The 288,358-nt window shown below is 42.4% G+C and overlaps 10 protein-coding genes across 15 annotated transcripts; 3 read left to right on the top strand and 7 right to left on the bottom strand.

Moving 5' to 3' along the window:
- Positions 1-30,434: 30,434 nt before the first annotated feature.
- On the bottom strand, positions 30,435-33,868 carry LOC310868914 (suppressor of cytokine signaling 3-like). The gene is made up of 2 exons (XM_083779400.1): positions 33,608-33,868; positions 30,435-32,705 (listed from the first exon to the last, which is right to left on the bottom strand). The coding sequence occupies exon 2, from the start codon at positions 32,542-32,544 to the stop codon at positions 31,909-31,911; it is 636 nt and encodes a 211-aa protein (XP_083635526.1). The 5' UTR covers positions 32,545-32,705; positions 33,608-33,868; the 3' UTR covers positions 30,435-31,908.
- A 33,517-nt stretch (positions 33,869-67,385) lies between these two features.
- Positions 67,386-132,049, bottom strand: cyth1a (cytohesin 1a). Of its 4 annotated transcripts, none has more exons than XM_083780617.1 (13): positions 131,893-132,049; positions 88,875-88,957; positions 81,510-81,574; positions 79,985-80,051; positions 79,170-79,288; positions 77,760-77,840; positions 77,081-77,193; positions 76,194-76,342; positions 75,407-75,519; positions 70,018-70,096; positions 69,178-69,246; positions 68,397-68,551; positions 67,386-67,600 (listed from the first exon to the last, which is right to left on the bottom strand). In XM_083780617.1, exons 1-13 carry the CDS (start codon positions 131,915-131,917, stop codon positions 67,522-67,524), a joined length of 1,197 nt encoding a protein of 398 aa, XP_083636743.1. In that variant the 5' UTR covers positions 131,918-132,049; the 3' UTR covers positions 67,386-67,521. The 4 variants fall into 4 exon arrangements, with proteins under 4 accessions (XP_083636743.1, XP_083636741.1, XP_083636742.1 ...); XM_083780615.1 differs by lacking the exon at positions 131,893-132,049 and adding an exon at positions 123,527-123,968 and having other exon boundaries at positions 70,018-70,094; positions 75,408-75,519; XM_083780616.1 differs by lacking the exon at positions 131,893-132,049 and adding an exon at positions 108,720-108,966 and having other exon boundaries at positions 70,018-70,094; positions 75,408-75,519.
- Positions 87,836-229,289, top strand: cenpx (centromere protein X). The gene is made up of 6 exons (XM_083780619.1): positions 87,836-87,839; positions 224,865-224,894; positions 226,995-227,046; positions 227,254-227,307; positions 228,235-228,323; positions 229,135-229,289. Exons 4-6 carry the CDS (start codon positions 227,277-227,279, stop codon positions 229,201-229,203), a joined length of 189 nt encoding a protein of 62 aa, XP_083636745.1. The 5' UTR covers positions 87,836-87,839; positions 224,865-224,894; positions 226,995-227,046; positions 227,254-227,276; the 3' UTR covers positions 229,204-229,289.
- usp36 (ubiquitin specific peptidase 36) lies at positions 132,955-158,667 on the bottom strand. Of its 2 annotated transcripts, none has more exons than XM_083779745.1 (20): positions 158,550-158,667; positions 152,498-152,763; positions 152,105-152,326; positions 151,893-152,003; positions 150,863-150,965; positions 150,704-150,771; positions 149,749-149,819; positions 149,564-149,646; positions 149,076-149,187; positions 148,823-148,963; positions 146,020-146,120; positions 144,397-144,535; positions 143,859-144,218; positions 143,528-143,758; positions 142,922-143,043; positions 142,090-142,827; positions 141,805-141,992; positions 137,793-137,981; positions 136,494-136,609; positions 132,955-135,847 (listed from the first exon to the last, which is right to left on the bottom strand). In XM_083779745.1, exons 2-20 carry the CDS (start codon positions 152,748-152,750, stop codon positions 135,716-135,718), a joined length of 3,480 nt encoding a protein of 1,159 aa, XP_083635871.1. In that variant the 5' UTR covers positions 152,751-152,763; positions 158,550-158,667; the 3' UTR covers positions 132,955-135,715. The 2 variants fall into 2 exon arrangements, with proteins under 2 accessions (XP_083635871.1, XP_083635872.1); XM_083779746.1 differs by having other exon boundaries at positions 141,805-141,989.
- Positions 159,917-173,526, bottom strand: timp2b (TIMP metallopeptidase inhibitor 2b). Its single transcript, XM_083779879.1, has 5 exons — positions 173,155-173,526; positions 163,080-163,180; positions 162,879-162,987; positions 162,534-162,658; positions 159,917-161,102 (listed from the first exon to the last, which is right to left on the bottom strand). The coding sequence occupies exons 1-5, from the start codon at positions 173,282-173,284 to the stop codon at positions 160,905-160,907; spliced, it is 663 nt and encodes a 220-aa protein (XP_083636005.1). The 5' UTR covers positions 173,285-173,526; the 3' UTR covers positions 159,917-160,904.
- LOC310869900 (galectin-3-binding protein B-like) lies at positions 179,443-185,565 on the bottom strand. Its single transcript, XM_083780878.1, has 6 exons — positions 185,441-185,565; positions 185,198-185,307; positions 184,403-184,615; positions 182,988-183,119; positions 181,807-182,104; positions 179,443-181,474 (listed from the first exon to the last, which is right to left on the bottom strand). Exons 2-6 carry the CDS (start codon positions 185,283-185,285, stop codon positions 180,373-180,375), a joined length of 1,833 nt encoding a protein of 610 aa, XP_083637004.1. The 5' UTR covers positions 185,286-185,307; positions 185,441-185,565; the 3' UTR covers positions 179,443-180,372.
- cant1a (calcium activated nucleotidase 1a) lies at positions 189,326-199,443 on the bottom strand. 2 transcript variants are annotated; one of them, XM_083779448.1, is made up of 4 exons: positions 199,314-199,443; positions 192,151-192,825; positions 191,612-191,815; positions 189,326-190,317 (listed from the first exon to the last, which is right to left on the bottom strand). In XM_083779448.1, exons 2-4 carry the CDS (start codon positions 192,800-192,802, stop codon positions 189,947-189,949), a joined length of 1,227 nt encoding a protein of 408 aa, XP_083635574.1. In that variant the 5' UTR covers positions 192,803-192,825; positions 199,314-199,443; the 3' UTR covers positions 189,326-189,946. The 2 variants fall into 2 exon arrangements, with proteins under 2 accessions (XP_083635574.1, XP_083635573.1); XM_083779447.1 differs by lacking the exon at positions 199,314-199,443 and adding an exon at positions 194,766-194,912.
- On the bottom strand, positions 201,180-206,455 carry syngr2a (synaptogyrin 2a). The gene is made up of 4 exons (XM_083780922.1): positions 206,262-206,455; positions 204,893-205,130; positions 204,548-204,684; positions 201,180-203,956 (listed from the first exon to the last, which is right to left on the bottom strand). The coding sequence occupies exons 1-4, from the start codon at positions 206,358-206,360 to the stop codon at positions 203,741-203,743; spliced, it is 690 nt and encodes a 229-aa protein (XP_083637048.1). The 5' UTR covers positions 206,361-206,455; the 3' UTR covers positions 201,180-203,740.
- On the top strand, positions 208,538-219,648 carry tmc6a (transmembrane channel-like 6a; the record flags this gene model as incomplete). The annotated part of the gene is made up of 17 exons (XM_083780360.1): positions 208,538-208,559; positions 208,871-209,020; positions 209,397-209,505; positions 209,625-209,709; positions 209,811-210,068; positions 210,268-210,488; positions 210,610-210,754; positions 211,591-211,740; positions 212,379-212,551; positions 213,447-213,537; positions 213,970-214,067; positions 214,900-214,992; positions 215,082-215,157; positions 217,462-217,595; positions 218,281-218,457; positions 219,384-219,462; positions 219,565-219,648. The coding sequence occupies 17 exons, from the start codon at positions 208,538-208,540 to the stop codon at positions 219,646-219,648; spliced, it is 2,145 nt and encodes a 714-aa protein (XP_083636486.1).
- Positions 221,534-223,082, top strand: LOC310869545 (heterogeneous nuclear ribonucleoprotein A1-like 3; the record flags this gene model as incomplete). The annotated part of the gene is made up of 4 exons (XM_083780359.1): positions 221,534-221,539; positions 222,220-222,315; positions 222,720-222,866; positions 222,957-223,082. 4 exons carry the CDS (start codon positions 221,534-221,536, stop codon positions 223,080-223,082), a joined length of 375 nt encoding a protein of 124 aa, XP_083636485.1.
- Positions 229,290-288,358: the final 59,069 nt, after the last annotated feature.

Below are 288,358 nucleotides of genomic sequence, written 5' to 3'. Positions count from 1 at the left end.
TGCATGTGTGTGTGTGTGTGTGTGAGGGTGTGTGTGTGTGTGTGTGTGTATGTGTGTATGTGTGCGTGCGTGCATGTGTGTGTGTGTGTGTGTGTGTGTGTAGTGTGTGTGTGTGTGTGTGTGTGTGTATGTGTGCGTGCGTGCATGTGTGTGTGTGTGTGTGTAGTGTGTGTGTGTAGTGTGTGTGTGTGTGTGTGTGTGTGTGTATGTGTGTATGTGTGCGTGCATGCATGTGTGTGTGTGTGTGTGTGTGTGTGTGTGTTGTGTGCGTGAGCTGATGGGAATGGTGATCCATTCATCTTTACTGTCAGCACGTGTGTGTTGTGTGAGTCAGTGTTCTGCAGGAACTGATAATCAGCTCTGTTCATTCAGAGCCGTGTTATGGAGTGTTATGGAGAAGTGCTCTCTGGAGGCACAATTATAAATCCGGCTGAATGAATAGAGCGATATCTATCTCAACATTAACCCATTATGACTTATATGAGGCCGATTCTGCAGGATGTCTAAACAAACCAGTTTTCTGAAGAAAATAAAAACGTATGTTGTTCAGTGGTGCTCAAACTTTGTCATGCCCAAGGACCGCCAAAGTGATGTACAGTATGTACATCACTTTCCTGATCTTTTATTGAATGTTATACTGTAATACTGCTTTGCTACTGAAAAGAGGTGTCCTTGGCAAATGCCCCCATCTCAAAATATTTCGTTACCGGGACCTCCAGAAGTAAAGATTTGAGTTAAAAATGTTTGCACATGATTCTTAAAAAAAAGCAGATATACAAACTCATAGGTCTGCTATTTCTTTTATATAAATCATGCTATATAGCTAAAAATCTAAAATGACACAGGCGCTTTCCTGGTTTTAATTAAGATACTGTACAAAGCTTTACAGGAGAACGTTTTCTGATCCGAACACAGTGCCGATAGAACACATCCCAAATTGTTTCACGGTTTGCGGCTTCACAATAAGGCCTTGATGATAACGTCCTCCTACGGGAGCCGTTCCACAGTTCATACTCAATTCCCCGACGCTTGACACAACAATAATTACCGGTATGTGGGCAGCTCTGCGTGTGGCAAAGCCAACATTTACAGAAAGGGGAATGAGGAAAAGGAGTCGAGTTGTTGCTTGTTTCCAGGAATAAGGAGCATTGCTTGTTCTGTTGTTCTGGTCTGGTCTGGTATGATGTGTGCTGTTCCATTCCATTCCGTTATGTTGACATGCTGGTATAACGCTGGTGCCATGGTGCCGCCACACAACATCACAGTTACGGTACAATAATATCACGTCATCTTCCAGTTATCTTTACATATCGTATTACCGCCGCAACAATAGTAAGAAGATATTGTTATCTCCCGAATTATCAGTAAAGCTCTACAGAGTCTACAGCATTAATCTACTTCCCGCTCCGTTACTCATGCTCTTTCATACACTCATACAAGTCTTGGTGCTTTTTCTGGTTTCATCCTCTTAGCAGATTTTGTATTGACCTGTACTTTCCTTGAACCATTCTGCAAAATGTTAATACAATTTTAATCAATCAATCAAACAATCTCCTGTCTCTCTCTCTCACCATCTCTCTCACACTATTTCTCTTCCTCCATCTTACACACACACACACACACACACACACACACACACACACACACACACACACACACACACACACACACACACACACACACACACACACACACACACACACACACACACACACACACACACACTTTATCTGTCTCATTGTATCAAGAGAAAGAACCAGAGATGGTGCTAGCTCCTCTCTGTCTGTTCTCCATGTTGACTCCCCCACCACTGTGTCTCCATACTGTATATTAAACATATGAGTCAGCCTGCGTGTGTCCTGTCCTCCACTGACCCTGTGAGCTAATTTTCTCTAAACGGTGACTACTCACCATTACAGGGAAATGGAATCCCACAAGTTAAGCAGCATTCAACACATATTCACCAAGTTCCATCCGTTCTGTGTGTACTTCTTTCATTTATTATTAACTTTGTTACCGAGCAACCCTTTTTGGCCTTCCACATGGGTATTGTACTTTCCAAAACACAGTTATATGTGAGTCATTGTAGTCAAGCTGTGAATGCTGTTGAGTTCCAACAACAGGGGTCACATATTCAGGTGTTGTTTTTAACACTTTTCCTTTGGTTTGCCCATAAATGAATTAAGAACATCTCAAGTTGGGAGTGATCACAGTTAATCTAAATGTATACAGTATCCTGCTATTTTAACCCCATACTGTATACTGTTGCCTTCAGGCAAATGTATGGAGATTTCCATTATTATTGTAGTAACGCTGTGCCTCCATGTCAAATATCATGGTACCTTTTGAATACCAAACTTGTACTTGTAACAGTCTATTTATACTATTACATAAGTAAAACATGTGAGTAGGCTACTTCTTCATCACTGAGCTCTGGCCATTTTCTGCCATAACTTCAGATACTCCTGCCTGCATGCTGACTGTATCAGTCCCTCTGTCAACTCCTCTTCCTTCTGGCAGCAAAGTCACTCTCTATCTTCTACACAGTTCAGTCAGACAACTCAAGGAGGATGTAATATATATATTTATTGAATATAAGATAATCAATATATTTATTATGGTTTGGCGATGTATTGGATCTGCTTTTTAGGTACTCAGGTCAAGCGCATCAGTCCTGACCATAGGGACTCTGAATCCCCCGTACCTAAACAGTAGATCCAAAACGACAGGTGGTAGCTGGGGTGGAGGTGGGTGAGCACTTGTATACAGCAGCACGGGTATACAGTATAGCAGCAGCAGCAGCAGAATTGAGCGCAGGTTGTATGACAGCAGCACGCTGATACAGCAGCAGTAAGCAAGCAAGAAGGCAGAGGAATGCAAACCTCTGGTTCAAGTAGCTGGTATGAGATGGGGTGAGCGTGTGATTGGCTGAGTGAATCATGTGGATGAGAGCCTGATGCTGCGGTGGCCCAATTAACGGCCGGCGCGCTGACTGAGGTTCCCTGACTGAACTTGCTCTGCGCATGTCTACGACAGGCGCAAATGCTCATATGTTTAAAACAGGACAGTGAACACATCATATGATATAGCTTTCTTCAATGACCTCACCTGCAAAAATGTGATAGGCCACGAGGCAAGCACGTTTATTTTAGATTATGGTGATATTTACTGCTGAAACTAAATTAGTTTGTATTTTTACTGATGCCGATACTTAATTACCCAAATTGCATTGCGAGCACTTTTTCCATCACTGTTACCTTCCATAAAGAACTGTCTGAATAGCAGCTGGACGTAATTAGAACGGCACTCAGTTTACATCCACATTTCACTCAAAGGACCACAATGGAAATACTTCCCGCTCCGTTAAGCAAATAAAATATATTATTAATATTATTTTCTACCGAAAATACCTATAATATATATAATTCTCGGTTTTCTATTGATTGATGGCAACCTATGCAAGTTAAACTAGAAGGCGTAAATGCCTTCTAGTCAATCATTGGACTGATCGTTTCCTTCCCAATAAGTATTGAGTCTTTTTGTCCAAGTTGTGTTTACCGGTATGTCTCTGATTCTAGCCATGTTGACTGATTGATTGATTGAAGTATTTATTAACTGTTTGCAGAATTACAGTACATTTCAAGCACAACTCAATACAAAAACTTTCAACTGTGAGTGGACGACCAATAAAGCACTACGCTTGTTTACAAGAGGGTCCACCATGTTCAATTCATCATAACATTTAGAGACATACAAATATACACTTCTATATAGCCAAAAACAGGAAATCATCATCATAAAGGAGGTAAAAAGGGAAAAGAAAACATATACAGTGAGGGGGAAAAGGGGTGGGTGGGTGTGCAGCAGAGAAGTCAGGTAAACATAGAAGGAAGCAGTATTATTATTATTATGAAGTTATCAGGAGGGCTTTATTTTTTATTTTTGCAGCAACCACAAATGTGTGCTTTGAATAAATCAGGTTCTGTTTGGTCTTCCGGGACTTTGCTGAACGCGCCAGTGAAAAAACAAACCCACATTACCACGGCTGTGACACTTGAGGTTGAGGTTTGTTGTGGCATGACGTGGTGGTGCAGCGGGACATTTTGGAGTCGTGTGTGGGCTGCCTGCCTGAGGCGAGGCCTGCTGGTACCGTGTGTGTACACTGTAGCTACAGTATCAAGTTGTTCCCGCTAGTAGCCACGTTGCCATGGAAGTGGCAGCTACAGCAGGGCTGTTTCTAAAGCTCACTTCAGGCCATGTGGTGTACAAGTACATGTACGTACTCAAGTACTGTTGTGACTGAGGTATTTCTTATTGTCTTAAGTATCTACAATTTTCAATACTTCTACTTCTACTACACTACATCTCAGGGGGAAATAATCAACTTTTACTCCACCACTATGGGACATTTATTTATATACCTTATATATATATTTGCCATTTGAAAATAGCCTATCTACAAGTTTGAGCTTAGGCTATTTTCTAAAATATTTTGTATACATTTTAAAGTTGTGAAATGGTTGACAAACAGGAGAAGGGCACACACCAGTGTTGCTGAGATGCTGCTGGCCTTGGAAAATAAATATAGAAGCTGCACGATGTAAAAGATTATTTAAAAAGAGGAAATGAGAATTCCATGCTAGAAGGCTTTCTTACCTTTATTTGTAGTTGTTACGTCCCCACCAAAGAGGTCCAGGTGTTATTTTGTGCAAAAGCGCATTATTGGCAATTTCCGCTACCATAAGCCCTCAATGAATTGAATTGCATTGAATTGAATGGGGCATTGGGGTGTTGTGCTAATTCGCTTATTTCCATCGCTCAAAAATCTATGTGTATATCCTCTCTTCATAATGTTTATAGTATCCCAAGCGGCATACTTTACTACTCACCGGTATTTCGATGGAAATAAGCGAATTAGCACAAAAACCCAACCCTCATTGAGAGGTTATATTAGGGGAAATAGCCAATAATGCTCTTTTGCACAAAATAACACCTGGACCTCTTTGGTGGGGACGTAACAACTACAAATAAAGGTTAGAAAGCCTTCTAGCATGGAATTCTCCTTTAAAACCTCATAAGGTCTTCTTCGGTGATATGTGGTGGAGATAAGTGCTTATCTCCCCCCACATCACCAATTATTATTTTTTCCCTGAAGAAGATCTTACGAGGTCGAAACGTTTCCTCTTTTTAAAATTTGTTTTGCATCGTGGCTATGAGTGTGCAGCCTTTTTCTTGTGAAATGAGACATTCGGCACAATGACTTTTACTCAAGTACATTTTTAATACGGGACTTCTACTTAGTTGTAACAGAGTATATCTACATTGCAGTATCGATACTTTTACTTAAAGGACCACTTCACCACTTTTCAACCTATCTTCATATAATAGGTCCTCACTAATAATCATGATAAAATTGCGCGATTTTTTCCTACTCAGTCTGTTTTTCATAGGAGGGCTGTGGGCAGTTTAGAAATCGTCTTCCAGTGACATCATCATTAGGCAGATTCTTTTTTAAACAAGATTTTTTTACAAAAATGTTAAAATTTTTATTATCGTGAGAACGATGGCTTCCATTTTCGCATTGAAACTTTTCAGGACTAGAAAGCCTGCAGTTTTTAATAGCTTGTATTCCCCATCGATGATGTCACTGGAAGACGGTTTCTGAACTGCCCACAGCCCTCCTATGAGACACAGACCGAGTAGAAAAAAATTGCGACATTTTTTCAAGATTATTAGTGAGGACCTATTCTATGAAGATAGGTTGAAAAGTGGTGAAGTGGTCCTTTAAGTAAAACAATTAAGTACTTTTTCCACCACTGCTTCAGGCCATGTGGCGTGTGCTCTGACGTGGGACTAGCGTTGGGTGTCATCTGGGGAGGTCGCCATGGCAGCAGCTTGATTTCACCACGAAGACTTCCAAGTTTCTATACTGGTGTCTTCCAGTTTGGGTCCTGCCTACTATTTTTTTCCCCCACCTAGTCTTGCTTTGGGATTTCCAGACAGGCCTGGAAACGGAACTATAGCCACAGCACGTTTGGAGGATGTGGGATTACCCCAGTCTCTTTTGATTATGAAAGTGAGATGATTTGTCTTTGAATGTGCTGGTGTGATTTACATGACTGAGAACTTTACTGGGACAATTTTCACCACGTTACTAAAATAGTTACTGGTGGAGATTTGGCGAATTACCCTCATAACATTGAAATTATATATTATATTATATTTCTATTTTTATTTCGTTCTTTCTTTTTTCTTTCTTTTCCCCCTATTTGTTTTACTTACAATTTGCAGTATTATTGTCATTATTATTATTGTTGAAATAGTATATTAATATTTTATATATATATATATATATATATATATATATACTGTACTCAAGTCCTTTGAGTTTGACCATGCACTGCAGGTTCATTCTCCTGTTATTTCAGATGGTGCCACTCCCACATTCCATTCAATTAGCCACTTTCAACCCCTGAGTCATGATTTTGGGGCATGTCAAAAATAGCTCACTTTGGGGGAGAGAGAGGCATGGATGACAGAGAGAGAGAGAGAGAGAGAGAGTGAGCACGTGTGTGTTACTGTATGCACTACTCGGACCCTTTCAGAGAGTGTTTTTCTGAAAGGGAGCGACAAGTTTCAACCAGAAACTGCTCTTTGTTTGTTTGGGAGGTCTTTTACACGGTGTGTGTGTGTGGCGCCCAGGTGACTCACTGACCTAACCCTTTTAACCCCATATGAGCCAGAGTGCAGCCTCAGATCCTTGGGCAGGGCCCTGGCCATTCCATCCAAAGGGCTGACTGGAGACAAAAAACGTGTCCTTTTATGCTGTTTTATTATGTCATTATAAAGTTTTTTTTTAAATGCCATAAAAATGTACTTAAAGGACCAAAAGTAAACATACTCAATATGCAGATTGCAGAATGTCCCATTTCAGAAGTTTTAAAATGTCTAAAAATATTTTGCAAATGTTAAATTTTTCATTAGCTGAAGTTGTTTTGTAAGTAACTAAGTAACTAGCTAACTAAAGTTTATAAATAATTGTAGTGGAGTAAAAATATCTGAGAGTAGAAGCTGGGGGAAAAAAGTACCTCAAAATTGTACTTATTAAAGTACAGTACTTGAGTAAATGTACTAACGACACTGCCAGGCGAGGGCCTGTTAAAAACAATTCCAAGAAAGCAGCCACACCTCTTACAGGGAATATTAATACGGGCAGACACAACCTGGAAGACTAACATTTCCTTGAAAGCTGTTCTGTAGAGCAGTGGTTCTCAAAGTGGGGCCCGGGGACCCCCAGGGGTCCTTGGGGCCGTTCCAGGGGGTCCCCAGCTAAATTAGTTAATATAGCATCGCCACAGCATGGTCATGCACCATGCTGTGAGCTGTATTTATTTATTTTTTATACAGAAAAAATGGCAATCACGAATATGTATGTGGCAGCACATTTTGAGGAATTTAAGCATCCTATTTCTTGGTATTGAGAAGATATCACTTCCCGCTAGAGGAGGTCATCTGGATCTTAATTACTTTTAAGGGAGAACATTATTGGATCCACTGCTGAATAGTGAATATTGACTTGAAGTGGTTTTCGTTATTTAAGATGTTCATTCATTTTCAACTGTAAAGTATATGATTTTAAATGTACATCTTTGTTATTTCATCTGATTGGTTGTGTTTGCTGACACTGTACATGTTGTGATTTTTGTTGACCAACCATGTGGTCCTAACAGTATCCCTAACTAGTGGTGACTGGTGAGTTTCAGTTGAGAACAAGATGACACACCAGGCAGTATCAAAGGCCCTTTGATTGCCATCTCCACCCTAACATTGATAAGATGATCTGATCCGTATCAAGGTGTGTCATTGTAGGTGTGTAATTGTTGAGCGCAACGACTCACATTCGCGAGGCTGTGATCATGTAGATCTGCAGTTCTCAAAATATTTACAGTATCTGTGGAACTGAGTCAAACAAATTTGAGTGCATCAACTCCTACATTTAGGACATTGAAGTTATGGATTGGAGCTTTAAATTAGTGCATTCAATTAGGACAGTGTTTCTCAGCATTTTTTGGGCAGTGTTTTAAAATGTAAGCTTTAGCAGTTACAGTCAATCACGCCTCGGTCAGACAGTCCGTCATGCCTTGTGGCACGCTCCATATATGTCCGTCTCTGACCTCATCAAACCATGGATAGCCATGGAGAATACTGGATCATCACCTAGATCTGCATGGAGCCGGCCAGCAACTCTACATCTGACCTCACGGACAGCATGTTGATCTGACCTCATCTTTCCGACCCGTAGATCTCCATGGAGCAGACCCCTTCAGAGTTCTGATATTCCATATGTTGATCCACCCCCACCCGTCCTTCCTCTTCGATGTCTACCTTTTGACTGATACCTGTCCATTCACACTCTAGACAAAGTCATCAGTGCAGTCGCGCCTGGAAGCCAGCGAAAACTAGTGTTCTCAACAGGACCCGGAAATTAAGGCCCAGCGCTACCTGGGCCTTAACTGGGCCGGCCCGAGGCCCCGCCTGGCCTACCCTATACCCGAACACAACCCTAAAAACAACAAACTAAAATGGTCCATATATGGGCATTCCCAGACCAGTTGTTTCAACGCGACCTCACCCTCACCTCAGGGCATCTTACTGTTTTTTTTTGTATGTTTAATATATATGTTTTTTTATATATATATATTTTTAATAGTATGTTTTTTTAGTATTTTTTGTATGTTGTTGCTTATATAATTTCGAAAACATGTCAAAACTGGACTGTTAAGGTCCCTGCAAACAGAGCGCGTTGTTCGGATTTTTTTTGCTGCGTTTTCCGAAGAACTTTTTCCGAAAAACGCGCCCAGTGTGCAACCACCTTAAGTGTGTGATCATTATGTAATTACTAGCCTACTTCCCAGAAAGAGAGAGAAAGAGAAAAATGCCTGTTATTAAGTAGAATTGTATACGGATGTCAGGCCCTGTCACATCAAGCCCCTCTCACAGCACTGTCATGGCTCTGTCACTGCCGTGTCATTGTGAAATGGGAGCAAATTGATCCAGACCAAAATATTGATTAAATTCAAGTGATGCCAGGCAGGCACAATAAACCCCGGCCCCTTCAAACAGGACGAACACCAGGTGAGCTCTGACATTTATGAGAATTGATCCAGCTCAATGGCTGTGTTGCCAAATGAAACATTACACAGCAGAGTACAGAATGTGACTTTCTATTTGTTGATCATGGTAAACATGTCTCTATATTGATGCAATGAATGTTATAATATTGACTGGAAACATGGACCCCATAAACTTTGGACTACCATCTATCTACCATACTATCTTCAATGTATAGGATTTAGCTCAGAAATAGTCAAATAGTCAATATTGGGGGTCACCTGATAAAGACCTGCGCTGAACAACTAGGCCCTATCTTTTATTATATATTTAATCTATCTCTTTTCCAGCAGAAGGTGCCATCCCTCTGGAAACAGTCCACTATAGTTCCGGTGGCCAAGAGCAATAAGCCCCAAACGCTCAATGACTTCAGACCTGTTGCTCTAACTTCCTTGATCATGAAACAATTTGAAAAAACGAATCAAGTCCGAGCTCGTGGCAAAAACTGAGCGCCTACTGGACCCCCTCCAGTCTGCGTATAGGGCTGGGAGGGGTGTTCAAGATGCTCTTGCGACCTTACTTAACCTCTTGCACAAACACCTTGAAGGTACAGTAGTAAACCCCATGCCAGGCTGCTCTTTATTGATTTTTCCTCAGCATTTAATACCATACAGCCCCATGTCTTGGTTGATAAACTGGTTAACTCCTTTGGTATAGATCCTTGTCTCGTGGGCTGGATTCTTGACTTCTTAACTAACAGATCTCAACGTGTAAGGGTTAACGAGATACTGTCTAGCTTCCTGACATCTTCTACTGGCTCGCCCCAGGGCTGTGTTTTATCTGCCTTTCTTTACATTCTTTATACCAACGATTGTGTTAGCCATTTCCAAAACAGATTCATCATTAAGTACGCTGACGACTCGGTCATCGTCAGCCTGCTTGATAATGATGAGAACTGACTGTCACTGTCAGTGGTAGACGACTTTCTATCCTGGTGTGACTGCCTTCTTGCAGCTTAATGTCTCTAAAACAAAAGAGCTATTCATAGATTTTAGACGTTCCCCAAATATCTAGGCACAATTATTGATGACAAGCTGAAATTTGACCTAAATACTGATGTAATGTATAAAAAAGGTCAACAACACCTACTATCTAAGGAAATTGGCTAAGTTCAACGTCGACAAGACTCTGATGAAACTGTTCTACAGTGCCTACATCGAGTCCTTCATTTCTTTCTCGATTATCTGTTGGTATGGTAATCTCTGCATCAGAGACAAGAACTCCCTAGGGAAAATTGTAAAAGCCTCTAAGATAATTGGCTCACAAATGAACGGCCTAGACCAGATCTTTAAGAAACAGGTGCTTAACAAAGCCCTGTGTATCCGATCTGATGCTGCTCATCCACTACACGGAGAGTACATCCTTCTTCCATCCGGCCTTCGCTTGCGAGCCCCTTGTGCCCCAAAAAACAGGCTCAAACATTCCTTTGTCCCTGTCTTTGCACACTAAATGCTGCTGTGGGTAGATCTAGGAGATAACCTTATGATAAGCACTTTTACGGTACTTACTTTACTTACATACTTTTTACTTACTTACTTTATTTGTCTCGTGCCTAATGCCTATGCACACGCACCTTTTATGACTATCGCCTGCACTTTAATGGTTATGTGCACCTTTGTAACTGTAACCTTTGAACTGTTTGTTTATTTCTACTGTCTCAGTGTTTTAATGTACTGTCTATGCTGCAACCCAATTTGCCCTTCGGGGACACTAAATAAACTTGAACCTTGAAATATAACATTTTGTTGTCAGTTAAACTTTTTTTTTGCTTTGTTTCAGCTAGGTCAGACTGTAGATTGACAGGAAGAGACAAGGACAAGACGACGGTTGGTTTCCTGGTTTTAAGGTTTAATGACGCATGTGACCATTTCCCCACAAAGACAGATAAACCGGACACACACACACACACACACACACACACACACACACACACACACACACACACACACACACACACACACACACACACACACACACACACACACACACACACACACACACACACACACACACACACACACACACACACACACACACACACACACACACACACACACACACACACACACACACACACACACACACACACACACACACACACACACACAAAGGGTAAGGTTATGACCCTGAACTGAGAATGGTGATTTTACAACACTAGAAAATAATTATGCATATACCGTGTATACTGAACTGAGCTCCAAGACTCCCAATGCATTCAGCAAATAAAGTCTGTGCTCAGTGTCCTCTCCTCCTTCTGCAGCAAATAAAGTCTGTGCTCAGTGTCCTCTCCTCCTTCTGCAGCAAATAAAGTCTATTCGTGCAAATGGCAAATAAAGTCTATTCTATTCCATTCTATTGTATTGAGTCACAACTCCTGGGAATGCAGAGGACTCATATATGAGCAGACCCTCTGGGGTTTTACTGCTCTTCTGATAAAGCCTGGCAGCATTCCTCCTTCTCATCCCGGAACGACCCTTGACTTTACAGCAAACCCTCCGTCGGCAGCGTGCCAAGGGCATTTCTGGTCACCTGACCAGAAATGACGACCTCTGTTACAGGAAAGGCTATCGTGACCTGTCCGCCGCAATTGAATGAGCCCTGGTTTCCTGCGTATACTGCACTCTAATCGTAAATCCTGCCCTTGCACGTGCACGTGCTACAAACGCACTCACACACACACACACACACACACACACGCACTCACACACACACACACACACACGCACACGCGCACAAGTGCAAATATGTGCATGATGAGCACACTCACACAGACACACACACATGCACGCGTGCGTGTGCACGAGTGCAAACAATGTGCATGATGAGCACACTCACACCGACACACACACACAGACACAAATGCACACATTCGTGCACTCTGCACACTCTTGTAATGCGCACAAACCCGTGCACGGATCATTGTCATGGTACATTTACTGTAATAAGGGGCACGTTGTATTGAATAACCCAGCTGTCAATCAAATGATGGGAGGGCTTCCAGTAAGGCTCCATAACCATGTTCCTCCCCTGCCTGTGGTGGTGTTGAAATGAAAGAGGGCCGGGTTTTCAGTCACCTTATGCTTATATGCTCCATCGCACGGCGCTGGGAATGGAAAAACAGCCAGCCTGCTGTGCCAACCACCATGATTCGGTGGGGACACTCCACTGACACCAGACTCTTACAATGAACTATTCATACATTCTGCCATAAAGTTCCCCCTCATGAGCCAATTTATATTCTACAAATGTCTTCTAAATCCTAACAGATTTCTGAAAAACGTATGTTGCTATATATCAGTGGTTCTCAAACATATTCATATCAAGGATTCCCGAAATGATATATTTGGCTGTTCCAGGGACCCCCAGAACAAACATTAAAAGGTTCGCTTTAATATATAACATTTATTTTAAGATTTTCACACATTTTCGTGATTTTTCAAAAATAACGACGTGAAAAAAGTGAGCTTGTATATCTGTTATAAATTTGAAAAGCCAAAGTATAAAATAGTTAAAGTGGTTCAAATCTAAAATGACACAGATGCTTTGCTTGCGTTTTAATGGATTAAGATCAGAGATAACTGTTAAGAATCAATGACCGAGTCCCATGCAGAAGGTATAAGCCTAATTAGGCCTGAAACAGGAGGCAGCCTAATTAGGCCTGAAACAGGTACATTTATTGCTACATCTATTGCTACAGTACTTCTAAAACCCCTGCAGCACCAGTTATCTTGGCAACACTAATGTCACCTCCGTTTTATTATTTTTCAGAACAATAAGAGAATACCATAGTGTTTTCAGCCACAAAGACACTGGTTGGTCTGTCATGGAAATTTGGGTGACTATCATCCGTCATTTTTGTGAGACATTGCACCTTTTTAGCCCGTCACAGCATTTGTCATAGTCACAAGCAACTGGTAAAACTAAGTACATATACATTGCATTATACCACTTGTACAGGGTTTAAATAACTCCAGCGCATGTCTAATACAACATTTCACATTCATTTCATTACGCAATACTTAAAGGACAACTTTAGTTTTTTTCAACCAAGGTTTATGTTTTAGGTTGTTATTAGATAAAGTAAAAGATGAGTGTTATTTATTTTCATTTGCTGCTTTCTTTCGTTTTAGGGATTTTAGCTGTTTTTGACAGGGGGGCGGGGGCATTCGAGCATTGGGCTAAATATGTATTGTTTTACACAATTTTATGGTGATTTATTTTTTTATTATTTACTATAGTCCCAATAAACCCCAGGAAATTACATCTGGCCACAGAAGATCACAGGATCTACTGAATGTGAAGGTAGCCTACTGGGGGAAGGCTTATACTGAGTGTATAGGCTCAATATGTCAGTTTGTCACATTCAATAGATCCTGTGATCTTTTGTGGCCAGATGTAATTTCCTGGCGTTTATTAGGACTAGTAAATAATAATAAAAAAAATCACCATAACATTTTGTAAAAAAAATACATATTTAGCCCCATGCTCGAATGCCCCCGCCCCCCTGTCAAAAACTGCTAAAATCCTTAAAACGAAAGAAAGCAGCAAATGAAAAGAAATCAACACTCATCTTTTACTTTCTCTAATAACAACCTAAAACATGAACCTTGGTTGAAAAAAACTAAAGTTGTCCTTTAAGTTACTATCATATCACTACACCTGTGGTCCCTGCAATTCAACACTCAACATTTGCACCTTAATGTGCAAATGCTTTGGAAGCTGCAACAAAGCCGCAGAACCAGTGGCACTGCCGTTGCACAGGCATGTGCACTTTGGCAGCTGTTACTACAGTATGTGTTATTATGATGCACACCAGGGACACAGCTGGGGTGCTATTTTGGGATGTTTGTTGGGTAGTGTTGTAGGAGGTGACATCCAACTTGTGTTTTCTTGATAAACACATGAAATAGTACTCATCAAACCATATATATATACAAGCTCATAGCGCATCACTTCATGCCATGCCCATGATATGAGCTTGTAGATCTGACATTTTAGAAAAATCGTAAAAATTCAAGCTCAAAAAAGTCAATGCTTCTGAGGGTCCCTGGAACAACATATTTTGAGATGGGGGATCAGTGGTCAAATGCATATAATTTTGGGGGTCCTTGACATGAAAATGTTTGAGCACCACTGATATAGCAACATAGGCTTTTTCAGAAAACTGTTAGGATTTAGAAGACATTTGTAGAATCGGAATCAGCATTCAGCCGACCGTGTCAAACATCATCAAGGTGCCTTCTTAGTTGGAAAATTGAATGTTTATTATTAGGTGAGAGACGTTTCTAGGTGACAAAGGACCCATGCACATACAATGTGTATAAACGTCATCAAAGTCATCATGGGTGGGTGCACTTCTTGGTAAATGTAATGTTTATTATTAGGTGACAGACGTTCTTTTTAGGTTACACAATGTGGTGTGCAATGTGGTGCAATAGCAGTTCAACTGAAGAGGCCATTAGGTAATTCCCTGGAACTAGACTTCCAGATTACTTCCAGGGAAGAAGAATGCTTGTCAGGGTTGTTTCCCGCCAGAGTTGCGTTTTTTTTCCCACGAGTTGCGGTTTGCAGTTTTTTGGGCTCGTTTAAAAAATTTGGTGGCTTGTTTTGAATATCAAACAAGCCAACATTTCTTTGATGTATATACTGTACTATAAATACCCATAGGTTTGGGGGAGTGTGAATCACATTGCAGCGACAGAATCGGTCTGGTGTCTCTACTATGTGTGTAATAGTATAATAAATGACCAAAACATTCATAATTATAGACATACATAGAATTGATAATGATAAATGCATCAAATATTTAGTTATTAGTATTATATGGCAATAATATTGGGCTTGTTTTGGCTTGTTTTTCGAGGGAAAATTTGGCTTATTTCTCTCGCCAAGAGTTGGCTTGTTTTGAGCTTGTTTTTGGAGGTGGGTTGGCTTATTTCTCTCACAAGAGTTGGCAACACTGATGCTTGTGTCAATTCAGTAGAAATTGATATAGCTTCAAATGAGGATTCATCTGAAATTCTGGTAAACGCCCAGGGTCCAAATAGATTATCCGTATTAAAGCACCCAAGCTACTATTTGGAAATATACAGTACAGTAAATAAATAATGTCTGTTGGTATTCAGCTGGCCTCCACACAGCAGGAAATTAAAACGTATTGTTGAGGGAAAATATCATATTAGGAAGAATAATAAACTGAATGTTTGCCGTGGATCAGGCCTCTTCATGGACCCACCAGAAGTGTGACCCGGACCCGGCCTCACAGAGCTCAACCTGGACCAGATGTGGACCAGACCCCTCCACGGAGCCCACCTGTCTATTTCTATCTCTCTCTCTCCCCCCCCCACCCCCCCCCGACACGTTCGAGGCAGATGGCCGCCCACCCTAGAGTCGGGTTCTGCCTGACGTTTCTTCCTAAAGGGGAGTTTTTCGTTACCATTGTCGCAATATTGCTTAATGCTCTGGGTGGATCTTTGTTCGTTGTAAAGTGTCTTGAGACAACTTGTTGTGTTTTGACACTATAATAAAATTGAATTGAATTGAATTGAATGTTTACGGGCATTTACAGCTTTATAACCCTTATTTAAGCACACACGCACACACACACACACACACACAGCACAAAATGTACTTTGCATCCGGCCACTCAAAGGAGAGCTGTGCTTTCAGAACCTGTTGCGTTTCCACGGCGACCACAATCAGGAGTGGAATAATGAATGAAGAGCGTTGGCGTAACGCTACTATGCTTATTATAGTTTTGGTTACGTCACTGTGTCATTCAGACGAGTACCTGACACAACAGAGACGCACCCAGTTCCAGGAAAAGCCTGTTTGACATTATGCGGCCCGCACCCACTCACACACACGCACACACACACACACACACGTCACACACACACACACACACACACACACACATGCACAAACACACACACACACACACACACACACACACACACACACTCTCTCTCTCTCTCTCTCTCTCTGGGTTATGCAAAAGTGGTCCGGGTCAGAGACAAATTATGTCACTCAAACATGTCTCACAGTGTTTTGTTCTTGACATCTTCATTAACATCACCATCACAAATTACATCACCTCTTCGAAAGAAATGTGACGAGTATAGGCAACTCCCAACTAGACAAGGCTTTCCCTCTTGACTTAAAATGGCAAAAAGCCAGCATGCTAGGTATAAGCAGCTGTAGCATGAACTGCACCCAGTAATTTTCATAAATGGTATGTGGACAGCAGTAGTGCTGCACAATTAATTGACACCTATGCGATCTCATTTCTAACTTTTGAGCAAGAATCATGCAGCACTATAGTTGGCTGTCCAATTAATTTTAGTTACTCATGTTTTTGCTACAAGAGTCACTAAGAGAGTGTTTAAGTCAAGCACTTTGATGTTGTCCGTTTAAAGCCACAGTAGTTAGCTCCAGGTGCCACATATTGAATGTACAGTAATAATGTTCAGCCAACTACAGACTAAAGACAAATACTTTTGTGGAATATTTTTGAAGAATTTTTGAGAATCGTGATCTCAATTCTGGTGGAGGCAAATCGAGATTCACATTAGAGCAAGAATCGTGCAGAACTAGACACTAGCAGGCTCGGTCTTTCACCGGAGTCTGAAAGCCCATCTTTAACCCATTCCAGAAAACTCTTAGGATTTAGAACAGTGATTTAGAACAGTTGTTTAGAACAGTAGGTTCTCAAAAATAGCAAATATATCTCTGCATTGAGCCCTGTCTTACCCAACAACGTCAGATTCTGCATAACAACCACTAAGTTCAATGGAAGCACCAAAGAGAGAGAGAGAGAGAGAGAGAGAGAGAGAGAGAGAGAGAGAGAGAGAGAGGGAGAGGGAGAGGGAGAGGGAGAGGGAGAGGGAGAGGGAGAGGGAGAGGGAGAGGGAGGGAGAGAGAGAGAGAGAGAGAGAGAGGGGGGGGGGGGAGAGAGAGAGTTTGCTAATGTGCTTGTAATTACAATTTGGCTGCATTCTGCGAAGTTATAGGCCTTAAAAGAGCACTTGAAGGATCATCTTTTCTGAGAATTAAAAAAAAAAGGTTTCTAGTGGTGCTCAAAGTTTACTTCATGCCAAGCACACCAAAGTTATATGTAGGATATTTGCCCGCCGATCCCCCACCCCATCTCAAAATATTTTGTTCTCAGATTTGAGTAAAAAATATTTGCTTTGAAAGTATATATATATATATATATATATATATATATATATATATATATATATATATATATATATATTCAAAGATTTGCATACATAATATTTTTTATCCCACGATTTTGCAACCCATTTTTTTCACCCAGTGTCTAATGTCATTTTATACACATGCTGTGCATGTGTATAAAATGTATTGTCTACCAATGACAATAAAAAAATAAGTTGAAAAATATAGCAGATCTCCAATCTCGTATAGTGCAGCACGAAGTGACCAACTATGACCTTGTATATCTGCTATTTTTGAATAGTCAAAGTATAAAATATGGCTAAAATCTAAAATGACATATGTTTCCCCGCTTGTAATGGGTTCAACAAAAGTTTAACCAAAATCACAACATACCACACTGGCATGCCACACAGGCCATTATATGCATAGACCCACAGGAACCTACAATTTAAGTTTGATGAATGCACAGCATTAGTATATACTTAACATTTTCTCACATGAGAATAATGCCCCGTGTAGTTCTGTGAACCCCAAAACAATACATGAAAGACGTCATAAGAATGTGAGCCAAGGTTGTCCTGAGGACACATGTGATAACCCTGCCAAAATATTAGCAAACGCAGTGGCAACAGAACAAATTCCAGGTACTGTTGTCGAGTTCAGTTCAGCTTGATCTGTTTTTCTCTCTCGTAATCTCCTCCCTCCCTCCTTGGAATTGTTATATGGAGAACAAACAAGAGTTGCACATTTCATCTCACTTTAAGGAGATGTCGATGTTCGAAAGGCACGCTGTGAATGATCCACACACAGACTTACAGTAAGAGGGTCAGATAAGGGGAGCTGAGAAGAGGGAGTGGAGCTCGTACAGTAAATGTGTGGGCCTGCAGAGGCTAACAGGAGGAGCATGCCAGTAGAACAGACTGGGGGGAAGGCGGGACATTGCAGGCCACGATGAGTCACACATGCCTCCCCATTGGTTGGCTCCATTGACATCTGGCATCTGGAGCTCATTGACTATTCTGCTCCATGGCAACCAGCGGTTATGGAATTGTAAACAGAGCGAGCAGAAACTGGAAGGCCAACCAGGAATTAGGGCTTTAGCTTGTCTCCCCGCTATGCGTGTAAGTGCTGGGATGGCCCTTGTGAGCTTATGTAGGTGTGCTGGGACGAGGCCCGAGGGAGAGCGGGGGGGGGGGGGGGGGGGGTGGTCGGTTGAGGCCACAGCGAGGATGTGCTATAGACAAGCCCTTACAGTATGTGGAACCTTACAGTATGTGACTTGCAAAAGAGGTGGTTCTGCTGTGATTTAACACATTAAGACGTGCGGACGATTCTAAAAATGTCTTCTGAATCGTAAGAGTTTTCTGTTACTGTATCAGTGGTTCGTTTTCATGTCAAGGACCCCCAAGATTATATATAAAGTATTTGGCCACGGACTCAAAATATTATAATATAATATAAAGAAGCAAAGATTTGAGTTTAAAATGTTTGCTTTAATATATATTCGAAGAATTGCACACATTTTCAAGATTTTTTTTTTGCAGATCTACAAGCTATAAGCTAAAAAATATCTGCTATTTTTTTAAATATAATGTATAAAGTAATTTTTAAAGTCTAAAATAACGGTTGATGCGATGCTTGCAGTATGTCTGATAACCTTTGGTAACTTTGCGATTGTGATTCATGTTCAATTAAATTCATTGGTTTTCCTAATCACCAGCAGAAGTTGAAGTTCAGCCTTAACCCATTTAGGCCTGGCCTCAAAATGCAAAAAAATATCTTCTAAATCCTCCAGTTTTCTGAAATTAATATTTTCACAAATTTTCAAAAATAGCAGACCTACAAGCTGGTAGCGTGCCACTCGGTTGCGCGCTATGAGCTTGTAGATCTGCTATTTTTCAATAGCTAAATTATAACATAATGTTTAAAACACCAAAATGGGTTAAGAGAGAGCCAGTTTGGAATGATATGTATTGTAAGTCTTGTGACAGACACATGAATGGTTTTTTATCACATGCAATGGATACTGATCGGTGGAGGTGGTTTGCATTTTTTGTTAATGCACCAACATAATGCTTTTGAACCATATCTTATACAGTAGTATTTCAATATTCTGTGTAGTATAAGTGTATATCATAGAACAAATACATAATGTTCACAGACAAAAGGTTGCATGTACTCACTTTTGAGTGAGTACATCCTATATACAGGTTTAATGTTTGTTTTTAGTTCAATGTTTGTTTTAAAAATGCCATTGACAATAAAGGGAAAATTTACGTCATCTAACACAAACATTAAATGCCATTAACAAGAGAATGTAATGTTTGTTTTGACACCGTTTGTTTTACCGTTTGCATCACCAATACATCACCTAATCAACATGAGTTAGACTTTAATATATTAGAGCCCCTCACTTCACACGGGTGTGATTTTTTTTTACTATACCTGAGGTTAATTGTGCGTTCTGCAGTGACATGCCACGATGAACAAAACGTTCAGTTTCTCTTCTCAATGCCGTGACTGTTTAATTGTTACCTGGTCCAGTTATGACTAGACAAACAGAGTGGGGTGAAACACAAATGCGCCCATTTCGCCCATTTCAACATCTGTGCGATGATGAGTAATCGATCTCTATCTCTGCTCTGTCAACTCGCCTAACCCTGGCATGTTTGAATGAAGCCACACTTCCTGAGAATAACACAATATGAAGGTTATATTCACACTGAGCTGCATGTGGAGGCGGGACGGGGCATTACAAAGATCATAGTGCTGTTAAGACACACTTGTAAAACCACTAGTTCTCTGGAACCATTATGAAGCTCCAGAGAAATGATTGCGTAGCACTGCAGGGTTATATGGTTCCACAGAACTAGTGGAGAAGAGCTCTGAATTTGGCACACTAGTGGTTTTACAAGTGTGTTTCAACAGCACTACGGTCTTGGTAATGTTTTCAACCTTTTTCATAACAAGGCCCATTATTTATTCGGAATGAGCCATGGACCACCTTTAATGAGATTTAGCCTCTCAGACCCAAAACTAAAGATTAAAAAAAAAAAAAAAAAAAATTATCCCACGATTTTGTAACCCAGTTTTCTTTTCACCCAGTGCCAATTATCTAATGTAATCCTGGGCGCTACACTTCCTCTGCCAACCTGGGGGGGCAGCGGACTGACCTCATGCCTCCTTCTATGCATGAGGAGTCCAAGCTGCTTCTTTTCACCTGACAGAGGGGAATTTCCCCGGCCGGACGTAGCGTGTGGAAGGGACACGTTATTCCGACCAGTTCCTTTCGAACTAAAGAATATTTTGTCCACTATCCATGCTGTATTGATGTTGGTACCATAACAGGCAAACGATCAAAATAACAAAATAACATTCTCTAATTGTGTAGACGTAAATTAAGTAATGCAGATGTTTAACAATACATATAATGTAAAATGAAACATAAAATGAAACCATTTGGTTATCAGCTCTCCATCATTTAACAGGGGACCACCTGGACTATTGGGCCCAATTCAGAGCTCTTCTCCACTAGTTCTCTGGAACCACGTAACCCTGCGGTGCTACACAATCATGTCTTTGGAGCTTCAGAATCATAATGGTTCCTATATATTGAGATGTTGTTCCTATATATTGAGATGGGGTTCCTATATATTGAGATGGGGTTCCTATATATTGAGATGGGGTTCCTATATATTGAGATGGGGTTCCTATATATTGAGATGGGGTTCCTATATATTGAGATGGGGTTCCTATATATTGAGATGGGGTTCCTATATATTGAGATGGGGTTCCTATATATTGAGATGGGGTTCCTATATATTGAGATGGGGTTCCTATATATTGAGATGGGGTTCCTATATATTGAGATGGGGTTCCTATATTTTGAGATGGGGTTCCTATATATTGAGATGGGGGTCCGCCAAAAGCGCCCACAGCAAAACAATACATATCATTTTGAGGGTCTTTGACATGAAAAGGTTTGAGAACCACTGACATGACAACAATTCTACAAAACTGACATTTGTAGAATTGGTCTCAGGTCTTAATGGGCTTAAAAGTCTTTAATATGTCTGAGTTTTAATTGCTGTGACCTTTGCATCTAATTCTCAAAAGCAGTATTAGTTGCTAGGTAGGCTATATATAGTGTTCACATGTCTCCATCCTATGTTGTAGATGTAGACTAATGCTACAATAATGTTTCAAACCGAACTAGAATAACCACTGTGGTTACGAGTACGACATTCTCTCCAATGTGAGAGCATGCAGGCCTCATTATTTACTATGTGGGTTGTTGTCCGAGTGGTAAGAAGGTCTCTTCAGACTTGTGCACTGCACTCTGGGGAGAGACACCATAAAGTCAGCAGAAGATACTGCATATGAAGAAGAGGTTCACAAACTATGGGCCAGGACCCATTAGCAATGAGCGACAGCAATTCCACATGAATAACAGTGAAAGACAATGCAGTGCGTACACCCTCCAGAGATAAAAGATAGTATCCACCCTGGACGTCTATGTCTCTCAACAGGCCTTCATCACATCATCTGCTGAGCGACTATTTGCTCAGTGTTTCCTTGTACTTTCCCTCTCTCATACCGCCTGCATGTTCCTGATGAATTCCCCTCTGTCACTTTTGACAGTACTGTATTGTACGGCTCACCTGCTTCCTGCTAAAGGTAAGAGTGAAAACTGAAAAACAATTATGTCATGTATATGTATGATAATATCTGCCCATATCAGATCAACACAGCATGTCGTATTTTAGATTGGAAGGCCTCCAACTCGCATCACAAGACAATTATTGTTTGACGTTTGGCCTACAATGACATGGCCAAAATAGATTATTAATTTATTATTTAAAAAATGTATCAATCGTTGTTTTCTTTTCTTTTATAATAGGCTCAATTGATAACTGTTGCACTCCCAACAATGCCCTCACATGGCTATTCTTTGTGGGCCATCCATTTCCCTGCTCTTTCCCCCACTCCAAATCCCCAACCATGCACCCCCTTTTAGCAATACATTACATACAAGGACTATTCATGTATTTCTGGACTGAACGCTGCCGTCACACCAGTGCATTAAAGAGAGAGGAATTCCCGCAACGCGCACGCACGCACGCACGCACTGTACACACACACACACACACACACACACACACACACACAGAGAGAGAGAGAGAGGAGGAAAGAGTACAGTACTGTAGAGGAAGGAAGGTATGAGTAGTGTGTTCATACACAGTGTGGAAATGAAATTATTGGTTTCCGTTCATCCATCATTTCAACAGATTGCAGCCGATGTGCGTGGATGGATTCCTGGCCGGGTGCTCAATAATGCAGTGGTTCTTGAGGGGGTTCCAGTGGGTCGCCATGCAGCAAAGTGATTTATAGTTACAGGAACCAAATGGACACTTGGTGGTTTGTAAGTCTGAGAAAGGTTTGCATGAACCCTGACAGAGTCTTGTAACTCTGACAGTCTCGCGTAGCCAGACAACTATTCCACAATCTCTGCATGCTATATAGAGTCTGGAACTACACCTCTGCATGCTATATAGAGTCTGGAACTACACCTCTGCATGCTATATAGAGTCTGGAACTACACCTCTGAATGCTATATAGAGTCTGGAACTACACCTCTGAATGCTATATAGAGTCTGGAACTACACCTCTGCATGCTATATAGAGTCTGGAACTACACCTCTGCATGCTATATAGAGTCTGGAACTACACCTCTGAATGCTATATAGAGTCTGGAACTACACCTCTGCATGCTATATAGAGTCTGGAACTACACCTCTGCATGCTATATAGAGTCTGGAACTACACCTCTGAATGCTATATAGAGTCTGGAACTACACCTCTGAATGCTATATAGAGTCTGGAACTACACCTCTGCATGCTATATAGAGTCTGGAACTACACCTCTGAATGCTATATAGAGTCTGGAACTACACCTCTGAATGCTATATAGAGTCTGGAACTACACCTCTGAATGCTATATAGAGTCTGGAACTACACCTCTGCATGCTATATAGAGTCTGGAACTACACCTCTGAATGCTATATAGAGTCTGGAACTACACCTCTGAATGCTATATAGAGTCTGGAACTACACCTCTGCATGCTATATAGAGTCTGGAACTACACCTCTGAATGCTATATAGAGTCTGGAACTACACCTCTGAATGCTATATAGAGTCTGGAACTACACCTCTGAATGCTATATAGAGTCTGGAACTACACCTCTGCATGCTATATAGTCTAGAACTACACCTCTGAATGCTATATAGAGTCTGGAACTACACCTCTGGATGCTATATAGAGTCTGGAACTACACCTCTGAATGCTATATAGAGTCTGGAACTACACCTCTGAATGCTATATAGAGTCTGGAACTACACCTCTGAATGCTATATAGAGTCTGGAACTACACCTCTGAATGCTATATAGAGTCTGGAACTACACCTCTGCATGCTATATAGAGTCTGGAACTACACCTCTGAATGCTATATAGAGTCTGGAACTACACCTCTGAATGCTATATAGAGTCTGGAACTACACCTCCCGAAATCCAAGCAAGGAAGCTGGCATTTCCGTTCACGAAAATATATTTTAAAATATCTTTACAATTACATTTTTTATATCCATTTCTGCTAAGCAGCGCTATATATGCTTAGATGATTTCGATTTAGCGCGACTGTAAAGACGAAACGGAAGTGGGGAGGAGGCTTGACTTCCACTTTATCGCTTACTCATGATCAGAGCTTCCGTTCTCCAGACTGTATATGATCAGAGCTTCCGTTCTCCAGACTGTATATGATCAGAGCTTCCGTTCTCCAGACTGTATATGATCAGAGCTTCCGTTCTCCAGACTGTATATGATCAGAGCTTCCGTTCTCCAGACTGTATGTCGGAAGCATTTGATAATTGCGAGAGTCAACAGTCTGGCCACGAAAGACTACTCTGACAGCAAATGCATTTGTACACTGTCAGAGTTAAGGGGGGGGGGGTCTGTGGACTAATGCAAAGACAAACAGGCCGTTCTTGAAATTAAGAGCACACAATGCATACAAAAGGGCAGTAAAGGGACTTTGTACTTTATGTTCTGCTGTTTAGGGGCCGGACTTACAGTAAATCATCTCAGGGTCATGGGAGTGAGTGACCCCGTGTACATCTTTTAAACATCAATACGGTGACGCATGGTAACTTTACACAGATTAGAGTTAGAGTTGTGTTAAAGTAGAGTTGTGTTGGCCATAAAGGCCTTATTTCGGGTGATGATTGCATGACAAACATTTCTATATTAATCCCTGTTATGAGAAACGTCTAAACAAAAGGGCTTGTAGGGTTTCCAGGAGTAAATAAAAACCAACAGCATTCACTCATACACACACACACACACACACACACACACACACACACACACAACGTGCCAGAGTTTACAGACAGACCGTCATGGAAAACAGGATGTTCGTATTGTTCTAAAAACGGAGCAGAATGTTTCACATTGCTGAAAGAAATGATGTGTTATTTGCAGTGCAGTTGCAGTTTACTGGCAGATAAGCATCAGTTCCCTCTGCTTGTGCACAAGAGATCATTGATTTGACCACAGGCCTATATACAGTACGTCTCTTGTCCACTAACACCAGGTTTCTCACTGTTCTCCCAAGAGACAAAATAAGCAGGTGGTGGGAGGACTCCCCAATTAGTGGGGGGTCTGTGTTTCCTCCCCAGAACCTTTTTTTACAGAGTTGGAGTAATTTCCTCACTGTTTTGGTGAATTTTAGAAGTTTGATACTTTTATCAGGCTTGCTTTACAGCATTGGGAAACTATGTGTACAGTTTCAGCCATTAAAACACAAAACATAGGCCTACAGCCTACATTGATTTGATGACTGAAGCAACGTAACACCCATCTTTAATAACCATTCATTATTTAAGTGAACATCTCTGTATGATTGCATGTACTGCCCAGACCCCCCTCTTGGGGGGGGGGGGGGGCTGGGCAGTGCATGCAATCATACAGAGATGTCTTCCCCAGAAACATTTTATTTTTAATATTAATTATATAATTTTGGGAGGAGATGTGGTCGAAATGCAGGAGACTGCTGCAGGATCAAGGAGTGTTGGCAGCCCTGCTTATAAGGAGGAGGTGACTGACTCCAAGGAATCTTGGAGCCTGCAGCACTATAGGCTAGATGGGGCAAGATGTCGAGATCATGACCAGAACATTGTGGTTGACAAAAGGAAAAACAATGATCTTTTAAGTATAATGCAAATAGTAAACTATATTAGTAATACCAGTCGCGTGCACGCAACCACCTAGGTGACAGACAGCAGACTGGTGGGCGAGTGCTGGCGCTTTGGCATGTCAGATCAACATATGGAATGAACTCTGTACTGGCCATATATGGAGCGTGTCGAGTGTACAGGGTTTGATGTGGTCAGATCAACATATGGAATGTCAGAACAGGTCAGCTCCATATATGGAGATCTAAGGGTGGCAGTGGGGGCAGTTTCTTGAGTGTACAGGGCCCGGCCCTAACATTTCTGGGGGGCCTGATGAGAACTCTAGGGCATGCCCATGGGCTTAATATTGATGACATCAGGGCTTAGAGTATATATTTCTAGAGAAGGCACCCAGAGGAAACCCTGAGGCGAAATGGACATAGTGGCCGGATTTGGTAGTGCAGCTCGAGCCAGCGCTGCTCCGTTGACTATCATTGCGCACGTTCATGTGATTGGGGCCATGACACGTGAACGAATGTTTCATACGTGAACGCGCACAAACGGCACAATGATAGTCAACGGCAGCGCGTTCATGTGTTTGTAACCAAACCGTCCCAGAATGCACTCTGTTCCTACCAGGAAGGAGGAGTGAATCCGCCTCATGCGCTTTTGAGCAACTTAATGCAAGTGGATGGGAGGAGAACTCGGGTGTCTTCTCTATAGATATATAACTCTATGCATCAGGGATCTCAATCCCTAATGATGGCGGATGACCAACTGGCCTGTGGTCGCATTTACAACATAGAAGGCAATCCTCTGATCTGAAACACTGCGATTATATTTGACAATTGACAGCATTTGAAAATGCTCAAAATTGGGGGGGGGGGGGGGGGGGGTCTGTGGACTAATGCAAAGACAAACTGGCCGTTCTTGAAATTAAGAGCACACAATGCATACAAAAGGGCAGTAAAGGGACTTTGTACTTTATGTTCTGCTGTTTAGGGGCCGGACTTACAGTAAATCATCTCAGGGTCATGGGAGTGAGTGACCCCGGTGTACATCTTTTAAACATCAATACGGTTGTACAAAAATACAATTGACAGCATTTGAAAATGCTCAAAATTGGTTACAATATAAGAACATACCACTGTAGTGCTTGTAGGAAAACCCCATCCGATTGAAACTACATTTATTCAATTTGGAACCAAATGGACCTTTTACTGTGAATGGCATTCTCCTGAGAATTAACCAAAAATCAAAATAGCTCCTTTATATTGGCAGCAAAATCTCATAATGTTGCAATAACGAACTTTCTTGAGTATTTCAGCCCTATATATGATATATACAGCATCTATTAATGATGTTCTTTGTCAAACCACAGAGTGAGTCACCTTGGCCCAAACATTTCCTCTTCTCACTTCCCAGGAGGGTTGTACAAATTCATTGGTATTTCATTTGAACGCTACAGTTCTCATGTAAGAGATGACTAATCATAATGGACATGAATATTGACTCAACAATGCAATGTCATTCAGTCTCATAGTTGGACTTTGAACATGTGATTAGTGGTTTCCACACTGGTGTGCCATGAGACGAGTCCACGTGAGCCTTGGGAGTTTGTGACAACTATACACATTATTATTGCAATACATACTGTACAAGTATACAAGAAGATATTAATTGTTGTTTAATTCACTATTCGTTTCCCAATACACAGGACAATTCCACACCCTACACTCAATAGCGATATGTTTGAACCGTTCCATCTGAGCATCCCTCTTTTGGGAATGTCATTATAATAGGCTAAAAGGTTTCATTTAGATTTATTTATTATTTATTTAAGAAAATCACCTATAGGGCACAATCATTTATTTTTTAAACCACCGATTTAGATGATCTTATTCAATAAATTCAATGTTTTAACCATTGTGTTTGAATAGCACCACTGCAAACACATGGCAGGTGCAGATATCAGATACCGAGATACGGAAGGCAAGGAGGTACAGTTGCCTTCAGAGTTAGTGTTGATTGTTGAAGTGTCCTTGAGCAAGACTCTGAACCCCTAATTGCTCCCGGTGTGCAGGTTAGTGCCTTGCATGGTGTGTGAATGGGTAATTGTAACGCACATTGCAAAGCCCCTTGGACAAAGGCCACTTTACCATTTTATTTTACTTATTAGACAACTTAGATAATAAGGTTTCTTTCCTGTACGCACCCTGAAGAAGGCAGTTTGTCCGTCCGAAACGTTGGCACTTTTGGCATTGGCAGCTACGAGTGTGTGGCTAGAACTTTTTCCGTATTCTTTCCTGGATGACCACCTACATTACATTTTAAAGTTGTCGCTGACGGGCAGAAATGTTTATTCATTGGTTAAATATTTATAAAATCCATATATAGATTTGACCACTTTCAATATTTTGGACATGGTTGTAATAGGTGAAAAAAAAGGGAATTAATTTCTGAAAATAAACAGTAAAAAGATTAAATATGGAGATACAATATGTTTCTCTCTGACAACGGCGATATGAAACAAGTTGCCGTATTTCAGTGGAAGTTCATCAGAAAGTAAAGCTCTTCATTGTGGTTTACCACAAGGCAGCGGCAGGAGGTGTTGCTATTGACCAAGTGCATTTGCACATACGTACAGTACCAGGGAATTTGTCCTCTGCATTTAACCCACCCTAAGCAGTAGTGCAGAACTGTTGAACAAGCACCGGGGAGCAGTTAAGGACATTTTAGCCCATTAAAACTGAGAAGAGTTTGTTCCTCTAATGAGGATTTTATTGATAAATCATCTGAGATGAAAGCCAAGTTTGTCGAAAGAGGTCATTCACTTGAATGTATTGTCAAAGCGTACACATTAGCTTTAAATAAACCTCGTTCTGAGCTTTTGAAAACAACTCAGAAAAAAGAGAAGAAGTTTTCGGTCACATGTGTAACCACATATTCTCCTTATTCACATAGAATAAAAGCTATTTTTAAACAAAATTGGCATATTTTAACTTCTGACCCTGAATTGGCTACACTATTCAAATACCCACCCCTATTCTCCTTTAAACGGGGTAAGAATCTAAAAGACCAGCTTGTACACTCTGACTTTCAATCTCCCCAGGTCTCACTCAGACAGACCCTGTTAAGTCCACTCCCACAAGGAAACTATCCTTGTGGTCATTGTGCCCAGTGTGGAAATACACATAAGACCTCCTTTTTTAACCATCCTCATACTGGCAAGAAGTTCAAGATCAATAACATTATTACTTGTGTGTCAACCCATGTGGTGTATATGATCAAATGTCCCTGTGGTTTAGCATACATAGGCAAAACGACAGTTAAAACAGAGAATGAGTGAACATAAGAGTTCGATCAGAAGAAACGACCGTGAATACCCTGTTGCAGTGCATTTCAATGACCTTAAACATGACATCTCTACTTTCCGCTTTATTGGTATAGAACAAGTCAAACTTCCAAGAAGAGGTGGTAACCACGATGCCCTTTTAAAACAACGTGAGGCCTACTGGATCCACACTCTACAAACCTTACACCCCAAAGGGCTTAATGATGAATTACTATTGAATGTTATGCTATAGAGAATGTTGATCTGAACTTCTTGTCTTCTTGTTTTTTTCTCATTCTTTTCCACTCTTTCGGACAGAGTAGGATCTTACATTTGACATTTATTTGCTTATTTTACTGTATGTCTTCCTTGTATGTTGTATGGCATGACAATTATGTATAATTATTTTCCCCTGTATTATTGTAAACTGTTATTTTCAATGATATATATGAGGAATGTTCACAGAAACACTGCACCTTCAAGTCACGTGACAAGGTTCTTCACAGCTGTTATCTGTTTGGATAAATTACATGCATTTTGATTGGTTGTTTACACTTCCTGAAATGTATTTAGTGACAATGTCAGCCCATTCTTGAATTAAGCCTGAGGAAGGTCGCAAGACCGAAACGTTGCTCAATTAATAAAATTGCTCTGAACTAGCAAGTGGCAGTGTGCGGATGTCCCTTCTTCCACATTGTAGCCCATTAAAACAGTCATCTTAGATTTTAGCTATAATATACAGTATATAGCAACATACGTTTTTCAAAAACCTCTTAAGAGCACAAACTTTAGGGTTTAGAACAGCGGTTCTCAACAATAGCAGATATACAAGCTTGCGTGGTGCTGTGAACAGAAATCTCTGGTTCTGCCATAGTTGATTTAAGGCTGATTTATCCGTCATACTAAGACATACTCATTTATACTGATTCATGTATTCTCTGCTCTCCGGGTTCACAGTTGAGCAGAGACTACAAGCAAGTCTAATAAGTACACACACTACTGCTTTGTAACTTAAGCTTGTAAGTCAAAGGCATATGGAATGAGAGCATGCATATCATGGCAGTCTCATTAACCAATTTTAATAAGTAATTATAGTCTATATTATATCCGCTTTCATGTACTGACTGAGCAATAACCATAAGGAACAACTTGCCCCTTGACATCATACGTACAGCTGAAAGTCATATCCTGCTTTAACCACTTATAAATCCTATACTTAATTGAGTGGGGTCCCACGAGGCCTGTACTTGGCTCCCTCTTTTTTTTTTTTACCTCTAAACCAAATCTTTTTGCTGAAAATAGCCATTCTACAGAGCTTGTAGATGGATTTTCGCTAAATGTTTGCCTGTTATGACTTGCCCAGAATAGGGATGCTATGGGATTGACGTGGAAACACATGTATGTAACACCAAAAGGGGTTCCCGCTCAAAATGGGGCAATAAGAAATCAAACATCTGTTCCCAAAAAAAGCAGTCACACAACAAAGAACTTTTTTTTCTTACAAAAATAGTGCTCTTTATTATAAATTACTGAAATATTTATATTAATATAAATATGTGCAAAGTCATAATTATCAGTCTGCTTGCTCCATCTACGTCGCAACATCTTCAAGCATCTACAGCCAGACAGTTTGGCTGGGAAAGGTTTCATCTTTATAAAAGACAAGACAAAAACACATTTGCCATTTCATCTTCACTAATGTAAACATCGTCTTGATTTAAGGAAAGAGGATGAAATAAGATGAACTTCACCCCCCCCCCCCCCCCCCGCCCCCCACCCCTTATTCAGAGGAAGATTGTCTTATGTGCATACATTCAACAGCAAGCAATTACGCCTGATGTGCATCGCACACCGAAAAGAGATGATCTACAAAGTCACTGCGATGTGTTGTGAGCTTGTAGATCAGCCATTTGTGGTGCACGACACCGGCGTGCATAAATCAGGCTTCAGTATCCTGCCTGTGTCACACAAATACTACCATATTTATCTGGGAATGTAATGTTTCCTCTCCACTAAAATGTATACAGATGTCTGACTGTTATCAGATATGTCAGGGTCTATGTGTGTGCAATCATACCTGCTCTATTTGACATTCAGTAAAAGGTTGTTAGACCGACAAACTGTCGACTCGCTCTGGCTAATTTTGGCATAAACTCTCTGACGAGCAAAACAAGGTTTCACATCTTGAAAGGCCTCTATTTGGTTTTGATGCTCTTCTTATTACACACTGTAACATTAAGCTCATGAAGTTCAGCCTTGTATATTCTCTTAAAACTAATATATCGCCAGGCCAATGTCCACCCATCATCATGCATCTGGAATTCCTGCTGGGTCTGTGCGTTTTCCAGCGCCTGGTCAGAAGCATCTGTTTGTACCAGAGGGCATGTTGCTCCGACATGTCTAATACTTTCTCAAGACTGAGGTCAGTTTTGTCCACGCCTGGCATATCCGCCGCCAGCAGAAAGCCAGTCCAGTCATAAAAACCAGTCCAGGCTTTTAATGGATGAATAATGTTTCTGAGGCCGATGTGTGTGCCTGTCCGTCCCACAGCACCATGGTTAGCAGCAGCAGGAGGAACTCGTGCGTCATCAGAGTCTAGACGACTGGCTCTGAGACTCACTCCACGTCGTAGGAGGATTGCCATGTTTGCTCTCTTTCATACTAAATGTATAGCAGCAGCACACTTTTCGGCACCAAACCAGTCCTCACAGGCCCACGCCACCACGCTCTTCCTGGAATCAGCCGCTGGAAAGACTGATGCCTGCTTTTTACTCTGAGAACTACTTTTTTTAAATGGCCCCGTAGGATTCATCATCACTGTAGATCCTGCAGTCTGGGGGGTCTCGGAGGACGAGATGTGACCGTTTCTGCGTGCCACACTTCACTGTCAGCCCCGCACACATTGCCAGCGTACATCTTCCACTTCACTAGGAACTTGGATTAGAGTTCCTTTTATGACACGGTTATAAGTCCAGAGCGGTTCCAGAGCTCTTAGATGGGAGCATCATACTGCTGGAGAAACTCTTTCAGCGGGTGTGGGAGTTGCTCTCTTTTACTGGATATGTCCAAGTGTCCGTTCACCGTCTTCCTGCACATGTGCTGCAGCGACGACAAACTGGAGAAAAGTGGCTTAATGAGTTCCAGCGGGACCTTCTCCCCTCCCGAGTAGATGTAATAAGTATTCCCGCTGCGCGTGTACCCCATGGACAAGCCCCCCTTGGTCGCGGGCATGTAGTAGTGGACCAGCTTGAGCACACAGTCAAAGTGGGGAATGGACTGAATGCTCTTGGGGTCTGTCTGCAGGAAGAAGGCGCCCGTGTCGCACTGGATGCGCAGGTTCTTGGTGCCTGACGCCGTCTTGACGCTGAGGGTGAAGAAGTGTCTGTTGTCCGAGCTGTCCCGGATGAGGAAGGTCCCGGTGGGCTCCGCGGCCAGCCTGGCGTTGGCCTCCTTGCCGCTGATGGGGCCCCAGTAGAAGCCGCTCTCCTCCAGCTTGCGGAGCGTGGCGAGGACCATCTGGTACTGCAGCTTGGAGCTGAAGGTCTTGTAGCGGTGAGGCAGCAGCATGTTGGCATCAAAGGGGCTGCTGCTCATTGCGGGTGAGTTAAACTTGCTGTGAGTTACCATGGCGCTGTGCCCGCACTCTGGACCCGTCTGGTGCGAGCGCTGAGCACCACACAGACAAGAGAAGAGAAGAGGAGATGGGGTCAACCAGAGGATCACACAGGGCTCCCGGTGGGGGAGAGAGCAAGTGGAGGTCAGCTGTGTGTTGTCTGGAAGTGAAACACCTGAGAGAGAAGAGAAGAGAGAAGCGGAATTAGGACTCTATACAGTGGGCATGGAACTAAAGACCTGAGACCCATTCTACAAATGCCTATTGAAATCAGTAGTTTTTTCAAAAACAGCAGATGCTTTCATAGGCCTATATCTGCTATTTTTGAAAAGCCAAAGAATACAATCTGAAATGAAGTTGCTTTCCCTAGAAAAGGCTATTTAAAAAGGCAATTCATTATGGTATTTTAAATTACACTGCTGATAGTGATGAATGATAGTCCAGATCTGATGTATTTATAGTGGATATCCTCTGGTAGGATGAATAGAGTAATGCGATACAGTTCGACCCATGATGGAGGCAGCTCTCTCAATGAAAGATTGTGCTGCAGGTTATTCCAAATGTGGTAGTACATCATAGAGCTAAATGAAAGCTCTCTGGTTACATTGGGGAAACGGGCTCACTATGTTCCCTCTCCATTCAAGTAATTGTTCACTGACTGTCGCCTCTTTCTTTCTGTTCTTTGTAGAATGAAATACCGTTATGTAGGCTATACTAATTATAGCCTAATAGTTTACGAAATACAAATGACTAAATTGAATAAAGTTAATTTAACGGAAACTTTTTATTTTTTATTTAATCTGCCCCTCTTTTACTGGAACTGACAGAGGTGTCTGACTGAGTGAGGAGAATCCTCACTCAGTCAGACACCTCTGTCAGTTCCAGTAAAAGAAGACGTCTCCTAATCCGTGACCGGTTGCGCAACACGACCGATAATACACGCGCTAGGCTACTATACTATAGCTCTACCAAACTAAACAAAGAAAAAACAACTGAGCATATAAACTTAGAAAAGTGTAATTCACTTAGAAAAAAAACAAAGAAAGACACAGAAAACATGAGCAGCACGGATCTTACCTTAAACGTCTTGTTTCTTTGGAATCTTGTAAAAACTTGAAATTATATCCAAGTGTTATAAATAGGGGGGTCGCCGGCGAGTTCCAAATATGAAGAATGTATAGTTGTTGAAAACGGTTTTCTGTCGCAACTCCAAAGCAACAATGCAATAAAAAATATATATCCTTGGCGAGAGAGCACTTCAGTTCACAGAGGTTTGGTTGCAGGCTTCTTTCTTAAATATTGTGACTGAGTGAGTCTCTCTCTCAGTGCGGTGTTTTAGTGGTGGTGGTTGCTACAGAGCGGCGCTCATATTTGTGTACTACTACGTACGCTCCTCCCCTCTTCCAGGAAAAAGCTCTCTCTGTTGGCAGATTGACAGTAAGCTTTTTTTTTTTGTGTTAGGATTCCTGGTATGAGAGAAGTCCCCTCCCCCTCCACCTCCTCCGTGCGTGTGTGTGAGTGTGTGTGTGTGTGCTATTCCTTCATAATGAACTTATGTATGGGAGGGAGTTCCACTTCCAAGCAATGCGTTTTTCCGTTATTATAGCAACCATTCATTGCCATTCATTTCAACCATGTTTATGTTTTTTTTTAATGTTTGTTTGCTTAATTGTCAACAAGTTTGTTTCAGTCGTAGAATTCCGATTCTACAAATTCCTTCTGAAGCAGTCGTTTTCTCTCACACTTTCCAGATTGTTCAATGTGAGCTTGTATATCTGTATGTGAGCTTGTATATCTGATATTTTTGGAATACACAAAAATGACACCTGTAGAGTGTAGATCCTTTCCTTCTTTTAATTAGCTAAATTAAATTTAATTTATATTTGTTTAATCATCACGCAGGCAGGCAGTAAAATAACTATAATTATTTATATATAAAGACTGACTGTAGCATCAATTTGCACTACTTAATGTATTAATTTATTATCGTGTTGTTTTCCCCCATCGCATGATGTGAGAGATGTGAGCAATGAATGTTGCTCAGTGCCTCTCAACCTGAGCAGCGTTGTACTATCAGGTCCCCTGTAGAGGGCGACATAAATCTGAAACTATGATCAGAAAGAGCATAGCAGCTAGAGGGAAGAGCAAGGTTACCATTTTGCTGTGAAGGTTTTATTCCATTGTTTGATTATTATGACAGGCTATTTGCTTTTGCAAAAGTTTTGGTCATAAATTATGACTACACCAACTTCCCAGCTCCTGCAATTCCATTCTGTAGATCATGCCATAATATATCTAGTCAAATGAAGAGGGGATGTAAAAATGTACGTCATTCTTTTTTCCAAATGCAAAAATCCTGGCATAATTCAAGATAATTATGCCAGGGATTTTGTCTTTGTACAACGATTATGACTACATGACAAACTTCCCAGTTCCTGGAAATCCATTCTGTTAAAGTGGGTTAAGCCCTGGCCTTAGTATCTCTATTCAAATATGAAGAGGCGGTTGTAAAACTTGAATGCTGTATCCATTTGAATTAAGCTAGAATCATGTCATCATCATCTCTACGGGAGGCTGTCTTATTCATGCATCCAGTCAGCTAGTTCCACGTGTTGATAGGCTCTTGGTCTTAGTTATGATCAGTGGTAAAAGTAAAAGTTGGTCGGTCAAAATCATACACATGTTAAAATAATGGAGTACTTATACTTGCTTTAAAACAAATAATAATAAAGTATTCCAAAGTACATGCATTTAAAAAATATATTTTCAGAATATCTACAAGATCACACAACATTTACCCCAGGTTACGATCATGTTTTATGACCACACAATGAATTTCTCAGTTCCTGGAATTCAATTCCGATAAAGCCCTATAATACTGTATCTCTAGTCACATACTTCCCTTGAACGCTGTATTCATTTGAATTAAACTAGAATATCATATGTCATCACCTTTACGGGAGGTGTGTCTTGTTCATGCATCCAGTCAGACAGTCGGAGCCATGTGTGACTGATATGCTGCTCATAGAGGCCTTCCTGCTGACTAAGCTCTGGTCACCAGCATGGCCTCAGGTGGTTAGAGTAACTCACGGCTCTCTTAAACCAGGCCAGGCTTTTCCCGTCGCTAGAAGTCTCGCTGTCTTTAACACAGCCCTTGAATACACATAGGACTTTTTTTTTTTTAATCCTTTAAGCAGTATACACATCTGTACCAACGTACCTGTTTTGCAAACTGTTTTAATCAATCAAACTGTCTTTAACACTGTCTTTAACCAGTGGTGGGTGTGGGTTAGTAGTCAAATTTGAATACTAAAAGTATATATATGACAATATACAGTATATATGGCAATATGACAATGTAGACATACTCTGTTACACAAGCAACCTGGGAACCCATGTTGGCACCACTGTACCTCATTTTTTGTGAAGAAACAGGAACTGGGTTTGGCCCCTCTCTCTTTTTAATCCACTTCCTACCGGGTTCTTCTGTGTTTATTGCTACAACACTACCGTATACAAGCTTGTAACAGCTTGTAAATAACCAAAGCTATCAAATAATTGTAGCAGACAAGTACAAACGTCTGCATCTTAGCAGAGCAGTAAAGTACTCAAGTAAAGTACCACAAAATTGTACTCAAGTACATGCTATTGGTTTTGATAGCACATCAGTGAGCTGGATGCAATCCTACCTGGAGGGGAGAGAACAGATGGTGGAGGTGAACGGAACACTGTCCCCCCCCCTCCCAGTGAGCTGTGGCGTCCCACAAGGAAGCATACTAGGGCCTTTACTGTTCCTAATATATGTAAACGACATGACATCAGCTTGTGACTGCAACTTGTTCCTGTTCGCAGATGACTCAGCACTGCTGGTCTCGGACAGGAACAAACTGCAGGTTGAAAAGACCCTCAGCTCTGAACTCGGTAGAATCTGCACCTGGCTCGCTGATAACAAACTATCCTTACACCTGGGAAAAACTGAATCCATTCTCTTCGGATCAAATAGTAATCTCAGCAAGGCAGATGGCTTCTTGGTTAGAGTGGGTGAGAACATTATCACACGAAAAGATGAAATTACCTACCTAGGTTCCATCCTGGAGCCCAATCTTTCCCGTGATAAAATGGCCACCAACGTAATAAAAAAAGTCAATCAAAGAACAAGATTCCTTTACAGGATCTCCTCACTGGTCAATAAAAACACCTTGAAGACCTTATAACAGGAGCCCTCGTACAAGGTTTCTTTGACTATGCATCCACCTCTTGGTACCACAGCACCTCAAAGGCCCTTAAAACAAGGCTCCAGACCTCCCAAAACAAACTGGTCAGGCTCCTACTTGGCCTCACCCCCCGAACCCACCTCACCCCTGCCCACTTTGACAGGCTGGGATGGCTTAGGGTCGACAACAGAGTACAGCATCTTGCAATGGGTCTGGTCCACAAGATTCGATACACCACTAAGATACCCATGTACCTGTCTAAATACTTCCTTAATGTAAACGAAGTCCACACCCACAACACCAGAGGGAGTGCAACAAACCATGTACAACCCAGATTCGGCACAAACAAGGGACTAAATTATTTTCGCTCCTATGCCACCAAAATGTGGAACGCCCTACCAACAGTCATTAACACATGTGAATCCCTTGACTCCTTCAAAACCGCTCTCAAAGGGCACCTATGGATGGCTGCAATTCGAAACTGGCCTCTGAAAAATCTGAATCCCCCACCGCCCCCCCCCCCCCCCTTTCCCCTCACTGTATATGTATCTTTTCCCCTTTTGCTTCCTATATGATGAATTCCTGTTCTGTTCTTTAACTACATAGAAGTGTCTATTTGTATGTCTCTAAATGTTTTGATGAATTGAACAATGTGGACCCTGTTGTAAACAAGTGTAATGCTTAATTGTAATGCTTACATGTACTGTAATTCTACAAACTGTTAATAAATATTTCAATCAATACAGCACTTGAGTAAATGTACTCGGTTACTTTCCACCATTGTCTTTAACCTGTCCGTCAGCCACTAGGGTCAGTAAAAGAGAGAACAGCAGCAACATAAGGGAGGCAGGGCTATTATCTGGTTTGGGGTTTGTCTGTCGATGGTGTTGGTTTTACCAATCCCTCACTGGGTTGGAGAGGTTGGGGGGGGGGGGGGGGGGGGGGGGGGGTAATGAGCTCCGGTATAAGCCAGCTGTGTCCACAGAGGTGAGTCAGGTAGTCTATATTGTCTGATTCAGAATAAGACCACCAGGATGGCATGTGTGCGTGTGTGTTTGTGTGTGTGTGTGTGTGTGTGTGTGTGTGTGTGTGTGTGTGTGTGTGTGTGTGTGTGTGTGTGTGTGTGTGTGTGTGTGTGTGTGTTTGTGTGTGTACTGTATGTGGGTGTGTTTGCATTTGAGTTTTGTGTGTACGCGTATTTGTGTGTGTGTGTGTGTGTGTATGTGTTGTTTACATGGATGTGTGTGTGCGCGTGCGTGCATCGGGCCGTGGGATGGGGTGGTGGTGGGTACGTTAGGAACACTCCATGACATTCCCCTGATTTCCAGAAAATCCATTGTGTCATCATTGTGAGCCACAGCGACTTAGCAGTCCTCGTGGGACTGGAATGGAAGTGAATGGAAGGAAAGGAGCGGTGATGAGTTGGCCTAACTGGGAAGAGAGAAACCCCCGTGTCATGTGTGCACACACAATGAATAAGGCCATGGTTTCGTCATTTAAATTTGGTCAGTTCCCTTGTTGAGATGTACGTAACAATATTTATGGTTTCTATGCCTCAAACTCTCCAGTGTGTCCTGGGAAAGACAGGACACATTCAATCTCCATATTTAATATTTAATATATTTTTTCAGTTCAGGTGGATCACCAGATTCACCACCCACCACCATCCACTAGGCAAACCAGGCATACATAAAGAACTGGTGGTGGTGTCTACATGAAAACGAAATTTTAACAAATCCTTATATAACAATAATACTTGATGGTCATGTTTTAGGGTGGGAAAAAAATCATGGCACTCCATCTTTAACAAGAGCTTTGTGAATTGAGACTTACTTGCTTACTTACTTGCATACAGTGAAAAAATAATAACTATATTGGATCCATCTATATAGGAACACAGGCTATTTTTTTTCCAATTTCCTGAACGTAACGGCATATTATTGGACAGTTTCCACGCGACAGCGACAATATGCTTTGTGCGCACGGCCGCACGCCCTCATTCAAAACACACAAGACGACGATGTCCACCTCTAACTAGTAGGCTACTTTCAAAGTGTAAAGCTTAATTCACAGTGTCCAGTCCTTCATCGTGTCAGGACAAGAAGGAGACCAGAAGACAACACTGAAATAGTTTGTCAACAAGCATGTTGACAACAAACCTACCGACCTCGGACTGTGAAAACCTCACATTACACTACATTGTTCTCATGTCCACTGGGCCCCTGGCTTGGCTCAAAGGACTGTGTGTGTGTGTGTGTGTGTGTGTGTGTGTGTGTGTGTGTGTGTGTGTGTGTGTGTGTGTGTGTGTGTGTGTGTGAGGGTGTGTGTGTGTGTGTGTGTGTGTGGGTGAATGCTGTTGGTTTTTATTTACTCCTGGAAACCCTACAAGCCCTTTTGTTTAGACGTTTCTAATAACAGGGATTAATATAGAAATCACCCGAAATAAGGCCTTTATGGCCAACACAACTCTACTTTAACACAACTCTAACTCTAATCTGTGTAAAGTTACCATCCGTCACCGTATTGATGTTTAAAAGATGTACACCGGGGTCACTCACTCCCATGACCCTGAGATGATTTACTGTAAGTCCGGCCCCTAAACAGCAGAACATAAAGTACAGAGTCCCTTTACTGCCCTTTTGTATGCATTGTGTGCTCTTAATTTCAAGAACGGCCAGTTTGTCTTTGCATTAGTCCACAGACCCCCCCCCCCCCCCCGTCCCCCTTAACTCTGACAGTGTACAAAATACAAATGCATTTGCTGTCAGAGTAGTCTTTCGTGGCCAGACTGTTGACTCTCGCAATTCTCAAATGCTTCCGACATACAGTCTGGAGAACGGAAGCTCTGATCATATACAGTCTGGAGAACGGAAGCTCTGATCATATACAGTCTGGAGAACGGAAGCTGTGTGTGTGTCACAATATAACTTAACCACTTAAGCTTGTAGATCTGCTATTTTCACTATTTTTTGTTGATGTGTAAAGCATTAGAGTTTCAAAGTTTCAAGTTTCAATTAGTTAAAAATTTATAAAAGTTTGACATTGTTTGGCATTTTGAGACATTCATTAGATCTTTTGCCTATAATGATGACTTGCCCAAAACAGGGATGCCCGGGTTAATGCATTTAACTCACTCAATTAGTAAATTTTTATTGTATTTCTAAGCGTGAACGTGTACTTCAGGCGATTTACCGAACGTTCCCTGTGGGTCACAGTTGAAACCTGAATGAACTTGTCCTGTGTTGAAGAGCAGAGACGAGGCCTTGCACAGCATTTTGGTGGTCTGAGGCATTCTGTTTAGAGGAAAAGGCAGGGTGTTTAGGTTTTCCGACTCAGAAATGTACTCAGTGTGCTCATGATTCCCGTAAACCCACACAGGGCACAGGGAAAAAAGAGGGAGAGAGATCGAGCGGAATTCTCTATTGAAAAAGCGCAGTGAACAGCAGAAGTTGTTATCCAGCAAAATATTTTTGTGGTCCTTGGTTCAGTAGCATTCGACTGAGACCGTTTACCAATGTTATGATATTATTTGTGGTCTTTGCAATTACAAAGGCGCCCCTTTATTATTTACACAGCTTAATACAAAAAAATCCTTGAATTCACATTGAGGCTCCGAGTGCAGAGTTCAACTTCGTTCGTCTTTTTATTCAACCTCAACCCAGACAAAAACCTTCATACTTTCATATTATATAGTTTCATATCCAGTAGCTGGAGCATTACAATACATGATGGATAAGAGATATGGTGACAGCCAGTCCGACTCCAACAGCACCATCACAGATTAGGTATCGTGGTGTCACTGTCACTATTAAGCTGGTAATGATTTTGAAGAGATAGATGCAGAAGGATTCCAGGAACCAGAGATAACTTATCAGTCCGTTATCTAATTCCTGTTAGGACGCTATATCAACACTGTGCACCCTAACATCACTTCCTGTGTCAAAGCTTTTGGTGATTGGCTGGGGTAAGTGGGGTTTCTCATTTCCTGTTCTGTATAGGATGTCCAAATAATACTGGAGGAACACACTGCGTAAGAGCTAGACTGAACTGGAAACATTGTAATCATACAGTCATACAGACCTTCCCTATGCATGTATCACTTCATTAATAGGCAACTTCCTTGTCAGTTGAGTAAGACCCACTAAGTCAGTGTGATTTCTAATCATACAGTAATAAATTCCTGGTAAAGCTCCACCCCCATACGCCTCTCTCTCTCTCTCTCTCTCTCTCTCTCTCTGTCTGTCTGTCCATTGGTGTCAATGTAGTGCTTTGTACAGCATGTTTCTGAGAAATATGTGAAGTGTCTTGTGTCGCAAACCGCATACATCAACATGACAGCCCTGATGACAGCCATGGATCGACTGCCTGGTCACAAGAGCTTTTACAACAACAAAATGCTACTTTTAAAAACAATAACATAGGACCGCCCTAAACTAACTAACTAGCTAAACTAGATAAAATAATAATAATAATAATCCTAACCCAAATTCTTTGGATAAAAAAATATCTTCAAACCAGATAATAAATGTAATGTCTTCATTTACTATTTCAACACATTAAATTATGTTTTGTACCTTCTTTTTCTTATGCTCAAAATCAAAATCATCATTCAACTGTGATATTAACGCTATTAACAAATGTAGCTGGGGGGCCCCTGGAACCACCTCAAGGGCTGCTGGGGGTCCACGGACCCCACCTTGAGAAGCACAAGCTGCTTTAGAGCCTGTAACACTTCACAGGAGAATGTGAAACGTGCTTCCACTTCTCATTGATGGGGGTACTTTGGGTGTCCGCCTTGGATGATTGGCACTAAATGGACCAGATGGATGGACGCACGCACGAATGCACACACACACACACACACACACACACACACACACACACACACACACACACACACACACACACACACACACACACACACACACACACACACACACACACACACACACACACACACACACACACACACACACACACACACACACACACACACACACACACACACACACACAGAGGGAGGAAAGAGTACAGTGCTGTAGACTAGAGGCAGGTGTGCGTATAAACCCCATGATGCAGGAGCTCCTTTACAGTGTATGCATGCAGATACGTTTGTATTACAAACTACATACAGATATACAAACTCACAGTGAGCTTGTATATCTGCTATTTTTTGTATCGCCAAAGCTAAGATCTAAAATGAAACGAATGCTTTTCCTGTTTTAATGGGCAAAAAAAAAAAAGTGCAATGTTTTAACCATAACCCTGAAGCCGAAAATAGCAGATCTACAATCTCACAACGTGTCGCATTGTGACGCACTGTGAGCTTGTATATTGGCTATGCCACACCGGTGTGCAACTAATAATACATTGGCCATGGCCCATAACTCCAAGCCTAACGTCTAATAACATAATCCTAACGCCCACATGAATCTTTTCCTATAATTGCAAGTCTAACTAACCACAAAAAAAACGATTTCTCTTGTGGGCTACCAGGAAAATTCTCCTCACAATGTCCACTTCTCAAACACGCACGCACGCACGCACGCACGCACACACGCACGCACGCACGTTCCTTCCCGTGTCACATGCACTCTATGTATGGCCTTCAGTGTCCTCATAGTCAAATACATGCAGTACTTCTGGTTATTGTCTGATTACCATCATAACTGTTGCAATATAATTTCCTCAGTGACCTTTTGTTTTTAAACTTTGAAGACGTACGCGCTGGGACGTTACTACCCACACCACTGTACTGTACTGTACGTAGGCCTACTGGGCCAGTGGGATTTAGTGTTTAACACATTCAAACCGGGAAAGCATCCGTTTCATTTTAGAATTTACCTGTACAACATCAAAAGTAGCAGATATACAAGCTCACATCACGTCACTTCGTGCAGCGCTGCGAGCTTGTACATCTGCTATTTTCAAACTTTAAAAAAAAATCTTGACAGAATTCTTCTCTTCTGGGGGTCCCTGCATGGCACAAAACAAATTCAGATCGGGGAAGGGGAGGGGGGGATCCGTGGCCAAGTACATATCATTTTGGGGGTCCCTGGCAGATTAAGGTTTGAGAACTATCGATTTAGAGAAGGCATTTGTAGAAAGGGCCTCAGGTCTTCAGGGGTTAACATCCGTTATTCATGTGTCCATAACACTGGGTCCATCTAAATAACATAGATCTGAAGACAGCTGTGTGAGAGAAAGTTATTCTTATCTTCTGTGGACTTTTGCCAAAAGTCCTCGTTTTGATCTCTTTGTTTTCTTCAAACAAATTCAGACAGTGTTTGTTTTGTGTCCTTGCCAGGGACATACGTAGGTTCCAAACACAGGCACACTGCCAGCAACATTAAAATTCCTCCACACTGTAAATGTATTGTGTGTCCACTGATACAGGCTATCAGTAGCCTGTATCAGTACTCAGTACTCAGTTTTACTTAAGTAAAAGTATCAATACTTGATAGCTCACAATACTTGTGAGCTTGTAGATCGGCTATTTTCAAATGGCCGAAATGTATATAGGGCTGAAGCTGTTAGTATCTAGTAGTAACTAAAGTTTTCAAATAATTGTAGTGGAGTAAAAGTAGCACAACATCTGCCTCTGAAATGTAGTGGAGTAGAAGTAACGTACAAATACCTCAAAATTGTACTTAAGTACAGTAGTTACTTTCCACCATTGCAGGCTATAAAGGCCTATGTATCTACCAATAACTGTAGTTACGCAGTTAAATCCTTAGTGTTCATTTAACTCAGAAGAGTGTACTTTTGTGTAGATTGTTGTTGTTTCATGTAACATTCAACATTCAAGAGGGTTTACTTGACAGTTGTCAATTAATTCATACAAATACCATACAATCAGTGGGATGTTGGTGTGACATTATGCTACACACACTGTGCTAACAATAACAATATACAGTATAACAACAAGCTATACCCAGTATAAAATATAACGCAGTAAAGGTTTAACCTTTAGCACAAGCAGAAATGTACAGTAGAGTCTGAAGTGTGAAGAAAAATGGACGAAGATCTTTTTTATTTAAGCATTTAGCAGATACTACAGAGTGACTTATAAGTGACGACAATACAAGGTAAATAATCACATGCTGGAGTACATAGAATGCGGAGAGAGCAGTGTAAAGTGCTTCCAAGAAACGAGGATATCAGGAAAACCGGCATCTGTCTAAATTATATGCTATCTACCTACATTCTTAAAATGTTTGGTCGAGAAAAACAAACCCTAGAAACAAAACAAGAGTGCAAGTATAGGCTACAATATGTGGAGGGGGGGGGGGGGGTGTTGGGTTTGTCCCAAAAACAAAGAGAAAGTAGTAATTGCCTTGATGTCTTAAGAGGGGTATTGGGACAGATTTCTTTACTTAATAATTAGGTGTCATGTCGGGTGACGTCCTTTTATATTTTGAACTAGTACATTTCACTTTCCTGGAATGGGACAATAAGAGTGGAGAAACCATTGTGATGCATGACATGACACTTACAGGGAGAACATGCAGCTCATTTACCAATAAGGGAACAATGCTGTTTCATTTCAGCCATGTGACAGTGAGCATGCCCTGGAACACTGCTTCTCAAAGTCTGGTCCAAGGACCACCAAGGGTCGTCCAAATGGACACTTACGGGTCTGTACCGGGTCTGTACCGGACTCTGTAACTGTAACCAAACAGACCCTTACGGGCCCGTTTGCTTCCATTTGTACACTGAGTTACAGACCCATATAAGAGTCCTTTTGGACCCCCGGTGGTCCCCAGAACCTGACATTGAGAAAGTTCTCTCTGGGGCTGTTATTGAGTTCAGTTTGATGGGGGAAAAAAAGAAATCACTTGTCAAGTGACCCAGCACTGGAATTTCAAAGCATTTATTTCCAAATCACACACAGATGACACACACACAGGCGATGTGGAAACACTCATTTTGACATTCAGTCGCTCGCTTATGAAAACAGACAATGGAACATTAGTGACGTGCCTGTCACAAGTGTGTGTGTGTGTGTGTGTGTGTGTGTGTGTGTGTGTGTGTGTGTGTGTGTGTGTGTTCCTGTCAGCTTTTTACAGTATGTGCGCAGTCACAGCGTTGAGGAAGCGCTTCGATCAAGACTACATTAGGGTGGTATTTGTGTCATTATTTTCCTGCTTACGCCATGTTGTGTAAGATGTGGTTGCTTAGACACATGGCACCCTAACATTTACTGGACGACTGCAGCAGCAGATCCAAAATAAAGCCACTGTAAACACAGGGCTGTTAAAATGTTTCCATGCTCTGATGGGCTCATGGGTATGAGAGGCATTAAAGGTTTACAGGCTGTGTGCCACTTTATCTGTCGTGTTCCACATTTCAAACCCCGACCCCCCTCCATCCTCACTCCGTGGTTAATTGCAGTGAATCAAACCTAGGGGCTGCTGCAAGGTTGGAAATGACGATAGCATAAAAATCATTGTTACTAAAGTTCAGTCCAATTATTTCAAACAAAACGGCTATGCTGCTGCAAGCTCCAAGGTTGCGAATTCTGCATAACATAATGCTGCCTGACTTTCTTCTGAACATCAATTTTAAGTAACTCATATACTTTTTAACACATATAGTTAGTGTGGTTGCCTATAGGCAAGCAGACAACTGTTATTGCACTCCATCGCGTTTAAAAACATTTAAAGCGTGCAATAACTCTCTATTCTTCCCTGTGATTGGCCAGCGATTGGGAACTCTTCCCAAGGCTTTTGGGCGAGTTTTCCCCTCATCTGATTGGACAGTATACAGTGACATAATCGCATACCCAACTCAGTGAAACTCGTGTCACACGTTTGCCTATAATAGTGTGGTTTCCTATAGAGATAGGCAACCACACTCACAATTCTGCATCTTTCTAGCTTGAACTTTGAAGTATAATTGCATCAACTATAGCACAATATGAGGCAGAGTCAAACTGGAGGCAATCACAAATGTGGGCAGTAGTGGACATTGGCTCTGCTCTATTGCACGATGATGGTGTTGTGTGGTGGAAATAGGAGCTCTACAAACTCGTCACACCTGAACGACGCAAGACTTTGTGAGCTTGTCGATCTGATATTGTCGGTGCATGACACCGCCGCAGTATAAAGTATATAAATTATGCTTAAAACGGGTTTCGGCTCATTGCAGATCTTTGGTCTGAACTAGGGCTTCTAGGCTTCCATTGTAAATGTCACCATTGAAATACAGTAGATCATGTGAGGTCATACCACCCAGATGGCCCATTATTCCCAGATGCAATTGATGGGCTGCACATCTGCTAAGTTCACAGAAACGGGCCAGTGGTCTAGAGATCATGATTGACTGTATGCCTCCGATGTCCTCATTGCATCGTGGCAGATAGCGTGATTGATCGGCCGCTGCCCACCTACTGTATCTCAGCTTGCCCACCGCCGGCTGCAGCCGCCGTCCGTTTATCAGTATCGAGTGCTGGCTTTGGAGACAAAGGAGCCAATGATGACATAATCGGGATCTTTTTATAAAATGGACTTTTGATTCCCACAATCCCAGAAATAGCCAGCTGATGTCATTGGGGCAGATGGTAAATAATCTGTCAACACTACTAATAGCAGCTTGGCCTGAGGGGTCTGCATGTGACATTTTCAGCCAGTTATACTTTGCGCGAGACGTGCACATGCAAGCACAAGTTGACAAATCATATACAATTATTGGATATTCTATTGGATATTCACATGCATTATGTGACACTCTCTCTCTCTCTCTCTCTCTCTCCCTCTCTCTCTCTCTCTCTCTCACTCACACACACACACACACACACACACACCCTCCTTCTAAAACACGGTAGTAGTAACCTGATCCCGGCCTGTGCCAGTAAGCAGTGTCTGACATTTCCGGATGGATTTAGTGTGTACGTGCAAGGTTCACACACCGACCGTAGAGGGCTCTGATAGCTGCCAGTGATAACTGCCAGCTCAATGGATCAGGATATAAAAGAACATAAAACAGAAACAGAAATATGTAGACGAGATGTAATTCTAGAACGAGAGTAGCGGAACCTTGAACGATAAGTCACCACCCTTTGTTCTGCGAAACCTTTTTCATTTCAATGACACCCACTTTAACATTGGCTCAGTGGTTCCCAGACTTTTTAGGCTGTGACCTAAAAGTGAAATTAGACGTTTGCCTGGGATCCAATAGTGAAAATAGCAGATCTACGACCTTACAATGCTTCAATTTGCGCTGTGTTATGAGCTTGTATAATGTAGATTGACTATTTTTTGGATTTTTCTTGTATTTCTTCCTGTTTTCAATTCATGAAAAATTTAGCTTTTTTTTCTGGGATGTTTTTTTGTAAATGTTTTGAAATAATAATTCAAAACTAAATGAAGGAATGTAGGAAATGTTTCTGTGACCCACAATTGGGTCCCGACTCCCGACCCACTGTTTAGGAACCAGTGGCCTACAAGGCCTGACTCAGTGCCAGATGTTTGAGGACACTATACCCAGGATGCATTGGTGACGCGTAGGAAACAAAGCACCCCTCGATCCCTAAGCGATTCCTCATGTCCGTGACGAGGTTTCGGGTGAATAAAGTCATCAAAAGCCATTGTTATTACAGTAAACTATGCAGGTGTGATCCTGTCCATTATGAGTCTTCACAGAGTTCCCAGACTTCCCTGCGTGCATGTGTGTGTGTGTGTGTGTGTGTGTGTGTGTGTGTGTGTGTGTGTGTGTGTGTGTGTGCGCGCGCACGGACGCGCTGGACATGTGCATGTTTGAATCTGTGATAGCAAGCAACTATAACCTCCCTGACTTGTCAGCAAATCTCCTCTTTGACTGTGTTCTCTTCCTGCAGATCAGATAAAGAAATGCACAGATAGCAGATCTCTCTCTCCATCCATCCATCCACCCATACATCCATCTCTCTCTCTCTGTCCTGTCCTGTACTGATAATCCATGCTCTGTCATGTGACAGTGTCTGAGGTTGTGGACACGAACTGGGAATTGGAAGTTTCCCAGTTCGATTACTAACCCAAGGTACCCCTGGGTTACTGCCGAAGTATCCCATGTCAGTATCATGGTCAGTATGGTGCATTTATACAGCGCCTTTATCCATAGATTGTGCATTACATTCACCCATTCACTTCACACACACATTCATACACAGATGGCAGTGGAAACCATGCAAGGCACCAACCTGCACATCAGGAGCAATTAGGGGTTCAGCGTCTTGCTCAAGGACACTTCGACACTAACTCTGTGGGAGCCCGGGTTCGAAATGGCAACCTTGGGGTTACCATCCGGCCACTCTACCTACCCCTGAGCCATGGTCAGTGTCATGTCAGTATCATGACAGTATCATGGTCAGTATCATGTTCAGTGTCATGTTAGTACCATGGTAAGTAGAAAGACAGTGAATCCCAAGTGCTCCTGATGAGCAGGTCGTATTGGTGCTTTGCATGGTTTCCTCTGCCATCAGTAGTACACATTGTAATGCGCTTTGGATGAAGTCACTATGCATCATTATATAGATATTTTTGCTGATCTACAAGCTTGTAGATCATTATATCAGCTATTCTCAGTATAAATCAGGCTTAGGTCTCCAACTCCAGTTCTCTGAAGTGAAAACAGTAAGCCAGTGTCCCTATGAGACCTAACAGAGCGAGGTCCTGTCTGGCTGGTCTTGCAGCTCGCCCCCATGCAGAGCCACTCCAACGTCACTCAGATGTGCATTTTGATTATGCACTGGAATGCACAGTAGCTACCTCTCACAGAGAGGCCCTCTATTGCAAGCGAACACTTTCGTGATTTTCAAGTGCGGGCCCTGATCCAGAGAAATGAAGCCCTGCTCTACTGGAACTCTGCAGATCTGCTCCTGGATCAGACGGGCACGCTAAGGCCCCTCTCTCTTAAAGGCATTTCCTTTTGTCCCCTCCTTACCAGGCACTCCCTGCAGACAGGAAACTCTCCTGGAGCCACTCCAAGCCACAGCCTGGTTTTCCCGTCTATTCCCAGTCAGTCCCCGCTAGCGCTGTAGGAAGGAGAACGCTCTGTCCTGATCTTCAGCCTCCTGCCTGCATGTAAACAAACCGACCTGGCGTATTTCAGAGATCCTTCCTATCCCAGTCTGTGCAACTGCCAAGCTGCTCTCGCAGGGCTCCTAACGGGCTTATTGTTGCCACATTCGTCACGATCACAACGAGAGAGCTGCATGGGCCTCCATTGACAACTTTAGGCTACTTAAGTTTTGAGCTCAACCTTGACATCTCAAACATGTAGATTTTACACCACATTAAAACTAATGAGTCTTTCCCAGAATGAGAGCCACCCACACTGCAGCGAATTGTGCAGAAAATCCCACACTCAACATTCTCCCACGGGGACAAACAATGTCCTGTTCACACAGGCTTGTCCTTTTCACAAAGTCCGTAATCTGGAGGAATTTATTTTTCTTGTTTTCTCTTTTTTAACAGATGATTCTCTTTCCTTTTAATCCCATTTGATGCTGGATTCAGACAACACTATAATAGTCTCAAAAGTTAATTTGCTTCAGTCCAATGTAATATATAGATTAGATTTGTGAATGAATGCTGGAATTGGGTGCATCATTTCACAACTAACATCCTAGAATTTCACCGAAAGAAATAAATTCCTGAAATCGTCAGACATGTCAAAAGTAGCGAAAACAGCAGATCTAGGTTGTAGATATGCTTTTTTTCACTATTCTGCTATTTTCGCTGATATGATGAAGAATATATATATAGTACTAAAGACCTGGAGGCGTGGTCAATGCTCTTTGGCCACTCAGAATAGCCAAATGGCATTGATCACGCCTCCAGGTCTTTAGTATACTCAAGTTAGGGAATAAGACCTGTTACTTAAGACACGCAAAATACAGCCCATAGGGTCTTAAACTATTATGTAAATACTTGACTATTACGCACAGCACAGCGTATGTTCTACATCTTTTATGTGAAGGATGCGAGTGGTACATGTTGGCATCCGTCCAGGTAGTGTGTAACCCAGGATGTTATTACACTGTTTACCTACAATGCTTACACTGACTGCAGTATGTAGGTCAGTGACTTTCAATTAACCACTTTCAATGTGGTGTACTTATTTTGGGCATGTCATAATAGGCACAAAAGATATATTTGATCACATTTCCCAAAAGTGTTAGGTCTAAAAGCTCACAAGGCATATCGTGGTGCAAAGCATTAGTGTCCTGAGTGTAGCTCAGTCAGTGAAGCCTTTGTCCATGGGTCCGATGCCAGGCATACTGTATGAGTAGCAAGGCTTCGGCAAGTCGTGCAGTAAGTACTGGGAGCTGATGGTAGGTGTGGTAGGTGCTCCACATGAGCAATCCATCTCCCAGGGGTCTAGTGCATTGTGACAGGGACATGTTGTTGTCCGATACCGACACCAAGCCTCTCCCGACCTACTTATGGAGACTTTATAGATCCACTATTTCTGCCACATGAGAGCATTTAGGGACAATTTATACAATAGGGATTAAAGGAGTAGTTCACCCAAAAAATGACCTACTTTCTATCAGAATGAAGAAAATAGTGGAATCGTCTGCATGCGATATAGTCCAATGTAATATATAGATTAGATTTGTGAATGAATGCTGGAATTGGGTGCATCATTTCCCAACTAACATCCTAGAATTTAACCGAAAGAAAGAAAGAAAGAAAGAAATTCCTGAAATCGTCAGACATGTCAAAAGTAGCTAAAACAGCAGATCTAGGTTGTAGATATGCTTTTTTCCACTATTCTGCTATTTTCGCTGATATAATGAAGAATATATAGGGCTGTATTTTGCGTGTCTTAAGTACCAGGTCTTATTCCCTAACTTGAGTAAACTAAAGACCTGGAGGCGTGGTCAATGCGCTTTGGCCACTCAGAATAGCCAAATGGCATTGATCACGCCTCCAGGTCTTTAGTTTACTCAAGTTAGGGAATAAGACCTGTTACTTAAGACACGCAAAATACAGCCCATAGGGTCTTAAACTATTATGTAAATACTTGACTATTACGCACAGCACAGCGTATGTTCTACATCTTTTATGTAGTTTCATGTTGTTGTCCGATACAGACACCAAGCCTCTCCCGACCTACTTATGGAGACTTTATAGATCCACTATTTCTGCCACATGAGAGCATTTAGGGACAATTTATACAATAGGGATTAAAGGAGTAGTTCACCCAAAAAATGACCTACTTTCTATCAGAATGAAGAAAATAGTGGAATCGTCTGCACGCAATATAGTTCTGCTCCCGTCTTTTTTATTTCAACCTAAATACAACAACGTTTCGCCCCGCCGGGCTTTCTCAAGTACTACTACTACTACTTTCTATCAATCACACACACCATGGAGACTTGAATTCATGGAGACTTTGTTTTGTTTCTCCATGAATTCAAGGCTTCATGTAAGACAATAAGTCATTTTTGTCTTTAAGTCGCTCACTAGGTCATCATTTGCTTTTGCTAGTGTTCAGTACTCCCAAACAGGATTAGGTCTGACCTCGAAAATTTCACAATTTTTCAAAAATAGCAGACCTACAAGCTCGTAGCGCGCCACTCGGTGGCGCGCTATGAGCTTGTAGATCTGCTATTTTTCAATAGCTAAATTATAACATTGTTTAAAACACCAAAAGGGGTCCCGCCCCAAAATGGGTTAAGGCAGATTATGGGAGATTAATTTGATTAGCATAAAACCAATTCACCCACCCTATAAAAGTCAGCTGTAATGCAAATGGGTATCACGCAATCAAATGTAAAATCTGCAGAGTAAGTATTTAAACAAATAAAGCAAAAACAAGGCAGTGCCTCAATTACAGCACTTAATTTTGGCCGCGCAAAAAATGCTAACGTTTCAGTGACGGAGGCCAAATGCCTCCGTCACATCATGTCTGTTAGATCGAAACCTCTCTTAATCTTGCATCATGGGGAAATCAGTTGCCCAGAAGCAGCACAGCAGTTAAAAGTTACAGAGTTAGGAAAGAGGTAAAGAGTAAGTAAAGAAAGTACAGTCGTATACAGCAATACAAGTCAAGAACGAGAAAAAACAAGAAGCGCAGTCAAATCAGAACAACAGGTAATAGTAAATTAGTATACAATACTAAATGAAGGCCTTCTCCTGGTGAGTGTTACCTCATCCTTGGGTCTTTTTAAATACATGTTTTTTGGGTTTAGCGCCACAGAACAGTTTCATTCTGGGAAGGACGCGTGCAACTTCTTCTTCTGCAAATGCAGCAAAGATAAGCAAATAGTTCTGGGAAATGAAATGACCAGCCCTACACAGCAATATCCTTAAACGTGTAAAAAATGGAACTAAATGAACCTGTTGGGTCCATTTTGTACACACTCTCACTGAGTATTATTTGTTTTACTGTGTAATAGCCTACTGTAGCAGTCCTTTAGGACCATTATTGGACGCAATAATTCACGCATTGTCTATTGTCTTTGTTCATTTCCCTGTACACAAGAGCTGGTTATGCTGTATGCAAATTCACAACAGTTAAGGGAAAAGGCCAAGTCAAATTTAGACTGTATCAAATTAGTTTTCACGTGAAATGCAACTAAAAGAGTTTCACTTCCCTTGCCGGGACCCAGCTTATATGACTTGTTTACAGTGTTCACCTGATATGTATTGTGAAGTGTGGTGCGTTCTGAGTGTGTGTGTGTGTGTGTGTGTGTGAGTGAGTGAGTGAGTGAGTGAGTGAGTGAGTGAGTGAGTGAGTGAGTGAGTGAGTGAGTGAGTGAGTGAGTGAGTGAGTGAGTGAGTGAGTGAGTGAGAGAGAGAGAGAGAGAGAGAGAGAGAGAGAGAGAGAGGGAGGGAGGGGTGACTTTTTTGTGGTTGCTCCTAACACCCCTTTCTCAGAAATCCTGCCCTGAAGATCAAATTAGCATTCTTCAGATGAGCACAAGAGGATTCCTGGAGAGTTGTGAACAGGATTCAATGGGATCATTCCTGTAATCCGACCACACTACTTGATTTTTATGTTCTTTGCATGTTCATTTATGTTGTAGGCCTCATGAACTTTACTGTGTGCGTGTGTGTGTGTGCGTGTGTGCGTGTGTGTGTGTGTGTGTGTGTGTGTGTGTGGCCTTGTATTACTATACTTGTGAGGGCCAAATGTCCCCACGAGTATAGTAGAATGCGAGTGGTGAATTAAGCTTATATAGGAAAAGGAAAATTTAGGAGTTAGGTTTAGGCCCGGGGTTGAGGTTGGAGTTATGACAATTTATGTCAGCATCGCAAACAAAAATTATAATGTATACAAGCTCACAACGTTGTGTGCTTGGAGATCTGCTATTTTCAGTGCACCAAGTGTACCTCAGGCTCCAGGGTTAAAAAGGCAATATATGGTGTCATTATTGTCATATAGCTTTCATAAAATTGTCGTCCTCATTTCTTTGTATGTCCTCACAAGTGTAGTAATACATGTGTGTGTGTGTGTGTGTGTGTGTGTGTGTGTGTGTGTTTTGGGGGGGGTTACAATGACCACATTGCATTGCTCATCTTCATGCTTGGCACAGTGCTGAGTCGCGCATTTATTGCATGGTGAGTATGCGCTGCAGCAGCGGGCTCCAGACTGTCTGTATGATGTGGTCCTTAAGTTTTATCAGTGACACCATCATCACAGTGACTGACTGCACGCTGTTCCTGCAGATCTGGAACATGATTGGGTTCCATGGATGCTCTGCCTGGAATGGATGCCCTTAAAGCAGGGGTTCTTAAAACTTTTTTCAATGTCAAGGATCCACCAGGTGATATGCATTTGGCCACAGACCCCTGTTTGAATAGGAGTTTGTGCCAGTGGGATTTATGTACCATAATATGGTACATAAATCCCACTGGCACAACATTTTGAATAATTTTGAACATATGTTAAAAATTATTCCAAATGTAATAAAAAAGTTTGAAGATGTGATGCGTTGAGCTTGTAGTTTTTATTTTATTCTTTTTTTAATGGCCAAAGTATAAAATAGGTTTAAGTGGTTAAACTGACTTTGATTTATTTATTTTGCCGGAGGAGCCCCCAGGAACCTCCTCCCAAGGACACCTGGGGGGGTCCCCACAACCCAGACCGCACTTTAAGAATACCGCTGGCTCTTTTATCTTCACATTTGGATCCAGTTATTTAACCTGTATGTAATCTGAAGCTGCTCACGTTGGTCTGAGTCAGACCATGGCTACGCTTAACAAAGAGGACGGAATGTACTGTACACTGTTTTAACATGTGGTGCAATGCCTACAAAAGACAATACCAGGTACTGTACATGCAGTGATGCACATGCGTAAAGTGAGTGGAAAATCGAGTGGCAAAGTGAGTGGCAATTCGAGTGGCAAAGTGAGTGGCAATTCGAGTGGCAAAGTGAGTGGCAAATCGAGTGGCAAAATGAGTTTAACGTTGTCTAATGCAATCATAATAGGACTTTTCTGTTTGGATGTACAGGCTGTCACGGCCAGAAAGTATTTTTTTGTCACTCAGTAGGCGTTCCCACATAACTTTGGGGTATGATGACGATACGTCATCATACGTATGTCACGCACATACCCTCTATTCTGACACAGGTTCCCAAACCTTTTCCATGACAAGGACCCCCAAAGTTATTTGGCATCTTTGGAGTGCCAGGTATTCATTTATTAATTCTTCCACCAGTGCCAATTGAGGTCTTTTCAGCCTCATACTCTTATTTTGAAGAGGAAATATTCCTGGGTCTGAAGCTGAATTCATGGAGATTTATATTTAGAGCCTCCTATTGAGCGATGACCCGGTCATCCAATTATTAACTTGGGAATGCGGCAAAATCTCCATAAATGCATGGCTTCATGGGATGTGTAATTGATAAGTCACTTTTTGGGGTGAACTACTCCTTTAATGCGGTGCAATATTATAAAGTAAAAGTTCCTTCTTTTTTATTCTTGGTAATTGGAGCATTACTTGACCACATGTTAACGATGATGGGTCACATCAGTGGAACCAAATGCAGAAAAACATGGACAGTATCATTTAACAGATGTCAACTTCAAAGCTCCCGCATGTATTTACCTCAGTAATATAATTTATAGTAGAAAGCAGATTCCATACAGCTGTACGTTTGCATGAGAACATTGCAGTGTGAACTCACTGTGTTGGGTACAGTATGTTTTGGATGATGCAGTATACCGGTACTCGTGTGGACATTTGTGTGCACATTTACTTTAGTACTACTAATACTATACTTTCACTCTAGTACATTTCAAATACAGATACTGTACATTTGACTCCACCAGTAGTACTTTTCTAGGAAGGGATTAGGGATGAAAGTACATTATGAAATAACCACGACCACTTACGTAAGGCCCATTTCAAGTATAGTGAAAAAAGCAGATCTAAAAAGCTCACAACGCATCTATGCACCACATTATTATTGAGATTTGTTTTATACAGCAATGCTTTGATATTAAAAATAAATAGTACTTTGTAAAACAAAAGTACTCCACTATGTGAATGTATGTACAGTATGTATACATATGTATGTATTTGGTTAAAATGGGTAGGGTTTAAAAAAAAGGCAAGAGTTTGCTCTGGTGCACTGGCCTAAAAGTGGGTCCTCAAAAACTGCTAAAACTTCTGAAATGTATGTATGTAGGTATGTATGTGTATATGTATTTTAAAAGGGGAGGCTTTTTTGTAAAAAATCCCTGCCCGCAATACCTTCATATATTTAAAATGAGTCCAAAATAGGGTTACCAGTGAAGGGCAAACTGCCTATTCACTGGGGACTATGCAAGGCAGAGGCGTCCACCCCCCTGAGTCCAAGTTTAAGCTAGACCGCATACCTCGCCATAATTCCACGGGTCCGCCTGCAGTTCACGCTCTGACCACTAGGGGACCAAGTGCTTCAACAGTGAAGAGCCTCCCTGGGGGCTTGAGAAAGAAGAAGAAGAAATAAGAAGAAGAAAGAAAGAAAAAGAACAGGAAGAAGAAGAGAGCAAGGGGGAAGAGAGATCAAAGAAAAAAACTATTATCTATTCTAAATATTTACACATGGTTCCTGAGATAAGATATATCTAGCAGCAATAGCAGATGTACATGGACATTAGTTAAGGAGCGAGAAAAAACACGAAAAGGATCAAAGTGCTTGGGATTAAGGTGCAAAAATTGTCAACATGTCACTGTCGAGTGTCGAGTGCATAATCCACATAAAGTAAACTGACACTGGTATAATCTGTAACTAGGTCATGCATGCATTGTATGCTCTTCGTCTGAATTCCTTTGCCTGGTGGAAGCTGGGGACAACTGTGCTCCCTTCTTGTGCCAGTTGAGGTCAGGTCTGGGCACTGTGGGGTGCGCCCTCCTCCAGCCGTGGTGGGCTGGGAGGCAGGGGGAGGCCTCCGCCGGCTTCTGGGAAACCGTCTGGGCCTAATTGGAGCCTGACTGGTCTCACATGTCTCCACTTAAGGAGGAGATGGAGGATCCCACTGCTGGCCCTTGCAGTTGCCGTTACAAAACGGGCCTTTCCCCTTCATCAGCACAACCACATCGCAGGCGGAAACACCAAGCCACCCTGACGCGACTGTGTGGTGTGGTATATTCCAGTGGCATTTGTTCAGTTAGGTGAACAAAGTATGGTACAGCATACTGCACGCAGTACAATTTAACTGTTCATTTACAACCTGAAAGGTCAATTTAATAGGATATAGGCATGTTTAGCCCGACTCACAGGATACTTACGTACTAGAGGTCCGTTGGGATTTGGAAATCAACTTGCAGAGCATTGAGACAGGTGCCCTAATCCATCACACTACTGTAAATATCATTGCACGGTTAGTTTGACTTATCATTGCGTTTTAATTATTTTAAAGCGCAGACTGAGTTGCAAGTCTAGCCAAGAATAGTCCCTGGAGAAAACATCTGTGACTTATAAACCGTGCAATGATGTTTAGCCAACATTGGAGTATTAACAAACAAAATGCTATGAAGCTATTTTAACAGAGAAATGTGTCTGTTACTGTACAATTCACAGCAGATACATATACAAAAGACATTTATTGACCGGCATGGTCCAAGCCTAACAAACACATGCTTAAACATGTGAAACCTATTACTGAAGATCACCCATTTTCAGAAAAGATATTTAGTGCAGTATCCCACGGATCTGCTATCTACACGCTCACTCTCCATCTATTGTTCTTTAAGTCTTCTTAACTACCGCGGTCATTATTTACTGCTGAAACCTGTATATCATATTCCCCCCTCTCATTCAAACATCCGTGAACTTCACAGCTAAAGAATGTTGCTGTCATTGTCATTGTCCGCAGTGCTGTGAAAAAAACAAGCTGTGTGAAAAACAAAACGAAACGGCATAGAATGTCAAAAACAAAGACAGCTCCTCTGTCTCGGCACGCACCACCTCCCTCACTGTGGCAGCATGCCTCCTATTTCCCAACAGTCAGGGTCACCTTCTCGCTTGCTCTGCAATTCTCGAAAATGTCATTATTGTCTTGTTTTACACAGCGGCAGTAAAACACTGTGTCGGACAACACTTGTTGTGTAAAGGAGGGCAGGCCGATAACAGTAGTAAAACCAAAACACCTGATCTGTCCTGGAGCACAGCCATATTGATAAGGGCAACATAACACAACGACGCCAAATGTTGATTTACCGTAGGTTCTCGCATTTCCTCTAAAGTCAACTTTTGGGCCAAAAAGGTTCAAAGGTCAAGGTCACGTTCAAGGTTAAGGTCAAATGAATAATGGTTCTGTACAAAGTAATAGGGATCTATGTTGTTTTAGACAGGATTCAATTTACCGTAATAACAGGAATTACTACTACTATTATTATTATTATATTCTGACTATTACTGCAAGTTTACATTGTGTAATCCGATGCAAAGTTATGGAATTCAGGATCAAGTATTACACATAACACTGTTCACTGAACTCAAGGTTGATGATGAACCATTTAGCAGGTGGGTTAGAAACAAATTGATCCCTGCTGTACTGTCTGTGTACACCTTTATCCCGAGAGAGAATGTATGTGTCTGTATCTGTGAGGGTGGAAAACGGCAAACAGCAAAAGTTAAATGAACATAGAAGATGTTACTACAGTTAGTATTAGGCATGTCATGCTCATGAGTGGATCATGTCCTCCATATCTATACTGTAGTGTATACCATAGCCTTTATTCTGTCCTGGTTCCAGCATGTCCATTCCATTGAGAAAAGGCATTCCTATTGATTCCCTTTTCCAGGCATCATTTAATATGATACATATTCACTTGTAAATATCGACCTTTCCCAGTTGCACGGTCTGTCGTGCAGTAAATACTTTGAAAGCCATCTCATGGAGAAGAAAAAAATATATATATATATTAAAAGAATATATATATATATATACACTTACACAATCTCACAATCGAATGCTTTAAATAAAGGCTGCATTTTACACAAGAAGGAGGTATTTTTGTGTCACTAGTAACTACTAATAGTAAATGCCGTTTGGGCTTGTAATGTAAATCATGTTCATGTTGTTACAGGAGTAAGAGCTGATTTAGTTTGAAAGGTTGCCCCCAAGTGGCAACAGGATACTCTCTTGACTGTATAACAGAGTACAGTACTTCAAGTTAATCCCAGAATTTAATCAATAACTAATTCTGGACTACTGTAATCCATCTGTAAACAGAAAGACTAAATAGGCATGAATAATACATATAAAACTAACATTGCTGATCCACTCACATCATGCATAATACTGTATATACACACTGTAATTTACTGTGTGTGTGTGTGTGTGTGTGTGTGTGTGTGTGTGTGTGTGTGTGTGGGTGTGTGTGTGTTGTGAATGCCACATAGTACTCTCTATTCTATTACATTCATCAGAAATATTCTTGGCCATTCCAGCCATGTGTTAGGGGGCCATGAAACATTCATCACCAGAGGAGTCAGTAGAGGATTGGGTGGCATGATGAAGGCTTGTCATATCTCTGCCCAATGCCTAATGAGATTACACATCAAAAACCTGTTAACTTTGAATTTACAATGTCCCAGACACTTAATGAGGCTCCTCATAGTCTGCAGCGCATTCAGGCCACGAGAAAAACAGAAAAACACAATTTAGCTTGAAGTTACTGGCAGATGCATGGCTTGAGACTTGGCGTGAGACTTTGTTTTTCTAGAGAGATCTGTCATAACGGCTGGCAGCATGCCAAAGCAATTATGTGTAATATTCACAGTCTGCATTAATCAAGAAAATTAGTCATACTGTAGCTACAAGCTATTCATAGAGATTGTAGCAATTCTCAGCAAGTTTGCATGAATTCCGCAAAAGGAAGTGGGCTGTGGTGTGAATTAGTGCTAGTTTGACTAGTTTCTGCCCAGACTTACAGACCATGTGACCTGGCTGTGACATGTAACAGAATTGAGTTTGCACACTGGATCAAGCTCCAACGGTAGTTTGTAATTGATCAATTAACAATTACCATTTTAGAGCTTGATCCAGTGTGCGGACTCTATTCTATTTGGATGTTTTCCTTGAACTTTGGATGTGCATGCTTCATTCACTTGCCTGGCTGTGACACAACCATCACAAGCTCACCTTTCTGCTTCAAGTTCAACCAACATCTGAGCTGCTGGTCAATGGTAAAGAAGGTATATTGACCTCTGCCTCTCTCTACTTGAGCTGAACCAAGGCTATAATAGTAATAAATACACTTAAAATAATCTACATAAATCAAAAAGATATAACACTCACTGAACCACACCAACTACTACCAAAAATAGCAGATCAGCAAAACGCTGTAACTGCTACTGGTGACCACTGAGCAGTAGTGTGTGTGTGTGGTGTGTGTGTGTGTGTGTGTGTGTGTGTGTGTGTGTGTGTGTGTGTGTGTGTGTGTGTGTGTGTGTGTGTGTGTGTGTGTGTGTGTGTGTGTGTGTGTGTGTGTGTGTGTGTGTGTGTGTGTGTGTGTGTGTGTGTGTGTGTGTGTGTGAGTGTGAGTGAATGCTGTTGGTTTTTATTTACTCCTGGAAACCCTACAAGCCCTTTTGTTTAGACGTTTCTCATAACAGGGATTAATATAGAAATGTTTGTCATGCAATCATCACCCGAAATAAGGCCTTTATGGCCAACACAACTCTACTTTAACACAACTCTAACTCTAATCTGTGTAAAGTTACCATGCGTCACCGTATTGATGTTTAAAAGATGTACACCGGGGTCACTCACTCCCATGACCCTGAGATGATTTACTGTAAGTCCGGCCCCTAAAAAGCAGAACATAAAGTACAAAGTCCCTTTACTGCCCTTTTGTATGCATTGTGTGCTCTTAATTTCAAGAACGGACAGTTTGTCTTTGCATTAGTCCACAGACCCCCCCCCCCCCCTTAACTCTGACAGTGTACAAATGCATTTGCTGTCAGAGTAGTCTTTCGTGTACATTAAATTTACTTTAAGTACATTAAATGTACTTTACAATCTACTCTTTTTAGCCTTTTTGACAACTCAAATCAAAATTGTATTTGAGTTGTCAAAAAGGCTAGAAAGAGTGCAGTACATTTACCACTTCATATTCATAACACATCCGAGGCAATATTCTGCTCTTACGGTGTACTTACTGTGTAAATTATCCTACCAGGCAGTGTATAGTGTATAGTATAAATGACTCACTAGAGCTCTGTTATGCACATTTCTATCTTTTGTTTTACTGTGAAAATTAAAAGGGACCTACCTATAGTCTAGGACCTGGCTAAGATATGTATGCACTTACTTTTGGAGAGAATATCTCAATTGTTCTAGGCTAATATTACCCCCGCGAACAACTTTGGAACTATGAGAAAGTCTCTATCGAAATACCCGAAACTGACCACGCCCCTTTTAAAATAACGCCCCTTTTAAAATAACTGCTACTCAAAACATGGCTCTATCTTCTAAACCGTTGGAGCTACAGATGTTCTGAGATGCTCAAAATGTTCAGAATACTCATGTTTGAATACTCAGTAGACCATATTATGCACACTGTGATGTCAGAACACATTTTGATGTCAGAACAGGCCAGCTCCATATATGGAGATCTAGGGGTGATCTGGATTTGGGCCCTGTCCGGAGCCTGAGCAGAGGCTTTTGTGCTGGTTCTGGACAAGCGGAAATACAACAGACTTACACCAGGCACTGCACTCCCTGTGGTGGTGTGGAACGCATGTGTCAAATTTGAAGTCGGTGGGCGAACGGTTTCCGAGTTATGTGGATTACAGACGTACGTACTGTACATACAGAGACATGGTGCATTTATAGATAGATAGATTATTATTATTTTATAGTTAACCTCTATGACTGCATACAGGTTAGTTAGACTGTCAACAAAACTAAAGACATAAAGGCCATTCAGGCCCTTCTTGGTTAAAGAACAAAAATATCCATTCACTGTCAACTGTCCTGTATGTGACCTTTCTATTACCATGCCAAATGCAGCTGTCTTCCTGTCTGTTTCAGTGGCATTCTGGTATTTAGCGAACAGCAGATTTCTCATGTAGTCACAATTCTACAGAAGACAGAGCAGCTCTGTGCAATGTCTGATGAATCTGATGAAGATGTGTTTGACATGGAAATACATGATTCAGTTCTTTTGTACTGAGCACAGTGATTTCCCAACCTGTGAGCTGGGGCCCACTGGTGGGCCGTGATGTTACTGCAATTGGGGCCCCCAATAACTGGAAAAACACTAAGAAAGACCGTATTGATAACATTCATATAAAAGAATGAAACAAAATGTCATGGTAATTTGTCTTTAAAACCACGACAAATTAGTTTTCATTGTGATGCCAAATAGGAGCTTAGAAAGTATAGTATACTAGTACGTTAGGTCCATTGATTCAAGCGAATCAATCAAGCTGGAACACAATCGATTGACTGATCGTTAAAATTAACATGCTCTTAAAATGCCCACCCATCTCACCACCTAACATGGCAGCCGAATGGCTTCCATGGTGGGCACTTTTGACTATTGTCTTGACTATTCAGGTATTTGCACTCAAAGCCAGACATGCTAAAACCCACACTGTGATGAGATTTTACCCCATTTGTTTCATTGTGTTGGCTGGATCAAATGAGAGAGAGAGAGAGAGAGAGAGAGAGAGAGAGAGAGAGAGAGAGAAAGAAACTGCGCACAGACAGCATACAAAACAAGCACAAGCAGCAGCAAATAAAAGAAAAAGGTTCCTACCGTGAGCCGTCTTGATGGCCAGGGTCAAACCCTCTCCTCCGGACCTCCAGACATCTGTCTAGTTTGCCAGTACTTTCCTCCCCTGCTGCGAGCTTCCGGTGTCAATGCCGGGACCAGACCCATTCTCCCAGCTGCCATCTTCTCACTCATTCTTGGTAGCACCCCCATACAGATGCTTTTTGATAACATGTTCATCCTGGTTGATGTTTAGTAGTACTGCGCATAACCTTCTGGTGTAGCACATTTGGCCAGGGACTTCTGTAGAGCAGGCTTCAGGGTACAGCATTCACAGCTGTAGTGTATATAGAAGAACGGACTCTACAGGACCGAGAAGATGCTGAGCTTGATACCGTGGAGCCTAGGTTGGATTTCCACAAGGGTGTCCCCTTGCAACACCCCTGTCAGGATGTCAAACTCCTCACTGTTCCTGTCCGCAGTTATCACCGTGTACCTTCTTCTTCTTTAGGGTATCATCACCAGATGTCCAGCTTAAATTAATGACATGCAGCTAGTAGCTACACCCTTGTCTCAGGCCCCACATGAAAGGGGCCAGCCTCCGATGGCACTTGTACCTGTGTGGAGGAACACCATAATCCTTGATTGTACGTAAGTACTAATAGTTGACCCTATCAGATATCAACCAAAGTTTCAATATCATGCATCTCTAATAATTGTAATTATTGTACACTGTCTGTCACAATAACTCACTACCTTCAACTTCAATGTAGCCACAACACAACAAATGCAGCCTACTGAGCCTAGTATTAGTATACAGACAGTACATGCTGTATCCTGTCACACTAGTACATGTACAATTGTACACAGTCGAGCCAGGCACCGAAAATGATTAATTGCCAGCTCAGACAGTCAAATATGGGCCATGGTAATGTTAATTTAATTTTGAATAGTTGACAGATATTCAGAGCTACTCTGGGCTAGCCAGCCTAACTCTGGGCCGTCAACAATAAAGTACTGACATTCATTTGTATCCTAATTTGTATTTTCAATTGCTTCTAAACCAAATAGAGATATGATGCTTAACTAACTCGACGTTTAGCAAGGGCGTGTGGAATTGTAGCACGAGCCGTCGTTATGGTTATTTTATTTGTCTTACCCGATATTTATTCTGACTTTGGGGTACTGGTAGCCTACTGCGTTTGCTGCTTTCATGACGACACAGTTTGTCTTGACGAGTCTCTCAACTGTTGCAGGTGTGCACCGCTCCTGTCTGTCACTCCGCCCTGACAACACTGTGACAACTCTAATCAACTTCCATGAGGTGGAACTAGAACGCTACTATTAACTATAAGTTGTTTAATTCACTCTTTTACTTCTAAATTCATGGAGCTTATCGTATCAAACACCTGTCTGTTTGTTGACAGCAGGTGTGTGTGGGTGTGGGAGGGGGAGGGGGGCGCGGTGAATGGGGGGAAACTTTATGACCGCTTGAAGGCAGCTGTGCGCGTTCGGAAATACGGCACCGGAGCGCACTCGCCTATTAGTTTGCATTGCACAGTGCGTTCAGTGCGCTATTTCCGAACGCGCCAGCAGCTGTCAGCCTGTCAGGGAGTGTGTAGTCAGCTGTGTGGGCCTAGACACTGAAGTTCAGTTCTGTGAAGGCAGGTTATTCTAGGCTACTTTCTATAGATCCATCTGACAATAACACAACACAACAACTAGAGAAATACTTTGAATTGGATATTGTTTATTCAATTGTATCAAACAAAGTGAAATAAATAAGACAAAACTGCTGCCATTTGGTTACATTTGCCTACATTTAACAGAGTATCTAGTAAGAGAGTATACAGCGACTAGCGTTGACTCCCATTGTAACAATGGAATGCGGAAGTGCTCATTCTATCAATGGGATAGTTCCAGCCATAGGAAATGGCCTCAAAGATTCTCGTTTCATAGCATAGTGAAGTGGTGCATAAGCAGTGGTGTGCTCAAACATTTTAATTTCACGGACCCCCAGTTTGATACCATGAGGTGAGGTCACGGATCACCATTTGATATGAATAATTTAATTTGCCAATTGCATTGGTCTATTTTATTTTTACACTCAATCGCCCATAACGGTCCATTTGATTCCTATCAATCATCTGCCGGAGTCTGTTCGGTTTAAAATGAAAGACAACCATGATGCAACGGTGCAATCCGGTGTTAAATGAACCCTGCATATTTACACACAGAGAACTTGCTGTGTAACATGTGATATAAACATTGAGATAAACCATGACTGTTGTATAATATATTCCCTAGCTGCAACATCCCAAGCTCAAGACTTGCATTCTGTTGCTTAGCAACTGTAATCTCTGAGGTGCATCCAATAATATTCAATGTGTTGTTTCGCTTGTTTGCCAGTGGATGGTCCATATTCCAGGATGCAGGAACCAGGGGGAGGGAGTTCAACACTTATACTGCACCGCCATCTTGTGGAATAATTTAGTACAGCTAGCACCATTGTGGGCCCCATAGTTATAGCAGATACAAAGTATACAAAGCTACACCGAATATTTGTATCTTAAATTGAGACCAGCTCAACTTATTTGTAGCTGGTGCAGGTTTTGTAGCAGCTATTGATTGATTGAAGTATTTATTAACAGATTGGAGAATTACAGTACATTTCAAGCACAAAATACAAAACTTTTAACTGTGGACGACGCCACAAAGCATTACACTCGTTTACAATAGGGTCCTTTTCTTTGTGACCACCGCACTCTGACTCATGGTGAGTTACCCATTCAAATCATACAATAGAAATAACGGTGATGGGTCTCACACACCAAGACTGCTTTAGTTTTTAATATTCTTGCATAGTAAAAAAAAAAAAGACAAACGTTTCGGCTATCCAACCTTCGATCATCACCGTTATTTCTATTACAATAGGGTCCACCATGTTCAATTCATCATAGAAACGTTAGCTGTATATCTTTGTATCTTCATGTCACTGGCGTCCATTGAAAAAGAATGGTAGCCGGCATCTTTGTAGCTGGCAGTGTGAACGCAGCATGAGAGATTATACAGTCAGAATCTGTGACACAGTTGTCTTTTTATTTCAGCTTGATTACATGACAATGATAGAAACTTCAAAATAAAACACTATGAAACAGAAGGTAAAGCAAAAATGGCACTCTGCTACAACTAACATACTGCTACATTAACTGAAATAAAAACAAAAACGGAGGCAAATACCCGCTATACATTTAAGTATATACAACTTTGATAAATAAACCAATACTGTCTAGAATGAGAATCATGATTGTTTTTGCATGTTGCATGTATCTCTCTCTGTAACAGATACAGTCAAATCTTCGGTGTTGATTGTATAAAACGTAACCAAATGAATCGTCATGATCTATTCAGTTACATGTTGTGCTCTCTCAAGAGGGGTCTGATCTCCCGTTAGACAGACCATTACTAACACTATCCCAAACCCTAACCTCACAGGAAGGATTTTTTAACCCGCAGCACAGATTAGTTTTAACCCGTCACGCATGTCGGAAGCCACAGGTGTTAACCCGCAGCACGGGTGAGTCTTAACCGGCCATGCAGGTCTGACTTATGGACAGTCCCCTCAAGGTTTACAAATGTATACATTAAACACCGAAGATTTTACTGTATAGACGACCCATGAGAAAGAAAAAAAACATACATACTGAGAACATGTTTAGTTGTTTTCATTTCCTAGGCGGCAATTGTACTTGAACATACAATTATTTCCTAATGTGAAACAGCTTTGTTTGTTGACAAAGACGACATGTCACCTGTCATTGAGCGCTCACCGATTTGGAACCCTCTGGATTTGACAAAACAGTCATTTGCGCACATTTGCCACAGCGCACATACATTCCTGATACAGTAGGTTTGTAATTCTTTCTTTCATTGTGAGCCGATGCCATAATATATACTTTTACACGAGGAACGGCTCTGAACTGAGAAACATCGTTGCGTTGCGTGCACTGCTCCCAAGCATCCACAATTATCGGTCTCAAGCACACAAACCTGAAGCTTAGAAGACAATGGAACTATAAATTACTTCCATCCATTTTAAGGTACAGTGTTGCACAATGCTTAATAATGAGGTTGGCCCGTGGGTCGAATTGAAACACGATTGGTTGGCAGCCTAGAACATCTACCGGTTACTTGGCTTAGAGAAAAAGAGTACTTTTTGTGAATGACTGTTGCTAACCAGCAGCATTTCAATCACATGTCATGGATAGGCAGACCCGGTCCTGATAATTAAATTAGCTGTTGTATGTTACAAGGAGAGACAAATTGTGTATGAGTACTTGTAATATTACAGAATGAGAGAGAAAGCAAAAAAATAAAATATAAAAATTGCAAAGAGAAAACTTGAAGGCGTACGGTACGGGGGGCCAGACAGCTCTGGTTTCCAGACGCCCCAAAGCCCCCCGTAAGATCCTGCATAGAGGCCTACGGTGACAGACACTGCTCTATATCCCAGGGAATCCCTAGGATGCATTCCCCAGGCCTTTCAGGAAATCAACAGTGAGAGACATATACAATATTGTTCCACCCGAACAACCATGTCAGCCTAAATTGCAGTCATAAAGTCCAAACCTTTACGGTTAACGTTCAACTTTGGGACACAAACGAGGCTTCAACTTCCTGTGTGGTTGTCACGCACAAACATGTTCCAGATCTATCCTGACACAGAATATTCTAGACTAGAACATTGTGACAATCTCCTGAGTGGCTTTTTTTCTCCTTCTTCATCTTCTTCTCATCAGAAAGACCTTAAAAAAGTTTTGACTTTTCTATAAAATCACAAACGGTTGTCAAATGTCTCCCCATTCCAACTCCCTCAGTTTTCCCCCCCACACAAAATCCTTTGTAAAAGCAAAACAAAAAAAGACTCCTCAAAGAGGAATCCACAGTGAAAGCTGTAAAAATAGACACACATCGCCCAAATATAATAAAGCACACAAGAAAAGGTCTTTGCTTTTCTAGTAAGAATATTTTGGTTGGGGGAGCCACCCTCCGTCAGCCCTGCTGAGTTTAAAGGATACATTTGTAGTGAGGTGACTGCCGGTGCGTTTGCATGTTCTCTGCATATGAGTAGGCTATGGTCAACAGAGTTCGTGTTTGGTAAAGCATGAGGACAAAGGGTTTTCTTTATCTTTTTCAGGGGTAATACATGGAGGGAGAGTGTAAGACACCCTCTTGCCCACAGCATACGCCAAAATATAAACAAAAGATGAGAGAGTGAACATTCAGACAGTAGGGTGGGCAGGCTTTGGTCCTGTATCTAGAAACCCAGGCTGTTCTCTAGAAACCCAGGCATGCTTCCTGTTTTGTTGGCCAGTAAAAGTCCCAAAGCGAGAGCGGTGTTTCCCGGAAAGCTCCCCGACCCGTAGTCCCTCCCTACCCCAGCTGACCCGTAGTCCCTCCCTACCCCAGCTGACCCGTAGTCCCTCCCTACCCCAGCTGACCCGTAGTCCCTCCCTACCCCAGCTGCCCACAAGTCGGACCCCCCTTCAGCGGTGAGCAGAGTGAGCAGGTTCACCAGAGTCCCCGAGTCTGTCAAGTGCAACGTGGGGAGAGCTGTGTGCAGCTCTAGTGCCTCTTCATGGACGAAACCTTCTTCTTCCTGGCAGCCAGCATCTCGTAGAAGGGGTCCCTGCTGATAGCAGATCTGTAGGAGCACACCGAGAGTTAGTTAGAGAGAGAAGGGGTCCCTGCTGATAGCAGATCTGTAGGAGCACACCGAGAGTTAGTTAGAGAGAGAACGAGAGAATAAACTTTAGACGTTTTTGGCTGATTCCAAGTGGTTGAACTGCGATTATTAAACCCTGATTATCCATATTGATTGAGGTTTGGGAATTCTCCTGGCGTCTTATAGCCGTAAGAAGGTTAATACACGACCATTCTTGTCCGATTTCTTTCACAGGTTACTGAATGATTTGAAAGTGTGAAAATAACAATTAACCATTTGCCAAAATATGCCGTTTTTCCAATGCCACCAGTCAACCAGCACTTGACTTTATTAGGCAAAGGTACCTAGTGGTTTTTTGGTATAAACCATAGACTGTAAAAGAGTCACCATATACCATACCATAAAGGCTCATACATAGTCTGGTTTTACGGTGGTGGGGTGACCACCGAACTACAACATGACGTCACGAGCCGCGGTGAAGAGCAAACCACCGCCACCGCTCCAGCCCTTCTCTCTGTTTTTACTCACCACCGCTCAACGTTATTCCGGTGGTCAGCTCACCACCGGAGCGGTGGTCACCTTACCACCGAAAATCCAGACTATGAATAGGCCTTAATACCACCATAAATACGGTTAACACATCTTTTAAACTAGCTATACATTTCACTATGTACATTGTACTATACTAAGGAAAAACACAATTTTAGAACAGTTGTTTTCCGAGATCCTAGTAGTTGCTGTTTGCGGTGACTGAAGAAGCCAATGAAGGACCTACTTGATACTGTTCATCCATTCGTCTTTCTCCTCTGTGCTCGGGGCAGAGATACGGTAGAGGGTGTGTTTTCCCTCCACCACGCGGCCGTCCGCCTCCGTTTTACAGGCCTTGATCACTTGGTCCTTGTTGTCGGGGATGAAGAGCTCGAAGCAATTCTACAACGTGGAGAACGAGCGAGGTTAGTACCAGCACAGGCTAAAGGGTGATTTATCCCATTCTGACCTGAGATCAGATTCATACGAGGTTTCCACCGGACACACGCTGGTCTGACGAACCCATTCTGACCTGAGATCAGATTCTAAAAATGTCAGTCGCTCTTCGATTTTTCAAAAATAGCTAAAGCATAACATGATGCTGTCACCAAAATGGGTGCCCAGTCAGAATGGCTTATACATATATACACTGTGTGCTGTAATATGTACAATGTTGCTGGGCAGAAACTCTTACTCTTATTTCTTACTTCTTTCTTTTTGCGTTTTTTTTCCCCCCTAAATTAACGCCCAACATACTACAGCTTCACACAGAAGCATCAAAAGGATCAGATCTGCAAGTTCGCTACTTTTGAATCATCCACCTATAAATCAGATAAGTTTACTACAATGTTTACAAACATTACAAAAACATACCAGAGCCTGAACATACTGCTGAATGTGTTAGTGTTAGTATCAAGAGCTCAGTCAATCAACAAAAAAATTTCCTTTTCTTTCTCTTTCTTTCTTATCCATTATTTTTGGATCATGCATTGGGCCTTTAAATGGGAGTTGTGTCCATAACATCTTACCGGCTTCTTATCTTCCACTTCCCTGATGCTCAGGTTCTCCAGTGGGATGATGCCCCGGGGCTCCTTGTCCTGCAGAGACAAAGTAGACAGGTTAAAGTGTTGTACACGCATGATGCGCCCACCACTGTCTCACACCTGGCCATTTTGAGAGACTTTAGCTTAGTGGTCCTCGAACCTTTTCATGTCGAGGACCCCCAAATTAATGTTTTTGTCGCGGGCCCCCCATGTGAAAACATTTCGTGCCTGGCCTGGTAGATCATCCCGGGATCGTCTACCAGGTTATTCCGTGCTAGGGACCCGCATACAAAATATTCAAAATTGTAAATTCTACAAACACACGTGATGGGCTGTATATACCTGGTCGAACTGATTTCGATTTTTTTGATTTGATTTATTTGATATATTCATGATACAATTCATAGAAGAGCAGTACGGAATTATCAGGATTGCACAAAAAGTCAGAGGACTTATTTCCATTGTGATCCAAATAAATAAATAGTTACAGCATATGATAAGAAGAACATGTGTACTAACATTACAATACTAATGACATTTACAACCGGCCATCATAGATCAATAAACAAAAGACAATAAATAGATAAATACAGCACTATACAGTACTAACTTGCCCATCAGCCACTTTTTCAACATATTTTTAAAAATGTTCAAAGACTGGGCAAATGTAATTTCCCTTGGGATTTTGTTCCAATCCTCCACCCCTGTATATTTAAATGAGCTTCTACCTACCCTATGTCTCAGGTTTGGTGGTTTAAGATGATGCTATATTAACAAATTCCTGGGACCCCACTCTTTGAGAACAACTGCTGCATTTGAACTTACTGTGGTGTATTCAAAGTAGTAGAGACAGTTGTCTGTGAGGATGAACCATCTCCTCTTCCAGGTTTTTACGCGTCCCCCTATAAAGCAAAAAGGCAGCGTCAGAGAGATTCAATGGATGGAGAGAAGAGAGAGAGAGAGAGAGATATGAACGCCAGGCAGCGGAGGGCAGAGCAGCAGACAGGCAGACAGATGAATGGACAGACAGACGGATGGCGGCTCCGGAAGAACACTCCATTCCCAGATTGAATGCATATATGCCCCAGGCAGTATCATGACACTTTGCACATGGCTCTGGAAGTTACACTGCATCCAGTTATCTATGGGGTTTCCACTTTATTAGAACGTTCTTGACATCCTCTGGGATTTTTTTCCTTTTAAGGCAAAGCCAATGAATCTAACCATCTTGGACCAACGTCAGCAAGTACATTGTATTGCCATGGATCACTGCGATGATAAAAGCAGATGGATAATGCACTGGCCACTTATCATAGAAGCTTGATAAGAATGAAAGTGTAGTCTGTGTGTTTGTGTGGATGCCATAGAATGAAGCTAGCTAATGCCTAGTTGTGTCTGAAACCCGAGTGCATGGCCCTTTCACTTTGTCCTGGGTCTCTTTAGTTAGCTGGCCGCCGACTCAGCAGGAACGGCCTCTGTTAGAACGGTGCAGCACATCAACGATCAATAGGCCGGAGGATATAGATCTAAAGCTATATGTGCTTTGCACTCTTTGAACCTAACGAACTACAACCAAAATCAAGTCGTTACGTTTTCGACTCTGCCAGGGGTGTGTGAAGAGGTCCTTTCGCAGCCCGTTATGCCCAGTGGGAGCTCGCTGGTTAAGTCGGCTGCTCGTTACTCTATCGGTGACCTCTTGACCCCAGTCTGTCACCCCCACTTCCTGTAAGAGAGGGGGAACCTGATCCCCAGTAGCAGATGGCATGTTAAGGAAGGACAAGATGGCAGCAACTCGAGCCTATAGTGCCTGAAGCTATGCTCAACTAAACTATAGGCATCTCACACAGGAACGACCTGTTTATGGTTTCGATGAGCATCTTTTGAAAGTAGCGGTGGGCGAACAGGTTTGGTTCTCAAACATACAGGATGTACAGTAATGTATAAAGCCATGGGCAGACATGATCGCATAACCTATAGGTGCTGTGTGTCTAAAGAGCTCAGAAGAGCTAGCACAGAAGTGGAGAAACCCCCTTATATACTTTGTTGACCGGGGGTCAACAAGTAAAGTGCACCTTTCCCCCCCCATTTTTCCCCTCCACAATGCGAATCTCCTAGGCAAAAACAGCAGATCAAAAACAAACTTTATTTTCTTTTTTTTTTACATATTGTTGGCTATTATGATATGCCCATAACAAGGACGCTAGGGTTGACGTGGACAAACCACCACCAGTGTTAGTACAAAGTTACATGTGAGGAACCCCATCTACCATGGCAGAGAAGCAGAGCGCAGTGGAAGTACTGCACACACACACACACACACACACACACACACAAGTACCAACTACTACAGCACACACTTGCTATATCATCATATGACAGCACGGGGGCACTGTGCATATGATAGCCCATCACGCCACAGCGGTCGTGAATAGGTCTGAAAAAGTCAAACAGTCTAGGTTCTTTTTAGTCAACGTGCTACGATCTACAGTCATCATCGGCGCACTTCACTCAGACGGAGAGAGAGAAGTCTAGTACCACCCCACCCCCCACCACCCCCCAGGTCCGGCACGGCATTGTTGGAGCACACAGCAGCAGACAATGAACACACATGAAGACACAAAAAAATGGCAGAATCACACAGCTGATGAAGAGTTGACTGGGGTTGGATGTTGTTGTGATTTGATGGCCACAGCACTTCCTTTATTTAAAATATAAAAAAGAGAAAGACCCCACCCCACCTCCCCACCCTTGCGAAAATGTCTCCCGAGACAAAGCAGGGGATGTCCCGGGACATTTTCTGGAAGGGTACAGAGGAGGGTTACCAGACTGAAGTGGAGTTCAACAGAGGCAATCGCCCATGCAAGGGGTGGACAGCAGGCTGGGCAAGTGTAATGCTACGAGGGGGGGGGGACCAGGACTGCTTGTAAATGAAATGCTTTTTGTAGCGATTAATTCTTTTGTCATTTATGAATACGATATTTTGAAAGAATCTATTTTGACTCTATTTTGAAATGATTACAGTATCATTTCACTGACATGCATGGCCACGACAATCACCAATCATGTGCAATATGGTTTGAACAAAATATAGTTTGAAAACCCCCGCTCTCCTTCACACTCGCCCCAATATCCTCTGTTCTTCCCACATGCCCACAGCCACTCCACTGCAGTCCAATACCAAACATTCCTCTTCACATCCATTAACAGCATGAGAGCTATAGTGGGAGAGAGAGAGAGAGAGAGAGAGAGAGAGCAGTGCCGTCTTGTATAAGGTGCAGTATTCCCTTTCCACCCAACCAGAGAGCAAACAACATGTTTCACCAATGAAATAGAAGCATGTTATTATGGAATAGAAGCATGATCAATCAGTATGGTCCGGTAAACTTTAGTTGTGCTCACTGTATGGAAATAAATGGTGGGGGGGTGGGGGGGTATAGTGCAGCTCACCAAAGATTCCAAAGATATCGATCACCGCGGCATACAAAGAAGGTCAAAATGGCTGGCTAGAGAGTGGTCACAAAGCAAAGACTCCCCCCCCCCGAAGCAGAGGGGTGACGAATGCACCTGGCCCCCGCCCTGCGACCACTCAGAGATAAAAGAGCAGCACGTGGACAAACCACCAACTCAATGGGAGACCAAACAGACAAACAAACAACAAAATGTAAAAATGGCAACGCAGGGTAAAAAATAAATAAAATACAAAATACAAATAAAATTAATAAATAAAACCCAGAAAATAAATAAAACCCATACAATGTAAAACAATAAAAATTAAATAAGAGAAAGAGAACAGAAGCATGGCAGACCACCAGAAGCACCTGAGAGCCGACAGATGGACTAGTGTTTTGGGGAAGAGCAGGTGTACATACCTCCTGAGGAAAGACAACAGCCAAAATCATGGGGAACAAACAAACAAACGAGGAGGAAAAGAAAACAAACGAAATCAAATTAAATCATAAGAAATCGAGGCACCACAATTGTTTGCTACACGTATTCCAAAGGGGGCTTTTTGGATGCACTGCTTTACAACTCAAACGCATTCGTTCCAAATACTTTATTTTTCTCTCTTTCCTGTTTGGGTTTTATATATCAGCTGTTTCTATTAAAACTCCACCAGAGGGAGCTACTGCACAAAATGGTCTGGACTATAAAGCACTGCATGACTTGGTGCCCCCACTTGGATTCCCATTTATGTTATTATTTATGTTACCTTCCACCCGGATTATTAGACTGAACTCTCCCAGTCTTAGACCACTGGGGGAGGAGAAGACGATTTGTGCTTCTTCAGTGGGAGCGCTTGTACAGATTCACAGTGGTCGGACATTTCGATAGCCTCTATGCACAGCAGCCATATTGGCCAGAAATTGGGCCTCTTATCTACCTTACTTCCTTGGTGTTAAGATCAATGCTCAAGGCCCCCCCCCCCCCCCCCCCCGCAGCCCCCCCCCCCCCACCCCGCCGCAGCGCGGAAAAAAATAAGTTTTTTTCGCTGGTACTTTTAATCTATCAGCTTCTATCTATAGGCCAATGTCCAAGCCAAGGTGAGGACTTTCAGGACTATATTATTATTATTATGAGAGAGAGAGAGAGAGAGAGAGAGAGAGAGAGAGATCATAGGCGGCGGAGAGGTCCAAAATGTTCGGAATTCCCAGAAAATATGTAATGTAAATGTAAAATGTCCACGAAAATCTTCATGGGGGCCTAAAGGGGCCCTAGGAATCTTCATGGGGGCTGTGGCCCCGTGGCCCCCACAGACTCTACGTCGTTGCTAATGAAGACTCTGTCCCATTTAGTGTAGCACAGTGGTTCTCAAACTTTTTAATTGGAAGCCCGTAATGGACCCACATAACTCTCCAAGTTACACATTGGAAACCCCTCGAGGACCACACTTTTGAGACCCACTGGTGTAGCAGAGTGTTTCCAGTGAGCCAACATGCACAATATCAGCACTCTGACTCTGTTTGACCAGAATGGAACAGAGTCTCATTGGACCTTTGAAGGAAGTATAAGAAAGAGGCCCCATTTCTGTCAGATATGGCTGCTGTGAATATTGCGGTTGAGACGTTGATGCGCCGCCTAAAGCTAAATTCATTGTGAATCTTTACAAACAGAGAGAGATCCCAGAGGGAAACAAGAGGGTGGAGAGAGAGGAAATCCAAGTATGACGACAAATGAACCTGTATATTTATGCAAGATGAATATAACAGTCATCCTCATGGAATAAAGCTAAATAAAATCTCATGGCTGAAAGTTTAATGATGATGTTTAGGTATCATCATTCTAAACCTATGTTGCTGCTGTTCTACATAGAGCCAACCGGTTGAAGTTTGAGGCTTTAATGACATTTCTGACACCATTGTTTATGGAAGATGCTTCTGAACATCTATTCTATTGCTAGTTTGACCAGTTCAAATACCCTTTCATCTTAAAATAACTAATGGCAGAAAATAGCCAATCTACAGTACAAGCTCATGTGAGCTTGTAGATCGGCTATCTCCGATACGCCACACGCTTCCATAGAAGACATGGAACTTCGATGGAATCCAAATGACTGAAATCAGTCATGGGGACTGAGAACTTTAATCCATGCATCCGTTAAGGACTCTTATATTGATATGGGGGCAATGAGTTATGAGTTTGGTATCCGAATTCCGCAAATTGTATGTCTATAGGTCCGGATGTCTTTGTGTGTACATCAGAGAATGTATGAACATGCCTGCTGTTGAATAATTGAAAAGACACCACATGGTGATGGTCTGATCTCAAGGCCTGCATTCATTATACATTAGGGCGAGCAGAGGCTCTTCAGATGTCTCAAGTCAAGTGAGTATTTCTGCACACACACACACACACACACACACACACACACACACACACACACACACACACACACACACACACACACACACACACACACACACACACACACACACACACACACACACACACACACACACACACACACACACACACACACACACACACACACACACACACACACACACACACACACACACACACACTTCGAAGTCCGGCTGTGGCCTCAAGCGGACATAGATAATTATGGTATGCAGGGTCGTTTCGCAAACCCAGACTTGATTCACCAAACATTCGCTATGCTACGAGTAATAAAGACGGGGTTAATCTACTGTGTTTTACGCTGATAAGGAACGGAAGCCATCATTTAGAGAGTGTGTCTTTCATGTGCTCCTCACCCAGTTTGAGCAGCCAGCCCTCTCTGTCGGGGTTGAAGAAGGTGTGTGTGAGGTCGTTGCCGTCGTCCTCTGGGATTTTGAACGGCTCGTTCTTGATGCTGTCGTACAGGTTCTGTGGGGAGTGGGCGAAAAGGTTCATTTATGAAGATACACCATCCCAATTGGCGCCACTAAGAGGTGAAATCTATACGAATGGTCTTCTATTTTGCCTAACGGCAAATTTCACACACATCCTAAGTTTACAGATGCTAGATCCTGCTAGTGTTGCTGGGACAGAGAAAGGCCGATTTCTCCTGATTTGTCTCTCTGAAAAAAAAGCCATTTTAGTATGAAAATCTTAGGAAGATTGTTTGTCGGGTCCAATATTCAGTTCAGTGACCATGGAGCTTCCGATCTCCTAAAAAGGCGTCCTCAAAATTGTACTTAACCCATTCTGACCTGAGATCAGATTCATACGAGTTTTCCACTGGACACACACTGGTCTGATTAACCCATTCTGACCTGAGATCAGATTCTAAAAATGTCAGTCGTTCTTCGATTTTTCAAAAAATAGCAGACCTACAAGCTCGTATCGCGCCACTCGGTGGCGCGATATGAGCTTGTAGATCTGCTATTTTTCAATAGCTAAAGCATAACATGATGCCAACACCAAAATGGGTGCCCGGTCAGAATGGGTTAAGTACAGGTACCTAGTTACTTTACAGTTTACACCACCGTTTACACCACAACTGGGGCATCGTGCCACCTACCCTGAGCAGGTCTAAAGAACAGCATCATGCCACCTACCCTGAGCAGGTCTTCAGGCAGGTCTCCTCCTTCGTTGATGCCTCTGTTCATTGAGATGAAGCGCTCCACCGCGGGCTTGTCCTTCACGTTGGGGTTGTGGAGGCTGGTGTTGAGCATGATGATGGCAAACGACAGGATGTAACAGGTGTCTGGAGCACGCAACACACACACACACACACAGAGCATTGGTCACACCTCTACCCATATTCAAAACACAGGTCTCTAAGCACCTGCACTTTAACAACATGCACCCCAAACGAGGTTGGTGTGCGCGTGTGCAATGTGTGATGAGCAACAAGCCATGGTACAAAGGCTGTACAGTGTGAAAAACGCATACGTTTGTAATGCAGCGTTTAATTATGAATGTGAATTACCGGAGCTGAAAGGATTGCACTTTGGGGACCCATAGTCATACTGAGAGAGCCAGTGAGATAGACGATGCGTCGTTGGTGGGCGAAAGTGGGCCGGGGTTGAAAGGTCGTTGCGTGGGAAGCAAAGTATAGATGTGTTGTTCTTCTGTGTGTGCGCGTGGGGTTGTGTTAGTGTGGTGTGTACTGCATTGTGTCTGTGGGTTTTGCTAACGATGTGGTCTGCACATGGCTGACACAGCAGCACTTTTATCAGGCCCCGTTAGGCGGCCCGAAAACGCCAATGCATTATTCACATCCATCTGGCGCAGACGTTAAGCTCCCTCCATCGGCGAGCCAGACACCCTTCTTGGACACGCAACGTTAGCAGACTTTTGTACAGCGTGAGAGAAGCAACCCAGAGAGGCTAAATTGGAGGCTACTTCAGGAGGAAAGCCACGTTTGCTGAGAACTGTGCCCGAGTTATTTTAAGGGGAAGTCTTTTCAGGGACTTTGTGATGCAGTATGTAACCTGGATACCTGTGGACTGGAAGACTCCAGGGTTGCAGCGACAGTAGCGCTGAGCGAAGGATTCCATCATGCGGTCAATCTTCTGGGCTTCTCCTGGCAGTCGGAAGCTCCACAGAAACTGTCTGTATGGGGGGGGGGGGAGAGAAACACGGTGAAGCAGCTTTTTCCTGTCCTCACTGTATTGTATTACTGCTATTATTTTAATGTTGTTTTATGCCTTTGATTTTTTTCATTTTTTTTATCTCTCCACTGCTCTGTAAAGCACTTTGAGCTGCATTTCATGTCATGAAAGGTGCTATACAAATACAGTTTTTTCATTATTTATTTTAGCTTAACCATAATGTATCACTGACTGTGACAAAAAGACTCAACTGACTTACTTTACCTCAGGTAATTAGTCACTGTTTAAAGTACAAAGAGGCTAGGCCTGGGATGAAGGGATACTGTGTGGCAGGTACTTTGACGCGGTTAGCACTATTTTAACATTTTCATGAAAAAATAAATACATTCTAAAACACTTTTTTTTAAATAAATATTATACGTTTGATATTATAAATTCAATATCAAATTAAATTGTACATCAAATTTTTTTATCTCTCAAAGGTCTGATAGATATGATAAGCAGTCTAAAAATAAAATACAAATGTTATTTATTTTGTATTAAATGTTAAAAAGGAGGTTGTCTTACCGTAGCGCCTGGACCAGGTTGAGGTCTGTGAATTCATGAAGCTCCACAAAGTCATGCAGGACTTGGAGATTGAAGTCATCTCTATAAGAACAAAAAAAGAATTAGGTTTTTTTTACTACCATTATATATTATGACATGCTTTCAGTAAGCTATTTTCTATGGACAATTTTGACATATTCAAGTGATATTATGCACATACGCAAAAATACTTCATTGAACAGGGTACCCTAGGCCTAGGGTACTTGGCTACTTGGCAATTTCTCTGCTGAATATCCGCGCCTATTATGACATGCCAAGAATATGAAGACTAGGGTTCATATGCTTAACCCATTCTGAACGGGCACCCATTTTGGTGTCGGCATCATGTTATGCTTTAGCTATTGAAAAATAGCAGATCTACAAGCTCATATCGCGCCACCGAGTGGCGCGATACGAGCTTGTAGGTCTGCTATTTTTGAAAAATCGAAGAGCGACTGACATTTTTAGAATCTGATCTCAGGTCAGAATGGGTTCATCAGACCAGTGTGTGTCCAGTGGAAACCTCGTATGAATCTGATCTCAGGTCAGAATGGGTTAACAGACTGACAGCCTCCCTCATCTCAGTTTCATCATGACATCACTACTGACATCATGGCCTTTGGAGTGAATGATATGTCCAGCGGGACACTGGAGCCACTCGGAGGACGTCTCACTGATATAATGGTCACATCCAGCCTCCTCTGTCCAGCATGAAGACAAAAGCCTTCGTGGCCCACACATCTCACCACTCTCTGGCTTGGTTCAATGGAACTAACACAGTATTCCTAGTGATTGGTATCACAATGGGAACTCATTTGTTTATAAAGAAGAGAAAAACAGAAACATGTCATTCTGACTGAAGCTCATGAATACAATGTCTCCCCATGCAGGCCAAACAGGGATTGCCTCTTGGGATGAGCAGTAGAAAATTGGTCTCTCATGCTGCGAGACCCGGGTTTGAATCCCGGGAAGGACAGATTGCCAATTTAACGGCGATAGTGTACAAAATGTTAACAAATGGAACCGAAAGGGGTCCATTTGATCTCGCAATGATAAATGAACACTGAGGATCTTACTGTGTAACGTGTGCAATTCAAGAATGGATAAGAAAATCTAAAACATATGGTGGCAGTCGAGTAACGGACGTGCCTCTTTTGAGGTCATCTAAATGTGAAAGGGATGGGCGTCGCCTGACCGAGAGGAAACACACTAGGACGGAAACTATGCAATCTGGAAGTGGATCATCGTCGTTTCATGCTCTCGCCAACCACGCAGCCTGACACAGACCTGAGCCACGCCATCGCACATGTGCATGAGCACACATAGTGGGAGAGAGAGGCAGAGAGAGAGAGACAGAGAGACAGATAAAAACGGTGTCATGATTGTCCTGACCTCTCTCCCAGGTAATCTCCGATGGCCGTCTTGTTGAGGCCCTCTCCCTTATAGAGGAACTGAGCGATGTCCTCACTGGTGTTCTTCAGCAAGTCATTCTCTATTAGGAACAGGATCCCCTGGGAGAGAGACACAGAGGGAGAGAGAGAGAGAGAGAGATAGATGTTGAAGTACAGAGGTTATAATATTGGTTATAATTATTAAGCCATTAACCCATTCTGACCGGGCACCCATTTTGGTGTCAGCATCATGTTATGCTTTAGCTATTTAAAAATAGCAGATCTACAAGCTCGTATCGCGCCACCGAGTGGCGCGATACGAGCTTGTAGGTCTGCTATTTTTGAAAAAAATCGAAGAACGACTGACATTTTTAGAATCTGATCTCAGGTCAGAATGGGTTAATCAGACCAGTGTGTGTCCAGTGGAAACCTCGTATGAATCTGATCTCAGGTCAGAATGGGTTAAGACCTGAGACTGAATATACAAATCTTCAGTTTTTCTGTAAAACCATAATGTACCTATCAGTGGGTACCTATCAGTGGGTACCTATCAGTGGGTACCTATCAGTGGGTACCTATCAGTGGGTACCTATCAGTGGGTACCTATCAGTGGTTCTCAAAACCTTTTTATGTCAAGGAGCCCCAAAATGATGTATTTGGCCACGGACACCCATCTCAAAAGATTTTGTTCCAGGGACCCCCGGAAGAAAAGACTTGAGTTAAAAATGTATTCACTTTTAAAAATATATTATTCAAAGATTTCTCAAAAATAGCAGATCTATAAGCTCATAGCATAAATAAATAATGAAGTCATACCTTCTTGGGGTCCATGTTGAATTTCTTGCGGCCCATGGCCACCTGTTTGTTCCTCTGCATGTTCTTCCTGGAAGATCAGAGTGGGCGTTTTGGTTTGTTATAATGACGAAGAAAGAATCTGAATTGAAAATGACGTGAGACAATGTTGGCCTGAGAGTGACTAATAACAATTGTGACGTCGCTTTATCGTCCTATTAAATGTAAATGCATTTATCGTCATATCTACCATCATCTGGATACAAATGATTACGGAAATCAATCAAACTCAAACAAACAAATCAATCCAAAATGGATTCCACACATCAATGAAATTGATTTTCTATCAACTTATTTGACAAGATGGGCCAGTCTTGTGGAATAGTAGATGCATGCGTTTAACCCATTCTGAACGGGCACCCATTTTGGTGTTAGCATCATGTTATGCTTTAGCTATTGAAAAATAGCAGATCTACAAGCTCATATCGCGCCACCGAGTGGCGCGATACGAGCTTGTAGGTCTGCTATTTTTGAATAATCGAAGAGCGACTGACATTTTTAGAATCTGATCTCAGGTCAGAATGGGTTAATCAGACCAGTGTGTGTCCAGTGGAAACCTCGTATGAATCTGATCTCAGGTCAGAATGGTTTAATTTCATGGGAGTATCTTCCCCCTGTGCAGCAGAGGTCTTGTTCTCATGGACCACCGATGACAAAGCACTGATAAAGATAAAGCATGACATCACGCATTAACAGGAAACGCTCATTTCTCAGGCCTATTGACTGCCTCAGGGGTCAAAGTGCATTCTTCAGAGTCCGCCGTCACCATGGCTACGTCAACTTCACCGAGACCGCTGGGAGGTCACCACTACTTCCCACTGATTCACTTCTACCCAGCATTCCTTTTGGCTTTTGTCCGGAACGCTCCGCCACTCAATTAGCACACAGATGTTCAGAGTTCAGCCCGACGCCACTGAGAGCGAGCGACGCAGACTGTAGCCGTCACGTGCTGTCTCCAGTAAATGTACCATACCAGACTGTAGCCGTCACGTGCTGTCTCCAGTAAATGTACCATACCAGACTGCGATCACAATCAACAGTAATGGAACGGATGGATGGAATCTCATGGAGGTGATGGAATCCCTATCCGCTGGAGTAGCGCCGAGCCCAGGCACTCCAGACCCCTCCCCTCCCCTCCTTCTCCCCTGGGACCCTCCATTGTCTGCACCTCCCCATATACACCCCCTGCATTATTCAATGAGGCCTCCCATCACGGAGGGGGTGTGGTTGATTAAACATTTAAACGGCCCTTAAAAGCATACCCAATTTGGGGGAGTAGTGTAAGGGGGAGGGGCTGGCTGGCCATTTGACATTAATAATTGACGGGATCATTTGGTAAGTTAATAGAGCACAAACAACAAGCCCATTTAGATGGCCACCGGGTGATAGAGAGAACGTGTGAGAGAGGGAAAGGGACAGAGAAAGAGACCATAGTGGTGAGGATGGTGCATTTTGTATTTGTGTGGGTCTATATCTTGTTCCTCCATACCTCTCCTCGGCAGAACCCAGGTTCTCGATTTCGCTGGTGACTTCTGCTATCTCATCCTTTAGCCGCTGAAGACAGAGAAGAAAGAGATGTGTTAGAAAGCGACGATAAAAAAACAAAAACCTTGAAAATAACCATTACGAGAATGAGTTATCTCACTCCCGGTCAGCCCCGCAGGAGATATTATGGAAAGATTATGAGCGATGCAAAAGGGCATGCAAAGCATGTCAAATAAACAGGAGAGCTTGCAAAGTGATAGGCTGTCGTGATTTCTGGTTCATGTTGGCCAGTTGGTGTTTGTCTGGGTTGCCAGGTGGCTTTTTTCTTAATCATGCAAACAAACAGGGCTAAGCAGCTCAACAAACACAGTCACTTCTCAGGCTCCTGACAAGACTGGGGAGTCGTGTACTGTACTACTGTACGCACGTGGGGCCACAGCTTTTCATGGGGGCCACTCGGCCACTTACTTCACACACAGCTATACAACTCCAGCCTCCACCATTTACCTTATATTCATACAGCGACAATTTTGGGTCTTATATAAGGTCGGGATCCGGAACTGGAGGAAGTTAAATTTATTTATTTTTATTTTAAATCACACTGTCAGAGCTGGTGGGTGGACTTCACGTCTGTAGTAAAAGCTGCCATATCTGCCCGGCACCCCGAGCTCCTATTTTGAAAGAAGTCCCGGCGCTCATTGTGCTAAAAATCCTAAAGGTTCCCAACCCTAGTCTTACAGTATGCTTGGGAATGGTATTATTGGTGGGGGGATAGGTCATTTTCTGTTGTAGCACCCACACTGTGGAATGAACTTCCACCTCATGTCAGAGCTTCTCAATCCTTGTCTGTGTTTAAATCACGTCTGAAAACTCACTTGTACTCCTTGGCATTTGTACATACTGATTAAGAGTTGCTGCTTCCACTGCATTGTGTCCTTATGTTGCCCTGTTTATGTACTGTTGTTGTTGCTTTTTTTCTTGATATTCTAGTATTTCTTTGTGTACAGCACTTTGTTTCAACCTTGTTGTATAAAAATGTGTTTTATAAATAAAGTGGATTGGATTGGTAAACACCACCCACGTCGGGGTGGGGGGGGGAATGGCCGTGTGAATATGCCGGTCAATAGTTGTTAACTGATACAGACATGCACCGATCCAGTTCAGTTTCAGAAACAATCCTCCGTCTGAATCTGATTAAGGGGTTGGGTGAATGAACATTCGGGAATGATCTGGACACAGATGGAGTGTAAGAGGGTAAAATGTGATTATATTTTTGCGGTGTGTTTCAGAGATTAATGACGTCGGGGGGCAGAGGCGGTGGATTGAGCCCGGGCACCGGGTGGTGCCAGCCTGGCGCTACACCGGGTGGGGGCGGGGCTGTAGCGGGCACAAATATCCGAGGGTGGAAAGAGTATGATGTCCTCGCGATCGAAGGCTGGAACAGTTAGACCGGTGGTTCTCATCCAGTGGTCTGGGGACCACCAGTGGTCCTTGAGGGGGTTCCCAGGTGATCCCCAGCTAAATGATGGAGAGTTGGTAACCAAATGGACCCTTAGATCTTTAACTCTTGAGAGTGTAAAATGTAAGCTCATTTTACGCGCTCAAGAGTTAAATTATTGTTAAACATCTGCATTACTTCATTTACAATAAGTCTACACAATTAGAGAATGTAGAAGAATTGTTATTCTGATCAATGTTTGCCTGTTATCTCTCCAATGATCTATGGTACCAACATTCAATACAGCACAATAACAAAATATTGTTAGTTCTGGATCTGAGAGGCTAAATCTCATCAAATGGTGGTCCGTGGTTTAAACACTGAATAAATAATGGACCTTGATATGGAAAAGGTTGAAAACCACTGAGTTGGACGAAAATAGAAGCGCTTGTGCCACAGGTAGGCAGACTTTGTTCTTCACTGACTATGGGAAGATACAAAGCTCAGAGTAGAGCAAATAAATTAAGAAATATAACTAACCACAGACCTATATATATATTTCATTGTACAACAAGCTATCTAAGTTCACAACGTGTCATGATGCGACACACGTGAGCTTGCAGATCTGCTATTTACGCTGAATGTTCGGGTATTTTCACAAAATGGTAAATGGTGCATTGATAGCGCTTTTATCCGAAGCACTATAATACATCGATAGCATTACATTCACCCATTCATACGCCGATGCCGGCGGAAACCATGCAAGGCACCAACCTGCACATCTGGGGCAATCAGGAGGATTTTTTAAAGATTTGTTTTAGGCTTTTCTGCCTTTATTGATAGTTTAAAGTGAAGACTGACAGGAAAGAGGGAGAGAGAGAAGGGGAGAGACATGCAGCAAAGGTCGTCATGAACGGGACTCGAACACGCAACGTGCTGTCAGGCCAGAGCCTAAATGTGGCATGCGCCTGGACCACTAGGCCGGGCGCCCCAGGGGGGGGGGGGGGGGGGTCAGAGCCCGGGGTCGAACTGGGAAGCTCAGGGTTCCCATCCGGCTGCTCTACGGACCACTACCCCTGAGCCACTACTGCCCACTGGAACGTTTGTATGTGCCGACATTTTGCCTAATTTGGCTGAATGTCCGCCTGAGTGGCCTATGATGGCATGCCCAGAATAGCAATGCCAGGGTTCATGTGGTTCAAGGATCCTCTCCATTCATAATAAGCAAGCACAGTGTTTTGCGTACAGAACCGTCTGATGCATAGCAACAACACACCACGGGGCCAAAACCTCTAAAAAGGAACATGTGTGCATTCAAGGGCCCGGCGCAATCACAACACATTCCTCAGATGCTTTGCCTCCGCAAACAAAGGCTGTGCTTGTGAAAGCGGAGGTGTGTGTGTGTGTGTGTGTGTGTGTGTGCAGGGGCGTGCGTGGGTGACATGCAGAGTCAGTGGAGAGCAGTTGTTGGGGGGGGGGGGGGGGGGGGGGTCAATAAGGATGATGAGGAGGAGTGGGGTGGGTGTGAAGATCAGGAACAGAGCCAGTGGGAGGGGGGAGTGGGGCAGGTTTGACGGTCAGTGGTGGTGGTCAGTGTCCCTGGCACACAACCTTTTCAGATGGGGGTGGGGGTCCGTGGACACATTTTTGCATACCCATTTGGGGGGTCAACAATAACATTAGTAAATGTCAATCAAATAAGCAACTACACTTTAGCGTCGCTTTTTGAGCTTGTAGATTGCTATTTCACTACTAGCCTACTTTAAAAAAAAATCTAATTCATGGCACTTTTTTAAAGATTTTTGTTTATTTTCTGCCTTTATTGATACAGAAGTGGAGATTGACAGGAGAGAGAGACGGGGGGAGACCTGCAGCAAAGGTCGTCATGAACGGGACTCGAACACGCGGCGCGCTGTCAGGTCAAAGCCTATAGTTTATGGCACATTTTTGAAAATGTTTTGAAATAATAATTTTAAATTTTGAAAACAAAATATAGGAAACCAAAAATAAAGGAACCCATATAAATTTCTCCACGGCCCACTGTTTGAGAAACAGGGTGTTAAATGACACCTCCAGTGTTTATGTGTCGGGGGGAAGGGGGGGGGAAGGGGGGTGGCAGCGGAAGCTAGAGAGGCCCAACTGCAGGCAACACCCCCCCCCCCCCCCCCTCCCCCCCCCCCCACACACACACACACACACCCGAGGCGGTCACGTGACTTGCATGGTTGATTAGCAGAATGACAGGGCTGACCTTATCGGGCGGCGGCAGGAACTAATCGACACCTAACCGGCAACGCAGTAAACACCCCAGTGTGGTCATTTGAGTGCACAATACATACACTTGTCCTCTCATAAAAAAGATTACTGGGTACTGTATATGAAAGGCATTTTGACTACATGGTTGACTGACAGGCTTGACCTTAGCAAGTAGCCCGTGGGACGAATCAGTGCAACACAGGGGGGAAAAAAAAGACTGAAATCGATTGCCTTTGGGTGGAAATGGAATTTTACATAATAGTCAAATTAGCACAATTAGCACTGATGATTTTACCGTTTAGGTTCACGGCAAGGCCGACAGCTCTGACAGGCGGCTACGGACAGGAAAATACACACATCACCACCATGGGAAATTCAACCTGATTTGAATCCCGGCCAGTCTGGCAGAAATAGCAGCGTTAATGACAGGCAATTCAACCGTTCTAAATCTCCTTTTAATTCTGAGACCCATTTTACACGAGAACGGAGTTCATAGAAAACGGCAAAATAAAGTACCGTTTGCTGGGGTCCCTTTAGACGAGAACAGCGTTTTCGGGGGGTGAAAACGCAAAACGGTGAATCTGCAAAACTTGTGGCATCAAGGCTCACAACACATACCGGTATGTTTATTACATTGACGCAGAGCCGTAGGCCATATTTGGAGTTCCTAGGATGAGCACGCGCTCCCTCGCCCCGCTCAACCTACAAATACAAATATAGTGACTAGCGACGGTGAATGTAAAACCATGATGTAAACATGGTTTTACTTGTGATAGGAAGTAGAACGTAACGGTGGTTCTTGTACGTGGGTGCTTAGTCGTCTATCTGGCAGTCCGTCACCGCCACCTAGCGGCCTGCACATTACAGCGTTTATCAAATACAGCGTCTTCGTGTAAAAGCTGAATAAAAATGAGAACGCAACGGGAGTCTGTTCTGGTGTAAAAGTGGCCTAATACTGCAAGTCAAGCATCTCAACGTGTCGTGTGCCCAGCAGATTTGTCCGATTTCTTTTTAAAAAAACGCAATAAAAGCACAAAAGAAAGGGGAAAAAAAAGAAAGATCTTCACAAAACATTCCCAAAGACGTCCCCAGACGTCCTGGGCACCACAGAGGGTGATTATAGGGCTGCAACTAACGATTAATTTCATAATCGATTCATCGGCCGATTATTTAAACGATGAATCGATTAATCTGATTATGGCACCTTTTTGCAATTACTTAAAAAAATTAGCTTCAAGTTATTTTAGGCATGTTGTAACTAACAATAAAGACAATAAAATTGAATACTCCTTCAAAATTAATATTTTACCCCCTTTTTTTATCCAATTTGATTTCATTGCCATTCCTACTTGTAATGATACTGTAATCTGTAATGTTGACCGTGTATAGCTGACTGTCTTTCTTTCCATTTCTATCTCTGGGACCCCCATTTTTATTTTTTTATTTCTATTGTAAAATCAATTTTGAGAGTCCATTTGGTTCCATTTTTGCACTCTCTGTTACAGACCCTTTAGGGTCCACTTGGTTTACTTCCTAACTATCTATAATGTAGCTGGAACTCCCACTATGAGAACCACAGCTGTCCTACACAGTCTGTGTGGACACGCACGGACGCACGCTCACAGCCACACACACACACACACACACACACACACACACACACACACACACACACACACACACACACACACACACAGTATGCACACAAGTTACAAGTAGCATGCTAGCTGATAGGGGAAACCGTTCTTATTTAGCAGCCATATTGGCATGTTCTCTAGGGTCTAGGCTCTAGTATCACATATTGCCAAAGTTAAACAGCACTGAATAAATCATTGTTAAGCAAAAACGTTCACGGAGATTCTGCTTTTGCCTTGTGCCCACTTCAATGCGCTGCTGAGATTACACACAGGTGGAACAAATTTGAGGAGCGAACGATCGTTAGCAAGCTACACTGCTAGTGCTCGTCGTAGCCAGAATGCAAGCTCACAGATTCAGACATTGGGGAGCATTTTTTGTCATAAGACAAACAAATATGGACAGTGGCCGTGCTCACAAATGCCGTGTTTTGGGACCTGTTTGGGGCATTTTGAAACCGGTTGATGAGTTTGCAGATCAGCTGTTTTGAGCGCATCGCAGCCATAGAGCCACTTGACTGACGCTCTCCTTCTCTCTGTGTGTGTGTGTGTGTGTGTGTGTGACTGTGTGGGAGACTGAAGTTGGGAGAGAGAGAGGGGTAGATGCGGAGCGCTCTGGTCACGTTCAAGACAATCTTGTGTTGTGTTTATACCAACCCGTTGCATATTGTTCGTTCAGCCTAGTGCCGTTACTGAACGGTAAAAAGAAAGCAGCTTTACGTTACATTTTAATGTTGGAAAACACCCGCGATAAAAATCGATAAGATAATTCATTGGCAACGAATTTAATTATCGATTTTTATCGATTTAATCGATTCGTTGTTGCAGCCAGACGTCCTGGGCACAAAATGTGCAAAATGACTGCACGAATAAACGACGACGTTCCACGTTAAGGGTGCGAGTAGAACGCTCGGGTAGGAAATGCCTAGAATTCCACCGGGGTGGAAATATTTATATATAGGAGGGGGGGGGGGGGGGGACAGCGACAGCGACAGAGGCGGAGAAATCTAACTGGGAGGTAAGTGTTTGACTGAAGCCGCAGAGGAGTTGTAGCTGGAGCTAGTCGGGGTCAGCCAAATGTCTGCGCCTCGTCTGGGCCTGCTAGGTCAAAACAGGAGAGGGGGGAGGGGGGGGGGGCTGGTCTGCAACTCTCTAAATCTCAAAATTGGTCATATTAGAGGGTGGAGCTACACATTCTACTACAATGATTGTATCTCAAAGTACTTTGTATCTGTGCGGCATAAATTAGTTTTTCAAGCATGCAAGCTTGTACAAACTTCATAAGCAGCCTGGAAAGTTTCAAAGTCAATTCGAATCCACCCCTTCGGCTGGCTTAAAGCAGCATTGATGTCCTGCCCTGCTCAGACAAGAAGCAGTACCACCTGGCCAGGGGAGATTATGTGTTCATGAGCTTCAGGCAGCATTACTTGTAGACAAGTAGGTGGCACCAGAATTTACGTTTCTAAGAGTAGGGACTAGGGAGACTGCATCCAACGGTTCCAACCACTCCAGTACTACCGGTACTACTGATTTAGAAGGCATTTGTAGAATCGGCCTCAGTTCTTATGGGTTAACATACTCTAATAAGGTTTTAACAGTAATATGCCCTGAGGGCGAGAAGCGGTCTCGCCCTATCCACGTGGGTGACAGCAGACTGCTGGGCGAGCGTTGGCGCTTCGGCATGGGGGGTCAGATCAACATATGGAATGAATTCTGTACTGGTCATGGAGCGTGTCTTGAGTGTACAGGGTTTGATGAGGTCAGATCAACATATGGAATGAAATCTGTATTGACTGACAGGTTTTGCAGGTTTTCATAGTAAACTGCAGCCTACAGTCTCAATTAAAACAAGTTCCAGATTGTAGCTTTCAATAGTTGTTGCCTAGCAGCCTATAATGAATTACCTATCCTCATCACCCGCATAGCAAAATCCTGCATGTCAGTTCGTTTTAAAATGCAGGTACACTTTTACGAGTTCAACTAACACAGAGGGTATTTTACACTGTCTGAGTTCAACTAACACTGAGGGTGTTTGCCTCACCTGGATGTCTTCCAGTAGCTCCTGTTTGCGGCGGCGTATATTCTCCAGCTCCTGCTGTTCCTCTGGAGTGAGGTCGTCAGGCACTGGGGAGAGAGAGAGAGAGAGAGGATGAAACGTCAGGCCAGAAATACCATGCACCTTTGCCGCTCGCACAGCTTTTCACTATTCCCCAAGGAAGGCACAGTATCTAAGTAAGTACACACAGAGAACAATGTATGCTGCGATAATAATTCCCCTGGTATCACAAGGTGAATGAACACCTGAGGCAAGGGCTGTGGAAAGATAAATAACAAAAGAGAATGTGTTGTAGGATGTTTAGTTTTACGGGGGAGATGAGAAGAGACGAGCGGAGAGGGGAGGAGCAGAGAGGAGAGGAGAGAAGAGGAGAGGAGAGGAATGCCTCACATGAGAAGATGAGGATACTGTGAGGTCAACCAGGCAGCCAGCCAGCCAGCCCGCCCTCTGTTTACAAACAACATGGAGAACATTCGTAACGGAGAAACACTGAACTTCAAGTTTACCGCGTTCCAGGGCCAATTCTCTACGCCTTCTACCAGTCTTTGCATGGCCCATATATTAAGGGTCACATGATAAGGGTGTCCCATTCCGCAGAATGGACATGATGTCAAAGAGCAGACGCTTTAGAAATGGCTTCCTTCAGTCTGTCATGCATACACTGTGTTCACTAAGTACAACGTACGGTATACCTCATTAATACTTGGTTGCGCATCGCCTGATCTTGGCCGATCTACAAGCTCACAAAACGTCGCACTGCAGCATGTTGTGAGCTTGTAGATCGGCTATGTTTTTGATGTGTGACACCAGTGTGCAATGTAGTATAAATCACCCTTCAGGGTCGTTGAAGGGGCAACAGCAGGATCCAGCTGCTTGGAGAGAGAAGCACGTTGGACGCACTGCCTGTGGGAACTAAACGAAATAGAGATCGTCCCAGAGGAGCGACGCGCAGCGTCAGAGCCAGAGCAGCATTAACGTGGCAGGTCTAAAAAGCGATGTCGGTCTTCCTGTCTCTCCCTGTCTCTTACTGTCATTATTAACGTTGTGTCAAGGACTCACGGGGGAGCAAAGTGTCCTGATTGATGAGCCACGGTGTGTAACGGGGGAGGGTAACGCAAAGCGAAGCAAACAGCGCTACATGCCCAGCACTTCTATCTAACACTAAGTGACACGGCTAGTATCGTGAGGCCCGCACGGTTTGGATTGGAGAGCACAGCGACGGGTGGGTCAAAGTGGCAGGAGATGCTGCCGATACGAACTCTCCTTATTTACCCTCACACCTGCTGTAGACAACTTATCTTTTTCTTTCCTGAAAACTACAAACAATTTAGCTTTCACACAAAAGATAATAATAATAACACATCTTTACTCCTGTAAACAACATGTGATGTCACAATAAAATGGATTCTCATTACGATACAATCTATAACAACTCCGGTGAGTGAATACAGCCCTCATTGTTGACATAGCTGAAGATGGAGCTGTATAGGCTGTCAGTGGCACCTCGTGGATTCCTCCCCCAGAGGCAGCGTGGTGGCCTGGCCCCTCCCTCTCTCATAATAATAACCCTGGACGCTGTAGGGTTCTCAGGTCAGGAGGTTGCGGGCCGAGGGCTGACATTATGGAAGTCACTGAAGGGTTAACAAGCCAACGGCTACACGGGACAGAGGGCAGCTGAGGCTTGACCTACATCAACACGAGGACTCATGTTACTCATTCCACTAAAACCCCACCCTGTGACACCACCAAGAAACACCAAGGCCACTATAGCCTCATCCAGTTATTTCTCTTTTCCATTCTCTTCTGCACTGTAACTGACTGTATCTATTCATTTTTACTTATTTTGTTTTATGCATATAATTTCATAATTGTGTTTCCTTTGCTTGATGTTCTGTGTAAAGTAAGAAAGCACGTTGAATTGCCTCCCTGCTGCTGTTGAAATGTGCTATACAAATACAACTTGCCTTGCCTCACCCTTCCGTCTGTGCACCTGAACGACGACTCTGTACGTTTACCAGTACGGCAAGATGAATTGAATGATTCTCATTCTATAGTAAATATCTGTTCAATCTGTTCGTGTGTTATCTGACTGAAATGAGCATTATGCAGAAAATAGCAGATCTACAAGCTCACAATGCATCGCCTCGCGATGCATTGTGAGCTTGTAGATCGGCTATTTTCAGCGCAGGACTACATCTTACAACAGCAGAGTATAAAACCAGGCTTTTGTAGCGTGATATTGCCGACGTAAAAAGAAGTGGTCAGGAGCAGAATGGCATGAGGACATCTAAGCTATGATTGGACATGGCCTATTGGACATCTAAGCTCTGATTGGACATGGCCTATACCTGCACTAAAGGCCGGGTCAGTGGGCAAGAAGGTCACACACATAAGCACAAACTAATTTAAGCGTAGCAAAGCAATCAATAACACAACATGAGCCTGAGCTCAGTCATCCAGACATTGTTAGCTGTACTGTATTTTGACTCACAAATGCAAATGCACGCATGTACAGAAACAACCACACGTAATCTTCATAATTACTGACTTTCCTCAAAGCGGAGTTCAGGACATGCAAATATATAAAAGCTTAAGCGTGTGTACTGTGGCGTATATGGTCTTTTAATGCATAATTCAACATGGATATTTTTCAAAAAAAAACAACGAGCTAAAGTCGTCCCGCATAAGTGTAAAATGCTTAATTTAAATAGGCTAATGAAAGGCCTGCCTATTGCCCAAAACCCTAAACTAATGTCCCCGGGCAGAACACATAACATTCATTATAATGCGTGCCAATATTTGACCATGGCAGATAATGGACAATGGCTAGGTCCGAAACAAGAGGCTTCCAGTGGGCCCTCAAGGGGGACTGTAGAAACGCTCCACAACAAAGCGATGTTGTCGCTTTTTTCTTTCTTTCCTCAGTCAGCTGCTGGGATGAGAGAACGACAGCCCATTACAGGTTGACCTTTCACACATTGGCCCTTCTTGCAATATCCACAGAGGCCCACAGGTTGGGAATGGCTGCACTGGAGCCATGCATGTGCTCGCCCACCCTCACCTGTGAAGGGATGCTGAGTGATAATAATAGGTTGAACCACAGGAAACGCAGACAGAAAGTGAAATAAATAGTCGCCTGAAGTCTGACCTTTTTATTTAACCAGACAGGTCCCCGGAGAGCGCTTGTTTCTGTCGAGGCACTTGGATGTACACACTCAAACACACACATGTTGTGCACGGAGATAGCTGGCGCTGACAGTCCCCACGAATCCATGGGTCTTCTCTCGTGCGTTTAATGGCCCTGTCTCCCATCGATTGGACAAGTTAATGTCACGCTGAGTAAACCCAGAATGGGGCCCGGGCCGGTGCGTGTTTAAACAGCACAAACTAGAGTGACCGAGTAGGGAAGCACCCATCGAAAGCAGGAAGTCCATTCCTTATTCTGGAGACATGAAGTCATCATGGCGGGGGTGAAGCTAGCGGATGCTTGAGACGAGCCACACGCCACACATCACACCACACAACACCGTACAGCATATACAGCACAACACAACACAACTCTACCCACAGCATTCCTCACCAAGACAGAGAACTACAGAATAACTGAGACAGGCAGTAGCGCAGGGAGAGTTCCAGGGACAAAGAGGATTAAAGCAATTTAAGCTAATCTTAAAGCAATTTAAGCGAATCTTAAACTACATTTTTGTTAGGCCATCCCAGTGTCTGTGTTCTGTGAAACAGCATGAAAGTGACTTCCCCACACTGCCACTGTGTTTCCCAAACAATGAACACATTATATGTAGAATAACGATGTTTAGGTTTTACCATTCTAAACCCGTGTTTTGATGTTCTAGATAGAAATTGCAGGTTGAGGCAAAGCAATGGCTAACCGTTGCTTTTATGACATATCCGAGACCATTGGGTTATGGGAGATGCTTCTGATTGATAATTTGACCCATTCTAATTTTCTTTCTAAAAATGAGGCGACTGAGAACTATTAACCCATTCTGACCGGGCACCCATTTTGGTGTTGGCATCATGTTATGCTTTAGCTATTGAAAAATAGCAGATCTACAAGCTCATATCGCGCCACCGAGTGGCGCGATACGAGCTTGTAGGTCTGCTATTTTTGAAAAATCGAAGACACTTTTAACCCATTCTGACCTGAGATCAGATTCATACGAGGTTTCCACCGGACACACACTGGGTCTGATGAACCCATTCTGACCTGAGATCAGATTCTAAAAAATGTCAGTCGTTCTTCGATTGTTCAAAAAATAGCAGACCTACAAGCTCGTATCGCGCCACTCGGTGGCGCGATATGAGCTTGTAGATCTGCTATTTTTCAATAGCTAAAGCATAACATGATGCCGACACCAAAATGGGTGCCCGTTCAGAATGGGTTAAAATCTGATCTCAGGTCAGAATGGGTTAATAATTAAACTGTCAGGATGTAATAGACATTTTTAGAATCTGATCTCAGGTCAGAATGGGTTAATCCAATTTGAAACATACAGTATGTGCCCCCACCACTTTCTCCATTGCAGGAATTCTGCTGATCAGAGACAGGGACTAATTGAGGCACACCCATCAATGTCTATTTCACGGCTCCACCCGAAACAATCAGGAGCAGGCACTACGTCAGTGTGTGAGCGCTAGGGGTGTGCTGGGGACTGGGGTACCAAAAGACTATCATTTCCCAGAACGCAGCGGAAAATAGGAGGTGGGGGAACCCGGCCACGGCGGCCACTTAACTAATTGCTGAGAGGGGGACTTTGTTTTTCTTCTGTCTGGGCGAGCGAGCAAGCTTGGCTGTCATTCAGCAACGAGCCTCTGCATCCTGACAGCGAATGTAAAGACTGTCAACAGCAAAATAGAGAGAGTGTGTGTGTGAGACAGAGAGAGAGACAGAGACAGAGAGAGACAGAGAGAGAGAAGACGGAGAGTGTTGGACAGCAGCAGACAGCGAAAGGCTGTGCTATTAAAACTGATTCAGTGATGTTTTTCTGATGTCGGGGGACAGGACGAATGGAATATGGAAATGTGGTGTGTTTTTTCTCCCCACGTCGTCCATATTCATAAGCCATATTACACAATATATGTCTGGCTTATATCTGATTTCAACAGGAATGTGTTATGAGATGAGGACCCTGCAGCAATCGAATTGGGCAGAGCCACTGTTAAGTGACACTTATGTGAGCTGAAAGTGAATCACCGACCGCCCACCAACTCATCTCTCTCACTCTCTCTCCTCTGCGTCTTGTATGGCAGATCCTCAGGGACATCACATCACATGTACACACTAGAGCTGGGACTCGATTAAAAAAATTAATCTAATTAATCAGAGGCTTTGCGATTAATTAATCTAGATTAATCGCATTTTAATCGCATATAAATATTCAACCCGAGAACAGCGAGAAACCTCTTTTTTTAAATGTTTTTTGGTATCCCAGTGAATCAATGAATAGTGACTACAGGATACCACTCATTTTCAACATTTTACTGTCATTAATATACCTGTTGTGGAAATAATAATAAAAAGTCACCCCATTCTGTGTTGCCTAGAACTGGAGGTCTGAAATTTTTTTTAGTAACAGTAACAAGTACATCTCAGTGACATCACAAAGCTGTACTTACTTCATATTGTTACTGTTTTTTGTCAGACCTCCAGTTCTAGGCAACACAAAAAATCCAGTTTTCAGTACTATAGAAAAGCGCCCAGTGAGAAACGTTCCGCGGTGAAAAAGAAGGTGCGATTAATTTATCTGTAGTTAATCGCGATTCATTTTTCTGTAGTTAATTAATCTAAATTAATCGCAATTAGTCCCGGCCCTAGTACACACACACACACGTTCCCCCGGCCTACAGGCACACATGGACTTGAACATGCACGCACACACGCACATGCGTACAGTGCACGCACACGCACGCACAGAACACTCGCACGCCAACGCAGCACTTCAGGCTGCGCCTCCTGCTGTGATTGGCGCCGTGTCAAAAATATACCTATTGGCAACTGGACATCAAGGCAGAAAGTAAGTATGCAGTAAGAAAGCTATGCATTTTTTATTCAGAATTACTTAAATTTTTTCATCACAAATAAAGGCATTAACTATTTCGTTTGATGTGAAAAATACGCCAAAGTTTGTTCATATTGTTTATGTGCCCCACTCCCGGTGTGTGAAGCCCTCGACTCATTCACTGCTGCGCATGCACTCTTCAAATGGTCCTAACCGCCGCGGCCTTCAGCTGGGCGTTTTATTTTGAACTTGAAAAAACTTGAATTTGAACACCCCGGTGAACCGGAAGTTGTTATCGGCCATTACGGATCTGCCGCCGGACACTTTCGCTTTAATCAGAAGCGTTAATATAATAACCGCGAGGTAGCGCAGATATATTTTATTGAGCTCCTGACATCAACGTCCTGTATAATCACCTCAATCTGAGAGTCAATTCCGAGAAAAACGCAGCTAAAGATCCCGCTAATAATGGAAGTGAATAAAGTAAATATAAAAGAGGCTATTCTGGATTAAGAGTAGGCAGGGCCACCCGTATTATGCCAGGGAATGTAGTTTTAGACAGAATGTAAAGGGAAGAGTGCATTTTTACTATATCTGGGTCTGGCACAGTGAAAGCAGAGCTTTGTGCTGCTCAGACCCAGCTGTCAAACCAAATATACATCTCAGTAAGTTTAAAGGAATTCGTTCCCACTTCCCAGCAACACATAGGAGGCTTAGTATTTACACTGAGACTCACTATACAGGTATGTACTATCAGACAGACAGACAGACAGACAGACAGACAGACAGACAGACAGACAGACAGACAGACCGCACTCTGGTACGAGACACTGTTCTCGGAACTAAAACACTGGGACTTTTTGCTCACTTTTTGCTGAAGTGAAGAGTGTATGTTGTGATTGTGATGAATCTGTGGTTTACTGGTTACTCTTAGTGACGTAGCAGTAGACAGAGCAGGGGATTTTGCCCACAGATTCTCATGAACATGTGGCACCTTAGCCCAGCCTTCCACACTCACTCACTGTACATTCTGAGCAGTCTATTGATAGACTGTTCAGAATGTATAATCACTGATTCAGAGATCCAGTGCAGATATATTGGGCCAGCAGTTCAGCAATTTATTTTATCTTCATATATATGGTTTTTTTAATATTCTTACTCTTAGCGCTAACTGTACCTCTCCCCGTGTTGCTTTATTGGGACACCTGAATTCTGCTCTGGCTATCATCAATCTGTTATGAATATGACTCAAGCTCAGAATAAAGACAGCCTACATGACAATGAGAGATCAAGAGTGTGTGTGTGTGTGTGTGTGTGTGTGTGTGTGTGTGTGTGTGCGTATGCGTGCGTGTATGCATGTGTGCCCTTATCGTTACAGTACAGCCTTCGTCTTCTATCAAGTATAACTCTGGTGTATCAGTATCACAGCGAGCAGCCCGACGTGAGCGCGTGCAGATTTCCTCCGTGCATCTAGTTTCTATAGCGAGGGCTGGGTCAGCGGCGGGGAGGGCCGGGAGGGTGGCATCAAGGGAAATGCCAATTATACCTCCCGTTGTCTCCCACGACGGCGGCGGAGCCCACTTACACGCACGCAGAGCCTGATTGTGGTTTCTCTCCCTCCACTCCTCCTGGCAGAGGGAGCAGACGTCTCATTTCCACCCAGATCACTGGAGGACTGTCCTTGAGAAATCAGGAAATTAGACTTTGCTAGAGTGCTCCCAGAACCCCCGCGCCCCTCCTTTCTCTCTCTCTCTCTCTCTCTCTCTCTCTCTCTCTCTCTCTCTCTAGAAGTGACCCAGATCAGAAGGCTTCGCAGCAGAAGGGAGACAAAAGTGACCAAAATAAAGCACCCGTGCCACCTGACGATGACCCAGCTACCCAGGAGGAGTACCACAGATGGGGTCGAGACCCACAGCTACAGTACGTCAAACAGCATGTTTTGCATGACATCCAGGTACATATCTGCATACACGCGCACACGCACGCACACTTTTGAGGAATTTGTACTTTACTGGAGTGTTTCCAATTTGCATTATGTTTACTTTACTTACTCCACTACAACTACAATTGACAAATTTTGTTACTAGTTACCACATCATTTCATCATTACAAAACATGCATTAACCACTTCAGCGCTATGCATACCATACATTCTGCGAATTTGACTTTTATTTGTAACAGAGTATTTATTTCTACGGGCCTGGTCGTGCCTGCCAATGTAACGTCACAAACAACAGCATGCAGCACTGCAGCCAGCACTCTGGCCTCTGGCAGGTTTTACTCTGATCAGATGGAAACACATAAATGAAGACGTTAACGCTGCAGGATGAGCTGCTGACAGAGGGGAAATGCAAAGAGATACGGAACGTATCGGCCCGTGTGTGTGCCGCGCACGCGCATGTACGACGACTACCACATACATGATTACATTTTGATTGAAGTGCCCGGAGTGATGGAGCAGGTTACCCTCCTCCTCCTCTTATCTGCCCACAACCATCTCCCCTTCTCGGCATCAATCTCCTTGTACGATCTCGCACACGCAGACCAAGAACACTGGTTCTCCTAGTATCGCCCCCTCCAATGCCTCCATCCCTCTTAGAGCTTCCAGCTCACATCCCGCCCATGAACAGCCTTCACCCATGTGGTTATTATATAGTTTCAGTTCAGTTTATTTTTATGTATAGTGCAACATCACCCCAAGGGGTCTCTGTGCACTTTACAACAATAAAACAGCAAAGAATATATAGCAGGGAGGGATGCAGCCATTTATCGGTGTGTACAGTGGTGTTGGACGACATACCTGCCATTGTTGACTGCCATCTGTGTGTTGGCAAATAGGATGACATTCACCGATGTGTGTTGTTTCGTAAGAAATCTATATGATTGAATTTCTGCTCATTAAAAGAAGTGTGGCGATTAAGGGCTGAAAGACTTTGAATCAGTTACTGTTTATCATGACAATTATTTGTTTCCTTTCCTGTCCTTGCACAAAAGACCAAACAAAAACATCAATCAATATCAGCTAAATTGTTATTTAGAAAAATCGGCATCTGCCCAACATTTCCCAACTGGTGCATCCCTTTCACATAGAAAGCCTCCTTCGACCTGTCTAAAATGTAGCCACAGTGACCCTCCTCCCAACCCCAAGTACACAACCAGGTCCCGGTAGGCCGAAGCCTTATCGACCCCTCGCCTAAACCAATGAGGGGCCACGCTGTAACAAGGAGATGTGGACTTCATGATGAGGTGTAATGCATTCAGCACGACACACACAATCAATCATGTGAGCTTAGCGCGCGCACACACACACGCGCGCGCACACACACACACACACACACACACACACACACACACACACACACACACACACACACACACACACACACACACACACACACACACACACACACACACACGTTTCCAAGTCTTATGGTCCCCCCTCTCTATTGTCTGCTTCGACAACAAAGGTGATTTATCAAGCTACTGTCTCATCCTCTTATCTGTGATCTACTAAGACTGAACCTCATCATTATTACAGTCAGTCCCCGGGGTCCCCCCTTCACGTAGTAGCCTATGTGATATATACACCCCCCCCCCCCCCCCCCAGTCCCCATATGAAAGATGTCCCATCAGGCTTATAACACAGAACAGAAGGAACAGAGAGCAAAGGGTTGTGAACAACTTGTGAAGGAAGACCTACTCCTCCTCAGCAATGTGGAGCGCTGTTGTGTTCACCTCTGACCCCGTGACCTTTGGACTGTCACGGCGGGCACTCCCCCAGAGCGGCGCTAGACACACACACACACACACACACACACACACACGCACACGCACGCACACGCACGCACACATCCACATTAAAAATTGTCAGTGTTCATTAATCCATGTGTAATGATGCATTCACACTGTCAGTCTGATACAAGAGATACAAAGCTACACACTTTTTTGTAGCTTCGTAACCTTTGTAGCAACTACAAACATTGGATGTGTCCTTGTATCTTCATGTCGCTGGCTTCCATTGAAAAGGAATGGTCGCGGTTGGAATAACGTGTTCCTTCCACGCGCTACGTCCAACCAGGGAAACTCCCCCCCTGTCAGGTGTAAAGGAGCAACTTGGACACTCAAGCATGAAGGAAGCATGAGTTAAGTCCGTTGCTCTCCCTAGGTTGGCGGAGGGTGTGTAGAGCCCAGGATCACATCACAGGATGATTGACACAGGGGTGAAAAATGGGTTACAAAATCGTGGGACAAAAATATGAATATAAAAAAAAAAAAAAAAAAAATGAATGGTCGCCTGTATCTTTGCATCTGCCCGTGTGAAGTGCCAGAGTGCAAAGATGGAAGCATTTGTACACTCTCAGAGTTAGGTTAAAACTCTGAGGAATTGACTGTGTCACACAAACACAGAGCCTTCACTGCTGTGTGGACCACCAGTCCGAACCTGACCTGGCCCAGCCAGGAGGAGTATAAGATCGGAGGGGGGGGCGGATGGAGGGGGCGGATGAGAGGAGGGGAGATAGTCCAGGCTCTGTGTTTGACCTGGACGGGGGGGGCTGCTGCCTGGCCTGGCGTGGGACGGCGAATGGCAGGGGAACACAGGCGACAGTGGGACGATCACAGCTCTCCCTTTGTGTGTGGAAAACAGTGGCTCAGGACATTCCTCCAAGAGGGCCACACTGAGGGGATGCTGGCCTTCAAGCAGCCAGCATCCTTCTACTGGCTTCACGTCTCAGTGGAGTCAGTGTCAGGCCCATAATAATCCTACTATTGATTTGAAGTCGTATGATCGCATCGCCCGGTGGGCCTTGGCCTGAAAAACAAATAGGACGCCTGGTGTCGAGGTAAAATAGGACCAAATAAAGTATACACTGTAAGTGATTAGTTACACACACACACACACACACACACACACACACACACACACACACACTCCACACATACACGCACTGACCGCAATACATGAGCCAGCTCCAGTCCTGCTGCACGCTAAAGACGCCTGGTGTTGAGGTAAAATAGGAGAGGACCAAGTATATACCCCTGGGGGACCCCGGTCAAATAAAGTATATAAGTGATTAAGTCCACTCTCCACACACATACGCACTGACAGCAATGCATGACCCAGCTCCAGCCCTGCTGCACTGACAGTCAATCACCTTGTGTGTCAGTCAATGGAACAGCAGCATTCCTTGGACTTGACCACGCAGCAAACGTCAAGCAGGAAGGTTCACTTCCAATGCCAAGTGAAGAGAAGCTGGAATATGGAACTCTACTCTGACTTGAACAGAATGGAACCAAATGGAGGATTTAACACTGTGGATTTGTCTGTGTACCCACCCAACATACAAAAGAAGCACCTTGCCAATACAGTTGTAATACGTCATCAACATATTACTATACAGTAGCCTATACCACCTATTATCATTATCATCCATACAGCTATTGGTACAGAACAGATGCATTGTCCCCATGAGCAACATGACTATACAATACTGTAAGTACAGAAATGTGTGCGTTCAAATAAACACAGAACAAAATATAGACACACACACACACACACACACACACACACACACACAAGCTGAAAAGAGGACAATGCATACAAATCAATCGATTCTAATTAATCGTTTAAATAAAGACCATCAGCAGATTAGAAAAACAGAGCCAACTAACCTGGGAGAGCAAATTCCTGTCAAGTACATCAGGTCTCTCCTCCTCTCCTCACTCACTTAGCTTTCCTTCATGTGAAGAAGAAGAGATACTAAGGCTAAAAAGATACAGCTGTCCACGTCTCTGACTGTGTCCACGTCTATGGCTGTGTCAGCCACTTCAAGTACAGATCCTGCCAAGACGGACGTCCACATGGAGAGTTAAGAGAGTACGCTCTTTCCAGTGACAGAGCGTACTCTCAGACAGAGAGAGAGAGAGTGAAGGAGAGAGGGAGAGAAAGATAGAGGGGGGAGGGAGAGAGCTCTTTACTGTATAGGACAGCTCTCAACACACAGCCTGTCCTGGGCTCGCAATCCATCTGGAAAGAACCCTTCTTCTTACCTCCCTCCCCTCACTCACTCTCTCTCTCCTTTCCTCATCTCCCTCTCTCCCTCTCTCTCTCTCTCTCTCCACTGCTGTCACCATCACTATCATTGCTCCACCCAGTGGCCATTCCCTGTTCTGCCTCCTCCTCACCCACTCACACACAAACACGCACACATACAGTACATGCATACGTCGTTCATTGACAGGAGACGCTACTACTGAATAATTTAATATAATATAAGGCTTCAAAATGTAACTAATGTAAGTAAAAGATTGAATACATTCTGTAAAAATGTAGAAAGGCGAAGTAAAGATGAAATTCCTGAACGGTGAATAGAACTTGAGGGTATGATGATGACACATGTATTTATTCTTTTAGTCCAGTCATCTCCCACCGGACAATGAGGCATCTACAGAGCTCCCGCATGAGTCAGTCCTTTTCTCTCCAGACCAGCCATGCAACCAGCTGTATAGCGTCTTCTTTATAAACATCCCATCTTAATGAAGGCCTTACTCTTCAAAAGCATATTGTGTTTTGACTTGAGGCCCCGGCGCGCACCACCTCAGTGGTGTATCCTCCTCGAGGATTGCGTTCGGATTCCCAGCATTCCTAGCGTCTGAGTGAGTCCCAGACATGTCTGTACACAGCGTGAGTACCTGCTCCATGCCCTGGGGTTCCTCTGCAGGGGAACACTCTGCTCCTCCTCACATCTGTACAGATTTACAGATGACTCAGTCCTGGTATGGAGCCCTCTGCTGTGCAAAGATTGAACTCTGCAGTCCGCCGCCTAAGCACACAGCTTCTCTCTCGCTCTCTCTGACTCCACTCTAATGGGACCCAACAGTCAGCAGTTGAAGTCATCGGGCCCAGGGTAAACGGTAGCGTCAAATCACAGTGACCGTTCTTATTACTGAACTTACTGTAACTGCCGTGACCGGCGGCTGACGCATTCAAGTAATTTGTCATGAAGCCTCTTTTTATAGAATGCTCCATTTAGTCTTTTTTGTGCTACAAGCTTGGGATGGGTGGGTGTGTAGCCTACCTCACAATAAAGAAACACAAGGCACAGTGGAGGACTATTCAAATATAAAATACTGTTATACTAAAATATAATCCAGATTATTTTGCTGAATACTGTTATCACAATTATGAATAACTATTAGTGTTGATGATGTTTAGTGGAAGTAGATCATAATTATTTTTTATAATATTTGAATGCCTTTATAACTCATCATTGTGCTTATCGGTACCATCTATTTGGTCAAATGGTATGTTGTTGTTGTTGTTGTTGTTGTGACTGCTCTCTACATCTCCATTTATCATGAATACAAAAGGATGAAACAGGTAATGAAATGGGGGAGGGGGGGGTTAAATAATTGCTCCTTTTAGCCTTTTTTCTGTGCTATAGAGACTGGGGTGTGTGTCGTATATATCTCACGATAAAGAATGATGAGGTTTTAATGGTGGCTCAATGGGGTGGCTGGCTGTTCAGATAGAAATGACACGGTGGTTGCTTTGCCAACGCTGTCTAGATTGCTTAGCGGTACAAAGACCGGCGGCACGGTGGCCGCTGTCTAGGAATGTAAGAGACAAGAGGACGTGACTGCCTGGGATCAGTGGGACCGGAGCTGGACACACAGAGGGGAGGACCACAGTGGACCTGGGATCAGTGGGACCGGAGCTGGACACACAGAGGGGAGGACCACAGTGGACACAGCATCAGCGTAAAGCAAACACGCAGAGCTCTACAGCATAAACATCCTGCGCCGTGACAGGGGAGCACCACACAAGCGCGCGCTCACACACACACACACACACACACACACACACACACACACACGTTCATCTTTAATTCTACTTCCTCAGTATTATCTTTTCCTACTTCCTAGGCCAACGTAAAAGCTTTCTCACTGACTGTCACAGTACAGTATTTGTCTCAAAAGGTACAACAGGTACACAATCAGGTCAACAATGCACGTCCTGTGTGCTGTGACAACGGCTGCACTCGACGCTTATCTGTGCTACCCACTATCAACATCCTCTGAGACTAGTGACTACCGAAATACATTCACACGCACTCGCACACACACACAAATGCACGCACACACACACACATGCGCGCACACACACACACACACCGATCACAATGATGGGACATTCGTAAAGTCATGCCATCAGCAAGGACGGAAAGAGTCTGTCTCGTTGCCATCATCACGTTGTTGTTTTGTTTTGTTTTTCTCTCTTAAAAGTGTCTTGCGAGGAAATCCTGTCAAACTGCAGATTGTCAAACTTCCTGTTTGTGTCTGCGAGCCTTTTCTCTCAACTCGGGAGGGAGGAGCGACGCCCAACCACTAAACCACTAAACCCCACCCGTCCTGCAGAATAGAAAAGGCACGGTACGCGTTTACCCACAACATACATCCTCCTGCTTCACAACGAACCACAACCCTCGAAGCCTGATCCCCTGCCAGATGCAGGACTGTGTGTGTGTGTGTGTGTGTGTGTGTGTGTGTGTGTGTGTGTGTGTGTGTGTGTGTGTGTGTGTGTGTGTGTGTGTGTGTGTGTGTGTGTGCGTGCGCGCACGTGTGCGTGCGTGTGTGTTTTGTATTGTGGCAGGCTGAATGGCCAGGGGTCACACCATGATGTTGACCCCCACCACCCCACAGACGGCTCTAATGCAGGCCTGAGTTGTTTACCTCCACAACAATGACTCTATGGTGGCAGTTCTTTCTCGCACTCCCTTTCATTCTCTCCTTTTCATGGACAGTCACCATGCATGCACACAGACACACACTATATACACTCTCTAAAAGGCAGCAGTTTTAAAAGTGCAGGTGTGGTGGGGCCAAAATGAAAAGATACACATTTTTAAATCATACCTAATATTATAGAATTTAAATTTGAAATGTGAGCATGTTATTGTAAAATATATATAAAAAAGGAAGAAAAACAATACATTAAAAAAATAATTCTAAAATAGTGAAACTGGCCCCATTTCACAATAGAGGGGCTGCAGCCAGATACTATGGCTTTGGGGATCCATGGCATGGAAACATTTCAGAACCACTGCTCTAAGCCATTAGATCTACCAGACTACTACCATTCCAAATACCAACAACAAGGCATGGGATCAGCAAATACAAATAACCTCCCTTCAGCGTTACTAACTAAAAAATAATGATAAGGATCACACATCCTTTTGACATGGCCATTGCCTGCCTTCAAGTTTAGTTAGCGCCATGTGTTAGTCAAGTAGGCGGTGCACTATATGCAGGCACCATTTTGTAAATCGTTGGGCCTTATCAACAGCTGCGATCACAGTTGTGTCAACGTGTGTGTGTGTGCTCCACTACTCTACTACAAGGCGTGTTGCTACCTGCTGCAGTACAGCTCAGACAGCCAGACAGACATCACTGCTGTGCTGAAAAGACAACGCCATCTAGCTAAATTCTCTCTACTTTTAGTCTAGTGAGCACAACTTTATAAATCTGTCCTTTCCTTCCAAGGAGGAAATGTGATATACAGGTGTGTCAGAACACATTCATGTTCATGAATGCTATATCGGTCATTCAGAGAAAGCGGAATAACCACCACAATTCATCACCTCACTTTCATGAGAGAAAGAAGTGCAGCTATTCTTTCTTTCTGGAGTGAGTCCACACACTTATTTCCTTTTTCGCCCCAAATAGTTTCAGAGTCACTAGGATTATCTATTTATAGGGCACGGCCATTAACGAGCCAAGGATATGGCTTCAGAATAGAAGGCATACTGCACAAAATGATGGGTCTATACTATAAAGGTTGTTTTACATGCAAATCAACCGCAGGTCTCGACAGCACTAACTGTAACAGTTGACAAAGGATCAGGTAAAACTGGTCTAATGTCCAACAGCCCCACTGGGGCGCCTGCTGGTACCAGTACACCTACAGTCACTGGGGCGCCTGCTGGTACCAGTACACCTACAGTCAGTGTGCACGCTCGGCAATACCAAAGTCTGACTGATTCACACGCAGTGGTTAAGTTAAGTACTGTACTTAAGTACCATTTTGAGGTTTTCAACCAGTGGTTCTTGAGGGGGTTCCAGGTGTTTCCCAGCTAAATGATGGAAAATTGGTAACCAAAAAGACCCTTATTAGATCTTTAACTCTTGAGCGTAAAATGAAATCAAATGGACCCGTATTATACTCTCTCAAGAGTTACATTTTTGTTGAACATCTGCATTACTTAATTAACAAGAAGTCTACACAATTAGATAATATAATATAATTCTTATTTACGTTTGCCTGTTATCTCTCCTAATGGTATCAACTAGAGATGTCCCGATACTGTATCGGTATCGGGAAAAGTATCGGATCGGCCCTCATTTGTCATATCGGGTCATATCGGTATCGGTATAATATGCCATTCTACCCACTGATCCGACACAGGGGTAAGGGGGTTGACACTAGGGCAGGTAAATAAAATGTTGGGACATGTGGAGTTTGCTTTGGAGTTGGCCAAACTGCAAGTGCACATTTGAGTGAGGAGTCTGCTATAAACATATATAGCTATAGATAGCTATAAACACAACAGGAGATAGATAGCTATAAACACAACAGGAGATAGATAGCTATAAACACAACAGGAGATAGATAGCTATAAACACAACATGAGATCACGACACTGGTATCGGTATCGGCTAACACAGAAATTGAGGTATCGGGATCGGATCGGAAGCAACTAGGACATCCCTAGTATCAACATCAATACAGCATGGAATTGTGGCCAAACAACAACAAAATATTCATTAGTCTTGGGTCTGAGAGGCTATCTCATCAGATGGTGGTCTGTGGCTCAAATGCAGAATAAATAATGGTCCTTGATGTGAGAAGGGTTGAAAACCACTGATTTATAGGCTACTTCTACCACACTACATCTCAGAGGCCTATACACATCAGCCATTTGAAAATATTAGATCTACACGCTCACAATGCAATGCGACGCGATGTAACACGTGCGCTTATACATTTTAATATATCTATTTGAACTCTTGTGAAATGGGACATTCTGCATTGGTACTGCATTGGTGCTTTACGTACATTTTGATGCCAATACCTTTTGTACTTTTACTCATGAAAAATTCTAATACAGGTTCTTTATTTCTATCAATCAATCAATCGACTATAGTTTGTTAGACTATTGTCAGTATTATGTTATTGATACTTTTACTTAAGTACAAAATGTGAGTACTTTTTCCACCACTGCCTACAGTCCATGTGCAAGCCAGCACCAAAAAGTCTGACTCACACATTGCTTGTCTCACTGAAGTATGCAAGCAATGTGGCTTATTTACTGTAGAGGTGTGTGAATGCTTACGTTGTTAACTTGTTTTATTACCAGAACAAACAGGACTTTGTCGTCAATATATAGTATACAACAATACTCTGCTGTAAAAACACACATACGTCACACATTATTGCATCATGCCACTAAATGCATCTTAGTGAAAGGAGGGAATGAGTCTGAAGTGGATGGAAGAGGGATAAATAATGTGATTACGGAGAGCCGGGGGTGATTACTATCAAGCCACCAGGCACCATTAGTGCCAGGGCAGGGTCCATTAGATCTCACAGCCCCCTGCTCATTAGAGGACCATTAGTGGCAACTGCTCTCTAACTTCCAGACCACCCACCCATTCTTTAAGTGGCAAAAACAAATGGACCACAGAAAGCTTTCATGGGCTGTTCACCACTCACTCTCTCTCTCTCTCTGTGAGAACACAGCTGTGTGCCAGCCCCACTTTCAACCAAAGCCTCTGCTCTGTGGTTCCCACACCTGATCAGAAGACATTGAGCAAAAGCATTACAAAAGCATTGAGACTGCTAATAGGTTCATGATCAAAAACACAAATTTTAACTTAGTATCTAGAGACCTCACATTTGTAACCTATTTATGCAACTTCATTAGTAGTAAATGTCTACCGTATATTAATATATTAAAATGTATACCGCTCACTCTCTCTCTGTGAGAACTGAGAACACAGCTGTGTGCCAGCCCCACTTTCAACCAAAGCCTCTGCTCTGTGGTCCTCACGCCTGATCAGAAGACACAAAAACAGGCAGCAACCAGTGATATTATGTCTGCTTATTATAAGCCATTTTGGGCTTGTTTTTCTCTAAAGTTGCTTGTAAATATTGTAAGTTGCTGGAATAAACCAGAGGTTCTCAAACATTTTCATGTCAAGGACGCCCAAATGAATATGTATTTATATTTATACTATAGTTATACTAGCTCAGTGTGAATTGCCCTTTATAGGCTGCTCAGCCTCAACGGTGTCCGGGCTGTTAGCTCTACCGTCTGGGAACCTAGACTGCTGAGCCAGGCTGACGGTGTGCCACGGGTTCGACTCCCGAACCCGACAGCCTTTGACCACGTGTCTTCCCTCCCATTTCCTGTCAGTCTACTAGTGTCAACCTATCAATAAAGGCAGAAAAATCTAAAAATAATAATCTTGAAACAGTGTCACTTTAGGTCACCCAGCAGTATGGCAGTCGTTCGTACCACAGACAGACAGACAAGACACACACACACACACAGCCAGTCATTGGAGCAGTTGGGCACCACTCAAAAACAGGCAGCAAGCAACCACACAACAACACAAGATCACAAAGGTCCACTGATGCAATTAGCAAAAGTGGCTGCCTCACACATACTAGCCAGAAAAAAGTATCATAAACAACAATACAGAGAGTAGAGCATAGTTCTGTATGACATCAAAAGTAAAAACCCCACCATCTAATCCTATATAAATTATGGATTTGAATGAAATGATGGAAATCACACAATTTGAGATCATGATGAAAAGTGTTATTCTGAAATGCAAATTGTACATTAGTGAATAATTACAGAAAGGAGGTCAGGTCAAATAATATTTTAGGCTGATCTCATTAATGATAATGTGCCACTGATAGGCATGCAGGGTGGCAGACAGTGCCCCTAGTCCAATTATGAATCACTGCTGAGTGCTGACTGGGGGCGTTGGCCTTCCATTATCATCCATTTAAATGCTTCGAGCTGTGTTTTCATTTCTGTTGTATATGTAAAGCACTTTGAGTTCTCTCTGTGAGAAATATAAATGTACTTCTTTACTTAGCCTACTTACACCATGCACACACACACACACACACACACACACACACACCTGTTGCTCAGGGCGCCTTCTGTATGTAGTAAAACATTAGCTGAAACTGGCCTTTGCCTGGCCTTTGCCTTCACAACAAATAGCTATAAATGTGTTATTACAAAAGCATTGAGACTGCTAATAGGTTTATGATCAAAAACACAAAGTTTAAATTAATATACGGTAGACATTTACTACTAATGTAGTTGCATAAATAGGTTACAAATGTGAGGTCTCTAGATACTAATATATTAAAATGTATATGGCATTAATTATTATATTCATCGATAATGATTTCTACATTGCAAAATTCAGGGTGGAAAAATCAGGAAATGATAGCGGAAACTATTAGGATAAAAGTGTAGGCTAAAAACAAGGCCAGAGAGTGAGTAGAATAGTCACACCAGACAAACATTAGTCCACTGACTCCACTCTTATCTCGCGTTCATGACACAAAAAGTTGTCCCATACCTTCCCATTATGTTTAAGCAGCCTGTTCCAATCATTTCCTACAGAGACTGGTCGAAATCGACCGTTAGCCAGGTGAAGATCTGCTTCAACGTATTTCATTAAAACGACATCTTCTTTCTGAAGACAATTCATTATTTAAACTTACCGACTCCGTCTTCCGATTTCAACACCATTCTGTCGGTTGTGTTGTGCTTCGGCGGGTCCGGATCCGCGCGTCAAGGAAGTTAGTTTTTAAGGTCTTTTAAAGTTTTGTTCGTGCGTCAGAAGAAACCCTGTGTCCCAATGTGGCCAAACTGGCCAATATCGATGAATATATAAGATAGGTTTTCGTTTTATTTAGCCACACAGTGTTGTTGTAGCACCGAGTCGAACAGAACAAGGTACCGGATGGGTTATTCTGTCCAGAAAGGAAAGAAGCTGAAAGGGAGTGGTTTGGAGACGGAGGGGACTTTGCTCCAGCCAATGCACGTCTGTCTGCTGTTGAGGCAGATGACGCGTTTATTACGCATTTACAACTCCGTAGTGTGACGGTGTCGCTGGTCCAGTGGTCCCCCAAAAGAGAACAGATCTACAAACTAACAACGCGTCGCACCGCGACTCGTTGTTAGCTCTGTAGATCTGTTCTCTTTGAGAAGGGGGGATCGGGGACAAACAACGCTCCCTAGTGGCCGGTCGTGGAACCGCATGCTGGTGATTGTTCTCACAACAGTGTGGAAGAGTGGGGGCAGGGAAGGTGATTGACACCCACAGACAGACAGACAGACAGACAGACAGACAGACACTGCTGTTGTGCTGACTGCTGCATTTTTGCTGCACATGTTCAATTAATCTGCAGTTTCTGCACCACATCCATTTAAAAAACACAGGATTGTGGTTGAGTTTTTGCCTGTTAAAAAGAAATGGCTTTCTTTAATTAGAACCTCTGTCTCGGGCCAGGGGGGTAAAGATCACACATGGAATTCTCAAACTTGTTGCCATAATACTGGAGCATGTTTAATTATTTCACAACTGGTTGCACATTCACTGCATGCCTAAACCAAGGCAAGGGAAGTGCTTTACAAAATGAAGACAAAGATATACGTTTATACAATAGATATGTTATAGAATGGCATGATAATATGATTAGACCAGAATGGAAAATAAGAATAATACTCTCAAATAAAAAATAAAATAATAAAAGCTTTTATTTGAAGCAGACTATAGTTTCCTGGGACTTCCAGATGTCCCATAAAAACTGAACTCTAGACTGCTTCTCCACACTATAGTTTTGAAAGAATGAAATGTTTTATTTAAATTAAAATGTCATTTGACGACACTGACTGAGCAAGACTGTACATGCACATAAATTAGGTTAAAGTCCTTCCTGCAGCTGGCCTGGGTTCGAATCTGACCGGAGGCTCATTGCTATTGCTGGCTGCATGCCATTCATTGTCTCTCTCTCTCTCTCTCTCTCTCTCCTCTCTCTCTCTCTCTCTCTCTCTCTCTCTCTCTCTCTCTCTCTCCTCTCTCTCTCTCTCTCTCTCTCTCTCTCTCTCTCTCTCTCTCTCTCTCTCTCTCTCTCTCTCTCTCTCTCTCTCTCTCTCCTCTCTCTCTCTCTCTCTCTCTCTCTCTCTCTCTCTCTCTCTCCCACCGTTCCTGTCTCGCTCAGATACAATGCCCCAAAAATAACAAAGGGAAGCCGTTGAAGAGGCTGAACAAGCCATATCACACACATGCTGGGTGTAAATCAATCACAATCGGCTACGTTACCAACGTGAAGCCTTTTACAGTCATAAACTTATAATACTATGGTTACCATGGGCTCACAGAGGAATTCGATTTCAAGCCATTTCTGTGAACGTTCTCGTTTATTACTGTATTCATTACATTGTGTATATTTGTCATTGTTTGTATTTTTGCATTGCATTTGCTGTACTTTATTACATAAAATCACACCCGTGTGAAGTGAGGGGTGCTCTTATCACCATATATCATCTAATTCTGGCCAATCACAATTTGCGTCCACACTTTTCTGCCCTCACTTTTTATCCTCAAATGCTTTATGCTCAGCCAATCAAATCATCTCAATTCAATTCCAACACACACACACACACACACACACACACACAGTAGAAAACTAAAAAACTAAAAAGTACGTGATTTATTCTAATTGTTGTTATTGCAATTTACAAGCTGCGTTCGCTTCCCACGTTCGCAGGTCTTACTTGTATTCACACAAACACATAAAGCTGGGCATAGAAAGGCTAGCACCCCTCAAACATTTCACTTTATTGTGGTAATTTCATCTTGGTGTTTTTGAGGAGTGATTTCTATTGTCAATATTGTCCTTTGACATCTTTAATTGGAGAATTGTTCTCCCTCTGAATGACAGTTGACTTCACTGCAGTCAATCTTTGTGTCCCAGAGCTACAAGTCCTCAGTGTGGCACTAGCCAGTGCAACCCGAGCTTGTAGATCGGGTGGGTGTGTCAGTGGTACTGGTTACTCATTCGCAACGGCTGCTATTGATTGCGATGCTGTCCTCTGTTTGTATATAACACACCTATTGCCTGTAGGCTATTGTATCAGACCTGATGAAGAGCCGCCATGGTCGAAACGTTGTACTTAATCTAATAAATGTTTCTATTGGAAGCTATTATACAGTGACTTCTCTTCCTATTTTCTTTCAGGTGTCAAATTGGTCCAGAGAATATCAACCACACGCACACGCACGCACACGCACACGCACACGCACACACACACACACACACACACACACACCCACACACACACACACACACACACACACACACACACACACACACACACACACACACACACACACACACACACACACACACAAGGAAGCGTCATTTGCACGAGCAGGTTCCACCATGTCATCATGGCTGGATTGCACAATGTTTTATCATACCTGGCGTAGCTTTCCATCAAACAACATTTGCATATAGAGAAGAGGCCCTTGTCTTCTTAGTTTTGGTTCCTACTAGAGAAATTATCATCAAATACCGTACCTAAATTCACTGCAATTTCATAGCTGTTCACTGAGTATTAAATGAGTGGGGCATACTGTGCAACAGACTGGCTGTTTTAAGAAAACATATGAATGAAAAATCAGTTTACCAGCCTTCGATTCTTCTGTGATCATGAATTAAACCACTCTGTTATTTATAACAGTGCTCAATAACGCTGTTATTCACCAACAGCACATGAAGATGAATAATGTGTGTTTAACAGTGTCTTACAGTCAGATACAATATCATATTACTGCATCTGCCCCGGCCTGTTTGGTAGTGGAATGTGGAATTTCACACCGGACAGCCTCTAAATGACGTTCTTACGTTCTGGTCTGATCTGCTGTGTGCAAAGCGATTTATGTCAAAACTATCCTTTTTAGTTGACTTGCCTTTCATTTATTTTGATCAAAACCTGTGAAATCGAGACCAAAAACTGTGATTCACTCTCTGGTTAGGCCGGGGGTCTAATTGGCCCATAATGAAGACACATTGCTCTGAAGGACTTCATTTTTGCATGTCCTTTACCCACAAGAGGGGCCTGTGAATCCTCAGTTGTGCTCCCAAAGTTCAGAAGCTGACAATGAAACTCTGTGTGGAAGTGAACGCGACCCCCGTCCACATAAAGATTCTATTCATTGTTTTGGAGTTCCTCCATTGCCTCAAGCGCCGCAGTGCTGTGCGTCTGTGCTGGGACCCAGAAGACCCAGCAAAACTCGAGGAAAAGTTAACCTTTCAACCAAAAGATCATGAAGTGATATCAATGGCACGAAAGAGTTTTGTCTACTTCCTGATCTCCATAAGTCATGTAAAAGCTGATGGATTAAATGGGATGTTTATGTAAATATCCTGTCAACGTCATGTTGGATCCTAAAATGTTAAAAGATCTTTTGTTTGGGTATATTAATTTGTTAAATCATGCATCCTCTTTATTCAGTTCAATGAGCAGGACAGATTTCTGAAAAGGGCAAACGCCTCCTTACTTTCTCTGTTGATGTTCCTCTGTCCCTTGCTTTCAAACAGGATGCATATAAGAGTGTAGTAGTTTGACTATAGGCAGGCAGTATTATGCCCATATATAGACCCACTAGAACTAAGATGAGAGAACATATTACTCCAGTTTTGGCATCGCTGCACTGGCTTCCGGTTGTTTTTAGGATTGATTTTAAAATTATTTTACTTGTCTATAAAGCTCTCAATGGTCTCGCACCTTCCTACCTACATGACTGCCTGCCTAAATATGTCCCAAACCGCCCCCTAAGGTCTTCCACTGGTGGCCTGCTCGCTTTGCCCCAAAAAATGGCAACTAAAAAATACGGGGAAGCAGCTTTTTGCTTCTACGGGCCGTCGGCATGGAACAAGCTCCCACTGTACCTTCGTCAGGCAGCCTCTGTAGACATTTTAAAGCTCAGCTCAAGACCCACTTCTACAACATTGCCTTTAATTGATCTTATATTTTTCATGTCCTCACTGTACTGCATTACTGCTTGTTTTTTAATGTCATTGCCTTGCTTTTCTTTTATTCTCCATTGTTCTGTAAAGCACTTTGAGCTGCATTTCATGTCATGAAAGGTGCTATACAAATAAAGTTTTATTATTATTATTATTATTATTACTTTTCCAGAATATTAATGACTGTATACCCTCCTTTTTTCCATCTACACCAGTGGATCTCAAAATGGGTTCCTTGAGGGGGTTCCAAATGGACCCTTACAGGTCTATAACTACAAGAGTATACAAATGGCACCAAATGGATCTGTAATGGTGGTAAAGGGGGGCCTTGAAATTAAAAAAGTTTGAGAACCACTGCTCTATACCAAATATCTTTGCCAAAATAGCCCATCAACAAGCTCACAATGCGTAAAATGTTCGCCCTAGAATAGGGCCACTATAGGGTTCATGTGGTTAAAGACGTGACGTCATAGTATATAACTGCTTGTGTGTCCGCGGCTCATGACGACCAAAACCCAGCAGAGGAAATATTCATAAACAAAGCCTTAAGTTTCACAATAGAACAGATATACAATATGCCTGCATAGCTTTGCTAATTCCTCCTTGCATTGTTCCTCAAGGCCAGAGTTACCAACTTCCCGCAAACGGCTGCAGTGCAGAATTCTCAGACATTTTCATGTCAAGGACCCCCAAATTGATATGTATTTTATTTGGCCACGGAAGCCCATTTGAAAGGAAGGAACATTTTCACAATTTTCTTTCTCCAAAAGTAGTAGACCCACAAGCTCACAATGTATCGCATTGCGATGCACAGAAGAATAAAATATGGTTCTGACTGTTAGCTCTGTTTACTTCATCCTGTGACATTCCGTCTATAAAAATTATGTTAAAATAAAATATTCTTAATACAGTTCCTCATATTGGGGATCCTGTGGAACCCCCCCCCCCCCCCCCCCCCCCCCCCCCCCAGAATCCCACTTTGAGAACCACTGGTTTGAGTGATATTGTGATATATATAATTATAATTATTTTATGCTTAGTTAACCAGACAGATTTTAGGATCAAATTACGACGGAGGGTGGCTAATAGGTTAGGTAAGGTTCAAAACGTCCCCCTTGGTCAGAAGGATTACTCACATCAACATTGTGAAACAGCTTTCGTTGATTCTGTACAGTATATGTGAAGCATTGGAATGCATCAGGCTAGTGGATTAATGGTGTTACTGTATGTGAGTAATAGGGCAGAACCTTTGGGCAGATTATTGTTCTCACGTTAGGGAGACACCGCCCTGCTGTACTGAGAGTCGGAGACACAGCAGCAGGGCCTGCTGCTGCTCCAATATGCCTGCCCTTATGTGGAGAATATGATTGTCAAAATGGTAAATGGTGCATTTATATAGCGCCTTTATCCAAGGCGCTTTACAGAGATTGTGCATTACATTCACCCATTCACACACACATTCATACACCGATGGCAGCGGAAACCATGCAAGGCACCAACTAGCACATCGGGAGCAATTAGGGGTTCAGTGTCTTGCTCAAGGACACTTCGACAGTAACTCTGGGGGAGCCCGGGTTCGAACTGGCAACCTTACGGTTACCATCCAGGCACTCTACCCCTGAGCCACCGCCGCCCGTCACCCTTAAAGGTCTGTACTCCTCAGAGTTATGGGGGTCCGTGAAATACAAAATTAAGACAAGTGTGAGAACCATTGCACAGGTCAAGCAGAGTTCATCGCCCAACACTGAACCTTAGAAAGGAAAAGGCATTGTGCTCATAGGAATCTACTGGTTCCAGCAACACATGATCCATGTCAGGACTGCCTTTACTGCATTGTTCTAGCAGTGTGAAATGGGGGTGATGAAGTGGTCACGTCTCAATTGTGATAATGGAATTATACCCACACACAATGAGGTCATTTCTATGTGATATAAATCACAAGGACCGGTTAATATGCTAGCCCACGGACATAGGAGGTGGTGGAGGGACTGTTATTCATAAAGCAACAGTACACAAGGGTTTCTGTTGAGTGAATGCGTCCACGTGGATAGCTTTAGTTTGTTTAAATGGCCTACATGAGAAAAACAAACCTCAGTCTCGTCTCTCACATAGCCAGACAGACAACCCAACACAATCATAGGTGTAAATGCTCAGAGTGACCTCTACTGGCCATTTAAATAAATTGCAGTTATATATGGCCCCAACAGTGAGGAGAGAGGGTCATAGTAAATTACAGTATACAGTATGTGTCAGCTAGATAAATGGTAATAGGAGGTACTTCAGCACACCGGCAAAACAAAACAAATCATCCATGGCACGAGGTCCAGACAAAGAAGTAAAAATATTTGCATAATTGCCTCATATTTCCCAATTTTTACAAAGGGAAAGCGGCAGCATGTAATTTAGGGCTGCTTTTCCGCTGGTGCCCTGAAGGAAAATATAATCTCTTGTAACGTGAAGTTCGAGTTCTGCTGACTTAAAACAAAAAGCTAATTACACAGCAGACAGCAGATCTATATCTCCCACCAGTTGGCACAACACCAATTTACAGGTGTAGGTATTAAGTTTTGGATGAAGCCAAAGAAACAACGTGTAATGTAGAGGGGGCTCAGGGGAGACATATATTTATACTTTGTTGTACGCCAAAGTATAAAATCAGACCAAAACATATAATTACCGACTTGAGTCATGTAATAATAAAGGAATATATTTAGTTGTCTTTTGTCACACAGCTTTTACTTTTGCTCAGCGCGTGTGTGTGCGTGCGTGCGTGTACGTGGTTGGTTTGAGTGTTCCATTACGGTGCCTCAATATACACATCTTTCCATCAACATCAGTGGTTCTCCGTAGTCAAACTGATTTTGATGTTATAGACAGGGTGTCTAACAACAACAACATCTGTTAATACTCTGAGACCCACCGAAGGACCCCTGAGGGTCCCTGAACCACACATCCACATGTTTATGTCCTCATCCTCCCCTTTTTCTACCAATGTAGTTATTCCCAAGTCCCCTTGTTACTATGTCACTATAGTACTCTAGTCCCTTGTCACTGCTGACTCCCACAAACCTGGTTGGTTTGTGGGAGGGTGTGGGCATGCAGGCACCATACACACAAGACCACGACATCAGTCTGCTTATTTTCACCTGACAGTGAGGAGGTTCACAAAGTTTATCTCTCTCACATACGCAGTGCATGCACGCACACACCCTATCGGGCGCTGGCCTGTCAGAATGTTCACTGTGTGACCTCACTGATCAGACTCTTAAACAGAGAGTGTGAAATGCAGAGACCTCCTAACCGGAGCTGTAACCCCGCCTGGGACAAGTTACTCACTCACTGCTAATCTGCGCAGGGCTGTTCATCTTAGACATAGAGCATAAAATACTACTACAGTATATACTGTAAAACTAATGATCATTTATTTACTCCCACAATTAGTATCATCACCATAGACACTAGAGAAAGAGGGAAACTGTTTTGTCCTTAAAGATAGGCTACATACACACAGTAGTTTGAGTAATGTGTTGCCTCAAGGCATTGCCAAGGTTGGTCTTGGGCTAAATGCCAAAAAAAAACAAGGTTATACAGTACAAGATCCTATACCTCTAATGAGATAATGCACTGAAAGAAGTCAATCTTCAAATAGCTGGGCTCATGGGTCAACTCATCAGAGCAAAACTCTAGACTGATATGAGGAAGGTGCTTGCATGGAGGGCTCTGAACGGCATGGCCAGTGTGTGGAACTCCAACCTCCTCAAACATACAGTATAGATATCATCATGCTCAGCTTCACATATGCGACTGTAGAGGCATTCTCCTATATGGCTGTGAATGCTGGTCCCTAAAGCCTGCCCTGAAGAAGTCCATGGATGGGCGCTATACGTGCATACTAAACAACAACCGAATAAGCACCTTTAAAACAAACAAGCATCTACATACAGTATATATGGGTGGTTACCAAGGGTGAGTGCGAAAAATATATAGGCCCTCATTTATCAACGCGGCGTACGCCCAAAAATTGGCATGCGCCAAGATCACCGCCATTTCCGGCATTTATCATTCCAGCGTGGGACGTATGCCAGGCCAAACTTCACATCAGGTCGGGACTCGGGAGCTGTCGTTGACTTTATCTGCACCTGTTTTTCTGTCGTAGACAAGCGGAGGAGCATTGTCTGATCTGCTGACAGGCCTCTAAAGTTACGTATTCACTCCTAATAGCTATAAAACTAATAAATAATACATATAAAAAATAATATATATTATAAAGGCATGAATCGAAGATGTGTAACTGTAATATGAAAGGATATTTCCAACTGTACAAGAAATTAAAACTGCGCAATTAAAAACAAGTAGGCTATTATTATTACTCACAGCAGTCCGACTCACAGGGGGGTCGCTTTAACCTATGGCTTTAACATGCAGTGCTCTGCGCACTTCTTAAGAATGGGTTAAATAAATATCCTACAAACCTATTCCATTCATGATGATGTGATATGTGATTAAGGTAGCCTATACTTGACAAAGGTTCCGTTGTAGCCTCACAGAATAATCCTACTGGCGTTTCTTTCCAGTGTGCCGAAATGTACAATAGGTGCGTGCATGCGTGCATGCGTGCATGCGTGCATGCGTGCATGCGTGCATGCGTGCATGCGTGCATGCGCGACATGACACATTGACAGGCAAGCGAGGCGAGAGGGGGAAACGTTTTTATTGGCTTTCCATCATGTAACTATGTTTTACATACATTGTTTGGTCATATTCATGTCGCAAAAACAAGGGCGAGGCCTGATTTTGTAGGGTCATGCCAGATTGATTTCAGCCGTCACATTTATCAATGCTACGACCGAAATTACGCAAGGATCAGCTGTTTGCGATCACTTCATAAATGCCATGCCGACGTGAGCGTACTCGCTCGAATTTGAGGCAGAATTTACACTCCATTGATAACTGAGGGCCATAGTCTGGCTGGAGAATGAGTCTGGTCACTGTCTGGGAGCAGAAAATGCCAAATCAGGCTGATATCAACATTACTTTTATTTCTCTTCCTTCATGTGCAGTTCTCTTACAAAACAAACAATATAAAGAAACATATTTTGTCACCATAATAAGTTTGCATCCATTCATAGCTTTGTCTCCATCCAGCATTGCTACTGGGCAGTACCTCCTGCAAACCACTTTTACAATAAGCTGATTTTGCAAATGGTTGAATATATACAATGCTGCTGCTGACAATGCAGCTTGTGCCTTCAGAACAGAAACAGCCAGAGCCAAACATATCTTTATATCCACAGCCTCCTGTGGGCTCTGGGCTGGAGCCCACAGGTGTCATTTCCATGTCAGCGAACCCGAGCAAAGCAGCTATTTGCCTCGCAGAAGACAGGACTGGTACTTGGCTGATATTCATCGGCTAATTACTGTCACATCTTCCTTAAAGGGCTACTTCACCCCTTTTGCAACCAGATCTTACTTTGATGACGTTTAGTATACAAGAAACACTATCCTGGGGTGTGCAATATGTGTTTTTTATATTTTAGTCATGTCATGTTCATGCCCAAAATGTGTCAACCTCTCCACAAGGAGGGGAAGTGCACTAAAGCATTATGGTCATTGTAGGAATTCAGAAATCCAGTCAAATCCTAGTCAAACACAGACTTCTGTGTTACAAATACTATTAACATTGAGTGAAATGTCCCTTTAAGCAGCAGTGCTACATCAAAATATGCTAGCCTGGCTCCAGCCCTGAATCGCTAGCATTACAAAATATGTGTCCTGGCACTGGCGAAGTGAAACGATGAGAGTGTCAGGCTAAGAATGTGCCTCATTCTCTCCCACACTTACGACCGAGTTAGACTTGGTTGTGTGCTGTGTCGAGCAGCAACGGAAAAAGCCGATCTACATGATCTACAACACGTCGCAACATAACACGCGAGCGATGTGGATTGGCTATTATTAACACTGTGCGTGTATGAATGAATCACTCTTTACACCATTCAAATACTCTTAAACACAACTGAATACATATTGAAAAACATAGGAGGTATGCGAACACTGTTGTTTTGTTTTAGAGTCTAACAAGCATGCTGACAGATATGTAGAGATTGAAATATATTGTACATTTTCTATCCCATACTCAGCCTTCAATTGCCTGGACTAAGAGGCAAATAAAGATACGTAGGTTGAAATATACTGCATATTATCACCTTTTTGAAAGATTTTTGTATTGTATTTTTGTATGAGAACTACGGATTTAGAAGAATCAGCCTCATGCAGGTCTTAAAGGGTTAACTGGCATGGTGGGCCGAGGTCACCACGAGTGACCTCCTCTTAAGCAACTCACCAAGTCAAACATGGATGAACCGATGCTGCCAAACATGGTTTGCTTCGGGTTGAGGGTCGAGTATATAGAGGATCAATATACAGTATCCAGGTGCAAGCCGAACCAGGTCGAGGTCTATATCTGCCTAAGAAGTAAGAACATTCTACATGCAGGCCTGGATCAGCTCCTAGTATCTGACTCCATCTGTCGGTCAACACTTAGGAAACACAGAGGAGAACTTACATGTGACAACATGTTGTCAGTCACGATTGACATGAGATGACCTGATACGGTACCCGAATGGTAATTAGCGCATGCCTCATGCGCAAAATACCTTCTTCAGTGTGTACCCTGGGCCTGTTGGACACCCAGCCAGACTGGATGTCAATCCCCTAGCTAGCTGCTTTCTGTCTGCCTTTCCTTTCTCTCTCTCACTGTTGCAATACCAAAATAAATAACAAATAATAATGATCAGTATGGACGCAGTCAACATCCACTGTCCTGCCAAACCCTTAATAATAATAATAATAATAATAGCTTGAATTTATATAGTGCCTTTCATGAACCCAAGCACGCTTTACAAAATGTATATAAGTGTCTTTTCAAGGTAGCCTTAAAATAATCTAGTGTTGGAGCATGGCAAATCTCTATTGGGAGAGAGTTCCACAGGGTGGGGGTGGGGGCTGCCACACTGAACGCTCTGTCCCCGAAGGTTCGCTTGACTGCCTTGGGGACAAAGAGGAGGTCCAAGTTTGTGTACCACAGGTTCAGTGTCACCTGATGTGTTCTCAGCCAACTCCCTTCCCACACTTGTTCACCGCGGCGGTTTTCCATAGTGGTATGTGGTGGAATCTTCAATGTTGTTCAAGTTCTTTTCAAGCCACACAAGGGTACAGCAATGAGAACTTGATAAGCCACATTAGTACAAGTGCTAAAATAATGAACGATGGGTTGAGGATCGACAGGAAGGGAGTCGGGACGAGGTAACTTATTAACGTAGTGAAGTCTTTTCATTGCAGCTTTCTCAATTAAATTCACTAAAAAAAGCTCAACCCTCCCCATGCTCTCCAGATCAACCAACATGCACACTTCACACAACCATAAACAATAAATGTGGGCAATCACCAAGTCATGCTGGGAAATCCTTCGGAGCAGAATTGCCACACCCTAGAACACTAAAATAACTAAATAAGAGTTGATCACATATTTCTCGTTTGTGAATACATTTATAAAATAAAATAAAGTATGCGGTTAAGCGATTACAAAAAGAAGAAAAAAAACAGTATCACTGTCATTCATTCATTATCTTTATATATCCTGCCTTAAGCTATGAATATGTAGAATGTGCACAAGAATCTAAGTGACATTTTGAGTGTGTTTTAAAAGCCCACATGCTATTGAGTTACAGTATGTAGTGTACAGATAGTGACCTTATAGTGTTACTTAATTTGGCCTGGCCCTTGCTGTCCCACCATTAGTGAAACATGAATCACTTTAATGATTCACAAGTAAAATAGAAATAATAAATAACAATTCAAAAGCAAAAACACACTTGGAGTTCTTGCCGGGCACGGTCTTGTTGTTGTTGTTGTCGTGACATTAAGCACTAACTCTGCTGTCACAGCATTCTTGACACCAGAGAAATCCGGTTCATGCTTAATGTACATTTTCACTTCCCCACCATGTGGGAAATGTCATCTCTCACATGTCACTCCACTGCTGATCTATCTATTGCGACATCACGAGGGCGGGAGCGACACTCCCCATATTGAACTGGACAGATTTCAAACCACATGCACCAACTCAGTGAACATTGAGGACATTGGCCTGTTTAACAACAGCCGTCCTCTTACTTGACGATCACATAGGTTACATACGCTGCTAATTATGATGAGTCACTGTGCCTGTCTATAAGACAAGTCCCTAAGTATTATTAGGGCATAGTCCTATAACTGTTGTATATGTGTAGCCTAATTATCTTTTTATTATTCAATTTTATTTCCTTATTCTTCGTTATACAGTATGTAGCACAATCTAATCTGCGGGTCCCAACAAAATAAAGTAGTTTGGCGTTCAAGTGGGCCCATGCTTAACAGTGTCTAGAGTAGAGACAAGAAACAATAAGCCAACACATGTCAAGTCATGTATATCCTGCCCAAAGGTTTAATACGCATTGAAGCAGATTCTTGACAACTAAAACATTCTTTCAGAGGTCAATGACATTGACAGTAAAGAAAGCAGGAAAGATCACGAGAGACCCAACTCCTAACCTCACCACCTGCTTCGAGGTCCTGTCCCCGGGTGGGAGATATGCTGTCCCTCTATTCAAGAAGGCAAAGGGCAGTGCCAGTTTCATCCCCTCAGCCATTAAGCTCCTTAATAAACACAACCCTGCTGATCCACCTCACCTGGTCAAACTGGACTTGCTTGCTAATGCCAACTCCCCCCGGACCCCCCACACAAACGTGCAGTCGCCCCCTCAAGTGTGGAGAGGACATTGCTTTCTGAAGACCCTTTTAAATGTAGAATTAAGTAATAGGCATACCCTATAGAATTACTTTGCTGGATGTTTTAATTGTGGTGTATATTTTATGCATTGTCTTGTCTTGAATGCATTGACCTGAGCAAAAAGAGTGGAAGGTAAATTACATCTAATCTAATGTAATTAAGCCCAATTTATACTTTGTCTTATGCCTGTAACCTGTGCCCAAGATAGCCAATCACTAATCAGTGATGCATTGTGAGCCTGTAGATCGGCTAGTTTCGGCATGCGACACCGTCGTAAAACAGAGCCTGAATTAGGCTGGGACGGATTAAGACTTGCACTAGGAGGCCCTGCAGGTCAATTGCGCAAAAATCTTAGAAATCCTTGTCAGCTCTATTAGTCAGACAGCTTAGAGCTACAGGAGGGTTGTAATGTATAGACAGAAGGGCCCACATATTTGACTGTTAGTTAACATATACATTTTAGTAAATTGTAGATCAGTCTTGGGGCCTAGGAGCCACCCCAGGGGCCTCTGCTAGTCAAGGGACCCTTGGCACTGGCCCTCTTTGCCTATAGGTCCATAATCCGGCCATAGAATTATAGCTTTATGCTTACATATGACGTATGACGTTGTCTCACACCCCAAAAATAACAGATCAACAATCTACAGTCACAATGCGACAGGTTGTGAGCTTTTAGATGGGCTATTTTTGTGCCTTACAAGTTATGACAAAGTATGAACCAGGCTGGCCTGCAACACTCTGCAACACAGGCTTATCTGTTTTGAGCTGATGATGCCCAGTAAACATTCAGACACACACACAGCAACTAGTGGAATGCAGACGAGAGGAATCTGTCTCACACAGTTCCAACAGTGGAACTTGAGGAAGGAGGAGTGCAGCATTTGCATGATAAAGAAGAAATGTATATCACTCAAATCTACTGTAGCACTGTGTGCAAAAACACCACAGATATAATAAGTTTGTCTCCATCTCAATTTCTCAAAGTGTGTGTGTGTGTGTGTGTGTGTGTGTGTGTGTGTGTGTGTGTGTGTGTGTGTGTGTGTGTGTGTGTGTGTGTGTGTGTGTGTGTGTGTGTGTGGCGCGCCAGTACAGATTACACCTGCTTAGTACTGAGTTAGCAGGGCGTGCTTAAAGAGAGTACCGTATGCAGTAGCTACAACAAGCTCTATTTTTGTCAGCCTATCTGTTATCATCTCTTGGGGAAGCCACGTATTTTTGCTATTGCTCATGCACTATCATGCCTGCTCATTCACACACACACACACACACACACACACACACACACACACACACACACACACACACACACACACACACACACACACACACACACACACACAGTATGTAATTGCATTGCATTCCGCTGCACACGAAACCTGTTGCACTATAATAGATTTCACATATTATGTGAAATCTTGACAGAGAAAAGAATGTCAACAGGCTTCCTCCTGCTCTTACAACAGACATGCCAGACACACATCATGATCCAGGTACTTTAAGGTAAGCGCTGATGTCTGCAGCAAGGGACCTAGTTTCCTATTATGAACAGACAATAAATCATGATGCGACCCAGCATGTCATTAGGAAGGTTGCGCTGCCTACTGTAGCATCTTCACTCATAATGTATGTACATATAGATGCTTCCCTGAGCAGACAGCCTTACCTGAAAAATCCTGGACGAGTACAGCTGGACACAACATCGCCTGGAAGCTGGACACGCAAAGTTCACTCACTGAACCCATCGCTGCAGTCAGACGAGTGCTGTACGTGTGTGTGTATGCTGTATGTGTTCAGTGTTGTATGTATTGTGTGTGTGTGTGTGTGTGTGTGTGTGTGTCCCTGAATAATAGCGCTCTCCTAATGATTGACACAGGAGAGTGGTGTGGAGAGAAAAGGGGGCCGGTGCTGCCGAGGCCAGCCCCCACGTGGAGAGGCTCGGTCTCAGCCAGGCACGCTGACACGGTACCGTAGAAGGCTCTCCTCCCAGGTGGTGCACTCTGTCGCTCTGACTGTCCAGTGTAATCCCTGATGTGTGATCCCTAATCCCTGATGAAACCGTCCTCTCCTTTCTCGCACCCTCTGACTCTGTCTTCGCATTCAAAGCCTTACAGCCCTTTTCAGTGCATTCATTTCACTTCTGCTTTCTCCCTCTTCCCCCTTTGTGCTGTTCTTCTTTTACTTTGCCTTTCTCTGTCATTCTCACTCACTCACTTCACTCACTCACACTGAGCTCTCTCTCTCTGTCTCCCCCTCCCTGTCTTTTCGTCACCTCTCTCGTGTTCCCTTGCTACTTGCACAGTAACTCTACAAGATATTCTTAGACCTAACAGACTGCACACAAACACAAAAAATAAACCCAGGCACATTCTGGACAAAATCTCCCAACCGCCACCCTCACTATATTCATGCACGCTCACACTCAAAAGGATTACAATGGAAATAAGCTCTCAGGCTTTATTGTGTCCGTTTGACAAATATATGTTCATGTACATGCATTTTTGTCAATAAAAACGTCAGTCAATCAAATCTTTCTCGCTCTTGCTCTCACTTCAACAGACTCCCTGCAAGCATCCGTACAATACTGTATGTCGCAAAATATAAAGTGATAACACACACACAAGTACCAAGTGGTGTTTGTGTGTGCATGTTTGTGTGTGCGTGTGTGGGGGACATGGCAGCCAGTTAGCCTACTGTACATCAGCGACAGCACGCCATTCTAGTTCAGTTTCATCTGCCCTGTTGTTCCAGTGATGCATCATTTGGCTTCTAAAAGTAAATCAAGGTTTCATAGTTGCTTGGCAACAGATGGGGAGAAATCATTTGTTCCTTGATGGAAACATTTGTCTTAATAATGTTCTTCGCTCTCACACTGTTCATAGAAAGCCAATATCACACTATCACAGCCAGCTCTTCACAATGCAAAGCCACATGCTTGCACGTATGCAGCAGGCGCGCACACACACACACACACACACGGAAAAGATCGAGGGGTTTGATGATGGGTTCTCAGATCGTTTGAACCCTAACGCTCAGTTTTGACCAGATGAAGAGCCTTGGCTCGAAACGTCGTCAATAAAGTTATCTTTTGGAGCATATGAGTGTGCGGGTTCCCTTCTCTTACTGTTACTGTTACTTTTTTAACCCAGCACCTCCAGGAAGTGATGTGCGTATTTTACTATAGTATATTTTAACCCTAACGCTACAGCCTTCATTATACATAGTTGCATGCCAGTGTTACGCACTGAAAATAAACAATTTACAAGCTTGTAGATCTGCAAGATCGGGTCGTGAGACTCGTGACACATCAAGCACACAACGCAACTAATTATGAATTGGGCAAAACTCGAACCACAACCGCTAAACCAACCTCTACACTAAGACTAGACACTAAATATGTTTCTAATTGTAAGCCCCCCCCCCCCCCCCCCCTAAGCGTTTAAACAAAACCACAATTTCTCTTGTGAGGACCAGGAGAATTGTCATCAGAATTTATTTTCTAATGTTATTATTATTTATTTTTTTATACTACCGTATAATAATTGCGTCGTAATTTCAATTTCCATTGTGAAGGAAAATGGAAATGATCACTTCAGTGGTAGAATGGTCACGATTCAGCTTCCTCCCGTCAGGCAACAATGTCCACTCTCATTCGGTGCTCGTCACACACAGCAGCTTCCTTATTCTCTGCCAGTTGGGTCCCTGCTGCAGCCGAGCATGGAGAGCAGAGTGATAATGACAGAGCACAGTGTGGCACACTGCAGAGTGCCACAGTGTGGAGCCGGTACGGGCTGATAGAGATGCTATGAGGACAACGTAACACCCATAAGCTGTGCCAGCAGAGCAGGTCCAACTTTTTACTCGAGAAAATGTACAAAAGTATTGGCATCAACGTTTACTTACAGTACCTAGTACCTACTAGTACCAACAGTAGCAATGAAGTGCTCAGTATGAATGACCTATAAACTGTTTTATGTTTAAATCAGCACGCATGTTGTGAGTGAGCTTGTAGATCAACTATTTTTCAAATAGCCAAAACATAAATTAGGGGTTAAGTTGTTAACGTGTCTAAATATGAAAAGTAACTACGAAAGTGTTTTTTGTATTTTCCTTAGTGCACTAAATTGCACTAAGGTTCATTCATGCACACGTTATTTGTATTAATCCATTTGTAACACGTTTGTATTGGTATTCTCTCTGGTTTTACTGTGCATCCTACATGCAGCTGCATGAGAGTTATAATTCCTAATTTATGTTCTGTCATAGCAGGTTGTCTATTTTCAGCACGCGACTCCGCCGTATGACAAGGTAAAAATCTGTCTTAGATGTCACTTTGCTTGAAGGCAGCTGTCAGTGGAACTACGTACCGTGGAATTCAAAACACCATGATTAGACTCTGGCAGTTCAGTTGTGTGCATGAGGCAAGGAGGAAGTCTTCCCCGGTGAGTTGAAAAGTACAGCAGTGTTAAAATTAGATTTTTACTGTGACGCAAGTGCTCCACACTCTGTTCCCTTCCATTTATCATTATGACATGCCGGTTTCTAAAATGGGACTGAGGGCTCATGTGGAAATTCAAATATGTGTTTTTTTCTGAAATTGATATTATATTGTAATAATTATATAGTGTGTTTGTTCTGTAGGAACCTGCGGCTGCTCAGTCACTTTCTGTTTCAGAGAGACCATCTCAAACTAGAAGGGAAATATGCACTTAACCGGATGCCTGTTTGTGTTCGACAGGCAAAGCAGCGACATGCATCCACACCCTGGCACTGAAGGATGGGGTGTGGATGGTGCATAATGTCTTTGCGTTTGGGGATGTGGATGTGAGAGTGTTGACACTAAGCTGCAGCATCCGCGTACCATGGACTGTTCTCCTGGGCAGAACCCGCTGTGACTGATTCCTACAACAACCACAAGACGAAGGTCATATATACAAGTACCAAGCAGTGTAGAATGTTAGCAGGGACGGGCGATGCCGGTGACACAGTGCTGGGGCCCAGGTTCTCAAAGTCCAGCTTCAATGCTCTTGGGGGCCTACGTGGCCCAGGGAGGGGGTCCAGCTATGTGGCTGATACCAATAACCACCACATTCAAGTCCTGTATTAACCCATTCTGACCCGAGATCAGATTCATACGAGGTTTCCGCCGGACACACACTGGTCTGATGAACCCATTCTGACCTGAGATCAGATTCTAAAAATGTCAGTCGCTCTTCGATTTTTCAAAAATAGCAGACCTACAAGCTCGTATCGCGCCACTCGGTGGCGCGATACGAGCTTGTAGATCTGCTATTTTTAAATAGCTAAAGCATAACATGATGCCAACACCAAAATGGGTGCCCGGTCAGAATGGGTTAAGGGGCAAACATTGCTAATTTCTCAGGGGAATGAACAACAGTGGCAGGCTGGCAGCTAGTGGTTTAATTAGGCACTGTGGAGACTGGGGTTCAATACCTCCATGGTGCGTGCATCAGGTTTGGCCAGGTGCTCCAATGAATACAATTGTAGGGACGGCTGGGAAGGTGAGCTCTGTCACTGCACTAGTGACTTCTAGTTTGGTTAAGGCACCTGTTCAGCAGGGAGAAGTACTGGGAGGGATAGCGTGTGTTCATTGCACTTGTTGTCTACTACACCATCCCCAGAACCACCGGTAGGGGTTGGCAGTGATAGGGACTACCGAATACAAACATATGGGTGAACTGACAGCAACTAACCAATTGGGGAGAGGAGGAAATTAGCAGGACATTTACATCGAAGTCAACATGGGCATTGAAAAGAGGACTGGTGAAAGCTTGGTGGCTGCTAAGAGGTCCTTTCCTCTGTACACAAAACATGTAGGGTTAGAAGTTCTTTGACAGTTATACATGCACCCCACCAAGTGGACATGACATGTAACAGCACCTTTCTGTTTCAGGTAATACAGCTACCAATTCTTCTTGCTGTAGAATATACAGTAACTGCAGTTCGTGCTGCAAACCTCACATGAATTCAGCAATGGCATATACACTGGAATACCACAAGGGGGACGTAGTATAGGCTATGCAAATGTTGCATGAAAATGTATTGCTGGCCTGGTGAATGAAGTAAGAACACTACAGCAGCAGCAACAACAAAAACACCAACAGTGCAGAAAGCCAGAAACTCTTAAAAAAATAAGCTGTGTCTTCTAGAACAGTGGTTTGGTGGTTCCCAAACCTTTTAGCTCAAGACCCAAAAGAGAAATTAGACGTTTGCCCTAGACCCAAACTAGTGAAAATAGCATTGTGAGCTTGTAGCTATTTTCACTACTTGTTAAACATTAGTTTTCAAATTTATGAAACTTCTTTAAAGAAGAAAATCACACCCTTGTGAATTGAGAGGCGCTCTTATAATCGTACATCATCATGACGTAACATGTCGATTTGCTCAGACACATACGTAAATTCTCCATTCATTGTCAATGGGATTGATTGGATTGATTTGTCTAGGACAAAAATAGCCGATTTGCTCGTCTACATATAATGTAAATTCTCTATTCATTGTCAATGACATTTAATGTTTGTGTTAGGACAAAATAGTCGATTTGCTCAGACACATGACGTAAATCTCAATTAATTAGTCATACATAGACTCCATTATTCCAAATTAAAATTACTTAACATATACCCAGATATTTCTTCGCATTGTGACAAATGTAATACAATAGATGCAAATCTTCTTCATAGCTTCGCCCTTTGCCCTCGGATACAAAGATATTGGATTAAGATATTTGAGACGCTCTCTGATATTTTGAGTATTCATATTGACCCCCGATCCTGTACTAATTATTCTGGGTTTGTCAGACTCCATGCCTATGTTGACGAGAGCGCAGAAACAACTCTTCTCATATGGTCTGATTACAGCGAAAAAACTAATTCTGACACACTAGAAGAAGGAGGAGGCTCCTGCATTTAGGCACTGGTTAAATGAAATGACTAGTACACTTCATCTTGAGAGAATAAGGTATTTCCTGAGAAACAGGGAGAGCCAGTTTGATAAGGTTTGGCTGCCCCTTGTCCATTACCTGAGTAGAAACGATTAATAGACAGGATACCATTGATATGGTTGACTGTACGCCATTTTCTTTTTAGATGTTTTCCATGAGCTTTCTATCATCTTATTATATAGTATGCAGTGTCACTGAGCAGTATGGGTGGGAGGGTTAAGGGATTTCTTTCTCTTTTTTGTCTTGTTTATTTTTTCTTTCATTTTGTTTCATAAAAAATATATCATATCATATCATAATGTTTGTAATAATTTATAATCTGTTCAATAAAAACATATTTGACAAAAATCTCAATTCATTGTCAATGGCATTTAAAATTATTGTTTGTGTTAGCACAGAAATCTACACTATAGCTGAATATAGGACCCTCAAAAAAGATTTCTTCATGAAATTAGTTTTTCTTTTTTTAATGTTTTGAAACAAAAGGGTTTCCAGTCCCCAGTGTTTGGGAACCAGCGTTCTAGAACAGACTGAGACATAGTTGAATAAGCTGGCTGTGTCTTGGTGGGTCTCCCACTCAGCGGCTTAATATAGCATCACCTCTACTGACTAACAATCGCCTTTGTTTGTGTGCGTGTCCTGTTATTGATTTATGATTTCTTGACACATCGTACACAAAGACAACAATGATATTTTGCAGGAGGAAGTGAGAGGAGGAGTAACTCTGCTGTATAGCACTCTGCAGATTTTCCTCTCCAGTCTTTTTTTTATGTTTTCATTGATGGGCCCCAGAATAGATACCCTGGCTGTCTGTCAGGTTGCACTCACATTTTCTTTCTCTGGCATACTGCAAGTGTCAATCACTTGTGTGTGTAGTAGATACGTTTTTTTATACTCTGGACTTTTGCCATTTATTTTTATCCTTGAAGTGCCAGGTGTAAAACCAAACCAGAAAATCAACTGATGTTTTTATTTTGCCCACTATGGAGGGCTGTCTAGTGTCCATCTTTCAGAAATAAGACTTATCAGTTCGCTTACAAGTAGCCTATAGCCTACAACAATTCTATAGCCACACCACCAACCACATGCGCCTGTCTCTATGCACCACACCTAGGAGTCAACCACCAGAACTTCCTCTGGCATGCAGACAGCAGCGTTGCCCGATTTTGGCGAGAGAAATAAGCAAGCAGGTCTATGAAGCCACAAAAGAAGCGTCTATTGGCTATTTGAAAATAGCCGATCTACAAGCTCACAACGCGTTGAAATGCAAATGCGTTGTGAGCTTGTACATCTACTATCTTCTAAGTAAAATCTTGGGAAAAAGTTAAACATTTCGAATATTCTTTGAAATACACAAAATGTTTTTAGATTGTGCAGGAGGGGTCGGTGGACAAATAATACTATTGGGAAACAAGCCCAAATAAGCAACTGCACTTTAGAAACAAGTCCCAAAAACGCAACCAGCAACTACCAATATTTACAAGCAACAGAAAAACAAGCCCAACGTCGCTTATAATAAGCAGACATGGCAACACTGGCAGACTGACAGCAGAGAGGGGCAAATTGCACCGGATAAAAGGATGAAACAGCAACAGATGACACCCCAGAGTGTAGCAAAGAGAGGCATGTGAGGTGATTCTAGAAACCAAGCCAGAAGCTATACACCTATAGAAAGTGCCAAGATGGCTAGTTTAAACTAGCACCTATAGCAACATTCTCACAGCAGAATGAAAGAAGAGATGAATGTGGCAGCTCTTCCCTTCTCCTGGATTATTTATTCCACAGTATAATCATGCTGATCATCCATCCATGTTCATGTCCAACACAAAGAACAATAACTGAATAACACCAGGCAGAGGGATTAATTTTATACACTCTCCTTACCCTGAATATGCTGAATCGTCACAGTGCTCACTGCTCAGGGAGAGAGATAGTATGATATCATGACATGGCCTAGTACTGAATACGTATTTTCACTGAAATCCATAATGGGCCAGTGATTTTGTCAAGGAGATGTCAGGGACATCTCAGGGTGTCAGGGTGCATGTTATTTGAATGTGCTGAAAGTCACAGTATTCTGGTTGTTACAAAATAATGGCTGAAGTAACTCGAACTTGTGAAAGAGGACATTATACAACATCTTTGTACAAAGACAGTCTCTTTTATGTTTGAGGCGTTTGAGATAGCATCTATTCTAGAGGGTAGGCTACAGACTAGATGAAATCTGGCAATGAGGCCATTGCTGCAGGTTCTATTTTGAGATGCATTAAGATAGCAACAAACTAAACCGATAAATAATTGAGACCTGGGCTCTATGTAATCAGGCAATGAATCATACCCTATAACAGTATCATGGGTCACTCACTGTATATATGTCATGTCAGGTCTGAATTTCCTGTAAGGACAATTATAAGGTTCCAATAATGACTGCTGTGAGTGCTATCTGTCTCTCAGGAGTCTATAGTCTTCTAGACCTGACTATAAGTGCCATTATGATAATATCAAAACACGTGACACAATGTTACTGAACAACGTCAATAATAAAGGCAGCTACATTATTTACAGCATCAAGTAGCCTATTATATTAAGCATAAAGAGTAAAATGTTGTGAGGCTTTTTCAACATGCATGCATTCTAAACTGACAGCTGTTCATTCATCATGCAAACCTTTATCCTACAGTGAACCACAGAGAGACTATTAGCCTACCTCTATCTGTTTATTTAATACATGAGAAAAGATTATCTAAAACTCTTATTGTAAATGAGCTAAAGGGAGAAGACTGCGTGCATCTCCAATTAATTTCAACAGCAGCTACATCAAGGAATTTGGTAAAATATCCACAGAACCCTGTAAGAAAGATACATCACTCTCAAAATTGAACTTGGATGACTTTACAGAAGAATCATACAATTAAGGCGATCGGCAACTCCGCGATCTGTTTCACGTGGTCTTTGTGAACTAATAGGTTATTATGAGAGTAGACAGAACATGCCTGTATCTGTATGATTCTGTGCTAAAGGGGGGGGGGGGGGTTGGATATCATCATATCATATTTAAACAGACCCACCGTATTGCTGCTGCTGCCCCTCCATCCTCCTGGTGCTGATGCTGCTGCAACGCAGACTCACTCCGCCGTCCGTCCAGTCCGGCCGGGGGCTTCTCTTCTCTCTAGTCTCGCCACCAAGCAGCTGCTACAACCCGGATACCTTCTGCCGCTGTCTGCGGCGCGGTGCACCGTGCCCCACCCCACCCCACCCCCGCTCCGACTCGGTCGCACTCCAGTCTGTCCGAATGTGTCTAATTATCCACTGTCTATAGGAGGGGACTTTTCAGCTGCAACGTGTCGTTAATAGTGTGACAGTCAGTCAGTGACAGCTGATTCTGGGCTGGGCTCAGTGGGCTGGTTGGAGGCTGTCTGATAGTCACAGAAACAGATACATTAAAACGCCTGCGGTCCCAGAAACATGAGCCCATGCTGGCTGGCCCCGCCCATCACAGATGATTCGTGATGTCATGTCACACAGTGGAACTTTTCCGTAGCAGGAGGGCGGTGTCGCTCGCCAAAAAGAACAGATTTGTATTTACCTAGCAGTAGCGTAGCCGAGTACTCACGTTCAACCCCTTGCACAGTGCACACACATAAATACAAAACCTGGGAACTGACCAATACAACCACCACTGTCTGTTGGCCACTGAGCAGCTTCACTGGAGAAGTTAGTGAGTTAGGGGTTCAACATCAATTCCTTGCTCAAAGGCACTTCAGAAGGGTGTTGAGTTGGGGTAAGTGTAAGCTAGGGTAAGTGGTGACAGATTCTTCCTGCCTGTGGAGGGAATCTAACCTGTAACAAGTTAATTCCTCTAACACTGACGTGTCAATCTTTCTTTTTGTTTATGCTTTATTTGCATGTTTAATTAACCGTAAAAACTATTTTAATAAATAGGCCTGTTTATTTAAATTGGATTAGGCTATTTTAGGTAAGATTATGATCCTACTGTCATACTAGTATTTGTCTGAAATCTATACCCTTGGTGTCTTGGATTTGGAACCACTGTACATGTTGGCTACAATAAAATTCAAACAGTCTTAACATTTAATAGACCTAAAACAAAACTAATAATTACACAGCTGTATTCACAAAAGTCACAACTTTATTGCACCTGTATAGCTAACTACATACATTTTGGTAAGAGCCACCAAACTCTCTTCAGAAAAGGCAATGCAAAATAGAACCATCAATCATTCATTCACACACACACACACACACACACACACACACACACACACACACACACACACACACACACACACACACACACACACACACACACACACACACACACACACACACACACACACACACACACACACACACACTTGTAAATACCTGCCTGTGTCAGTTTCTTTTATAAATCAACTTCACTGCCCATGAACGTGTTCTATGAAATTTCATTTCAGATTCCAATGAGTTGTCAGGACCTTTCTTACTGCACACACACTAGGTTGACACAGGGCTGTATGTCTTGCATGAAAACATGAAAACAGACAGCTCTCAAACAAAACAAAACACATCTGCAGAGAAATTCTCAAGTCAACACCCACAGACTGCTCTGAATATTACTAGCACATTAAAGATTGGTTGTTTTCTTTAAATTATATTTATATATCATGTGAAATCCTAAAATTGTTATAGCCAATCCAAGGCAACATCTCTATAATGACAGGGAAATAGGTGGGCATATCTTTACAGCAATGGAAGTGAACAGAGGAAGCACAATGTGAACTGTACAGTCTTCTATAATGGCAAAGCATCTTGTATGACATTAATATCTCTATATACTGTATCTGTTCCCAGTTAAGTGGAAGGTGTTCCCGTGTTTTCCCTGCATCTGGATTACTTGTATAAAAAACAGTTTCTACCAGATAAAACTGTACATGGCGGAAAATAGTGACGCAGAGCAACTCTGAAAAGCGATTAAGTGTGTGACAGTGATCTGGGGATATGGTAAGAGATTGAGCTGGGATGGGGTATGACTGGGTTCCTGAGGCTCAGCCCAGTTCCTAGGTCACCAGCTTGACTGTCAGAAAATTGCATAGAGATAAAGACGGGGAAAAGATAAAATACTAGCATCTTGCAGCCTCAATCTAAACACAGTGCCTAGTAATAAACTAATAACCCTTTTATTTCCGTTCACCAGTAAATAGATTGTGGTAAGGCCTGTTATAGACAGGAAATCTGTCAGTGTTTAGACACAGGACTGGTGAGGTGAGCTACATGCACAGTAAACTCCTCAGTGTTCATTTAAACAGAGTAACAAATAGAGGTGGATCACTCAAATAGATCTTTCCGAATTTGCCTGCTGAAAATATTTTGTGACAGGGATACTCCATACAAGATTTGAGTAAAATGTTTCATCATGGTCTTTTTTTTCCCATTTTTTTTCTTCCTTTTTTCAAAATAGCCAACAAGCTTTAGATTGATGTATATATGTTTAAAGTGGTAAAACCGATTCTGGTGCTATATTCATTAGTTTTTGCTCTTGCAAAATCTGACAACACTGGAGGAGCTACTTAAAAGACCAGAGGCGGTTGTTAGGTCAACGACGACATTCATTAACTAGCAGTGAAAAGTGAAGATGACAATGAACCAAATGGGCCAGCTCCATTTGTACACTGTTAAATCTTAATTACTCAATTAATTTAATGTTCACAGATACATCCGTATCCTTTTATCTGTAAACACACATTGCACACACGGAAATCGAGTGAGTGAAGGATGCAACAAACTATTGTATCCAATTACTGTAGCATGAAAGTACAAACAGGAAAAAGCTTTAACCATTTCTACAATCCGATTTTGTGACGTTGCCATGTTTAAAAACTAATTCCAAACCTGGAAATTATTCAATCTTCTTCTCACACATGGAAACAAAAAGTTTATAAAAATGTGTGTGGTATGTTTAGAAACTGCAGCAAAATTAAAAAAAAAATTAAAAAAAAAAGGTATAAAATAAAATAGGATAAAATAAAATAGATGTGTTAAAAAGTAAAATGATTGGGATCCTTGCAATTTGCTATACAGTAATGGGAGCTTTTAAATCACGTTTATTTTAAGGCCACTTCTCTGTAACTACCTAGCTTAGTAAAGCCCTCAAGTTGTCAAAAGCAGAACAGTTTACCCTTTTGAACAGGTTTCAATACAATACAGTATGCCAAGATGGCCAACAGTTAGTTACACTTACCATATTAACCCCTTCACACATATGCTATATTTTGCACCTAATTTTGATACAAGCTCAACATTTTCAATATAATCACCAAGGCTCAAAATATGTAAAAACGGAAAATAAGAAAATACAGAAAATCAATGTCAGGAGGAAAGCCATGGCTCTGTAAGTGACTCCATGCAGAAAGCAGCTTACATTATGTAATGTATTGTGATACATTTTATTTTGGATTAACGAGTTAAACCCTACATACTTTGTTGAGTGGCGTCCCCCAGATGTCTAATACTAGGCCCCTTTTTTCTCTCTATACCAAATCTCTTAAATTAGCTGATCTGCAGTACAAGCTCATGTTGATAGATTGGAGAGCTGCTATTTTTGTCGAATGTTTCCCCCCGGGATAGAGATGCTAGGGTTTGTGATGTTAAAAGGGGATGTGGGTGGTCACCTCCCTCGGCCCATAGGTAGTGAAGCCTCAAAGTGTGTCATGTTTGCATTGATGGAACAAATGACCTGAGCAGTGTGCCCCGTTGCTTTGGCCTCGTTTTTCATTCTGTAATTCAGCTCTGGATCGAACACAACAAGGCGGACAGAAAAAAAGGGTACAAAAGTAGGGTACATTGTTCTGGGTTTGTGTTCAGCGTCCCCACAGCAGTGGTCCAGGGCTGTCAACGACGGATCCCAAAAGCCCTCTTCCCTGTAGGTGTCACAGACCATTTCATCCGTCTGTCCTGGATCTTCTGGAAGATGTTGCTACCACTCCGCCACTTCTCCTTCTTATGGTTTTTCAGTTTTTTTACCTGTTCATCATTCACAAGTGGAAAACAATGGCGAGATGTAAATAAGATGGAAAGTCACCGATCACAAGGCACTGAACAGCAGAATGAACGTAACCCAAAGACCATAATGGTGGTCCGATGTCTTCACCTGTGTGAAGTGAGGGGCGCTCGATCATAATACATCATCTCATTCCGGCCAATTAGAATTTGCGTCCTCACCTTCGTCTTCAATCTTTGCGTTTACAAAAAAAACACTCAAAGCTGGCCAAACACTCAAAGCTGGCCATTCATTGTCAATGGCATTTAATGTTTGTGTTGGGACAATGTTTGTGTTTACACTCACCCTCAAAGCTGGACATAGGAGAGGCTAGCACCCCTCAAAACACCAGTTTGACATCTTATCAATGCGCACTGCACAGCTACTGCACTGCTGTTGCCACATATTCACTAAACTCACCCCATACAGGTCAGGTCAGGTCAGGTCAGGTTTTTTGTACTACTGCTGCCTGCTGGCCAGACTGAGTAGCTACTACGAAACTACTGAATTCAACCCATTTAGACCTATCCGGCATTTAAGGTAAAACAACATAGGTTATACCAGGTCTAAATGGGTTACTGAAATCAATTACTACAAATACTGTAATGTTAAGCTTGGCTTTTTTCTTACCTTTCCACTGTCAAATTCTTCATCCCACTCGTCAATCACAGTCTTATACTTGGCCTGGCGGGTATCTTGAATGGAATCTCTACTGATTGCAGAGGCATCTCCTTCCCACGTCAGGACTGAAGAAAAAAAAAAGCATGCAAATGACAACATCTGAATTAAATACATTTGAGTGCAGTCATACAAAGAGAAATGCTGCCAAGAAACCTAGTAATGAATCGACCAAAGTTCTTACTTTGGGCAACATTCCTTCTCTAATTGTTCTGTTCTAAAATTATGATAGCATAAACGTGCCCACATAGGTTTGACGCAGAGTGCAAATTGCCCTCGTTTTGCATACAATTGAAATGATTCAAATGGCAATGTATAAATAGTGGCTTTGCACCATAGAGTTATATATCTATAGAGAAGACACCCGAGTTCTCCTCCCATCCACTTGCATTAAGTTGCTCAAAAGCGCATGAGGCGGATTCACTCCTCCTTCCTGGTAGGAACAGAGTGCATTCTGGGATTGATTGGTTACAAACACATGAACGCGCTGCCGTTGACTATCATTGTGCCGTTTGTGCGCGTTCACGTATGAAACATTCGTTCACGTGTCATGGCCCCAATCACATGAACGTGCACAATGATAGTCAACGGAGCAGCGCTGGCTCGAGCTGCACTACCAAATCCGGCCACTATGTCCATTTCGCCTCAAGATTTCCTCTGGGTGCCTTCTCTAGAAATATATACTCTAAGCTTTGCACCATATCATTTGTGTGCTAATGGATCTTTTCAAGGAGCTGGTGGCGAGGCATAATGGGCCTACCAAAAGCCTGAAAATGGACCAATGAATGTAGTAATGAAATGCTATTATAATAATCGAATTCACAAACGACAATGCTTTTTGCAATATAATAATTCGGTCCACACTCGTTTCCACAGGTGAAGTGTGTCCATTTACCCATCCTTAGTACGCTTACTAGTACCATTACTATTAGAACACTCAGGGAGCAGTTAGGGAACTTGCTCAGGGACACTTCAACACAGGGACCTTCTGATTCTCAGACTGCCTACTTGGGTATGGCCCCTCTGATGAGGCAAATGCTCATTTACAAAGGAAGGGTCCTTTTTGGCAGCAAATGCATAGATATTACCCATCATCAAAAATATGCAAATAGCATTGAAGTACAGAAAAGCCATTGAAATTGGCAGTGCAGTTAGGGGTGCATTTCACCCTTTGAGAATTACAGTTTCTTTCCATCTCATTTTAGCCGTTCAATCCTTTAGTGACTTCGCCCCTCAGTGTGAAGTTTTTACCTGTGGCTCCATAGGCCTTATCTGTAGCGTTCTTGAGCAGCTCCTCCACAACACCACTGCTCTTTTTCCCATCCCAAGCCATGGAGGTCGGGCGAGGAGGCGCATCTCCAGATTCATGGTGTTCGGCAGCAGGTGCCTTGCAGCGCTTGTAGCCATCTTTCACCTGGCTATCCCACTCTACTACCGTGACTGGAGAAAGAAAGCACTGTATGAGAGCACCAGCAAGCACAAGGTCACTAAAAGCATGCTATTCTCATAAGCTTACAGCTCCTGTTCTGTATATGATTCAGTGAAATTAATAATCAATCACGATGACTGCATCCTTTGAATACTCAATTGCCAGGAGGAACAACGTCATTTAAAGGTTTTAAGATTTAAAAGTTCCATGAGATATGGGACTACTTTTATTTATATATCAAAGGATGGTTGCAGTAACATTTTGTATTTATACATTACATATGACATAACCACGAGTGTCAACAACAGAGTGTTGTCCAGGGGTTTTCTTTTTTTTTGACTGCTAGGAGTGTTTTGTTTTTTGTTTGTTTTTTCTTGTCTTTTTCTTTTGTGTAAGTCATGTGAATTTTGTATGCAAAAAAAAAAATCAATCACGATGGTCCGATGAGGTTGAGGTTTGTGGAGTTTCCGTGGAGTTGCTTTGAACCATACGGGTGTGAAACTGCAGGTTTGGGGTTGGCATGGCAACAAGGATAGTACATTGCATACTGCAGTCTGCCTGCCGTTTGGATAGGGTACATAATGTACAGCACCTTTCCGAAAAGTTGGTTTATTTCCATAATTCCATTAAAAAAGTTTAACTTTCATAGATTATAGATTCAGTGCACACAACGTAAATGATTTCAATTATATATTTGTTTATCTTTACACAATTTTGGCTTCCAGCTCATAAAACCCACTAAAACAGAATTTCTAAAAATTAGAATACTGTGAAAAACAGAAATGTCAATCTCCAATACTCCAATCCCTTTGCCTTCATCACTGCTTCGATACACCGTGGCATTGAGGCAATCAGCCTGTGGCATTGTCCGGAGTTATGGAAGCACAGGTTTCCTTGATGCTTGCTATCAGCTCTTCTTTGTTTTTGGGTCTGGTGCCCCTCATTTTTCTCTTGACAATACCCCATAGATTCTGGGTGCAATGTCCAGTGCAGGTGTTGTTCTTAAACCCAAGGTCAACGCAACAGTCTACCAGTGTCGAGTTTATACCGTGAGTGGCCTCATTATATTATTAAGAGCCAACCCAGCTTATATTTTGTAACTTCATGTGTCTGTCGTTTATGTATAGATGATGGTGCTATTAAGAAGTTCACTGTATATACAGTAAATACTCTGTGTTATAAATCCTTTTATCAACCAATTACAGTATCTCAGGGATGTAGATATTAATAAAGGTAATTGGGGGGTAAATGTGTGTTATACTATGGGGGATGCAAAGGGCATATTATGAGACATGGTGAATGGGACATAAAGGCAGGAAGTGTCAGATGACAGACAAAGAGGAAGAGGCATGCTTTACACAGGGCATGAGGCAGGATGTGCATGGTTCCTAGTTTCATTCAAGACACGATGTGATGGACAGGAGACATGACGTGTTTGCGTGAGTGTTTATAATGCGTTATATGTACAGTTAAATGCTCTAAATACAGTCATAACGATGCACTTATGCAGTCGCTATATCTGTGAAATAATAGTGAAATAATATGTTTTGTGTTTCTTTGTGTTAGAGTTTATTACCCAAGCACCGCTCTGAATAATCGTGTGCTAATTAGGGATGCACCGAAAATTCGGCCACCAAATAGTAGTAGTGGTCCTAAAGTTGTGAATCGATATAATTCAACTAAACTGCGGGAAAAACACAGATGTACAAGCCCAAAGCGCTGTGCATTGCGACGGGTAGATAACTCTTCTACTTCTACTTCCAGCGCAGGAAGGGCGCATGCTTATAACGCTCTTTAACTATGCATCAGCAGCCAGCGACGCTGCGACAGTCACAACACACGAGCAGCAGACGGAATGCACAGACAGATCCGACACAACTTTATTGCACACATCTGTGCTTTCATCCACGCTTCCATAGCCTTTTAAATCTTATTTCCCATCCACGGGCACAAGCAGTGATATCAGTGCAGCTTCCACCCGATATGTGGTGGTGTTCTGTTGTCCGACGAGGGAAGCTAGTAGCTAGCATGGGAGCTAACGTTACACACTCGCTGCTGCGTTTACACGGGCAGACACAAAGACGAATGGGAATATCATTTGGAGCTTTAACAATGAATGATAGACTGTATCGTTGCGTCTGCCCGTGTTTAATGGTCAGGGTTTTACTGTCCACAGCAGGCAGACCTGTCAAAACTATGCACTTCCCAAAAGTCAGAGACATGCCACCACCTATAAATTCAAACCCACCTCTGGAATATTGCTATCTCATTACACTTTAATTTATTTTATTCCATAGTCTTAGTTTTTCTCTAATAAAGTAGTTTTTATTTGTTTTCTCATGTTCTCCTTGAAAAGTGTCTTTAAGTACTCAGAGAAGCATTATATAAATAATATTATTATCACTATTATTATTACTACTTGTTTTATTGCCTATGCTTATGTACATAAGTGATTAATTGAGATTAATTAATCACTCCAATTAATTTGATGTTTTTTTAATGGACCTTTCGGTGCATCCCTAGTGCTAATGTTAGGCTAAAAGAACAATTAACTGACGCTATGGAACTAAGTCTTAAACACGGGTCAGACCAAAGCAAATCAGGCTTTATACTGTACACAAGTTTAGTAGAAGTGTTCCTCACCCAGGAATCAGCCCAGCTCCTAATCCAGAAAGTCTTGTCAAAACTCGACTATTGTAACTCCCTCCTTACTGGCTTACTAGTTTATATTTTTCATTATATAGATATTCCACTGTATAGTTTCATTATATAGATATTCCACTGTTACTTTCTTAGCTTACGCATGTTTCATGATAAATGTTTTTATGTGATGTATTCCCATGATTTTTTGTTCTTGCTTAATGTAAGTCGCTCTGGATTAAGAGCGTCTGCTAAATGCCTAAATTGTAAATTGAAGTGTGTTTGTATGTGAATGAGTGTGTTATTAGATAATAGTTAATAAAATGGCCAAAATCAAGTGATTTTTTGCGAGCATTATTGCAACTTTGAAGAAGTGTGTGCTTGAGTAATATAACGGTGTGTGTTTAAATCACAAGTTACCATACCTGTCTGTTACACTCCTTTACGGAGGGTTGAACCAGTAAAGCGAAGCTATGAAACAGCAAAGTTCAGTTATATCCGTACAACCAGAATGTTTTAGAGGATCTGTATGGAGATGCAGATTTAATCTTCCAGCAGGACTTGGCCCTTGCCCATACCGCCAGACGCACCACAACCTGGCTTGATGCCCATGCCATCACAGTGCTTGACTGGCCTGCCAACTCACCGGACCTAAACCCCATTGAGAATCTATGGGGTATTGTCAAGAGGTAAATGAGGGGCACACAAGACCCAAAAACAAAGAGCTGATAGCAAGCATCAAGGAAACCTGGGCTTCCATAACTCCTGAGAAATGCCACGGCATATCAAGGCAGTGATGATAAGGCAAAGGGATTCCCAACCAAGTATTGAAGATTGACATTTCTGTTTTGAAAGTACCATATTTTTATTGATTTGATGTGATCCTAATTTCTTAATGTGGCATTCAGATTAAAACATGCACTGCGAAAACGAGTAAATGGTGACGGTATTCAACCTTTTTTTTAATTCTGTTTTAGTGGGTTTTATGAGCTGGAAGACATCATTGTGTAAAGATAAACAAATAAATAAATAATTGAAATCATTTACGTTGTGTGCACTGAATCTATAATCTATGAAAGTTAAACTTTTTGAATGGAATTATGGAAATAAACCAACTTTTCCATGATATTCAATTTTTTTGGAAAGGTGCTGTATGTGCGGGAGTAGCAGTGTGACTGTGCACATGGAACTCACCCGTAGCGTGCCTGCTTATGCCGTCATTCTCTGTGGTGTTCTTGGTAGGACGGGGCTCTGTAGGTTCACAGTCATTGTTTTGACCATTGGAGATGTGCCTGCTTTCCTGACCCACATCTGCATCCTCTTTTAGCCTCTTCTTTTTCTTCTTCACTTTCTTTTTCAACTCAATCACATCTCCAGACCTGCTGCCAGACACACACAGTATAGCAGGGTATGAGACATTGTTATATAGGGACACAAATTCAATCCTCATAAGGTTAAAGCCAAAGTGATATAACCCACCTTTCTGATACAGTGTGTTGTGTAACTGCATTCTGCAGATCCTCCACCAGTTGCATCTTTTTCCTCTTCTTTTTCTTCTTCAGCAACAATGCAGAGTGCGGCCCCTTTTTCTGAGATGCATCACTCTGCACCGGAACCGACTGGGTACTCTGTGGCCGTACACCCTGCGGTTCGAGCAGAGCTGGCCGAGGCTCTCCTTTCGACTGCTCTGAATTTGCCTTGGAAACAGGCGTCAGGTTCCAGTGCCCACCTTGACACCAGTCTTCATCCTCCCGAGCTGCGGGCGATGGTAGGTGGGACTGCACACACTCCCTCTCCTTTGGCACACTCTCTTCTCTGTCATTCTCCACCCTTTTTCTCTTCAGTTTCTTCTTCTTGCACTTCTTCAGGCCGACATGTTCCGTGGGGTCTGCCTCCACGGCAAGGGCTGTGGCTGGCTCCGCGTCGCCATCGACCTCAGAGTGGCGTCGCTTCTTCTTCTTCTTCTTCCTCTTTTGGCCGGGCATTTGTTCTGATGGGCTGCCGAGGTCCGGTTTCTGGGGACTGGAAGACATGGGGCTCTTTGGAGAGGGACTGGGAAGCCCGTTGGTTTTGAGCGAAAGGCTGGTGTTTGGTTTCTGTGGTGTGGCGCTGGCGCTACGGGATAGTTTCTGAGGGCTCTGTTGTTTGAGGGGTCCATTTAAGACGACATGGGCTGCAGGTGACGACTGCACTTTGAGTGGATGAAATGGACCAGCTCTGCGAAAACAAAAAAAAACACCATCGGTTGTAAAGACTTATGTCAAATTCCCTTAGTTCAATGTGTTTTTTCCCCGGTGTGTGCATTACCTACCTGTGTATGTGAGTGAGTGAGGCAGAGGCGAGGTGATGAGGATGATGCATGGGATCACTGGGAGGCTGGCATAGCAGATGGGGTGGAGCATCAGTGCTGCTCGGACTCCGGCTGCGACTGGCCTGCAGTTATCGACATAAATAAAAACTTGGTGGTCTAAAGAAAATACCCATGAATGTGACAAAACAAATAGGAAAAAAGGAAATAAAAGGGGCAAAATGAGGAAAAGGGACCCATTGAGAGAGGTGGCAGGAAATGACGGAAGGAAAACAAATAAGGGGGGAAGGGGCATGGCAGAGAAGAATTAGAAATGGTTAGAAAAAAATTAACTAAAAGTAAACGAAGACAAAGAAATACTAAACAAGCACTATAGGTGGTTCATTAGACAGGAACACAAGCAAAATCGGCACTCGTAATGAGTGCCGATTTCGCTTGTGCATATTGTGGTTAATTTAAGCCAGTCATCTGGAGCCATGATCCTACCTATAGAAATCAATGGTCATATCGGGGGATTAGCAGTGTGGGTGCACTGGTGCAGGGAAACAGGGAACCAAGACAAGGAAAGTGGCACAGTAGTCGCTGTGGAATCATGGGAACCATGTTCACCTTCTTGGCCGACAGGGCGAGTTTCTTGGCGGGTGGGGGTGACATGGTGCTGGCGGATTCGGACGTGATGTTGCCAAGCACCGGGGGTTTTAGCTTGACCGTCTTCTGCTCGTCTGTGCCCTGAATGCGATCCATGCTCTTGGCTGGAGAAGCCAGGCCAAGGCCATTGGAGACTTTCTTAGGAGTAGAGGGAGTCTCGCCAACCGGAGCACTTTTAGGCCCAATAGAATCCTGGCCAGAAAGAAATAAACAGGCCATCGTTACCTTCGAAACATTTCATACGTGCAAAATAAATTGTGTGGATATGTGCAAAAAAGAATGTTTGCATTACCTTGGAGTCTGTAGTGTCAGCTGAGGAAGAGTCTGACAGAGACTTGGCTGAGGTAGATGTTGCCATGCCCCTTCCCTCGCTGCTGTGCCGTTTGTCCCCCTCAGACCTGCCCACGCCGTTGGAGGGTGCCGGGGTGCTGCAGCGTGACTGCGCCTGGCTCTGGGGAGAGGGCTTCTTCAGCTTCTTGAAAGGCTCGTCGATCATTGTCGGCCCGCTTGGCAGCTTAGGGGGGCCGTGGGAAGAGGAGGTCCCATTGGAAAGTTTGGGCTGCGCTTGGGAGACTACACCATTCCTTGAAATTGCCAGACCTAAACCTCCGTCCATGGATTGGATTTTACGCAGCTGAGCAGGCTCAAGTTTCTGTGGAGATTAATAAAATACATAAAGTAAATGTCATTTAAAGTGAATGGAAAACGTATAGTTGTTAAACAAAATACACTTTGTTTAAAGGATCATACTGGTGTCAATACACATACTGTATACTGTATCATACATACATACATACAACGCGATGTAGACAAATGTGTCTGTTACATACCTTTCTGATTTGTGGGGAAGACAAAGGCCCATTCAAGTTGGCCTTCTTTATCTGTTCAGATGAAATACTGTTCTTCCCAGGATGCACCATTCCCTGCTTGGAAGGCAGCCCATCCACATTTTTCTTGGTATCTGGGATCCTTTAAAAAAGAAAAAACACAAATGTTATTAAAGATGTCCCGATAAAAGAAATTCATTCCCGATACGATTCCACAACTTGCGTATAGGCCGATAGCAATCTGATACCAGAGAATAATAATAATTAATAAATAAATAAACAAACACTCATATTTTGAAGTCCACCGACCAGAAGTCAAGGGTTGCCATTCATTTAACTTGACACATATGCTATGCTAAGCTTTGTCTGTTCAGCTGCATTCCTCACGTTGGTCAGGGACTAGAGTAGGAACTGCGGCACATGCGACAAAAGTCAGCAGGTGTTTTCTTTTTATATATATAGATCGTACTAGAGTTAAATAGTTGCAATGCTTTTTTTCTATGTTTGTTCCGCTGCAGCAGTATAGCATTTGGATTTAATACAATGCATTATGGACAGATGTCTATTCATTGTGGAAATGCTCCCTTTCGTGCATGCAACAACTGTGGTCTTTATTTTTTGTCTCCACCAGGCCGAAGGCATGGGGGGAGAGTATGTTTTGCACTCCGTCCGTCCGTGTGTCCGTGTGTCCGTCCGTGTGTGTGTCCGTGAGCAGCTAATCTCGGCCACCGTTAACCCGGTCGATGCCAAATTTTGCACACACACTCCCTGGATGCCAACGATGAACCTCTGCCCACTTTCCAGAACGGCCTGTTATAGCGCCACCAGGAGGTCGCTTTGTGCAAAACAAGTTTTTGCACAGTACACCTACAGATTTTGTCCAAACAAAATGGTACACAGTCTCTCTAGAGCCATTCAACGAAACGGGTCTTTCAGATTTCTCAGACTCCATCCTGATTGGTTAAGATTGGCTTCCAAAGTTCACAGGAGTGCTCAGTTTCAAACAAAATGCTGCAAATCATGAACACATCGCGTGATTTCTGTGAAATTGTGAACGCACATTCCCACTAGGCCCAGGAAGAAATGCCACATGAACAATTTCAACTCAGCCTCAAGGTGGCGCTATAACTGGCCAAAAAGTGTTTTTACCTCTAACTGCACAGATCTGTGGATAACTTTGTATGCCAACTCACTAGTTTACTTTTGTTGCCCTTTTATCCAACCACCAGATGAAGGCAAGCTGCAATGTCCTACATTCCTATCCTGGTGGAGACATGTGCCCAGAAGGGCACTTTTTCTAGTTTTTAATGTTACCAAACTTTTCACCGGTTCCATCAAACTTCCACGGCAAACGATGGCGAACCACGCAACCACCCCGTCGCGTCCCAGCCCCCTTTATAGCGAGCGGCCAATGACGTCAGCCGCTGTGGTTATACCCGATAAGAGGCTTGACAAGCCAAACGCTTATTGATACTCGGGTCTCGATAAATCCTGAACCGGGTTTGTAATGGACCCGATTTTCGGGCTCCATCCCTAAATATCGGGCAGTGTTCCGATACTGGTATCGGTATATCTCTAGTGTTTATATACTGAAATGTCACTTCTTGTAATACGGTCACAGCTTACCTCAGGTAGAAAAGGACATAGGCCTGCTGGTTCAGCACCACTTTGATATTACTGGAGTGTGCCATTGAATCATTCATCTGGTACCACTGTCCATTGCTTGCCTATGAGAAAGAAACATTTTATATGGTTTCAGAGAACTTTGTGTTTTGAAAACAGTACTTACTTAGACCACTTAAACACTATATACAGCTCCATCTCAATGAATTAGAATATTGTGTAAAAGTTAATTTTTTTAAATCTTTTTTTGTTTTAATCTTGATTACGGCATACAGCTCATGAAAACCAAAAAATCCTATCTCAACAAATTAGAATATTTTACGAGACCACAAAAAAAAATGTTTTTTTAAACGAGAAATGAACTTACAGTATATTAATGTATGCAGTTAACACGCTGAGCGGCATAAACTCAGTTCTCCGTCCTATCAAATAGTAACGGTCAAGCACTCAAGACGGAGATTAATAAACGGACGGAGATGGCATCGCTCCACAGGCTGGGAGCGTCTGTTGGGCAATATTCAATGTCATTTCCGGTTGGGACATCATCGAAATTGTTCCCCCCATTTTAGCCGATCAGATCGAAAATCTTAAAACGTGAATAACTCTGATCTAAATCATTCCGTCCAATTCTAAGCAAAGATTATGTTTTAGACGGCCCATCTTGCTAGTCGCGTTAGAATTAATCATACCTCCTGTTGTTGTCGATCGCCTCGGGAGTGTTTTTGCGACATCAAGCTACTTCAGCTACATCTGGGACAGCACCTGGTGCGTCGCTAAATGTGCTCCGTTGCTGTAAATCGAAGGGGCGCTCCGATTTAATGGTCCTAAATACGCCCGGGCGTTTAACGTGTTAATACTTGGTCTGGGCTACTTTTGAACATCAATGGGGCATGGCAGCCTTTGTCACTGTTGAGGTGTTATGGAAGCCCAGGTTTGCTTTGATAACAGCCGTAAATGCATCATGCCCAGACCTAGAACCCGCCCTTCCCCCCACCCAAGTACACTGCCTGCACAATACAACTAAAATTGTGATGTGATGTCTCCGCCCCCTCCCCCCCTCCCTCTCTGTCATTACCCCCCACCCAAACTCTGCCTCCCCCCACCCCCCTATCCTTTTTCTTTTCTTTTCTGAAAATGCAAGTAGGCCGGGCGCAGCGCACGCTTGCGACCAGCAGCAATAACTTTGGTCTGACTGATGTATTTATATGTGTTTCAAGCCTTATGACCTGCTGTAAAACCTTTTGCCCTTCGGGGACACTAATAAACAACCTTGAACCTTGTATTGTTGAGTCTCATGTCTCACATCTTCCTCTTGACAATACAACCTAGATTCCCTGTGGGGTTCAGGTCAGGCCAGTTCGCTGGTCACAGTAATACCATGGTCAGTACACCAGTTACTAGTACTTTTGGCACTGTGGGCAGGTGCCAAATCGAGCTGGAAAGGAAAATTTGTATCTCCATGAAGCACAATATACTCTAAACAGATGGCTGTGTTGAAACCATTGTTACGTTTTCACTGTCAGTCTCAACACAACCATCTATTATGATATTTTACAGCACTGTGTGCCTCCGTACTTTGACAAGCTTTATGTTGATGAAGATCTTCCTTTTCAGGCAGCACTTGGCACCTGCCCACAGAGCCAAAACTAATTGGTGTACTTAACTGACCAGCCGACTGGCCTGACCCTCACAGAGAATCTAGGTTGTATTGTCAAGAGGAAGGTGTGAGACATAAGACTGAACAATACAAATGCATTTACGGTTATCAAAGAAAACCTGTGCTTCCATAGCAGTGCCACAGGTTGATCACCTCAATGCCACGCCCCATTGATGAAATAATTTGTTCAAAAGTAGCCCAGACCAAGTAATAACTGCATACATTAACCCATTCTGACCTGAGATCAGATTCATATACGAGGTTTCCGCCGGACACACACTGGTCTGATGAACCCATTCTGACCTGAGATCAGATTCTAAAAATGTCAGTCGCTCTTCGATTTTTCAAAAATAGCAGACCTACAAGCTCGTATCGCGCCACTCGGTGGCGCGATATGAGCTTGTAGATCTGCTATTTTTAAATAGCTAAAGCATAACATGATGCTGACACCAAAATGGGTGCCCGGTCAGAATGGGTTAATATACTTTTCAGATGGTCGACATTTCTCGTTTCTCGTTTTTTTTGTGGTCAAATTTGTTGTTAGACTTTTTGATTTTCATAAGCTGTATGCCATAATAATCAAGATTAAAACAACAAAAAAAAGGTTTTAAATACTTCACTTTCCACTTGGAGACCATTCTGTGTTTTAAGATACCTCAGAAATATCCCTGAAGAGTTTCTAATACATGACAAATATTTAATCAAGATCCTCTTAGCAACAAGTAAGAAAGCGATGCCAGTACCAACAGGACCCACCAACGAAAGAACATTGGATGGACATTACTGAGGAACTTTATGTTCATACTTAGACTACAAGAGGATAAGTTCTATAAAAAGTGGGAAAAGTGGGATCTCTTCTTTGAGCTTAGAGATAATGTATGAGGATTTCAATGAATGTATCTTGTAATATGAATAATGCAGCCTTGGTTTTTTTTTCTCCCTTTTCTTTTTTTGTATGTCTTTATCAATAAAAATTAAGTGAAAGAAAAATAAATAAAGAAATACTATAGCCTACAAATTTTCTCCCTCTACACAAAATCTCTTTGCCGAAAACAGCCAATCTATAAGCTTACACAACGCATCACATTGTGAGCTAGTAGATCTAGTAGGGAAAAATAATAAAAACATTAACGTGCAACATTTCATTACCTTGACATAACAATAATAGTGCCCAGCATGACAACTGTAGCCAGAGTGCACCAGAACTGCATAAAGGCCATACATAACAGGATCGCCCGAGTTCTGTGACATGTAGGGGCGAATATTCAGGAATTCTGGGTAGCCAACCTCCTGGGGGACACAAATGCACAGACACACACACACACACACACATGAGAATGTACTGACATTGAACTGAAGCAGCGTTTTCAAAAGCACCAGGCTTCGAAAGCATTTTGTTTACCTTGGTTATTTTCCCCCCGCTGAAGTTGGCAAACCTCTTGAGAGACAGGGTCAGTACGTTAGACGTTCGATGGATTGTGAAGCGCTTAGTGGCCGGCACTTTCTTCTTGCACCTGGAAAATAGAGAGACAAGAATGATGTCTCAATGAAAGACGCTTGCAAATTTGTTTTGCTCTTCTGCCCACGGGGGTCGATAAAAATAAAAAGAAAGGCATTATACAGGGCCTATTGATCTTTCATTATACAGGGCCTATTGATCTTTCTTGAAAATGTTAAGATTTGTGTGAAGTCTGTAGGCCATTGGTTCTTAAAGTGGGGACCCCCCAAGGGTCCTTGAGGGGGTTCCAGGGGATACCCCAGCAAAATAGTTAATGTAGCATCACAATCTGAATCACTTTATCCATTTATACGTTGGCTATTCAAAAATAGCAGACCTACAAGGTCACGCTGTGAGCTTGAATATCTGCATTTCTTTTAAAGGTTACTTACTTGGCACACATGTAGGCGTTCTCTCCACTCAAAACGTCTGGCTTAACAAACAGCTCCAAGGCTCGCACGATGTTTGCTGCTTGCTGGAAGACAGGAGGCAGTAAGGAGAGCTAATCAATATAACTGAACTTAGTTGAGAAAGTAAACAATTACCATGCATATCATGCATTTTTATTCAAACATACCCGAATCTCAACAGCAATGTCCAGGTACGGATCATATGTGTCCGACACACTTTTGCAAATCGAACACTTGACTGAAAGGAGAAAATGCACATTTAGTCAGGTAATATTATCAGAATAATGTCAAATCTGGGAATACATTTTTTACCAAGACTTTTCTTCACCAATGTGTTTGTGTCTAGTACTAACATATCCCACATTGGTTTATATCCAACCACCCTAGGATAGTTTGACAGCTGCTGAAAGTTGGGGTACCATTATAACCAAATATTAGACAAAATGTTCTAAATGTAATTATAATTACTTTAAGTAGCATGTGACATGTAAAACTAGGGGATTTTCGTGATTCTGAATCCATTCCAAGCATTAGTTTTGCACGAAAAACACTCCTTGGGCTAAATTCGGCCATAACCACACTACATGTGCTGACCTAATCACATTTGTGATGACGGCTATGGCGGTTTGTAGAGTGTTTTTTGTGCAAAACTAATGCTTGGAATGGATTCAGAATCATGAAAAACCCCTAGTCCCATGCTACTTAAAGCATAATGAAATTTAGAACATTTTGCCTTATATTGGTTACCCCAACTTTCAGCAGCTGTCAAAAATTCCCCTAGGGTGGTTTAATATAAACCGTGTTGAAGAAAATTCTTAGTAAGAAATGTAATCCCAGATTTAATTAATATCCCCTGACTAATTGGTGTTATTACTCTTAATGCACCAAAGCAATACCAGGTGATAGTTAGAATTGTTAATGAACCAAGATTTAACATGATTCAAAATATATACATTTTTTCTCTATTACATAAATTAGCCTCCGTTACACCATGTGACATAGCAAAACTACAGAGAACTTAAGTAACTGATAGCACTGGACAAATGCATAATATCCTAAAATCCTATAATGACATTTTATTTAAGTGCAGACTTCTAGAAACAATTACTTTTATCTTCCTACCTCGTGACCTCAGGTACCCTCCAAAGATTTGGTGGACCAATGTAGTGGCCTGGGTCTGTCTGTCAAGCCTAAAAGAAGGAAACTTGCATGCTAAACAATATTCAAACAAAACGCTGATTGTGTTGCAATTGGATAATCACGCAGGGAAAACGATCTTACTTGGGATAACCATTTAAACAGGCCTTCTGCATAGCATCAATGGTGTACCGCAAAAACTCATGGGCATCCTCTTGACTCCCAAAGCGAAAATGTCTGGCAATTTCTGTTAAACAAAAAAAATAAAAAATAAAGATTGCATGTTAGACCCTCTGAGACCCTTGATTCCAACTCCTAACAAGAAAACTGGAAATTGTGAGCTGGCATAAGTATAACGTAATCACCACTATCGCTGCACATCCACCACATAATATCCCAGAGTAGTTAATGAATCACTGCAGAGTGGGAAAGAGGAAATGACAGTGTGACTGAGGGACCAAAATGAAGCCAACTTGGGAGATTTATAAGAAAAACAAGTTAATTAGCCCCGCGTCTTGATACTGTAGAATTGTGAGGGGATATGAATGTTTCTGTGCTAAGGCTGAGGCTTGTCCTCACAGTCTGCAGTCACAAGGAGACAGAGGGCATTGAACGAGGGAGGGAGGGAGCGGGCGTAAGGGAGAAAACAAAGGAGGAGGAGAGATCATTGCTGCAGTACATGAGGAGCGAGGCAGGAGGGAGGAAAGTAAAGTGCTGGACTGTGGGGTAGTTTCCCGTGAGATTGCAGACAGAGTGGTACTTCTTTGTAACGGTCCAGCTTGCAAACCTCATCCACATTTGTTCCGCACCCGTCCATTAGTTCACAGGCTGCAGTCTCACAGGGGTCACTTCAGCCACTATAGCCCCGTCACTGGGACACCTTTACAATAGCCAATGTTGCATCATCATGCTCAATTCTGCCGGAGTAGCCTCTGGCACCCTTTAGTGTCACTCGATGGAAAATGTCTCCACTCTACGGTTTGAGGGTTGTCTATAAATTAAATGCAAACTTCCCAGGCACAATTTTGGCATTTAGGAGACGCCATCATATCCAGTGCGATTTGCAAAGTGCTGGGTTAGTGTAAGCATCATGAATCCCAGCAAACCAACAGGGAATAAGTGATGGAGGAATTTAAATGCTACAAACTACAAGAGGGCATGGTGGCAGTCTTACTTTTCAGGTCTCGGATGAAAGAGACTGGCTTGATGGCGTTGCCTGTGTTGGCGAAGGCTTGAATGATGTGGTTCTGCATTATACAGATCATACAGAAGCCTGACTGGTGACCTGGAAGATTGAACACAAAGCCATAAAAGATTAGAGACCAAGCGAGTCAAGAGGTTAAAATGTGAAGAATTCCACACAGCATCCAGGAATCATATACTCACAGGCACGGCTGTGCTCCTTTGAGAGTAGGTAGTTGGCAAGCGGCGGGGTGTAAGTGAGACACTGCACAGTTGAGTTAAGGAAGCAAGTGTTTCCCAGGTTGTGGAGACCCGCTCCTACCCTGTACACGCGTTCCCATTTCAGGGTAAGTCTGTTCCCTTGAAAGAGCAGTTTCTGTGGGGCAGGGATGCCATCGCTCTGGCCCCCGTTCAGATTCTCTGAAACTGACAAATAAAAAGTTAGTACATTTAGCAGCTGGGTGAAGTTCTCAAACAACAGCCAGCCATCAAAATAATATTTAAAATAAGGCAATCGTATTTAAATGGCAACTTGAAAAGGTTTCTCTAAAACGCAGACTATCACTGTCCACTGCTTTGTGTGAAAGGCTTTCTTACCTTGTCTCTTTATCTGGGCTGGCTCTGTAGTTCTCTGTCCAGTGGCGCCCTCATTCCTGGGATTGAGGAGGAAATACTTGGTTTTCAGGCCATCTAGTTGATAGGAAAACCCCTTGGTGGCAGGCTCAAACTCGATCTTCTGCAAGAGGACCTTCTTGGCAGAGGAGGCCAACAGCTTGTTGAGGTCGCTCTCATCACCGGTGTCCTTGCGCCCAGGTTTCAGGGCCTCCTTTAGTTTATCCACTATTGGCATTGTTGGAACATCACTGTGGAAAACAGATTCCATATCAGGGCTAGGGGTCAAACAAATCATCATCTATTTAAACCGATTGACAGACCGGTCGCAATTATCCGACTATGCCAATCGATCTCAACCAGGACCGTACATAGAACTTCTTCCGACACTGTTTGAGCACCTCACGTTACTTGCAAAGCCTGCTTAAGATATGGGATCCAGATATGGGATCCAGCAATCTCCGAAATGAGGTGCGCTGGGTGGATCTGATTGAATACGAACTGAATCTGTTGACTGGCCAGATGTGCCTTAATCTCAGGCCAAAGGGTCGCATATTTTTCCTCTTTGTTATAGACTTGGTCTGGCTGTGCGGCAGGAGATACCTCGGAAGATAGAGCCACCCGTGCAAAACTTGAAGATCTCTCACAAGATATGGCACTAATGGCAAACAGTGAAAATTTGAGTTTTTAATAGAGCGTCGCAGTCCCGCCCCCTACCAGGGCCCAGGAAATGATTATCCGTTCATTTTCCTCAGACATTTCAAAAAGTATTTATTTAAAGACATTTTAAACCTCGTACAATACAAAGCCAACTCTTGTCGTGACAAACCATGACAACAATTTCTTTTTGGGCCGAAGAAATAATTAGAAAGAAGAAAAAAACGGCAGGTTATAACACTTTGTTGTTTTTCTTCTTTCTAATTATTCGTTTGGTCCACAATATTGTGTTTGTTGTCATGAGTTGTCACGACTCGAGTTGGCTTTGTCCGTGGCGTAACAGTCTTTAAATAAATACTTTTTGAAATGTCTATGAGAAAAATGCATTGGGAATCATTTCCTGGACCTGGCGTCATCATGAAAGGGGGCGGGACTGCGACGCTCTATAGGCCCGGAAATTAAGGCCCAGCCCTACCTGGGCCCTCATCAAACCCTGTATATTCAATACACTGCCACCCTTTAAAGATCTCCATATATGGAGCTGACCTGTTTTGATCTGACCTCATCACACCCTGTACACTCAAGTTAAGATCCATATATGGCCAGCGCACGTGACCTCGTCCTTTAGGGCGAGGTAGATTCTCGCCCTCAGGCGTCTTACTGGTAATATACAGATATTTGAAGAGTACTAAGCACATCTGAGGAGCTACAGTAGCAGACTCTTGGCAGCTGTTCCTACAGTTACGCAAGACAATAGGCCGCAGGCAAACTGTTAGAAATTAAGTGTGTATCTGAAACTATGCAATTAATACATACAGTATATGTAAGGGTGGAGAAGGTTCTTGGTCACAGGAGCGGGGGGTGCTGACCAGCTGGTATTATCCGGAGTTGGGTCTTGGCTAGATCTTTACCTTTACGGACAAGTTAGTAAAACTTAAACTGAAAGGCTTAGTTTAGATTCTCAAACAGACTAGATAGAAAATGATAATCTGACAGAGACGGTGCTGGCAATATGCCTTATATAAGGAGGGGATGACGTCACAACTAGGTAGGCGTGACATCCCCCCCCCCTATCTGTTGAGATAACATTCTGTTCTATCATGACAATGTTCCAACTACTGCTATCGGAGTGGTGAGTGAATGATTTCTCATGTGTCATTTATTGCAAACATTATCGAGTAGGAAAGCTGTGTAACAAGGAACATTAAGTGAGGCTGAGCAATGAGCATAGAATAACATTGTGTGATCTAGGCTGAACCCTTGCAGCATCTATGGACCCCTAGAAATCCTAAATACCCAGCTAGAATATATTATCTGGTGCTAAGCCATTTTGGTTGTAGACGCTGAAACAACTAATTTACTACAGTGCATTTCTGTCCAGTCCTCTGAAAAATGCGACGAGGTCATAGTTAAAATAGGACAGAGAATGATATTTGTATGCAATACACCGCGACATGCGTATCAAACAGCAATGTGTAGCTCTGTATTAAAATGTGCAATACAAATAAATATTAATTGTATTCAATGTCTTGGAATTAATGTCTTACCTACTACATATCGTTTCCCAGGTGCATTGAACAGAGACCATAAGTATGAATCTCACCAGAGTGGGCAGTGATATGAGGAGAGAGGGCTGATCATGCTTTACATGCACAAGGTCACGCTAACCTTCATGTGTGCTGCTGATAGTGATACAATTAAGCATGATGACAAAGCCCAGGCTCCCTTGACTGCAGAATGGTGGACATAGCAGGCATATTCGGTTTATACGACAGACTGTTCAAATAGATTACCCTGCCTTTTTAAAGAACGTTAGATCGTGTTTTTCCTCGCACTTTAACTACCATCCATAGTACATCATGTACAGTAGTATACATATGCTACTATGCTGCTCACGCACCCCATCTCAGGTACCATGTGTAAATAATTTGTTTGTTCTCTTTGATTGATTTCTCTTCCCCACCTCCCTCTTCTTCCCTCTCTTTTTGAGGGGCACTAGCCCCTCCTTTAGTATACACAGGTTTAATGTTTGTCTTTAGTTCAATGTTTGTTTTGTAAATGCCATTGACAATGAAGGGAAAATGTACATCATAATGTGCCTCATTACGTCATATTGTCTCTTTATTGTTAATGGCGTTTAATGTTTGTTTCACGTCACAATTACATCACCTAATAAACATGAGTTTGAATTTAATATATTAGCGCACCTCACTTCACATGGGTGTGATTTTTTCTGTGGAAATAAAACTTTTCCACTCACTTTTTTACTACCGATGTTGTGTGATGTGGCAATAAAGCCGATCCTACAGGATTTGGGCTAGACCAAGCAGCAGATGTGATAGATGGTACACATATAGTCAAAGTAAAATGTGCACCATGTGAGGGAAATCCTGGGATGAGTGGGGTCTCTTCTCATGGTCATTGACTTGGCTTAAGTTACAGTACTTGGATGTAATCGCCTGTTTTCATAAGAATTGTGGAAGACGATAAGTGGAAAATACTTCAAACCCACTGGGTGGTCTGAAGGAAGCCAAACAAAAATAAGTTTTACTCTCATGTACCTAGTATACACAAGATGCAACAATAAAGCACAACCTTGAACCTTGGTCAGATTTAAAGAAAATATGTTTTAATGGCATACTGTGTAACAACAGTCTTTTGAAACAGCGATTCGCCGAATTCAGTTTCAATAAGTTGCACTCCAAAATGAATGCTGATTTTGCAGGATACTAGCACGACAAGGATATATGGAAATGCATTGATTAAAGGATGTTGTCAGAAACTGTATACATTAACTTAACTTTAATACAACACATTTCCACCAATAAGTATATTGTAGATTGTTGTGTACGTAGGCTATATGCACGTGCGCATGCGCACACACACACACACACACACACACACACACAAAAGAGGACCAACTATGTCTGAGCCAAGACTTTTCAACAAAAGAGTCTAGAAGTAGCAGCCCCCAGAGGGTGTGCTGTTCATGGCAATGCAACCCTCTAAATTTGGAGTTACCTAGTGTTCAAGTGGACATTGGGATCCAAGCGTAACTCTAGCGGAGACTCAAGAGGCCATAGGGTCACAAAGACCTGTACAATTCATCCCTCTAAGGACCATGAACAGCAAATTAAGCAGTCGAACCACTGAACCAGACTTTTTTTGCACTTGGGACCAGACACTGCTATCCTCAGGGCCCTGCCGCCAGCGGGGCTAAACTGTCCATCTTCAGTGGGGGGAAATTGCATGTTCATTAGGTCCTCCTATTCGTTGTGTTCATATCAATGTGAGCAATACTGAGATTAAATAAAAGTGATGAATTCTGTGGAGTGGTTATGCATCATTTTAATATGCAAGATAAGACCTTTCTTCTTTCATATCAGCAAAGTAAGTCAGCTATTTATTTATTTTTACAAGAATTGCTGACAGGACCTGAAAGTTTCAGATTATATAATGACATTTCAGGCAGCTAAGCTACCATACAATATGATAAACAGCTGTAGCTGTAATAAGTAAGCAGCATCATAGCGGTTTAGTACCAAAATCTTCACCAGAAAAAAAAACCTCAAGGAGCAGCTAAACTGATTGCAGAGAGAAGAGAAGCGCTCACGCCTCACGAACCTCAAACCATTATGAGAGAATATGTTATATCACACTCATTGGTAGACAAAGCATTGCATTTGATTTACTTTAAAGGGACACTATCTTTCTTGCTACTGATGATGTGCCCTTCAGCTCATTCTCATTGCATTTTTTTTTTTACTTTTCTTTTCTGACAGAAATGTCTCCTGTTTTGGCCTTTCTTTGTGTTCCTACAATTCCCATGATGCATTTCATGGGCAAGCAATGTCCTCACAAACACATGGCCATGATTCAATCAAACCAACCACAATGTCACACTAACTAACATTAAGGATTGTAGTAGTTCACCACAGTGATATCATTGAAGTACAATGTTTTATGACTGCTATAGAACATTCATTGGCCCAATAGTAGCCTTGGATCAAGGCTATCATAGAAGCATTTTAATCAATATTGACATACTGTATATTATAGATAGATATACGAAAGTAAAAGTCAGACTCGAATACATCCGATAGTCTTGATCCAAGGCTAGCCAAATAGCATTACAGCAAATAGACATAATGTGTGTCCCTTTAAAAGGTTTACTCTGTAGGGTCAATCAAGTACAAGTGACAGCTCAAGTTCAGACAGACCACAGGGGGTGCCCCAGACAACAATAGCCTCATTGGACTACTGTACATTTAATTGTACCTGTGTCAGCAAACAAGGAATTGATAATGGACACAATAATGGCTTATCCTTATCCATAAAGTAATCAATCTTCTGATGACAATTCCAGTCGACTTTATACATTCTTAGAAGACATATGATTTACCATACTCAAAATCTGTGTGGCTTGGCATTCTAACTAAAATGTATTAGTGGAATAGCTGCTGCAATACAATATGGAAAAGGACCGCGTTAAATACAGGTGTTACATTTTCTTAACTGAACGAAGCCACGTGGCATGAGCGTTATTAGTATGCGTCGGCATATACTGTATCACCATATGTTGACTGTAATATATTTGGTTGGTTATTTTATATGCCTGGATTTAAACACACAACTTACTCCACCATGAGCCGAATCTGTTGCTGTATGTATGATCCGCACCGTGTTTTAATACTATCACAGACATTTATGTTTACGTATGTAGAAAGGGGAAGTAAAGAACAATCTCCCAGCTTTCATTCAAACAACGCTAACTACAATCCATACCCTATGCTTAAAACATTAATATATTATGATTATTTAATTTCCAGACAACGTTTTAATAGCTCAGCTTGGGGGTCACCAAAGAATGCCATGTTTTCCCCCAAACCAACCAAATGTTCCCCATGCGGTGTGTGCAGCCATGCAGCCGCCAAACTGTGGACTGGACCCAGTGCTGCTCTGCTGGGCCGGGGACTGGAGTGCAGTCATCACTGACGACAGTTGTGTGGCAGGCAGCTATAGCTATGTTGCTAACGACACCAGCAGGCAACAGCAAAGACAACACGAACATCTGACAACTTCAAGATAAACACGCATCTCATAGTATAAAAAAAACCCCGCGATATCGGTCTTTATCGCTCGTTCGATAATAACGATAATATCGTGACGTCGCTTTTTAATTAAAACATCTTGCTGTCGCAACAAGAAGGTCCCCCCATAGCTGTTCTCTGACGTTAGCGATTATTTAGCCCCAGCGTGCTAACGTGGCGATAGCCTGCCCTGCCCTGGCTGCAATGAGGGCTAAACAGCTCGTTTTTAAGCCCACTGTTCACCGTCAACGTGTTCATTTACTGAGCATAAAACGCCACCATCCTCTCACCTTGGCTTCAAATGGTCCAAAGAGAATCAGTGTGTAATAATAAAGACGCCTGGTAGAATCCTTTGCTCTCGTCGCTTCTTTTTCGCCCATGCTGCATTATGAGAGGGCGTATACGGCGGCGGGTGACGGACAACGAGTCCGCCAATCAAAACGGCGGATGGTTTCTTTGACGCACGCGAGCGACCAATCAATCGACGGTCGGGGTTTTGTTTTTTTCTTTTTTTATTAATGCCCTGCTGCGTTTATATACTTTTGGTTGCGCCGGTGTCGCGCGCCGAAAATAGCCGATCTACGAGCTCACATGGCGTCGCTCTGCGGAACCGATGTGAGCTTGTAGATCGGCTATTTTTTTGTGTGTGCGCCGCGCGCGCGAGCGCGACACCGGCGCGCGACTAAAGTATAACTGACCCGCTGTTGTCAGTGTGGCAAACAACACGTGACTTTCGGGTATTTCTGCGTGATGATACTGTATAACTGTACATGATGAAGTCTCGTTTATTTATGCTTGGTAGACCGTAGTACGACGTCGTCGCTCGCCGAAAATAACACACACACAGTCACACACACACACACACACATATATATATATCATATATCTCATAACATAACAACAGTCAACAACAACAAACGACTGTCATATGGATATCCGGGTCGTATTCGTAATCAGTGGCTATACAGACACGCACACCTCGGATGCTCTTTAACACATGTATTACCTGATTACAGTATCTAATTTTAACCTTGGATCAACAACTAAGGCGGTCTTCATTCATATAATATGACAGTTATGTTATGTATCAGGGCTAATTCTGAATTATTCATGTAATTATTTCCTATCAGGGCTATTCTGAATTCTTTATGTAGAATTATGTCTCCAGAGTTTAATAGAACGCATTTATATAGCGTCATATAATAACTCGAGCCTCGAGGTATAGTCTATATCTAAGGCTCTGGTCTAGTCTACAGCTTTACTTTGATGTTCTAAAACGCGAATCAACGAAACACTTTCGTAATCAAAGCACCTTCATTCAAAGAAAGAATGAATAATAAACGATGGATTAAATGTCACTAAATTATGTCGTTTTCAAACGAGATGATGCATCACTCTTGTGATGTTGTGACTGAAGACATAACCTCAAATCATAAAAACATTAACATTTGAATGATGTAATTATTGCCCACCCATAAGCATGTTTATTATGTCATAACAAGTTATGCTTTTTATTATCACACAATAATTAGGCTACACATGCAGGGATAGCTGTGCTATAGCTTACCATTGCCAGCAGAGGGCACCAGATTACTGCAATGATCAATTTCGATTTCTGTTTTCTTGTGTACAATGGGGGGGAAAAATCAAACCAATAGGAATTCTGGTGTTTTATTTGTCAATTGTACAGTATTGTTTAAGTTATTCGTGCATGCAAAATGTTGCCTTCTCTCAACAAAGTCTCATGTGAAACCAGCACAAGACCATTCTACTTTATGATAGTTTATAATCAACAGGTAGGCTTACAGAACAATCTTTTCACATATCTGTAAACTTGAGATGACCTTTACATGAAATTATCCTCAAACAGCCATTTCATGGTCATTTTCATGATTCTTCAAAGAAGATGCTTCATTTTCTTTTCTTTTTTATGATATTGTGAAGTATCATCCAACCTCCTTAAATAAAATATACTCTTAAACCAAGGCATCACAAAAAGAAAAGCAAAAATTATACTGTCATAGCTGTAATACAAAAAAACAAACAGACATCAAATTTGAGGATTCAACCCCCTTGTTTTAGACATGTATCGTTATAGAAAATATGAATGCTGCAGCGACTGTGTTCAAAGTGCATTCTACATCTATTAAAATATTTGTTTTTTAAGAAAACAGTCAGACAACTATGCCAAAAGCATCAATAGTGTACACAGGCTGGCACATGAATTGTGGTCATCAACGTCACACTCCGAGCAGTCGGATTTGCAATTAATTTAGATGATTTTTTTTATGTGAGTTCAAGAAATAAAGTACATTTACTAATAATAATGGAAGCAGCTTGGACAGAAATGAGTGGTACTCGTTTTTCTTGTGATAGCACCGCTGTCACAAAAAATCTACATCAAGATGCCAGCTGTACGATGTCTATTTATGAACAGGCAGAGTGTGATTGAAACTAGACCTCTTTTTTGCCTGACATTTTATTTTATTGAACAATAAATGCTTTTATGTAGGCTTATTGTTAAAATGTTATCGATGTGCAACCCCTATGGGTCTGATATTACACAATTTATTTTGGGACTGTATAGGTTATTTTAAATCGCAGACATCCTCAGTAACATCGAAGAACAGTGATGGTCGGTGAAGTTAAGGGTCCTCGATATCCATGAACTCCTTTTTGGGCGGTGACGACCCCCTGTACCAAGCACACGAGCCATCACTCCTCTTGATACAAGCAAAGTGTTTGGCCTGGGGTCCGCTGATGCTCTTCTCGATCACCCAGTCTGTCCACAGACACTCCTCCGGGGAGTTGATCATACATGGGATGGAGGTGCAGCGGGTGATCTAAGGATCGTGGAAGACAATCAAGTTTAGTGAGTGAACTATGTCTGTCACATCACATGCTGCTGAGGTGAGAACCCAAATGAGTGAACTATGTCTGTCACATCACATGCTGCTGAGGTGAGAACCCAAATGAGTGAACTATGTCTGTCACATCACATGCTGCTGAGGTGAGAACCCAAATGAGTGAACTATGTCTGTCACATCACATGCTGCTGAGGTGAGAACCCAAATGAGTGAACTATGTCTGTCACATCACATGCTGCTGAGGTGAGAACCCAAATGAGTGAACTATGTCTGTCACATCACATGCTGCTGAGGTGAGAACCCAAATGAGTGAACTATGTCTGTCACATCACATGCTGCTGAGGTGAGAACCCAAATGCAGGACACAAGGTGGGGGTGTTTTACAGGATACAGCAGTCAGGACACAGGTGAACAAGAGAAACTAAATCATGTGACAGGATCTCAACAAGGACTCACTTGGGAATTACACATGAAGGTGATTACAAATCAAATACTGCTGGAGCAAACAGAGACATACTGTAGAACCAAGAATACTGCAGGGAACAAAATTCAAAGAAATACAAAACCTAGAAACTATAATCAATGACAAAGTCTGTGACTGTGACATGGGCTGCCTGCAACAATCGATTATTGTCTTTACTTTGTCTATTTATCGATTGATCAAGAAGTGTGTTTTTCTTTTAAATATATATATATATATAGTTGTATACATCAATTAATTGTATACTACAAAAAGAGAGAAAACAGAAGATGTACAAGCTCACAGCTTGTATCTCTCCCTGTCTCTCTGTCTCTTCTCTCTCCCTCTCTTTCTTTGGCCGGCCACCGTAGAGCCTGGTTCAGATCTTTCTTTGGCACCGTCGTAAAAAAAAAGCTTGCTCAGGTTGAGCAAGAGACAACATCAGGTCATTGCTCTATATGTAATCTTGTGATTCGGCACTATAAAAATTGAACTGAAAAATTTATAAATTATGTATTGTCTCTACATGGGCTGTCCCCTCATAGTTAAATAATCGGTCAGATTACTGATAGACCAAGACATTTTTTATGCTTTTTTCCCACATGCTGAATGAATGATTTCTTGATAAATAAGTTATTTTACTTTTACTTTTTTAAAGTCTAAAGCCCAATAGTCAGTAGCCATTGTGAAATCAACTAATGTTCTGCTCTCTGCATGCAGCAAACACAAGGTTCTACATTAACCACTTGATTAACCACTTTCAACCTGGTGTTCAGAATGTTTGGGCATGTTATAATAGCAAAAATATCAATATGTAGGGCTTTAAGTCGTTAATTCATCTAATCTAGCAGTCGATTGATTCAACTACGTACACGTATTTCTTTCGTCAAGTCACTACTGTGTAATATTACTGTGTTAGGTTCTGACCCCCACATCCGTTCTCTTACCTTGCAGCCACAGCCCTGCTCGTATCGCTGTATCAGACTCTTCTTCTGGGTAGCGCTCATGACTTCCCAGGATTCAATGAAATCACATAGTGTGATGTGCATGGTCCCATCTGTCTCCAGTTTGCCTGTAGTAGTTTGAGTATAATGGGTCAGCATAGAAATATGCAAAATAACAATATTACATTGACTGTAGTTGACACACCAACATTTCAGCGTGGAAATAGTATAGCAGAAGCAATGGAAGGACAAAGAAAGGACAAAGAAAACCCCCTTGCATCGTATGAACATTTGATTATCGAGGCTCAATAGTGAGTATACATGTAATGTGATGTGGTCTCAGTTTACCTGTGAAAAGATATTCCTTCTTGCCATTGGTCTCCAGACTCACACCACACACTGCAGAGGAAGGTGCGGTGTAGATAGCATCCACATCCTGCTGAGGACCCTTGAACATCTATCAGTTTACACAAAGAGAATATAATCCATCATCAAACAAATAGTTCTTCATGGTGTTGCACCTCACCCAGCCATGAGATGTAAGTTTACCTTGATCTGCTTGATGTCATACTTGATGCGTTTGACTGGATGGCCATAGACGTCGTTTCCGGCATCAACCTCTTGCCTTCCGACCACCCTTGCCCTGATCACTGTAAAGAACAAATGTTCATGGTTTTATTTCAGCAACACATTTTAGACTCTCTTGTCAGTCTGTATCTGATTACTGCTCTGCGCAGATTTGGCGTGCCACACAGTATTAATCTGAAATGTTCATTTAACCCAGAGCTCGTAAAAATGGTCAATTTATACACTGCTGTTGGCTTGGATATGAAGAGTTTTCTGTTACCATCTGCTGGGAAGACTGGGAGCCATGAGTGTTTCATCAGCTGCAGTCAGAGAGTGGAATGTGTGCCGCTTTGCTCCCAGGCTCCTGAACCGACACAGGCGGAAGCCAGTCAGCAATCTTTGAAAAGCTGAACTAAACTGCCCCCAGCCCCTGCCGAGTCGACGACCGACCTGCCTTTCTGTCTGCGCAGAGGTGCTGACATGCATATAGACCTCTCTCTCTCTCTCTCTCTCTCTCTCTCTCTCTCTCTCTCTCTCTCTCTCTCTCTCTCTCTCTCTCTCTCTCTCACTCTCTCTCTTCTCTGCCTGCCCTTCTTCACTCTTGTGCACTCTCAGCTTCAGATTGAAGATACCACGAGGTTCAGAAATGAAAACAAATCTAAATGGAAAAACCTAATCGTAGCCAAGCGAGTGAGCTTTTGAGCAACAGCGGGGATACTCTTGATCCAATATAAAACATAACCCATGTAAATCAAATCACCCATTTGCCTGTTCTATTTACAGTAGCACTCTGTGTATTGTATGATTTCAAACATACACATAATAATGACTAAGGCAGAGCTTTTACATTTGGCAACATGCACATTTGAATTCCTTAATTCTGATCACAGGATAAGCAGGACCTTAATCTGTTGTGTAATTGAAAATTGTTACGGCCTGAGTATTATTACTATCTTCCTATGCATGAAATACGTTCAACCACATCACACTCAGCTTGAAGCAAAGGATGGAGACAAGCGACAGGACTAACGTTTACCAGATGTCTGCATGCTTGCAGTTAGGTGGCAGCTGCTGACATCCTCAGACCAGCCCTAGCCTTACTAAAAAAGATCCTTTCAGGGTTTTTATTTGACCAAACTATGAGGCTGTGAACCATATGTGCTCTAATTTGATTACAATAGATACTTGGGGAACATTACCTTTTAAGGCTATAAAGAGTCAATGGTTGGCAGGAGGGAAAAAACAGGGAAGAAGAAAGAAAGAGAAGTGTGTGTATAAACAATGGATGTCAAACTCAAATACACAGTGGGCCAAAATAAAAAAAAATGGTACAAGTCGAGGGCCGGACTATGTTTCAACACATGGGCACAGGTCATGAGGACATCCCAGGCAAACAGCAAAAAAGTAAATGCATTAAAAACTGAAAATGCATTATTATTATTAAGCTCAGTTTCCTGTTCTATGATCCTCACCAAGCACTGCTTTCATAGTAAAATGAGAAAGTAAATCAAATCAGTTGCATTAATTTCTTATCATAGTCTTCTTAGGTAATATTCTTTCATTACAGCCACACTGTCTCCACACAGAAGACCCACAGAGGTTTGCCCTCTGCCTCCCACCTGACTTGAAAACCCATGTTTTCAGAGTCCACCTTTCATTTAGCCATTTTTGGGGAGAGGGGTAGCTGAAAGTTGCTGATCAATAGTGAAGAGAAGACGCAGTCTTGCGCTCGCGGGCCCTCGTTACGTGCCAATGCACTCGCAGTGCATTGTGGGACTTGTAGAATTATGGTGGTCCGTGCAATATACCAGAGGGCCAGTTCTAATACTAATTAAATATTAATTCACGGGCCTGATTTGGCCCCCGGGCCTTGAGTTTGACATATCCCGTGTTTGTAGCCTATACAGGCTACAAACACAGGTAAGGAGGGAATAGCATGATCAGGCATGCAGGTGTGGAATGAACCCACTTTCCATAGCCATACACACCCACAATACTAAAGATGCGTTTTGGGTCACAAATTTCATTAAGGGAGAATTTCGGACTAGAGGTCCAGGTGTTATTTTGTGCAAAAGCGTATTATTGGCTATTTCCCCTACCATAACCCCTCAATGGGTGTTGGGTTTTAGTTTTAATTCGGTTATTTCCATCAAAATAAGTAGTAAAGTGTGCCGCTTGGGATACTATTTACATTATGAAGAGAGGATATATACAAAAAGAAAAACTAATTTACTCAAAAACACTTCTAGTTACGGGAACAGTGTGTGCAGAATCACACATACACTCCTCATAGTTCCAAAGTAGGTCAGGTAAAAATATATATATATCATATATCCACTAGCAGCCACTAGCAGCATCTCGCGTCATTCTCCCAGAGTTGACTTGATTGACAATTCAAGATTAAAACAATAAATAATGTAACGCTTTTATCAGAATGGTTTCGCCTCATTTGGAAATCAACCGCAGATGCAGAAAGATGAGAGATCATCTTCTAATTTAGACCGTAACCACTTAATATAAGTAAGAAGTCGGGAGAAGCTTATTGTCGGTATCACCCTATAATGCCTCTTTACAATGCGCTAGACCCCTGGGAGCTGGATTTGCTGAAGTAGAGTGCCACACCTGTGACCTTGTGGTCCAATGGTGAGAGCTCTAGCAACTGAGCTGACACATTTTAATTCACCTAGAATGCCATGCCTAAAATATAGACGCCAGCTTTAAAGTGTTTAAAATTGGACAACAAACCAGTTTTGTTCTATGGCTATGTTGGTCAACTATAACAGGTTTTAGGTTAATGTTTATCAAGTTTGATACTGTAGTGTAGATTGCCAGCACTTGGACAAAATACCATAACAAGTTATAGAGAGATAAAGGCCACCTTGTAATTGACTCATTTGAATTGCAGTGGAGAAAATCAGTGACATAAGGACTTTCTTTCAGCAGTGGAACTCTGGAAAAGTAACATGTGTTCAAAAGTAAAGCACTTGGACTCCCAGCCGTTTTTCCTATTCCTGTGCTCTTTTGGTAACCTATAGAGACCACTAAATGACTCATCCAGAAATTTCCCACCCCATGATGCCAAGGAAACAATGTGCTGGGCTTGTTCAACGAGCAAGATAGAGGTGACATTAAGGAGTCAGGTCAATCATCACCGTATGTGTGGTTGTGTGTCAGTTACTTGATCAACTGACTTGACCATTAGGAGCCAAGACACAGTTCTTGCCGGAAATGACAATCTTTATGTGGCAAAGTTTCCCCAAAGACAATGACAAAGACTTTGGAGCTAAGGAGCCGGAGCGTAGCCTACTGGCTATTTCTTCAGTTTCACAAACAATATAAAACAAATTGCAAATCGTTGCTGTCAGGCTATTTTATACTTTATCCAAGAGTCGTTAGCTGGGGGGCATCCGTTCGTCCGACGTACCAATAGTCCGACATACGTGGCCGACTCACCCGTGGCTCAGACATACGTGGTCAGTTAAGACACATACGTGGCCGGATCAGACACATAAGTGGCCGGTTAAGACACATACGTGACCGTTTAAGACACATACGTGGTCGGTTAAGACTCACCCGTGGCTCAGACATACGTGGCTGGTTAAGACACATATGTGGCCGGTTAAGACACATACGTGGCCGGATCAGACACATAAGTGGCCGGTTAAGACACATACGTGGCCGTTTAAGACACATACGTGGTCGGTTAAGACTCACCCGTGGCTCAGACATACGTGGCTGGTTAAGACACATACGTGGCCGTTTAAGACACATACGTGGCTTCCATGTGCTGTTAGGGTTAGGTGTGTCGTACTGTTAGGACCAAAGATATGCCTTAACCAAAGAAACGCATTAACAAGAGTGTTGTGATGAAAATTATTACTGTAGATCCATTTGAATGCAGGATATTTTTTCTATTTCCTGAAATACATGCATGGTTCCATACATGGTTTCCGTTCGGCAGCAACACTTGTCATGTAATTGCAGGGACTTTAAAGTCCCGAAGAGTCACCCATCTGCTCCCGCAAAGCCACACAAAATCAGTCTGAGAACAAAATTGAGCAATTGTGCAATTCAATATGATTTCTACTGTATTTGCAGCACCTCTATAAATATCATCAGCCCGGGATTGTTGTTGTTTATTGGGTGACCAATGCTGTTCCCCTGTCATGCAATAAATAAATACAAATGCCACAAATCATGAAAGCATCGTCTACTCTAAACGACCCAAAATTTGAATCACTTCAGAACCGCAAATGTGACCGCAAATGTGACAAATGTCACTATTTTTTTGCCAATTGTTTTTTACCAACCTACATACAGTAGGCTATATCACATATGTTTGCTGTTAAATTTAATAGTATTATTGAATTGGAAATAATCACTATACTAGTTACGAAAAAGAATAGTTGCATTACAGTAACATGTCAATGAATGACCATATCTTTCAAACACCCAAACCATGACCCTGAAATGAATTAATTTCTAACCATTCATGCACGTTACACACGCACATGTATGCCCCACCATAGGCGTTTATCAGGATGGGGGACAGTTATTTTAACACACCAAATAACGGCACCTTTCAATAGAAAAAAAAGGTCAAAGACAGATCAACACCTTGGTTCTGCCAGGAGTTATTTAAACATTAAACAAAGGTATAGTGCTTGGTCTCTGCCAGACGGCCAAGTCAAAATACTTTCTAGATCTTATCACTAGCTTCTATTCTAACCCAGGCAATTTTTGGAAAGCTATCGATTTAAATAAAAACAAATGATCTGCCTGCTACACATATCAAATATGATAACCTGGTGCTTGGAGATCTGATCCAGTCAGACTTGTCTGATTTTTGACAGACATTCTTTTTAAACAACCTGCCCATGGGAATTCCAGCAGTGCTAAATGGACCATATTCAATCATTTTCTTTTAAACTCTTCGCCCCACATGCTTTCTTTGATGAATTAGCAACAATTAATGCAAACAGTTAAAAAAGAATGCTATGGTTGTGGATGCAACAGATGGTTATCAGTGTTGAGCTGCACTGAGAAGCTGTACTGAGAGCAGCTGGCCTACATACAATTTGGACCGCAAAAAGAACTGTGCACTGGTTTAAACGTCTCCTCTGTTTACACAGCTTGCAAGGCTGTTCCTCCAGCGGAAATCAGGCTAGCATCAGCCACCTTTCAAGTCCTGAGATGATTTGCACTCTTTTCTTCCCAGAGCTGCACAGGTATAGCTACATACATATACCTACAAATCACTCCAACAAAGGTCAAATATAATTCCCAATAAATATGTGACCAGCAGCATTACGCTGCCTCAAGCCAAGCACATACACACACTGCCAACAATACTGCATGCCAATTTTACTCTGTTAAATTAACCTCCAGGAGTTTACTGTGCATGGAAGTGATTTCAATTTATGAGGAAAAACATCTAGCTTCTGTCCATCCTTTTTCATGATAAAGTGCTCTGTCTTATGAGCATTATGAACATTATATCATTGCTCGTGAACAATATAGGACTGGAACCTACAACTGGATGTGGCATTTCACCTGGACGCTCATTGTAACAAAGTGAAAGCCTGATATGGTACAGTTCATGCTGTTGCCTTAAGCCTAAGTAGTTATACTTATAACTATAACTTGAGTAGACTTTTCTAAATCTGTGGTATCACTTATACATATATGTATAATATCTTGTGTAATATCTTCTGACACAATCACGTGCTACTACTTAGTAAGCTAAAGTCCTTGAGGATTAATTGATTGCAGTCAAGTGGCTTGTTTCCTGCCTGTCAATTAGGGACCAGACATTTTGTATTATAAGTAAGCTGTCTGATATTAAGCTGAAGAGGTTTCCCCAAGGCAGTGTTTGTGGTTAGTTCTTTTGTTTGTTTTTTAATGAAAGCTGCATGTTCTTGTATAATACGTTTCTCATCCAGATGTTTCTATCTTGTCATTATCACGCAAAGATTTGTGTCCAGTCCAGAGCAATCTATGTGAGATTTTGACCACGATCAGTGCCTTGGTTGATGAACAATATGTTCCAACTAGGGCTGGGACTTAAACGGATTAATTTCTATTAATTAAATGCAGAAACAATAAAGCGCTTAAACAAAATAAAAGCGCTTAGTTTTTGCAACACAGAATATTTCTCACTGGGATGAATTTCAGGCGTAACAATCATACCGGTGCACGCAATGGGAGAAGAAGTCGATCAGACCACTTTGCTTGGCCCAGTGGATGGGAAATCTATATTTAAAAAAATAGCAAAATATAGAAATATAGCTAAATCCAATTTTATTGAAAGAAAAAAAGCTTCTCGGTCTCGGGTGGTCAAATATGATAGGCGATGAATTAATTACAAATACAATGCCTTGAATTAATTATATTAATTTATTTAATCGAGTCCCAGCCCTAGTTCCAACCAAACTAAATCCAATTTGATAGTTTCACAAGCTAGGTCGAGCAAAAGCCAAAGGGTGGCCTTCTTAGAGCTAAATCCGTTGTAAATGATCTGTTCTACTTTATCTAAAATCAATACAATTTGAATGAGAAAAAAATTATAATGCGTCAGCTAAAGTTTGAGAAACCTAGAATTGTGCTAGAAAGGGTTGTGCAAGAAAGGCTGATATTATACTAAATTACGAGTGTAAATCTATCCAGCATTTTCCATTTAGACTGTTTGATCCCATTGCAAATTATTTATGACCTTCTACAGCTTTCTTGTTTACGTCTGTAACTTTACTTATTGTGAGTTTAATTAAAGTTATAAAACAGTGTCCTGTGTGTCCAACATCATGATAATGTTGGTTCCATCTTTGGTGCCAGAACGGAGCTAAATGCCATGCTTTGCTGAAAGCAAATTCCACCCACCTTGGCAGTGGTGCAGGATGCTTGTATGGGCCTAGCTCTGGTCCATAGCCTCCTGAACTTCACTGCCGTTGCATTGAGGCTATGCGACCATTCTATTTCCTGGCTCGCATGAAACGTGGACCAACCTCTCCTCTGTTACGAAAATAAAAAGAACGTTTCACCTACTCACCAATACAAAGGCGGGCCGTGTTATTAGAAAGCCTACTTTCCTTAGTGGAAGCACTCTGAGCCCCCCACCACACGTATAAAATGTACTTTTTTTTGCCAGGAAGAGATTTTTTTTCACCAGAGGACATTTTTCTCTATGAGGGTTCTCTCTTGGCAATATCGGCAGAGGGCGCAGTGGAGTAACTAAAAGTATTTTTTTTCCCCGGTGGAAAACAATCCCTTTCTGGAAATCTTCACTGAGAAGGCCAAGGTCAGTATACCAATAACCTCTTTATTAATTTAACTCTACACATACAGGTCCATTTCCACAGTTAGATTAACACATTATTTTACTGTGTGTGGAGGCATAACATGATCCAGCAGGATCCATTGCTAATAAGGCTCATGTCTACAAGACTGACTTCCACAGTAGCCAGAATGCTATAGATAGGCCTATAGCCTTGCAAATGTGTGTTGTGTTGTTGCAATGTTGAACAAAAAACAAATCTGGTCAAGGGATATAGTTTATCCCATTCTGAACGGGGACCCATTTTGGTGTTAGCATCATGTCATGCTTTAGCTATTGAAAAATAGCAGATCTACAAGCTCATAGCGCGCCACCGAGTGGCGCGCTACGAGCTTGTAGGTCTGCTATTTTTGAAAAATCGAAGAGCGACTGACATTTCTAGAATCTGATCTCAGGTCAGAATGGTTTAATCAGACCAGTGTGTGTCCAGTGGAAACCTCGTATGAATCTGATCTCAGGTCAGAATGGGTTATATATGTTTATAACTTTACTGCGAGTAACATAATCTTAGTTATTTATTGAACCATGGATCATGGGACATTGTGTTATGGGTCTTTTCAATATGATTTTGTGATTTGATTTAGAAAATGTGAGGTTTTTATATTGGCCAGTTTTCAATTTCACAAAACTTAACTAAAATAACTGGTGGACATCTTTTCTTAATACTCACACTTGAATCAATGAAGATTTGAGCCCAGTCCTTTTCTACAAGAGAGCATGGGGTTCTTCTCCAAGTAATATTTGGAAACAATGCAGTCAATGAAAGTTATTCAATATTAATTCAGTGAGTCCATCCACAGTCCACCAAATTAAACTTGACATAATATTCTCTCAAAGTTGACAAAAGAGAAGTTTGAGAGATGATCAATTTCCTGATCTCTGATGAGAAAGAAAATGCAGAAATTCCCTCTCCTTTTATAGCATAACTTACTGCATTTAGTGATTTTTCCAGGCTTCACAGCCATGGAATCCAATGGTAAAGGGAAACCTTTAAATAAGTCAGCTACTGTAACATACCACACGCTCAGCCAGCTCACAACCAAGAAAAAAGATCCTCAGCAAACCTCAATTTAAATAGTTAGACAGGCTGCTCACTGTTAACTGTAACATGAGGCCAATGTTGCACGGCACCAACAGGCAATGGTTTGTCAACAGTCATATAAATGGGGGGAAACATAAGCCAAATTCCAATACCCAAAATCTCGGCCACTCACTCACTCACACTTGGTCACTGCAGCATGGCAAATTATGGTGAAATTGGTGAGCTGCTGAAATATGTTCCCATCTTGTGAACTTACATGGCCCACGACCCCCAAAAAGAATCAATGTCATATTTGAACTGGGGACCCTCCAAAATAATCATATTTGAACTGGTGACCCCCCCCACGCCGACAAGCACTTGCGGGTCAGGTGCTTGTCACGGTGGGGGGTCGGTTTCACAGCTACTGTGAAAATAGCATATCTACAAGTTCGCAACACTTGCAAGGCGTTGGCCAATGTTTGGCCAGTTCTTATAATATGTTTGTTGATTAACTTTTTTGTTCAAAGTTTTTTTATTAATATATTTTAAATCACATAAGGGTCAATGAAACAATAGCATACGCCCCCTCCCCCCAAAATAAATAATAAATAAATAAATAAATAAATAAATAAATAAATAAATAAATAAATAAATATATAAATAAATAAATAAATAAATAAATAAATAAATAAATAAATAAATAAATAAATAAATAAATAAATAAATAAATAACCGACCTATAATAAATAACCGACCCATAGGTTGAGAACCACTGTTCTTTATGGTAGGAGTTTTGTCATGCATACACATCGTTATCACCGTATAGACCTCTAACAGGCAGAGCAAATTAAAGAGTTCAACCATTCTCTTTCAAAATGATCCTGTCCTGTCCGTGAACACATACAATAAGATCTAGAAAGACCTAGAAAGACCTAGAAAGATCTAGAAGACCTAGAAAGATCCAAAAAGAGATAAAGAGATTGAACTGTGAATGGACCTGGGATGAAACTGCAGAGAAAGTATAAATGTTCAGTTCAGGTTGGCATCCCTTTCATCCAGCCAGGAGAGAGAACTCATGGATGAAGGGCAAGTGAATTGGATGTGGTATACAAAGAAGTGAAGTGAGCAGCAGCAGACAACATCGGGAATGGATCACTACAATTTGAAGCTTATAAATGAGTAGCCTACTCAGTCTCTCCTGATTGAATTGAAATTGTAATTATTGTTGAGCCACTTTCGATGTATTAAAGAGCCGGGGAGATGGGAAGGCCCGGAAACAAACACTCTGGAGTGATGTAGACTATAACCTCTATAAGATCTTGAACCTCTTAAAGGAAAACCTAAAGAGAAGACAAACGTAACAGCACCTTTAAATAGGACTATAAATAGGATACAAGAAAGATACATTGCTATAACCTGTGGTTTTTACTTTATTCTAGTCAGTTCATTTAAATGTAGCCTATTTAATTCAATCCAAATTGATTTATTGGTTAATAAATGTATCTGGGTCAGACTCGGGACAATCTTCAAATGAATGGGCAGCAAGGACAAATGGTTGAAATGGATGGGCCTATATTTAAACAGCCGTATAGTGTGAGTATAATGTCAACACTATCCTTAGTATAGTCATGTCTCATGTTGTCCCCATGGAGCCAGAGGCTGTTGAATCAATGCGTTTAGGCATCTGCTAGGCAGCGGCTACTTACCGACATCTGCGTTGCAAAACGCCTGTTGAGGATGCGCAGGGGAACAGCTGCATGCTTCTGCAATCTCTTCCACCCGCCACAGGAACAGGACGACCAGGGTGACAAAACAACTGCTAACCGTCCAAGTCATGTTTGGAAATGTGTGTTTATAAAATATGAACAACTAAAAAAATACAAAAAAAAATGTAATGTAAAAATGTAATACAAAATGTGCAGTCTACAATCTATAAGAAATCAGAACAAATCCGTCCGCAGTTTCAAACTACTCTCATCAAAGAGGGTCCACTTGCTTCACTGCTCCTGCTTCAGGAATGTGTTCATTCTATAACAGACTGCAGACACACAGACAGACGTCTCCTTCAGTTCCAATGTGTTTTTGTCTCTTCTGTCGGTAGCGGTCGCGTTTTATTGCAGGCAGCCTGAGCTCCTCCCCTGTTGTGGATTCAGCCAGTGAGTCGTGAGATGAGCATCTCGTATAGGTGAATATAAAATGATGGTGATTTAATCATAACACTGTGTATTACTTCATAATTATTATGGAAAATAACGTATGGCGTATGGTAAGCACAGACCTTTGATTGATTGATTGATTGATTGATTTGACATTTAATTAACAGTTTGTACAATGGGTATAGACGTACAGTTCAACGAAAGTACTGCTAAGAGGATAAAACCAGGAAAAGCACTAAGAGTTGTTTACATCAGGGTCCTCAATTTTCAATTAATCAGAAAATTGTGTGAGGCTACTTGTTGCAAAGGACAATACAGCCTGTTCATTTTCTGTTGTAGCCAATTAACCTTTACATTAAAATTTGCTTTACTCTTGATACAGTATCCTATATGTAGTCAAATCAAACAATGCTGTCATCTTTTTTTGTTTGGGTTTTCAGTTAGGATGTTTTCATCCATCACATGTGGGAGAAAACCAACAACCCTAATTCTTGTTAACTGTTCCTTACATTAGACTGTGGAGGAGTCCAAGTGTTAATATGTGTATGCTATTACTATGATTGGTTATAATTTAAAAATGTGATTTCAGGCCCAGGCCGTAGCGTAACGGTCTGGACACCGGACTGGTGATCCAGTCGCAGTGTGCCGCGGGTTCGACTCCCGGACCCGACACGGCCTTTACCGCATGTCATCCCCCATCTCTCTCCCGTTCCTGTCAGCCTACTTTCTATCCCTTAAAAAATCAATAAAGGCGTAAGCCGCAAAAAAATATCTTAAAAAAAAAAAAAAATGTGATTTCAACATATATATATATATAGGCCTACAAAGAAGCACTTAAGTTCCCTGTGATGTGTTCAGACTTCTATATGCTAGGCAAGCAACATTTCATTAGCTGTTAAAAACACTGCAACACTGCAACTCCACATGAAAAGGCAAAGGAAGGAGTGTGTGTGTGTGTGTGTGTGTGTGTGTGTGTGTGTGTGTGTGTGTGTGTGTGTGTGAGAGAGAGAGAGTGTGTGTGTGTGTGTGTGTGTGTGTGTGTGTGTGTGTGTGTGTGTGTGTGCGCGTGCGTTTGTGCATGCCTGTGTGGATCCGTGTGTGTGTGTGTGTGTGTGTGTGTGTGTGTGTGTGCGTGCGTGCGTGCGTGCGTGCGTGCGTGCGTGCGTGTGTGTGTGTGTGTGCGTGTGTGTGTGTGTGTGTGTGTGTGGTGGGTTGGGGTGGGGGGGACGCGGAGAGAAGTGACATCATCCCCTTAAAGTTAATAGATTCAATCTGGTGGCGATTCCCCTAACGTAAGCTACCCAAACCTTCCTCCCTTCTGTGCTGCTTGTGCTCTAATGAAAGAAACATTATGCTACACTATAGTCAAAATTCCTGGGTCATTTCTCATCCCTTGCACATGCACAAAAGTGGATGGATGGCTTCTTTGTTGGAAAGTTCAATACTGCAACAACACCACCTCAGGAAAATGAGGATCTCGCAGTTTGGGTTTTGTGGCCTGCAGTGTTGACTCTGGCTCAAGAGCAGAGATCACAGTGAGGGCATGGTGTGTAACTATCAGGGTTGATGATGATGATGATGTTGAATAATGAAAGAGGATACTAGAGAGAGGGACTGTATCTGCTGTGGGCTCCTTCCTTGCTCCCTGACATCATATTTGGCCCCTTGCTGCCGGTCTGTTGGGCTCTCCAGTAAATATTTCCACTCGTTTCCATAGTTTAGGATTTTTTGCTTGGTTGTTTTTCCACGGGTCCCTGTTACTTGACTTTATCAAAAAGAGCCAGGGAGATGTTAAGAGGGACATGAATTGGACACACACTCCTAATGTCCCCTCTTTGCCTTCCTAGATTGGTCACTTGTGTTGTGGCAATGGATTGCTCATTTATACCTGACCACATATAATAAAGGACTAGTTCACCCCAAAAATTACTTTCTTTCTATATTCTATCAGTTACACACCCAATGAAGCCTTGCATTTATTGGAGATTTGTTTCGGTTTTTTCCGCATATAATGATGATGACCAGCGGAGTCTCAATGGAGACTCCTTGAGTAATCAACTTCCCCTTTCAAGTAAAAGTGATTAGGAAACTCCCTATGTTTGGTGAAGCCGCATGACTCACATGCAGAGTGGAAGTTACCAAAGACAGTGGACATGCTACGGGCGACAGCACGCCACGGACATGGCATGTATATGGAGTGGGTGTTGGTGGGGTTGAGACGCATGAAAGGAAGTGACACATCCCAGATCAAGTGGGGATTGAAATATGCTTTGGTCTCTGTTCCGCATGTATGCCAAAGCCATCAGGACAACTGCAGACATCTATTCCTGGGCAAAGCCTGCCGCCCCCTGTCAAAACAGCTGGCTTCCTTTGCACTGAGATACCTACTGATGTGGTCTTGCAGGCATGTCCTCTGGCTCCTGGGCGGTGCGCCGAGTCCTCCACCTCCCACCTGGACCTCAGAACCTTCGTAGAAGATAAGTAGGGGATTTGCACGTGCCTCCCATTACAGGAATGACTTCTAAGAATTTGTTTACTTCCTTTGCTTATGAGCAGAATACACAGTCAAATTAAGTATCATGGTTGTAGTAGGAATATTCTCCCCCAACTCACTGCATTTGACTAGCAGTCAATATAGACAGTGATCGAAATTTGTCGAACATTCCCAAAAATGTGTAATCAATATATTATTATTATTTTGTTAGATTGTTTTTCCGCATACTACGACTCAGGGTTGAACAGGACTTTATTCACCAGTTTAGATCTGCTTTATATGGTATCAACATGAGGTTTTAATTTGTCCGTAGAGGGTGGGTTTGTCAAAGAAGTGCAATGCAAGCAGCCTCATATGTGTACATTACGTACTACAAACACCCAGAGGGGCTTAGAAATGGCTGAACATCCAGAGCCTAAATTACAGACTTGCAAGGGCCAGGAATATTCTCAAAAGGAAGAGCCCAGCAAAACTGAAAAAGAGGGTCTCATTGTGGGAACTGGTGGGCGCTGTGGCAGTGACCCACATCCTCTGACCTCAGCCCCCCTATATTGCCTGCACACTGTACAAGGGGCAGTGAGTCTCCACAGTGACCTGACCACCACCCTGCCCTCCACCTTTCATGCGATACTCCCAAGCCCTTTCCCACTCCTCCACACCACCCTTGTTTTCTCTTCCCTCGATGTGAGCCAGCCGCAGCCCACATACAGTTTACTGAGTTTAGTATACAATTCCCGTAATCCCCCATTCACCAGCAAAAGCTATTCATATTTTCATTTGTGATAATGAGACAATGGCTCTGTATTGTGTGATTCCACTTGAGGGACGGCGAGGAGAGGGAAAACATCTGTCGGAAAAACACACAGCAATGGCATCAGAGGTTTGGGGTCGACAGTGCCCGCAGTGTGCTGTCACGATGTGAGCGTGAATCACCACCAGTCTGGTGCATGTCCGGAGTGCAGTGCAGTGGAGAGTCCAGACTATTCCACTGGAGCTGTCGTAATTATGACCAAATAACCAGGGTATTCAGTATATTCACTGTGTTTACACCCGATTTGGAACTTTCCCTTCTACGAAATCCCAAATGAGTGTGCCTCCAGTAAATCAGTGCACACTCATTTCCGTTTGCCCTTTGCAGGCGGTACCACTGCAATATTAGGGGATGCCGTAACCTTGGGTGTGGGCTTTCTCGCAAAGGAGAAAGCCCACGGGTATGAGGAGGATTTCTGAGGAATGTCTTCCAAGGAGGAGAAACAGTTGGCATGCTGTACTATAATGTAAATAGCAGACTATAGTGCTCTGCAGGTGTGAAAAGCTGGATTTATGTCCCAAACTCAGTGGTTCCCAACTATTTCTGGATCAGGGCCCACTTGAAAATCTCAAGTGTTCCTGTTCCCGGCCCACCCATTTGATCACTTAACAGGGCGAGGGCATCTGATAGACTGCCATGTTAAGTGGTCAGGTGGGTCGCGTAATGACCAATCAATCAAATGTGTTCCACCTTGAATCAATGGAACTATAATGTAGTATACTTTATTCATACTGTATTTCATAATAATGCTGTATTACATCAATAAAACCTTGTTGTTTTGCTAATTATTTGAGGGCCCACTTGCAATATCCTGACGGCCCAGAGGTTGGGAATAGCTGCCCTATCTATGAAACCCACAACACACTTTGGGGAAATTTTGAAATGAACAACGCATGTTTGTCGTCGTGTCATCAATCGTCATGTAATAAATATGATACTGTTTGGTATTACTCAATGCAAAGTCATCCCCAATTACGTTACAGTATAGTATTACCAAATAGATGAACTTTCCCTGGGGCCACTTGTTTTCGTTTGGACAGCCATGGAAATATCTATAGGTCAATACAGTAGTTCATACAGACAAAATGACTAAAATGAAATGGGCACTGGATAGAGAATTGGGCACTATAACGAAGAGAGTACAGAGATCTTCTCTCCATCCTGTAACTGTCCATCTGAATTTTCCAACTTTGTACTGATTTAGGTTTACCCTACGGGCCTACGAGCCAAAGAAACAACTCTGGTGCTATTTAGAACCATTTGTCTGTCTGTGTTTAGCATTGCTATCATGAAAGTCAGTCACTGAGTTAGTCAGGGTAATGCCTAATTTATGTTATTGTCTCTATTTATTGCTTATTGTGACTTGATTTGATAATAATAATACGCAATGACGTTAGTGTCTTATTAATATTACTTGCTCACCCTGCATCATGGGTGAGCAAGTAATATTAGATATTAGACACATTAGAATATTAGACACTTTAGAGTCTAAGGTGTACAGTTGTGTTACCTCTGCATAATGTTAATAATACATCCCTCATCATCTCCTATCTTCTGTGTATACAGTACACCCACAGACAACCCACCACCCTTGTGACTTTCAATGACCTGCCCAGGCATGTTGGTTTGTGTGACTGTAACTGTCTGGTGTCTGCCAAAACACCAAGCTTTCTGTAAGATTCCATGATTCACGAAAATACCAATGTGACTCTGACTTTATACAAGCTCTAACCTGTGCCTTAACCACTTTCAATATAATTCTGAGGTCCCGATATGGGACTTTTCAATACGTTACTAAAATTGCAACACATTTTTGTGAGCTTGTAGATCGGGCTATTTCCGCCGCACACCACCATCGTATGAAGAAAACAAAATACTGTAGAGCTTATTATTTACAATATGTTTTATGTGTATTGTATTTGTGTAGGCTACTGTATGTGGCTTACATATTTCTTAAATTTACACAATGCTGACACCAGTCAACTGTTGATATTGGTGAAAATGCATTGACAAAATTGGAAAAACTTTGATATCAACACTGGTTTTCTGGTACGGTCAATAGTTACAGCTATGGGATGTGTATCAAGTGTCACCACTCATGACCTTTTAGGTAAATTTAAAGCAAAAAATATCCAGCCATACGTTATGACTTATGAGACGAAATACACCATTCAAACACAATTTAAATATACAAAGTTAATTAGCATATCACTTGCAAATTATTTAATGTACTACTAATATTAATTCATCATAATAATTAATTCATTTCAAACACCATTTTTGTCTGTGTGAGCTGAACAACATCTGTCTGGCTGAAATTATGGTGACAGATGGTAGATTAAGCAGCAGCGCTAGGACTGGTAAAGATCTGCTGGAGTAATCTTTCGGAAAGAGTATGCTTACTCATTAAAGTGCTAATTCAGTCCTTGGAAAATAAGGTCCTACAGCGGTCAAGAAATTAGTTCTTTGCCTGTTTACCGTTTAAAAAACAGATGCCAACTGGTGGAGAAATTAAAAACCTATAACATTCCAGTTTCTTCAAATTCATTTATTGGTGATTAACATTTTATTGAATTTTCCACACACAAAAAAGAACTAAAAAAGAACAGATACAGCAAGACAAAAAAAAATGGTGCAACAAAGAAGAAACAGAAAAAACTAAAAGGGAAAGAGTATTCACAAAATGAAACCACGTGAGCAAACAAGGATCTCCAGTATGATGGGGGCAGCCAGTATAGTCTGTCATTACGAAGCATTAGCCTTAAAGGAGAATTCCATACTAAAAGGCTTTCTTACCTGTCTTTGTAGTTTTTACGTCCCCACCAAAGAGGTCCAGGTGTTATTTTGTGCAAAAGCTCCTTATTGGCTATTTCCTCTATCATAAGCCCTCAATGAATTTCATTGAATTGAATGGGGCTATGGGGTGTTGTGCTAATTTGCACATCGCTCAAAATTATTATTTATTTGTATATATCCTCTCTTCATAATGTAAATAATATCCCAAGTGGCACACTTTACTACTTATTTCGATGGAAATAAGCGAATTAGCACAACACCCCATAGCCCCATTCATTAGAGCGTCGCAGTCCCTCCCCCTTTCAGAACGGCGAGTGGCCCAGGAAATGAAAAGCAATGCATTTTTCCCATGGCCGTTTCTGAAAGTATTTATTTAAAGACGGTTACGCCACGGACAAAGCCAACTCGGATCGTGACAAATCATGACAATGAACACAATATTTTGGGCCGATCAAATAATTAGAAAGAAGAAAATAAAGGCAGGAGACAAGACTATTTGTTTTGTTTTTCTTCTTATAAAAACATAATCAGAAAATCAATCAAAGCACATGATTTTATTATGAACACTCAACTGTACCCTATATTCAATAATGACACATCAAAATGATTTAATGGGGTTATTATGGAAGCTTGCTTTGAGACTTCTGAGGCTCTGTTTTGGATGGGATCACATGTACTCCGGTCTCACCACAAAGTGGTAGATGTACTGGTCATTGGGACAAGGACATGGCATGGCCTGGCTGCTGTTGGAAGCAATTTGAGCCACATCGTTCTTGAAGTCCTGGACCTGACAGATGTACTTGCCTTGGCACGACCTCAGAAGCCGATTACTGAAGCGAACTTTGTTCTGGTATTGATTTCGAGCACTTCGGAAAGTTAACTTGGCAACCGGTTGGCTCGTTATGATAGCGTCCCATACGATCATGTTGTTCTGGAAGATCAAGCTATTGTGGACGGGTGTGCTAAACGACTTACTTCTGCTAGTGTATGGACTGGCAGTGGTTAGTCGTGGCATCGGAACGCCATATCCACCATACCCATACGCACCGTTCCTGCCATATCCGTTTCTATAGTTCATGCCCTGGTTTGGGTAAGTTTGTTGGTTTGTTGGTTGGGGGACGGTGACCTCGGGCACCTCAAGAGCAGTACTCCATGGGTCTGCCAAGTAAATCCTGGGCTGATAGTCATAATCCTCTCCCTTGAAGGTTGAGCTTTTCTTCAGGGTGCTGAAGAGGAGAAAGTTGAAATTAAGCGCCTTCAGGATCTTATCACGGTACAGATCCTGGTGAGCATTGTAGAGCACCGAGGTGAACTGTAAGTCATAGAGCTTCTCAGCAGGGATCATAGGGAAACGGACGAGGCCCAACAGGTCAGCCTGTGATTCCAAGCTGGTGGAATTACCCTCCTGAGAGATCCAGTCCTCCAGGACACGCAGAACGTAGGCCTCGTCTGGCACCACCAGATCCGAGCGAAGTAGGAGGGTTCTGAGGAGGTCCATGGTGACATGAGTCCAAGCAGGGGACATGGTTAGATTCTGATAGTTCCAGGCGAGATACTGGAGACAGTTCTCCTGGAGAAGCAAGTCCCCAGTCTCCACTGAGTACTCGTAGAGGGACACCTGGGTGTGGAACGTAATGTCCTCTGGGAGGAGCCTGGCGAATAGTCGGCCGGTGTCCTCCATCAGCTGTGTCACCCCAAACTCGGAGGCCATCTGGTGTAGGCACTGGGCAGAGGAGAAGGTCATGTCCATCTTGCGGGTGTAAATATACCTATTGGGAAACAGAATGATCATGCATTGTTCTGATGGTTATGGTACAAATTAATTGTAGGACTGAGTGAGAATCTAACCTTTCTGTAGAACTTTGCTGTCTACTGCATTGACAAACCTTTTCGTTTTGTTTTGTTTGATGTATGACTTTTGCCACAATAATGAAACAATGAAAGTTCTAATAATTTGGGTGACTTTACAACACATCCTTTGATATTTCTCAAGAGCGCGTTTGTTTTTTATCCATGTCTCAACTTCTCTTCATTGCTAAATAGGAAGTGGAGTAAGATTGTTTCGTTTCTTGTTTTGATTCTTAAACCAGAATCAGCTTACCTGATGAAAGCAGTGAAATAGGACTGGCATGACTGTCTGACGACATAGCTGCTACTGTTCCCATCGGAGGCGTTGAACCGCGGGAACAGTGACAGGATGGTTTTGTGGGCGCATACTGTTGTCCCGGCCATCTCCATGGTTCCGTCCTCTTGTCGGTGGCCCGTGGGGCTCTGGACCGTCATCAGGAAGTCACAGCCCTTCCCACTGTCAAACATTAGGCCGAGCTCCTCCGACAGACCCAGGCTGTGGTCCAGCAAGTGGCTGGTATCACTGGTGCTGCTTGTATTCAGGTCCGGTCCTGGACAGGACAGGACAGGGAAAGATGGGATCAGTGGTGGAAAGTAACTAAGTACATTGACTTAAGTACTGTACTGTATTTATTGTAAGTACTGTATTTTCCAGTACTTTTAATTATACTCCGTCTCCACTACATTTATTTGAAAACTTTATATACTAGTTACTTTGTAGATTTTGATTACTATTACAAAACAAACAGTGACCACTTCAGCCCTTTATACATTTTGGCCATTTGAAAATAGCCAAGCTCACAATGCGTTGCAATGCGACGCATTGTGAGCTTGTAGAACGGCTATTTTCCAAAGATTGTTATACATTTGAAAATTTGAAATGAGACATTCTACATAATGAGAACTTTTACTATTGGTAGATACAGGTAGGTACATTTTGAACCCAATACTTTTGCACTTGAATTCCAGACTTTTACTTGTAACGGTGTATTTCTATATTTCAGTATTGATACTTTTACTTTAAGTAAAAACATTTGAGTATATTTTCCACCACTGGATGGTGGATTATAATGACCACAATACTGTGCCAGTAGGTCATGGATGTAGTGTTGGGTAGAAAATTAACATGGAAAGTGCATATCCATAATGTTGGGTTTGTGTTATGATTGTTTGTTAAACTGACTTTAAAGCCATGTGCATTTGTAAACGAAATATCAATTGTCATTCATTTGTGTATTAAATATTATATTACATCATTATTGTATGTATTCTATTGTTCAAAGAGTCCTGTGTGTAGCAGGTACAACTTTAGATACAGGTATGTATTCTATTGTTTAATGAGACCTGTGTGTAGCAGGTACCACTTTAGATACAGGTATGTATTCTATTGTTTACAGAGACCTGTGTGTAGCAGGTACCACTTTAGATACATGCCTAAATCACAAATAACTCCAGCATCCTCTTTGTGTGTGCAGTCAGTCGTTTCCCAGCCTACGAACGAACACCTGGACAGAGATGTTTCTGTTCCTTTACACTCCATATCATCCAGCCATATATGTCCAGGACCTGGCGTATGAAATGACAAATTATTAGACAGCATTAGGCATTTTTTGTCAATTGTGGCATTGGTACAAAATGGTGAGCCTTCAAGTCAATCCTTGAATGTGATTCTACTGCCCTCTGGTGGGAGACTAATGGAACTAGAACATGTGTCTTCAACAGGGGGTCCAACAGAACAGGTCCTACCAAACCACTTGAACCATAGCATCCCAATTCTGGGGGATAAAACCAGCAAAGAAGTTTGATGTAAAGGGATGTTTCAGCGGTTAAATATCTGAATATACACATTAAAATTCAATTTTTCAAAATTCAAAATTCAATTTACACAATGCTGATAGTACTGTGAAAAATGGCTATGAAGCTATCGACCCATTCTGGGCGGGAACCCCTATTTGTATCTTACCCCCTCAGGCCGGGCACCCATATTTGGGTTCTGTACAGTATGTACAGTATTCAAAAATGTAAAAATTTTGATTCTGCTATATCAATATTTGAAGTTTTTCAGAAACCTTAGGTCAGGATTTAAAGGCGTTTTTAGAATCGGCCTTAGGCCTGAATGGGTTAAATCTTTTAGTGGGGGTCCTTGCTTCATCTCTTTCTCAGCTAAGGGATCCATAGCCTGAAAAAACACTGAAAACCCTTGAACTAGACAAGTTTCTCAAAGGCCGTGGCACCCACAGCCTAGGGTGCCATGACACAAGTCCAGGGGTGACGCGTTGTGAGCTTGTAGATCTGCCATAATATTTCTGCCGAATGTTCCTCCCAGAATAAGGATGCTGGGGCATCCCTATTCTCCCTATTATCCCTATAAGTTATTTATCTGTCCAAATGGAAACAGATATTCTGTCAAGTTTTCCTCGTGACATACTCTACCTTTAAAGGTATATTCAGTGATTTCACTTAATTCAAATATCACTTATTTTTTTGTTTTGTTGTGATAATCCTCTCTACTATAGAGTGTGCTGCCCATATAAGGAGTTCCTCCCTGTCCCCAGTTAACCCCTGGGGGTCAAAAAACCTTAGGTTTCGTTTTTGGCTCTCTCTCCTGATTGGATGAAAGGCTTAGGTCCCAGCCAAAAAACGAAACCTAAGGTTTTTTTAGTGAAATCACTGAATATACCTTTAATAGGCGGAAATATTTACATATTTACGTAACGTATATGACATAAATGTAATGTGCTATATAAGTAACAATGCAATTTGCGGGTGCCGTGGATGAAAAAGTTATTTTCAGGGGATCCCTGAGAAAAAGTAAGTTTGAGAACCAGTGAACTAGAGAGTAAGGCTACCTTCTCCATAAGCCCCTGCAAGGACAGCAGTCTTGGCCCCAGGGAAGTGCAACTGTCGACACACCACTTGAGCTTCAGCCATGTCCCATTTGTCATCACACACGGTTCCCCATTCCCCGTTATGGTAGATCTCCACTCTGCCCTCGTTGATGGCCGAAGAGCCCGCCAGTCTCACTTCACCTTCCTGTGGCTGCAGATCCGGTTCTGCTTTTCCTGTTGTTCATACACAAAGACAAGAAACAAATTATGGTGATTTTAGATATTTAGAAAAACATATTTTCAATATAATTTATACATAGTTTACATTTTAGTAGTTTAGAATTATAGTAATCTGTAATTGCATGGTGTTATAAAACAGTGGTTCTCAACCTTTTTAGACTGCAACCCCCAAACATAATCATATCTGAACTGGGGACTGGGGAGGATTACATTTAGTTTCACTCAGTGCCCACAGATAAATATTGTGAACATACTAGTCAATCTGCAAGCTCACAATGCCTCTTTGCAAGGCGCTGTGTGAGCTTGTAGATTGCCTATATTATATAGTTCCCTTTTCTTATATTATTTGACAAATTGGTCAATGTTTGATCAGTATTTATAGTATAGTTTGTTGATTAATTAAATTTCTTTTAGGTATTAAAATTTTCATAAAAGTCCTTCAATTGCCACTTTACTGTCATCTGGGGACCCCCAAAAAATGTCATGAGGGTTAGCTACACCACAAGCCTAAACAAACAAACAATCAAATAAATGTGTTGGAGCAAGGCAGGGGAATCGTGGTCCTGGTTTACTCACTGAATAGTTTGAACCGCATAGAATCAATCATGGTGACATGAAGAAACAGCAACAGCCAACAGTAGGAAACCACTCCATGCGTCAACATTTCCAAACGCTGTATCGGGTCTCTGATGAAGACAAAGAGACAAGTTAATAAAAACATATCAACCTTACAAACATGGTACACTGCTGACAATTTGTGAGTTAACAAAAAAGGTCAATTGCAGTACTTATATTCAGTCAAGTGAAATGAACACTCACATCCTTCTATGTAGTCCTGTAGATGTAGTTGTGTAGTGTCCAAATCTCACTGCTTAGTTACAAACCACCAAGTAGGAACAAAAGGGGGTTGGATTTAATTTTCCAAGTTTCGTTTTCCCATCAAATCCCCCACAGCAAGGACGGTTGCACAACTTTTCTTGTGAGACAGTTGAGCCTGGGGGAGTTTTTTTATAGAGGTCCTTTTAAGGGAAGAATCAAAAGAGAAGCCAATATATTTTGACCCCAAAAATAACAGACAAGTAAATGTTATGAACATACATCTACAGTCAAATAAAATACTCCCTCCAATAATGTTGACATTCATGAACAAAAACATAATTGAACAACATGGACCTTTGCACTGAAGGTCATGTTTGAAGTATGCTGGCATTTTGTGCCAGTGCCAGTGACAGTGACAGTGCTTAGTTTGGGAAAGCATTGGTGATCGTCTGATATGTTTTTTTGTTTTTTTTTAATACTGTTTTTATTAGGCATTTTTTGTATATGACAACTTCAGAATATCTTTGACAATAATAATGAGTTATTCAGTTATATAAAATGAAATATAATGACAGGTAATGTAAATTCCACATACAATACATAATAAAAAAAGATATATAAATGTGATAAAAACAAAAAAACAGTTAAACAATGACAAATGTGAACAGACAAACAAAACAAAGACCACAGGACAGACACTCTTGCTCTCAAAACTTTCCCAACACGTTGTTTTCATTTATTTTTAAATGAGAAAAAATAAAATAAAGAAGAAATACTCAGTTCCTTTTTTTTCTTTTCTTTTCTTTCCAATTTTCTAATATGTTATCTATTGTGTAGGAGGGGTTAGCGTGCACCTATTGAAATGGTCAATGAAGGGTTGCCATGTCTTGTAAAATCTATCTTCACTCACTCTCAATTCAAACTTTATCTTTTCCAATTGCAAGTAGTGCATAACATCTTTCATAAGTGTAGTGTGTGTGAGTGGGAACCTGTGCTTGTTTCCAGTTCAACAGTATCAGTCTGCGAGCCAGTAGAGTCACATATTTTACCATGTTATATTGGAAAGTAGACAGTTTGACCCCGGGCCCCCTGACCCCCAGAACTGCTGTCAGTGGACAAAAGGTCTTCCAACAATGTCTGACAGTGATTTAAATATACTTTGCCAATATGATGTTAGTTTAGTGCAGTGCCAGAACATATGAGCTAGAGTGGCCGGCGACTGGCCACATCTGTCGCAGGCTGGATTCACATTTGGAAACATTCTGTTGAGTTTTTCCTTTGACAAATGTAACCTGTGTAATATTTTAAACTGTATAAGACCGTGCCTGGCACATACTGAAGAAGAGTGCACAAACTTTTGAGATGTAGACCATTGCTCGTCAGTGATAGATATTCCTAAGTCGTTTTCCCAAGCAGTTTTTAAATACTCCAAGGAGGCATTATTATCTAAACATGAGAGAGAATTATAAATAATAGAAACACGGTAAACACCTCCTTTGAGCAATGGGTCAGGTAGAAATATAGATTCCATTGATGAGTTGGGAGGTATGTGTGGAAATGAAGCAGTGTGTTGTGTTAAAAAATGTCGTATCTGTAGAAATCTAAAGAAATGTGATTGGGGTAAATTGAATTTGCGTCGTATTTGTTCAAAGGTCGGAAATAACCCATCAATATAAAGATCTTTGAAGGAGTGAATACCATTTCTATGCCACACTTTAAACAATGCGTCAGAAAGGGACGGTAAAAAAGCATGGTTGTCTGATATGTTTATTGACAATGTTTACATGTAGGCTACAGAAAAATGCATTATACATCACTATCAAAAGGATAAATGCAAGAAAGCCAACGGCTTATTTCCATTGCAGTCCCTTAGTTAAAAATGAAACATAACAATAAATGTGTATGAGTGAGCGTGTCCATGTGAGTGTTTTAGGAATGTGTTATATAATAATTATGTTATTATTGTCACCATTCCAAACTGTGTCAGAGGGGCTAAAGACTGACATAAAGCTGCACTGAAATAATTAAATCTGTTTATTGCAACTTTTGGACGGTTTACACTGGAGGAAGCCATTAAGTATCTGCACAGTACCAACTCTGGATGGTAAATGCTTCTATGGAAAATCCAATAAACAAAGTTATGTAACTTTCCTGTTCTACCATGAATTTGAACCCGCTGTCTCCTGCACAAGTGCTGACCTTTTTCCAAATGAGCTAAGAGCCTCTCTACTTACTGGGGGGAAATAAGAGCCTGTCTACTTACTGAGGGGGGAACTATAAAATTTGACATTCGGGTCAAAAGGCCCAAATCCGCGTGATGCGTCAAACCAGAAACAGGATCGTGTCAAAGGACACATTTGAAAACAAGTAAGACGCGCAAACGCGGGAAGCGAACGCAGCTCGTAAATTGCAATAACAACAATTAGAATTTTTCTTTTTAGTTAGTACATTTGAGTTTTCTACTGTGTGTGTGTGTGTGTGTGTGGTTGTTTGTGTGTGTGTTTGTGTGCTACAGCTGCACCCTCTGGTGGCGGGCGGGTGGTGTCACAGCGGGACAGACAGACACACACAGACATGATCTGCAGGGTCTCATAGTTAGTGCTCATTGCGTTCGCAACTATTCAGGAATTGAGGTCCATGGCCCACTGGCAATGTGTAGTCACACACACACACACACACACACACGAGTACACGTGTCTTGGAAAAGGGCAGTGAAGTACTCATTTTGTACACAAAAAGAAGTATCAATATCCTTCAATACCCTATTGTAAAAATAGTGTGTTTAAAGTACAAATTCACTACAAAAATGTACTTAAAAAGCACAAACGTATTGGCATCAAAATATACTTTTTTTTGTTTACACCACTGGGCAGGGGGTGTAGTCCTGGTTGATTACTTAAATACGATAAACTAAAGGAATCCATAACAGACATGAAGAAAAAGCAACAGCCAGAAATTTTTAAATAATACATGTATCAACATTTCTAACTGCTGGATTGGTCTCTAAAGACAAGGAAGTGTCCAAATAAAAACTAACAATGTGGGAAAAGATCTTCCCGTTACAGTGCATTAAACAATTGAGCATAAAACAACAAACTAAGTTGATGAAACATTTTGTTGAGAACAGTTTGTGTTCATAAAATTACCTCCACATAATTTGATATATTTAGTTTAGCAGTAATAATCATTATTTGAACAGCTTATGAACCGTAATCATAACAATATTTTGTATTGCATTACCATCACCAAGATGGTGCAACGCTGACAATTAGTTAGCTGACTTGGCAAGAAATGCTTATATTCACATTACCTCTCACCTTTTTATATGAAGTCCACTTCAAGTACAGTAGATTTCCCTCTCGGACACAGCAGTATTTTTGCTTCATTTTAAAGGTTTTATGACATTCTTTTTTCTTTTAGGTTTTATGACCTCAATTACACCCAAAAAACCTGAACTTTGAACATTCAGTGGATTTTCTGTGGTCTGAAGTTTTCTTTGGGGTTTGGAAGCCTTTTGAGCTACAATGAAAACAGGCAAAACAGTGAAAACAGTGACATCTGCTGGCAAATCCAATTGACATATATGGGATTTGCAGGATCTTACATCACAAACAGCAGGAAAATCAGAGCACCCGTTTGAGCCAGAAAACCCCAGATCACAGAAAATCTACTGAATGTTAAAAGTTCATGTTTTTTGGGTGCAATTGAGATTAGTAAACCTAAAAAAAATAAGAACAATTCCAAAACCTTTTTTTTAATGTCACAATCCCTTTAAAATCATCTCAGGGTAGATTAATGTACAATGCTTCTGGTCCGAAACCTGTGGGTTTGTTTATGAGATTCCCTTTTAAACCAAGTGAAACAAAAAGAGAAATCCATGGCAGATTTTTACCAAGATAATCTTTACTTAAAAACAGCAGACATGGAAATATTATGAAGTTACATTTAAATAATCAATTGTTCCTTCAAATAATGTTGACTTTCATTGAACAAATAGACAAAAGAGAACACAGACCTTTAGTCGTTCAACTGAAGGTCACATGTTTGGAGTATATGGCATGTTACCCTTTGACCCGGCTACCCTCATCCCCAATGTGTACAGTACTGTATGTGCATACAAGTAAAGATTTGCTAAAAACAAAAATCACAGTCTCCGATTAATTCATCTTTTGTACATTCATTAGAAGCTACAGCACTTCTGAGGGTCACGTCTGACCAAGTAATGGGATGACATTTGGCTGGTTTGTTCTGGCAAGCTGGCGCTGCATCACCACCTTCCATAAATTGAACCACCATCGACTATCAACAGCTCCAGACCTTTGACTTTTCTGATCACGCTGCCTGGCAAATAACCTCAGAGATACTCTGAGCGGCTGCCGTTTTGTCTTTCCCAAACTTAGAGAACAAGCAGCAAGTCACTTCAACAGTGATTGGATTGTAAACAACACAGAACCACAGTACAGTGGCCTCACGACAAAGGGGGCTTTTTTTAAGCCATCGTTCCCTCTAAATGAACTCCAGCCCTTCATATTTCACATCCCCTATTTTGGTTTCGGGCAAGAGGATGCGTCCGTCTAGTGTGAAGGCCATGATGTATGTGGCGATCGTTTCAGCGTCCTCCTCCGATTTAAGCGCCACTATGATCTGGTCGTCCGTGTTGGGGACGAACTTGAAGGAGGAGAATCCATGGGTGGGGTTTAGCGGACCCACGTGGCTCATGGTGATGTGGCCGAAGTCTGCCGAGCAGCTGAGGACCAGGTTTGTGGCACGCCGTTCGTCCGCCGTCTCCTCGTAGCGTTCCGTGCTGGCACGGCGAGGGAGGAAAAACCAGCGCTGCAGGGTGTCGCTCCAGGCCGCTGACTCGTGTATAAGGTAACCTAAAAGAAGGGAAAGAGAGATATGAGTAAATGTATGCTCAAAAACAGAGGAGCAGTAAGCTGGAACTCACTACCCGGGCCCCAAACACAAAGAGCATCAGCAGCCATCTCCTTTTTGTATTTTTCATGTGTCTATGAGGTGACAGTACTTCATTAGACACCCTGGAGTCGTTTTTATGTGCAATGGTGTATTAACTTTGTATTTAGGGTTTCTTCCTGGAGGCTGAACCCTTGACAGTCAAACGGGCCAATGAAATAAACAGTAATAATTATAGTGACACCACACTATCAGCCCCTCCCCTAACCCCTCCCCCTTTATCATACAACTACAGCTGTGGGTGCGGCTTCAGTTCAGGTGGATCACCACCCATCACCACCAGGCAAACCAGGCATACTTAATGAACTGGTGGGCGTGTCCACATAAAAGCATGATTTTAACAAATACTGTACACTTTTTGGAAAAAGTTCTTCCCCCTTATTTTGTAATAATACCCGATGATCATGTTTTAGGGTGGAAAGAAATTGTGGCACTCCATCTTCAAGGTAATAGATAAGGGTCAAACATGGCTTTTAGAAAATGTTGCAGAATAGTATGTCCAACTATATTAGTAATGTGCTCATATTTATTTATGCTGTAGGTAGTGTAGCTCTTGATTGTTTTGTTTATGTATTGATGTTTGCTTGTATGTATTGTGTTGCAATGTTTGTTCCAGACCAAGGACCACAATGAAAATAGTTGGAACACTATATTGTGTATACTGTATATCACCTTCCTATGAATGTTTTTTAAGTGGTGCAACCACTTCTACAATCAGGAATGTCCGTATCATGTCCATATCATGTCCGTATCCGTCAAGACCCTCGAATGGTGTGCGCATGCGTGAAATTGGAAAGAGAGAAGTATGTGACTGGCTGCCACCTGCTGGACGCAAATCCAACTACTGACTGTCTAGGTTCATTGATATCTATAATAAATGACGAGCAGAGAGAGAGAGAGAGAGAGAGAGAGAGAGGAGGGGGGGAGAGAGGGGAGTTGCACCACTTGGTTCACACAGGTGTGATTTTTTCTTATATGACGTCTAATAAAGTCAAATAAAAATAAATAAATAAAAGTTATTTGTCTGCCCTGTGCAATTTGAGATTATGACGCCTAAAAAAATAAAATCTATAAAAAAATATATAATAATAATAGTGACAGTAACACATAGAGATTGGAGAGCTGTACTGGATAATCATTAGCTGGCAGTATGTGAGTGAGTGTGTGTTGACAGTATAGGTGGGTTTGCGCCCTCACCCGGCGGTTGGATCCCCGCGGCAGTCTTCAGCAGTTTGTATCTGGGGACCCAGTTCTGGTGCAGAACGTCCCCCCTATAGCCCACCACCTTCACCCACTCCGGGTTGTTGTTGACGAACTCCCCCGCCGTGGTGGTCCACTCCTTCCCCAGACCACCCACGTACAGATGCTCATCCTTCACCGCCAGCCACTCTGCTTTGAAACCTGCCGGAAGTGAAACCTGTTTCAACATCCACACATTTGTACAGGGAACCAATTGCTTTGCCCATTAAGACTGGGAAAGCATCTGTGTCATTTTAGATTTGAGCTGAGACGCATTATATTATACTGGCTATTCAAAAACAGCACATATACTAGCTCATAGCGCAAACCTTTGAATATATTTAAAATGAACTTGTTTTGACTCAAATCTTTTCTTGGGGCCCGTGGAACAACATGTTGTTGAAATGGGGGTCTACAGCCAAATACATATATTTTTTGGTTCTTGACATGAAAGGGTTTGAGCACCACAGATATAGCAACTGCGGGGCATCACTAACCTTTGGCCACAGAGCCGTCTCCGTCGGACAGGATGACCCACGGCACGGCCTTGTCACCGTCGACGTTGTACACGACACCCGTCCGGTCGTCGACGCTGTAGAGCTTCCCGTTGAACACCACCAGCTCAGAGAGCTCCATGCCCCTTCCCTTCTCCGACAGATGGCTCTCCAGCACCACCCTCTCTGGGTCCCACTCCACCGCCACCTTGTCGCCACTCTGGGACACCAGCAGGTAGCCGCGGCGCATGTAGCTGAACCACGTCATCTTCTTGTCGCTGCGCGAGTTGGTGTCGAGGTCGGCGATGACCCCGATGCGGTAGCGGGTGCCCTGCGGCGTGCGCTCAGGGGCGCTGAGCGGGTAGGTGTCGTTGTAGCGGGACTCTGCCTCCTGCCTGAGACCGGTGTGGCCGGGCCTCCAGCTCTGCGGGCTGTGTTCCGGACGGGACCGCAGCCCCGGGCCCAGGTGCATGAAGAGCACGAGCACCAAGACAACGGTCGCCGCCACCGCCACGATGGACCGCCATTTGAGGCGGAAACGAGGGTCAGTGGTGTTGGCCATGGAAGCCAACATGGGGAGACCGCCAACAGAGATGCGCAGAGGGTTCATAGGATCATTCTGCTCTAGTAGAGTGTAGCCTGGGGGAGCAGGCATGGGGGAGTGTGCACCGCCAGGAGCTGTAGGGAGGAGAGAGAGAAGGATGGTATAATGCCCCAAATCAAACCCACTGATTGCTTATTTCTTATGTCAGTTGTGGGTAGGCTGACTAGGTGTCCTACTTTATGCGAGACTGAATTGAATTTCGTCCCGCATACCAGATGATGTCCCACATTTTGAATGGCTCTCATTTTCAAAAGTATCAAACTACAGCAGGACCAATGTGGGAAACAAAGGAAAAACAGTCTTTTCCTTTGGAAATTCTAGATAGATAGACAGACAGCTTTAAGGTCTGTGTACTGTAAACACAAACATTGAAGACAAAAGTGTGTAAACACAAACATTGAAGACAAAAATGACAAAAGTGAGGACGCAAATTGTGATTGGCCAGAATGACATAAGATTAAGAACCATGAAACTGTAGCTTCCTTTACAATATTCACATTAGTGTGGGAGTTGGGAAAGTTACATTCAAATGAAATGTCCTTTATAATGATAAAGGCCCAACATGTTACAGTATGTAACCTGCATGCTGGTAGTCTGATTGTGTGCTATGATCGAATCAAAGCAAAGCTTACAGATGGGCAGGATAGACAATATTTAGATAGACATTATATAACAATTTTAGACTATCTCTGCCTTGTAAATAACGTGGTACATTGTCCCAAACATACTCTTTGTTCCACAATAGTTGTTTAGGCCATTATGTCCATGATTGTATGTACTCAGTACCAAATATCATGACACCTCGGCTCAAACATATTCCTGGTCAACAGTTTAACCGACATTCTAATCAGTGCTTGTGATACTGTATATTCAACTGCATGTAACCAATAACCACGCCACACAAAACACACTGTTGCAGGTGTACTACAAAGTGTCTACCAAGAGTCCAAGACAAATGTGCTTTGGCCAGAGAACTGGCCCAACATGTAAAACCACATCAATCTGTTCAGCCAGACAGCCACTATTTGCCTTAAAACCAATGGTATTAAATTACTGTCAAATGTCAAGCCAATTGTGTACTCCTCAGGCAGTGTTGTACAAACACTAGAAAAAGTGCCCTTCTGGGCACAGGTCTCCACCAGGAGTATAGGACTGTGATAGGAATGTGATAGGAATGTTTGGGAAAATGTTTAGGAGTAATATAAACAATATAAACGTTTCTTGCAACGATTGTCTTCATTTTGTTGAGGAAATGCAGAGCCAGTTCACTCATAGCATCTCTGAGGATACAATTCTGGATGAGCAGGACATGTGCAGCATTTTGTACAAAACGGGCTACTCCTGAAAACTTTGGAAGGCAATCTTAGCTAATCAGTGTAGAATCTGAGAAATCCAAACAGGCTTGTCTTGATCACACCCTCTAGCGAGTGCATACATAAGTTGTATACAGAATACAGATCGGCGCAGTTATAGGTAAAACAGGAAATTACCTGTTATAGCGCCACCGTGAGGCTGATTTGGGAAAGAAATAGTGGCATGTCGTCCTCAGCCTAGTGGAAATGTGCGTGTATAATTTCATGGAAATTGGACACTGTGTTTGTGATTTGTTGCATTTTGTTCGAAACGGACCAATCATGTGAGCTTTGGAACTAGAAGCCAATCTTAGCCAATCAGGAGGAAGATGGGAAATTGTGCAGATCCGTGTTGATCACATGACTATGGAGATAGTGTATACCGAATTGTGTGATGTATGGATAAAATGTGTACGAGTTATCTACAGAAATGGACGGACGGACGGACACACACACACACACACACACACACACACACACACGGCAAAACATACGCAATGTAGGCACAGATCTACCTGTAGATAATTAGCCAGCTACATAACTATATATTGTACAAGATTAAATATGGACAACTCCAAGTTACCAAAGAAGCACAGATACATGTAAGCTAAAACCATTTAAACAATTCAATTAATTCTGATGCCTACAGTAGATATTCATACCATGATTAGTGTCCACAGGCAGGTCCTTCATCCATGTGACAAGTCAAAACGCCTTACATTTGAAATAGGACTTAAAATCCAAGGTAAAACTCATATGACTGTGTGACAGTCCTGCGTGTTACTGTACTACATTCTTTGAGTCAGCCAGTCAGGTGAACAAAAGCAGAAAGAGGCTGCCTGGGAATCACCGGCATGTCACACAGGTAATGTACCACGTCAACATAAAGAGAGGGAGTGGCCCACTGGGGCCATTCAGTCCCTTTAGAAAGGGACAGTTTCAACAGGTAAAGCAGGAAATACACTATCAAGCTACCTGATCTGGTATCCGGAGAAGTGCGTTTTAGTTTCACTTCACCTTATTTACTTCACTTCATTTAAAGGACAACTTTAGTTTTTTTCAACCAAGGTTCATGTTTTAGGTTGTTATTAGAGAAACTAAAAGGTGAGTGTTCATTTTCTTTCATTTGCTGCTTTCTTTCGTTTTGGGGATTTTAGCAGTTTTTGACAAGGGGGCGGGGGCATTCGAGCATGGGGCTAAATATGTATTTTTTTACAAAATATTATGGCGATTTATTTCTTTATTATTTACTATAGTCCTAATAAACCCCAAGAAATTACATCTGGCCACAAAAGATCACAGGATCTATTGAATGTGACAAACTGACATATTGAGCCTATACACACTGCAGTATAAGCCTTCCCCCAGTAGGCTACCTTCACATTCAGTAGATCCTGTGATCTGCTGTGGCCAGATGTAATTTCCTGGGGTTTATTAGGACTATAGTAAATAATAAATAAATAAATCACCATCAAATTTGGTAAAAAAACAAACATATTTAGCCCATTTTGAGAGAGAGAGAGAGAGAGAGAGAGAGAGAGAGAGAGAGAGAGAGAGAGAGAGAGAGAGAGAGAGAGAGAGAGAGAGAGAGAGAGAGAGAGAGAGAGAGAGAGAGAGAGAGAGAGAGAGAGAGAGAGAGAGAGAGAGAGAGAGAGAGAGATAGATAGATAGATAGATAGATAGATAGATAGATAGATAGATAGATAGATAGATAGATAGATAGATAGATAGATAGATAGAGAGATAGAGAGATAGAGAGAGAGGATAGTTGTTTAGAGTTAACACTAGAGAAAGTAGGAATGCTAAAAGTTTAAACACCAAAGTAGGTTTAATTGCCCTGCCCTCTCCCACTTAGACACTCCCACCTGGACAACTGTACAACTGCACAACTGTATTTCCGAGCCTAAAGGCCAGACCGCAGCAGTGCAACTCCTTGAAACATGCGACTACTTGCAACTACTTGCAACATTCTCCCTAATAGCAGTTGCAAGGAGTTGCATTGGTGTGGTCTGACTCTGACCTAAAAACAGTTTTGTTGTTGCATTGGTGCAGTCTGGCCCGTGAGCTACTTTGCACCCGAAGGGCCTACACTACACTATTCCCAACTAAATTCCAATGACCTCTTAATCCAACCTCAGGAACTTTACTCCCTGTGGCCCAAACATGGCTGCATTTCTCTGAAAATGAGCAAGGGGAACCCGCCTCTCCTGAAAGGCTCTTTCATAGCCAAGCCAAACAGCAGTCCATTATGGCAGCATCATCAGTGGCTTACAGTATGTGCTCTGAAGTAGACCAGCTATCCACGATCTAAAAATACACTATCATGAAGCCTGTTGGAATTGAACAAAATGACTTTACTTCAGGGTTATTGTCACATTACAGATTTACAGGGCAGGCATAAAAGTGTGGGTGAAATTATTGTTGTTCAAACGAGTTATAATTGTAAAGAATAAAGCAAGAAACAAGGAAAGATATTACAGATTTACAGCCAGGGCAGGCATAAAAGAGTGGGTGAAATTATTTGTTGTACAAGCAAGCGAGTTAAAATCGGTAAAGAATAAAGAAAGAAACAAAGTAAGATAACAAGAATGCACAATGCCAAATATACATAAGGTGCATACTACATAGTCAAGGTAGAAATAGAATTAGACAGAAATGCTTCTTCTGCAAGTAGAAAAACATTTGCAGCAAATTATAAATAGCAGCAGTTATAGAATCATAGTCTCTTGTGCTGGTGAGAGAATTTTTATGTACTGAATTCCAAATGTAGTGGATCTGAGTCCACAACACAGAACACACACAAACTAGCGTGACTTATATGGAACAGAATTCTACAAAGGAGAACACAGCAAGAATATTTAGCTAGGGTTCTCTCTGAATAATCAGAATAATGCAGATGATCAGCTGACACTGAAACAAAATAGATTCATTCAATAGTCCTACCCCTTCTCCTTCTTTTGCGTTGAACTACCGTCATCTCAAACAACACTCAATAACCGGCTTACTGCATTCGTACTGTTAAAAATCCATTCTACTACAGATTACATACAATGCAATCATGACTAAGGGAGTGAACTTTATGGATGATGATAGATTGACAGTGCAAGTCCAAGGTGCAAAGTGCAAACCATTCAAGCATTCTAGTGAATAGGCTGTTTACAGTTCACCCAGAATCCACCAGTAATCTCGGTGAGCTCAGGTTACCCACACAAATGTATAATTAAGCGAACAAGATTCAGGAAATCACAACTGGCTTTTACCTGCACTGTTGAAAAGCCACAAATCCAGCAGGCTCAAAAAGAAATCCATCATAAACAAATCGAAAGTAATAACAGTGACAACTACACACCCACATATCAGAGCTGCTCCTGTGATGCAACGAGCGAAGCTGGATAAAGGCCCAAGTGCGATCTGGGAGAGAGAGGGTTTTGGGATCCTATAGTGTGTGTATAGTTTCAATGTACAATACATAGATTTTATTATATATAAAGATAGATATTATACTGCTTGTATATGATTTATTTACCTACGATCCTAGATTACTATTTCTAGTATGCATTTGATGTATTACAGTAACAGAACAGTGTCTTGTTTTCCTTGTAGATCTGCTATTTTGAAAAACCGTGAAAATCTTTGCAAATCTTACTATAAATAAATAATTTAAAGGGAATATTTTTAACTCAAAGCTTTGCTTCTGGGTGTCCCTGGCACCAAAGAAGAGAACATTTTCATATGGGGACCAGTGGCCAAATAAATATTATTTTGGGGTGTCCTTGGCAAAGAAGTTTGAGAACTACTGCTTTAAACAACAACAAGCATAAACACGTGCTCTCTGAAACTCTCCCTGCCTCTGAACCATCCTCTCCCATTTGAGAACATCTGGGGGGATGGACTTCAAAGCAAAGTGATCATGTTGAGAAGAGAAATGAAGCACACAGGTGTTCCTTCCAAGACAATAAATAGTTTACTGAGTGCTGTGGGCTATGCTGTGGGATGCGCCGTGTGGCATTCCTGCAACAACACTGGGTAATAATACGCTAATCGCTAATTTACAAATACTTAAAACATGGGTCTTCAATAGGGGGTCTGTGACCCCCCAGGGGTCCTCAGAGGCTGGGGCACCACATCACTATGTGATAAGAACTTAAAACAGTAATAAATTAATACGGCTCGGGTTAAAATAATTATAACCACATGCATCCACAAGCATCGCTATTCTGGAAGGACCATTTTACCGAAAAGAGCAGATACAATCCGTGTTGTGAGCTTGTAGATCTGCAATTATTGGCAAAGAGGTTTGGTGTGAGGGGAAAGCAGACCAAGTACAGAGCCAAAGGTCAAGTTATTTCTGAAAATAGTCAAAATACACATGAATCCAACACTCACTGATGGATAAAGCATGATGAAGATATTATGAAATCTATGAAAATCTGAATTGTATACAGTATGTAATAATGGGGGATCCCTGCTTCAACTCTCTCTCAGCTAGGGGGTCCTTTGGGCTGGAAAACGTTGAAGACTGGCAGACTGCCCTGCCTTCAAATCTAATGGCAAATTAAATGGTACAAGTTATAAGGAGAGACTTATTTCATGCACAGTAATTAGACTGTTAGACTACATTTGGTGGTTGTGACGTTGGTAGAGTGCATATCTCTCTCTCTTCACACACACACACACACACACACACACACACACACCCCCCCCCCCCCCCCCCCACACACACACACACACACACCCCTTGCTAATTATTAACCAGTAGTAATACAGCTTTCCGTGTAGCTATTACAGACTGTAATGTTGGGGAGAGGAATAAGCAATAAGGCATCGCTCTCTCTCTCCCCACACACACGCACACGCACATGCAGTCACACACACACACACACACACACACACACACACACACACACACACACACACACACACACACACACACACACACACACACACACACACACACACAGCTAATTATTAAACAGTACTAGTACATCTTTCCGTATAGCTTACAGACTGTAAGTAATGTTGCCAGGGGGAGGAATAAGGCAGGGTTAGAATGTGCCATGAATGCCATCACATAAACGATGACATTGATCTCTCTAACACATAAAACACTAGCCCAAACATTTAAATGTTTGGGCTAATAAAACACAATCTCTCGCACAATTTCCAGTCAGGTCAACTAAATGAAGTACCGTAGTTTGATTCGGACTCACTGTAGACGTTAGCTCTTCATTGAAACGTCCTAAAAAGGAGGTTGTAGTTGGGATAACATTGCTTCTTTGGATCCCCAGTCTCAGTCTCTGCCTGCGTTCCGTTCCGTTCGTTTACCAGAAAAATGGTAACACATTACTTCCTGTATGCGGTGATGACGAGCGTGTCGCGTTACTGTCATACAGCAGCCTGCGCACAGTCTGCGCACTGCCTGCGCAGTGTGCTGCACAGTCTGCGCACTGCCTGCGCAGTGTGCTGCACAGGGCGCACAGTCTGCGCACTGCCTGCGCAGTGTGCTGCACAGGGCGCACAGTCTGCGCACTGCCTGCGCAGGGTGCTGCACAGGGCGCACCCACAACTGGCGTCAAATTCAAGTTCTCAGATTGGTTCCAGACAAGACAGTCCCTGCTGCATGTGCATGGTGGTCCCCCAATCCCCAACATCAGCAGTGGAAAGCTTATTATTAGAAAACATAGCATAGGCCTACATTAACCACTTCAGCCTATTTAAACTTTTAAAACGATCTACAAGCTAGATCTGCTATTTTCTATACTTTTGCTACTTTAATTATTATATATTTATATTAATTATATTTTGATGCCAATACTTTTGTACTTTTACTCAAGTACATTTTGAATTCTGGACTTTTACTTGTGACATGTAAAACATTTGAGTACTAAGAAGCATCTGATTTTGAAATTAAGTAAAAGTACAAAAGTACCGTCCATCAAAATATATAAGCAAAATGAAAAGCACTCATAATTAACTCATGCAGAATGTCCATTACTTGCATTGGTGTGGACTGGCCTTATAAAGTACATCATTTGAGAGCAATTACAGCAGGTGACACTTCCATGGGCGCAGGTGTGGAGAGCTGCCTGGTGAGTGACCTCAAACACCTTCCTCAGACTGGTCAGTGGTCAGAGCCCCCTCGAAGGCCGACACGTGGGCGAGGAGGTCATCGAGGTCTAAATTATGCAGCATTGTGAGGGACAGCCTCGTCTGTTGCCTCTGCTACAGGGTAGCCAGGAACGGAACGCTCAAATGTGGCTGGGGTGTTTTAAAGACCAAATGGCATCATTTTAAATTGCCACAGTCCTTGCCAATGGAGAAGATCTGGTGATCTTGGGACAAGCCTCGGGGCAGTCGGGGGGAGCTCTCTTTGCTAGTACCCAAAGAGGTCCAGCGAGCTGAACCAGATGCAGTGGTGGAAGAAGTAGCATACTCACATTTTTGTATAAAGTATCAATAACGCAATATAGAAATACTGTTACAAGTCCTGTATTCAAAATTGACTTGAGTAAAAATGGCATAAAAATGTACTTAAAATACCAAAAGTAGATCATCTGCATTATTCTGTAGGCACCCATGCAGAAGGTCCTGCAAAAAGAAAAGATCTACAAGATCACAATGTGTCACATTGCAAGGCATTGTGAGCTTGTAGATTGGCCATTGTGCTGAAGTGGTTACTGGTTAATGTATGTTTTGTAATAACAATCCAAATCTACAAAGTAAGTAACTATAGTAGTAACTAAAGTGTTCTAATAAATGTAGTGGAGTAAGAAGTACAATATTTGTACAGTATACTTGAGTAAATCACTTACTCCAGATCCAGAACAACTCCACAATGACACACAGACTATCATTCTATGCAAACTGAACAGACTGTACGAACACTTGGACACTTACTCTGGTGCGGGAGGGGGGAGGGGGTTACATATGTATGTATACACTGTATGCATATAGAACAATGGGGGGGGGGGGGGGGGGGGAGGATGGCACATGATTTACTGTGAACAAAAAATGAAATGGAACACTGAGTGGGGAGAGTTAATTTATGGAGAAATAAAACCTAAACAAAAGTACAATAATGCTGTAAATGTTTATGTTCACTCTCCTCCCAGTTCTGTACAACTGTATGAATAAGTTTGCTTATCAATAAACAGAATTTAAAAAAATAAAAAAGTATTTGACATATGTTATGCTATGTTTTGTGGTCAAAGGTCATGGCCAGCGATGTGGGTAGGCTCAACTATGCACACCTCTAAGCTGCCGACCAGATTGTGTGTAGTGTAAACTCAACTCAAAACTAACCTAAAAGAATAGATTACCTTAAAATGCAATCAGGCTTACAAGAACACCAGTTTGAAAACCTTGATAATAGCATCCTATGCCCCCACCCTCTTTCTGTAAATATACCTTTAGCTGCTGACCTTGTACTGAAATGTATTTTTATTATATATGTATGTATTGTTTGTATTATTGATGAATTGAGTACAATGGACCACAATGGAAACAAGACAAATTAATATGTGGCATGTAAACTGCATTACATGGACAATTTCAAAGTCAGGGGCACTTGGTTAAGTGCCCTTTTAATAGCTATAAATGTAGCACATACTGTATAAGTTACAACTATTTGTCAGTTCAAATTCCTTCACTCTAATCAGTAATCGTTTCTCAAATATTTGCTTAAAGAACACACCCGAAGGAAAGTCCTGTTTGAACCGGAAGAACATAAAACATGGCTGAGTCAGTGCTGAACTCAAAACATGACAAGTTTTTATTTGGCAAAATGTAACTGAAGTACTGTACATACGCGTAACAGTATACTGTATGAGAAACTATGTGTTATTCTAATAAAGGCCAGACAGCACCAACTAGTCACAACTCCTTGCAACAAAACTGTTTTAAGGCCAGTCCACACCAATGCAACTTCTTGCAAAGGAGTGGCATCGGTGTGGACTGGCCTTATAACCTCAGAGCACAACATCAGACATTTGTAGTCACAACTTGCTAGACTGTGAAATAAGAAAGAAATAAGATACCAGTATGATTGTCTAATCCTGAATCACCAGGATTTAAAAGGTTTAAATTAGCGAATACATATACTCCATACTAATTATGCCATTATTGTCAACAAATTACCGAAATCGACATTTTGGCTTAACTGTTAAGTGTAATTGAAAAGTAAAAGAAAAAGAATACATTAGAATTACAACAGTAAAGCTCCTTTAAAGGCACATTAAGAGTTTTGCAGAGGTAGCAGACAAACAGGTCAGGACCTAGATATGGTCACCTTAAATCTTAATGTATATTAAAATGCACCATTACATACAGTCATTTGCAGCAGTCTGGGATTGATAAACATTTTGGATAACGATCTTAGATTGTGTTATAGAGATGCATGCGATTAACAATCCCAAAGAAAGTAAGGCATGTTATTCAGTGCACAAAAGCCCTTTTCAGTTCAGTGGTTAGTTATACAGCTACAGCAATACAGTAGTTTTCTGAAACATGTTCCAATGCACCCAATGAAAAATGTATGGGTTTGTGGAAAAATAAGAACAATGCTTAGCATTACACATTTTCTGAAGAAACATATTCTTGGGCAACTATGCTAATGTAAAAGAAGATTTATGTGCATTAGAAAGTAAAACGAAGATTCATGCAAAATGTCCAAAGCTCAGGCTTTGGACTTAAAATGCAAAGCGACTTTCCCTGCAACAGTGTACACCGTCACATAATCTCAGATTTGTGCTTTGCTTTGATATTAATGCACATTAAAAGGTCCATGCACACTTCTGAGTTTTTTAGATTTTTAGCTGCGTTCTTCCGCCATTTTTCCTGAAAAACGCATCCAGTCTACAAGTCAGTTAACCCTGAAGTCCCTATTTGGGCAAATGTTCAAATAGCAGGTCTACAAGCAAGATTGCAGATTGGCCGTTTTCATTATTTGTCAAGTCTATAGGGCAGGGCTTAGGTGGTTAAAAGCACTTAACTTGAAGAATTATGCAAAAACTAAAAAGCTAAAGGGGGAAAGTAATAATTAAAGAGTTAAGCATGGCACAGTGCCTTCATCTCCTCCCAGGCTACTTTAACTTATCACAATATACTCTCAGATTTCACCTATATCAGGTGTGTGTATAAAGCAAGTAAATATAGCCACAGAATTACAAATCAAATAAAAATAAAAACCAAAATACAATTGCAAACTAAAAACATAACAGCGTGATCGCACCCTCCAATGTGCAAATTAAAGAAAAAAACTTAAATGGATAGCTCACCCCAAAAAATACTTTTTTTCTATCGATTACTCGCCCCATGGATATTTCTTTGTCGCATTCCTAGGCCAATAATTTGATGACCAGTCTCCTTTATGTCTCCATAGGAAATTAGGAACCACTGCTGGTCATAACATGATTGGCTTAGGAATGCATCAAAAACAAAATAAATATTCATGAATTTTTCATGGGGTGAGTAATCGATAGAAAAAATGTTATTTTTTTTGGGTGAACTATCCCTTTATGTTTCAAAAAGGAAAAATAAATGTGGAGTGCGGAATACAGTTCAAACTGTAAATGAAATAAAGGTAACCTCTTTATTAAGAAGGTTTCCAGTCAGTTTCACGTATAGGGCTCCCAGTAGTCTAGTATTGGAGTGCTGGAGGCTGGTATTCTCCAGGAGGACGCTCCTCACTTTGGGTGACAGGTGACTGTTGGTAGCCCTGCGGGCCACTGCTGGGGTACGGTGGATAGCTAGGTGGATATGGAGTGCTCTGGTCCTGGGCTGGGTCTGTGTAGCCAGAGTCCAAGTCACTTACACCTTGGCTGTATCCGCTGTAAGCGAAATATGTCAAAAGACCCTGTGAAAGAAGAGGAATAGAAGTTACAGAATTGAAATGACTACTATACTACTACTACTATTCATAACATTAATGCAATTGTGCACGTCTTTTTTTTATATTTTTTTTTATCCCACGATTTTGTAACCCATTTTTCACCCCTGTGTCAATCATCTAATGTGATCCTGGGCTCTACACACCCTCCACCAACCTAGTCCCCATAGATGGGGGACAAGGGGAGAGCAACGGACTTGATTTGTGCACGTCTGACACTGAAATATCAGTCAACTTGGCTGAGCAGTAGGCCCAGACGGTTAGCTTAACCGTCTGGGCACCTAGGCTGCTGAGCCAGCCTGATGGCGTGCCGCGGGTTTGACTCCCGATCCTGACGGCCTTTGCCGCGCGTCTTCCCCCCCCCCCCCCCATCTCTCTCCCCATTTCCTGTCAGATTACTTTCAAGCTATCAATAAAAAAACAAAAACTTGGCTGAGCTGTAAAAAAAAATCATCAGGGGAAATCGGGGCATAGATTCCTTCCATTCTAGTCCATGTCATTTTGCTAGTCAAATGCTGACCACACCCGGTGCATGAGAAAAGCAGTGAAGCAGCTTACCCAGGTGATGATGGAGAAGAAAGAGAAAGCTATTACAGCTTGAGCAGCATCAATTTGAACGAGTGAAGTGTCAGTGGTGTGGGACCACCGGTTGGCCAGGACACAGAAGCAGATGAACCACAGGAACGTCCAGGCTCCTACAGCCCAAGATGGGAAATTATTGTAAAAATTCTTAAATTTAAAGATTATATTTTTTTCCATTTCCTGAAAACTAATGGTTTTGGACATACAAGCTTCTGTCTGATGTTCAGAAGTTGGTGAACTTTCCCAGATAATAATAAAAATAATATAAATCAATGTTTATTCCATGCATATAGGCATATAGATTTAAATTTTCACTCTTACCTGAAAAGACCAGATCACCAGTAACAATGTATCTTCTGTCTTTGGCATTGCTGATCTGGGGGAAGTACACATCCAATGCGATGAAGATAACGCATGCCAGGAAGGCCAGAATTCCTATTCCTACCCCATAACTGCAGGCACTATTATCCTTGTTGTACATGCAGTGGGAAACGTCCCCTGTTGATGGGTTGACGTAGCCCTCCGCCGTGATAGTTGCAAAAACCACAATGGAAAACACCTGCCGGGAGAGAGGGAATAATGCATTATACTTTAATGGTGGCAAGGGACTCTATCCAGGTTTGCATATTAACCAAAATTAAACTCTAGATATTTTGTAGGCCGGTGTCTCCCAGGTCTCTATCTTTATACTCTAAGGTCTCTATCCTTGCGTTGCGTGTCTCCTTTCTTCCCTCTACACCACATATTTATGCCAAAAACAGCCGATCAACAAGCTCCCAATGCGTACGTGATGTAGATATGATATTTTCACCACATTTTCCCTATTATGTCAAGGGACGCCAGGATTCAAGTGGTAAAGGCAGTCTTTAGGCTATGCATAAAGACGTGCAGAGAGAGAGAGAGGCAGAGAGAGATTAAATTATACTATAATAGTGCCAACTGGGGCGGGCCAGACTCTAGCTTTGCATCTTAAGCCTGGGGCTCGTGCATAAAGATATGCATTAAGTCAACCAGTTGTGAGATTGTGTGATGCATGTCACATGATTCACATAGCTAGAGATTACCCACTTGCTGGTTCCCCTCCCAATATCACTTGTCTTGAACATATCCGTATGCAACTTGTCATCAACGTTGAAATAAATATAAGAGACTTAATTTGTTTGATGAATTCTCAGCTGCCACTGTTGCCAGATTTTTAACTACAGAGCCTTCATTTCAAATCCTGTTTTCTCAACTGAACTCACAAAAAAAGACTAATGTAAAATGTCACATCATGCGGTAGCAGGTGATACGCATCACAAGTGGTGTGTTTGTTGCAGTTTCACCATGATACATCATTCTGAGCTCGTATAGATTTACACAACAAAGTGGCAGAAACGATAATGTGACTTTGGTGACACAGCACAAGTTCAAGAGCTAAAGTTAGCCTGGTTATTATGCTAAGGCTGTGCCGTTGCAACAAAAAAAAGTTACATCCTTGAACTTTCTGACAGGCAAAAAGTTACTATGTAAACTACAAGTTTTCGTCCTGGCTATAATAACAGAGATGACTATAGTGTCATATTATGTGTAATACTAATAACATTAATAAACTAATGTAACTACAGTGTGACCGCTGGCTGGCTGACATTAGCCAGCTAGCTAACAGCACAGCACACAGTATTTGCTTTGAAAAGGCATCATCACTCACCCAACTCAAGACGCGTAGAATTGTTTGAGGTCGTTTCACAAAACCTAGGACATCAAAGGCACCACCGGCGAATGCCGCCCCGTACGCACCGCTTTCCATTTTACTTTTTTTGCGCAAGAAATCTGTCAGTAAATTAAGTTTGCCCTAATGTCGTCTGACTGTTCTGCTTGATGTCAGTTTACTTTTGTTTTCTCTCATCATCAGTTTCCTGAAACTTTTTTTTTTGCCCCGCCCCTTCTTTGAACACGTCTGCAACCTGCTGCTTTGCATGTCCGATCTATAACGGATACGGAAATGGTCTGTGTGCGCGCGTACTTGTGTGCGTGGAAGTTACCGAATATAGTAGGCGGCCTCTAGACCGGATCTGAGCGTTGAGAAGCAAATAGAAACCAGACGCGTGGTTACCCTAATAACACACACACACTTGTCACTTATTATAATGGTATTTCTCCTCTGTTTGTTATTAATTAGTACCTGCCTGGTGACGTTTTCTTTTAAATTGTAGCCAACTGTTTGGATAATCTGAATCGTAATTATTTGAATGAGATTGATTGAAAATGTCAAACAATTTGCAGAATGGGCACAGTGCAAGGAAAGTGCAGGTCAATACAAAATCTAAAGAGGAAAACTATATCATACAGAGAGTCGAGAGAGAGGCTCTCTGAGAGCCTCTCTCTCGACTCTCTGTATGATATAGTTTTCATCTTTAGATTTTGTATGACAAACTATAAAGGCATAATGTCAACGTGAGCTTTGAAATCAGTGGCAGGTTGTCGAGGAATTGCATTGGCACCCCCTGGTGTCGTACTTGTGCACAATACATTTTCTATTCTGGTCATAATTTAGGTACCCTGGACGTTCGATCTTGATTTCAATTCTGGTTAGAGTTTCCAACGTAAACAAATATAATATAATATATGCCTGCATTCATTATTATGGGTTTCTGCGATAGTATCTAATCAATAAAAGTGGCAAAAAGGAACGTCCTTTATTCCAAGACCGTATTCTGCAGCCCTAAAACCGTCTAAATTATTTGGACGCATATTCTTAACTGAATTTCTGCCAGGCAGACCACTTTATGGTAATTGACATAACTAGACCCACCTGTGCTTGCCTTAATTAAAATGGAGGGGGTAAGTTCAGACAGTTCTTTTACCTTTTAAAATTTATACTTTTTTCTTTTTGGACACAGCACATTTCTGATATGAATAACTATTATAAGGGTCTGAGAGATCGGGGCTTAAGACTATGGGTATGGTCTGCATGGGGTGGGCTATTCATATCACTATGCAAGGTTTCCTGTCACAGGAAAGTAGCATCATTTTGATTGTGAGAGTATTGACCATTGTCTTCATTTTGGGTAACATGTAGTGAAGAGGCTGTTGAGAAAGCAAATACTTCAGTGACTTTAACCAGGACCATGGCATGCAACATTGACTTCAATCTTGAGAGTTGTGATGTTGAATATGAGTAAGTAGAATTTTTGTATTTCTGCTGGAACCTTCCTAATGCCATTTGTATTGTCTCTCATCTCGGAGTGATTCTTATTTGTACTTCAACTTTGATATTGAAGCATGTACAGTGAAACACTACATAGGCCTAGCATAAGTTCTCCCAACACTATTAACTATGTATTTTTATATTTTAAGACACATACTGTATGGCTTGTTCATTGAAAGGGCCATATTAATGCCATAAAATGATTAAGAACTAGGCCTATGCTTCGTAGCATGTAGGCTACTTTTAGTGCTTGGAAGTTGATCTGTATTGTTTCCTCCTTGTAGCTGTTTTACTTGGAAACATTCCAGTTGTACTGGGAAAGAGACACATTCATTTCAGTGGAGAGTGCGGTTGTCATAAACTCAATACATTTCTAAATAGCCTACATTATATTTAACAAATTAAAATGCAGGGAAAACAATTAACTCAAACGTGCTAAAATGTACAGGAGTTTCTGATCTGTATTCTGTACTGGTTGCCCATCACATAGGAACTTGGATGAGCGAGGCCGGGACTCGCTTTGTCACCTCATCAGACAGCCCTGCCGTCTCACATTTGACAGCAGTCCTGAAACCCTGGAAATGGAGGATTTTACTGAAAGCAGAGGTATTATAAATTAGAAGATTGTACTTGTATCTCTTGGAAAGAGCCGCCATTGATCTGAAAACAATAAATATGTTTCAGTGCTTCTTAGTCTCAATATTATTATATTAATTACAGATGGACAATCCTTCCAAACCCAGTGGTCATCTGCCACCCTGAAGGTATTATCCTCGATGCCCAGTCGTGCTGCTGCTGGTGAGCTAACACTCTCATAGGCTGCACAAGTTCGTCAAGCCTTGTAATGCACACACAAATACATACATGTACATTTTATTATCCAGAGCAAACTTAACAAAGTGCAAGGTCAGAGTGAATGGTATTAACTTTAATCAAGCCACAGTGTAAGTGGTCAATTCCAGGGTGTCACTATTGTGAATATTCATTGATAGTTTTTGTTTTCTGTGAGAGATGATAAAAAGATGAATTATCAGAAGATTCTTGGCTTTTACAGATTTCCAATGTTAATCTGAGTCATACTGACCGTAACCTTCATCACCCCTGCACAGTGTACGGTACGCTCCTTCCAGAGTGTTCCAGACGTTCCTCTGGCCTACGCAGACGGCAGACCCCCTGCCAAGACTTCTCTCAGTCCTCCTTGCGGGTGACCGACCAAACTGATGGTGTTCTGGCGGATTCTGAGGAACTCAGCCCAGAGGGTGGGCATCAATCCAAAATCCACACCCACTGCCCTGCTTGTCACCCACATTGTTTTACACAATACTAGGATAAACCCGTGTCTTCCCTGTCCCAGTCTGCCCACTGGGAGTCAGTGTTGGCTCCATTATTGATTGATTGATTGAAATATTTATTAACAGTTTGCAGAATTACAGTACAATTCAAGCACAACTCAATACAAAGACTGTTAACTGTGAGTGGACGACCCAATAAAGCATTACACTTGTTTACAAGATAAATTGTAATTTAATTTGAAGGAGTCAAGGGATTTGCTGGAATTAGCTGTCCTCTGCTCTGAGCTAATTAACATCACCAGGTAGTCGATTTGATCATTTGTTGTTGTTTTATAATCTGCAGAAAACAAAAGTGAACAGTTGGTGTCCACCCTCCAGAGGTCAGCAGTGGGCGTTCGTGCACGCATGCTGCGAGCCATGCCGCTTAGCATGGCAGAAAAGAAGGCACTAAGGTACTGGAAACACGGATCACGTGCTTAAAGGCTGATCAAGTGCCAAAAGGCATAAAGAAACAAAATTAGGTATTGATAGATTTAAGAGCATTTACTGTAACTCACTTTTGATTTCACAGGAGACTGGCGTTCAGTGATACCCAAACCTCTCTCATAAACAGAGATGTTCCGTGCTACAGTCGTCTCAAGGTGTATATTGTCAGGGTGAGTGAGACAAAAATGACAGTACTGTACCTGTACTGTACTCCTGTTATTAGTTTTGTGTGTGTGATATGCACGTCTGCCTTGTTTTTGTCTATACACAGTCTTGGCAACACTGCTGGTTTCGTTGTCTGCCTTTCCTGGGCTTGCTGCAGTTGTGGCAGGCTCCGCTTAAGAAACTCGGTGGGCATTTTGGGACTGGCGTCGTTTCCTACTTCATCTTCCTCAGGACCATCCTGCTCTACAACGTCTTCCTCCTTGTGGTCAGCGGCCTGTTCCTGGTCATTCCTCAAGCCATCCACCCTCCTCCATCTGGCTCCAGTGGCTACACATTCACTGGCCTCGAGATCCTAACAGGCACAGTAAGCTGGAAAGACAGAAACGCCACGGTTGATCTTGTTCCCTGCAACACAAGAATGATCTGGAAGTGTAGAGTTTCAATACAATGTTTCAATAAATGTGCCAATTCCACTTCAGTGTCACCGTTTCTTGAACCATAAAACCATCCACCTGTGTAGATCCAGTTAAATAATCTGTATTTTGCTTGTGTCCTCCTATCAGGGCTACCTCTCTCAGAGTGTGATGTTCTATGGTTACTACACCAATACAAATAACAGTTGTAGACCTGCTGACTTCACCCCTGATGATACTGGCGAAGACTCTGAGCAGCCTGTTTGTGACGCTATCATTGGTGCCCATTTGATGCCATACAACATTCCCTTAGCCTATTTCTTCACCATTTGCATCGCTTTCTTCGTCACCTGCATCATACTTGTCTACAGGTTTAATATCCACCCCATTCTTTCATTCTGAGATAAAGAGTGCATCTTTTTTGTGTGTGTTCATCTTCAGTGTTTCTTTCTATTGTGTGAGTCTCATCATATTTTCATTATTGCACCTCAGCATAGCCAAGTCCTTTGGGAGAAGTTCCTGCGTGTACGGCTCTCATGGGAATCTTGCTCTAAAGGTGTTCTGCTCCTGGGACTTTAAAGTCAGCAAGAAGGGCTCTGTTCAACTGCAGTCTGAGAACATCAGCACCCAGCTGAAGGTACACACACACACACACACACACACACACACACAGGCATTCCAGTGTTTGCTCACAAATGATGTGATCTCATGGACGCTCGCTGTCCAGAATGTCACATGATTTTCTCTGTTTATAATCACTTTCATGCATTCTCAAGCTTTATGATTGTGTTTTTTTCATCATGCATACTATTTTCTTGCTTCTTGCAAACATTTCTTTCAAAATTTGAATATAGAACATTCTTTGACCATTCTCCCCAGTGGAGACCTGTGCAGAAAGCCTACTTTATCTTCACACTACATGAGCAGCATACGTTGAGTTATTTTGCATAGTCACATTTCAATGGCAATAACAATTAGTCACACAAACTGACGGAAGTATGAAACCTGAGATAAGGTATAAACAGGAAGTTAAATGCCTGTGCGGTGCATGGCCCTGAGAGATGAGATGAAAGATGTATGGATTTTAGAGTAATTTTGTGAGCAGTTGCTCAACAGTCAATATTCCACACAGTCCCTCATACACAGTAAAATATTCAGGGTCATTTTCATTATTTTTTACACTCAAGAGTTACATTTAACAATTAAGGATGTGACATGTAGACATAATTGAATCGATTAAAACCAGGAAAGCATCTGTCATTTTACATTTTAGCATTGGCAATTGCACTGTGAGCTTGTAGATGTGCATTCTTTTTTAAACAAGTGTGAGAACTACTGATTTAGAAGGCATTTGTAGAATATATCTGCCTCAGCCAGGTTTTAATGGGTTAAACTGCTGTGCTGTTGTTGCCACCACCATGACGCATTTCATCATCATAAACGCATTTCCTGTGTCTTCTGTTTTCTTCATAGGAGCTGCTGTCTGATTTGATCTGTGGTGATGAGCAAAACGGTTGGGAGCAACGACTGTGGCACGTGACTGTGTACCTGTTTACATGGGCCGTCTGTCTGTCCAGCATATCCCTGGGGGTCCTGGTGATCTACTTGCTTGCAGACCACCTGGTGTGTGTGTGTGTGTGTGTGTGTGTGTGTGTGTGTGTGTGTGTGTGTGTGTGTGTGTGTGTGTGTGTGTGTGTGTGTGTGTGTGTGTGTGTGTGTGTGTGTGTGTGTGTGTGTGTGTGTGTGTGTGTGTGTGTCTGAAGGTGGGGTGGGTGGGCCCTCGACTCTGCAGGGGCCCTTGGGGGGGGGGGGGGGGCATCAACAATTTACTGAACTGACGTGTTATAGGTTAATCATACGTGGGCTCCTCTGTATTTGCAGCACATGGAAATATTGATGAGGCACGTCCACAAGACTGAGCAAGTTACGGTTATTATTACATGCAGGCCAATGCCCGTTGTAAACATGTGCCCCACTCTCGGTTATGCCTACATGTATCTTGGAGGCCAGTCTGACATATATTGATGACATCAGGCTTCAGGCCACTCCATGGAGTGCTGTTTGAACAAAATTAATGGGTCATCTGAAGATTTGGGTTCCTTAAAATAAATCTTGTCTGGCCCACTTAATACAAGAAGAAGGGGGGGAAAACTATTAAAAAATCCATATGGTATCAATTATGCTTATATTAATTGGCATGACAATCATGGATTAATTGGTATTTTCTCTGTCCTCTCTGTGGCTCTCATTTCCCCTCACAGCACGAGCAGAAGACAGTGGCTGTGGAAGGGACATTTTTCACAGAAGTTCATCTTTTGGTCCTGGCTTCTGTGGTATCAGGCATTAACCTGTTGCTCCCTGGCATTTTCAATCTGGCATCTCGCATGGAAAGCTATAACTCACCCAGTGTAAGAGTCTATGTCTCCATCTTCAGGTGAGGAGAGGAACTACAACAAGATATGATCTGAGATCTGTATTGTCATTTTGAATGGCTTTATTGGCACCCACCAAGATTGCCAATTGTAGTCAGTCAAAAGTGACACTTTCTGAAATCTGAGTGGAATGCACATATTTCATGAATTAAGCAGGGTGTCAAGGTTCAAGGAGTTTTTACTGTAATTCCATACACATACAGGTACAGAACGTATTGTTAAGTGTGTTCTTGCTTACTGTAAGTCGCTCTGGATACTAAAAATGCCTTCAATTGTAATTGATTGCCTAAGTCCCGTGGTGGGAGTTCTGGTCTGGTTTTGGTGAATATTAAGTAGTTCCGGGCATTTGGTGGGGATCACTGGGGGCCATATTAAAAATACATGAATCCACAACAATAGCATCATTTGTATTCAACTTTGACCCCTCTGTCACATGGAACTATGGGTTTGTGCTGCTACTGGCATGGTGATACTGGACAGACATACAAATTACGCTAGTTTTGTGGATTCTTTTATTTTTAATGCGTGGCCCCCAGAATGACTGGAATTACTTAATATTCACCAAAACAAGACCAAAGCTCCCACCACTCAGGGATTCAATTAATATCTTTGCAACTACTATATTAATTAAGTATTTCCTACAGCTTTCCTACAGCTTAAGTCCAAAAATCGGAACTAACCCTTTAATAGGCTACTATACAGCCTCCTGCCCAAAGGGAGGGGGTCAAACAAACACATTCACATTATAGCTCTGTTGTTGTTCTACTGTATTTCCCATGACGCCCTTTTGAGTGATGATGGCTGATCTGTCAAGTGTCAATTGGAAACATTTCTGGCATTCCTCTCGGTGATGTGATGTGTGACAGCTAGGACTCTTTTTGGTTTCTTTGAAAACAGGAACCTGCTGTTAAAGGTTGGTGTCATTGGCATCCTGTGCTACCATTGGCTGTGGAGGATTGCTGCAGAACCAGTTAGCCATGGTCTCCAGGTACTGGCTGGTCAACAATTATGGTCATAATTCAAAATTATTTTGAGCCCCAGCTTTAATTCTAAACATTGCACACAAGGCTAAAATTGATTTATTAAGGATATTCTGTGTATTAATGCTTATAATATGAAATATATATTCATTGATCAGTCACTCGTGGGTCTATACTGTACTTGGGCCCCGCCCCATCCGTCTTTCCCTCTGCACCAAAGTTCTTTGCTGAAAATAGCCGAGCAACATGTTGTGAGCATGTTGTGAGCATGGCTATTTTCACTGAATTCTCACCCCCAGAATAGGGACGCTGGGGTTCATGTGTCATGGTCATCATAGGGACACTAGGGTTCATGTGGTTAATGTGTCATGGTCATCATAGGGACACTAGGGTTCATGTGGTTAATGTGTAATGGTCATCATCAATCTCCTTTCATTCAGTGTTGGGAGAGTTTTGTTGGACAGGAACTCTATCGCTTCCTTCTGATGGACTTCGTCATGACGGTGCTCTACATGGTGTTTGGAGAGTTCCTGTGGAGGCAAGTAGAGTCAAATATCTGAAGCCCAACTGAAGTTGACGTTAAACAAAAATCATCTTTTAGTTTAGACAAAGCAATGTGTGGGTCCATAATTATCAGAAACGGGTGCTTTTTAGAGAAGGTCAAAACATTTGTTCCTTCCATTTTGTGTTAGGCTAGCATCCAAGTGAGAGAATCAGGTGAACTTAAGAAGAACGCAAGGCACTCACTCACTCTGTTCAGTGAAGTTACAAAAACTTTATTAGGTCCTGGCTTGGCAAAGTTTGAAAAACGCTGGTGACCAACGCATTTTGTCTTCGTCAGTGACCCTGATGATGGCTCCTGATGCAAAACATGTTGTTCACCTGCGTTTTTTGAGGGGCGCTATCCCCTCCTATGTCCAGCTTTGAGGGTGCGTGTAAATACAAACATTATCCTCCTAACACAAACATTAAATGCCATTGATAATGAATGTCCAGTTTTATGTCATTGTCCCAACACAAACATTAAATGCCATTGATAATGAATGGCCAGTTTTATGTCATTGTCCCAACACAAACATTAAATGCCATTGATAATGAATGGCCAGTTTTATGTCATTGTCCCAACACAAACATTAAATGCCATTGATAATGAATGGCCAGTTTTATGTCATTGTCCCAACACAAACATTAAATGCCATTGATAATGAATGGCCAGTTTTGAGTGCACAAACATTGCGTAAACACAAACATTGAAGACGAAGGTGAGGACGCAATTTCGAATTGGCTAGAATTTTTATTTTTTTATTTTTTATTTGTACCTAAACTTTTTTGTTTGCTTACACATTGATTGCTAACTTTTTCTCCCCAAGGCTAATTGCCAAAAGAGTGTTTAAAAGCAGGAAACCAGTTTTTGACATCGCTCGCCATATTCAGGAGCTGATCTATGGGCAAACGCTCACTTGGTAATTATTACACACATCTTTAGTCCTATATACGTGTGGAATTTATAATCTAAGCATCAAAGTGAAACTCTATATTCTGTCATTGCTAGGCTAGGTGTGCTGTTTTCTCCATTGCTTCCTGTCGTCCAGATCATCAAACTTCTGGTGTTGTTTTACATGAAAAAGGTTGGTGGGTCGGTGCGTACAACTACAACTGCAACGGAATTCAGAGCTAGAGCCTAACCAATGCCAGATTTGGGTCCGATCCCTCAGAACACATTTCCAATGTTCTGACTGATATTCTATTCTTCTATCAAAATGTTTCTATTTTAGAAAATGTAACGTATAAGCAAACAAATTCAATTAAACAAAACTTTTTGATGGTTATAAAAAAAACTAACTTTATAACTGTAGTTAATAAATCTGTCTATAATGAGCTTATAGATCTTCCTATATACAGTAATGACATGGCCAAAATAGGGAGGCCATGTTGAACAGCACAGCACGTTAATAAAAGAGCTCCATAATTGCCAATATCAAAAAGGTCGAATAATAGCCAATATCAGTCTAGCTACAGGGTTGGGAGGGTTACTTTTAAAAAGGAATCCCCTACAGTTACAAGTTACTTGCTAAAACATGTAGTCAGTAACGTAAAAAGTAACTACAAGTTACTTTCAGTTACTTTTGGATTACTTTTAAGTAAAACTCAATTCAATTAGATAATACAAGTTTTACCATTGATAGACAAGAATGTTGAGCCTATGAAATTAAGATAAGGATAACTGAAATATGGTTAAGGTCATTTAATTAAGAATTTGACCTCTCTGAACAGTTACATTACTGTAGAGTCATTGTGTCAACTTATAACAGATCATAAGAAAAATGCATCTTGACCTACAGAACCATTTTGATTGTTTGATTGACAACAACTTAAACTTTGACAACCAACAACTTTGACAACCAACAACTCCATCCATGTGTGGTCAAAGTGGCAAATAAAAACTCTTTTTGACATTCCTGGCTGACACTCATTTAGATAGACATGGCATGAGTTTAAAACATTGTAAAGACTCATTTATATAGTCTACAAAGAACTCAGCCCTATACAATTATATTTATACCCCGTAGGCTACTCTTTAAATAAAAAGCCTCATTGTATTTGACCTAAAAGAGAAGACTGCGCAACCCATTATTTATCCCCAATCCAATATATCATATCGGCACCTTATTAAACTAATGGCCTAAGTCATTTTTTTGCTATGTTGGCCTGTCGCGTGTCCCCCCACTGTAGTGCGTGCATGTGCACATCTTGTTACCGGGGCGGACCGGGGGGTTTTCCCAATCACCCAAATCACTGAATGCTCCTTTAAAGATTCCATATTTGTGGTTTCAATAATTGGGTCTTATCAGTACAGTTAGTGCTTCCATCACACGTTACATAACATGAGAAAAGGGCCATTTAGGTGCAGAGGTGAGTGGGTGCGTGTCATTCGGTTATTAGAGGTTGCTTGCTTTTCAGAGGACAGGGTTACTTGAGGTCAGGAGGAGATCAAGTTCTACCAGTTCTACCTTATCAAACCCAAACTATTTGGTTTGGTACGGTAGCTTCGATAGTTTGTGACATCTTGATGAGACATCCTAGAGACCTTGCATAGTTGTGATGTCATGCATGAGAATGGACAATGGAAACAGAAAGATAAGAGTCAAAGTTTTTGGAATTTAAATAATTAAGAAATATAATATATTCTACATTTGGCACAGTTTTTTGTGTTTCCTGAAAACCTTGAAAAAATGACTTAGGCAATTTGTTTAATAAGGTGACGATATATGCTCTCCTATCTAGTATCTCTGCAGTGTTGCCTGGTCTGATTATTATAAGCCACATTGGGCTTATTTTTCTGAAGTTGCTTGTAAATAATGGTAGAACGGTTGTGAGCTTGTAGATCGTCTATTTTCAAATAGCCAACATATATAAATATGCACATTGTTTAATGGACGATATATATAGCTTTGAAGTGCTCGTGTGGCCTTTTATAGTCGCTTCTTTTGGGCTTGTTTTCATAGACCTGGTTGCTTATTTTTCTCGCAAATTGGCAACACCGCCCTGACGCAGCAGCAGCCTCCACTGTGAGGATTTTACACAGAGTCAGAGAGGTGCGCGCTGCGCTCAACTCCAATCCATTCCGTTTGGTGTTATAATAATTTATAACTTGTTTGTCAAATTAATGAGGGGAGAATGTAATCCTCATGTAACCCCCGTTACAACACCCCCGTTACTGTAATCCAGATTACACATTTTAAAATGTACACTAAAACGTTACAGTTACGTGTTTTTTTTACTCTGATTACAGTAACGGATTACATGTAATCCGTTACTTCCCAACCCTGTCTAGCTAATATATCACGTCTAGTTCTATTCAAAAGAACGCTGCATGTCTAGAATGGGGAAAAAACATTATGCAGTTTCTCTCTGTGTGGTCCTTCCTTCAGACCAGTCTGGTGCTAAACTATCAGCCATCCAGAGAGCCATGGCGGTCTAGTCAAATGGCCACCGTCTTCACGTCCATGTTGTGTTTCCCCTCCTTCCTGGGTGCCGCCGTGTCTGTCACATACACCATGTGGTCGTGAGTGTTGTAATCTTTGTGCATCACGTCACACATTTCTAAAAAATTCTTAACTCACTCACTTATTGTCTCCACCAGGCCGAAGGCATGTGGGGAGAGTATGTTTTGCACTCCGTCCGTCCGCGTGTCCGTCCGTCCGTGTGTCCGTGTGTCCGTGTGTGTGTCCGTGTGTCCGTGTGTCCGTGAACAGCTAATCTCAGCCACCGTTAACCCGGTCGATGCCATATTTTGCACACACACTCCCTGGATGCCAACGATGAACCTCTGCCCCAAACTTTCCAGAACAGCCTGTTATAGCGCCACCAGGAGGCCGCTTTGTGCAAAACAAGTTTTTGCACAGTACACCTACAGATTTTTTCCTGTTTTTACCTCTAACTGCACGGATCTGTGGATAACCTGGTGGAGACCTGTGCCCGGAAGGGCACTTTTTCTAGTTTGCATGTTGATTTGCAAGTGAGTCACTTGCAAATCAACATGCAAATAAATGCCCATTATAGAGGCATGCATAGATTCCACAGGCTCACAACATGCTCCTCCAAATTATAAATGCAATTATACTGTCAAATCCTATGTGTTGAAATGAAAGTCTGAGAGTGTAGAAATGGGTACAATTGCTACACTCTTAAGAGTTACAATAGCACTTAGTCAGGAAGGAACTTGAGCATCTTCTCTGTGTTATTTACAGGATTAAGCCGTCATCCGGCTGTGGCCCTTTTAGGAACCTTACCTCCATGTTTCAGCCAGGGAAACGGTGGGCTCAGGATCTTGAGAACACCAGCCCTAACCTGGCCTGGATGAACTGGATCTACACCTTTCTATTGGAATACCCAGTATTCATATTTCTGACTGCTGGGGTCTTTCTGTGAGTTGAGTATTAACTATACATTTGTGTGTGTGTGTGTGTGTGTGTGTGTGTGTGTGTGTGTGTGTGTGTGTGTGTGTGTGTGTGTGTGTGTGTGTGTGTGTGTGTGTGTGTGTGTGTGTGTGTGTGTGTGTGTGTGTGTGTGTGTGTGTGTGTGTGTGTGTGTGTGTGTGTGTGTGTGTGTGTGTGTGTGTGTGTGTGTGTGTGTGTGTGTGTGTGTGTGTGTGTGGAGCCCAGAGGAAACCTTTATGACCAAGGTCATTAAATACCAACCACTTCTACAGTACATATAATCTCAGAGTTTTTGGCAGCCTAGGGCATACCCACAGACTGGTTGTTAGAGGGTTCCAAGTTTCCAACAACTTGGAATGCCCAAAAAGGCTGGAAAAGTATTGTGGTGTCTCGCTATAATTGGCAGCTGTCATATATGGCGGAGACGATGTTACCCATAGAGTACTGAGTGACATGCCTATTGTACCATGAAAACACATGCCGTGTGTGTGATGTGTGTGTGTGTGTGCTCATGCGTCACATTACTCGAGGACCGTCTGACTGATGTAACTTTCCGTCTGTTATCGGCGAACACCTGAGGGTGTGTTGTGGGGTGTGTTGTAGAACGTCGGTCGGACCATCGGTTGTCCAGAACCGAAATTACAAAATGTGTATCTCAGAGTCCCTTTCTTTTCCATATATGGAGATTTTGGTTTCGGACTGTGTCCCATATATGCCCATGTATGGAGATCCCTGATGTCATCAACATGTCATCACAGTACTAAGGTCATTATACTGTAGACTGGCCTCCAAATACTATGATTCTTTCCTTCCTGTACCAAGTCATCTAGAGTAAAAATGGACTGTGCAATTTCTCCTGTCTCAATACATCTTTGTATGTAACTGACTCATGCCCTCCGCATTTATTTCTTCAGACTGGTGATTTTCATATATGCTCAAATTATTGATGGCCAGAAGAGAATCGCTTGCGTTTTAAAACAACTAATTGAGAATGTGAGTATAATTAATCACATACTACCTTTTTTTTTGACACATTTTGGTGTGCACTGTGCAGCAATAATACACCAGATTGTGTTTGTGTTAAACAATGTGCAGGAGGGCAAGGACAAAAGGTTCCTCATTACAAAACTCCAGGCCGTTTATGAGGAAAGGAACCTGGCCTCCTCTTCTAGATTATAACCATGACTAGGTGGGTATATCTGATCCATCCCTTCTGTTGGAGTTGACACATAAAGGCCTTTTCAGACTGGGAGCGTGTGATGCAGACGTTGTCGCCTGGATCAACGACAGGTCTGCTCCAGGTCTGCTCATGAGGGAAGCGACTCGCGATGCGCAAAAAAAAAGGAAAAGCTCAACACAATCCAGGTCTAGTCAGTCGCGGGCGTGTGCATTGCACAAAATGAGCCACACGAGCGCCGATTTCACAGGACGCTTGCATTGGCGCCCCTCAATTTCTCTGCACATCCAAATTAAATGCACGCCTCTCATTGAACATGTATTACTAGCCGCTCCCCGTCTGAAAAGACCTTAACTCTGTTATGCGTGAGAAAATATACAATAAGATTGTGCTTCATTTAAAGGACTTATAACATAAAATTCAACTTTTTCCATTTCTTTTGTGGTTTTGGGGCTACCATATGTGTTTTCTATCCCCACAAATAACCAATTTTGAACAATCAGGCTCTCTCATCATATAGGTGCTCAGGAACGGCTCAACTGATTTTGTCCTCATCGTGATGTCATCAATGTCACCCTACTTTGTATAATTCCTCCTCTTCTTCAGTTCCAAATTTGCATTTCCACTTTGTTTACAATTTCCACCATTGTTGATTTTCCAAGCTGGCATGGAATGGAAACAAGCCTGGTTTTATCTAACATCAGTATTATAATGACTCAAATATGAAATAATCTGCATATCAGCACCCCCACCACCTCAGGACATTGTAGTATTGCAGTTAAAACTGCTTTCAAAGTCCAGAAAGAAATTACAAGGACTGATTATATCAGAATGGTGATCGAGGCTCAAACCATTAGAAATAACTTTGAGGGACATGGACGATATGATATTAAATATTAAAACCAGAAGTTCCTCAGGGAGAGGACAAGCATTGGAGAATCACTGTTGTATATTTCTAATGACCTAACAGTGCAACCACATGTGCATCTTAAATGTAATGTCTAAATATTTGACCATGCGTATAAAGGTTTCCTGTTTGGCCCATAAACAACTGAGACGGTCACCACAGGATAACGCCAACATCTCAAGGACATTCAGCACCAGCATTTGAAATGTCTCTTCCACAAGCCATAAAGAATGTGAGCATCAAAGAGTGTATACAAAAGCATATTACATATTATAAATACAGCTATTCATCTACTGGGTGTGTTTCGTTAATCTGCTGGTTTTCAGTTTAATAAATGTTGTTGTAATGGGTCCATATGCAACTATTTATACATAAGTCACCCTATACAAGTGGTTTGCCTTAATATTTTTTACTTTTTAGCTTTACAAAATGCTGTTGTAGACATTCATCACCATATCTTCTAAAGCTAAACCATTAAAGCTGGAGAAATTGTGACATTCTTGTGAAAATGGTCAAAATCAAATCATTAAATGATTGTTTTGAACAGAGTTCAGTGTAAGTCGACTATTGAGTTACATCGCTAAGTACTATTATGTCATGGACTGTCATAATGACAGTATAGTGTTCTTTAATGTAGGAAGCAATACCTAATAGTATAGTATAGCAGTACCTAATGCTATCACAGTAACTGTTTTTTTTTCATCCATTGTAATTCAACCTCTGTACTAAGAAGCTGTTATTAAATCACTGATTAGGGGTTCATCACGTTTTAATACAAACGCATGCAAGCTTTCACACCCACCCACATGCATCCCAAAAACACTAACCACAGGCCTTTAGAAATAGGAAGGACTTTAGGCCTGTTTTTTTAAAAGGAAACTGTCCCCCAGGCCCTTGGAACAAGTTCCTCAGGTAAGCCAGTAAACCATGCTGCAAAACAACATAACTTGTCAACATAAGACTATCATTATGGTTTTCCAATGAAGGTAATTAGCTTCTCAAGTTGACAGAGTTCTTATGACGCAGAACATGCCATGGGAGAGCCATCCCACAGTTTGAAAGCGTATATGATGGTCACAGTCTTTACTCTGTTATTGAACAGACTAAACTTAGTTCATGAACATCTCCGTAATGGACGCCAGTAAGTACCCCAGCAAATAGTTTCCTAATTGCCTTTTGTTGAGTGTATGTCCTTCAGTGACAAATTTAACAAAAATATATTTAATGTGACTGTATGCTATAGTATTTTATACTAACATTAAAAGTAATATAACTAATTATAAACTTTAAATCATGTGTTGGGGGAGGGGTTAAACTATTGAAATGATCCAATGGTCTTTTTTGTTTAATAACACATTACATGTGATTCCATTAAATATGTCTAGGGCCACACACCTAAATATTTGAGTTTTATTAACAGACGACTCTTGATACCATTTCTTCCCAGCAGATAAAATAAAACCATCCTCGAGAGTGTACATTTGTCTTCCCAAGAAACACATGGTCGGTTTGTCAAAACATTATGACCTGGTAAGCAAACAATCCCTCTTACTCCTTCTTTCGTTTCTTCATTTGTGGAATAAGATGAAGAAAGGTATCAAGATATGTCTTATTTTTTAAGAAGATGCGTCCTAAAGCTGATCAATATTTTTCCAAACTTTAAAAGGACCATGGGCTGGTTGTGAAGAAGTTGAACCCTTATATAAATGAAGGATACCTGCAAGCTTACTTCAGAGACTGGGGCACCATCACAGCATGCAAGGTAAAGATGGAAATGACCAGTTTACCGCTGATTGTAGTATAGTGTTTTGTGTTGGACTGTTTAGCACTTTTCATCGTTTTATTAGATTTATCATAGGACTTTGACAATGGCTAAAGTAAATGGCCCATAACTTTGGGGGATTTGGGTTTTGTTTGTATAATTGGATTGCTTGAATTGCGGTGGCTCAGGGGTAGAGTGGCTGGATAGGAACCACAAGGTTGTCAGTTCAAACCCGGGCTCCCCCCAGAGTTAGTGTCGAAGTGTCGAGCAAGACACTGAACCCCTAATTGCTCCTGATGTGCTTGCATGGTTTCTGCCGCCATCGGTGTATGAATGTGTGTGTGAATGTAATGCACAATCTATGTAAAACTATATATAAATGTACCATTCATCCCTTCATTTAGATTAAAAAAAACATCTCCCCGGAGGATAAAAAGGGCATGGCATACGTGAGGTTTTCTTCTGCAGAAGAAGCAGATAAAGCAGACTGGGCAGGTCCTCACTATATTGGAGGCACAGAAGTAGACGTCAAGAGAGTTGTTAGTCCAAAGGTGAGTCCTAAATCACGATGCTTTTATATTTTATATTAGGGTTGAAACAATGATTTATTTGAATTGTTCCACCACTCCACCTTATTTCAGACGGAGGACAGTTCAGATGAGGACACGGCTACAGTGGTTGCTGTTGCCCGGCCCAGACGCTCCATGGGTCTTGGGTATATTCTGGAAGATGCTCAGTGGTTAGATGATGATGAGTTAGAAGAATGAAGCAACATTTTGGAAATGGGGAATCATGGGAAAGTCTAATATTAGCAAGTACCTTTATTAATAGAAGGAGGAGCAGCACGGACATTTAGAGCCTTTTTTTAGGTGCTAGTATACAGAACGACTAACGTTTCGACCTATGCAGTCTTCGTTAGTCGTTCTGTATACTAGCACCTAATAAAAGGCTTTAAAGGACAACTTTAGTTTTTTTCAACCATGGTTCATGTTTTAGGTGGTTATTAGAGAAAGTAAAAGATTAGTCTTAATTTTTTTTTCATTTGCTGCTTTCTTTTGTTTTAGGGATTTTAGCTCTTTTTGACAGGGGGGCGGGGGCATTCGAGCATGGGGCTAAATATGTACTTTTTTACATAATTTTACAGTGATTTCTTTTTTCATGGTTTACTATAGTCCTAATAAACGCCAGGAAATTACATCTGGCAACAGCAGATCACAGGATCTACTGAATGTGAAGGTAGCCTACTGGGGGAAGGCTTATACTGTGTGTATAGGCTCAATATGTCAGTTTCAATAGATCCTGTGATCTTTTGTGGTCTGATGTAATTTCTTGGGGTTTAGTAGGACTATAGTAAATAATAAATCGCCATAATATTTTGTAAAAAAATACATATTTAGCCCCCGCCCCCCTGTCAAAAACTGCAAAAATCCCCAAAACAAAAGAATGCAGCAAATGAAAGAAAATTAACACTCACCTTTTAGTTTCTCTAATAACAACCTAAAACATGAACCTTGGTTGAAAAAAACTAAAGTTGTCCTTTAAATGTCTGTGCTGCTCCAGTGTCCTCTCCTCCTTCTGCAACTTATGTCCTTGTCCGTGTACTGTAAGCACCGGACCTGCCGTTCCAGGCTTGAGGCGCGTTGGTAGACCTTTGTTATCTTATTAATAATTTGTCTTAATACCATTAGTCTTGTCTTGCACTATAATGCAAAATACAGTTGTGAATTGTGATTTGTCTATTAAAACCAACAGAATCATGTAGGTTTTAATTGAGATGTTTGAAAATACAATGTATAATATTGAGAGAAGTGAATTTGTTATTTGCTATGCAAGTGATTGGTTTGAAGATTCAACAAGAAATAAGCAGAGAAATGTGTATTTGCAGTTGTATAATGGTCTGGTAAAACAAAAAAACGTCATGGGTTAATGCATTGCTTATCTGGATGAATTGTGAAACGATTGAGGCTGTCTATACTGCTGTCTGCGTCTGCAATAATTCAGTAAACTACTTTGCATCATCAAAACATGAGGCCATTAAACTTATTAACTGTTTTTCTTTCAGTGTAATTCAACCTATGAGAAGCTCTTGTTAAATTAAATCACTGATTAGGGGTCAGCATTAAATGATAGTCCACTCCAAACTGATCAAATTCAGTGTTATTCCTTGTGACTTGGTGGTGACACAATTACATTTGTTAAATGTTCTTCCAGACAATTTTCTATTTCAGATACAGGTATTGAATTAGGATTCAGGAGTACATTTCATACAAGCCACGGGCAACTTAATGGGCTTCACACGTGATACCATTAAATATGCATATGGCTACACACCTAAATATTTTTGTTTTATGAACAGATGACTAATACTATTTCTTCCCAGCAGATAAAATAAAACCACCCAAAATAGTGTACATTATTTTGTCTGGGTGGGTAAAAGCGCGTGAGTGAATATCGCGCGCGTCCTGGCGTACGACGTCAGGACGTCGAGCCTGTCGGGACCAATCATAACGCAGAGCGCGTGTTTCCCGGTAGTGTGAAACATCATGGCGGAGAAAGAGGACACTGTTGAGTTCAAGAAGGTATGAGGATAGACAACAAAACATACGTTAGTATATATATGACCAGAGCGTTATTTAATGAGGAGAGGACCCCCTAGTGTGGAAACCTCTGGACTGTCTGTAGATTTATCCTTGTTACTTAGCTTGTATGTAGACCATGCAGTTTCCTTGAGCTATGGAAAATAAACAATTAAGCCGTGTGAGTGTCAGAGTGAGGACATTCACAATTTGACACGCGTCTCTGGGACCTGGGTTATTGGCGGTACAGCCTCTTTGCAGTTTATCATTCACTTGCCAGAAAATATATGATTCGAAATTTCGAATCGATATGATTTCATGCGAAAACGTGACACAAGCTTTGGTCCTGGTCCAGTGCGTCAGCGGGAGATACTCGCTGTCACGCTGACGCACTAGCCTGATTATTAGCCCCATATGTTCCCTCTCCCTACGCTCATTCTGTAGCTCCGAGCTACAGAATGAACGTAGGGAGAGGGCACATATGGGGCTAGCCTGATTATCAGACTGTCTATGGGCTGGATCCAGGCTACTGGCGCACTGGACCAGGCACCAGGGCAGCAGGGCTAGATCAAGACTAGCCCAAACATTTAGATTCTCGTAGAGGCTTTTTTTTCGATTCTGACGAATCTCTCTACTAGAGTCTAAAAGTTAACCCCGCCCCTAACGTCGAAAAGGAACGTTTGTGCTTCAAAATCACTCTTACCTTGTACAAATGCAAAATCTAAGCTGCTTTAAATGTTGCCCCACTTGTTTGTGATCTGTGCGCACCCATATTAAACACCGCACATGCTTATTTTTCAATAGAAAAGGTATTTTAATCCACTCTGTTTCGGAATCCTCCATTGTAAATGCGCAACAGAACATTGCCCGACCGGGGCAGCAGGGCTAGATCAAGACTATCATATATGAATGAATCGAGTCTGACTTTTACTTTCGTATTATGCAAAATCCTCAGAGGGTGTACGCTCTGAGGAATTGAAAATGGAGGACCCTGATGTAAACAAGTCTTAGTGCTTTTTCTGGTTTTATCCTCGTAGCAGTTGTGCTTTCGTTTGAAATGTACCCATTCCATTCTGCGACTACAAATTTCAATCAATACTAGAGATGCTGTTTTTACCAGTTGGGGGGGGGGGACAGCAGCAGTAATTAGTAAAGAGTGAGCGCCACAATGTAAAATATGCTGTATGTCCAAAATGTAAAAGTATATGCCCCAAAATGACTGGATATAAAGGTTTTGTAGCAATTTGTGTTTGTAACCATTGGACAATTGTACATAATTGTACATTAGGCAGTTGTCTTCCTTGGTGGCAGTTATTGCCCACTCTTACCGATACCTAATTAGGGCTATGGACCTGAGCTAACTGATAGTCTGATACCATGGAGAAGTAAAGTGATATTCATACCACAATGTAGTAATGTTACATGTAAATGTACACAATTAAAATATGTACTTTAGTTATTGTAGCCTACAAAAGTATTGGCATCAAACCATACCACCAAACATAAATGTAATCATTATACAGAATGGCCCATTTCACAATAATTGGATTGTAATGCTGCCTTGTGTTAGTCTGCAAAGCAACTTAAAGCTGTCCAAATAAACAGTATTGATTGATTGATTGAAATATTTATTAACAGTTTGTAGAATTTACAGTACATTTTAAGCACAAACTCAATACAAAGACTGTTAACTGTGAGTGGACGACCCAATTAAGCATTACACTTGTTTACAACAGGGTCCACATTGTTCAATTCATCAAAACATTTAGAGACATACAAATAGACACTTCTATGTAGCTAAAGAACAGAACAGGAATTCATCATATAGGAAGCAAAAAGGGAAAAGATACATATACAGTGAGGGGAAATGGGGTGGGGGGGGGGGGGATTCAGATTTTACAGAGGCCAGTACAACAATTGCCTCTGAGATGTACAGTAACTAACTACAATTTAGGCATTTAACAGTGTAGTGGAAGTATATGATAAAACAGTCTTCAGTGCCGTATACATTTCTTTAAGTAGTTAAATAGTTATTGACTGAAATGTAGTGTATTTTATTTGCATTGTGCAGCCTGTTCTGATATTTATTCTGCACACTTTTAGGAAACGGTGAATAAACTCCTGACGACTTTCTTCAATGAAGATAAAACTAAACGTGAGTTGGGTATTGATGAAAAACCTGAAAAAATGCGGATGACTTAAGCCTCATTTATACATTGCTGTGCGTGCGCTGGTGTTACCTGTCAACATAGCAGATCCACAAGCTCACAGCGCGTAGCGATGCGACACGTGAGCTTGTAGTGTTGACGGTGTTGCAGAGCTATCTTTGATTCTAATGTCTTCACAAATCACTCTTTTACAGTCAGTAGCGATGCTACGAAACTCATGGCAGCGATGCTGAAGGTTTTTGTTGAAGGTAATGATCCTCATTTCCTACAACTTCATATAATATAATATTATTATTAGTTAGTCTATCATATAGTCTACCCCCAGGGGTCATTGGGGGGGGGGGGGGGACTTCCATGTGGTCCCCAGCAAAAGTAGTTAACAGCACCACAATCATCAAAACACAGATTGAAGGCTCACAGCGAGCATGAACATCTGCTATTTTTTGTAAACGTTTTTTTGTAAAAAACATTTTGAATGATTTCAAATCCCCATTGATAAAATAAATTTTAGTTATTAACCCATTAATGCCCAAAACACACAAATTCCACCCAAAATAGAGTTTTATGGGTTGCAAAGGGAGTCTACCAAGCCTGAAAGGGCTGATCCGGTGCTTCACAGGTGCAGGACATCATGAGTTGCATAAGGAGAAGAGGCTGGAGCAGCACGGACATTTAGAGCCTTTTATTTAGGTGCTGAGAGTTTTATGGGATTTCATGCAAGATACTTGACTTGGTCTAAATGCATTGAATGAGCTCAGATGGGTCCGTTATGGCCAAATATATCAATTTGGCGGTCCTTCACCTGAAAAAGTTTGAGAACCACTATCTATTTTAGGACTGGGTAATATTGATATTGTGATATCGTCTGTCATTTTGAATATTGTAATATTGCGAGCATAAGTGTTCTCTTTTCCTGATTTTAACGGCTGCATGACAGTAAGTTATGTAATTTTTGGAGATTATTTGGCTGTTCTAGCCGATCGGTTATTTGCTTTGACCAACTTGGTTATTATAGGCTATTTGTTATGATTATTAACACAATTCTTTTTGTGAAAGCATCTATACTCATCCCCATTGATAAAAGAATAGTGATATTTGATCTGAGATTTAATCCACTATCTATCTACGATAGATAATTTGATTTAAACCCTTACTCGTCTGCTGTTAATTTTCAGAGCTTGCCGAGAGATCACTGAAACAAGCCGAGGAGCAGGATTGTGACGTAGTGGACATGGAGCACTTTGAGAAGATCCTACCCCAGCTGGTGTGTATAGTGCAGTGGTTCCCAACTTTTTTCTGGATCAGGGTCCACTATAAGCCTCGGAGAACGCAGGCGTTTCGTTTTCACAAGAAAAAGAAACAACAAGACATGGCCAAAGCATTTCCGGGGTCCCCAGACAAAAAACCCTGTTGAGAACCCCTGCTCTACACCAGAAATCATGCTGGCTGGGCCAGGCAAGGGTCTACTTGACAATGTCTGTGGCCCACACATCATTTGAAATACATTTTGAATAAGGAAAAAATAAAGGGAACCTCCGCACACTCAGATCTGCGCACAATCAGTTTATTTTTGGCAAGCTTTCGGTCTACTGACCTTCTTCAGGCATGAATACTCCTTTTGTGGCTCCAGCACCTCCCTAAAGTTTTTTTCAGCAGATGAGCGGTGGTTCCTTCTCTAAATACATTTTGAATAAAAATAAATCCTAAAACTTAGAATGACATGTATTGCCTACACACATACACCATTTCCCAGCTTTTTGATTTAATTTATATATATATATTTTATTTTTTGTTCTTTTCCCCTCCTAGTTGCTGGATTTCTAGAACAACTTCCCACAAGATGGAGCCAGAGTGCTGCGTGCAGTAGGACCTCATTGAGGTTTCCTGTTGTCTGTACTTACTTTTGTGCATTTAGTTCACTGTGTATACAAAGACTATGACATAACATCTCTGTGTCATTTGATTTATTTCTGATGTTTGGTTTTAAAGCAAAAAAAGCAACAGTGTTGTCCTCAACACTTCCATGTCTCCTTACCAGCAATAAGGCCCACCTGTGCTCCTCTCTGCAACAACAGGTGCTTCCAGCATGCTCTCCGGCGCCCCTCATCAAAGCCTCCTGGAGCAGTTGGAAGCAATTAGAGTAATAAGGGGAGCAGCCAGTCCCTTAGATGATGACAAGTGCCAGGAAAAGAAGGAGTACCCCCTCCGGCCACTTTGAAGTTCCCTTTTGCTGTCCTGCGATGTTTAGTTAGAGGTGGGGGAGGTGGGGATGAGGGAGGTGGGGTGCAGTGAGGACCTCTGGTACAGTGGTGGGGGGGAAGTTGAATGGAGCGTGCGTGCGTGCGTGCACGCGTGTGTTTAGCCAAACATGGCCGCGGAGAGGGAGACCACACGCGTAGACATTCTGTTTGAAAGGAAGGATAACAAAACATATTGGAACATGGCCCAAGAAGAGTAGGGTGTAATTCTGAAGGTAAATAAACAGCGAGGCGACTAGTACGGAGGTGCTTTCTCTCCCTTTCATCACAGCAGAAGGGGAAGTTGGTGATGCGGAGGGGGTGGGGTGGGGGGGGGGGGGGGGGAGGGTGGCTTATAATGTGGGGCTTTCTTGCCCTGGCAGCCTCCTGGATGGTTTTCCACCAGCGGTGTGCTGGGAGAAGGCAGCGTGTCTTCAGTCTGAGTCAGCATAGCTGTACAACACCTCACACTTATTTGTTTGTGTTGCCGACGGGGGTGAGTCACTGTGCTTACAACTGTCACTGCTCACGTACGTACAGCTGGAAGCAACTTTGGGCGAGGTAGAAGTCCAGGCTCCGGCTATGTGTGCTCAAAGGACACGCTACCTGGAATTTGACCTGGCACCTTTTTTTTTCTTCTTTTTCTTAGTAGGAGTCTGTGCATTTGCCTTACAGCAGAAAGACAAATTAGTTGTTAACCCATTACGACCTGAGACCAGCTTAAATGTCTTCCAAGTCTTGTCAGTTTTCTGAATAATCTATGTTTCATCAGTATTTCTCAAACTATTTCATGTCAATGAGCCCAAAAATTATATGTAATTGTCAGCCGACCCCATCTGAAAATGTGTTGTTCCAGGGACCCCCCAGAAGCAAAGATTTGAGTTAATACATTTGCTGTGAAAGAATATATATTCAACGATTTGCACACATTTTCATGATTTTTCAAAAACAAGATTTTTCAAAAACAAGATTTTTCAAAAACAAGCAATTTTTTAAAAACAAGCCATTTTAAAAAACCAAGCTCATAGCATGGCACAGAGTGCTGCTCTAAATGCTTGGAGATCTGCTATTTTTCAAAAGCTGAAGTATAAAATTATGGTTCAAAGTGGTTCAAAGCTAAAGCGACACAGATGCGTTCCGTTAAACAAACGACTCTAACCTACGGCACATAACATCTTTTACAGCCACAAATGCAACATCTAACGCCCACTATTGCTAGATTGCGGGAGCCCATGGACCTCATCATTCATGACTATTGATACTGGACGGTGTTGTCAAGGTCCCTTTCCCTTGTTTTACACCCACTCTTGTCGGTGTCTAAAAAGTGGCGTCCAGGGACTCAGGGTTCCTTGAGGGGTGAGGGGGTTCTAAATAAACCCTTACAAGTCTATAACTCTGACAGTATACAAATGGTTCCATTTGTGTACTGTCAGAGTTAAGAGGGGTCTTTGAAATGTAAAAGTTTGGGAATAACTGCTCTAGACTATTAAGTACAGTTAAACATTTGAATGTGATGTACAATCTGTTGAAATTGTGGTTTTGTTTGTATATTGTTATAGGCTATTCTTTTCCCCCACATACCAAATACTTTCCCACAGACCATGGAATACATCAATAGCTCTGTCTGCTTACAGCCATTAAATTAATGCACACGGCATGTTTCTTTTTTGTTACCTGTAGTTGTCCCATCAATTCTCTTTTTCATGTAATAAAAAATACATTCTGGATTATCTTTTTCCTTTTATTTTTTTCCTTTTTCCAAAATACGTGCTCTAGGAAGGTCTCTTAATAGAGAAGTAGTGCACTACTTTACAACTTTTCTCCTTATGCATCTTAGTGGAACAAATTACATCTGAAGGCAGTATTATTAAACATACGAAAGCAGTTAGGACAAGAATGGGGAGGGGCGTCGAAGAGAGTAATGAGTTAAAGCTTTTCTTGATCATACATTAAAGGCAGGGAGTGTCGACAGCCAGTCCAGACGCTTTGGAGAAGCTCTGGAGCAAGAGAGGCTTTTCCCAGGAGACATACTGATTTGTCTCCGTCCCACTGGCTGCTCTCGGATGATGTTGCACATGGGATAAGGCCCTGATCATTGCCGCATATATTGATATGATTGATTCGAAGATAATCTATACTAGTTTTTATAGTGTCAGCATCCAATTCCCTGTCACCCAGCAATTAGCCTCACTACCCCAGATATGCATGATGTGATGTGACACCTTGGTCCTGTGACTGCAATAGTAGAACATAACCACTTCAACCCTATACACTTTTGTTGACCATGGGGTCCTCCAGAGCCAGCTGATCTATACTTGATCCCGTTCTTTTTCCCTCTACACCAAATCATCTTAAAATCTATGCCATGCTTTTGAGAGCTTGTAGATCAGCTATTTTTTTTAAAATCTTTTGTCATATGTTCACCCCAGAATAGGAATGCTAATAATAGGTTTCATGTGAAGTACCTTTTCTCAGTCACTACAGTATGTCCCGGTTGGTAGGGACATTTCCCTAGCAATATCAAGGAATTTCATTACATTTCTTAAATAATTTCTAACCTCCTGTGTGCACAAAATAACCAATGTGGAATCTCAGCATCTCCAACGGCCAATCAATGACCTGCTGCTTTTTCTTTTGCCTCTAGGGGCAACACCTGCTGTTTTGTGTAGAAACAGGAACTCAGTTTGGCCCCACTTCCTCTTGGGTGCTTCTGTGTTGGTCTACTAACAACAACACTACATGTTAAGGCAAGTGCTGCAAGATTCAATAATAATTTACTTTTACTGTAGCCTGTAGGTGCTTATAACGACTGACTGACTGACTGCAGACCTTTACCAGAGATTTAGAGTTTGTATTTATTGTAGGCTAGCGTTTACAAGCACTAAACACAAGTGATAGGATTTATCAATCATTTAAAAAAGATAGAAGCTACTAATTCTTTGTCTATAAAACAAACCTCACATGTTTAATCAGGGGAACTGCAAATACCTGTACCAGGACAGAGCCAGGTGATGCAGCAGGCCTACAGGTGAGGATGTTTTTGGTTGATTGAATATTTTATTAGGAAAGTGTAAGAGTATGTACAGTCATACAGTCCTGGCGACTTGTTTCCATTGTGGTCCTATGCATTCAATTATAATTTATGTCTATAATTCAGATATGTTTTGCGATGCTACAAGTTAAGTAGCCTATTCTAACGATTTTATTGTTTGGGGCACATTGGAATAAAGTCTAGAACATTCTCAACCCTTTAAAATTCAATGACACCCACATTTTACACCTACTTGATGTCATTTATTTATCTTTATCATATCTTTAAAAACAAATTATCCCAGGGGCCCCAATCTAAGAACACATTTATTGTTTATTGATTTGGTCATTATTGGTTCAGAATTAATTTACTGTGGGCTACTTACTGTATGTACTGTAGCCAGGTACAGTATACAGATAAAATGGCTATTGATGTAATAATAGTTAGCTAAGCTATCAATCATTTTGCTGGGGACCCTCCGGAAACTCCCCAATGACTAGACTAAGTCAGTGGTTTCTAAACTTTGTCATGTCAAGGACCCCTAAATCGACACTCATTAGCCCGCGGACCCCCATTAGAAAATACTAGAGAGGTGCCCGTGAGGCCTGTTGGTCACTGGCCTACTTGGTGCAAGTTGGAAATGCATGTCCCACCCAGGTATTATTTCTGTGTCCCTTTTATGCCCGACGTCAGAATGATGTCAGATTTCGGCATGTGTGCCTTTATTCCTATATGGAGTTCTGTGTCAGCCATGCCCAAATATGGAGTGTTGTTGAGGACAGAACAGGCCAGCTCCATATATGGACGCTGGGCAGGGGCCCGGTCCAGAGCCCGGGCAGAGGCCTTTTATAATGATGTCAGATTTCTGTATGTGTCTCTCTGTGTCCCTTTATTCTTATATATGGAGTTATGTGTCAGGCAACAATATGGAGTGTTGTTGAGGCCAGAACAGGCCAGCTCCATATATGGAGGTATCTCTGGGGATACCTGATGCAGGACGTTTAGACCGAAACGTCACTCAGCTGAATAAACTGCTGCTCTAAGTGAAGACAGTGTGTCTTCTCATGATTCGCATTTGGGCTCCTGACGTACCTGTCCCTGTAGGTGTGCACAAGGACTTTTCTTTACAATGGCAAAAGAAGTTGTGTAATTTGTAATCTACAATCTACATCAGTGGTTCTCAACCTTTTCAGGCTGTGACCCTCCAAAATAATCATATTTGAACTGGGGACACCCCACCCTGACATTAAGCACTTGTGATGTATTAGTTGAGGCATTACCGGTACATTTCGTTTGACTGGGTCCCATAGATGTTGTGAACGCCTCACGTTGTGGTGGTGGTGTGTACCTGGTGTTGTGTAGGCCTACCATCAAAAACCTATAGGCTATAAGGCAAAACAATTAAAAATTGAAATATGCTTTAAGGGGTTATTCATGATTCTGAATCAAGTGCAAGCATTAGTTTTGCACGAAAAACACTCCACACACTCCACAAATGTGATGAGGTCATCACATTTGTGTGGCTATGGCCAAATTTATCCAAAGGAGTATTTTGTTCGTGCAAAACTAATGCTTGGAATGTGTTCGGAATCATGAAAACCTAAACTGTCATCTACTATCCCCAAAAAAATCAATAAAAATAAAATAAAATCATGTCCACAGGTTGAGGACTACTGGTCTACATGGAGAATCCAGCTATCAATCACAAGCCCTGGCTCGCGTCTCGTCTTGTCTCCTACGGACACAATACTTGCATACAGGAGATGCAGCTGGTGCAACGCAACATGCCAGCAGGTAAGGCCTAATGACTAGCGATTCCAAACCTGTGGGCCGGGACCCTGTTGGTGGGTCATGAGGATATTGCAAGTGGGCCCCCAAATAATTGGCAAAACAAGGTTTTATTGATAATGTAAAAATATAATAATGTGCCAGTGAGTACATTTTCCTCCACGTAGCAGCATGTGCATGTATTGGTTTTAAATACTGGTTTGGATATGTTTTGGGTTAATAGAGCGTCGCAGTCCCGCCCTCCCTACCAGGGCCCAGGAAATGATTCCCCGTTCATTTTTCCGCACCAGTATCTTTCTTTAGTACGTCCACGTAGGTAGGTGTGGGACGTCCTCTCGATCGATGCCCGTGTGTTGGTTCCCACAGTACAAGCTTTTTGGCCGGGAGTTCTTGATGTCTGTGGCAGTGGCCAGCTAGTCTCATCCTCCTTACTGCGATCTTCTCTGTTACACTTGGTAATGCCCCGTACAGACGCTTGTTGGTGATGTGCTCATCCTGGTTGATGTTAAGTACCACACGTAACATTCTGGTGTAGCACCCGTCCAGGGATTTCTGTAGGGCTTGTGTAAGTGTCCAGCATTCACAGCCGTAGAGGAGGACGGACTCCACGGTAGCAGAGAAGAAACTGATCTTGATGTGTCGGGGGAGGTTGGATTTCCACACACTGGTCATACCGTTAAGAGCTCGCCAGGCAAGTGCCTTCCTCACTTTAAGGTCCTTCTCTGTGGAGTCGACCCATGCGCCCAGGTATTTAAAGTCACTCTAAGGTCCTTCTCTTTTTTTTTTTTCTTTTTTTTTTTTTTTTTTTTGCGGCTTACGCCTTTTTATTGATTTTTGAAGGGACAGACAGTAGGCTGACAGGAAACGGGAGAGAGATGGGGGATGACATGCAGTAAAGGCCGTGTCGGGTCCGGGAGTCGAACCCGCGGCACACTGCGACTGGATTACCAGTCCGGTGCCCAGACCGTTACGCTACGGCCTGGGCCTCTAAGGTCCTTCTCTGCGGAGTCTACCCATGCGCCCAGGTATTTAAAGTCACTCTAAGGTCCTTCTCTGTGAGTCGACCCATGCGCCCAGGTCTTTGAAGTCACTCTAAGGTCCTTCTCTGTGAGTCGACCCATGCGCCCAGGTCTTTGAAGTCACTCTAAGGTCCTTCTCTGTGAGTCGACCCATGCGCCCAGGTCTTTGAAGTCACTTTAAGGTCCTTCTCTGTGGAGTCTACCCATGCGCCCAGGTATTTAAAGTCACTCTAAGGTCCTTCTCTGTGAGTCGACCCATGCGCCCAGGTCTTTTAAGTCACTTTAAGGTCCTTCTCTGTGAGTCGACCCATGCGCCCAGGTATTTAAAGTCACTTTAAGGTCCTTCTCTGTGGAGTCGACCCATGCGCCCAGGTATTTAAAGTCACTCTAAGGTCCTTCTCTGTGAGTCGACCCATGCGCCCAGGTATTTAAAGTCACTTTAAGGTCCTTCTCTGTGGAGTCGACCCATGCGCCCAGGTATTTAAAGTCACTTTAAGGTCCTTCTCTGTGAGTCGACCCATGCGCCCAGGTATTTAAAGTCACTTTAAGGTCCTTCTCTGTGAGTCGACCCATGCGCCCAGGTATTTAAAGTCACTTTAAGGTCCTTCTCTGTGAGTCGACCCATGCGCCCAGGTATTTAAAGTCACTTTAAGGTCCTTCTCTGTGAGTCGACCCATGCGCCCAGGTATTTAAAGTCACTTTAAGGTCCTTCTCTGTGAGTCGACCAGGTATTTGAAGTCACTGACCTCCTTTAGAACAGTACCCTCTATTGTCGTTAGGGGCAGATGCTCTTGGGGGATGTTATATATTATGACCTCAGTCTTCTTTGCATTTAGACTGAGGCCAACTTTGGCGCACTCCAACTCCACACTGGTCAGGAGAGCCTGTGCCTGCCTTACGTTGTCAGATAGCAGGCAGATGTCATCAGCGTAGTCCAGGTCTGTGAGGGTTTCTGCATGGTGTCTCGTAAACCTTCTGGGTGAGATAGTGAAGCCAAGCTCTGGCTCCCTCCCATTAATAGCTTGGGACTGCGACGCTCTATTGCCCAGCCGTACTGCCCAGGCTTATTTTTTGTATATTTTGTGACTTTGTGGAGAGAGATGGGGGGATGACACGCAAAAAGGCTGTCGGGATCGGGACTGGAACCCATGGCACACTGCCAGACTGGATTACCAGCCACGGTGCCCAGATGGCAGCTACGCCAGCCGCCCGGGCCTGCCCAGGCTTCTTGAACTGACTGCACAGCTGCTGGAAAACGAGGGACAGAATGTAGAACAGCAAGAACATTCACCAGCACGTGATAAAATCAACACAAGTCTTTAGCCGTTCCAGTGTTGATGACGGGGCGATGTTGCTCTTGGGTGGAGTCGTCTGCGTCATTCTTTAGTGTCCTCGTGAGGGTAAATTAGGATTATGTCAGCTTTCACTCCCTAATTCCCCATTTACCGTTCCCCCACCGTTTTTTCTGTTTCAGTCGAAAATGACACAGCTCTTTCTCTTTTCCAATATTTGATCATCTCCCTGTTCCTTTCTTCTCAAGCCCAAACTTTAAGGGCTCTGTCGGTGACAAGTGATCATAGTCCGCGCCCAGAACAGTTGTTTTCCTGATGGCAGGACCATTTTGGTCATAATACTCCAAAACTGCAGTTTATGTACCACATCAAATTTAAAGGCCCTAGGTGGCACGTAAAACCTTCACTTTTACAATTCAATGCATGCATAAAAACATTTACTGTATCTTATTCGTCATGTTTGTTAAAACTGTAATAAATTCAGCACCATGGTGGCCCTTGCGGTATGGCTCCCCCATATCTTGCAAGTATGATTGAACCCTACAAACCCTCCCGCGCACTCAGATCAGCCAACGCAGGGAAGCTGGAAGTACCCTCACTAAAAACGCCGGGACAACGCTCCACACGTCCCAAACTCTTCTCCCTTCTGGCTCCAAAACTGTGGAATGCACTTCCCATTGCAGTCAGAACTGCAGCATCACTCCCAATCTTACGCCGTAGTCTGAAAACCCACCTTTTCAGACTCCATCATGGCCCATAGCACTTACCCCACCCCCTTAGATAGCATTTCTGTAGACTTAGATAGCATTTGATACAGACTTATAGCATGTTATGTAGATAGCACTATAATTGCATTGTATATAGTCATAGCACGCCATAGTACATATGTATAACATAGTAGTATATATATATAGTTTATATGTATAGTCTCATAATATAGATATTCCACTGTTACCTCAATGTCTGCCAAGGACTTAATTAACTGCTTTTTTTGATACTCCCACAGCGCCAACGACGTCTTTAACGTCTTTTTCACACGTGTATAACATTGGGCTAAAAATAAAATAAAAAAATGTATAGAAACTGGCGCTCAGGTACTTTTTTGCGCCCCCTAGTGGCGATGGATGAGTTACTTTCTTAGCTTACGCATGTTTCATGATAAATGTTTTTTTGTGATGTATTCCCATGCTTTTGTTCTTGCTTAATGTACTGTAAATCGCTCTGGATTAAGAGCGTCTGCTAAATGCCTAAATTGTAAATTGTAAATTGTTCTGTGGACTACAGCTTTATGGTCTTACAAAGTCTGTTTGGAAAGATGCGATTGCAAGCAGTTTCCATTCTCGAATTCCTGGCTAACGGGTGACAGAGGAGGGGATGTGAAATGAGACGAAGCACTTGACTAGTGGAACTCTACAGGTGTCCTCTTCTGGGCCGGTTTAAGTAAGCTAGCCACCAGTGTTAATTTTGTTGACTAAGACTAAAAGACTAAGGTTTTTGATATTCAGTTCAGTCAACTAAGACTAGACTATAAGACAATTTCAGATGACTAAATAGGTCCAATACTAAATGGTGTGTTCAGGAGACTGAGGGCTCCATTTTCGTCACCGCTAAACCCCTTATCCCTAAACGTCTTTGCCTTTTTTTACTATTTTGCTAAACATTTTTTAATAGTTAAAATGGCCAGTCTACAAGCTCACAACGTGTCAATGTAGATTATAGTTGAACTATTCAAAAATGTTTTTCAAAATAGTAAAAAAAAGGCAAAGAAGTTTAGGGATAAGGGGTTTAGCGGTGACGAAAATGGAGAACTGAGGGTCTTATTTTCGTCAGTGCCTTACCCCTAAACTTCTTTGCTATTTTTTTTTACTATTTTAAACTTTTAAAAACATTTTAATTAAATAAATGTTGAGAATCACTGGAATAGAGCTTCATAATTTAATCTTGCCCGTTCTTCGTGCGTATATGGATACATGTGTATTGATGCGTCGGTGCCATGCTTGCGTGTGTGTTGTGCTGGATCTGGTTACGGCTGTGATGCATTAGTGTGCAGGAGACAAGAGGCCCTAGTGGCCCCCTCATGGGCATGGAGCTGTCTAACCATGGAGGAATGCTGGGGACACAGTCAGAATGCATTCCTCATGGACAGTCCACACTGCCCGTAACGTTCACACGCAACTCACACAGACAGCCATACACACAACTGCTCCAAGACTTACAAACACATATGTTACTCGCAAACATTTACAGCACCGTATAACAAAAACACACACCATTCCATTTGTGTGTGTGTGTGTGTGTGTGTGTGTGTGTGTGTGTGTGTGTGTCGGGGAAAGCTAGCGTGTGTGGGGAGAATGTAAATAGAGAGAGGCGGTGGCTCTGTCTGCTGTATATACTGCTGTGACATGCACAGGTTCCTGGGGGCCCTGGACCTCTCTAAGGGGCCCTGGGCCTCAGGCTAAGCTTTGTTCAGAGCAGTGTTAATTTCCTAGACTAAAACTATGATGAAAAATGTTTGTTGATTTGGTTTTTTTTCTCCGCTGACAAACTGAGCTATGAAGACTAAAACTAAGACTAAATTTATTGACAATTTTGTCACTTGACTTAAATGTTAGGGAGGCTCTAGTGGAGAAGATATACAGTAGAACTATGTTTGGTTGCGCTCGGGTGTTGCTCTGAAAATAGCAGATCTACAAGCTCACAACGTGTCACACAGCCATTGGCCAATCGCCAAAAGATTTCTTTTGTTGACAAAATCAACAGTAGATTTTGACCACTCAAAATTTTGACTAAAGCTAGACTAAAATGAAAGTTTTTCACATAACATCATATTCCGTGCTCATACACACAAACACACAACGCTGTGAATAGCGCCCCTCAAAAATATGACACAAACTAAATGGAATTTTATTCAAAAGACGACTGCTACAACTGAATCCAAATTTTGCTGTCAAAATCGACACTGGCTGTGACACGCAGGGTTTCCTGGGAGCCCGGGACCCTCTCTCTAAGGGGCCCCAGTTGTCCTCCTCTGGGGTTAAGCTTCGTTAGGGGAGCCACGGGGCCCACGCTGGGGCTGATTAGAGCATACCTGGCCGCTTCAGCCACTTGGGCGCGCTCCGCTGGGATCACCCCTAACTGGTTGTGGCGCTTGGCAGTTAGTCCGGGGTTGTGGAGATGGTGTGCTGCTGTGCTCGGCGCATTGGCCGGGGCTTTGGTAGCCACGGGGGGCGGAAAGAGACTCTTCCGGAACCAGTGAGGTGGATGATAGGGTCAAAGACCTTGGCATGCAGTTGAGGAGGGGAAAAAAGGGGAGCGTGAGGGATGTACAATTAGGCCCGGGGACGTGGCTATTTTTGGAACCCTTGTACTACTACCTTAACTATACACCAGCCTCCCTTTTCCAAACCATGTCCCTTCCATAATGCCCCCCCCCTCCCCCCCCCTCCGTATTGAGGAACATAGGTGATAACAACAGAGTAATCCCCTTACATAACACTGCACAAACTCAATGAAAGAAAGCCGTACAATTATTTTTGGGGCATTTTTGTCTAAAAATAAAGTGGCCGTTTGTCCAAGGTGACGTCAAAAGTGATGTGGGGAGGTGGGGGGGGGACTCGTGGTGAGCTGCTCAGACCCTATGAGGCCTTGAGGTCAGCGATGTGGGGAAGTAAAGCAAAGTTACCTTGTTTACCCAGGGTAACTGGACTAAGCTCAAGAACTTGTTAGGGAGGTGGGGGGGGACTCGTGATGAGGCCTTGAGGTCAGCAGGAGCGCTCTATTTTTAGGTCACATCAAAAGCGGGCGATATAAAAATACTACTGGCCCGAGATCGTCCTGTCAATCAAGCTTAGAAAAGCTGTGAATTGTGAACGTCATGTGGTTTGAATTATGAGAGGGCCGGTGTTGGATGACATTATAAAAAAGAACAAGTAATGACTGAAATCTCTTTAGCTGGCAGCGGGGTGCCCAGTGAAAGGTTGCCCTTTGTTAGACTTGTTACAAGACTTGTAGCTCTCAGCAAGTGGCTAATATTCCTCACAATAGACAGTGTTGGAGACATCATTCGATAATGGATGGTCAAGCTGCAACCTGCATGCCCATCAAGTTCATTATCGACTCAGAGCAACTGAAACGGCCGAGTGCACGGAGGCTTTTAGCATCAGAGTATATCAGATTCCCTCTCTCGTTGTGAACTGATCAAAGTCATGGTAAACAAACACGGCCAGTAAAGGGCCCATTCCCCTTTCATGTTTTTTTCTTTCCACAACAACACCGCCAGAGTCCAATATGTTGTTCGTCTTTCCTCCATAAGGGTTGTGGGGCCACCGGAACTCCAGATTACTCCGCTGAGTTTACTGGACAGTTTTCGTGTGGACAAGAGTTCGCAGGAGAGGTCGGGGTGCCAGGGGTCAGGCTGCAGTGTTGGTCCTTGTCATTAACGGCTTCCTGTCTGCTGTGCTCAACAAACACAAGATAATCCCGGGTGTTCCATGTTGAAAGAAAGCAGATTTCTTGCGCTCTCTGAGATAGGTGTGGATGTCGCCACTCCACCTGCAGTTAAGACGGTGACACCGGTTAACACAAGTTCCTGAAACAATAAACCCAACACCAGCAACACTGCCTCAGCCTTTAGTTAGGTGGGGACTATAATCTGTTTGATTTGCATACAATGTTAAAACACAACCCACACCTATTTCTGTTCCATCGCACATTATGTTGTGACCTTCTAACATCCAAGTGCAAAAACCACAAAAAGAAAGGTTTAGAAACTAATGTTTTTGAGGGGCGCTAGCCCCTATGTCCATCTTTTAGTGTGTGTGCACAAACTTTGTCCTACACAAACATTAAATTCACATTGACATTGAAATGACAATTTTACATCATAGTGTAAACACAAACATTGCATAACACTCTCAACTGTCAGTAAGAAGTCGGCGATGATGATGTACGATGATAAGAGCGCCCCAATACAATGGCATGCAAAGATAGAGACGCTATCGGGGGGCAAAATAAATGCTTTCAAGTTGTTGATGTTATTCCTCAGGATAAGTGCTGTGCCGGATGTAGCTGACGTGACTTGATATCTGACGATCTTAGGCCCTTTTGTGTGAACAACTCAGAAGCCTGATGGCAATTAATGGAGAGGAAGTTTGCACTGAAGCATGAACAAACAGCCTCACCTGTACCCACTCAAGCCCTCACTCCCCCTTCATCCAATTACACAAATAAAGGGTAGGCGTATACAGTGAGTGGGCATGAGCCGTTTTGTACGAGCAGACAGTTGACGGATGGATACAGTATATGAGCAGGTGCAGAGCTATGAAGACGAAATCAACAAGGATGAGATGAGACTCACCTTGTGATATGTCCTTTTTTTTAGCTGTGAAGATGAATATATTTCTTATTGAAGAAGGGAAGCCCATGAGAAATCTGCTTAAAGGTAGAGGATATATGGCAGGTTCACTATCGCAATTAATTTTGCCGCTATTGTCGACCGTATATTTTGAGAGAGACAATGTTTTACGCGGTACCTTTCCGATGTATAGAGGCATCTGCCCACAATCACTTATTTAATCCACAGCAGGAATGTTTTATCATCCAAATATATCAGGTGCATCAGCGATCCCACTCACTTTCAGACTTTGAAGGTGCACCTGTTACATGCATCATACAATTCCAGAGAAAGTAGCAGTGGAGGCCGGGGGGGTTGAAACTCAAGCCCAGGTCAATAAGAGACGCAGCGGGGTGCCGTGATTCGAGGTGTCTCTTTTTCTCACAGAGAGGGGAGAAGCAACTCGAACCGTTTTTCTTCCCCTGGCAGGAAATCTAATAAAATAAAAAGGCAGACTAAAGCGAGGTGATTTACCAACCTGTCTGGACATCTGAGTGGAAATAAACCAGAGCTGCTGGAAATAGGCTGGCCCGGAGGAGGACAGAGGTAGTACACATGTGGCACCGGCACAACATTTTCAACATCACACACGGCTAGAAGCCGGGACACTAGCACGCTCTCTCTCTCTCTCTCTCTCTGTGCTTCAGGGGACACCCGCAACACGGATGAGAGAGCCTTGTCTGAACTCTCCAGCAAGTCTGCAAATCACATGCGGGTTTCACTGCCTGCTTGAAGTGACCGTTGGAAATGAGGCCCAAAGATGAGAGGGTTGACCTTTCGTGTGTGTGACCATTTTTCCTCTGCCACATCTCCACCTCTACACAGTGAAGACAATCACACTTGTGAAGTGAGGGGAGCCCAGATCTTTGGGGCCATGTTGATGTTCTCATGTCTATGAAAAATGAAATGCATTTATTACAAGATGTATTTATATCAGCATTATCATTTACTGCCCTAAGCAAACATTAAAGTCCATAGACTTGGCTGGCAATGGGGAATTTACAATTAGGCTCTAACAAACCATATAGACTTGGCTGCCACTTGGCGTAATTTAAGAAAGCCATGCATTGGAGGGACTAGCGCCACTCAAAAAAACTCAATGTTAATTTAACTCTGAGAGTGTACACATGAAGCCAAATGGACCTGGTTTCAATTGTACCCTCAGAGTTAAATAAACACCTGGGATTTTTACAGTGTTTCTGCTGGAGAGAGAGAGAGAGATACTGTAGTGCTACTCATTTCCAGACCCGAAATGTAAACTCCCTCCAAAAACAGCAACAGAAACAGATCCAATCTGTATCCAAGCTGTAATTTAAAAAACGCCTCCCCCGGAAAAACAACAATAAATTTGAAAGGCCTTCAAAAGAGCCTCCCGCCGCCGCACGTACCTTTTTGTACATAAAACAAATGCACCGCCGTGTTCTAAAAAAACCCACTTCAATCGCCCGCCGCGGTGATGGAACACACATCCAACAGCACGGCGAGACAAAGACCACAAGAGGTAGAGAGCTAGTGGAGCAGAAAAGAGAAAGGTGCTCTTTTGAATTTATTTGACTTATGGAGCCTTTTTATGGTGTCTAACTAGGGAGCCGTTGGCTGAGAAGCCCTTGGCCCTCACGTGTAGTATTTTACTCGCTCTGTCTGATTCCTCCACTTTCTAAGTGGTTGTTGTCAGAGAGGTCTCGTGTGGTGCTGTCTGACTATGTGGTGTTTTATAACACTGTTTCTCGACGTAGGGTCCAGGGACATTTCCAAGGCCCAGAGTTTGATATATGCATTATTGCCACAGACCCCCATTTGATACCTTTTCTTTTCTCCTTTTTAATCTCTGAGACCGCAATCTACACTGTAAAATATGAAATATGAAATATGAAAGGCCACCCTAAAGTCTTTGCATTGGTTCTGCAAGGCAGTTAATTTACAAATCTCTGAATTGTTTCCAGTTTTAGCCCCTAGCCTACAATATGTCACCATACATACATAACATATACAGTGGTGGAAAATAACTGTATACAGTATGTTTTTTTTTAACTTAAAATTTTATTAGTTTTACAGGACAGACAAAAAAACATACAGTACACAACAACACCACAAACATACAAAGAAAACAAAAAACAAAAAAGAACAGAAAAATAAAAATGACATTGCATTTCAAATTTGTTACATAAATGTATCTAGGCATTTACTATTGACTCTCATTCCCCCATACTCTTAAATACTGTCCATTTATACCATTTGTCCTCCATTTTTTCTTCCTGTAGTCTCAGACGGTGTGTCAGCTTCTCCATGAAATGTATCTCCTGAATCAAGTCCTCCCATTGCCCCTGTGTTGGAGGCTCCATCTGTCCCCATTTTCTTGTGATAGCTTTCTTTCCTGCCGCCAACAAAATGTTCACCAAGTATCTATCCTCTCCTCGAATCTTACCCCCCATCAAGTTTCCTAAATACAGAACATCACATTTCATAGGCACCTCATATCCTATACAGTATGTTTTGATTATTATTACAAATAAAAAATTGTATCTTTGCAAAACGAAGAAGAGGGACCCGCACACTGTCAGAAACTTGCCAAAATGTTTGCTCTTGAACAACATTTTTGTCATGTTTCTGACAGTGTGTCCTTTTAAATATATGCACTATTGCCCTACGTACCTGTCACCAACCTATTGAGGTGTGCATCAGCCTTTTTCTATAATGATTATTACAAAACATGCATTAACCACGTCAGCCCTATGCCCCATGCAATTCGGCCATTTGAAAAATATCCAAGTATTTCTACATTGCGGTATTGATACTTTTACTTAAGTAAAAGAGTATTTCCCCTCCACTGCGTTACCGGTAGGCAGAGATCTCTGACCGTATGGCTACATGAGATTTGTAGGTCGGGGAGATATTTAGCCATGAGCTTCAGTCAGTACTCCTTGTCAACCAGTAGGGGTCCCACCAGACACCAGACCACCTCCAACCACTGCAGATGTAGTACTGCTCACATTACTCTACTCTACTCTTCCCAAAGTGGGGTCCGGGGGTCCTTGAGGGAGTTCCAGGGTGTCCCCAGCTAAATGATAGTTTGGAACCAAATGGACCCTTATGGGTCTGTAACTCTGAGAATGTACAGATGGAACCAATGTTAAATTAACATTGATTTTACAATTTAAGTCTGTAGACTAATATGCACGTCAAACTGGGGGTCCTTGAAATTAAACTGGTTGAGCCGTAAAAATCTTCTCTTGTGGGGGTCCCTGGCATATCTCTTCAAATGGGGGTCTGCGGGCTAATTAGTGTCAATTTGGGGGTCCTTGACCATACAGACTGAGTAAAATACCTGTTTATTCATTAAAATAAGTTCCAGATCACAGTCGTGTGATGTTGTGGTGTCGGGGCGGCAGTGGCTCAGGAGGAGCCAGAGTGGCCACATGGGAAAAGGTTCAATCCCTGCAGTGCGGGCTCACGCCTGCAGTTAGTGTCGGAGAGTCCTCAGTGTGCAGTTATAGTGTCGGAGAGTCCTCAGTGTGCAGTTAGTGTCGGAGAGTCCTCAGTGTTCAGTTAGTGTCGGAGAGTCCTCAGTGTTCAGTTAGTGTCGGAGAGTCCTCAGTGTGCAGTTAGTGTCGGAGAGTCCTCAGTGTTCAGTTAGTGTCGGAGAGTCCTCAGTGTGCAGTTAGTGTCGGAGAGTCCTCAGTGTGCAGTTAGTGTCGGAGAGTCCTCAGTGTGCAGTTAGTGTCGGAGAGTCCTCAGTGTGGAAGTGTCCTGGAGCAAGACACCAAAACCCATAACTGCTGCCGATGATGAGCAGGTTGATGCCTTTGGCCTTGCGTGGTTTCGTCTGCTGTCGTGTGAATGTGGGTGTGGATGGGTGAATGTAATCAATGGATTAGAAGAAGGGACATCCGCACAGCGTTCTGTAGCACCTAGTAGAATATGTTTTTATTTTAAGCGAGGACTCACACTGGTCAAAACGTTGTCGCTTCAAAATAAAATAAAATAACATTCTACTGGGGGCTACAGAACAGTGTGCGGACTGTCCTTCTTCTCCATTGTACATATTTCTGCTATTTTCAGCATGCAACCAAGTGAAACATTTGCCATCTGCCATCAAGTCCCGTCAAAAATAAATTTTAGTCGACAAAATCAACTGTGGATTTAGTCGACTAAAATCTTACGATATTTGGTCGACTAAAGCTAGACTGACCCTAGAACATTTCAGATGACTAAAATATGACTAAACCTAAATGGAATTTTATTCAAAAGACTATGACTAAAAAAAAAAAAAAAAAAATGCTGTCAAAATCAACACTGACATCTGTGTCATTTAGAGTTTTGCATTGGCAGATATACAAAGTGTCACTGCGGCACAAAGTGACAAATCTTGAAAGATCTTGAAAGTGTAAGAACTACAGATTTTAAAAGGCTATAATGGCCCATGAAATGGAAGAGGGACCACACACACCCCAGTAAGGCTTGTGTTGGATATTGTACACTGAGGGCTGTAGACCTTCAGAACAGACATCAATAGGAGGGCAATATCCTGGCGTCCTGAATCCATCAAGAGACACACATACAGCCATGACATGTTTGAGTGACCAAAGAGAAAAGGCCAGGTGTCTGTCTGTCCCCCCGGACCCCGGTCCTCTTTCACTCCACGCACCCACACACTGTAAAATACGGGGCGTTCATTTATCTCATAGAGCGTGTAAGAAGGGACCTGTGAGGGTAAAGAATATTACTCTCTGAGTTAACTGAAGACTCGGGATTCAGCGGTGCACTGATCCAACGTACTGCAGAGCTATACAGTCTTGGCACAGGAACCTGGCCTTAGCCACTGAGCTGTGGAAGTGTGTGTGGTGTGTGGAGTCAGTGGACCTACAATAGTGCTCCCTCACAGGGGTGCATGTGTTTGGTCCGACGTACTAACAGACAACAGTCTGACCTGCCCCAAACCCTAACCTCACAGGGAATTAAGCCACGGTTGAGTTTGAACCCGCAACGCATGTCGGAAGCCAGGGGTGAGTTTTCACCGGCCACATGTGTCTTAACCGGCAACGTGTCTCGTCAGGAGCTTGGGCTATTTTCATTATTCGTTTTATTACACAGGGCTTAAAGGAGTAGTTCACCCAAGAAATGGCTTTTTTTCTATCAATTCACACACCATGAAGCCTTGAATTCATGGAGATTTGTTTGTTTTTTTGGCACAGTGCTCAGATAAATTTGATGACCGGGTCATCGGTCAGTAGGAGACTAGGGTCTCCTACTGGAGACTCCACTGGTCATAAAATTATTGGCTTAGGAATGTGAGAAACAAAAACGACTCCTTTAAGTGGTTAATTGACTGTGGGATGGGGAAGAAATGTTATCAAGCTTGAATTGAAATTCCGTCACACAGTGTGAGAACAAAATAACGACGAGAACTGCAGCATTAGCAAACGAAAATGTCCGGAATTCAAGTGGTTTTTGGGTGGTGGTGGTGGTGGGGGGGTGATTATTGTCCCAGATAACAGATGTTCACCAAAAAAACTGTGGCACCATAAAACACTCACTCTGTCAACAGGGACGGTGCAGATCAAATCAAACCGCTGGCCTTTTCGTCTCAATGGTAGGCTCGTTTACATCCGTCCGGCGAGATCACGGGAAGACTTTTGACAAGCAGGTTATTTTATGCGCTGCTGCTGACCCAGGTGGAGAAAGCTACAGGAAGGACAGGACATGCACACAGCGCTTTCTGAGGTCGAGACGAGACCTGGCGTTTGTGCTGACGGTGGCCGTATCTCCTTCCTCCATCTCTCTTTTACTTGAAGAAATATTGTCACAATATGAAAAGGAAAGGCCAGATGCGCAGCAATAATGTAAAAACAAAGCCATCCGAGCCATTTTATTCTTCATCGCATCCCTGACACTGAGAGGGGAAGCAAAATCTGTTCACCTGCAGCTGAGTAAACTACTTAAGTCTATCTTGTATGACTACAGACATGATTTTTGAAATGGGAAAACCCAAAAATGTGGTAATGATACAGATAGACAAACATGCCAATGTTTGATTGCTAGACTTCCTTTTGTTATTTCACTCTGTGTTTGAAGTCTTATGAGAAAAGGGAGTGAAATCGTAGTGAACTGTCTTCAATTTCTGCACTTTCTCTGCACTTGAGTCTCCACTCTGGTGATAAAATCTCCTGGATGCGATTCACAGGGGCCTGAGCTCTGACAACATTCTGCAGCCAGCTACCAAGTACTGTGACACTGCAATGGAAACAGGGCACCTTGTCTCTGCTACGGATCTTGTATTGTCTTCTCCGGCCAGCTGTGTTCAACCTCGCCACAATAAGATAAGCGCCCGTGTCTGTTTCCTGCGTTGCCTATAAATACGGCCAAATCACTGTCTAATGTGACTGGAGGGGTAAGATGTTACAGTTGCACCCCATCCACCGCGAAAGTCCAAAGACTGTTTACACAGTTTGCATTCATCTGTGCTACGTCCATTCCCAATTGCAACCAGTCGGTCGCCAGGCCTAGTCTGGCAGTTTATATTGTGGAGCCCCTCCACCATGTGGAATACACTCTTCACCCTCGGCTTGTTTCGTGACTGCACACAAGCAAATAAAAAGTGAAGATGTATGTCCGTAGAGTATTCCATAGAGCAACGAGCTGGGCAGGCTCTGCATCTAAACGGACTCAGATGATTGTATATGTGGCGTCTGTATAAAAAGTGGAACGTTAACGTTATGCTTTGATCTGCTAATTATGGTGGAAAATAACCTGGCATAAAAAATAAAAAAACGGGGCCATTCCATTTTATTGCATTACCTGAATTTTCCACCTCGCAAACATAACTCTTCTCCTACACTAAACATCGGACATAAAAGTTCCATAAATGTTACTTGAAATCCATCAGGCGTTCTGTAAAAAGCTGCATTGTTCTAAATATGTCAGTTGTGATCGTAAGAATAGTTTTAACACAAATGTAATGGAATTTCCCCTTTTCGAATGCAAATGTTTCTGACTTTCACGTCTTTGAACATTCGTAACGGTGCGGACATTTTGAAAGAATGCGCTGACGCCCGCCGTATAGCACGTACAGACCATGTAGTGTGAGTGTCTGTCCTCCACAGGCCAAAACTTTCAATGAATGTTTTAGCTGTCATCTTTATCTTGCAAAGCCTTTTGTGCTCCTCAAAGGCATTAATACCTGAACCTTGGTGATGCCTTTAATTGCCATTTAAGCATTGAGTGGGCTGAACAATAAAAGCCCGGCTGAGGGGACGCTGTCAGGTTTAATGAGGCCCTCGGTGAAAGAAGGCCGCTGTGTCGGCTCCACCAAAGGCTGCTCCCTGAATTCACCTCCAGCGGGACCAGAGTGGTCCCGCAGGGAATTGATGGGCCGAGGGCGCACAGACCGTCTGTCCCCCACTGTGGGAGTGCGAGGGGCTACGGTGGCATTGGTAGCTCTCGATGTGAAAAAAGGGGGGAAGAAAAGTGCAGAGGTGCACACATGCATTAGGGGTGTCTTGTCTGCCCCGCATTTTAGGGAAAGGTCATAACCATGGTGCCGCAGAGCCAGCGTTGCCACGTAGTTTTGCACTCCGTCCTTTTGTCCATCCGTCCATCTGTTACCAGCTAATCTCCGGCAGCGTTAACCCGGTCGATGCCAAACTTTACACACACACTCCCTGGATGCCAACGATTAACCTTTGCCCCAAATTTTCCAGAACGGCCTGTTTTAGTGCCACCATGAGAAAGGCAGCTTTTCACTTTTTTACCTATATCTGCACCGATCTGCGTGAAACGTTGCATGCAGGCTCCCTAGAGGCCAAGGACAAACCTTTGACCTGCATTTTTCACATCTGCCTTTTATGGTGCCTTTTGTAAAACACATTTTTTGATATTACTCCTCCAGATTCTGTCCAAAGAAATTCCCCAAATCGGCACACAGTATCTTTATAGTCATGTGCTCAAGAAGGATCTGTCAGATATTTCATATTCCATCCTAATTGGCTAACATTGGCTTTCAAAGTTTGCAGGATTGGCCCTTTTTGAACAAAAAGCCTCTGATCATGAACGTAACGTGCAATTTACGTGAAATCTTTCACACACTTTCATACTAGGCTGAGGAATATATCCCACCTTTTTCACATTGGCCTGTTATAGCACCACCAACAGGTGGATTTTTGCAAAACACATTTTGCCTCAAATCATCCAATTGCCATCAAAGGCGTAAGAAGAAATGGCACCCTTTTCACATTGGCACCACCTAGAGGCCACAACCTGACCTGGCCTGGTGGAGACCTGTGCCCCGAGGGGCACTTTTTCTAGTTTTTTCTGTGAAGTTGCTTGCAAATATTGGTACAGTAGTTGTGGGGTTTTTTGGGCTTATGTAGTGTGTAGTGATAGTTGCTTCTTTGGGGTTGTTTCCTAAATGTTGTTGAAACCGGTGGTTCTTAAACATTTTCATGTCAAGGACAACCCATTAATATGCATTTGTCCTGCGGACGGACCCCCATCTGAAGATATTTTGTACCAGAGACCCCCAGAACAGATTTGTGTTGTTAAAATGTTTCAAAGAATATTCCACATTTGTCATTTTCTTTGAAGAATTATTTTGAAAATAGCAATGTGACATGTTGTGAGCTTGTAGATCTCCTATTATAATAATAGTCGATATATAGATTTAAAGTAGTCTATACTCATATGGCCTATGTAGTCACTTCTTTTGGGCTTGTTTTCGTAGACCACGTTGCTTATTTCTCTCAACAGGGCACTTTGACACAGAAAAGCATGGCTGTGTTGGGACGGGGAAATCAGTGTTGTTGGACAAAGTAGCCTACTGAATAGTCTAGGTACTCCTGGTCAAACATTACTCAATTATACATGTTGAAAGCTCATAGTACTGGAATACTTGTTTTAAAATACTTAAGTATTACAAAGTACATGCTTTTAAAAATACTTTTTTGTTGTTATCAAATGTTTTTTATTTTAAGACAAAAAACACAATAAGACACGTTAACATCATAAATGACTTAAAGAAAACAAAACACATATAAAACAACACATAACAGCAAAAGCAAGAAACACAAAAACAAAAACAAACAATCCGCATAGCACACAATCTACGGGGGGGTTAAGTATGTCCTATGAACAAAATTTAGATTAATTTGTTGATGATCAGGATTCCTAGAAGACAGGACGCTTTTAAAAATACTTAAGTATTACAAAATGCGAATTACAAAGTATATTTTCTTTTTAATTTCAATGCATTGCTGTATTGAACCCCTCGCTTGATGACACATAAAGCCTGCAGGCAGTGTGAGGCCGCAGGAAGAGATCTGTGTTCATTCTACACTGCGCTTCCACATCAGCTGACTGGAAAGAGGAGTAATGCACGGGCCTTCTTCCCAGTGGCTGACGTATTAAGTGTATGCAGTGCCAATAAAGGCAACGCAGCAGCCCCGGCCATAGCTTACACATATGGAGACAATGACATGTATCACAATAGGAAAACAAAGGCAAAGAAAGAAAAAGAAAAGCAAAGCAATGACAACTGAAGTCCAGGCCCATATTTAAGAGGGGTACATGGTTCACAGTTTCACATGGAGTCCTCCGCCCCCAAACCCCATTCCAATTGCTTTGATTCTTTATTCATCCCTTTCTCCTTTTACCCCCCCCCCCCCTCCACCCCATGCTTAAGTCCAGCTGATGGAGGCTCTTTTGTCCACCAGCACCCAGGCAACAACATCAAAGAGCTGCTGGGTATAAATGCAGAGTGCCTGAAAAACAAAACAAAAAATAAAAAAGTCCCCAGAGGGGATGGGAGCCCGCTCCCAGGAGAAACCCCGCATACGGAGGGACGGCGTTACGCACAAGAGGAAATAAACGCTCACGGAGAGAAGAAGGGATGGCAGGAGAACAGCAGAATGACAGACAGAAAGAATCTAACACGCCCTAACTGTCTCAATAGCAGTCATTTGTCACACATTTATCATCATTACTGAATACACAAATGTGTGGGCTAGGTCATTCTCAGTTTAATGACAACAATAAACAATTTAAAAAAAAAAAACACATTAGACTTTGTATACGAGGCCATTATGACACCTTCATTGTGCTTCATCATCAAAGCCCATTAGGGGACAGTGAAAGGCCGTCATTATCGCTCACAACCACTTCCTCATCCGGTGACAATTGAATCGGTGACTAGATGGATTGCCGCACAGGACAATGTCACGCTTTCTGAGCCGAATGCACTCCTTTGATCTCTGAGGATGTCCCGGAGAAGCTTAAACAAGGCCTGATATGTTAACAACCAGCTTCAGTGGCTCGGATTCTATATCCTCCACCTACTGCCATGCAAGTCGATGCTCTGAAAGCTGAAGGCACAGGAGGGGGTGTAAGGGGAGATAAAAGCTTTTCACCCCTCACCCCCCACCCTCTCCCTCTGGGACCCCATGTGGAGTCACGGCGTGCTTCGTCTCGTACCCACAAAGTGCCCGCCGATGTCACGCTGACTCCAGGGGCTGGCACCAGGTCCCCAGCCAGTGCCGGGCCCAAACCCTCTATTCAGCGAGACAGCGGAGACACTGCTACATCGGGCCCACAGCTTGTAATTAAAACTCCTCAGGCCTCAAAGAGCACAACATCTCCATCTTAATGGTAGGCTTCCCTCTGAGGCATCGGTTTAATACTAACTCTGTGTCCCATCAGACAGTGATGTGGACAGAGGAGGAAGAGAGACATTAAGAGTACAAAGAGCACATGTGTCCCGTCCTGGATTAGAGAGGTTCCCTCTTCCCTCAGTAGCCTAAGTGCCGGATTGACCAGATCAAAAACAATCACTTCATTCAAATCAAGGGTATTGTCTTGCTCTCGTCTCGCTGCATTGTTGCACAATAACTCGACTCGGAGGCAGTCGCGCACGCTGATGGGGTGGGGGGGGGAGAATAAAAAAAAGTAATCTAAAAGTCATGGAGCAAAGATGAATGTAGTTCATGTTTAGAGAGCATGTTGTGTGATTAAGGGGAACCCACATCAAACGGTGTGGCTTAAGAAAACCGCCGCTTGAAAAACAAGCCGCTTCTTCTGTGCGGAGCGGTGGAGACTGGAGATGGTGTTGTTCGCAAGGCGGACCAGCCCAGACTAAAACCCGCCTGTCTGTCTCTCTGGGGACAAACAGGGAAAATGAGAAACATTGTGACTTGGAGCACACATTGGACGCGAGCAGGATGCACGACTACACTTAAAGCACTGCATGTTGTCATTTCTATGATGACTACCAGTTGCAAAGCATAATATGAAGACATAAAGAGATTGAATATGAAGGATTGATATCCAGAATTTGTTGTGCATTGCGTATGACTGAACTACAGTATATGAAATAGTTTGCAAGTAAAATAGAGAAAACTAAATACAAAATTGACATGCCTGCAAGAAGCATGTAAATTGAACTTGCGGGAATGAAATTCATCAACAACCATTTGAAATGTTTTGGAACTGCTAATCCCGGGAAAGATTGTTTATTTTTTTCTTGTCTGGTTGAAAATATAACTTCTCCTCATCACACATTGCGTGTGTGCGCGCGCGAGTGTGTGTGTGTGTGTGTGTGTGCGCGTGTGTGTGCGCTCGCTCCTGGCAGCACTATGCAGGGAAATGCTCAACAAGCTCCAATATGCATTAGCTGCATTGCATTATGTTTGATCATAAGGCGGTCTGAGTGGAAATTATTCAAGTCATTATTATTGTTTGGCTTTCATCTCTTTCTTCTTCTTCTTCTTTCTTACATTTGAACAAAACCTCAAGGCCCTCCTGGGCTCCATTCAAGGCACACCACTGCCCTACAGTTTATGCTGAGTGGTAAGATTGGATAGCAACCCCTCGCCCGCAAGAGGGAATCTTTCTGGACAGAACAGCAATATTGCAGCCACATGTGTGAGCTTGTTTACTTTTGCTTGGCTTTTAACTGAAGGAATCTCATGAATTAAACCACAACCCACCAAGTCTAAATTATTAGCATGTTAACCCACTGCACACCCTTTCCCATTGATTGCAACGGCACAAAGCGTGCATGTGTCTGCTGACTTCAATGGACACACTGGTAGATTCACGCACACGCGTGCGTGCATGCACGCACGCATAGGCTTCTGTGTACTCTTCGGTTAAAAGATCGAAAGTTTATTTCTAAAAGCTTAATCATGGAAATCTCCCCTTTAAACAATAAACTTTCAACTTTATTTCATCTTCTCTCCTGCCAGCACCACATCAAACGATCCCGGGGGTCAACAAGGGTCAGCGAAAGGATTTGGGTAATGATGAGGCTCAAAGAGAAAAAGAGAGGGTGGTGAAAGAGAGATGGTAAAAGGAGGAGGGGAGCTGATGGGAAAGGTTGGGGTTGGTGGAAAGAGAGAGGGAGAAAGGAGGGAGGTATGGGAGAGAGGTGGGGGGGGTTACTGGGCTAGGTGCAAAGGCTAGGCCCTGTAACGACAGACCCACTGATTACATTGTTGCACAAATAAACAGGCACTCTGCAGGCTCCCTGGAGTCCAGCTGCGGTGCAGGAGAGGAAAGCTTTCATTTCGGAGGAGGGAGGGAGGGGGGTGGGGGGGGGGGGGGTTGGGGGGGGAGAGAGACGGTGGCTGAGGTCGGACCAGGGGAGAATGGAGGGGCCTGGCCGGCTGGCTGGCCGGCCGTCTACCCCGCACTCCTTCCTCACATCTTCATCAGCCAGTCAGCGAACGCCACAGGTATAAGGGTCATTCTCACGGAAGCCCCTCTGTGTGGTGTGTGCTGATTATGCGCCATTTCCCGAATTCCTTTTATTTTATTTTATTTTTTAGAGTAGCCAATCATTGTTTTTTTTCTTCTGATTTTTCTCCCCATTTTAGTCGTTATGCCAATGAATTCCTCCCCACACATGTCTGTGTGTTGTCACTGCTGTTGTATCCTACTGACTCACCTGCCATTGAGGAGCCCGCACCAGGAGGATGTAGGGCTGTCGTCTTACTCCTCCCGCCCAACACTCCCTGCTGACCGGTGCCGCTCCAGCCCGTAGGAGTACATCCAATGACCAATATCACCCTCCCCACCCGGCTTCCCTTTCCCGAACACGGGCCCATTATGTTCGCATAGATGCCCGACAAAGCCGGTTGCACCACGGTGGATTCGAACCCACAAACTATGTGGTGGTGGCCCGGGCAGCGCTCATTTGCAGAATTAACTCAAGAGAGTGTACAGATGGAACCAAAAGGACCCTTCCGGGTACATCTCGGAATGTGGGCATTAGGCTAAATGAAGGGCCCAAAAGGAGGAGGTGCAGGATATCTATGATGTTGATGGGGACTGAGGATCTGCCATCTGTACGTGGTCAGATAAGTGTTTGGGGAAAGAGGCTGAGACAGACGAGGCTCTGATGTCCTTGAGCCACATCTGCAATAGTCTTTCCTTCCCTTCACCTCCGACCATTACGGGGTCCTGGCCTTCTCTTGTCTGTGTCCCGCAGCTATCAAGTCCCACATCAAGGCATGCTCTGCCAAATGTATGCCCCCCATTAAGGGGCCATCATCAGATAAACAAGATAAACAAGTCCAATTCCTGGCAAGGCTGATCAAAGGGACTCGATGTTAACCCTATGGCCAATTTCAAGTAGGCAAAAATCAAATGCAGATGAAGTCGCATGGAACTTTTGGACCGGGGTGGGGGCCATTCCGCTGTCTCTTTTTGGGCACTGACGAGGGACAGTGAAGAGTGGCGGAAAGAAAGAGGAGTGTGGGGGGAGTGTTCTCACTCAGGCTCTACGATCTTTCTTGAAATGTTCATAGATCTCGATATCGGTTAATAAGCGTCGTGTGACCATTATTGAGAAATCATCCCTGACAGTGTGGAGTAGATTTATCACTAATCACTGCCTCGCTGTTCATTATCCTGTGCAGTGGTTCTATGGTAGACTTTTTCACATCATATGAATCTCCCTCTACCTCAGCACCTGAAAGACACCTGGGGAAAATATCTTGTTATAACAATTGACGACGATAGCTGGGAATCATATCGTAACGCCATGCACAGTTGCTCCATAAACTCCAGGCATCAATTGAAGCCTTAAATGGATCAATTGAAAATGTTCATCCCTGACAGTGGGTAATCCACAGGCTGCACTACTCCTGCATTAAGCTACACTCATTTTATCCCTCTGTTTCCCCACTATGCTTAAAATGTAACTCGACAGAGGGCTTCGTAGGACATATTTTTTGGTCGTGCCCCGGGCCAAAATGTGTTATCACCCCAGACCCATATTTTGCTATTCTGGGTGGATTTCAGGACTTGTCATTTCTATCGCATTCCCAACATAAAGCTATACAATATGGCATGGTTATCGCAAAAATGATTGGCTGCCCAAGTCTGACCCATACTCTGATTCTGAAACGCCGCCTAAGCCAATGGGAGTCTGACCCGAGTCTGACGTGCGTGCACAAATATAATTGTATGAAAACAAAACAAAAATAAAAACAAGTGCACTAGTTCTTCTGGATTAGGGCCCACCTATTTGACCACTTAACACGGCTCAATTGTGGTTCGGTTTGGATCAATGGAACTAACGTAGTGTAGCGTAAGTTCCCATTGGTATCACAATGAAAATGATTTATTTCAAGGTTTTAAAATATATAATGACGGGTTAACGGATAACGGGGCCCACACAGCTTCGCTCCTCCGTGTTTATTTTATTTATAACCATCATCTGTCATTTTGTGTTCAACGGGATGTGCGCAACCCACTAAGTTACAAAATAATAATACTATGACATTTAAATTAATTGTTTTTATTTTAATGTTATATTATCATTAAAATCTTAATGATAATGACATTTTGACTATTATTTGGGAGCCCACTTGCAATATCCTTATTGTACTGTGTTTAGCTCATAGCAGAGTTATGAATAATAATAGGTTTAGCTGTAGAATTAGATTGTTTGTTACTCAGCCGCCATGATGCATACTGTATATACACCTGGGGTTGGTTGGTTAATTGAAACCTTTATTTCAGGGGAATCCATTGAGACCAAGGTCTCTTTTTCAAGTCTACCCTGTTCACAAAAAGGAACATTTACAACAATGATTTTAAATACATGACAGAGATAGACAACAATTAGGTTCATAAAGATATTATACAAAAACTTAAAACCAAATATTTATATATATAAAGCAGAGTGCATAAGCCTTCTTCCAGTATGAGGTCAGCTAAAAATGCAAACGAATCGAGGACATCTAACTTCTTGACATTCATTCCATATTGTATGGGGCATACACCCTGAAGCAGTATCTCCCAGTTTAGAATTGGTTATAGGCGCCTTCAGCATAATCTTATCTTGAGATCAGGTACCATAACTGTATTGGGATCTAGCAGTTTTGTCAAATACAGGGGTATAGTTTGCCAACTGGTGCTTTCTTTGTATGTAAGTAAACCCATGCTTTGCGTGCGTGCGTGCGTTGTGTGCATCTTTCTTTCTCTCAATCTTGATATCTTGATATCCCAATATCAATGCGTGCATACAAAATGATTGTACCTGAAGAATATTTACACCCCCCCCCCCCCCCCCCCCACCCAACAGTGAAAAATATTCACTGACTGTTGCTATGTTTTCTTTTTAACCCAACGGGGACCCATTTTGGTGTTAGCATCACGTTATGCTTTAGCTATTGAAAAATAGCAGATCTACAAGCTCATATCGCGCCACCGAGTGGCGCGATACGAGCTTGTAGGTCTGCTATTTTTGAATAAAATCGAAGAGCGACTGACATTTTTATAATCTGATCTCAGGTCAGAATGGGTTCATCAGACCAGTGTGTGTCCGGTGGAAACCTCGTATGAATCTGATCTCAGGTCAGAATGGGTTAATCGCTCGCCACTGAACAACAATACAAATGCCAACGCATAGTAGACAGGCTATGGTTTGCATTATGTTATTGGACAGACCAGACCCAGGTTACATCCCATGGCAACATGCACCATGGAAGATCAAAGGGGGAGTCTGCCGGCGCGCCAAAGCCCAATATGGCTAGTCCTGGTGCACACAGTACATAACTGAAGGGATTGACACTGGATCACCTATGCCTTTTTTTTAATTATTCACGTGATAGTATAACAAGAAACTACTGACGTTTCCATTGTTCGATCCTATATGACTCTGAGGAAGATGCAGGAAACATCAGTACGTTCTTGTTGTACTGAATGAAAGGCTCAAACGGTCCCAGCTGCTCCAGGTTCAATCCCCCAAGCCCCCCAGTAAGGCTATCCAACGTTGGAACGGTTGAAGCTGCCACTACACCTACTGGCCAAAACCTAGTAGAACTGCAGCACTTTCATGGAGGTGGACGTCATGTGCGTCAGCCAGCCCCGGACCTCAAATTTGAGGTCCAGGCTATAGGCTATAGGCTAAACTTCCGCTCACTCGAGCCATTGAGTTATAATTGCACTTCCGGCAGTCTTCCGGATGCTTCCAAACGCCACTGAGTAACTTCTATTGAAATGAATAGCTAGGGGGCGGGGCTAACGCTCCGGTTCGGTCCCTATCCTTTTATTACTCTATGGTCAATCCCCATAATGCACCAGAAGATGTTTACTCAAAAGACAACCTACCGACATGCATTAAATGTGCATGAATGGATGGCCAACACGGCATTTGTTAAAGGTATATTCAGTGATTTCACTCAAAAAACCTTAGGTTTCGTTTTTGGCTGTGGGACCCAGCCTTTCGTCCAATCAGGATAGAGAGTCAAAAACGAAACCTAAGGTTTTTTGACCCCCAGGGGTTAACTGGGGACAGGGAGGAACTCCTTATATGGCCAGCACACTCTATAGTAGGGAGGATTATCACAACAAAACAAAAAAATAAGTGATATTTGAATTAAGTGAAATCACTGAATATACCTTTAAACATAAATAATCAGAAATGGCTATGCGTGAATAAATATGCTTTACTATTACAAATTCACCCAATTTTTAAGAACAAAACCTGTGATGTGACTATAAAGTTGAATTCCTCAAACGAGGCTTTCTCTGGCCCCATTTTAACTATCCCTAGGCTATCCCTAACCCTAACCTCATGGTCGGAACACGCACACTAACCTAATGGTCGGAACACGCACACTAACCTAATGGTCGGAACACGCACACTAACCTAATGGTCGGAACACGCACACTAACCTAATGGTCGGAACACGCACACTAACCTAATGGTCGGAACACGCACACTAACCTAATGGTCGGAACACGCACACTAACCTAATGGTCGGAACACGCACACTAACCTAATGGTCGGAACACGCACACTAACCTAATGGTCGGAACACGCACACTAACCTAATGGTCGGAACACGCACACTAACCTAATGGTCGGAATAATGGGATGTCGGAATAATGAGCGGAGCCCTTCTGGGGAGCTCATGGCTGTTTAAGGGCCACACTCCGAGTAACTCCAACCCTGCATGACTGTATCGTCTATATCTGTCACAACTTTTATGTGGTGTCATGTCATTAATCCTCTGCCAAGGCTCCTCTGTAAATCACCTCCTCAACTGTTCCCCGAATGCACATGTGAAACAGTATTCACATTTTGAAGATAAAAACTGTGTGTGTCTTGGCCTGTCGCACATGTGAGCGCGGGAAATGGTAGGCCTATAACACTGTTTGGTTTGGTTACAGATCAGCTCTGTGACGGATATACAGAACATGTCTACAGACTGGGCCTGGGAAGATCTGGGTGAGTTTTTTTTTTTTTTAAACTGGGATATTAAAATAATGATCTGCGGATGATGTCACATTTTCTCACTCAGTTTGGCTGCTTTCTGTGTGCGGCCCCCCAGGAAAAAAAAGAGAGACGCATGTATTTTGGTTGGAGCATGTGCACTCTGTGCTTCCGAAGCGCGTCTGGTGGAATCACAGGCATTGTCTTCTAGATCTAGAATGACTGCGGTCAGGTGTCAGCTGCCTCGTCGCAGCTGGAATGTAACACGTGTGTGTGTGTGTGTGTGTGTGTGTGTGCATATCAATATATTGCGACCGATATTTGCCCAAGTTGCAGTTCAAGTTGCAGCATTTCTCAAACAATGTACCAATCAACCAGACCCACATTGAACGTGTCCCACTGTCAAGGTAGATGCTGCCTAGATCAAAGGAGTTGTAACTGGGTGATATGCCTGCCTGTTGCTCATGTAATCAGCTCATTCACATTATGGTGTTTGGGAGAGAAAAGGAAATTCCATCGTGCATATTGAACTGTAATCAAAAGATTATCCCCCCCATGGGACCACCCACAGAGAGCAGAGAGAAACACGAGCCTGTTGCACGCTCTGATCCCAAACAAGACCCCTATGGGCCAAAAGGACAGGCCCAATGTTGTCCCAACTCTTTGAAGACATGATCAGCATTGATTTCGATTGATTGACCCATTAAGGACCTGATGCCGATTCTAAAAATAAAAGTCTTCTAAATCCAGTGTCCTGAAAAACATAGGCCTATATTCAAACTTTAAGGACCCCCCCCCCCAAAACAGTGATGATGTATTTGGGTGCCGACCCCAATCTCAAAATATTTAGTTCCAGGGACCAGGAGATTGAGTAAAAAAATGTTTGCTTTAAAAAGATTTATTTTCAAGATGTTACCCAAATAGCAGATCTACAAGCTCATAGCGCGGCACTAAGGTTAACATTACACAGATGCTTGGCTTGGGCCATGGCTCAGCGGTCCAGGCACCCTGGCTGGTAATCCAGTCTGGCAGTGTGCCGCGGGTTCGACTCCCGATCCCGACGACCTTTACTGCATGTCTTCCCCCCCCCCATCTCTCTCCCCATTTCCTGTCAGCCTACTGTCTGTCCCTCCATAAAATATATAAAATAAAGGCGAAACCCCATTTATACACAGATGCTTTCCCGGTTTGAATGGGCTAAGAGGATGTGTACTGTACTGTACTGTACTGTACTGTACTGTACTGTACTGTACTGTACTGTACTGTACTGTACTGTACTGTACTGTACTGTACTGTACTGTACTGTACTGTACTGTACTGTACTGTACTGTATGTTCAGTGCCTGATAGCAGCATCATCGGACAAAATAATAAGGACCTGCTTTTAAGTGCGCCGGAACAAGTGCATCACGTCGGTAAACGTTTGAGATATCTGAAGTAAATCTTTTAACAGCCAAGCTATTTCTGTCTCCTCATCACTGTTAGGTCATGTTCCCATCAGAGGCTATATAGCACAGCCTTGACTCCAGTGCAGCCACGCAGTATGTCATTGTTTGGGTTGCCAGCTTATCACATAATGGAAATGGGGGGAAAAAAAGAGTTGCTTCAATTCAAGCCAAACAACAGCTTTACTCTCAAATGATCCTGATAATGACAGAGCCTCTTCTCTCTCTGATGGACCTCTGGGATAGCCGTAAACAAAGCTGGCACAATTTAAACAAGCATGTGTGCCTCCTGCCATGACGGCTGTGTGCTGCGTGAGATACAGGCTACGGGGGCCAGGAACGCTCTGTGTGTGTTGTGTGTGTGTGTGTGTGTGTGTGTGTGTGGGGGGGGGGGGACGTGTACCAATTGAAGTTTACAGACAACACCACAGACTCAGTTTGAGGCCTGTGGTTTTGTCTCAGAACTTTGATTGACTGACAGCTCCTATAATGGACAGGAGGAGCTGTGTGGGCTGCTGGTATAACGACGGCAAATGGTGTTCCTTTCATTGGAGATCAGTGTGTTTATTTCACTGGGATGGTATTTTTCAAAGGGCTGGCACATGGGCGGGGGGGGGGGGGGGGGGGGGGGACAGACAACAAACGATACTACTGTCAAGGAAATACTTAATCTTAAAGCTTACAACGTTGAGGGTCAGATAGAAGGAAAGCGTGTTTTCAGCGCCTGTCTTAAAGAATCAGTCTCCTTTTCTTCTCAGACTCGGGCGCTGGGTGGAGGTGCTTGCGGTAGCTGGTGGGTAAAGGGTAGAGTAGACAGACCCCGCCCTATTTCTTCAATCCCAACTAATTAAAGGACGATGAGTCATTCATAGGGATTCAATGGGTTCAAAGGGACCTGGGTGTCCTCCGCTGTAATTTCAAATTACTGATTTCTGTTATTAATTATACATCTTAAGTGCCTTTGAAGAACGCTGTGCAGACCATCCTTCATCGGGAAGACATAATGTCTGGCGGACAAAAAAAAAAAAGAAAACAGAGCCTTAAGTAAGCAAAGGCCCATTGGCTCCAATGAATCTGAGCTTCCAGGAAAATCAGCAGGCCACGTCTTATTGTATCACTATTATTTCTTTGCCTCGGTTTTCTAGCAAAACACCCAGTTCTGACGTCAGCGGATCATTGTCATTTCAAGAGCGCTCTTGGAAGCGAAGCGTGGGTTGTGAGTGATTGAACTCTCGGAGCTGCCCCGGAGCTCTACTTTGAGGGAGAAACCACGGAACCACAGATAATGCTTTACAGTCCGCTAGTCTCAACTATACTGTCATCAGATTTTCACTTCGTAAAATGCTCAAATAAGATTGTCATTCCTGCAGAGCAAAAAGGGCAATGCACTGATGTCAATGCTTGCAAGACAAGGTTTCATGGCCACGACACTCATGCAATCAAAGGCATGAAACACTGTAGTGTGGAGAGCATCCTCCTAACCTCTGATAAATGTAATTGGGAAATCCTCAGTGTTAACCACTCAAAAGCTATGTACTTTGTTGACCAGGGTGGTCCTCCAGGGTCCTCAGCCCCGTCCTTTTCCCCCCTCTACACCAAATCTCTTGTTGTGGCCTTTGGGAGCTATAGCTTGTGGATCATCTGTTGTCACCCAATGTTTATGACATGGCTATAATAGCGATGCTAGGGTTGAAGTTCAAGTGGTTAAAGCTGAAACTCATGAGTTCCATTTGGTGAATTTACAGTAAGTTTTATTTTAACCAATCGGTATGGTACTGTGTGTTATACAATATAACTAACCCAACTGCAGCTGTTGTAGTTGGTCCACCTGCTCTTCTATTGAGAAATGTATAACCTAACCGAACTAGCAGTGGTGGACTAAGTACATTTGAGGTATTTGTACTGTACTTTAGTACTTTACTTTTACTTTACTCCACTATATTAGTTGTGCTCAACCATTTTCATGTCAAGGACTTCCAAAATGTCTCAAAATGTTTTGTTCCAAAGTAGCTTGTAATGTACAGTATATCTGCTCATTTTGAATAGCCAATTCTGATTAGTTATACTTGACAAAACTTATTTGTTTTGCCTGCTGTGTCGCTGAATACATTTTTGGAGCATCCTAAAGTGAGTAGCAAGCCCCCGCTTTGTTCTGCTTTGTCTGTTTTTAACAGTTTGGATCAGCATCAATGACAATGAGGATATGCGTTACATATCCATTTGTAACTCTCAGACTTAACCTAATGGGTGAACACCAACGGGAAACGGGCAGTTACGGTTTGATTTATCTTGTATTTGCGAGTGACGTGTGAGGTTCATTATAGATAGAGACAAGAACCTCAAGCACACATCAGTGACTTACATTACCGCAAGCACATTCAAATCACAAGTTAGTGTTTTGTGTACACATGCAGCTAATACGAGGGTTGGTGCAAAACGTTTCAACTTATAAATACTCATACTTCATACGTCCTTTTTAGTCATGCGACATTCTTTTTCTGAAGCATAAATTAGGTGTGAGACTGCAGCTGCTGCAGCTAGACAGACTTGTAGTTCGTATACCTCAAAGAGGGTGGTCTGTGGGATCATCTTAAGTCATTTTTGGAGGTGTGGTGACTGTTTATATGGACGGAGAATACGAGCACCATGTGAGTGTCAAATGTATAATGTAGACTAAACCATCTCTGTTTGACTAAGGGAGAAGGCACGAGACAATACAAGTTCAAACAAAGTCCTTTGCCTCTTCCTCCCCTACTTTCCACTGGGCTAGAGACTTTTCAGGAGACAGGGGAAAGCATCTCCCTTTCATCCTTGGCCACAGACAACCCTAGACACATAAAAACATCCATGTTGAAGTGGCAATAGACCTTTTAATTCTAGACAAACCCAACGTGAGGGACTTAATTACAGAATGGGGGCAACCCAGCCCTGTTCAAAATTACACTTACAGTAAGACATTTGAAGCAATTGCATCCTTTATCCTATTCTTTTGTTTTGTTCAATGTTTTGTTCCTTGTAAAGACTGTCATTGCCTACTGTGGTTTCTAGTGGGTCTCCTTATTTTCGCCTCTGTCCCCGCAGCGCAGTCAGGAGTTTAGTTCATCAGGCTTGTTTGGCATAGTTTAGGTAAAAATATCAGAAATGTTGATGAGGCAATTTTATTTCAAATCATAAGTAACAGACAAGAGTAGTGAAATATAACTAATACATTAAATAACTCATAGCCATATGATATCTCTTATAGCCAACTGAAATAACTAACTCATCTGTAAAGTGCAATGGCAGGTCTGTTATAGGTATAGATTGACTGAAACCGGAAGCATTAAGAACCAATTAGCAGCCTCTCCTATCATCTGCTTTAGCCAATCAACAACCTCCTGGACTGGTCCTCACTGGATGTAACTTGTCACTTCAATAGCAGTGAATTGGAAGTTACTGTAGCAACAAATACAGTATACCGAGTAGGGAAGTAGATGAATTCATGCAAGTAACAAGTATAGCAGTAGATCTGCTGTTTTAGAAAATCAAATCAAATCTGTGAAAATCTTTGATTTTATATATACATATATATATATATATATATATATATATATATATATTTTTTTTTTAAGCGAACATTTTCAACTGAATTTTTTTGCTTCTGGTATATAATATAATTTTGGGGGTCCTTGAAATTAAATAGTTTTGAGCACCGCTGGTATAACAACATACGTTTTCAGAAAACTGTTTGGGATTTAGAAGACATTTGTAGAATCAGCCTCAGGTCTTATTAAGCAGAGGCATTCGTGTTAAAATTGAAAAGGGGTGCTTAAATTCTTCTCTGGGAAAAAGTGGAGCTTTTGGATTTTTGTCTATAATAACGCCGGGAGCATTAACGATATAACATTTTGAAGATAATGTATCTTACACCAGAAGCCAGTGGCTAACCATAATGATTGATTAATGCTCCAAGTTTATGAATGGAATATTACATTTCAGCTCAGAAACCCTTGAGTACAACCATCATTTTCAAAAGCAAGGTATTTAATTCTGGGCATTCGATAACGGAGTTTACAAATCTGGGCATCAGAAAAACATTCATTAACTGAAATTAGACCTTGTTTAAAAAAAAACTAAAACAAAAAGAAGAGAAATATATTTCTTTCTGTACAAAAACACGGGCTTCTGTGTCCAAGTATGCATCTACTTTGACATTGTAGGAAAACCCCATTAAGACCTGATGCCAATAATACAAATGCCTTCTAAAAACAGTTTTCTGAAAAAACAGTTTCAGTATCAGTGGTTCTCAAGCTAAATTATATGTATTTGGCCACAGATAGTTCTGGTTGGGGGGGGTCTTATGCTCTAATATTCTCTTAACCACTTAGATACTGCGTTGTGCTGTGGCACCCTAGCCTAGGGTGCTGTGACGCAAGTCCACAACATCACTTCAGTTTAACATTAAACCCTCTATACTTGCTAGTAAGACAGACCACCAAACCTTAAAAAAAAGAATAGACAATCTACAAGCTCACAACGCGTCACCCCCCCCCAGAATAGGGATGCTGGGGTTCAAGTGGTCAAGTATGAAGTTAAGGGGAAAGATTTACACCAAATCTCTTTGGCTAAAATAGACAATCTACAAGCTCTTTCGGCACTTATAGATCTGCTATTGTCACTGAACGATCACCCCTGGATAGGGATGGGGATAGGGTTCATGTGGTTATTTGCCTGCTGGGTTGCCTGGCACAGAAGTCTGTCTATATGCGTCCTTGTTTTGGTACTGTAGCTCTCAAGCGGTTGCTTTATGGTTGACCGGACCCGGTGGAAACATCGCCTAATGCCCGCCCATCAGATTTGTCCTGGCGCCGAGTCTTACAGAACGTTATGTCCTCAGACAAGAACTCATTGATGTTATGTTTAAGAACTTAAAGTTGAATATTCTTGACAGTAATCAACTTTGAGTACTTCTCCTGAGTCGTTATGTTGCACTACTATAGACAATAGCTGGTTTTAGATTTTTAGAAAATAGTCTAAATGTAATCAGGTTATATAAATTCGATGAATGGAAATTATTGTACGTTATGATTTTAAAACTGTAGCCTTCATAATTTAGGGAGTGAACAATACCGGTATTGAAGGTAGATGGAATAGCATCCGGTTTAGTTGACTGCGTTCAGGTCACTAAAGTAGTCCCTCCTTGCGTTGATTTGGATTATTACCAAATATTTACAGTGTGAATATTGACAGAATCTGCCAATATTGACAGAGGCCATTTGATGCCTGCTTTTATTTGTGTATAATTAACACAATTTAGCCACAGTTGGCTGTGATTGTGATCCTTTCTAATGTAATGTATTTCCTGCCAAACTTCTGTTGGTGTTGGGAAATGTTTATATGAAATATATTTCTGCTCCCGACTATTGTTAACAAACTTTTAAACTGGTATTTACAATTTAATCAAATTGATTGCAAATTAATCAATGTTGAGCAAACAGTAGTGGAAATAGCAGATCTACAAGCTCAAAACGTGTCAGCGCTTTGAGCTATTTCCAATATTCGTTTTTTACGTAAAGTTATGACACATTGTGTCAGTTATTTGTCATATCTGCCCTGTGCACCTTATGTTTATGAAGCCTAAAAATGCAATTTTTTATTCATAATGTTCCACAATTATTTGAGAGACAATTAATCGTCAAGTAAAATGTCATAATCGTGACTATAACCCTATATCCTGTGTGCCAGGTCTGCAGCCTCAGTCCCTGTCACTGTGTTAAGTTAAGTGTCTCTATCCATTGCGGTGGGGTGTGACTATTGCATCTCAACTCCATCAACACAGTTTCTCTTGTGTTAATCGACTGTGGTACCTCTGCTATGTTACTATCGTTCCCGTTCACCCAGCTTTAACCAATGTCTCCGCATCGCACGCACGCCACGTTCTCGTTCACGTCAGTCATGTCCTTTTGTGCCTCTGCACCTGTGTGACTCTCTTAACCCATTTTGGGCGGGAACCCATTTTGGTGTTAGCGTTATACGTTATGCTTTAGCTATTGAAAAATAGCTCGCGCTACGAGCTTGTAGGTCTGCTATTTTTGAAAAATAGAAGAACCACTGACATAGAAACATTTTCAGAAAACTGTCAGGATGTCAAAATGGGTTTTAATCAGTGGCGTTTGTAGGGCTGGGGCGGTATGGGATTTTTATTACCGCGGTTATTGCCGGCCCCCATACCGCCGGTATGGCGGTTATTTTTCATAGAAAACCGCGGTAATGAACCCGATACCGCGGTATGCGTTAAATACCGGTGGTATGGCGGTATTGCGGTTATTGCACCCAGCCCTAGGCGTTTGGTCATTATGGTATTCCCTTACTCCATCAGCCATGCACACTAGCCAATAGGGTTTGGATTTATTTGACCATAACAACGTAATTGTAACTCATCCAAAATGGTGCTGCTCTTGCAGTTCTGCACCCTCGTTCAGTTGTTCAACGTGACTGGCAGATATCACAGTGGTTCTCAGCCTTTTCAGGACAGGACGTCCCAAAATGATAATATTTGAACTGGGGACCACCCCACCCTGACAAGCAGTTCCCACAGATAGATATTATGAAAATAGCAGATCTACAAGCTCAGAGGGGCAGTGGCTCATTTGGTATAGTGTTTGACTGGGGCAGTGGCTCAGGAGGTATAGTGTTTGACTGGGGCAGTGGCTCAGGAGGTATAGTGTTTGACTGGGGCAGTGGCTCAGGAGGTATAGTGTTTGACTGGGGCAGTGGCTCAGGAGGTATAGTGTTTGACTGGGGCAGTGGCTCAGGAGGTATAGTGTTTGACTGGGGCAGTGGCTCAGGAGGTATAGTGGCGGTCTTGAAAAGGAAAGGTTCCCGGTTTGATCCCCGGCTCCTCTGTCGAAGCATGAACCCCTAACTGCTTCCAATGAGCAGGTTGTTTCCAGCGTCACTGCCGTCAGTGTGTGAATGTGTAGAATGCAACGCACATTGTTCATGCTGTTGGATTTATCCAGTGTATGCATGAACATCTAATGTTGGCCACCTAAACCACGTTAACGGTGAAAGGTGGCTTTGTATTCTGCATATAAACACCAACAAAGTTTCATTTTAGTTTTTTAATGGCTTGACTTTGAAAGCAACCGAAGGTCTTTGCTGCATAGCTGATAAGGAGACAACTAAGAAACCACAAGGCAGTGGAAAACATTTCCAGTAAGACTGATGACTGTTTGTCATGACCTGGCTCATGAGACAGGACGAAACCAGGAGAAAAACGTCTCTGGATCCTTCTCATTAAATTTCGGCAACAACCGCAAATTACCCAGGATATCAAAACCCTGTTCTCTTGGCTCAAGGCAAAGCATGGAACCGCCCAACTCCGCCACTAACTTCCCATTCTTGATCAAATCAACTTATACCGCTGCAACATCACCTTTTCTTGCTGTGTGCATGCACGGTTTTTCCACTGCCAACTGCTTTTTAATCGCCGCTTGTTGTTTACGTTTACCATGCTCCAACTGTAATGTTGAAATGTTAACTTATTGACTGCCAACAATGGTGGAGACAACCCAGCAACATGGAGATTTCTTCTGAACAATGGAAAAAAACAATAACAACAACACACATCTAAACTTCATAACATTTTAATTGCTGCTCTTTTGTACACCTCTTTTGTACACCTTGTACTGCAGCATTATCTAGATTCTAGTGCCAATGCCGGGTATTTGCAGTATGCACTGATTGAATATACCGATAAATGAATGAGTGGGGAAAGGGCAACAGTTGACGAGGTTGTTGATGAGACACGCGACTTCAGCGAAGTGGCTGGAAAGAGCTTGGATGCCATTGCATGTACTCCTACGGGCTGGGACTGCACCTGTCAGTGGATGTGGGCAGTATACATCCAGTACACCTGTCAGTGGATGTGGGCAGTACAGTACATCCAGTACACCTGTCAGTGGATGTGGGCAGTACAGTACATCCAGTACACCTGTCAGTGGATGTGAGCAGTATACATCCAGTACACCTGTCAGTGGATGTGGGCAGTATACATCCAGTATACCTGTCAGTGGATGTGGGCAGTACAGTACATCCAGTACACCTGTCAGTGGATGTGGGCAGTATACATCCAGTATACCTGTCAGTGGATGTGGGCAGTACAGTACATCCAGTACACCCAGGACCCAGCAAAGCTCCACAGAATTTGATAGTGTTCGCCATGGTGGGCAAAAACTTTACCCCTGACCGTAGCCACACAGGAGCCCCCACCCCACCCCACCACACCACCACAAATTGTAGAGAAACCACAGCCAATCTACATTATCATGTTTTATTTTTATATTAAAATTTTTAAGAAAAAATAAACTCTCTCTCACACTTATGCCAGTGTGCCACTCCATTACCCTCCCCTGTGCCATGCCAATGTTGGCACCCGTGCCTAAGGTCATGCCTGTAGAAATCAGGAGTCATTTGAAATTGTAACATTCCACCAGGAAGCATGCCCTATACCGGACTGGTATGTAGTAAGATTTCTCAGTCTGCAGACTCTGCAACTGGCAAGTTCTAGTTAGTACATCCATAGCTGGAGGGACAAGCAGTGTTGGGTTGTTGTTAGTGGCAAGATGTTTATCACATAGCCTGGGAGGATGATTGCTCAGTTTCTGTTTTTATTACATAGTTGTTGTTGACCGATTGAAAATGGTGGTTCTTGGCCTGCTGGCAACGTGCACAAAAACAATCTCTGAATGGCCTAGTACTTAAAGGGCCACTTCACCCATTTTGCAACCAAAGGTTATTTTAATGATGTTTAGGACATATTTTAGTCATGACGCCATATTCATGACCAAAAACCTGTCATGAAAATGTGGTCTCACTTCCTTCCTGGACTACAAAGTCACACCTTCATGCACTAAAGTGCATGAAGCATTATGGGCATTGTAGGAATTCAGCAATCCAGTCAAACGCTAGACTTCATTATTTTTCTGGCCAAAGGGTACAAATTTCAAATTGTGCTACTGTTATCTTATCTACTACAAATACTATTTACATTGAGTGACTGCAGTTTCTTCCAGCAGTGAAATGCCCCTTTAAGTTTGCATGCAAGATTAGCTGTGGACTGGCAAAGAAACTGGGTATATTCTCCGTCCAGACTCCATACAGCATTGTTTTAGGTTTTACAGGTTTCATATAAAGATAATATATCCTGATGGGAGGTCTGATGTCAACATGTCATTCTACAACTCTGGCTTTTTAAATTCATGTATAAAATCTTATGATTTGTAACACATGGTACTCACTCAGGTAAAGCTGACACCCAGGCCTGGCCAGGTGTTCCTTCACAAACTGCATCGCGTTTGCCAACTGCAAACACAAAACATACAAGCAGCCATCAGCTATTTCATTCGTAAAACAAACATGTGGAAATGAATTCCACTGCAGTCAGGTGAAGCAACTTAAAAAGCAATGTAATCCCATGACATAATGCCCAGACCAAAGCGCTTACAAATGAAAAACAGACGTTCCCGTTCTGTTTGACAGGAATGTTGTTAATACCTTTTCTGTTGTACCTGGCTGACTGACACAATGACTTGAGATTTTCTCTTAAGTTGGCCCGTCGAGTTCCTTTGTGCATTACTGTTATGCTACGAGTGGACCGGTCTTCCCACCCACGTTAAGCGTTAAGCTTTAGGTTTGGGCAAACCTGTGGAATTTGGAAGGCCTGTAGCCACTGCCGTAAAACCTCAGAATATGAACAGGTTGTAATGGGAGCGTTCTCTCCAAATATCCCCATTCACACAAGCAGTGTTCTGCCAAGGACTATGTTGAGGTGTTGGGTTCTGCAGTAAATCAGCTTGGGTTCAGATGATCAAACACTTGTTGTTAGTTCCCGCGCTTTCATGTAATCTCATAAAAGGCCGACCGCTCTGATGGACTGAGCGTGCCTGCCAAACCGTCCGGGCCTCCCATGCCGGCAGCCCAGTCTCTGCGGATTTATTAAAAAAAAACAGCTCTGAGGCAAACAAACACAGCCCAACAACAGCATGAACAGTATCCCAGCATGACAGATGCTCAACAAATGTCACAGACTCCCAACAGTCATATAGTGTTGATGCTACATATGCTAGTCTAAAAAGCACTCTGAGAGTGTACAAATGGACCCTTACGGGTGTACATTTGGAGTTGGAGTTCCTGAGTATGCTCCGAATGCAACAGCACAAAACTAAAGGCATGGTTGGGCATACAGTATAGCTTGTGATGCACCTGTTCTGAAGTACTGTAGTTGCAATGTCCCCCCAAGAAATGTCTGTTTTGCATGTCTCTGCCACTAGTTTCCTGTCCAAATAAATGTATAAAAATGAATATATAATTTAAATATATATAATAAATATAATTTAAATATAACTGCAATCACCAAGCTAGGTAAATCCGTCACTGACATGCAGTATGTCGGCTAATTTGAAAGCTTTGAAAGCTTGGAGAGCCCTGCCAAGAAGAGAAGGGCTGTATTTTGTCAGTGCAATAGTGCAATTCGCGTGTGACAAATAGGTGGCGAGAAGACGAGCCGAAGCTTCTTAGTGGAAGACTCTAATAAAAACGAAACCACTGCGAGACAGACATCAAAGTCAATAGGAATTACACTGGCTGTTTGATCTCCCCCGTTTTTCCCCTCTCTTTTTAACATCAATCTGTCCCGTTCACACTCTGGTCTTCATTATCCTGGTCTTCCCTCAAAATCATTTGACATCCATCGGTGCCCCGAATGTGACAGAAAGAGCACGGCCTCTCGGCTCCGGGACAGGAAAGAGCCAGGCGGTTTTCACCCTGATGTGTGGCATTTACCAGCCAATATCACTTCATACCCCACTGCGTTACAAGTCTTATGTAGGCCCTGGGTCTGAAAGAAACGCTTAGCACTTTTAATGGATGTCCTGCTCTTCAGACTCGACAGTCATGCTCTGAGGAGGTTTATGACAAATGGGGATAGGGTGAGATAAAACGCTTACACACGGGCCGTCCACTCCCTTTTCTCAAATAAAATAAATCAATACCCATAAAAAGGCGGCTATTAAAACGTTGTATAACCACACATTAGGAATAAAACTACGATTTTGGCTGCCGTGTAAAGGCTTTCCACAAACGAGTGCACATGCCACACACCGATGATAAATGGGCGCCGGTTTGGTTGTGATGTTGGGATTTTTCAAACATTTGCTGGTAAGCCATTACAGACCAAAATACTGGCAGCCGCAGGGTAACTCATTCACGGCTTTCTGAAATACGGCCAGCCTGGGTGGGATCCGGAGAAGGTAGATGTTGCAGGTTACTCAATTGAAATATTTTCCTTGGCATCAGCCCACAGTCATCAGTTCCTTGCGGATTATAGATTCTAAAGTCTAGTATGCTTGTCGCACAATGAAAATAGCAGATCTACAAGTTCCTTATACAAGTATAAAAAGGCAATATATTTTGAATGCTTTGTCGCACGACAAAAATAGCAGATCTACAAGTTCCTAATTCGAGTATACAATATTACAAGCTATTTTTTGTTGTGAATGTATATGAATTAGAGTTAATGTTATTCTCAGGAAAATAATATGTACATTGTACACTATAGGGCTGGGCGATATGACTTCTAAACAATATCACGATTATGTCTAACCTTTGCCTTAATTACGAAAATAAACTATCATTTGATTATCCTACACAAGCCAGGTTAACCACATAAACCCCAGCATCCATATTCTATATGTTCAGTTTATTGCCCAGCCCTAACGTACACTCAAACATGAGGCCATGTTTCAATACCAGGGGCGATATATGCTTGCATTTATGAATTTATGAATGTGCCTAATGTCTTTTGGTTGGTTTTCATGTTACAACGTGTATGCGTGTGTATGAAACCTCAGCGAGACGAGGGCACTTGTGCCCATGGCGTCTGTGAGAGCTCGTGACTGAGCCCGTTTAACTCCACTAACAGAGCACCGTTCCCAAAGTCCCATCACGCAACCCACACATGTCCCACAGGACAGACAGAACCGTGGCCACAACCAACAAGAAGCAGTAATAACCCCCCAGCCCACACTCCCACACTCCCGCACGCACGCACGCACGCACGCACGCACGCACGCACGCACGCACGCACGCACGCACACACACACACACTACATACACACATATACAAACACGCACACACATACTGTACACACACACACACACACACACACACACACACACTACATACACACATATACAAACACGCACACACATACTGTACACACACACACACACACACACATATACAAACACGCACACACATACTGTACACACACACACACACACACACACACACACACACACACACACACACACACTACATACACACATATACAAACACGCACACACATACTGTACACACACACACACACACACACTACATACACACATATACAAACACGCACACACACACACACACACACACACACACACACACACACACACACACACACACACACACACACACACACGCACACACAAGCACATCTAATGAGGTTTCTATAATTAACAATTACATCATGTAAACAAATGCATATTGTTGCTACATGCCATGGACACATTTCTATATCCAATTTATTATATAAACAATGACAGCTCATTGAAATACCTCGCCTGTTTTTAAGAATGGAAACTGCCTCGTAATAGTGCTTTGCACACAACAGAAATAGAAACACATAGTATATTTAAGTAGACATGGTAATTGGAGCATAATTGGAGTTTATAGTGCTGGCGATATCTGCAATGGTAAGCATGTACCTAAATACCAAACCATGTGCAACCCAGATTCGGCACAAACAAGGGACTAAATTATTTTCGCTCCTATGCCACCAAAATGTGGAACGCCCTACCAACAGTCATTAAGACTGTATGCAAATCCCTTGACTCCTTCAAAACCGCTCTCAAAGGGCACCTACGGACGGCTGCAATTCGAAACTGGCCCCCGTAAAATCTGAATCCCCCCCACCCACCCTTTTTTCCCCTCACTGTATATGTTTCTTTTCCCTTTTTACCTGATTCCTGATCTGTTCTTTGGCTAAATAGAAGTGTATATTTGTACGTCTCTAAATGTTTTTGTATTGAGTTGTAACTGTTAACTGTCAATCAATCAATCAAAAAGCAGTGGTATAAACTAAGTAACTAAGTACAAATACATGCACTCAAGTATAATTTGAGGTATTTTTTTATTTTACTGGTATTTCAAAATGTAGATTTTGATTATTGTGACAAATCATCACTCGCTTCAGACCTATATACATTTTATACACTTGAAAACTTGTGAAATGGGGCCTTCTGCATAATGAGTACTTTCTACTTTTGGTACTTTAAGCACATTTTGATACCAATGCTTTTGTACATTTTGAATTCCGGACTTCTACATTACAGTATTGCTACTTTTACTTAAGTAAAGGATGTGAGTACTTTTTTACACCACTGGTTGTATGCACTTGGTAGCCTACGATGTGTTCTGGTTGTGCCAAACAATTGCCCCACCAAAACAATCACTAAATCACAACATGTTTTCAACATCCCGCGTGCTTATTCTGCAATACTACATGATGTCTTTAATTAAAATATTTAAATACATGGCTGTCTTGTGTTAGTTTTGATGTTAGTTTTATTGCAAGCTTTAAAATTAAATGGTTTATTGATATTACAGAGAGACTGACGATTGGCAGACTCTCTTTGCTAGCACTTCTTCTTTTAATTTCTGCTTTCTGCCTCAAATAATAACCTTGCACCAATGTGCAACTGCTTTTTTATAGATAAAATCTGTCATTCTGGAGAAACAGTGACTATTTTTGAAGAGTTTTTTAAAAGTGTATTTGATTGGCATGTACCACTGAGTGGTGGTACATCCCGTTCTCACTATATGCAATATCTAATATCAATGCTATATGCCAGGGATTCTCAAAGTGGGTGGCATGGCAACAATGTTGGAAAAGTTACCCTAGGCGTGGCACCCTAGGCTAGAGTGCCATGACGCAGAATACTTGGAATTTATCAATATCATTTTGGTTTAACCACATAAACCCTCTATATACTTCAGTTGCACTTTCCTTGGTGCGTTCTCTTTCAATCTACACTAAATCTCTTCACCAAAAATAGCCGATCTACGATCTGAGCTTGTACTGTATAGTGTAGATCTGTTATTTTTGATGAATAGGGATGATGTGGTTGATGGTTAAATGGACAACCGTCGGCACTGGAGCACCTTTCATTGATTTAAAAAGGGAACATTCCCTGCGTTGACGATGACGCGGCGCTGATGGACGCCCGGTGGCTGCAGTGGAGTTTGACACAGCTCTGTTTCCCAAATGGACTGGGTTCATCAGGAACAGCCTTTGATAAATAACAGATCCTACAGGGATTCAGTAGTCATAGCAGCACCATAAATAATATGAATTACAGGACATATACAGATAAGGGTAAAGAGCTTGAGCCAAAGTGAATAAATGAATAAATAAATACATTCATTTATTAAATTAATTAATTAATGACTAGACCGGTCCCTGGTTGTAGAGCACCGAGTCGGTAACGATGGAAGTTGGGAGATCCATGCCCCACCCGGCTATGCAATACCCGCTGTACCCGTGTCAGAGTACCCATTTATATCTGTCTCTCTGTGTCCCTTCATTCATATGGAGTTCTGTGTCAGGCATGCCCAAAATGTGAATGTCGTGATGTCACCTGTCCGGGACAGACTGGACACTGTGTACTGCACTCCCTGTGGGGGTCGGTGGGGCCAACGGTTACGTGGATTACAGACATACAGAGACGTGGCGCATTTATAGATGGAGATAAGGGGGAGCAAGAAGGTAGTAACGAAACGAAACGCAATTTGAAATAAGGTATAACCTAGAAACGAATATGATTTATGGTCTTGTCTGGCCCCCTGCAATTTCATCCTACAGATGGATGAAGTTGATGTCATGGCTGCAGCATATACAGGTGGTGTACACCAGCTCTTGTGGTTTTTGATGCGCAGCACCATTTCATTGGAGCCTCAATAGATAGAAGTGCACAGACACAAAATGTCTGGGGTAAAGTCCCTGCATGGATTCCATATGCCTCCAGCTTTAGCCAGGTGCTCCAACAATTTAGCTGGAGAACCCCTGGAGGGCCTGGAACCCTCTTATGATGGACCCCTGGGGGTCCATGACTCCATGGAGCATCCAACAACACATTAAATGTGAACAATATATTATGCTTTGATGATTTGAACTAATTTGCGGCTAGAATTGATTCAGTCGGTAGTCCCTTTCCTGCCTTGGCCGTGCAGCCGGATATTTCTTCGGCCAAGCCGAGTGTTACCTAGCTACGGAGACGCTGCTATAGACGGTGGCTATCAGCCATCTCATTCTGAATTAATAATAATAAAAAAACAGGTAAAAGACATCATTGGCAGTAAATGAGCTACAGATCAGTCTGTTGTGAATATCAATCTATAAATGCACCATGTCTCGTCTGTCGTCTGTCTGTACGTACGGTTGTCCAGAACCGCCAAAGGCCTCTCTCTGCCTGGGCTCTGGACAGGGCCCCTGCCCACCCAGGGCCCATATACAGCCTGTTGTAAGTCTTCTGACTTCACAAAACTCCATATTTGGGCATGTCTGACACAGAACTCAATATATTGGAATAAAGGGACACAGAGAGACAGATCCAGAAATATCCATATATGGGCATAAAAGGGACAGACAGATGGGTGGAACGGGTCGGGTACTTATATTGCATAGCCGGGGCATGGATCTCCAACTTCTATCGTTACCGACTGGGTGCGCTACAACTGGGCACCGATCTAGTATATATTAAAGTGTAAGTAAGGGAGATAGTCTTCCTAGTTGGATGTGTGCAGTGTGTGTTGTGCATACATGCCAGCGCGCGTGTGCACACACGTGTGTGTGTGTGTGTGTGTGTGTGTGTGTGTGTGTGTGTGTGTGTGTGTGTGTGTGTGTGTGTGTGTGTGTGTGTGTGTGTGTGTGTGTGTGTGTGTGTGTGTGGTATGTGACTTGCATGTGTCTGCACACCACATCATGTGCCTGCGCATGTATCAGCAGGTGTTTTGGTAATATTGAGGATAATGTCAAAAGTTATATTCAATATTCAAACCAAACATTGATCAGATGTTTTTTTCTTGTTTGTTTGTTTGTTTGTTTTGTTTTGGGGAACTGGCTATTTCACCCAAGCTGAAATAAAAAGAGACAGCTTAGTGAAATGTGCAATGTCCTCCTTTTCAAGAGAAAGGTGAAATCAATACATTTACATTCGCCGTTTAGGCTGCTTTGTGAGAGTTGCCTCAGTCAGAACCAACACGCAATGTGGGGTCTAGGCTTCAAAGGGCCTAAAGAAAATATATAAATACAAAACCATTAGGCAGCCTGTTTTCTTTAGTCAACATTTCAAACACACTGCGGAGTGGATGGTGTTTTCAGTCCCCTCTACCTCTAATGTTGATGTTGTTTTTCTCATGGTCCTGGGGCAAACTGTGGTGGCACAGCTGGAAAGTACTCAACACCCTTAAAAAGGGCTACACAAACACTGGCGGGGCGCAACCTCCTCTGGCCTGTGTGGCCCTTTGGCTGCCGGCATTGCTGCTGTGACACAATGTATGCATAATAGAGCCACGAAAGTGGATTCAAAGTCAGAGACAGTATAAGCACAACACAAGCTCAGAAGGTATATAGCTTCACAATTTACAATTTACAATTTAGGCATTTAGCAGACGCTCTTAATCCAGAGCGACTTACATTAAGCAGGAACAAAAAGTATTTATCATGAAACATGCGTAAGCTAAGAAAGTAACAGTGGAATATCTATATTATGAGACTATACATATAAACTATATATCTATACTACTATGCTATACATATGTACTATGGCGTGCTATGACTATATACAATGCAATTATAGTGCTGTCTACATAACATGCTATAAGTCTATCAAATGCTATCTAAGTCTACCGAAATGCTATCTAAGGGGGTAGGGTAAGTGCTATGGGCCATGATGGAGTCTGAAAAGGTGGGTTTTCAGACTACGGCGGAAGATTGGGAGTGATGCTGCAGTTCTGACTGCAATGGGAAGTGCATTCCACAGTTTTGGAGCCAGAAGGGAGAAGAGTTTGGGACGTGTGGACCGTTGTCCCGGTGTTTTTAGTGAGGGTACTTCCAGCTTCCCTGCGTTGGCTGATCTGAGTGCGCGGGAGGGTTTGTAGGGTACAATCATACTTGCAAGATATGGGGGAGCCATACCTTTGGTTGCTTTGAATGCCAGTCACAGAGGAGGGAAGCCTGATTTATACTTTGGAAATAGCAAATTCGTGACACCATCCCTTGGCTTAAAATATGTCTATCACTGGCTTCTTTTCGGGCCAGAAACGGGCCTGAAAAAAACCATCTTTCAGGAGACCACAAGTCCGGGTAGCTCAGTCGGTAGAGCTCTCGCCTTTGGACCACAAGTTCATGGGTTCGATCCCGGGCACCGCCAACTCAGCTTAATGAGTAGCACAGCTTGGTGCAGCAAGTCATGCAGGAAGTACTGGGAGCCGATGGTAGGTGTGGCGCTCCACCTCAGCAATCCATCTCCCAGGGGTCTAGCGCATTGTAACGGGGATAGACCCCTGCTTGTTACCGGCTGATTTCGACAATAAGCCACCTCCAACCTTCTTCTTCTTGAGGGGCGCCAGCCCCTCCTATATACACATTTTTGTCCTTAACTCGTGTCACATTTGCCTTTGACAATGAAAGGAGAATTTACGTCATATGTTGTCTGAACAAATCGGCTTTTGTGGCAACTGTTTTAATATGACAAGAGCGCCCCTCACTTCACACAGGTGTGATTTTACCAATATCAGTCACTGCCGAGTGGTGACATTTTTTTCTTTTTCTCCTTTGTATATTTGTAGTTTTTTTATTTGAATACATAATAGGACCACAATGTAAGCAAGTCCCCAGGACTTTTCAGTGTCATCCTTATAGGTGTTTGTAGACATGTTTTGTGTGCGTGCGCAGCCACCTTCCTTGTTTACGGATGTTCTGTCCTAATTTCTGACTTTACAAGCATCTAATTTGGAATATTAACGCTTCTAAAGAGAGATCAGACTCATCAGGTAGTAATGGAACATTATAACTCTCGGTTTTGGGGGGAAATGGAAGGTGGGGCTTTTCAGAATAAAATCTGCCCATCTGCTTGGCAATCTAACGCCTTTATTCTGACAAATTCCCCGGCAAAAGTATTTAAGATATGAGGGTGATCCTCTGTGTAGACAGATTACCACTTCATTAAACAAACCAGGACCTCAAAGAGTAACAAGCCCTCGGACACGCATACCAGAGAGAGAATAACCCGGAACTGCTACCCACATGAGACGGTAATAGGGCTGTCTGCCCCAAAAGTTATTACAACTCCAAAAACATTTATTGGAAGGAAATCAAAAGAAATTATCCTGCCTTGTTCTGCCGGGACCAAATTACATCTACACACACCAATAAAACATGTTTACAACTTTACAAGTATAAAAATGTAACTATTTGTTTTGTAACTATTTTTAAAATGCTCTAGAGCTTGAAATAACACAATAAAAAAAAAGATGTTGAGGGGGAAATAAAACCTTCCTCAGTAATAGGGCCCAGCTTCCAAAGAGCTGGGCTGTATTACTGAAGCTGTCAGGAGAACAATTCGATGTGGGTGACCACAACTCGGAGCTCTCCAGAATAGGCCATAAAAGCATAACGAAGCACACTGCTGGCTTTGGGAGCATCGAGGCATACATGACAAACTCAGCGGAGAGCTAGGACAGACGCTGCCATGATTATGGTGCAGCCAACATGCCATCGAAGGAGGCAGCATCCTGCAGCATCTCATGCTCATGGCTCCATTCATTCACAAAAGGCTTCTGCTATTAACACATTCTGACCTGAGATCAGATTCTAAAAATGTCTATTACATCCTGACAGTTTCATTATTAACCCATTCTGACCTGAGATCAGATTCTAAAAGTGTCTTCGATTTTTCAAAAATAGCAGACCTACAAGCAGACCTAGCAGACCTACAAGCTCATATCGCGCCACCGAGTGGCGCGATATGAGCTTGTAGATCTGCTATTTTTCAATAGCTAAAGCATAACATGATGCTGACACCAAAATGGGTGCCCGGTCAGAATGTGTTAAATTGCAGCAATACCACAATGTAGAATACTACTCATTTACAAGGAGTTATTATGCAGAATGGCCATTTCATAATCATATATACTCTAGTTCTCAGTAGGTTTTGGCGGCAGTAGCCTACCCCTCTTTCCCTGCTTTCTAAATCAAAGTACCCCCTTTACCCGACTACAAGAAAACAATAAGCACGCTTCTATTGAATGACCAGCACAAATGATTTAATTTCTGCTGCTAGCAGCAGAAATTTTAATTTTAATTTTAATTTGTTTGAATACTCAGATTATCATTAAATGATTGAAACATTTTCACATTTTCCACTTTCTCTCTTAATATGATAGATATTGCAAAATAATGTTTTGTGCCCCCAGAAGAGAGAAGATTTGTGTTAGAAGATGCAACATTATTCAAACACTTTCTAAAATGTTCAAACATAGCAGATCCGCTGTGAGCTTGTATATCTGCTATTTTAAAATAGCCAACATATTATGGATGAAAGGGTTTAAAAGATTGTGACGCTCTATAAACAAATTTAGCTGGGGTCCCTGTGGAATCCCTTCGAGGACCCCTGGGAGTAACCAGACCCCACTTTGAGTACCACTTCTATAGTATAGCATATTATTCTACTATAATTACTGATCATTATCCACTTAAGCCCTATTTTATACTTGGGCTATTTGAAAATAGCCGATCTACATGTCACAACGCATCACATTGGAACACGTTGTGAGCTTGTTGAGCTATTTTAGGTTTCATTAATAATTTGATGAAGTATCCAAATCTACTAAGTATATATAGTAACTAAAGCTGTCTGTGAAATAGTGTACAATATTTGCCTTTGAGATATAAATGATTAAGAAATGGATACCTTGAAAGTGTACTTGACGGACGACTTCGCCCATTTTCAACCTATTGCAGGATTGACTCTTTAAGACGCTTCCTTAGGGCCGATTCATACTCCTATTTTAGAGCCGAATAAGAGCTGAAAATTTCTGACGAGCCGAAATCATTTCGGCACTACAGCGCCGAAACAACGGTAAAATAGGAGTATGAATCGGCCCTTACTGCTTCTGCGGCCGATGTCGGTGCAGTCTGGAGCTACAGTTCTTCAGTTTTCTGAAAACATACAGTAGTGGTACTCAAGGACCCTCACAAATTAATGTATTTGGCCCCCCATCTCAAAATATTTTGTTCCAGGGACCCCGAGAAGCAGCTATTTGTTTAAAAATATATATTCAAAGATTTGCACACAGTTTCATGATTTTTCCAAAACAGCAGATCCACAAGCTTGTATAGCAGCAAGTGCCCCACTGTGAGCTTGTATATCTGCTATATAGCTCAAATCAAAAATTTGACAGATGCTTTTTCGGTTTTAATGGGTTAAGTAAGCCCTCCAACCCAGTTTTGGGCATAATAGGCGGGGAAAAAATGGAAATGGTCAAAACATCTTCGGAAATACCAGATCTGCAAGCTCACAAAAGCTTTGAGTTTGCTAGTTTGCTATTTTTTGATTATTATCCATTTTTGTGGTTAAGTGGTTAAGTGCAACCTGACCAGATTGGATGTCCAAAAAACGGAATGGTTTCATCCGATCCAATCAGAGACGAGAAACAGACGAGGCAATGACACGATGACACCACCTCAGAGGAAAAACAGACCCTCTCTCACTTCAAAGGGCCAAGGGGATGCTTTTAAAAAATCACACCGGCAATAAACTACAACAGAAGTTCATCGGTTTTCCACAACATGAAAGGGCTTTTCAAAGCCAAAGTTCTCCCTGAGTAGTTCCCTCTGCCCCAACTCTACCCCTCAACACAGTTCATATCACAGTGGAGGACTTGTTTACACGGGACGCGTTACCATGGGAGGGGTCAAGCTATTTACATTTCAAAGACACAGAGAAAGCACACTTCTGGTATATGGATGTGGGAATGCTTTACATTTTAACCACCTCACCACAAAAATGTATATACAAATGGATATACAGTATCGGCTGCATATCGGTAGCGGGCCGATGTTTGCCTCGTTGACTGCCATCGACATATCGGCCATTTACAGATGGCAGTGGCCAGATATTCAACTGTTGTTATGATGCATCAATTTTGCACTGGCTATGTCTCCACCATGCAGGGCAGGTCAGGTTGTGGCCTCCTGGTGGCGCTAAAATAAGCCAATGTGAAAAGGGTGCCATTTATGATGCGAAGCCTGCAGAGCTAGTTCAGGCAGGCAACTCGTGAGCGCGTCTACCTGATCAGGTGACTAGTCTCACGCACTCTTTACCTGATCAGAGTGGCTATTTAAACCTATCTGCCTACCTGCTCATTCCTGGCTTCTCTCCTGCTGTGCGGTCGTGCGTCGCTGCTGCTGCTGCCTCGTTTGCTGCTAACCTGCTGCTCATGAAGTTTTTGCAAATCCCACCGCCTCCCCAGCATCCACCTGTATACAGGCTCTGTTTCTAGACCCCCCTGCATGGTGGGTCTTATTCATTCCCTGTAATTCTACTTGGCTTATAATTTAACTAGAATGTTAATGTTACAGGGAATGAATAGGGACAGAGCCCTGACGCCAAATGCTTCATCTATGCTCAATTATGCTCAATAAATATATATTATATTCTAATTTCACTCTAAGAGTTGTCTGACTGAACTTCTTACGCCTTGGATGGCAATTCACCTTTTGTCAAGTCCCGCCCGTGGTTGTGGCCCCCTTCGCACCCATTGGTTGCCGTTTCGTGGTTGGACAAAAATCCTCTTTCTCCATCCACTACCATTGAAATAACATGTTTTTCAGTTGCTTCATATTGATATTCTGTGCAGTCAATTGTTATTTTAAACTTGGTGTCAGTAAAAAGGAACATCATGTTTGTTTTGAATGAATGATGTTTTAGCAAATTCAACATAAACAAGGCGGAACCAGGGCAGAACAAGGCAGAAAGAGCCTGCTGGTTAGTCAGTCAGGGACCAATCAGAAGGCTGACAAAGGGTGAATTGGATGATTTGAGGCATTTTGTTCCAAAAATGTGTTTTGCCGAAAATCCACCTGTTGGTGGCGCTATAACAGGCCAATGTGAAAAGGGTGGGATATATTCCTCAGCCTAGTAGGAACGTCTGTGAAAGACTTTACGTAAATTGCATGCTGTGTTCATGATTTGAGGCTTTTTGTTCAAAACGGGCCAATCCTGCAAACTTTGAAAGCCAATGTTAGCCAATCAGGATGAAATTTGAAATATCGGTCAGATCTGTCTTGAGAACATGAATATAGAGATACTGTGTAACGATTTGCGAGATTTTTGGATTCATATAAAAAAATGTGTTTTACAAAAGTCGGCCTCCTGGTGGCGCTATAACAGGCCGTTCATCGTTGGCATCTAGAGAGTGTGTGTGCAAAGTTTGTCATCGACCGGGTTAACGGTGCCGGAGATTAGCTGGTAACAGATGGACGGACACAAACAGACGGACGGACACACACACACACACGGACGGACACACACACACACACACACACACACACACACACACACACACACACACACACACACACACACACACACACACACACGGACGGACGGAGTGCAAAACATACTCTCTCCCCATGCCTTCGGCCTGGTGGAGACAACAAATATCGGGCCTGGCTATGGGCTATGGGTCGAATTGTTATTTTAAACATCCAATATACATCCCTACTAAATTATACCAAAAGTAGCCAATCTACAAGCTCACAGCTGGTTGGTGGGCTGAACGGTAGCATGAAACAGTGAGCAGATGAAACGACATGGCTCACTTAATCAATTAATGGCTCACGGCTGAAACGTCGTGTCCTGATTAGAATGGTGTTTTAACAAAATAAACACTGTTGGAGCAAAGACTGTGTGTGGACTTCTCCTTCTCTGTATGTATCTACCGTACCTCATGTCCAGCACCAGCAAGGAACTGGATGTGCGCTTTGAGGAGGGAGAGAGAGAGAGAGAGAGAGAGAGAGAGAGAGAGAGAGTTACATGTTGAGTGGCAAGTCCAAATATGTTGATTAATGGATCTCCCACGGTGAACAGCAGAGTCTTCACATTATTATAGGGAAGTCTTCTTTTACAAGAGCAGAGGTCAGGGTAAGTGGGAAATATGGCCCATGGGGAAATCAGACAGGTGACTCAGTCTGTGCTCCTCAGCCACAACTTCAATTACAATCAAATCCTGAGCAGTATCAGCTCCCTCCTGAGGTGGCTATTTGGAACAGCATTTGTTGATTACTGTACCTATAATGGCACAAATGTCAAGATTCTGAGAACACGACAGGCCCAATAATATATGATCATGAAAGTTCATAATACAAACTAGTTGTCTCATAGAAACTCCCACAAGGACTGTGTGAAGTGCATGCACTCTCACAGTTATTTAACACTTTTTACATCTTTTTAGACTTTGTAGACGTACGCAAAATTTGCGAAGAATAGCCAATCTACAAGCTCACAAGGCCGGGTTATCATCAAGCCGGATCGGGTCATCATTCCATTGTGATGGACATTTTTGTCAAAATGTTATTTTTGACACACACACACACACACACACACACACACACACACACACACACACACACACACACACACACACACACACACACACACACACACACTCATAATCATAATATTATAAGTTGCCCCCTGCATCCCATCCCCTATTTTTTTCAATAAAGCGTTCAATCGATCATTGCATCAGTAATGAGTTTGTGAGGAGAAGCAGGGCCCAGCCATTTGTCCGTCTGTGCTCAGCCATCATGCATTTTCTTTTTCTTTTTTTAACTTTTCTCCCCCCCCCCCCAAAGGAATTCCACAACTTTTCCCCCCGGTTCCCGCGCTTCATGTGTGCCACACTGGCTCCGTGCTGAAAGAGAAATTAGAGGTAAAGATGACAAAAGCATTCTGAAAATTACAAGGCTTTGTGTTTACTATTCTGAGCTCCAACGCGACATTCGGTCCAGTGACATGTCTTTCAGCTTTTTCTTTTCTTGACGAAAAAAAAGGGAGAAAGAGGAAAGAAAGGAAAATACCGCAGTCTATTGAAAGTACAGACAGCGAAGAAAGAAAGGCAGTGATTATAGCTAAGGACCGAATGACAGAGAGAGGGAGAGAGTCCTTATCCAGTAAGGCATGATGTGTACTTTGTTGTATGACGGCGTCGAATGCAGAACATTGCAGATCTACAAGCTCACAGCCTGCCTCATCCGCAACGCAATGTGAGCTTGTATATATATCTGCTATTGTTGGCACGTAACCCTGTCATACTACGGATTACAAGTCTGGCTTGACTCCTCCATCTGCTCATCTTCATTTGTCCCTCACATGAGAGTGCGGTTGGCTTTGCTGTTGTTTAGCAGAACATGTCAACAGTGGTTTCCATAATGACTGCATGTGCCTGTGTCCTTTCATCTCATCTCAGTAGTCTCCAAAAGAACCCAAATCCTATTTGGTTTTTATATCCGTCATGACAGCAATAGCATCAAAACGGAGGTAAAGAAAAACAAAATAGGTGTACTAATGGTGCCTGTGAAGCGAATCAAATGAGGTATACAGTATCTGCTCACAACTTTGTATCTCTGTGTATGTGCACCTGACAAAAGATGTGTCGATTTTGTCTCGCCAGATAAGATTTCCAGTCTACCATCTGGGCTACACTGGACCAGACTGATAAATGAACAACCAATCTTTTGTGATTTATCCCATGCTCAATAGACGGCTCCTGCCAGAATGGCAGTATGCTAATCCCACCAGCCTCTCTGTCTCCCTATTTTGCCATTCCAGTTGTTCGCTGAACAGAACAGACTAGAACACACATTCAGTGGTGGTAGAAGTATAGTCACATTTCTTCAAGATATTTTTTGGGCTTTTTCTGCCTTTATTGATAGTTTGAAAGTAGACTGACAGGAAATGGGGAGAGAGACGGGGGGGGAAGACAAAGGCCGTCGGGAACGGGAGTCGAGCCCGCGGCAGTGCGGTACGCCGTTGAGCTAACCGTCAGCCCGCGGCAGTGCGGTACGCCGTTGAGCTAACCGCGGCAGTGCGGTACGCCGTTGAGCTAACCGCGGCAGTGCGGTACGCCGTTGAGCTAACCGTCCGGTAGTCACATTTTTTACATGAGCAAACGTGTCAGTACCGCAAAGTAGAAATACTCTTTTAAAAATAAAAGTCCTGTACTAAGAAGTTTACTTGAGTAAAAGTACAAAGGTATTGGCATGAAAATATATAGTACTAAAGGAAAAGCACATTTTTTTTTCCAGATTTGTCAAACTGTATCAACAAATGGAGCGCTACTAGTTAGTGAAGGTGTCAAATACTTTTAGTGCACTAAGAAGTACATTATTTGTCTCCGAGATGAGACTCTGAGATGTAGAGTGTTGAAAAGTGGAAACACTCAAGTAAAGTAAATGTACTGTCAAAACTGCACTAAAGTACAGTAGGCTACGTGAGTAAATGTACTTTAATTAACATTAATGTAGGCTTGTCTAGCAGTCTAGTACAGAAGAAAGTAGAAGTGAATAAGCTCTTACAAATATGCAGCAAATGAAGGTATTAACTTAAAAGGAATTCATGATGTTACTTTTGCATGAACTGAACACATTTCTTCTAAAAGAATTAAACAAGACAGCAAGGATGATGTAAATCCTTTGGCTTCTTTCATTACAATTATGACAGTATTTTAATGTTCTGGACACAGATACAATACAAACTCCAGAGGATCATGGGCTCATGTCCTGCAGTTACAGTAAGTACTAGGGATGTCCCGAACTCCCGATCACGTTTTCTTTACTCCTGATCCGATTCCGATCATTTGATTTTGAGCATCTGCCGATACCGATTTTTCCCGATCTGATATTTATATTTGATAGAACACGTTTATGCCATATCACAATAGTACAATATCCCACATCACAGACACATTCCAGTCTAATATCATGATATGGATATTAGACTAGATGTCCGATCACCCGCTCTGTTCGGGACAACCATATTAACCGGAAATGACGACACCAGATTCTCTCTATTCTCTCAAAATCGGCATAATGGTGAAGTTACCGCCACCATCAGGACTGGGTGTCTAAAACTATATGATTGCCCCGTGAAAATGAGATACCGTATAGTGTGTATATCACAGATTTTTCTATTGGCATTAAAATGACGAACGTTATATTTTTTGTTTGCATCCCATGTAAGAACGAACAGCATTATGATCCATTGCATGTTTTATTTGATAGGTTTTATAACAGTGGAAGATAAGGTGTTCATTTCATTGACCGCTCTGCCTCAAAGGTTTTCTCAGATTTGGATAACAAGGGGTTCGAATATCATTGTTTAAGGCTTTGATCAGAGAGTCATACCCATGTTTCCCTGACCTCTGCCATATGGTGCCTCTGTGTGCGCGTGCGTGCATGCATGTGTACGTGTACACTTCCCTGTGCATTTCCCCAAGGCTCAACCTCCCCACTCTCTCAAGTGGATATCAAAGGCCTGTATTTACAGTTATCTGTGCTTGGCTGCTCCACGGAAGTAATCAGAGCAGGTCAGGGGTCAGTGCTCTGGCCTAAGACAGAAACACAAGTGACTGACGTCGACTTCAAAGGAAAGCGATCCTCTGACTGTTGTTCTACTCTGGATATCATAATCAGGAGTGTGGAAGGGGACAGAGGAGAGAGCAGTGAAGTGTCTTGCGGGGGCTTGGAGGTGGAGGGGCCGAGGGGCGCTGGGTGGGGTGGAACTTCTGGCTCCAAAGAAAGCTGGAGGAGAGAGAGAGAGAGAGAGAGGGAGAGAGACTACCTTTGAATAATTAGAGCCACCAAGATCAAAGACGAGGCACCAGTTTGGTCTGCTTAACCTCCGTAACACACAGAAACTAGCAACAACAGAAACAAAAAAAAGCGCGTCATTTTTATTCAGTCCTGTTGTTGTTCCTGTGCTTAGCGAAACCCAAAACCATGTCAAACATAATGGAAAATATTTGAGGTCTTCTTTTATTAACCAAGAAAAGCGTTTGATGTTTGACGTCTTTATTTGTTTTAGAAGAAGAAAGGCACAGGGCAGCGTAGCATGCGAGCGATCTTCTTTTGGAGAGCAGACACACAAAAAAGGGGCGGGAGGAATGAATGATACGAGACCAAACCGAGCTCCCGCATTCTCCTTAATCAATTAAACATCATTATCAGTCC

This window comes from Protomyctophum parallelum, assembly GCF_964188405.1.
Source record: "Protomyctophum parallelum genome assembly, chromosome: 13".
Lineage (NCBI taxonomy): Eukaryota > Metazoa > Chordata > Actinopteri > Myctophiformes > Myctophidae > Protomyctophum > Protomyctophum parallelum.
This window is presented reverse-complemented; position numbering and strand designations above follow the sequence as displayed.

Coding starts and splice junctions, on each gene's coding strand:
- LOC310868914 (XM_083779400.1), bottom strand. CDS start 32,544: ATGGTAACTCACAGCAAGTTTAACTCACCCGCAATGAGCAGCAGCCCC.
- cyth1a (XM_083780615.1), bottom strand. CDS start 123,605: ATGGGTTCAGTGAGTGAACTTTGCGTGTCCAGCTTCCAGGCGATGTTG. Junction 77,841..79,169: donor GGAGATTACCTGGGAGAGAG/GTCAGGACAATC, acceptor TTGTTCTTATAG/AGATGACTTCAATCTCCAAG. Junction 67,601..68,396: donor GAATGGATGAACAGTATCAA/GTAGGTCCTTCA, acceptor GTGCTCCTACAG/ATCTGCTATCAGCAGGGACC.
- usp36 (XM_083779745.1), bottom strand. CDS start 152,750: ATGCCAATAGTGGATAAACTAAAGGAGGCCCTGAAACCTGGGCGCAAG. Junction 150,966..151,892: donor TTTCATCCGAGACCTGAAAA/GTAAGACTGCCA, acceptor TTTGTTTAACAG/AAATTGCCAGACATTTTCGC. Junction 135,848..136,493: donor AAGAATTTGACAGTGGAAAG/GTAAGAAAAAAG, acceptor AATGATGAACAG/GTAAAAAAACTGAAAAACCA.
- timp2b (XM_083779879.1), bottom strand. CDS start 173,284: ATGACTTGGACGGTTAGCAGTTGTTTTGTCACCCTGGTCGTCCTGTTC. Junction 162,988..163,079: donor ATGACATCAAGCAGATCAAG/GTAAACTTACAT, acceptor GTAAACTGATAG/ATGTTCAAGGGTCCTCAGCA. Junction 162,659..162,878: donor GAAGGAATATCTTTTCACAG/GTAAACTGAGAC, acceptor AAACTACTACAG/GCAAACTGGAGACAGATGGG.
- LOC310869900 (XM_083780878.1), bottom strand. CDS start 185,285: ATGTTGACGCATGGAGTGGTTTCCTACTGTTGGCTGTTGCTGTTTCTT. Junction 182,105..182,987: donor TGGAGTTATTTGTGATTTAG/GCATGTATCTAA, acceptor TGTCCTGTCCAG/GACCGGACCTGAATACAAGC. Junction 181,475..181,806: donor TATTTCACTGCTTTCATCAG/GTAAGCTGATTC, acceptor GTTTCCCAATAG/GTATATTTACACCCGCAAGA.
- cant1a (XM_083779447.1), bottom strand. CDS start 194,796: ATGAAGGACCTGCCTGTGGACACTAATCATG. Junction 192,826..194,765: donor GCCTGTGGACACTAATCATG/GTATGAATATCT, acceptor TCCTCCCTACAG/CTCCTGGCGGTGCACACTCC. Junction 191,816..192,150: donor AGACGGCTCTGTGGCCAAAG/GTTAGTGATGCC, acceptor CACTTCCGGCAG/GTTTCAAAGCAGAGTGGCTG.
- syngr2a (XM_083780922.1), bottom strand. CDS start 206,360: ATGGAAAGCGGTGCGTACGGGGCGGCATTCGCCGGTGGTGCCTTTGAT. Junction 205,131..206,261: donor TTCTACGCGTCTTGAGTTGG/GTGAGTGATGAT, acceptor CTCTCCCGGCAG/GTGTTTTCCATTGTGGTTTT. Junction 203,957..204,547: donor TCTTCTCCATCATCACCTGG/GTAAGCTGCTTC, acceptor CTTCTTTCACAG/GGTCTTTTGACATATTTCGC.
- cenpx (XM_083780619.1), top strand. CDS start 227,277: ATGGCAGCGATGCTGAAGGTTTTTGTTGAAG. Junction 227,308..228,234: donor GCTGAAGGTTTTTGTTGAAG/GTAATGATCCTC, acceptor GTTAATTTTCAG/AGCTTGCCGAGAGATCACTG. Junction 228,324..229,134: donor AGAAGATCCTACCCCAGCTG/GTGTGTATAGTG, acceptor CTGCAACAACAG/GTGCTTCCAGCATGCTCTCC.